This window comes from Lissotriton vulgaris, unplaced genomic scaffold (assembly GCF_964263255.1).
Source record: "Lissotriton vulgaris unplaced genomic scaffold, aLisVul1.2 SCAFFOLD_821, whole genome shotgun sequence".
NCBI classification, from domain to species: Eukaryota; Metazoa; Chordata; class Amphibia; order Caudata; family Salamandridae; genus Lissotriton; species Lissotriton vulgaris.
This window is the reverse complement of record NW_028246252.1, coordinates 608,841-897,198: the sequence shown is the minus strand read 5'-3', so window position 1 is coordinate 897,198 and position 288,358 is coordinate 608,841.

Below are 288,358 nucleotides of genomic sequence, written 5' to 3'. Positions count from 1 at the left end.
ACAAAGAATACAGTTACACCTCACCTGCAGACACCATTAAATTAAGCATTATTAGCTTGCAGCCCACAAAGGGAATGGCAGAGTGGCTATTCTGGCCCTTTCCACATTGTATATCCTTCCTGAAGAGCAGATACACCCTTTTCTCTCCTTTCTGCAAGACACAAGGATCCCAGCCTTCTCCCTTCCCTATGGAAGGGAGAAGGGTGCGTGGCGATCGGTCTCTCCGAATGCCAGGGAACCGCCCGCCATTGTAATATGGCGGGCAGTGATGCAATCATCAATGGCGGTGGAACTGTCAACAACGCGGTGATGTGGCAATCCCACCACCATTATAATCACCCCCTAAGTTTCATGTGAATGCAAATCCAACATTACCAACCCCTGGTAAGTTGCACTACCAGTGCTGAAAAAGTCCAATGGAGGTACCAATGGGCGAGGTGGACTGGCCTCAAGGGTCTTGTGACTTCAGTGACAGAGTCACTGTCACTCTAGTGTGTGCTTCTTCGTATGCCTGCCCGCAAGACTGGAGGTGAACTGCATGGATTGTGGTGGACAGGCCTTAAAGGTTAACTCACACCGTTAGGGTCCACCTGCTGGTGCTAAGACACCAGGGCTTCTAAGGTCTATTGGGCCTTCTAAAGTGTAGCATCGGAATGAGCTCTGTCAGGAGTGTGGTCTGGTGGACTGGTCATGAAGGCTGAAAATGGTGCTCCAATTCCAAATTTGGCAGCTCTGGCCAGAGTGCCACATCCTCTCCCACACTGAACACCATACTGCCCCACTGGGAGAAACTGGCACTGCCTTCAGCTAAAACCAAATTGTGCAGAGACTCAATTCAAAATATGCATTGGACAAGAGTAAAATGCTGCCTGAAAAAAAGTAACACCCTGTAAAATGCAAAGCACTGAATGCAAGGATGAGCAACGCATGTGAAATGTAAGCAGGAACAATATGGTTACCTTAACGGTTTTAAACTCATTATTCAGAAATCAGTAAGTGATTTTAGGTGAAAAGTTCAGGACATGACTACAGAACTAGGAAGGAACCCTTTTCAATGTCCATTGCTTATATCCTTACAAAATGTAAGCAGTTTGGTTTAAAAAAGACCAAATCCCTCAACACGGGAAACATCCTTTACAACGCAACTTTTACCACGCAGTGCCTTTACATCGCAACTTTTACAACGCAACCCATTACAACGCATTGCGCTGGGGGGCGCTCTAGGATAGGGAATAGATTTAATTTACTATCCAACACCTTCCCTAGTATCCACGGGGACTGGAGTTGGAATAGTAAATTAAAGTATTCACTATCCAGCACCCCTCAACACTATGCGTTGTAAAGGCATGAGTTGTAAAACTTGCGATGTAAAAGCATGCGTGGTAAAAGCATGCGTTGTAATGTCATACATCCCTCAACACAGAGCTGCGGTACACATTTTATAGGCTAAAATAATTATAACAGTTAAAATGATCATATTAAACGTTTTCCACTCCACCCCTCAAGCAGGTATTGCAGTCCCTTTATGAATGGTGCACTTCCTCACCCTGGGAAAACAATGTTGTTCAAAGAAGATAAAAAGAAAGTAGCACTTCACTGGAAAACTCTGTAAAGCAGCACTAAGGTGCATGGGTGTAAATAACAATCTGGCCTGTCTGCTGACCACTCTGTATTGCTTCATTTGGTTATTTAATTATTTTTATTTTGATACTTTTTTGTGTCCGTCCCGAGGTTGTTCTTTGGAATTGAACCCTGTCAAAAAATGAGGACATTTCCAGCCACACTGTTCTGCTCGTTTTTGGATCCATTTCACGAGGGAACAAATAAAGAAAAGTGGAGGAAAGTGAAAGTACATAACAGCTGTCTTTTGAAATCAGCACTTAAGGATAAGTGAGACAGAGACAGTAAGAGATGGAGGAATAAAGAGAGAGAGAGGGGATGAGGGCAGCTGCAAGAGGCAGAGTAGGAGAAGCGGACACTGTCCTTGCCTTCTCTGGGCATGGCGGAAAAGAGACAAGTTTTTTTTCTCTTCCCAACCCAGACTGGCCAAGCCTTACTGCAGAATAACAAAGGGCAGAGGGCGGGTGGCCTCTTTGACTGCCGGCAGGTGAGGTCACAGGTCAAGTACAGGGCTATTAGATAGCGCATTCGCGCGCTAATGCCCCTGCGAATAACAGAAGGGAGAGGGGAAATTCTTTTGTCCCCTCGCCCCCCCCCACCCTTGTCCCCCGTGTCCCCCATACAAAAATCTGGGGGGGATATATCCCCCACGTCCCCCACACTTCCTACGCCCATGGCTGCAAGGGAGAACAGCATAGCGGAGAAGGAACCGTGAATGTCTGATGAACCCGGCATGGAGCCCGTATTCTATAAAAGGCACCAAGGGTGGTGTTCAACTTGCCCCATGGTTTGTTCCTAATCACTGTTACTCATTTTTCTGGGAGGAAGAAGTAAGATACCCAATTTTCTTTTCGCTCATCAATGAGAAGCACAGTAGGAGCTGGCGGCACTGCCTACAACACAAGCCCTTCACCATTTGTTTTGTCCTTCTGAGGCACACGGCAGGAGTCAGCGGTTTTGCCTCCAATGCCCAGTATCGCGAGACTTGGTATTTCGACGTTTTGGTTTTCAGACCAATGGACCCTTCTTTTCCTGAGGATAATTCCTAACGGACCCGAGACTCTCCTTTTTGGGGTAAGAAGACCTTGTGTGTTTGTTTATGCGAAAATAGGCATCTGCAGTACTTATTGTTCTTTGTTTAGGTTCTCACTGCATCCACGCAATATCTATCTCTTTCCTTTCTGTTTTTTTCCAGGGCCTACTGAAGGTCGTCCCACAGACTTCATTTGATTCTCTTTCTATTGATCAACAACCCCTGAAGACGTCCCCTCTGGTGTCCACCCTTCACATCCCATATTTACCTCGCAAGCGAGGCACTTTCTCTCCCCCTTCCCCTGGAAATCAATCGCCCATACTGTTCTTTTCTGTGTGGAAGATTGGTTTGTAGGTGAGAGGGGAGGCTCTCTTCGTTCCTGCGGTACTTGATTTTCAGGTGAGTGGATTCTGGTAACAAAAAGCCAAGCCCACGATATATTTACCGCCCGAGCGAAGATGGATCCAGAGAGGCTTAATGAGAGTCAACTCTCCGCTGAATCCCCTTCCCTTCCCTCAGCTCAGGAACTAGCCACTGCATTAGTAACACTACAACAGGAGGTACAGACTCTACGTCAAGAAAATCTGTCCTTAAAGGCAGAATTAAATACTAGGCAAGCACATACCTCCTGGGCCCTGTTTCGGGAACTATCCCTAAAACACACCGTCCTGTGTTACAGCCAGCCACCTTCAAATATGACACGGCGGCAGCGGAACGGGGGACCTCCCCTAATAGCATCACTGTAGTTACTCCGATCCCGGTTTCTTTGGCGAATCCTGAACGCTTTAACGGAGATAGCGGTAAATATCGCAGCTTCATGAACCAGTGTTATTTACAGTTTATGTGCAGGCCTACTGCTTTTCCGGACGATACAGCCAAAGTGGCTTTTGTTATCTCCTACCTGATGGGAGTAGCTGCGAATTGGTCCATTCCCCTAGTAGCAACAGATGACCCTTTATTACATAATTTTCCCGCTTTTCAAGAACAGATGAGAAGAATTTTTGACAAACATACATTCATTCAGGCCAGTGATACGGAACTCTTAAACCTTCGACAAAGAAAAAATACTTTGCTTTCATATGTTCAATCGACTAATGGCTGAGACTCGATGGCCACATGAGAAAAGAACCTCCCTATTTTATAAGGGACTAAACGATGAGCTAAAAGACGTGTAGTCTCAAATAGTCGACCCTCCAGAAGAATGTTCTGAGTTTATAGATTTAGTGATGAAATTGGATCACAGGCTTCAAGAAAGATATGGCGAGAAGGGCCGAGGTGATGTTCCACGAGTTGTACAGTTTAAAAACCCCAAAAAAGAGGAACACAGAGCCGTTGCAGACGAGCCTATGCAAATAGGAGGAATTAGAGGTCCTCTCATGAGAGAGGAAAAAGACAAAAGACGTAGCCTCAATCTGTGTTTATATTGTAGTAAAGGAGGTCATTTTGCACGAGAATGTCCTGTGCGCCCTAAATCTGTTGGGCCCCGAAAGGTTGTGGCATTGGCATGGAACAAGCAAAACGCCTCCGTTGCCAGAGTACCCAAACATTTCACCATCAGTGTGACTTTGATATTATCTAGTAGCAATCGCATAACCCTCTTGGTCCTTTTGGACTCGGGAGCCACGGGAAACTTTTGGGATAATAAACTAGCCTCTTTTCTGGGAGTCAATTGTATACAGAAAGAAGAACCTGAAACCGTTAGAGCAGTAGATGGATGCGCCTTGTCTTCAGGACTCATCACTAGAAATACGGTGCCTTTAACATTGGTTTGCGATAATGGACATTCTGAAGAAGTTAGCTTTGACCTCATAGATACTCCAGCTTTTGGTGTGATTCTTGGGATACCCTGGTTGCAAAAACATAACCCCAAGATAGATTGGGAAAGGAGAACAGTGACATTGGATTCTAATTTTTGTATCCAGAATTGCTACCAAGAAGCAATCGATTGGGCTTCTCTGTTAGTCTGCACCTCATGTAGTGTTAATAAAGTGGATCACCTCCCCAGTTGCTATGACCAATACGCTGATGTGTTTGATGAGGTAAAAGCCACGACATTGCCAGCGAATCGTGACTTTGATTGTCGCATTGACCTACAACCAGGAGGCATATTACTGTGCAGTCGCATATATATCTTTTCCCAACCCAAGACTATTTATCTTAAAGAATATCTGGATAAGATGTTACAGTGTGGGTTTATCAGACATTCCTCTTCCCCTGTCTCTTCTCCCCTATTTTTCATAGCAAAGCGAGAAGGAGGTCTTCGCCCCTGTTTCGATTATAGGTCACTTAATAAAATCACCATAAAAAACAAATACCCTTTGCCACTCATTCCAGTATTATTGGATCAAATTAGAGACGCAACGGTATTTACAAAAATTAGACTTGAGAGGAGAGTACCACCTCATAAGTGTGCGTGCCGGGGATGAGTGGAAAACGGCTTTCCAGACCAAGTTCGGATTATATGAATAATGTGTAATGCCGTTCGGGCACTGCAATGCCCCGGTGGCGTTTCAGTTTTTTATAAATGATCAATCAATAAATCAATCAATCAAACAAATTAGTAAAGCATGCTACTCACCCGCTAGGGTCTCAAGGCGCTGGGGGGGGGGGGAGTCGCTACTGCTCGAACAGCCAGGTCTTGAGTTGTTTCCTGAAGGAGAGATGGTCCTGGGTCAGCCGTAGGTGGGTGGGGAGGGAGTTACACGTCTTGGCCGCCAGGTAGGAGAAGGATCTTCCTCCGGCGGTGGATTTGTGAATTCGTGGGACGGCGGCGAGGGCGAGGCTGGTGGATCGGAGATGGCGGGTGGGTGTGTAGAATGTGAGGCGGCTGTTGAGGTATTTCGGGCCCATGTCGTGGAGAGACTTGTGTGGGTGGGTGAGGAGTCTAAACGTGATCCTCTTGGTGACGGGGAGCCAATGCAGGTCTTTCAGATGGGCAGAGATGTGGCTGTGACGAGGGATGTCCAGGATGAGTCGTGCAGAGGCCTTCTGTATGCGCTGGAGTCTTTTCTGGAGTTTGGCTGTGGTTCCAGCGTAGAGAGTGTTCCCGTAGTCCAGTCAACTGGTGACAAGGGCCTGGGTGACCGTCTTCCTGGTTTCGGTGGGGATCCAACGGAAGATCTTTCGAAGCATCCGCAGGGTGTTGAAGCAGGATGATGAGACAGCGTTGACTTGTTTGGTCATCATGAGGGAGGAGTCCAGGATGAAGCCCAGGTTGCGTGCATGGTCCGTTGGCTTGGGTGCGGTGCCCAGGGCAGTTGGCCACCAGGAGTTGTCCCAGGCAGAGGGGAATGGTCCCAGGATGAGGACTTCCATCTTGTCTGAGTTCAGTTTTAGACGGCTGAGCTTCATCCATTCCGCGACGTCTTTCATTCCTTCCTGGAGGCTGGCTCTGGCGGTGGCGGGGTCGTTGGTGAGGGAGAGGATCAGCTGGGTGTCGTCGGCGTAGGAGATGATGTTGAGGTTGTGTTGGCATGCGATGGCTGCGAGAGGGCTCATGTAGACATTGAAGAGGGTGGGGCTGAGTGAGGATCCTTGCGGAACGCCGCAGATGACTCCGGTGACTGCGGATCGGAACAGGGGGAGGCGGACTCTCTGGGTTTTTCCGGCGAGGAACAAGATGATCTACTCCAGGGCCACTCCTTGGATTCCGGTGTTGCTGAAACGCTGTATCAGGGTGCGGTGGCATACAGTGTCGAAGGCTGCTGAGAGGTCTAGGAGGATGAGGGCAGCAGTTTCCCCGTTGTCGAGCAGGGACCTGATGTCGTCGGTAGCTGCGATGAGAGCGGTCTCGGTGCTGTGGTTTGCTCGGAAGCCGGACTGTGAGGGGTCAAGGGATCCGTTTGTCTCGAGGAAGGTGGAGAGTTGTTTGTTGAGAGTCTTCTCGATGACTTTGGCCGGAAAATGGAGGAGCAAGATGGGGCGGAAGTTCTTGAGGTCCGTGGGGTCCTCGTGGGTTTCTTCAGGAGGGCGCTTATCTCAGTATGTTTCCAACTCTCCGGGAAGGTGGCGGATGCAAAGGAGCTGTTGATGATGTTCCAGAGTTGGGGTGCGATGATGGAGTTGGCTTTGTTGAAAATGTGGTGTGGGCAGGGGTCAGTTGGGGAGCCAGAGTGGATGGTGTTCATCAGGCGGGTGGTGTCTTCAGTGCTGACAGGGGTTCAGGTGCAGAGGGTGGTGGTGAGGGGCGTAGGTTCGGTGGTTGTGTGCGTGGTCTCTGCGCTGAAGCTGTTGTGTATGTCGGTGATCTTGCGGTAGAAGAACGAGGCGAGTGAGTGGCAGAGTTCTTGCGAGGGTGTGATGTCGTTGTTGCAGGCGCTGGGGTTGGAGAGCTCTTTAACGATGCTGAAGAGTCCTTATCAGGTGCCAGGATACCCGTAGGGTGGCAGTTGCGTGGTATAAGAAATAAATACAATACAATACAATACAAGAGTTCCTTGCTGTTGTGGGTATTGTTGTCCAGGCACTCTTTGAATGTTGTCCTTTTGGTGGTGCGGATCAGCTGGTGGTGTTTGCGGGTGGCGTTCTTGAGGGCAGTCATGTTTTCTGTTGTCTGGTCGTGGCGCCAGGCTTTCTCGAGGGTGCGGCAGGTTTTCTAGGAGTTTTTGAGGTCGTTGGTGAACCACAAGGCTTTCCTGCTGCCGGGTCTGCTGGGAGGGTTCTTCAATGGTGCGAGGTCATCGGCGCAGTTGGTGAGCCACCATGTGAGGTTGCGGGCTGCTTCGCTGGGGTTTGTTGCGTTGGAGGGTGGGTTCTGGCTGAGGGCGGTGGTGAACTGGTCGGAGGAGAAGATGGGGTCAAGCGTGTTGCCCGTGTAGTGGGTGGGGGTGTTCACCAGTTGCTTGAGTCCGAGGTTGGCGTGGTTGTCTAGCAGGGCAGCGGTTTTACAGTCCTTGTTGTTCTCCAGGTGGAAGTTGAGGTCCCCTAGGAGGATGAAGTCTGAGGAGGTGAGGGCGTGCGGGCTGACGAAGTCTGCGATCGTTTTGTTGAATTGTGTGCGTGGTCCCGGGGGTCTGTAGATGAGAGTGCCTCTGAGGGCGGTCTTGGGGTCGGTGTGTATCTGGAAGTGAAGGTGCTCGGCGGCAGTGAGGGTGTTGTCGGAGTTGGTTGTGATGCGGATGGTGTTTTTGTGGACGATGGTGATGCCTCCTCCGGTTTGGTTGACGCGGTCCCTCCGGGTGATCTTGTAGCCATCCGGGATGGCTATGGCGAGATTTTTCAGGATTTTTTAGATCAATTTTTGATCATCTACATAGATGATATACTGATTTTTACCAATAATCATAAAGAACACACAGAACACGTCAAAAAAGTGTTACAAAGGCTAAGAGAACATCAACTTTATTCCAAACTGGAGAAATGCACTTTTCATGCTACTACAATGGACTTTTTGGGTTTCGTGATATCTGCCAATGGGATCAGAATGAATAATAACAAAATCGAGGCTATTCTGTCCTGGCCTATACCTACCAGTGTCAAGACATACAGTCATTGTTGGGATTCGCAAACTTCTATAGGAGGTTTATCATGCATTTTTCAGATATAGTTATACCCATAACAAGACTGGTTAAAAAGGGAGTGCCATTCGTGTGGTCTACCGAAGCCTTTGATGCGTTAAAAAAGGCATTTAGTTCTGCTCCCGTCCTTATACATCCTGACACTACTCTACCTTTTTTTGTAGAGGTGTTGTGAATGTATCTAGGACCTAATTAGATATTACCGATTTATGCCCTTGTTTTGTTATAATAAATCAAATCCCTATAAAGGCATAAGAATCAAATCCATATTAAGTCATAGCCAATAGAGTCCAAATACAGCAAGGCTACTCCCATAGACTCCTAGAAAGTACAACGCGTTCTTAAACAAACCAAGCCTCCAGCAGCCCGGGAATTTCCCCTGCTTCTGTTTTGATTTGTCCTAGAACTCCTGAGAGTCCTGAAAGAACTGCCAGTTCTTAGTGACGTCTTATGTCCAACCTTACGTCAAACTCGGCACCTTCCAGGTATAAATATACCAGCATCTGCCTTAAGCAGAGACACAGTGGTTTGGAGCAGATCGGCTATCTACTTGCCCGACGCCCAGCTGATGCGAGTGCCGAAGGAAGCCGACCCTCCCTGGTGACGCACTGAGAGAGACGCTGTCTTTTCTTCTGCCAAGAAAATCCAGCTCCAGTGTTTCCCTGACACCCTCGCGGGTTTCTGGGAGATCGAGTCCTGAGAGAGAGATACAAGACCTCCTCAGGGCCGGCCCAAGGCATGTGCAAACTGTGCACCTGCACAGGGCCGCCAAACCCCAGGGGCCGCCACGAGGATCGGATCGGAAGGATCACTGGCGGCCCCCTGGCAGGATTTGGCGGCCTCCGGGCAATGTTGTTGTTTTCACTGCTGCAGCCGCGTAGCTGGCTCATTGACAGGCATTATTTCCAGGCATGAAATAGGATTTTTTTGTTTTGCTTCAAGAGCACAAATATCGATCGTGCAAAGTGAATTCGGTCTAATTATTAATTCTCCCCTCCCCGACACCCACACTGTGATATTTAATGTGATGATTTCCTGACCAGCAACAATTAAACCACGCTTCTCTTTCTGTTGCACTTTGACTATGCTTACAAGATGATGTCTCGCCACGGAAGCCGTGCTCTTGCCCTGCGCTTTTGTTTTTGAGCAAATCGCTCTTTTTCTAATCTTGTTGTTCAATTGGGACAAGTGACGTGAACCAGGAAGAGAATCCCAGTACGCACAGGGTTGTACTCCACTCCAGTACTATAACACTGTTTCCTTCGTGATATGGAGTCAGCTGAGACCTAACTTTTGACCTCAGTCACCTCACACCCTAATCCCATATCAGGATACTGCTTTTTTTCACCGATAGGTGGTACACGAAACTACTTTAGCATCCATTTTCAGTTGCATTGTTGGCATGCATGGTAAAGATTTATCGTTCCCTACCTCTATCTTTTCAGGGTGCACATCTACGGAAACTTGATCACGCATTAGAGGTTTTATAGTGGAAACCCTTTGGGCGGAGTCTATTTTATTTTTTAATTTGGAGTTTTATGAAGACTTGCATGTCACCATCTTCACTGCAGTTGAGCGCGAGGGGTTGGATATTGAGCCTATGTGAGGAGTTGGAATCCAATCTGCAGAGGGGGTGCCCGTCCCATACGCTTCAGCTTCAGCCGCTTCCCCTGCTAATGAGTATGAGGAGGGGGGGTCCGCACCAGGCGGCACAATTTCGGGGGCGTCGCGTGGCACTGTGGCCTTTTGCGGCCTTTATTATTTATGTGGGCCTTGGGACACTGTGTATTGTCCACAAATAAATTAGAAAGGCTGTGCGTGACGGTGGCCCAGTTTGAAAGTGCGCGCAGCTGTTCTTCAAAAATTGCGGTCGCAACGTCCCGGTCCCGACTCCCGCGTTTTAAATCGCTGCCAGCATTTTAATTTGCTACTGTCCGCCCGTCCGTCCCAGCCTCCAGGCCCGTCAATCAGACTTGTAGCGCCCGAGCGCTACCAATGACGGCCCTGGGGCGACATTAAATCATGTATTATTTTTTCTGGCCCTGCCCCCGCGTCGCGATGAGTAGGACGTAGCAGTTAGCGTCAGGCGCTTCACCGCTACGTGCTCTCGCGCTCATTTTGGCCTGGGGCAGTCGGCGCTGTTCTGCTCTCTAGTCAACCACCCCTGGCTGCCTTGTATAGAGACAGACTTTGGAGTGCATCATTCACGAGTGAGGTAAGAGAGCTTTCAGTGGGTAGCATAGATACCATAGGGCTTTAAGTGGGATATAAAAAATGGGGGGGGTTCTCTCAAAGGCGGGTGGCCGATTTAATTAAGGGCGTGGTTTTAAGACACACTAAAAAGCTTGTATTTTGCTGTTCCTGTCATTGCATTCGGATATGTGATCAGCCCTGTATGTGATACATCATGCTCACTCTGTCTAGGATTTGATGAGATTTAAAAATAGTGTAGGAGAACTTGGTGTGGTTTCCCTGCCCACTCAAGGAGGCAACAATAACATGCATGGTGCCAGGCGTGTGCTCCACTGCTCTTGCCTTCTGCTTCTAGTTGGAAGGGCCTCTCAACACATAAGAAGGGAAGGGTGAGGGGGGACAGGACTAGACTCGGCTATACCATTTTAGCAAAATAATGGGGAGCGGAAACAACCTTGTAGGCACCTTATAGGAGAGGATGTGGAGAGAGGATGTGGCACAATGGCCAGAGGGAGCTGCCAACATTGGCACTGGGGAACCAGGTTCGAGTCTCAGCAGCGGCTAACATCCAGTGATTGTGGGCAAATCACTTAATCTCCCCGTGCCTACCAAAAATTGTGTTCTTGTGTAATATAACTGGTGCTCATGTAATACCTTCAGGTCTTGTTCGCGCTATATAAAACGGAAAAAAAACTCTCTGATTTTATCACAGAACACTTGACCAGTGGACGACATAACTGTTTTAAAGTTTTGTGAAACGAAGGAGCAGCACGCTTATATTTGACAACAGGCACTGACAAAACAGTTACTATAAAAAGTTGAACACCTAATTAAAAATAAAATTGGGTTAAACCACAGAGCATGCAAGCAGTTTACAAAGGGTAGCAAGCGTATGTTGCATAGGGGTGGTGACTGCTGCCCAAAATGCCACCTTTAGAAAGTCTTTGGGACATCCTTTTTTATGTTTTCATATATGCTGCCAACAGTGCTTTAAAAAGAAAAATAAGTGCAGGTACCCTATATACAACAGTACCTGTTTACTTCTGAAAAGGGTTGGTTCTTTCCCATTAAAGTGTATGAAGTGCAGGTACTCTCCCTCTCCAAATAAATAAGTGTAGGTACTCAGAACCCGACATTGCAGTCTCATTTAAAGCACTAGCCGTCAAGATGGTCCAGTAAGTTAGGCGTTTCTGTCTGCCCTCTGCAATGATAGCCAGGGCACGAGTTTTAATCCTTGAAACATCGAGTCAGCATTCCATCTTCCTAAAGTGAGTAAACTGAGCACTATTATTTATTGGCACCATTTTTGCTACTTTTGTGATAGGGATTCAGATAAATTCTGGTTTCACCAGGACAAGCAAGACACAAAGTGAAGTCACAGTTGTTACTGTTTTCTAAAAAGCATGTGTAAAGAAAAAAACATTTTCAGCATTTTTCAAATGTGCACGATTTAGGACTACATCTGAAGGAAAATCAGTCTGCTCCATATTTTATATATATTTTATAATAAAGTGTCTTTGCTCGTTCTTTTAAATGAAGAATTGCTCATGGACAATGGCTTGTCTGTTAAAATCTCAATGATCGCATGAATTGATTTATAAGCAAAAAAAGTGAGTTGATATGGTCAGCAATGGTTCCACAATCGTTTCCCTGGTACAAAGATCTCTCTGTAATGTGGACTCAGACAAACATTTTGGGGACAATTTCATATTTGAAAAGTGCCAACATTGTGCAAAATGAATTGGACACGGGTATCTGCACCTTAAGTTTATGTAACCTGCCCCAGTCACATATAGGTATTGAAATGGCATAAGCGAGGCATGAAGCAATATGTAAAATCAAGTTATTTGATTAGGGAGTATTATCACTCTTTTTGTGGTTGGGGGAGTTGTGCTGGATCCCTGGGGGGCTATTAGTGCACTGGGCGCAGCTGCCATTAAAAGTGTGTGTAAACGCTAAGCATAACATGGCGCATCTTAATTTTAAATTTAATTAAGGGCGTGGTTTTAAAACACACTAAAAAGCTGTGTTTACCATGGTGTGTCAACTGACTTGTATTTTGCTGTTTCTGTCATTGCATTCAGATATGTGATATATCATGCTCTAGGAGCACAGGGGGGCTTATTTACTAGCCCCTTGCGCGACCAGTGAGTGACTTTTAATATGGGAAAAAGTGGCGCACCGGCGGTGCAAGGGGCTTGTAAATAAAATAAGCCCCTGTGTTTTTACTGGTATCCTTGGTCCATGCGGTAAGTCGTGAGGGGGTGACACCATGAGTTACCCGCACCGGGTGACACCAACCCTAGTGACGCCACTGTGTATAGGCATAGAAATCATAACCATATTTAGACTTGGCTCCACCCCGTCCGGACCCCCTCTTCCGGGGCCCCCACCTACGCTTCCTGTACAGGGCCACCATGAGCCTAGAGCCGGCCCTGACCTCCTTCGTTCTATACCCAAGGTACGGAACTCATTAGACCCATAGAGAATTCTTGATTGAGATTCTTGGCAAAAACTATAACTCATTTACTCCTTCCGTGTACTAGGCTTAGGTTAGGTACACTGGGGTAGGCGTATCTTAGAAACACCAGTTGAGTACGTTTAGTCATTATTTTATCATTGTATGTATTTTATCCATTTTAAGTATCTTATGTCTTAGAAACCATATAAATGCTTTTACAGTATTATTTCATAACACTCCTTTTACTGTACGCACTTTACTTTATGACAAGTATTGCAATTGTGGCAATTCATTTCTCTTGCATGAGAAAGAAGACTGCTCGATAAATAACCCTTTTTATTGAAAACGCCCGTCTCTATATTTCTCTGCATTTCTGGTGAAACGAAGCATGCACGATTGACTGAGTAAAATAGCTATCTGATGTTTCCGCGACTCTAGAGATATATTCCTTATTGTAGGGGGAACAAAGTTGTCATGTGATATGGTTGTCAGAAGCTAATCCCTTCTTGTCTATTCAGGAAAGCTAAATGCCTTCTTGTTTACTCGAGAAAGTTTCTAGTGACCTCTGAGCTAGCTGGCACACACAATTAAGTCTAACATATTCAATAGAGACCAAGTCGACCTCAGTCCTACGTCTAAGCTATCGTTTATGTTATTCCAATGCGCAGAGCCTATTGGGAAAATAGGAACTACACTACATGGCGCCCAACGTTTGGTAAGGCGACAATTTAACGCTATATACTAGAGTAACTCAGTCGTGCTTTTCACACAGACCCCTTTTCCCATAAAAACTCCAATAGACTTCTGGAGTGGGTAAAAGGCTAATATCTGCCAAAACTTAGTAGGAAGAGATTCCTATGTATTAGTTTTTGGTTTAGTCAACGTTCAAGGACACAGTGTTCCGAAATATTGTGCGCCTAATCTTTGTTTCCTTGAAACTTATTCTGCAAACTTTCTGTCAGCAAAATGACAGAGAGTGCCGACGAAAGGGATAGAGTTAGACTAGCAGCTCAACTTTTGACAGAAGACACAAGTCTCCAACAAGATGAACCGGATGAAATACTCATCCCGGTAAATGTAAGGAAAACTTTAACTATAAAGCTTATAGAAAACAGAGTATCATCAAGAGGTGGTACAGTAATATTTGTTGTCGAGGCACACAAATATCAGCAGACAGAGGTATTCTATTCATGGATACATTTTCCAGCAGCAAATGCTGTAACACACAAGTTCCACTACTACAAAGTAAGGGAACCTCCAGCGGAATACACTCCTTTCGAAGAAATTGAAATTCCAATAACTTACCAAGAGCATGAGCTCTGGTTCAATGGCGCCCTAAAACATCAAAATCACATTACCAGGCTCGGTCCACTAGGTAGACCAGGAGCCACATGGCCGGTTCCAGCCAGCTATACACCACATCCTGACATTGAAGAAATGTCAGACAGAGAACTTTTAGTTCAACTAAAACAATTAATTAGAATACATAGACAATTGGTACAATATGTCATGCGGACTTTAACAGTCCAACCAGCGATAAAAATTCCACAGCACACCCCTCTCCAGGGGAACACAAATAAAATTACACCACAGAATATTCAATCAGTCATTGGTAAAATACCCGCAAAACGGGAACAAATTCCATTCTGGTTAGCTCAGACAATTACTCAGATAGAGGCAGTATTACTGATACTACCCCTCATGAAATACACAGAATTCTGGCAATCTGCCTGCCAATGGGGATTGCACCACATGTGGAGGACTGTGACACTTGGGGAACAGTCTTTGCTTCAATCTACACAAAAACACATGGTGTTCCATCTATGGCGGTTATACCAGATGTACTAAGACAGATTCAAAATGATTACGGTCCGGAGACTGCTTTAAATCTAGGTATGAATTTACTGAAAGACTTTAAGCAAGTCTCGGCTATACTACTAGTCAACATAAAAGGAGAAGCAGCATCCGTGGCAATCCGCCAAAAACTAAAAGAAACAGATATAGCAGACAAACCTTTTGAACTTGCCAGAATAATTGAAAAATCCTATGAAGAATTAGGTAGAGACAGTTTGGGTGGGAAACCACTTAAACCGCAACTAACTGAAAATCCTGAAAAGATTTCATTAAAAATATTCTTTATTCTCAAAAAAAGAACTGGGAGGGTAATAAGCAAACACATCCCAGAGAAAAACACTTTCAGACCAGAGGAAGGCCTTCCCAACAAAGAGAGAGATCTCCAGAAGGGGGGGCAAGTCTCCGCAACGGGAGCCCTCTGAAAAAAGATATAACCTTAGAAATAGGGAAAATTTGAGAAAACCTGACAGATATCAAGATATTGATACACGTCCCTCTCGATCTTTTCAGACTTCCTCACAGAAATCGGAAAGAAGAGGATGGTCATCACATAAAGAAGAGCGCGTCAAGACCAAAGAAGCTGCTCATCAAAGTAAAAATTTACAATTTCCCAAAAAGAAGGTAGCCAGTATTAAAATAAAACATGCAGAGTATCCTGAGGACACAACTCAAGAACGGAGAGTGGGCCCAAACAATGCTAGTCAGCGCAGCAGAAGTGACAATAGCTCGCAAGATCCTGATGAATCTTCTGGAGACAGTGGACACAAATTAATACATTCAAGTGGAAACTGCAGCCACCCGAATTAGCGTGCCCCATAAACTATATGAAATAACATTACGTATAGAGGGATATAAAACTAGGAAAATAAAAGGTCTCTTCTGGGAAAACCTATCTAAAGGCTATGATATCCTTCTAGCAGAAAAAGACTTGCCACCAGAGTTTGTCAGGGAGTGCCCACATGGCGAAGAAATGATTATGCCTGCCTTCTCAAATCACATTCCAATACATAAAAAATACACATATGCAAGAAAATGGGCAGTGGCCCAAGCTCCCGCATTATATAAAAATCATGTAGGATGGGCTGAGGATTCTCCTCACCATAAAATCCAGTTAAAAAATCAACCAACTGCTCAGAGGCAGTATCCTGTTAAGCAAGAAGCTAAAAAACAAGTCAGGGAGATCTTAGATCAACTTGAATATCAGGGGGTGATTGAAACATGCACCTCCCAAATGACCAATCCTTTGTTTCCTGTCTCCAAGCCAGATGATTCATATCGTCTAGTTTTGGACTACAGACACCTAAACTCTTGTTGTAAAATGTTTGCAGTGCAAAATTCACACAGTGCAGCACTAATGAATAATATCGTGCGCAAAAAATATAAAACAACATTAGATATTTCAAATGTTTTTTTCTGTCAAAACATTGCACCAGAAAGCAGGTATTTGACCGCTTTCTCTAGCATGGGGGCGCAAAAGCAATTTTGTTGTCTCCCACAAGGATTCAAGAACAGCCCAGGATTATTTTCAGCTATCACGAATTGCCCACCAGACAGTCCTATTTTTAGGATACGAATTATCAAGTGATTGCAAAAGCCTAACAGACAACTTCTTAGAAAAGTGTGCAGTACTCCTAGCTCCAAAAACGCTGAAAAACTTACGATCAATTCTAGGTTTCCTGAACTTCGGAAGAACCTACATTCTAAATTATGCAGAGAGGGTAAAACCGCTCCACGAATTAATAAAACCTGATTTTAAACCAACTAATTGGACTCAGAAACATACAGAAATTTTAAGAACATTTCAAACAGACATGTTAACTAAAACAAAACTGCAAACACGCGCAAACGAACGCAACCTTGTAATCCGAGTCATCCCAGGAAGATGCGGATTTACATACCTGACCTCTAATGAGGGAGAAACTGTACCAATAGCTTACAAATCACACTTGTACACACAAGCTGAAATGAAATTCAGTTCTACTGAGAAAATTCTAACTGCGGTAAAAACTGCTGTAGTAAGTCAGTAATTCTTTATTGTTGGTTAATTAAAACCATTGCAATGTATAATATTCCACAGTATTTAAAACAAGCTTTTAATGCTGCATAAAAGAGAAAAAAGTGTAAAATCTGTGTGACCGAGAGTCTGTCGTGAGTTTCAGTAAACTTATTCAAAACACAGATTGTCTTTAATAACAAGGTTCTAAGTCAAGATGAAGGTCGGGCCTATGACAATAGGCCACATTTTTTCACAAAGTTGTCCAAGAATTTAACTGATCAGCAAATCAGTTGTGGATCCGCTGTACATAGGATTTGGACTATCGCAGTCTGGCAGGTGCGTACTCCTTGCGCATTGAGCTTGTCCTTTAGCCAATGCCACCGACCTTGGTACATAGCTGGACGGATGCAAACTATGTGAATAATATCTTGTTTGCCTGCACCGCAAAGGTCGCATTCTGTTGTTTCTTGTGGTTTCCATTTTGGTTGGTCAAATCTTGTCAGAAGACAAACTGCTGTAGCAAAATAAAGAGCCCTCGCACAAGGTAAACGTATAATAATCGTTACACCTGTACCTGCTTTAGAAGCAGTAACAAGAGCAAGCATTCCAAATGCTAAAGCATTACATCCGAGATGGATACAATGGGTTAATTCTCTTGCTGCACCAGACGTAGGATACAAATTTGATCCCAGAAATAAAAAACTAGAACATCTAGAATACGAAAAAGAATGTCCTCTGTCGATCGAAATTCTACCTCTAGAACAGTACACCTGCGTAATATACGCAGGTAGATTTGCACAACATTATGTTGTGGATAAAAAGGTTTACAATTCAGCGTGTGCGATTGTTAAAGGTCGCTGGCACTAAGGTAAATTCAGACCAATGGTCACTAAAACTGAATCAATTGGAAACTGTACAGCTCAGCGAGCTGAACTACGAACTTTAAAGATGGTGCTTGAAAATGCAGATCGCAAATTCCCCACACTAATAGTGTGCGACTAATCTTACAATAAGTCCATGCAGACCTGGATTAAAAATGGTTACAAAGATGAAAAAGGTGGCACAATAAAATATAAAAAACTATGGGAACAAGTAGTTCTTTTACAGAAAGAACTACAAAAGACTCACGTGATACTTACTACTTACGCAGAGCCTTCAACGTGATGGCGTTCACGTTGCAGGGAATTCATTGGCTGATAAAGCCACAGCGGCAGCTGATCACTCGGCTTCCGTAGCTACAAAACAGCGTTCTAAAAAACAAATAGATGGTGAAACGCTGCTTGTAGTAAAAGCCTCAATGGAAGGCAATTATGCGGCGTTACCTCTAAACTATCAACTCGGATATACATACATAATTGATGCAAACTCCGTTGCATTTGCTCAAATCCCCTGAGTGGGGGATAGAGTAATTCCAAACATGAACACGAGAGTCTTCTCGATTCAAGAAGCACACATGGGATTGGGTCTGAGGCACCAAGAGATCCTAAAATCTCTAATAGAATTGCAATCAAGATACTGGTGGCCGGGAATGAGCGTGCAAATGTATAACTTTGCAATGGATTGTCAGGACTGCAATAGAGATCGCAGTCATGAACCGAACCAGGAGACTGACAATAGCACATTCAGTCCAGCCCAGACACCTCTGTTAGACAGCATTAGACTGTCTACACGCATGAATCCCAATGGACGTATGCGGTCCTACAACTACTAGGACAAGATTCAATTAGATATGACCCCAGCACTCGGCTGACGCAAGACCTGTTATCGAATGATCTGCGAGTCTATTATGGCATATACGCAATTGGCATGCTACATTCTGACCAGGGTCCTGCGTTTAGCTCTCGAGCTTACAAAGAGGCCATGACCAGCATGGGCATTGCATTGCGGTACTCTAATCCACTTCCAGCCTGAGGGTAGAATGGTAGTGGAGGGAAAAAACCAAGACATATAGCGATCTATAACAGCGAGGGTATTAGGTTCGGGTGATGGGTGGGTCAAACATCTAATAAGTGTCCAACATAGTTTTAACAATCTGCCAAGAAATTCTCTGGGTGGAATCACTCCGTATGAATTTTTGTTTGGTACAAGAATGATTATCGAAGACCTCGATAGTCAGACTTCAGTGGTAGAACAAAAAACTTTTGATATCAAAGATCGTTTGGCTGTTTTACAGAACTTGAATGAAACAAGAAGAAGTCTAAGTAACACAAAACTAAAGCCAACAACCACTGAAGAGAAACCACCTGTCCGAGCAAGACCTGTCTGGATTCCAAAGATTGGGGATCTGGTCAGAGGAAAAATTGCGGTGAAGAAGGAATTTGGGCCTTCTTACAAAAAAGCAGTACCTGTCTTAGCTATCAGCGGAACAAGATCAGTGGTACTACCGCCCCTTGCTGGAAAAAAGGAGAACCGAGTTGTATCAATCGACCTGGTAAAACCACAACCATGTGGCCAATAATAAGTAGTAGGCCCAGTGGACTCCCAAGAAGTAGCAGAAGACCAAACCTTGCTACAATCCAAGAGGTTCAAACTGATAGACTAATCACATTTGATAAACCTGCAGTGAATAAAAAAGGACTATGCAACAAAGCCATGGAACGTGTGCCTCTTGAAACCCAAATAGCAACAGTTCATCAAGAAACACCTGTCTACAATGATGTAGCCTCAGACTATTCTAATATGAAAAAGGAAAAAGCAACTGCAAAGATTAATAACAATCCTGATGCCATCCAAACAATTGACAGAACTGCATCTGGCTACTTTATCAATTTCGATGACTTTTCCGATGATCCAAGTGAACATGGAGACAAGCCAGCAAACAAAACTATCAAAGACAAAATTACAAAACTCTTTCATCAACTTGGAGACACATATCTGATTTCACCCTAGATTGAACTGTGGATTGTGTTAGGTGTACTTTTCCTCCTGCTCTGGCTCACCTTAGTTTTAGTCCTGGGAAGAATGATTGATGGAAAATACAGTACAATGGACACAGCAAGTCAGAACCTCAACTTGGTTCTAAAACCTCACAGATCCTCACATGTTGAAATAAGAGAACTAGCATCAGTGAACATCACAGCCATTTCTATACCTGGTGGTGTAGTATGGGACAATACAGATTGCGTAATCTATCGCCGGTTTGAGCTCTTGAAATATCCACATCAGTTCAAGATTTCTTTAAGTGACTTTGTATCACCTAGTACTTTCTCTGATGATTGGGACTTTGAAAATATTAAGAATATGATGTCAGATTTAGAAATGTCAGCAAAATTTACAGAACATGATTATTTACAGGGTTCATTGAATTATGAAGAAATGTATTGCTTCAATCATTTTGGGCATCATTATTTGCATAAATCTGCTAATCCTAGAAATGTGTTCAGTCATAATCAATGGGAACATTGTCCAACTCCGCCAAAAGGTAGTTCGAAAACATTTTATGCAAAATTCCCATACTTCTCAGGGTTTAATGTCACTGATCCAGAAACATTTTATTTTAAAATTATGAATAAGACAGGAATGAAAAACATGTTGACAAACACTAAGCTGATTTATTCTGAAAAATTTTATGAAAAAATGTCTACATTTGGTTTTGAATTTTGGAAAAGCAACATTGAGACAAAAACTATCTGGGGCTTTTACGCCCCCCACTTTCAAATGTCACCAGCAGCCCCTGATTAGCATTTAAAAAACCATTGCAATTCACTGAAAAAAACATAGGTTTCAGGACCATTATAGTTAGTTGGACATTTCACTCATACAAAAATATAGAAATGACGCTTTAGAGTTAGTTGAGCTAACTATAACTCACGCCCCTGCAATGCACTGCTGATGATGTCACATATTACATTATTTATGACATGGTCAGTGACAACACTGATGACATCACTGATGACATCTCAAATGACATCCCTGACGACATCATCTAGTGACTGTATGTTTCTGTAAAGTTTAAATAGGTTTTATATATATATTGGCCAAGTTGTATTGAAGAATGAGTGGGTGTATAAGTGTTTGGATGAAGGATTTAGTAGGTGCGTGACTGACTGTATAAGTGAGTGATTAAATGTGTCTTACTGAATGTATGGGTTCATGACTAAACTCTGTGAATGTCTGTATCAGTCTGTCTATTGCTGTGTAAGCTGCTGCATTGGTTGGTGAGAATCTACATGAGTATCTACATGGGTTATTGATTGGTTGCGTGAGCATTTGTACCGGTGCCTAAGTGTGTGTGTGGGTGTGTGGGAGGTGTGTGACTTTTTGCATAGATGTGTGAGTGCTTCATTCACTGTGTGTATAGGTTCAAGAGTGCATGTGGAAAGTGGGTGAGTGTGTGTATGTGTTAGTTGGTGAGTGAATGGATATCTCAGTGCTACATGTCCAAGTAACTACGTATGTAAAGCACAGTGCATGTGAGAGTTGGAGTATATAAATGACTATACGTGAAAGGCAGTGATTGTGAGAGTGATGGACTTAATCCCCCAACTGAAACCGCGCAACAGGGTGCGTTTTCACACTTGTCACATCAGACCACGCCCCCTCCATGCACCACTGTGCAAACGCACCCCCTGGTGCATTGTAAATTGAGGGATTAAGTCCCCTTGAGTCCTGAGGGTCCCTAGGGGCCAGCTAGCCCACCAGCTACCTCCAGAAAGCGCCACAGAGCTGTGTTGCAGAGTGGTATAAAAAGGGGGTGTGGCCTTGGGCCACCTCTCTGCAACGCAGCTTCCAGGTGCTTAGTAGAGGTACCTGATGGGCTAGTTGGCTAGTAAAACACAGTGCATGTGAGAGTTGGAGTATATAAATGACTATACATGAGAGGCAGTGATTGTGAGAGTGATGGATTTAATCCCCCAACTGAAACCGCACCACAGGGTGCATTTGCACACTTGGCACATCAGGCCACGCCTCCCTCCCTGCACCACTGTGCAAACGTGCCCCCTGGAGCATTGTAAATTGGGGGATTACATCCCCTTGAGTCCTGAGGGTCCCTGGGGCCAACTAGCCCACCAGCTACCTCCAGTAAGCTCCACAGAGCTGCATTAAAGAGAGGTATAAAAAGGGGCATGGCCACGGAACACCTCTCTTCAATGCAGCTCCCTGGCACATACTGGAAGTACCTGGTGGGCTAGTTTGCCCAAGGGACCCTCAAGATTGAAGGGGACTTAATCCCCCAATTTACAATGTGCCAGGGGGTGTGTTTGCACACTTGCTATGTCAGGCCCCGCCCCCCTCCCTGCACCACTGTGCTAAGGTGAGGCCTTGGACCACCACTCAGCAACACAGCTCCCTGGTGCTTACTGGAGGTACCTGGGGGGCTAGTTGGCCCCCAGGGACCCTCAGGTCTCATGGGGACTTAATCTCCCAATTTAACACACGCCACATGTTTGCACACTTGTCACATCAGGCAATGCCCCCTCCCTGCACCACTGTGCAAAGGTTCCCACTGAAGCATTGTAAATTGGGGGATTTAATCCCCTTGAGTCCTGAGGATCCCTGGGGACCAACAAGCCCGCCAGCTACCTACAGTAAGCGCTACAGAGCTGCATTGCAGAGAGGTGTAAAAAGGGGCATGGCCTCTGAACACCTCTCTGCAACGCAGCTCCCTGGCACACACTGGAAGTACCTGGTGAGCTAATTCATCCCCAGGGACCCCCAGGATTGATGGGGACTTAATCCCCCAATTTACAATTTGCCTGGGGATGTGTTTACACACTTGCTATGTCAGTCCCCGCCCCCTCCCTACACCACTGTGTAAATGCGCCCCCTGGCACGTTCTAAGTTGGGGGCTTAATTCCCCTTGATTCCTGATGGTCCTTTGGGGAAAGCTAGCCCACCAGGTACCTCCAGTAAGTACCACAGAGCTGCGTTGCAGAGAGGTGTAAAAAGGGGCATGGCCTCTGAACACCTGTCTGCAAAGCAGCTCCCTAGCGCATACTGGAGTTACCTTTTTTTTACTCTTATTTTTTTATTTTCCCAAAAGCTACTGAACGGATTTACACCATTTAGGAAAAAGGTCGCTTTCCGAACCAAGCTCTACCTTTCTGACAAATTTAGGGTAATTCCGTTCATCAGTTCGGGCTGCAGCTCATTGCAAAATGGAGAAAACGTGTTTTGGGACCCCCTTTTTTCTCAGCCCTCGCTTGACGAATCAACCCCAAACTTTCAGGATAGGAGCTGACCTGGACAGACTTTTTGGGGGGAGAATTTCACAAAGATTTGTCAAACAACGCCAAAGTTATTAGCAAATCCAAAAATGCTTTTCCTATGGAAACTAGGTTGTAACTATAACTACCTACTGGTGACCGCCAGTAGGTAATATTTATTACCTACTGGTGGTTGCCAGTAGGTAGTTATAGTTAGGACCTAGTTTCCATAGGAAAAGGTTTTTTTGTTTTCCCAATAATTTTGGAGCCTGTTGACGAATCTTGTTATTTTCAATAGGCAACTTTGGAAACGGCTACAGCCCGAACTGCTTAACAGAATTACACCAATTTTGGAAAAAAGGTAGCCCTTTATTCAGAAAGAGATATTTGTGTTAAATTGTGTAAATCCATTCAGCAGTTCCTGAGATATTCAAAAACTAAAAAGTTTTGATATCTGGGGGGGCCTAACCCTCCAAGCACGAGCTTGGCTCTAATTGGCTGCCAACACTTCAAACCAGGAAGTGTTGGCAGCCATCTTGTGCTCGGACCGAGAGAGAAAGAAAAGGTGAGGAAAAAGATGACAAAAACAAGAAAAGGGGGCAGGGTAAAAACACCCTGACCCATAGGGACCCCGCGGCCCAAAAAAGCATTTTATTTTTCGGGCGGGGTCGCGCCGGTGCACAAATCTGTCTGAAATTTTTCAAACAAGAAGCAAAGTTTCCCATGCTTTGTTTTCAAAGCCCCCGGGTGGGCCAAGTCCTGGGGGCATTTATTCATGTAGCAGGGCCTGCGGGGCCCCCACAGCCCCCTGGACTGCCAACCCCGGGAGCTTGAATTGAATGATGTGAGGGAGAGCACTCAGCCCTCCTGCAGCCCCAGGGACTGCCACCCCCTGTGGCTTGATTTGCATGATGTGTGGGAGGGCACTCGGCCCTCCCAGAGTCCTGGGGACCACCACCCCCGGGCTTGATTTGCATGCTGTGTCAGAGGGCACTCGCCCTCCTGAAGCCCTGGGGACCGCCACCCCAGGGGCTTGAATTGCATGATGTGCGCCCTCCCGCAGTCCCGGGGAACACCACCCTCTGAGACTTGTCTTTTAATATGTGGGGAGCCTCCAAGGCCCCCCAAGCCCCGGGGACCGCCACCCCTGGGGCTTTGCACTTATAAATTCACTATGTAGTATCTTTGCAGCACTCTAATCATCCAGTCACTAACCATGTACTTATGGAATGACCCAGGCACTAACAGACGTAGTGCTACAATCCCCTGAGGACTACCTATGCACTCCAGCAATCCCCCTGACAGTCTTTGACCCCTATAGGTTTTATAGTTGTTTGGATTAGTACATGGTAGTGGATGGGTGACTGAAGGAGTGCACGGGGAGTAACAGTGTGATTGTGGGACTGCATGGGTACTACCTTGAGAATTAAAAGAGCAAATAGGAAGAGTGCAAGCAGTTAGAGGACTGTATGGGTAGTGCATATGGGATTGTGGCAGTGATCAGTTAGTGCCTGGATCATTGCATGAGTACATAGCTACTGAAATGAAACATTGGAACACTGCAAGGAGAGTGCCTGAGTGAATTTATAAGTGCTTGGGTATCGGCAGAGTGTTTGGATTAGTACATAGTAGTGGCTGAGTGACTGTAGGATTGCATGGGGAGTGATAGGGTGATTGCTGGACTGGATTGGTACTACCAGGGGAATGGAAGGAGCGAATGAGAAGTGTGTAGGTGGTTAGAGGTTTGCATGAGTAGTACACAGGGATTGTAGCAGTGTATGTGTTAATGTCTGGATCATTGCATGACTACATGGGTAGTGACTGGATGATTAGAGTACTGCGAGGAGAGTGCATGGTGAATTTATAAGTGCTTGGTTTTGGCGCAGTGATTGAATGAGTACATACTGCTGGCTGGGTGATTGGAGGAGTGCTGGAGTGCATGGGTACTACCTTGGTAATTGGAGGAGTGAACCAGTAGTGTGTAGTTTCTTAGAGATCTGCATGGGGGGATTGTAGCAGCGCATGTGTTAGTGCCTGGGCCATTCCATCAGTACATGGGTAATGCCTGGACGATAACAGTACTGTATGGAGAGTACATGGTGAATTTACAAGTACTTGGGTTTTGGCGGACTGATTGGATAAGTGCATTGTACTGGCTGGGTGATTGGAGGAGTGCATAGGTAGTGACAGACAGATTACTGAACTGCATAGGTAGTCCTCAGGGGATTGTAGCACTACATCTGTTAGTGCCTGGTCATTGCATAAACACAAGGTTAGTGACTGGATGATTAGAGTGCTGCAAAGATACTACATAGAGAATTTATAAGTGCTTGGGTATTGGAACAGTGTTTGGATAAGCATGCATTGCTGACAGGGTGATTAGAAGAGTGCTCATGGAGTGATGGAGTGACAAGGGGAAAGCTGGAGTGCATAGGTACTGCTCTGGGGTTTATAGACACCACGCCCCTTTTTACACCTCTTTGCTACGCAACTCTGTGTTGCGTACTGGAGATAACTGGTGGGCTAGTTGGCCCCCAGGTATCCTCAGGATTCAAGGGGACATAATCCCCCAACTTAAAATACACCACAGGGAACAATTGCACACTTGTCACATCAGGCCCCACCCCCTCCCTGCACCACTGTGCAAATGCGCCTTCTCATAGCAAACAGCAGTGTCCTGGGGGTGGGCACCCTGGGAGACTGCAGGAGCCTGCCCTGGGGTATGGTGGTCCCCAGGGCCACCAAGGGCTCTAGAAGCCCCAATTGATGCGGACATTTCATACAAAGGACGTTGGCCTCCTCATACTCTATGCCCTGCAAGCTATTGTTTTATGAAACTGCTAGAGGTCCCCTGGCGACTCCTGTGACTTCAGCCTGTGGGTCTATTTTAGGAACAATCCTGATTTTCTTGGGCTCCCATAGTTGTTCCTGCCCTGCCCTGACTACCCTTGCTGTGGTGAGTCCTCTGGTCCTTGCTGGGCCAGACCGTAACCTTTCTTGACATTCTTCATGGGTTGCCGCTGCCAAGGCTTGTTGGTGCTCCCGCCGGACACCAACCCTTCAGCACTCAACATCCTTTGTGGGACAGCTCATATCCGGCTCCTGGTTGTCCTCGACATCTCCTGGTCCCTGCAGCTGTAGAGTCAAGGTCTTCTTCTTCACACCTGAAGCACCCGACATCAGTGGGCATTCACCTACCGAGCCCATGGTCACTCCTGAGTTACCCACACTCTGTCCCCTCTTCGTTCAGGTTCCTTCATCAATAATCCACTTGTGGGTTCCACCGGACAATTTACTTCTTTCCAGCAGTGGCATTTCTTTGAAGACTCACATTGAGAACAATGGCAGTTTCCGACGCCACTTCAGCCCTATATATCCGGCTTCCCTGGAAAAGATAACTCTGGTACTTCAGTATACATGGGTGGGGTGGCTCTCCAACCTTCTATGTTCCAAAGGGTTTCCTTGTAATCCACTGAGAAGGGTCCTTAAACTGTAAAATTGCAACCGCGACTCTCCATTGAATTGCAAGTAGCACGCAGCCATGTTCTCACACTGCACCCATCCTCCATGGGGTCCCTACTAACTCACCTTGGGTGGTTCCTTGGGGTACCAGTGATTCTACACACTCTAGACGCTGTCTCGACTCGAGTCGTGGTTCTTATACCACTATTTTAGTACATGGTTTGGTCTCCCCCGGGAGCCCACTGTGTATTGGTACTACATACTATTGTTTCTGTGCTACAGTATTGTGTGCTTTGTGTTTATCTGTGTGTAGCAGATACTGTGAGGCATTTAAGAAATTATAATAATAAATATATATTCTTATAACTACTGTAGGGTTCCGCTTTCATTTAACCAATACAATAAGTTTGAATTCTGGTAAAATAAGCTGCTTAACATTCCTTCAAGACTAAGCCTGAAGGCTGCTCTCCACAGCTACCACTTGCATAGCTTTCTAAGGTTATCTTTGACCTCTTAAATCACCATAAGCGTTATTTGGACTGGTTCAAGGTGCCAACTTTTATCAGTGGACATCATAAACCAGGACAACTTCTCACGATCAGCATCAAAGAGCATTACCCTGTCATTTCCGTTTTTGTTTTTCCTGATAAGTGCAATTTTATTTATTCCTCTAGTTGTGTGATTTTGGGTGTGTTTTTGGGTGTGTTTTTTTAAATATAGAAGTTTTATCGGAGGTGTTTAATTCTATTTTGAAGTTAGCATTCTAGTATTCTAGCATTCTAGTACGTAAGGAAATGCAATGAGCAGATTAATAAAAACAGGTGCATAACCATGCAGCAGACACACTGGTGACACACCAAGGGTGTATTCAAAAAAGAGATTGTGCTGTTCCTCTAGAAAGAATGCTAAAGGAGTCACTAGTGACAAGGTCCCACTATATCAAGGAAGGATATAGATGGGGATCCATATGTTGGATCTGAATGCCCTCACACACTCTTTCAGGTGTCATGCTTCATCATTTGGGCTGCTCCTTGTTGGGTCTGCAGTGCAATACCCAGGGGGCTCCCTATAACAGGGGCACTTGGTTGGAGATCTTTTATCCAACTGCTGTTTGGTGAAGTGCAGGTGTGGGGCCAGAACTGTATAGATGTGATGGAGTGAATTAAAATAGGATTGGGAGTACCTAGAAGGACTTTATTCTGGAGGTCTCCTACCCTAACTAAAAACAGTGTACAAGGCACTCGCCCGAGGATAATGGCTCATGTGGTGGTGTCCTTGTTAGAATGTGTCGGTCAACATGTTTCTCACTTTCCTGTTCAATAAACTAGCGATTCTTCAGGCCCTTGGAAAGAGTTATCTATTTCTAATGCAAGCGGCGTACAGGTTTGCTCACAAAAGTAGTGTCTATTACAAACAAGTACCTTATTATGACCTGGAACTACCTGTTGTGGGAGACAAAAAGGTGTAGAAGGTAACATACGTGATGATATCGTACATCACAGGTATAGACAGGGTCTCATCGTGACTCCAAAACTAGGCATGGGCGGAAAATCCGTTCCGCTCGCGGATTTTGCGGATTTTCGGGAAATCCGCAATCCGCGAGATTCGCGAATCTCCCGCAAAATCCGCAAATCCGCGAGCAGCGGATTTTGCTCGCACTGCTCGCACTGTTTGCGTGAGTTCGCGCCCCGCGAATAAGTGCAAAATTGCAGAAATACGATCTTAGCAAAACTGAAAGTAACTACTTACCAGGTTCAAAAGTTCAGGCTCATCATTAGTAGCCATTTCCTGTAGTGCTTCCTGAGGGGCCCCTCCAGAGTTCAGTTGCCAGTTGAAACTATTATGTGACCCTGCTCTGAACCTCAGAATAGTTACACATATGCCACAAAGGTCCTGAATTACAGCTAAGGGAGACAAGCAGGAGCCAGGCTGGAACTTAAAATCCATTAATCAGCCCCTAATTCATTATTGTCAGTTGGGGCAGGGCAGGTGTTGTAACTAATTTTGCAACAATGAAAGCACTTAGCAAGTGCAAAAGATCACTAATCAGGGCGCACTAAGGAAGCAGGTGCCAGCTAAAAAAATATTCTGTGACACATTAATCAGCCCCAAATTAATTCAGGTCACTTGAGGCAGGGAAGGTGTGCTTTGCTTTGCCGAAAATAATGTACACTGGACAACCAGAGGGTGTGGTGATGAAACAGAGGGTGGCATGGGTGGGCCAGAGGGTGGCATGAGTAGTCAGAGAGTGGCAGTGGTGACAGAGAGTGGCAGTGATGAGGAAGAGTGTCCCAAACAGGCTGGACACGTAGAAACAACAAGTTCGCGAAACTTGCGACCCGACAGGTAAGTTCGCAATTTGCGAAAGTGTACAAAACCCTCGCGAACTGGCAGAAACACGGGCGAACACAAAAAAAAAAAAATCCGCAAATTCGCGGGAATTCGCGGATTTTGCGGATTGCGAATCCGCAAATCCGCAAAATTCGCGAACGCGAGATCCGCAAAATTCGCTCATGCTTATCCAAAACTTGAAATTAAACACATTTGTGGTGGACGCAAATGCGATAGGCGAACAATAAAATAGACAATCAGTTAAAAACATAGGTGGTGAATATCCACAGTGAGCTAAGGTGACTAAATGCCCCTGTGGAGAAATACCAGTACACAAAAGAAACATTGCTGCAAAAACTAACCAATTTAGATGGTACCCAGGCTTTAACAGTGCTACGGTGGATTCATGCACAAGGCATAGCTCCTGTGTGTGAAGAAATGGGGAGGGGAAGAGAACACAGGGAAGGGTACATCATGAACATATTGTCTGTATCTGTTTTTCTAGCACCTTCTCTTGTATTCATAGTGATGCCACAGACCCAGTCTCAGTCTGTGGTTGTGAGCGTAAGTGTTTGCTCCAGTAATATTGTGTACGTGTAGATGTGACTATAGGGGTTAAAAAGGTGCATGTTTGAAGCCACTCTGCCAGGACTGGGTGATCAGATGTGGCGGGGAATGGTATCTATGTGAATTTCTGCCGCTTGAGGCAGACTGTAGGATGTTCGTGGTTAATAGCCCTAGCAGATGGTGCCAAAATGCGGATTACCGTTGCACATACGTGTACGGAAGTAATGGAGGACCCGGTTGATATTACAAAAGTCTGGGGTGGTGTCACTCCGCTCCCTACGATTTGCGGGATGAGGCAGGAAGTGGGAGAACTCTGGAGATCATACAGGTTTCTACGGTCATATGTTTATGTAGCATCCCCACTGTAAGTGAGCGCTTCTTCGTTCAGGTTGCCCGGGCAACGTGGTTGCAGCGGGGAACCTGGATACAGGTTGCCACATTGCTCATAGTATCACAGAAGGGCCTTTGGGGGCTATGGCAGGCGGTCCCTCGGTTAACGGAAGGGCTACGGGGTGCAGGACAAGTTCCCCCAATTTAGAAAAATGGCCGGATGATCCTCAGGCAGCTAACTACGGGGTAGATGCAACCCCATTGGAGTACTATAAGTAAACGTGAGGTGGGCTAACAACCAAACAAAGTAACTTCAACCCCAATGACAGACATAATTTACCACGGTCTTTTACTCACGGTTCGCACGTTGTGCATTTTCCCCTTGACCTGCCCAATCCACCGGGTCCGGGAGGTGCCTCTCCTGCCATTGACTCGTGGTTATGAGTGCGTTGTGGAGGTCATGTGACACGCACGGTGCCGCCCATAGGGTATTGCTAGATCGCTGGCGGCAGCCATTCCTAGATGGTGTATACAGAATGTATTGTAGTGGGAACAAACGGGAAGGGTGTGCCTTCCATCTCAAGTGATGATATAGACATGACAGAATATTGTCTTACTAATGTAACTAGGAGCCTCATCACCAACATGTAAATTATCCATTGGTAGCATCATAGTGTGAACCATGGTAGGCACAATTGGGCGACCATCTTAGAGTGGTGTCAGAGGTGTACCCTGATGAATGGCAAACAGTGATTGTGTGCCCGCGGGAGGCGGCCATTCCTAAGAGGTGTGTGCACTGGGGGGTTTTAAGAATGTAGCTCGCTTGTATGAGGCTGATATAAACAGAGCAGACATGTAAGTGTCATAATGCGTGTATAAAAGCTGTAAGTATATTAACAAATGTTAATGTCTTGGAGTTATCTTTTGTAGACAACGTCTATTCCATATGGTTTGCCTATATGGACTGGGCTTAAATATATCGTCTGTATGGTGCTGATCGGTATCAGGGCACCAGGAACGAAGCTTTAAGAATTATCCAGAATAATATGAGTTTATGGATGTTTGGTGGATGGTTGTTACTCACTGTGCAATGTATCTGTGTAAGCCATCATCTGTCAGACAAGTGGGTCGGGATTGTGGGGGTTGGTGTGCGATCCCCTGTGTGACTAACACAATATGGGTTGTTCATATGGCACTCCAGGGTATGTCCTCATTAAGCCCATTGCAGTGTGTAGATAGACGGTATATCCATCTCTGTTCTCTGATGAAGAGGTTCTTCTTGGATATGTTGGGAGAGGCTTCTAGAATTACCCACCTAAGAGATTCTGGTGAATGTTCTTTTTCCAGGTAGTGGGCACACATTTTGATGTTTGTTTCGTGGCAACGGAAATTGCTGTGGTGTTTGGAGACCCGTAATTTGATTGGTCGTGTGGTCATGCCTACATAGTAGAGGTTGCATGGGCAAATGAGCAAGTATATGCAATTGGCCGTGTTGCAATTTTGTTTGTGTACGCATTTCCCACATGAAGGTGTTGGTCAGTGTGATATTTTTCTGGATCGAGGTGAATGCGCATGCTGTACATGAACCACAGGGATAGTGGCCTGTGACTGCTGGTAATTGCCACAGTGTATCCTGTCTATTTTTGGCCTTGGGTTTGGGTCTAGTACTGATGAGCATGTCTTTGAGGTTTCTGGACCATTTGAAGGCAAAGCGTGGTTGGTCAAGTTGTAGGGACCCTGTGTTGAGTATGCTCCAATGTTTTTTCAATACTTTCGTGAGCTGGTTGGATGCTGGTGTGTAAGTTGTTCCACATGTCAAGGTCTCGGTATCCTGCTTATCTTTCTGCTCCAATAGGCTCTCTCTATTGTTATTGCGGGCTCTTTTTCTGGAGAGGGCAATGCTCCTCTGGGGGTAGTCCCTGTCAGTGAGGTTTTGTGCAAGGGCCGCTAACTCCGTTTTGTAATCATCCACTGAGCTACAATTTTCCTTACTCTAAGGAACTGGCCAAATGGTAGGTTTTCCTTGAGTAATTTTGGATGATGACTACTAAAGAGTAATAGGCTGTTTCGGTCTGTACTTTTTTTGTACATTGTTGTAGTCAAAGGTCCCCTTCTAGTTTTATAAGCAGAGATTATAAATCTTAGATAGGGGTTCAAATTGTTAACCCATTTGAAGAAGTTGTTGTACGTGTCTCTGTCCCCATTCCAGAAAATCAGAATATCATCAATATAGAGCTTTCATAACCGGATGTTATCTTGGTATGGATTAGATTCGTGGTAGATATGGCGTCCTTCAAAAGATGCCATATAGAGGCAGGCCACACTTGGCGAGAAGGTACTCACCATGGAAGTACTGTGGGTCTGATGGTAGAGTTTCCCTTTGAACTAAAAAAACTTCTCAGTCGGGCCTGTGTGGCGCATTCCATGATGAAGCTGGGGGGTGTTGCTGACTCCCAGGGGATAGCATTTAGATCCTCCTCAATTGCATCTAGAGTGGCCCTTTGTGGAATGTTGGTGTACAGGGCTTCCACGTCTAGTGTGATGAGGAAGTCGATCTCCTCTGGTCGTGGAAATTGGCTCAGCAAACGTAAGACATCAGTGTTGTCTTTAAGGTAAGAGGGAATACGTTTAACCAATGGTTGTAAAAAATAATCACAAAGTTGTGACAATGCTTCCAGAACAGAGTCCATACCTGACACAATAGGTCTCCCTGGCACAGGACTCACTCCCTTCTGGATCTTGGGGAGGTTGTAGAAATATGGGGTTTTTGGGTCTTCCTTAATGAGGAAGGAGGCCTCCTTCTTGCTCAGCCAACCTTTGCTTTCAGCTGAGTCCACTATGCCCGTGATAGTTCTGATAAGTCTCTCAGTGGGGTTCTTAGTGATGGGGGTATAGTATTTGCGGTCACCTAATTGCCTCAGGCACTCAGTGTCGTAGTCAGAGGTTGACATTATCACTGTGGCCCCAAGTCAAGCCCATCTGCTAACCTGCCGGGCACAAGTCAGGAAACTCAACCAGGTTCTACCTGGATTATGAACTTTTTCAGGTTAGACAGAAATGGATTCTCTTGTTTAGACATTCTGACAGCTGTAAGTATATCTCTTCTGAATTGTTGTTCTCTGAAGTATCTAATGATATTGTCTAATGATATTTTCTGTTGCTCTCCAAAGTATATTGAAGCATTACCATCAATGCCTAAAGCCTCCTACTGGTAGTCTTATTGGCCTGAATAAATGTGCATGAATAAATACCAGGTCCATAGTTAAAAATGCCATAGAAATTCATGACCTTATTTTGACACATAACATAGATCTAGTATTTGTTTCTGATACCTAGCTTCGACAGTCTTGGGGCCTGATTTTAAATCTGGTACACCTGTTAACCATAAAGTTAGTCACATGGATCGGCAAGATGGCAGAGTTCCCTTCATATATGCAACCATGGGTTTTTCATGAAGGTGTCACCCTGTAAATCAGTTATTATTTTCTTTTGCAACATTTAATTCCTCATTTTCAACTGACAAATCTTTCCCGCTTCTTATAAATGTACTGTTGTTCTCCCGTTGCACACAAAATCCTTCATTTAGTCCCAATAAACTGTCCAATTTTGATCCTGTTCCTTCATTCCCACATTACCCAACGTTATTGAACATATTGTTCTTTCTCAACTGTCTGCTTTTCTTTATGTTAACAATCTTCTTTCTCATGTTGCGTCTGCCTTTTGTCCTGCAAGATTCCTGTGCCCATTTTTCTTTAACATGCCTATCATAGGTGTCTTCTATTTTAATTCAACAAGAGCTTTCGGCAGCTTTTGACACTCCATTCCTACATAGTTTCTCTTTGTATTGCTAGCACTGAACCTTTAATTGAATTTTTTCTTATCTATCTGATCGATCTTTCTCAATTTCCTGCAAGAGTTTTGTGTTAATATTCTATCCTGTTCACTTTGGACTTCCTCTTGGGTCTCTCTTGCATCCTTTACCCTTTTGCCTCTGTGCTGTTCCCATATCTTCTATTTTCCTTTAATTCTCCTTTTGGTTTTGCATCACATTTCCATGTGGATGACTCCCAATTTTTTGTCATTTTCTCCCTGTCATACTTTAATACTGGAGCACATTTGTTGATATTTCTGCAGGGCTTGTAATTTCCATTTCTACAATATTCTTAAGACTAGACCATTTATTTCACTTTACTCTGAGATAGCTTCTCTAATCTTTAGTCCTTTGTATACTTAACTACTCTTCCTCTCTCTAGATTGGTCTACCTAAAGATTTGACTACATGACCAAGCCACTTCAAATCATAAATATATACATATATGTGTCTTTTCTCTTTCCTCTCATGTGCATAATGGTATTTGGTGGACTTTTCCACATACTGGGTATTATCAGGGCTGTTTACGATATGGACACCCCTCGCTGCAGGCGATGGTTGATGCCGGCAGGAGGGAGTGGTCAAAGTAATTAAAGAGACCCAGGGGACCTACCACATGGTAATTGACCACTAGGGCAACTCTGTGTCAGTGTCATCCTTATCCAGTGCCTACATCTCACCAGGCGGCCTTCGCCACCCGACAAATCAACACATATTTCTCCAGTTCCTTCTCAAGTGTGTTGGCATCCACCTCATTTTCAATTCATAATACATTTTCTTTACATTGTGATAAGCATTTTAGGTTGCTGTATTTCTCTGCTCTTTGGTATCTCTATACCCCTCTCCGTCACTTTGTTTGGCCTCCATATTTTTTTTATTTGTTTTATTCTTTATTGATCTTTTTCAAAAATACAATACAAACTGAAAATATATACATAAATACTGCCCCCCATCCGGCTGGTCGAGCTTGTTTACCAAAATACAAATTCATTAAAGACAATTATTTCATCATTGCCAAGCCTTATATACCACAGGCCATTATAGCGTGAGAATACAAAGAAAGAGAAAAAGTAGTAGAAGAAAAAGAAAAAAATAGAAGTCTATTCTAATAGCCAAAGGGGAAAGAGCATAGTTTTTGCCAGCGTTTTTGGTCTCGCGAAAACGTCTTCTTAAAGGATCCCAAATTTCCATCCCTTTTTTCTTTGCCCTGCGCCCCCTTCTAGAGTACACTGCAGTTTTCAGTCTATATACTGCCAAGAATCTACCTAGCCACTGTTGTCAGGTAGGAGGTACTGGGTCCAGCCAGTGGGTGGCTAGACAGAGTCTTAATACCCTCATTTCAATATTTAGGAAAGCTTGTGTCTGCCCAGACACCTCTATATTTCTAATGTCTGTCCCTCGACCACCTTTTGCTACATTCTGTTTTGCTCATTTGGTCTGTATAACCAAGAGATGCAGTACTATCACAGTGAGATAACTTGGTAAAAAACATAATCTACCAGGAATACTCAGAGATGTTTCTGGTGGTTATTTACTCCCAGAGAAAGCCTGCAGAATCACAAAGTCAGTCAGAGAGTCTTGTATAGCGCACAAATCACCGATAGGTCTCACACATGCCAACAGGCCTCATTCAGGTGGGAGATTCCCAATTATTAAAGCAAAAAATGGTTTTAGTTAGCTTTCACCCATCTGAAATTGCCCCCACATAAATACAAGTCAATGGGGAAAATACATTCTCCTTATTAATTTTCGAAAATGGTATAGATCTTTTAATAAAACCGCATAATTGTATTAACACAATACGATGAGTTCAATATATTCTGCTGTGTTTATTTTAACATGAATAATGTACGACCCGATTTCAAAATGCTTGTTGCTGTTCGCAGTCATTTAATGTTTGCGCATAGTCATTTCTTTGCCTTTCTTCACTGTGCGTGATAGGTATTTTGTACCCAATGTTTTCAACATAAAGTCATTCTCTTATGTACATCATGATGCTTTGTTTTCATGCTGCAGTGGTATAGTTCTACTTTCACAAGGTCCAACCTATTGGGGCCACAATGTGATTCTCAAGAGAACTTAATCTTGATTTGTAGAGATCAGTTGTAACTATTGCGATGTAAATGGTGCACTGGGAATGAGCACTACATTATATGAATGTGTGGGAGAGTGCTGGCAAATGTAGTTTTAAACTGCATCGTTCTTCTTTAACATGGTTAGGGGTGGATTTTCAGACATTTGCACACTCACATGAACTATATGAATCTAAGTATATTTCACCATAGAAAATGAGCCTTACCCAGAGGATGTTGAGCTCACTCTCTCCTGATCTTTAGAAGGTGAAACTGTCAGTCAGACCCTAATTTACAACTCTAGATTTATTTCGTTAGAAGTGGATTATAATGTTTATTCATTTTCTTCACTATATTCTGAGCTTCATGTCATACATTGAATTAAATGAATAATTGATTGATCTTAACAGTTGATTTTTGTCTCCTTTAAAGGGGTCCCTGTTGCTGTAGCTGACGCTCCTCTTGATGCTCATTTCTTGGTTCCTGCTGCTGACGCCCTACTCTGGTGGGACCGCTGTCCCAGGGTAGCATCTTGCCTCCAGCGCGGTTGTCCCCCTCATTTTCACCCTGTTGAGAACTCCAACATCCAGGGCGCATTGCGAGTAGCATCAGGTGTTCCTGACGAGGGGGAGGCACCGGAACATCGCCGCGCATAAAGCGCAGCCTCTACCCCCGCAGCGTGGGACGTGCTGGGCAAAGCCCGTGCCAAGGGCGGGTCCGTGGGAGACCGAAGGGGACCGGGCTGGTCCACCCCCCTGACCTTGCACACACTTTGTAAGCTCAATAGTTGTTTGTGTAACCTTTCACCTGTGTTTGTTCATTCGTTTAAAGCCAGGTGATAATGAGTAAGAACAAGTGTTAGGGGGTGGGGGGTCAGGAGTAGTGGTAACTTTGGACGCGTTTCTTACTCGGGCCGAATCTGCTCTTATGCACGAGATCCAGCTTACAGAACGCAGACTCTCGCTAGAACCCCCACGACCCCTAGCAGGAATGGCACTAACCCCCATACACGAGCACAACGTAACAGTTGATCATACTGCCCACCCAAGTCACACATCCCTGGTGCATTTGCAATCTGGGCCCTCTATATTATCTAGTTCTGACAGCATTTCATCTACACCGCCTGCTTCCCCAGTCAAGGTACTTACCAGGTGCCAAAGATCTACACAGGGCCTTGGTGGTGAACCCATACAAAAAAAGAGGAAAGCAAGTGGTCTTCCTAAGTCCAGCCATCAGGCCTCTAAAATAGTGAAACGTAAGTCAGCCTCTATAGATAGCGAGGGAGGTTTGAAGTCCACACCTATACCTATAAACCCGGGTGCTGATCACACTAACACTGTTGTCATAGAGGAACAGCCATCCCGTATTATTGAGGCTGATTTCTTAAACCGGGTTGAAGAGAATCTTTCAGCTCTGATTGATCCGCTGATGTTGAAACTGTCAGCAATGGATATGAGGTTAGCCAAAATAGAACAGCATATTTTTAAAGTCCCTTAACCTTCCTATGGGGTCCGGCAGGAAGGAATGGTTGATACTCGACAGGAGAGTAGACATAATAATAGATTACCTACCAATTTTGCATCATGCCCTCCCCCTTCTAGGGTGGTCATCTCCTCGGCCATCCCTCCGGTAAATCCCCTACAAAGTGGCACATCGGCTCACACAGCAGGGGCAATGGGTTCCCGGGTTCAACCACAAAGTACGGGTGGGGCTACGAATACCCTTATGTCGCTTTATCTCCCACCTGAAGCAACACCATACACAATAGTATTGGCTAATGTTCCAGTGCTTCCAGCTGACGCCCAGGAAGATTGGTCTTCCCTAAAGAACAAGGCATTACACTTGTTGAGTACTAGGACCGGAGTAAGGAACCATCTCTTTACAGAATTCAAGATGGTAGGAAGAATACCCTGGATCGGTAAATCCCACAAGCCTCTCAGTGGAGACTGCATGGTTTTAAGTTTCAGGTCCCCGGGTCTGGTTCAATTAATATTGGATATGGAAGAGTCTGATCACATCAGTTTGGAAGACATCAACATACTTCCACTGTTTTTTTTTTTTTTAATCAGACATGTGTTAACCACGGAAGGGGAGTACCGAGGGAACCTGCCAACAATCCACCCCTATACCTATGCCGTCCCTACTTTTAATAGGTTTGATGCCTTTTCCCCACTGGATTAGATCGATTGACTTGGATCCAACTCCTGTTCTACTAGTCCTGAAACACATGTACAAAGGGAGCCTTGTGTTGTCGATCCAGAAGAAGATATTTATAAATCAGGAGTATCTCAACTACCAAAGTCAACCGCTCAGAGGGGAGCTATTAATGTGGTTGACAATACAGTGGGAGAAGTTAGGGATAGCAGGCTCTTTCAGACCAATGTTCCTTCTTGTGATGGAGACTTGGGTCATGTTTATGCAAATAACAAACAGCCTATTACCCATAGCATAAATATAAGTTCCCTTAAATCAAATTTATTGCTAGTATCCTGGAATATCGCAGGGTTAAAGTCAAAATTTCCCTCAGTAGAATGGTCCACATTTATTGAAGACCATGATATACTGGCCTTTCAGGAAACCTGGTCGGTGGATCATGTGCATCGACAGAGCTTCCTACATTTTTCTAAATTTGCTCAGGGGGGCCAGAGGGGAAGACCCAAGGGGGGCCTCCTTATATGGGTGAGACAGTCAGATTGTTATAGGGTAGAGGAACTGTGTATCGACAGTAGGGATGTTTTGATGATCAAACTTCAGATGCTTAATGTCCCTGATCTGTTGATTATCAATGTCTATGCAAGAGGGCTGCCAGGTGGAAAAGCTTCTAGTACTGTCGCTCTCTTAGACACCTTTTGAGACCAGTATAAAGGTGGATGTAATCTAATAATTGCTGGAGATTTTAACTGTTCTTTTGAACCATTAGCTAACAATGACGTCAACCTTAGCCTAGAGGATGCTCAGTGGAATATTCCATCACTGGATCTTCCGCAAATTAAAAAATGGACCGGAGTTGTGCTGCAGCTAAAAGTGCTATGTTTGGACTGGTGGATTAGGGCTGTTAATGGGAGGTCAGTTTCTGAGAAGTAGGCGTATAGACTTTATCTTTCTCAACAAGGAAATCTGGCCCTCCCTAATAGATATGGTAGTACAGGAGCGGACAGAAAGTGATCATAATCCCCATAGTACTATCCATGCAGCTTAAGGCTTTTTCTGTCATCGATTGTTCGACACCCGAAAGCGCCTTTGTAGAAGTGCAGCTTGGCAACGATACTAGGAGAGTCAAATTGACTAAATACATTAACAAAGAGGAGCACTTGGGTGAGATGAGGAAGCTGGTGCCAACAGCAACAGCTACCCTCCTAAACTGTGCTACACAAGAGGAAGTCAATCTAATGGTCCTACAGGTCCATAATGAACTGTTTAACAAGCTTAAAGGCATTTTATTACTGACGTTAAAAACCCTCAGAAAAATTCTGGCCCCAAGGTGGCCACTTGGTATGGGAAATCCTGTAGAGAGGCTTATAGAACCCTTGCAAGGGAAATTACCTCAAAGGATATGGGAGATATCAAAAGGGCGAGGGTTGGGTACAAGACTGGGATGAGCAACACTGGGATAAGTTACTCAAGGCAAGTAAAGAGATAAGTATGGTTACCTTTTGGCATCTTGTGAAATGGGCCAGTGGCTATCCAAGCCAAGCACCAGTTAACCATGTAGCCCTGAGCAGTGGGTATCACACTTCAAGGAACAGTTCGCTTCTGCTGAAAATGATCCAGAACAGTTTAAAATACCCCCATTTAACTCCTCTCTGCACTTTACAAAGAAAGAGGTATAAATAGCACTAAACTCAGTTCCAAGAGGCAGGGCGCCCGGGTTGGACTGTATTCCAGCTGATCTGTTTCTGCATGATAAAGCGAACTGGGTAACATACATCCAGTTACTAGCGAATGCCATCGACAGTGGTGCTCCCACGCCCGAAACATGGATAGGAGCAGAAATGTAACCAATTTTTAAGAAAGGGGACCGCTCCAACCCAGGCAACTACAGACCTATAAGCGTCATTGATTGTAATCAAAAAGTCACAGCCAGGCTGGTATTGAGTCGAATCCAGGCCTGGATAGAAGAATTTGACATCTTATCTCAATTGCAGGCGGGGTTCCGCTCACATACCAGCACTATTGACCAGGTTTTTAGGTTTATTTTAATTTACTGGCGAGTGGTAATCATAGGAGGAGGTACTATTTACGTCCCTTTTGTCGACCTTAAGTCGGCTTTCGACCCACATACCAAAATGTGGAGTGCATTTGTGGAACAGGGCATGCCATTGGAATTACTGGCCATTTTAGTTACATACTCCAACTATGCACCTGTACGCTGGGGACAGCAGGGGAGTGTTACTGATAGGTTTCCTATTGCAAAGGGGGTTCGACAGGGGTGCATTTTAGCACCAACCCTCTTTTCTCTGTATATTAATAGGGTAGTGCAGTATTTTCAGAACCATCCCACTGAGGCTCCTACCCTAGCAGGGATGAAGATTCCATTGCTCATGTTTGCGGAGATACTTTGATAATTTCCAAGACGCAAAAAGGACTCCAGTCGGCTATTGTTAGATTTGAGGAGTTTTGTCGGGACCATGACCTTGTAGTTAATGTGGAGAAAGCCAAATTTATTGTTCTAAATAAACATATGGTCATAAAAGGCAGAGTAGCAATGAACAAAGTTACCTTAGAGCAGACTCATTTATTTACATACTTGGGGATTACTTTAGGTAGAACACTCAATTGGAAGCCTCATATCGATCAATTGGTCCCCAAACACGCCCAATTGTCTGGTGCCCTGTTGAAGGAACAACACAAGAAAAATGTCCAGGAAGGAAACATTCAAATATTAATTCCCTTATTCTAATGGTGTCATAAATATGAACACTTAATTGATTGTAGTCATAGGGGTTACATGCAAGACACTGTTACTGTATCAAAAATATAGATTTTAATTTTCAATATACATAATATCCAAAGTAAAAGTCTGGCAACAGAATACTACCGGTCAGTTATAATGAATACAATGGTAGAAATGAAAAAACACCTTTCGCATAAAATATGGACATTTGATTCAACCACATTTACGTGAATTAACACAGTACATTTGGTAAATTAAACTCCAATTAATTTGGTATTTATGCAAAAACGGCATAGTGCATCGACGTTTCGGTCCCCCGTGGTCTAGCCGATCCTTGGGACCATCTTCAGGACAAACGGTTGCACAGGAATATCTAATATAAACACAATTACAACAACAACATAAATCATACCCTATGATACAAAGAGAATTATGTAGTCAGCTCACACCACCAAGAAAGCAAACAAACCTTAGTCATGCCACCACATGCTACAGCCAGTGTAAGGACATCTCAGAGTAAGACTCAATAGGAATTAAAAAAAACACCAACCACCACACCACCACTATAGTGAGTGATTGAGACAAATTGAAAAAACTCCATGAATACCCAGTGGGAATATATGAATGCAAGAGTCACCAAGCAAGTGGACATTTACTTACATGTCTCAAAATTCAGACTAAGTTACAATCTATTGGAAAATGAGACGATCAAACAATGTACTAAACGTCCACCAACGACTAAGTAGACACTCGCAAATCCACCACTAATGGTTAACACTCACATCAGGACAAGCCAGACTGGTCATCTACAAAATAAAGACATAAGCCATGATTACCAACACCTACATCGAACACAATGGTCAACATAGTAAATACAACACCCATGTGTGCAAAAATTAATAATAATCACGTTTGTCATGAAAAGCCACCCTACACCCTAAAAATGTAAAATATTATATACCACCATTAGTATCAAGCGTATGAAGACGCCAAACAAAATGCATAACTAAATACATCGTAGCTCAATTTACTTCAGCGGCAAAAAAAACGGCAACGCTCAGTCTCGAAACACCCGGCCAAAAGTCCAGCTGACTACATAATTCTCTTTGTATCATAGGGTATGATTTATGTTGTTGTGGTAATTGTGTTTATATTAGATATTCCTGTGCAACCTTTTGTCCTGAAGATGGTCCCAAGGATCGGCTAGACCACGGGGGACCGAAACGTCGACGCACTACGCCGTTTTTGCATAAATACCAAATTAATTGGAGTTTAATTTACCAAATGTACTGTGTTAATTCACGTAAATGTGGTTGAATCAAATGTCCATATTTTATGCGAAAGGTGTTTTTTCATTACTACCGTTGTATTCATTATAACTGACCGGTAGTATTCTGTTGCCAGACTTTTACTTCGGGGAAAAGCTACATGTATATTGAAAATTAAAATCAATATTTTTGATACTGTAACAGTGTCTTGCATGTAACCCCTATGACTACAATCACTTAAGTGTTCATATTTATGACACCATTAGAATAAGGGAATTAATATTTGAATTCACCAAGGCCTACCTGTAATCATGCTCTTTGACCTCATCGTTTTATTTGGCTAGGCGCCTTGACACCCGCTGGGGCTAAGTTGCATATAAATCTGGCTTCATTCATTCAATGTTTCCTTCCTGGACATTTTTCTTGTGTTATTAATGATACCCAGTCCAGGGGGGATTATTGGGTGGCTCTGTTCTATTGCTGTTGAAGGACCAGCGTCTTTCCCACACCAAGCCTGTCGCAACTGTCCTAAAAATATACAACTCTAAAATCAGCGCTTTGGTTCTATATGGGGCAGAATTATGGAGATATGACAACTTAGCCCCTTTGGCTATGGCCCAAAACAAATTTCTGAGGGCCATAACTGGTCTTCCCCAATCAACACCACTATTGCCCCTTTTCTTAGATTTGGGTTGTTACTCTATTGAGGACACGGTGCGATTCAGACCAGTGAAATATTGGTGAATGCTTTGCGTTACGTCAGAATTGTCCCTGTACGCTAAGGCTCTTCTCGAAGTCAGGGAGGCAGATCGTATGTGTAAAATCCCCTGGCTGAGACAGACAAAAGACACATTGAGCGAGATGGGGTTGAGTAGACTGTGGGAAAATCCAGTTGACAATCTCTTTCCTCCAAAGAAGGAATTTAAGGCGGTGTACTGGAATATGGTCAAAATGAAGCATTTTTCCTCTTTAACAAGGCTGTCACTAACAAGGGAGTTCTTAGAGCTTAAACATGAAACAGAGTTTGAAGGCTATTGGGATCTTATCACTGTTTTTAATGATAGGAAACTCTACCATCAATTTAGAGTAGGTACACTCACAATTAATTTGTTTGTTAGTAAATGGCATGCCATGAATCATAGTAAATGCCACTTTTGTCCATCTCAGAATGAATCCCTAGTACATATTTTATTTATTTGCCCTATTTATAAAAATTCCTAGGTACAAATGGCTCAAACCAATTAGTTTGACATTGGGCATTAGTTTTGGCAACGAAGCATTTAAGATTTTAAAAACTGATACTGATGAACTCATAGTGATCGCAGTTGCCAAATTTCTAAGTTAAATGTGGGCCATAGGAGCAAAGAAGTTGAGGCTATGATAACCTGTTTTTAAGAGTACCCACCTGGTCATCTATACATATAAGCTGATATTATTGATACTGTTTTTGTGGCACAATTGTCAGACGTTTTATTAGTTTTAATTATTTATTACATATCAAGGCACTTTATCACTGTGGATCTACTTTTCATTTAGACCGTTATTTTAACGTATACATTTGTAACAACCCATGAAAACTGAATCAGATAATTATGATTTAAATGTAAATGTCTTTCATGATTTTTTATCGAAATAAAGGCAAATGAAATAGAATTGGTTTATCCCTTTAATAAACCTTCATGGGTTTCACAGTAATACTTCTAAGACTTTATTGTGAAGCTGCATGTGCTTTACATTTAATTCTGATTTGTTATTGGATTTATATGTTGACTAGATAAAGTGAAGGGAAACAAAATCCTAAATTTATTAACACTGCTCCTGGTTGACCAATAGTGTTTTAGATTAAGACCAGCAAAAGCTCTACATCAATTTTCCGATAGATGGTTTCAACTAGATCTGGATAGGTTAATTGGATTTGGATGGATCTTTATGGCTCAGCAAAATAGATCCCAAAACTAAATTGTTCCTGATTCCTTCTACACTCCCAAATTCCAATGGTTTGCATGGATTAATGGCAAAACACACAAGATGATGGACGGAATGTTGAGGGGGCGTGGCTTGGGCGCCGATGGCGATGGTCGCCTGAGAGCTCGGCTCCGGGACTGAGCCCGGAATTATCCTGTAAATCGGAGGCTACGGGGCACCCCAGACCCCGCATTCTGCTGAGCGGACCGACGGAGACCTGCCGGGGCCCCTGGCGGGGCTCGGACGAGGGTCGATCCGGAGGGAAACCGAAGTTTGCGGAGTTGCGGAGTGCGACCCAACATGGCGCCCGGACTTCTTTGTCCCCCTGGTCGGACCCACTGATTCGGAGGAGCGTCGCGAGCAGCGACTTGCGCCCGGCTTTGCCATCCCCGGCTGCTCTGTACACTAGATATCAATTTGATCGGACTTTTTACAACGAGTCTGCACTCGGCTGGGTGACTGGGCGGATGCCCACAGTACAGGGGACCCCGGGGGCGGACGCCCTATGGTCCAGGCGGTGGCCCAACTCACGACACCGCACCTAGCTACGTTTTTCTACCCAGTCCACTTCCATGGGAGGCGCGACACTTTGGCGCCACAAATCATCCGGTGGAGTTGGTGACCCTCACCCCGGGTCTTTAGCGGCTCAGCGGGCCCTCCCGACTCGGCGGCGGTTGTCTCCGCCCCCTCATCGGTGCCCTCGGACGCCGTGGCGGTGGCGTGAGCCGAAGCGGAGAAGTCTCCACAGGCCCTGGAGAAGGAGATCTCCCATACTTGATTGGAGGACCAGTAACCGGGAGGGTCGTGGTCGGCAGCTGCACCTGGAGACGCCTACTCCGGGACCTTCACGGAGTGCCCCCGGTGACATGGGGAAACCTAGAGGAGCCAAGGGGACTACCCCGACTGCCTCGGACTCGGAAGCCCAGGACAAGGAGGAACATGGGGACGCAAAGAGTTCTGGAGGCGCAACGATGCAACAACAGCTCGACCGCGTCCTGGAGGCGATAGCGACCACGAGATCGGCCCTCCAACAGGACATTGCCCAGGTGGCGACGAGCCTAGGCCTCCTCAGAGCGGACCACGGTAAACTGTCGGACCGGGTCAAGGAAGTGGAGAGCTCGGTGAAAACCTTGGAGCCGGCGCAGCGGACCTTGGCTGCAACGATGAAAGATGCCTTGTCCCGAATTGCGACCCTGGAGCAGAGGGCGGAGGATGCGGAAGGCCGCAACAGAAGGAACAACATCCGTGTAGTGGGCCTCCCGGAAAAGATCGAGGATGGCGACATGGTGACATACTTGGAGACCTGGCTCCGTGACACGGTGGCCCCGGAGGGGCTATCCTCCTTCTACACTCTGGAGCGTGCCCACAGAGTCCCGGCGCGGCCACCACAACAGGGACGCGCCCCGAGACCGGTGGTGGCGCGGTTGTTGCACTTTCGGGACAGGGACTTGATCCTTAATGCCGCCAGACATAATGGGCCATTCAAAGTGGCGAACAGTCAGGTGAACATCTTCCCGGATTACACCTACGAGACTCAGCGCAAGCGGTTCTCCTTCCTAGCGGTCAAGCGCGAGCTCAGGAGCGAGGGCATCCAGTACTCGCTCCTCTATCCTGCAAGGCTCCGCATCATTGTCGATGACAAAACTCAGTTCTTCGACACCCCGGAGGATGTCTGTGCCTGGCTTGAGCTTTACAGGACAGGGAAAGATGGCTTCGGCTCCTCGTCCCAACAGGCAGATGAGCCGGAACAGAGACGGCGTTCCAGGAGGATCAGGAATCGCCGCGGCCGCACGGGAGGGCCCTCGACTGCAGAGACGTCGTCGGAACGGAGGGGAGTGTTGGAAGTCTTGTCGGAGTTGTCTGGGGCACGGGACGACGCCATTGAGGAGGAAGACAACCCGGGTGATGAGGAGGCACCATCGGAATCGGAGGACTCAGTGACTGATAGTGCCCATACACCGGTGATCACGCCGAAATCGGTGGAGGACCTTTTGGATGGACAAGGGTAACGGGGTGTGCTGCCTTACTTTGGGTGGGGGCCCGGCAGGGGGGAGGCGGTTGCCGTCCATTGATGCTGACAATGAGAGAGGGAGGGGTGGGGGGCCCCTGTTTCTGCCCGAGGGGTTTTTGGTACTGTTTAGGGCTTGGTTCTAGTCCTGGTGGCCTGAGCGTCGAGGGCCCACTGCCTCCGCCCGGCCCGCACCTGGCCCTTAAGGCCTTCCTACAGTGGCGACCGTAGGAGTAGTAGGGGTTATTGGGTTGATGGAAAGCGAGGTTTGGATGGGATCTGGATGGTGCAGTTTGGGTCCTGTTCTGGGGTGGATGGGTGGGGGTTCGGTTTGTTTTTGGGTTGTTTGGTTTTGGTTGGGGAAAATGGCCGCCATCAGTGCTGGGATGGATGATGTCTTTTCTTTATGGGAGCCCGGACGGGGAGACTGTGCGAGAACAATATGGGACAATGGCTGATGTTGCTAACTTGAAATGTGTTACTTGGAACGTAAGGGGGCTTCATACTATGTCCAGGCGCCACAAAGTCCACGCTTATTTAGTGCGTAGGGGAGTGCAAATGGCGCTGCTGCAGGAAACTCATCTGACCAAGGCGGAAGGGGCGGCACTACAGCGTAGATGGAGGGGGCAGGTCTTTTCCACGTCGTACTCCGCGTATGCCAGGGGGGCGCTAATATGGATCAGAGCAGGGTCCCCTTCCAAGTCACGAGAGCAGCGATAGATCCAGAGGGGCGTTACGTGGCTATCTCGGGCACTCTGGGAGGGAGGGACTTGAACGTTTGCTGTGTGTACGCTCCTAATGTGGACCAGACTGCCTTCCTTTCCAGGTTATCGGGCTCGTTGGCCCACTTCTTCTCCGGGCCCCTTCTGCTTGGGGGAGACTTCAACTCCGTAGTGGACGTGGATATTGACCGCTCCCATCCACCACTTCCCGATTCTCCGGTTCGTCGCACGGCTAAGGGTCGTCAGGATTGGCAGACCCGATGGGGTTTGACGGACATCTGGAGGGCGCATCAACCCGCATCTAGGGATTATTCATACTTCTCGGGCCTGCATGAGTTGCATGTCCGACTAGATGGCTTTCTTGGGTCGCCCGAACTGGTTTCGGCAGCGGTCCGATCTGAGTACTTGTCCAGAACCATTTCGGATCATAACCCGCTCCTGCTGGACCTTCGCTGGTTCCCCTGGGCGCCGGCGGTGCCCACCTGGAAGCTGCGACCCGAGATTCTTGAGGACAGTGTCTTTAGAGCGGACCTGGGAGACAAGGTATCGGAATATTTTGCGTCCAACGGCGGCACCGCGAGTACACGAGCGTTAGAATGGGACGCTTTTAAGGTAGTGGTGAGGGGCTACTGTATTTCCAAGAAAGTGGGCATGAGGCGCGTTATTCTGGCTGACTTAGATGCAGCGGACCAGCAACTCCGCGAGCTTGAAATTCGCCGCCCTGGACACCCGGAATTGCAGGTACGAACGGCGGAGGCGAGGGAAAAGGTAGCGGCAGAGGTCTATACGGTCCGATCCATCGCGGAGGGGGACAGATCGAGCGCGCTGCTGGCATGGTTGGCCAACCCTACGCGCCAGTCCCAATTGACGACAAGTATGCGTGAGGCAAACGGCACCCAGGTACATACTCAACCGGAGATTCTTAGCTGCTTCCGGCATTATTATGAACGGTTGTACCGCAGTCGCTCCGCACGAGACCCTGCCCGGCTCGATAACTATCTACGTCCACTGGAGCTTCGCGCAGTGGAGCAAGAAGTGGCGAAGGCCCTGGGGTCCGACATTGAATTGGGGGAGATCCGCGGGGCCATTAAACGGATGGCGAGAAACAAGACCCCGGGCCTGGATGGCCTACCCGTGGAGTTTTATGCAGCTTACGCTGACCTCCTAGCCCCTCGATTGGTGGTGGTCTACAGGGAGGCGAAGAGGCTGGGGCGACTCCCGAGCTCGATGTGTGAGGCGCTGGTGGTTCCTCTCCTCAAACCGGGACGAGACTCGTCCGACCCGGGGTCTTACCGTCCCCTATCGATGCTGACAGTGGACTATAAAATTATGAGCAGCATCTTGGCCTCGAGGCTGCTGGGACACATGAGTTCCCTAGTGCATGAAGACCAAGCTGGTTTTATCCCACGGCGAAACACGACTATGAATATTCGCAGGCTGTTCCGTTTGTTGGGGGAACCATTTGTGGATGCCCCGTCCCCGGTCGTCTTGTCGGTGGACCTAGAGAAGGCTTTTGATAGCCTTGAGTGGGACTACCTCTGCACGGTGCTGCGGAGATTCGGCCTCGGGGAGGGCTTTGTCAGGTGGACCGCGGTTCTCTATGCCTCTGCATCAGCCAGGGTCCGGGCGGGTCCACTGATCTCCTCACAGTATCCGGTAGAACGAGGCACGCGGCAAGGGTGTTCACTGTCCCCACTTCTCTTTGCGCTGGCGGTGGAGCCACTCGCGCTGCACCTTCGATCGGGGGCCCACTATACGGGCTTGTGGACGCCTGCGGGCCCGCATTATGTTTCGCTGTATGCGGACGACCTGTTGCTCTTCCTAGAGGACCCGCTCGACGCTTTACGTGGAGCGGCGGTGGCGCTCACAGAGTTTGGGGAGGTTTCGGGCCTCCGAGTGAACTGGTCCAAGACCTGTCTCTTTCCGGTACGTAAAGGTGCTCCCGCCCCTACCCTGCATAGGGAGATTAGATGGGAACCCGACTGCTTTAAGTACCTTGGGGTGTTCGTCTATCACGACCAACCCGACCTCCTGGATGGGAACATTGCCTGCAGCATTCGAGCACTTCGAGGCTGCATGGACTTTTGGGCCACGCTGCCGCTTTCGGTGGCGGGACGGATCGCCCTGCTTAAAATGGTGGCGCTTCCCCGGCTATTATATTACTTTGGGACTCTACCGATCTGGGTCCCACCGGCCACGTTTCGACTGTTACGCTCTATGGTGGTCGGATTCCTCTGGGGGTCGGGCCGCCGGCGGGTAGCCCTCAAAACCCTGATGAGGCCGAAGGACGAGGGGGGGCTCGCGGTGCCGGACTTTGAAAAGTATTATCTGGCGGCGCAGCTCCAGACCTTCACCCAGGAGATCGCCAGGGAATTCCGGGGCCCGGAAGACAGGAGGGGAACGGGCATGGCCAGGCATGTTCTCTCCTTTATAGCGCTGCGACAACGTTTGGCCCTGCGGGATTTGTCGATGGAGGAGCGGACTGTCCGCCTGTGTTGGAATCGGGCTCACGCCCGAGGTCAACTGAGAACACCATATGCGCCTGAAATACCGTTGGGGATGCTGACGGCCCTCCCCCATGGAGGGGATTGGTCACGTTTGGTGGCCTGGGAGGATGTCGGCTTACAGCTGGTTGGAGATCTGTACGAGGACGGAGCGCTCTTGTCCTTCCAGGATCTAATCGACCACTTCGAGATCCCCCGCGGTGATTTTCTGCTGCACTCGGCCATTGTCCGAGCAATCCAGGCACACTGGAAGAGCGGGCAGGAGGAACCCCCCTTATCTCAGGTGTGCCAGTACGTGATGATGTCTGCGGGCACAGTGAAGGCGGTCACTTGCCTTTACGGCAGGTTGATTAACGAAGGGTTGGCTCCCCTCACCACTCTAAGAAACCGCTGGGAGGAGGACATTGGCAGGGAGATCCCGGAGACGACCTGGGCCCAGTTGGTGAGACGAGCCTGGAAGGGCACACGTAACGCCCGTTTCCAGCTGTTCCACTATTACGTTCTCCATAGAGCGTACCTGACCCCAGTGAAAATTAGACGGTATTTTGCCACGAATTCGGCGGAATGCCCTAGGTGTCCAGCTCAGGAAGCGGACCTCCTACATATGTTATGGGCCTGTCCGGGATTGTCATCTTATTGGCAGGAAGTGGAGAAGACCCTGGAGGAGGTGACGGGGAGATCCTTATCATTTGATGCGGCGGTGGGGCTCCTGCACTGGTTCCCCCATACTCCCAGGAATAAAATTTCTAGTAAATTTATCGACCTAGGGCTCCTCCTTGCTAAACGAGAGGTGACCAGTAATTGGAAGGCACGAGTTGGTCCGACTGGCAGCAGATGGCATAGTGAGCTTTTGAAGTGGGCGGCGGGGGAGAGCGCGCTGAGATATCAACTAGCTTGGAGGCAGCGTAATGAGAAGGCGCAGGAGGCCGCGTTGGAGTGGGAAATGTTGGTGCAGGCCCTCAGGGATTATTGTGCCCCCAGCGACTCTGAAGGTGAAGAAGCGACGCGCCCTGAGTCCCGTTAAACATTTGCACTGTTAGTCCTATTGCTTTCCCCGTGGGTCCCATGGCAGATCCTGTGGCGGTGGCTCCCAGGCGCTGGTGGCGGGGTTGGGTGGGGTTTCTTTTGGCTAGTAGTATTTTGAGGGTGGGGGTTTTCTTTTGGGTTTGTAGGCTTGTTTGGAAAAGCAGATGACGGACAGTGGATCATCCGGACCAGCTCAAGCATCCTACTGAGCCCCCATTGCATATCGCCGCCCGACCCCAGGGTTGTGGCCCGGATGGCTGTATACGAAACTCACGGTGGGGGGCCAGAGGGTTTTACTATGTTGATATTGCTTGTGATACAATGCTGGTCGATATTGTAACGATATACTAATTCCTGCAATAAAAATATATTTAAAAAAAAAAAAAATGATGGACGGAATGTTGCACAATGGCAAAACATTCACCCCCAGTCACAGATCTGGGTTTAATCCATCGTTATTTTGCTCACCAAGCAACCCAGTTCAGATATGGCCATATGCAAATCAGTCTTGACCCTGTGCCTCATGGGAACAGCGCAGGCGAACTGCCAAGCCATGTCTTCCCTGGACCGGAATCAAGCATCCTAGGACCGGTTTCTGTCTATCAGCCGTCTTCGGCCAGGATAGCTTGACTCCAGTGGCTAGTGAGCACGGGACCCACGTCTGGGCATACCCTTCCCACATAGGGTGAATAGCAAAACACACAAGATGATGGACGGAATGTTGCACAATGGCAAAACATTCACCCCCAGTCACAGATCTGGGTTTAATCCATCGTTTTTTTGCTCACCAAGCCACCCCAGTTCAGACATGGCCATATGCAAATCAGTCTTGACCCTGTGCCTCATGGGAACAGCCCAGACCTAACTGCCAAGCCATGTCTTCCCTGGATCAGAATCAAGCATCCTAGGACCGGTTTCTGTCTATCAGCCAGGATAGCTTGACTCCAGTGGCTAAGTTAGTTGAATTAGATAATTATGATTTAAATGTAAACGTCTTTCTCGATTTTTAATCGAAATAAAGACGAATTGAATTGAATTGGTTTATCCCTTTAATAAACCTTGATGGTTTTCACTGTAATACTTATAAGACTTTATTGTGAAGCTGCATGTGCTTTACATTTAATTCTGATTTGTTATTGGATTTATATGTTGACTAACACAAGTAATACGCTTATGAATTTAGCGCAAAAACAGGTAGAATTTTGGCTAAAAGATTAAGGCAGAAAGCAGTTTATAACAATATCGCCAAAATCACTGATTTAAATGGAGTCCTGCAAGAAACTAAGGAGGGTGTTCTTGAAGCTTTTCAAAAATGTTATCAATTTTTGTATAGTACCTCAGGGGCAGAATCATCAGTAGGTAATGAGGGAGAATACTTGCAAGACCTTGAGTCTGATGTACTGTCAGATATTCAAAAAACGATATTATCTGCTCCTTTGGTATGGGAGGAAGTCAAGACCGCTTTATTAGGTTTAGCTCAGGGAAAGGCTATGGGCCCTGATAATATCCCATTTGAATTTTATCGAACTTTCAGGAATATATTGAAAAATGAATTATTAGAAGTTTGTCAACAAGCTTTTCTTGGCAATGCTCCAGATTCTTGGGCAGAAGCAGCGATTGTGTTTTTTTTTTTTAAAAAGGGAAAAAAGATACTGAAATGGGCTCCTATAGACCCATTTCGTTACTTAACTCAGATAGCAAGATATACTCGAAATTAATCGCCAACAGGCTGAATGATTTCATGCCTGGCTTGGTATCAAAAAGACAACACAGGTTTATTCAACATAGAGACACTATAGATCATGTTAAAAGGATCATTTCCATGCTGGACTGGTCGCAGGGTACCAACTCTTCTGTCGGTGTGGCCCTGTAGGATGCAGAAAAAGCATTTGACAGGGTCTCGTGGAGGTTCTTGTGGTCAGTCCATGCATGGAAGGGGTTTACGGCAGAAATCATCACGGCTATACAAACACTGTACGCTCATCCATCGGCTGCTGTACGTATCTCGGGTAGGTTGTCAGGGAATATTGCGATAGCAAGGGGGACAAGACAAGGCTGCCCTTTTTCCCCCTTGTTATTTGCTCTTTATATTGAACCTTTTATAACCACCATGGAGAACAATATTGAAATAAAACCTGTAGAGATAAACAATGGGGTGTATAAAGTATTTGCGTACGCAGATGATATTGCTGTTGTCACGTCTGATGTCAGCAATGCTTTACCTAGGATTATTGAAGCAGCTGAGGTATTTGGGCGGCTTTCGGGTTATAAATTAAATGTTTCAAAGACACAACTGATTCATTCGGTGGCTGGTCGTCCAACTGATATTAATTTTGAAACAGAGGCAACCTACTTAGGTATTAAAATATCACCCAAAGTTGAGGATATTGTTTCTTTGAACTTGGATCCAATGATTGCTTCTGCTAATAAGACATTAGAAAGGATTAACAACCTACATTTATCTCTCTATGGGCATACTAATGTTTTAAAAATGCGTATTTTTCCCAAATTTTTGTATATATTCCGGACTATTCCCTCACTTATTTCATCCTCCTTTTTTTCCTGTATTGAGAGAATGTGCTCAAGGTTTTTGTGGAGCTATCATCGCTCCAGAAGAGCCCTTAAATGGTTGATGCTACCTAGAACAAGAGGAGTCTGGGGTGTTCCTAACTTCCGACTATATCATTGGAAAGCCATATTACACAACATGGGGGTTTTGCTTTTACGGGATGATTCAACAGAAGTTTTTGCTGCTCCTTCTATTTATGAGATGCTACTGGGTGTAGAGGTGAGGCAATGCCTAGTCCGTATAATTGAACCCAGTTACTATAAGAAAACAAAATTTAAAGTTGTCATGGCTGCTTTCGAAATATGGAGGAAAACCAAAAAGAAATTGTGCACATGTTCTAATCAAACTTTTTATACTCCATTCAAGCATTGTCCTCTATTGCCAGAAATATTCAGAGATCAGGTCATGGTTAGGTGGCATATTGCTGGAATTTGTAAAGTTAGAGATTTGTTTCAGGGGAAACAGCTAGTTTCTTTTGATTTTCTGCAGAAGGAGTACAAGTTAGTTCGAACCGATTTTTTTAAATATCTCCAGCTACTGCGTTTATTGGAACAGAAAATAACTCAAAACCTGATCACACTGAATAGAATAGAAATTATGGAAGCAAATAAATTAAGATATAAAATGGGGCCTATATATCAGATGTTTATTGAAAAGGCTGAGGACGATCTTGAGATCTGGGAGGTAAAATGGCAAAATAAATTGGGGATAGAGCGAATTAATCGTGAGAGAATTATTGAGTTATCCACTAATGTCTTATGTAATGGTCCATTAAAGAATCAACACTTTATGTCTATTTTTGATTTATATTATACTCCGGGAAAACTAGCTAAGTGGAATTCTCCAAGGGGGAATAAGTGTAATCGATGTGGGTTATATGCGGCGGAGGCACTTCATATGTTCTTCTTTTGCCTTAAACTCTCTAAGTTTATTAAGGAAGTCGAATATTTTCTGATATATAGTTTGGGTATCCAACAGCAATTGTCTGCGGAAGTGGTGTTGTAAGGCTTTCAAGAAAGCTGGGCCAGACCTCGGTCGGTGGCTGAAGAAGGGCTTATTTTCATTTGCATGTCTATTTTCCGTTTATGTATTACGACGCAATGGCTTGATGCTGAACCACCAATATTTATTAATTGGCAATCTAGATTACTGTCTATATATCAACTTGAGACCGCGGTGTATAAAGCAAAGGGTGTGAGAAGGAACATTTTGGGGTTGAAACTGTGGTCTCCTGTTGCTAATTGGATATGAATTTGTAATGTATTGGTATTGAAAAGATGAATGATGTTTTTTGATTGCCTATATATTTTTTCCTGTGCTTTGTATGCTTGCTGATATAAAAAATAAATATATGTTAAAAAAAAAAAAGTATTTATATGTTGACTAGATCAGGTGAAGAGCAACAAAATCCTAAAGGTATTAACACAGCTCCCGGTTGACCAATAGTGTTTTAGATTAAGACCAGCAAAAGCTCTACATCAATTTTCCGATAGATGGTTTCAACTAGATCTGGATAGGTTAATTGGATTTGGATGGATACTTATGGCTCAGCAAAATAGATCCCAAAACTAAATTGTTCCTGATTCCTTCTACACTCCCAAATTCCAATGGTTTGCATGGATTAATGGGCATGTCCTGGTGTTCCTGAAGCTTATCTGCAATTGAGGAGAAGCAAATATAGATAGAGTGATGCGCCATGGTAGATTGTACCATTAAAAGCATTTATTTCATGTTGAACATGGCATTGTTAGGTCTGTAATTTGGGTTTTGGTGTAATGCTAATTGTATGCAGGTTGCAAGCTCTTAGGTAATGCGGCTATGTGTATGCAATTACATTTTAGGTGTTCATTCATGTTTGTTGAATGTCATTATTGTCATTAATGTGTTAATTGCTACAAACAGCGAATTTGATGCATTTTGTCCTGATTTTGTTTATTGCTGCATTTATTTCTATCAATTTGCTAATTGTTAAGGTTTATGGTTTTGTTATCGGATTGCATCGAAATCCAGGATCTCGTAATTTAAAATTGTTGTTGGTACTTGTCTGCTTAAGGTGAGGTGTGTTTTTTGATGAGCCAGATTCACACCATGATAGATATTTACTTAAGGTCTAGTTCTGAATGCTTCTTAATTTAGTTTGGTGATCATTTACTCCTTGGTGCACAGGAGTAAATACACTGACCTAGAGTAGATTACTGAGGGTCAAGAACCTGCTCTCTATGTGTGTGTTATTTCTGTTAAGGACAATTTGACTTTCCCCTTTCTTAGGTACAGTAGACAACGACTATTGATTATTTAACTGTTTTAAGCTCTTTGAAGGCAGAAATTGCTTTACTGCGAGCTGCGCTGTAGCTTGTCGTTGCTTGTTGTGGGGTTTTTGGCAGAGGCGTGCTATGATTGGTTAACATTTGATCGGGATGTGCTATGATTGGTTGATTGCAATTGGTGTAGTGATTCGCGCTGTGATCGTTTAGTTGCATCATCAGGTAACAAGCTAGGACTGGCTAGTTATCATTGAGTGCTGCATTGAGATTGTTATATTGTCATACTTGATAACAAGTCGTCCAGAAGAATGAGGATCAGGACGGAAATGGTTATCTTGTTTAGTAAATCTCCTCATACTGGTTGTAAGGGAGAGAAAATACCCCCCCCCCCAAGGAATGCCTGCCCACGATATGGCTCTCAACAAGGGGTTGCACACTTGCTTATGGATTAAGGAATGGAATAAGATCACCTCTGATGACAAAAACAAGCAATTTTCACAGAATGGCACCTTTAAAGTGAGAAAGCTTGAACACTTGAGACAAGTTATGTATGAAATTAAAAGCTTTAGTTGAGATACTAGAGCAAAGAAGGTGATAGGCAAGCCCATGGGGGACTTAAGAAATTGGAAAGCTTGGACAAGGAGTTTAAGATCAGTTTCAATGAAAAGAAAATCCTGCAGACCAATTTTAGAATGGTAATGGGTGATGAAGAGATAAGGAAAATGACCACCCTGAGTTTGAGAGTATATGTGAGGGAGTTAACAAATGGTACCAAAGATTGGAGAGAGTTAAAGAAATAGAAAGTTAAGCAGGCATAGAGAGAAGAGGCTAAGGCGATAAAGAAAATGGCAATAAGTGAAGCTGAAAAGGCAACAGATGTAAGCGAGTCTGAAGCAATCTCTGATTTCCCCTTGAGAGGAGTGCATGGAGGAGTATATGTGCATATGCCTTGGAGTCAATCTGGTCTTCTTACATTTGCTTGCAAAGAAATTCCCCAAGCTCAGAAAGGAGCCAGAGAAATGATATCAAAGGTGCTTAGGGAATATTTGAATACGCTGTTTGAGGTTATTGTCCCTAAGGATTTGGGACTGGAGTGCAAAGGAGTCATGAATTGGCCTAAACAAAGGCCGACTAAAATGGCCCAAATTGGTCGATCTCCCGATGTTATGACAAAGTACAGGGAGGTGCTCAAGCACTTCAAACTGAAGGTCTTACAGAATGAGGAGAATTGGTCCAAATTTATGAGCGCAACCCAGTAGCCAAAGGAATCAGTGCCTGCTAATTTTCATAGATAAATGCAAATTTACAGACAGGACAGCTGGCTGGAAGAACCAGCCTGTAAAGGTGTTATTTATTGACTTTTGGCATTTGTGCTTCGGTTCTACTTAGAGTTTAGATCTCAGATACAGCAGAATGTCATGTCTTGGCAGATAAAGGGCCTGATTTAGATCTTGGTGGTACTCCCGTCTTCCCTCCATGGCGGCGTTTACAAGTACTCTGTTGCGCTGACCGATTCCCTCCTACCATATTTGATGTGGCAGGCTGATCCTGTGTCCAAGCTGACAGAGTGTTTTCCATCGCGTAAGCCGCTCATCACAGTTCGACGAGGCAGACTCCACTGCTGGATATCTTTAATCCATTGCAGTCAGAGTGGCGGGATTTCACTGAGCCTATTTATAATAGTCTTCCCATTACCCCAGCCATATACGGACTTCCGAAGGTTCACAAAGACCTCAGAAATCCCCCAATGAGAACAATTGTGAGCAGCATTGGTTCTCTATTAGAGCCTCTGAGAAAATTAGCTGACTGTTTTATCAAACCATTGGTACAATGGCAAAAATCATATCTTAAGGACTCAGCTCATGCAATTACACTGTTTGAGGGGAAGGACTTCAACAGGGTGACCCAATTTTAGGTCACCCTGGACATTGAAGCTCCTGTCACTAATATACCGTAGGATGACACTATTAAATCAGAGCGCTGTTAGAGAGAGTAGATCTCCATGGTGGCAGCATGGAATTTATTCTACACTGTATCACTATGGTGTTGAAAAATAATATTTTTCTGTTTGAGGAAGATCTTTTCCAGCAGGTGAAGGGGACCAGCATAGGAACCATGTGTGCTCCCAGTCTGGCCGGCCTCTATGTGATGGAATTCGAGGACAAACATATCTTCAATGAAGTGGCACCATACTTTGAGAATGTGAGTTCATGGTGCCGCTTCATTGATGATAGTATCTTCATTTGGGAAGGAAATCAGGAGGACATTGAGGTTTTTGTAGGCTGGCTCAACCTGGGTGTGAGAAGTTGGTCTGATATTGTACAGTCTTATATATTGTACAGTCTTATATAGCGCTCGACTTACCCTGGAGCATCTCGGCGCTTGCCTTGGGAACCCGTCCTGGCTTTTCCCTGTGAGATAACCCGTACTGGGCATCCCCAAGGTGAAAGCCAGGCATCCCGCCGTGGGGGGCCGTTGTGGAGATTAAGCAAGCTAATGCCCAGAGTTGCAGAGTGTGAACCCATGATTCAAGTGGGCACCGAAGCGAGAATTATCGAGTCCGTGGACATTTGGGCTCAAGAACCTGCCGCGTCCGGAATTGAACCCTGGTCCCGGGTCTGACCTCTGCTTCTGGGTCTGCCTCCTCTAACCAGTGAGCCACACTTCTCCACTATATATATAGTGTATATAGATATATGATGTCTCCAATTCTGGGGACACCTTGTATCAGTCCAAACAATCCCTTATGGTGATGGTTGTAAGTCAAACTTATAGACAAGCTATCCTAAGGGTAGCATGGACTAAGCAGCCTTAAAGGCTTAACCCAAGAGGTCGTGTTAAGCAAGCTGTTTTACCAATCACAATCCTGTAATATCAAATGAAAGGACACCACACAAGTTATATATTATAGAAATATATGTATTTATTACTAGAATAATCCTCTGTACTCTTTATGAGTGCAGAGACACAAGCGTTTAAACAAAAGCACAGTTAAACATATCAAAGTTGCACAATTATGGATGAGGCCGGGGGGCCACGCAAACCATATATTAAAAAAGTGGTGTAAGAGTTACCAATCGAACAGTGGTTAGGCCTAGGCCCTAGGGAATCGCCTGGAGCAGTCAGGACTAGCAATGCTGAAGTCGGGAAAAGCCCGCGGGATTCGGGTGCAGCGCTTAAAGCACACACATGCACCAATGCAATGTCAATGGTGCGTAAAAGTTATAAAGTTACTGCAAAAGGAGACTTCCGCTTAACCTAGAAGGATGAAGCTTTAGACACATATATTAGAGGTGTGTACCAGGCAATGTCGGGCGCAATCAGGTCGATGTCAAGTAGCTTCTCTCTGCTGCCACATAGACTCTGGGGCACCGAGGATGTCCAGGAGTGGATCACGAGCTGTCCCACAAAGGCTCTTGCTGTCGGCGGTGTCGGCTTCCAGATTGGAGCAAACAACCCTTGGCAAGCGCAACCCACGCAGGACTCGAAGATCGCTTAACACTCGGACCAGGAAGGTCAGAGCGGGTGCTCCTTTTCAGGGGAGCGAGGGCCCGTCCAGAGCAACCGGACTGGTGAGTCAAATTCAAAGGTTGGTTGGTACTGGGGCCAGAAGCCAACGGGCAAGTGACCAGACCAACGTGTTGAGTCAAAAAGTGCAGAAGGGCCCCACGCAGCACTCAGTGAGTGTAGAGGAGTGAGCTTCGGTGCAGGATTGGCTCAGGGCTGGGGCTTCTCAAACCCCAATGCACAGCTTCAAGGGTGCCTTGGGAGCTGCACGGTCAGCGCCTCGTGGTCTTTCCAAGATGGCGGGCCCCACGCTTCAGGTCACCTCCACGGGTCTCAGCTCTGCAGGGACTGTGGATCGGGCTGTTAGAAGGCAGGCCTGCTGGGTCTTGTCAAACTCTGTCGCTCGAGTTCTGGCGGGAACTGCAACAAAGCAAACGTCAAGGTGCTGGATGGTGCCTGTTTGTACAGGGTGGTCACTCCTTGACCACAAGGGAGATTCTTCAGTCTTCTACGTCGAGTAGGATGTCGAAGGGTCCCGAGTTTCATTGCATAAGTTTCAGTCAGGATAATCTGAGTGCGTTGGCACTGCTCCCATTCTTATACCAATCTAGGGGGCTGGATTACCTGCTAGGTCCCTCCTATGGTTGGAACCCAGGAAGGGGGTGGATACACCCCTTTCCCTTTGTCCAGGGTCAAGCTGGGACTGGGGCTGGTGTGCCCCAGAACCGGTTTGACCGGATTATGCAAGGGGAAGCCTTGTGCGCCCCGGGCACTGTCTGATTTCATTCAGCCCTCCCTGCCCCAATACACTATCTCCTGCCTGGGGTGGTGTAGCACCTCCCTACGACAGGAAAACCCTTTGTCCAGGCCTCCTCTGCCAAGTTTCGGTCAGCAGCAGGAGGTCAGACTTGTGTCGGTGGCAGCAGCATCCATTTTGTGATGCTGAGGTTCTGGTTAGGATTAACCGCGTTTCAGTAAAGTAACATGTCTTCTCCCTCTAGAAGGGTGGAATGCTATCCCCGTCGACAGGACTGTCGAGGGGATAGTATTCCAAATCGTATGACACCTTACACGACATGTTTTGATAAAGCCAAACCAAACTTAGCACATAACCGCGATGGATTATAATGCACTTAAGAGTATATGGTATGGCATTATCCCGGAACAGCTTAGGGAGTTGTTCCCGACAGCTGCAGACAGGCTCAGCTCATGCTCGAGCCCCATCTCACGTTAAACCAAGCACTCTGCCTCCAGAATTGATAAGGCCTGCCATAGGAGTGACTTATAGGTTTATATGTGTCCAGATATAGGTTTAGATATAGGTATACTATATCTAAACAAGAGGTGATTACACCAACTTGCCCCAGCTGAGTGATCAGCCAGTTGTGTCAATTTAAGAACCAGCCAGGGGTGGCAAAAGCTATGCTGCAGCCCCTGGTAGGCCTTTGATGCACCTATGCCCTTGGCACCTATGGTACACTGTATAGGGGCTGACAAGGTGTCCAGTACCAATTTGGTTATGTACCTATAGTACATGTCTGTGAATTTAGAGAGAGAACAGCAGGCTGTGGGTCTGATTAGCAGGCCCACAGCCACATTAAGTCGAAAACCAGTGAAGCAAAAAGCAAAAATTGGGGTGACCATAGGATAGCAGACCCTACTCTCCTACACTGGGGGATCCCAATTTGATATTCACATCAGAATTTAGCAAAGATAGGGTCAAAGTTTTGGATATTTGCATTAAAGAAAACGGAGGCTATCTGGAGGTTGAACTCTACAGCAAGCCTACAGACAAAAATACTTTATTACATTATGGGAGTTTCCACCCAAGGCCCAAAGGGATAATATTCCCTTTGGACAATTCCTGCGAATACGCAGGAATTGTTCTTCCATAAATGATTTCAACAAGCATTCAGAAATTCTAAAACAGAAACTGAAAGATCGGGGTTACCCCAGGATGTTAATTAACCAATCATACAAATCGAGCGAAATATTATGATTGCGAGTATATGCTGGACCAAAATAGGACTAGAAGTCAGGACTGGACAGATGATAATATTTGTGAGTCAGTTTAGTGAGAGCAGCAACCAGATCAAGAATATCCTTAATAGAGACTGGAAAATTCTCAACCATGGTTAAGACCTTAGATTAGAGAAGCCACTCTATGCTTATAGAAAAAACTGAAATATCAGAAACAGCGTAGTTAAAACCTACAGGGATGGCAATAAGGAGGTGCAGGGCACATTACAAGGCAAGAAGGAGATTGGCAACCACAAATGTGGCACATATTCAATCTGTGAACACTGTGTGGTAGCCAAAAGCATTATATTTAATGGGCAAGAGATCAAGTGCAACAGTCTTAACAACTGCCGCAGTAAAAATTTTGTAAATTTGCTGATTTGCCCATGCGGCCTGGGCTACGTAGGAGAGACCAGTAGAGAACCTAGATTCAGGGTACAAGAACACAAATTAGCACTGAGAACAGGAAAAGAGAATGCACCTCTAACGGAGCATTTCACAAGTCTGACCATGGTTGCAATGATCTGCGGTGGTTTATACTTGAAAAAATCTCCGGGAGCATGAGGGACGGAGATCTGAATAAAAAGAGAAAACTTAAAGAACAATGGTTTATCTGTAAACTAAATACAGTACAAAATGGTCTAAATTCTCGTGAAGACTGGATGTCAATATTTTCATAAAAATACTCTTACATACCAATCTGCAAACTGGGATATGACTTTGGTACCTTTAGGCATAGTTAGGACAAATTCCTACATATTACACTGTAAGCCACAATATATTTAGGCACCCAGAAGGCACAGATAGGATAAACCAACGGATCCTTTTCCTATTAAGAATAGTGTATGCTATTAGCATCTGCTACTCTTGAACAGTAGCCCTAATCCTCGATATGGGACTGATGGCAGTAAAGATAGAAAGGGATCGTTATGATTTTTGAATAGGGCAAACCTGCTTGTCCTTCTTATAAAGAATGATGAAAGCTATCTGTATCTGCTAACTCTTCAACAGTATTTATTCTCTGTATGGGACTGATTATAACCCAGGTGAAGATAGATCTATTGCGATTTTTCTATTTAATTGACTTTAGTCCCCGATGCCAATGCACCTCAAGCAATGAGAGGGGAGGCAAGACCCAGTCAGATGTAGAGGTGGAGGATCTGTTATTTTGACAACTGATTAAATAAAGATTTTTTTCAAGAAATGGCCGTAAAATAGAAAAAAGAACGTGAGAAGCACTGTGCGCAGGCGCCGCATATGTAAATAGATCCGAACGTCCGCCGGGGTGAGGACGCAGTCATGTTGGGTATGTGATTAAAACCCAAGAGAAAGGAAGCAGTGCTTAAATAACGGGCGAACAGCACAGCGTTGCTAGACCCGAACTAAGCACCAGGACGGACATAACGAAGCGCCACCTGTTTTTATCAGCAAAAATATGCTGATAAAGCACTCATACAGAAGTGAGGATTAACTTTGAGAAAAGAAGGTGTAGTGTAGTGCTCTAGTCGTTGCGGCATGACGCAACCACGTGAGCGTTGCGGCCATTTTAGGGATACAGCACGGAGCCAACAAGAACAGCAGAAGTGCTCCCGGCGCTCTCTCCCCGAGATAAAATAAAGTTAATCATTTACCCGCACCCATGTTTGCTGTCATCCTTTGGGGTCAGCGACCCTCCTACAATTGGCGACAAGGACAGGAATGGGCCGCGAGAGGCGCCTCAGGCCACAGTGCCCCCGGAGTCACTGCACACATCGGCCACGAGGGCCAGCAGACTGCCGGCAGGCACAGGGGGGAGAAGAGAGCGTGGCAGAGGAGCGCGACCACACTGCCATCGCAGCCCACCACAGAAGGGGGCCACCAGAGTCCAGCTAGCATAGCCCACCGGCGACAACATAGGTGGAAGAGTGCTCACGAGTATAGTGGAGACAGTGCACCCAGTCCATTGCTCGCCAGCACAAGGAGCACAGACCCCACAAGGAGGTCCTGTGCGGTGAAGAGCACTCACAGTGAGTAATCAGCCCGCTCAAGAGGATAAGGGAAGAAGGGGAGACACCCACCAGAGCAGGGAGACAGCAAGCACCACACCTGTGTAGTCCACTGACCCCACCTGAGGACCTGGCAGAACAAGCCCATCACGGTGCGGGGACGGATCTGCGCTTCCTCAGTGTCCCAAAAGCCAGAACACACAGAGAGCCCCAGGGAGTCCCGGGAGCGGGGAAGAAGTACCTGAGAGACAAGCAGGGATGTGCGCCCAAGCCTCCTCGCTCACAACACTGGTTCCCTTCCTACCCAAGCCGAGCGATCCCTCAATGAAATGGGAGGACTGGAGGGAGTACTTCATGAACTATCTGGAGGCGTTAGAGGATGAGAATGGGGAAGCATTTCCCAGCAAGAGAAGGAGGAGAATACTACTCCACAACCTAGGACCTGAAGGTATAAGAGTCTTCCAGAAACTAGTCCCTACGCCACGACAAGCAGATGACGACAATGTGTTTCAACATGCGATAGAGGACTTGAACAACCATTACAGACCGGCAGTGTGCACATCCATAGACAGGTACAACTTTCAACAAAGGAAACAAGCCATGGTGGAGTCCATAGACGAATATGTAGCTGCACTAAAGAAACTAGCCATCACTTGTAAGTTCGGCGCATTGCAGGATGAATTCATTAAAGACCAAATAGTCATGCACACCACGAATTTGGCAATCCAAGACAAGCTGTGGGTAAATGGGGAAGCATCACTGAAGGAAGTCATGGCCATGGTGAAGAAATCGGAACCATCCAAGAGGTGTGCAGAGGCAGCAAAAAGGGAGCCCACCGCTAGACCCATGGTCAACAAGATCTCAGAAGCCAACCAACCAGACAGAGGAAAGGCTGAGGCGGGAGACACAAGGGCACCGACCAAATGGACGCCTAGGTCATCTCCAATGAAGAAGTCCATGAATGACGGAAAGAACGCATGCTACAGGTGCGGCAGCCCAGCACACGCATCCCGAGACAAGCGTTGTCCAGCATCCCGCGCCAAATGCATGCACTGCAGAATCATGGGTCACTATGAGAAGGTGTGCCACCGCAAGCAGAGAAGACCTGCAGTGAAGTACATTGTGGAGGAGTCAGACGCGGAAGAGGAAGCGGATGAAGATGAAGACAATGTGTTGTGCGTTGAGGAATACATACTGGGCATTGACTGCAACCTCTCCCGGAGGGAGAAGTGTCCACTGTTAGCTTTGCATCCAGGTCACTGTCGCAGACGGAGCAGAAATACAGTGTCATAGAAAAGGAGATGTTGGCAACTGTATGGGCCATGGACAAATTTCATCAGTTCATTTGGGGAACAAGATTCAGGCTCAGGACGGACCACAAACCTCTGATTAAGGTACTCACCTCAAGTGGACACTCGAGTGCAACCCCGCGCATAGCAAAGATGATCTTGAAATTGTTGGACTACAGGTACGATGTGGAATACATCCCAGGAACAAGAAACAAAGTAGCAGACTACCTCAGCCGAGCCTCGGCCATGGAAGAAGCTACCTACTGCCCTGTGGAAGAAGGAGTCAGCGTGGCCTTCATGGAAGATCATGAAAGGGTAATAAGCTTGCAGGAGTGGAGAGAGGCATATGAGAAGGATGTGGACATCGCGAAAGTCAAGCAATTCCTACTGCAAGGATGGCCGGAAAAGTGGCACTTGAAGGTGGAACACAGAAAGTTCTTTGAAGTGAGAGATGAGCTGTCCATTGGGAATCAAGGGCTCTTCCTGCAGAGAGGAGATAAAGTGATTCCCCCCGATTCCTTGGTGCTGCACCTATTAGCACTACTGCATGAAGGGCACCTAGGTATCGTGAAAATGAAGCAGAGGGCAAAACAAACTTACTGGGGCCGGCGATGGACAACCATATAGAAAGACATATTCGAGAATGCGTGCAGTGCCAAAATGCAGACAAGTCTCAAAGCATGATGCGCCCGTCCTTGGGTAGGTTTGTCAACCCTTCTAACCCGAGGGAGGAGTTGTCGATAGACATCCTCGGTCCAGTGCTGGATGCACAAGGGGTTCCTAAGTATGTGACGGTGCTCGTAGACAGGTATTCCAAGTGGCCGGAAATCGATGTGCAGGAGGTCATAGACACGGACAGGGCACTGAAATTCCTTACTGCCACGTTCCTGAGGGAAGGGATCCCGCATTCCATCCTGAGCGACAATGGACCTCAGTTCACGTGGGAAAAATGGAATACCTATATGGAAAGGATCGGCATCAAGATCAGACACACAGCAATATATCACCCCGCCAGTAACGGATTGGCCGAAAGGTTCAATAGGGTTATTATGGGCTCCATACAATTAGCAAATGGGGCAGGACAAAACTGGGAAAAAGAATTGAAAAGCACGATATGGGCATACAGGATCACTCCAACCAGCACAGGATACAGCCCCTTCAAAATCCTAAGAGGTCGAGAACCTTTCACGAAGGACAATGTTACTTGGAAGGAACGCACCGTTAAGAGCAAATGGTCACCCGCGGTGGTGAACTACAATTTGGAAAGAGCTCAGAAAACATATACGGATCACTCCAACAAAAGGCTCAACGTGAAGGATGATGTGTTGGAGAGAGGACAGTGGGTCTGAGTCAAACTGGCCCAGTTGAAAAGGAAAGGAGACAGTAAGTTCAGTGCGCCCTTACAAGTAAAGGAGGTTTACAGCAGAGCAGCCTTACTGAGTGATGGTAAGGTTTGGCCTCAAGATCGGATGTCCAGGTACAACAAGATATTGCAGTGGACCAAAGTAGAAGGACTGACAGCAGAACTCCCCCAAGAACAACATAATGAAGATCTGCCGGAGCGCGCTGAAGGAGAGAACTCCGGAATATGTGAGAGAGAAGCAGAGTCGGAGAAGAGTGATGATCTGGGTAGCCGGAAACACCAGGGAAGCTCCAGCAAAGCACCACAAGGGGAAAGTACACCGAGTACTGAAAGAAGAGGAATGAGGTCTCCCTGTGACAGGTTGAAGAATCCTACAGTACCCCGGTGAGACGCACTCGTGCTGGCAGAATGGTGGTAAGACCAGTGAGGTAACGAGACTTTGAAATGGGTGAGCTCAATGAGTGATCGAATGATCTGTTAATTGGACTTTGAGACATTACTCCCTTAGTTCCCTTTGTACTTTTGTTGCAGTTCTTTCTGTAAAGAAAGGAGATATGTAGTGTAGCTCTCTAGTCGTTGCGGCATGACGCAACGACGTGAGCGTGGCGGCCATTTTAGGGATACAGCATGGAGCCAACGAGAACGGCAGACGTGCTCCCGGCGCTCTCTCCCCGAGATAAAATATAGTTAATCATTTACCCGCAACCATGTTTGTCGTCATCCTTTGGGGTCAGCGATCCACCTACAGAAGGGAAGGATTTTTGCTTAAATATTAGATGAGAGTCGGTAACCCTGCAGTGGCATAAACAGAGCAGGATTGGTAATAGTCATGTATTTAGAGTTATAATTGGAGTGATGCATAGAATTATTAGCCGATCTAAAGCTAAATTGCAAAATTAGACTATTGGTCAAATAATTAAACGGTATCTGGTTCCCATATTAATTTAGTTGGGAACAGAATGGAAGTCGTGTTTTCTACTAAGAGTATTGATTTTCCTCACGTTAGTTTAGTTGAGGTTGTGAAGCATAACAAAATAGGTTTTCAACAGGTGAATGGGTTTTAAATCACTGCACAATACTTTCTTTCTTAAAAAGATAATATTAATAAAATCGAACTAAGCACTAATTGAGCCTCCTACCCCCCAACCTCCCCTTTTTTTATTCAAAAGCTCTATGTTAGAAAAAAATTGAAAGCATTCCCATCGAGGAACACATTTAAAACAAGAACATATTCCTTTGACATGAGCCTGTATGAATAGAGGAAGTTGATTAACTGAACCGATGAATATTGTTTTTAACCCCTTCCATGCTCATGACTAGCTCAGCTCGTCATGCAGTACAGTGCTCCTGTGCTCATGACGAGCTCAGCTCGTCATGAACAATGGGATTTAAGGGACACCCAGCACCGAGGGAGAATTGCTATAGCATTGAAGGTGTTAATACACAGTAGGTATGAGAGAGCTAAAAAAACAGGGGGTTTTGTAAAGAAAGGAGGGAGAATTACGACTAGAACTAGAGAATAATTAGCTGTATATTCTTTAATGCAGTTTCAATCAGGGATGATGTGGCTGGTGGGATCCGGGACCGGTTCGCCGTATTGAATCAGATGCCCCATTTGTGCAAGGATTTAAAAACGAGTAATTTATCAATAACTCATGAAGGCCTTCGACTAGACAAAGGGTAGAACCATTGAGATCCCCAATATATAACCTAGATAACACATTGATTTCCCTATGTGTGTTCCCTGACAAATAACAAATCAAATGGGACTAGTGGACTAAAGTGCCCTTTGAATCACATTGCATGCATAAAAACGGGGTGGCATATTCTTCAATTCTTGATGTAAGTAAAAGAACACCATCTCAATTGTTTTCACTGGATGATAGAAGGGGGATAATATATGAGTCAACTGAAATGTAGAAATGGTTGTAGTGAACATGTGCTATCTTATGACTGAATACATTAATAGTGCAAGGGGTGGTGTGGATGGCTCTGTACTATGGTTTAGAGACACCGGGGGTTTGGGGGTTTTGATGTACTGGCATATGAATTTCCTCCCCCCCCCCCCCCCCCCCGTTTTAAACTTGCAGTTTTTTGATAATTGTTTTTATTCTAAGGATGTGTTTAGACATTCTGTTTTTAAAATATATGTGTTTATATTCATAGATTCTGAAAAGACGGGAGCACACAATACTACTGTCTTGATAAAGAAGGTGTAAAGTGAATAAACCTTCTAAACGCGTCAACGCCCTTGTTGTTGCCACAAATCCATTTTCAGGAACATTACCTTAGATGTGTACAATCCGAAAGGCGTCAGGGTATATGTGTATAAGTTCCACTTTGGATTATGGCGACTGATGACAAAAGTTATTGTCTGTTTTAAGCTCTCATGGTCTTTGCATTATTTGTATTGTGATTAACTGTTTTTAAACATTGTAAGATACTGCACTTTATTCATTGTGATTTTTGTATACAGATGTTTTTAATTGCGCAGGTTTTGAAAAGAAACAGGCGTTAATAAATTGCAATTATCATTTCATCAACTGCAAGTTTTTGTGCCAATACATTGTAACCACAAGGTTCAGGGGTGACTTGCATGACTGGGTTTTTCAATGTATGAGGTTTAGATTGTGGAGATGAGATAAGGTGCGGATTCAAAAAAATAATCCCAGAGGACGTCATTGTGAAACTCATTACTCACTTATACAGACAGTCACGCACTTACTAAATCATCCATTCAAACACCTACACCTACTCATTCTCATTCTTCAATACACCTTGGCATATATATATATGGCAGGATGGCAGGTGTTAAAACTAATCACCCTGGCGAGGATGTGGTATCCTGGGGGATTTTCGCCATATCTGGTGGGACTGCCCTATCATTCCCCCTTACTGGGAGGAGATACTGTCCCATATCAAAGATGTGTTGGGTTACCCGATTCCGGACTCAATAGGCTTCGTGCTCCTGAGTCTTCGTGACCCGCTCCTGGAGCATCAGACTAAGGCAGATAAACAAATCCTTTGGCTCTGCGTAGGTGCGGCCAAGTTGGCCTTGGCTGCGGTTTGGAAGAAGAAGGAGGCCCCTGCACTTTCCCTCTGGTATGCTAAGTTGTGGAAGCTGTTGAGTATGGAACGTATGGCTGATGTTTTCAGAGGTGACTTCAAGAACTTCACCTTCAGGTGGGGCCCGCTAGTCCGCTTCCTTTCTCGAGGCTTGCCATCGGCGGTATGTCCACCCACTTTACGTGCACTTCATTTGTTTCAGGTGTGAGAGAATGTTTGGATGTGTGCCTGCTGCTTGACTGCCACCACTGGGGGGAGGGGGGTTGGAGGGTTGCAGGAGTTTTGGGGGGGGGGGGGGTTTGGTCTGTTTGTTTCTAGGGGGGGTGGGTCTTTACGTTACACCTCGCTGCATTGTATTTCTCGTGGCCAAGATACAAGGAGGCGCAACTTGAACTGGTCGAATACGCCTCTGGCTCGGATAGCTTTTGCCCGGTGCCACTGTGGTCTGATGCCCTTCTAAGGATTTCCCGTTGGGCACAACGCTGTCGACTGGCGGACTTTGAGAATCATCCTGGCTAGGGTGGCCGCGTTGTACAATCTTCAACAATGATACTGCTTCTTGGCCATGTGGAGTGAGCTCCTGCGAGGGCTCTCATTGCATTTCTTATGTTTCTATCTTCTCTCTCTTCTTTTTTTTTTTCTCTTCCTTCTTGTATTCTCAATAAAAATTATCTTTAACAAAAAAACTAATCACCCAGCACAAAGTTAAAGGTCTTCAACTGGAGGTTGTGTTATGAATTTGTGATGAGCACTTCGTGACAGTGGCTGTTTTTTTCGGCAATTTAAGTGCGGCAGCATGCTCTTTTAATGTATTCAACATATTTTATGTTTCACAATTTTGTAACACAGGTTGAGAAATTTGGCAGCACACTTTATATGCTAGCAATGTACCAATTACGGCAGGTGTAATTCATTTTGAGCATACTTAATCACTCACCCATTTAACTTAGAATAATGGGACTCTCTGCCAACTATTTAAATGCACTGTGCAATTTAGACAACTGAATATTTTTCACCTTTAGCATTGCTGATACCCAGCTGTAGGATCCATGGATTTAGTTGTTACATAAGGCTTACATCATGGTTGCATTTTTTAGAGTATGTCTTTTAGGTTTACCTATGATGTAATTGGGAATGGCTTTATATTCTGCTTTTATAAATGGCGCCAAACAGATTGATAAAGGCTTCCAGTAAGCAGAAACACGTCTCTCTTACCTCTGGGATTGAGGGTGACCCAAGAAAATAAAATAAATGCCGAATCCTGACTACCTCGAGTCCGTGCCTTCTTCTGTGGGAGATTCTTGTGATGATTCTGTGAAGGCTGGATGGTGTGCATATATATATATATATATATATAAAACACATTTTAAACTTTACATATTTTACCAAGAGGAGAGCTGCAAGTATTTACATCTTGATGAGAGCCCACAGTCCTAGCTTTAAGTGCTTCCAAAGGTAATAGCCCCTGCACTGTGAACAGTTCTACCAGGTTATTATCATATGTAAAAAACAAGGTTGGTGGAGGGTCTATCGGGAAAATTATTCAAAGACCAAAGGACAGACAAACCCCTTATTCACAGTATAACAATACAAAAAGGACTGTCAATGGTCTGTACAACTAATGGGGGCAAAGGAAAGAAAAATGTGACAGACTCTGTGTCAACCTGTAAGGTGTGTACAACAAAAAGGAAATGAATCCCATCAGCCCACCCATATGGCAGAGCTTCAACATCTGGGATAGAACCAAAGATGGTCCGGTTAAGGAGCCACACACCTGTTGGAATTATGTGCTTCTCCAAACCCAAGGAACCACCAGTGATGGATCGTACCAAAAATCAAAACAGTTTGAGATGGTGTGGGATATTAAATTGCAGTGAGAAAAGAATCAAAAAGTCAGATGTAAAATTGGCTACCATGATTTAAGGAAAAGTTTATTAGGGAAAATCATGGTGTCAAGATTAAAATGAGTGTGAGACAGTTTGAAATAATAACTGTCTGTTAAGGATGGTATTTGGTCAACATGTTTCAGCCATTGTAGGAAAGTGTAAGCCTACCCGGCTTTCGTCAGGACCTCTTGAACACTACTGCAATAAAGCTTGACCTAAGGTTAGTGAAAAAAGACAAAATTAACACAAATTAATGATACAAAACATCCTACCGTACAATGGATTTTCCAGACGGGGATGTATGTTTCATAAAGTATTTAGGAGTCTTTCCTAAAAAGGGAGAAACACAACAACAAATAGGTAGAACACAGACACACATGTTTACTGTTTTTGCGCCACATATTTCTTTATGCCAATAGGTCATTCTCCAAAACGATAGAGATATGTTTTTTTATTTATTTTTACTCACCCAAAAATGCTTGGGAGAAAGCCTCACCTTTTCCTGGCCACTGCTCACGGTTGGAGGCCCCGCTCTAATTTGTGAAATAGAATAGTGGGTGTCTGGTTAGATCACATCCATACTAATAACTGGCACAAAGTTGAGAAGCAGCCACTTCCTTTTCTAGTATAAACAATTCCATTGGCTGATACTGCAGTTTCCACTCTGGTCCTACAGCTATGGAGCATCCTCATTGGCCCATGTAACACATATTAACTTCCTCCCTGTTCCAGCCAAGTAAAAACGATTCCATTGACTGATAATGCAGTTTTCATATCCTGTTTCAGTAAAAACGATTCCATTGGCTGATACTGCAGTTTCCAGTTTGGTCCTACAGCTATGGCGCATCCTCATTGGCCCATGTAATACTTATTAACTTCCTCCCTGTTCCAGTTAAGTAAAAATTATTCCATTGGCTGATAATGCAGTTTCCACTCTGGTCCTACAGCTATGGAGCATCCCCATTGGCCCATGTAACATATATCAACTTCCTCCCTATTCCAGTCGATACCTCCCCCTCGGCTCAGGATCAGTCCAGGGGTACCGACGGACAGGTGAGGAAGCGACGCAAGCCAAGCTCATGCAGCTCTCTAAAGCGAAGCGCTTTCCTACTTTATACTTAGGAGAGCGCTCATTTTCCAGCTTTACACAGCAAAGCGCTTTTATTCTTTGGAAAGCGTTTAGGAGAGAGCTCTGGATATCAACATACAGGCTGTTGGATTACAATTGTATAGCGGAGTTTGATGAGCTCCTTATGTATTATTGTTACTAAATGAACTAGGTTCGCTACCAGCTAGCCTTGAAGAGCTTTTTTACTGCTCTTACATTGATATACTGTTAGAATCAGAGATCTGTTACTAACTGTGTCTCACTCTCACGCCAGCCCTTGCATTTGCTGTCTGTCATGTACTCAGAAACAATGCCTAGGTTTTTGGCACTTTGTGCCAGTGAATCATTAGTATGGATGTGATCTAACCAGACACCCACTATTCTATTTCACAAATTAGAGCGGGCCTCCAACCCTGAGCAGTGGCCAGGAAGAGGTGAGGCTTTCTCCCAAGCATTTTTGGGTGAGTAAAAATAAATAAAAAAACATATCTCTATCGTTTTGGAGAATGACCTATTGGCATAAAGAAATATATGGCGCAAAAACAGTAAAAATGGGTGTCTGTGTTCTACCTATTTGTTGTTGTGTATCTCCCTTTTTAGGAAAGAATCCTAAATACTTTATGAAACAGACATCCCCCGTCTGGAAAATCCATTGTACGGTAGGATGTTTTGTATCATTAATTTGTGTTAATTTTTGCTTTTTTCACTAACCTTAGGTCAAGCTTTATTGCAGTAGTGTTCAAGAGGTCCTGACGAAAGCCGAGTAGGCTTAAACTTTCCTACAATGGCTGAAACATGTTGACCAAATACCATCCTTAACAGACAGTTATAATTTAAAACTGTCTCACACTCATTTTAATCTTGACACCATGATTTTCCCTAATAAACTTTTCCTTAAACCATGGTAGCCAATTTTACATCTCACTTTTTGATTCTTTTCTCACTGCAATTTGATATCCCACACCATCTCAAACTGTTTTGATTTTTGGTACGATCCATCACTGGTGGTTCCTTGGGTTTGGAGAAGCACACAATTCCAACAGGTGTGTGGCTCCTTAACCGGACCATCTTTGGTTCTATCCCAGATGATGAAGCTCTGCCATATGGGTGGGCTGATGGGATTCATTTCCTTTTTGTTCTACACACCTTACAGGTAGACACAGAGTCTGTCACATTTTTCTTTTCTTTGCCCCCATTAGTTGTACAGACCATTGACAGTCCTTTTTGTATTGTTAGGTTATTATCATAGCCTTCCTCAGGGGATAACTCAACCCATCCAAAAATACTCTGGGGTACCTGGGGATTCACAAACTGATAAAAATGTGAATAGTGGCTAATACCTAGAGTCTTCCTAGCTCTGTACCAAAGGCTGAGTGCAGCCTTTAAAACTTTCAGTCAAATTTTGTTAAACTTCAGAGCTCCGAACTCATAAAGGAAACTTGAGGAGGCTCTGTGATCTTTTCTTCTAAGATCTCATCCCAGGTTGAACTATCTGGAGTCCCAAAGAGCATCCTAAAGTTCTTAAACTAGAAAGCCAGGCAATAAAAACTAAATTTTTGGTAATGCTAGACCCCCTTTTTTCAACCTTCACCTCAATTTTTTCCAAGAGAGCCGGGCTCCACCAGTAGCCCAGATAAAAATTGTTTTTTCCCCCCTGTATTTTAGTGACAGACATTCTACAAAATATGAGTGGGATACAATTAAAGAGATATGTAAACTTAGGGAGTATCGACATTTTAATCATGTTTAATAGACCATAAACTGTCAGTGGCAAATTCCTCCACCTATTAAGCAGCAGATAAAGCTCCTTGGTCACCTTTCCTAGATTATGTGTCAGGACTACCTCCAATAAATGGACTATGGAGTTGTACAGGTAATTGATTTAAGCCTTAACCTCCTCATCCCAATCAGCAATGTTCCAACACATAATCTCTGTCTTGGCCGTATTCAAAGAGTATATTGATAGAGCCCCAAACTCCTCAGCTGGCTTTTCTACTCTAAGGATAGTCTGGGCAGGATCCGATTTGTAAATTTTAAGGTCATCAGCATAGAGCACTATCTTGTTTCCATAGTGCTGGGAGGAAAATGGGATTACCTGTTGATCCCTACTGAGTAACTGAGCAAATAGTTGGATATAGATGTCAAACAAAAGGAGAAAAATACAGCAACCCTGTCTTATGCCTGTACAGATCCCAAAACTACTAGTCAAAGACCCATTAAATAGGATTCAGACAGACAAGTTTCCATATTATCTCTGGAGGGAGGAGATAAAACACTGGCTGAAATTGGTAGTGCCAAGACCTCCCAGAGAAAAGCCCAGCATACTCGGTTGAAAACCTTGACAGCATCTATTGTAGCCACTACCAATGGGATAGAGCCAATTAGTTGTGAGTGAGCTCGTGGATCTGGTGTTTAGCGAGAAAACTCTTCTGATCGTGGATTATTTGAGGGGCTAGTTTGGCCAATCTACCAGACAAAATAGTAGAAAAAACCTGTTAGGCGGTGTTTAGTAAATAGATTGGTCGAAATAAACCTGCCTTTTTAGGTTCCTTAGCAGGTTTTAAGATTAATACCAACGTAGCTTCCCTCCAAGAATATGGGATCTGGGCTTCCTCCAAATAAATAGAGTTAAACATTTTCCCCCAGACAGGCGCAACCACTTCCTTCAATAGCTTATAAAGCTCTGAGGAAATGGCATCTGGGCCCACCGCCTTCTATTCTTAGCATGTTTCAGGTGCTCTCAAATTTCTGCCTCAGTGATCTGAGCCGCCTCAAGGGACTCCTTTCCCAACTCCGTGAGCCCAAGAAGGACCCTGTCCCCCAACCATTTCCGGAGCCTTTCAAAGTCTGGATAGGCCTCCTTGGTATACAGTGCTGACAATAGGAAGACCAGGTGTTCCTGATATTCTTCTGCCTTTTTGGAGATTTCCCCACAGTAATTAATCAGCTCATTGATGTGGGAAACAGCCTTTACAACGACACACTGACAACGAAGGACCTGAACCACGACTCCTTAACAATGACCTGAACCTAGCCAGCTGCAGTGGCTGGCGTACTGGCTAGCGGGACTTAACTTGCAGGAACTAGGGGTGTCGCATCGGGAATGGGACCGAGGATTTATCCACAGACTATTACTACCCAAAGCCCAGATCCCATCAACAGCACCACACCAACTACGGATAGCGCTAATATATTGGAGACACGCATTGCGATACACAAAGCGAACATCACCATATGCTCCCACCATCCCGCTGCTGGGTCTTCCTCTACAAACAGGGTGGTGACTAATCGTGCTCTGAGGGTGTGGTCCAACACAGGATTTAGTACCGCAGGGGCGTTCTTCTCGGAAGGGGCTCTAATGTCACATGAGGTCTTTGTACATGAACATGGAACCTCGGATATATTGTTCCTTCTACATGCCAGTATTTCGAGATTTATTAGAGACACATGGACCCGGGGGATACCGAACCTGCTACAAATGCACTCATCATAATGCAGTACTTAATGGGACATGGGGCACACTTGACAAAATGTTTGTCACATTGCAGCCACTTCGGGACAAATGGGCAAGAGACACGGGTCATGCTATTACGGATAAAGAATGGGACACTATAATAGGCTACCCCAAGAAGGTGTCTCGCAACCCTAAATTCAAATTCATCCAATTGATGCTACTGCACAGAGGGTATCTGACCCCACGTAGGCTAAGCATCATGTTTCCAGGTGCAGAAGATGCTTCTCCCCATTGTCATGCACCCCCCACGGTGTGTCGGATATTGACGACCGTAGTCCCAGTGCGCAACATTGACACACTGGAATACTGTATAATGGGCCTGGGACCCCGTGGGAAGAAGGGTACCCCATCTCATAGATTTGCTAACCTTGCACTACTCTTAGCAAAAAGAAACATCACAATACGGTGGAAGGCCACTTGGGATCCATCACTGCAGGAGTAGCATGCAGAAATGGTCAGGTGGGGGAAAGCAGAGGGGTCTATATTACAAAGAGAAGATTACAGGGGCTTACGTAGAACACCGATATCTATGGCTTGGAATATGATGATAAAGGAATATACCGCACTAGATATACTATTGTATTGTGAATGTATAGATGATCAGTAACTGAATCCCCCAGAAACAAGGAGTGTCCACAAAAGTCTATGTCAGCACTGGTCTCTCGTCCCGGAAGGGGTGGGAAATGAGGAGAGTGTACTACAGTGGTAACGGGCACACAGGGGAAGGATTAAACATGTGAATATGTTACTAGCCGAGTAATGGACAACGCACAGTTAAGGTAGTAGTGTTCCCATGGGGAAAAATCCGCACATTTCACTACGTAAAACAGTAATATAACAAAAAGTAGAGCGTGACAATTATGACTATACTATTTAATATATAGAACAGGTGCTGTATCAACCCCAAAACACCTACTACCTCAAGGTGTTGTAAGCAGAAATCAATGGGATTTGTTTCAGACACATTGATGTTCTGACCGCTATAAACTAGGATCGTGTGGGGATATCATTATATGACATTGGGGTGTAGTGAGTCTTTGTTAACCAGTTGGGATCTAATAGGGTTGATACTTTGGAGGGAGCCTTCTTATGAAAAGTTACCCTATACCCATAACCGGTATTCCCCAATTTTTTCTCAAAACCTTTGGTTACCTTTGGGCCGTGTTTTACCTATTTCATACTGTTATAATGATTTTTCAGCCATGAACATAGTTTTTTGTTGGTATATGCTAGTTACCAATATTTTGGGGGATGTGTCATTTCAATCTCCAGTGATATTCCCCTAAATTTCGGGATGACAATTGTTAACATTGTTTGGCTTTGAACACTGTTGATTTTAGTCCTCATTGTATTATAATTTATTATATCTATACATTCCCTAGAATTTGTTTTGGGAATACGCAGCGGTACTCGGACGAATCTGGTTCTTTATGTGCAGAAGTTTCTTGATGATCTTATCATTCTAGCTGACATTGGTACACTCATCACCAGTGCTCATGGTGGATCCTATTTTGAGTCCTTTTGTGCACCACGGGGTTTTCTCAATGATATTTTCAGACTTTGCAGCTCACCCTTTCTATCGTTTCTATTTCACTTCGTGATGGTTGGAGTTTAGATGTATATCCGAACTTCAGTTATCTCTACCTCTTGGTATTTTTGGGTCCATTGTTCACTTTTGTAACTCTATATGAGATCTATAGCTAATGTATACTTTGTGAGTTTACCCTCTAGATGTGTAAACCAATGCACATATAGGAATATATGTATTGTGATCGTGTTATCCAGTCTGTGGTTTATTCTTGTGATGAAGCGGATATTTCTATGATACCAAATACATTTGTTTCCAGGCCTATAGTCTTCTTTGAGCTACTAAAGAATTGACACCAGCAGGAATTCACAAAATGGTCGCACGCTCCATTTTGTGTGTCAGTCAGCTGCAACGTGCAAAGCAACGCAAGGCTTTCCGAGAACAAACATGCCAGCTTCCAGCTAGCTATTGCAAAACCTCACATTTCAGTAATCATGTCGACATGACCTGACCGGTCACGTCCGTGCCAAGTCCACGTATACCAGAGGCACAGATTTCACATTTAGGGAAAAGCCCAAATCTGCTCTTGTAGATAGCACGTGGGCAGCAACGCCAGGGTATAAACATATTTCGAGCCTTAAAAGGGTATCACACCACAATTGCCCTTCATTGATTGGTCCAGCAGAACATACTCTGATCTAGGTTACGTATGCTATGACGCCCATCCTGTAGGGCTTGTACCTATAAAATGTCTCTGCACTGTCATACCAATTGGGCACTAAGTAAGCTTTGCTGAGGTCTCCGTGCCGCACGTATATTTGCATTCTGATTGCATTCTGATTGGGTTCCCAATAAACCTTGCAAACTTGTGTGCTGAGAGTGAATTGTTTATTTCAGTGTTGTCATTTATCCTTTATTTTTCACAGTTGCACATTGAGCTTCAACATTTGGTGTAAGAATGCGGACCCTCAGAAGTTACTGCCTTAACCAAGTCGGAATCCCCTCAAATTTGCATCCAGCAATTGTTAACAGGGGCCGTAGAGGCAATAAAGGCAATAAATACCAAAATCAAAACAGGGGAGGTAAAACTAATAGGAAGAAGGAGGACACGAGTGGGCCCTATGCCCTGGGAACTAGGCTGGAGTCTGGGGCAGCGACGTCTGATACTGCTGAAGTGGGTCCTGAGCCGACTAAATTAACTAGTACAAACACCACTAAACCGCCTTCTAAAACTTCCTCCTACCTCTCCTCTGAGGTGAAACCCAAGCGTGCGTAAAAATCTAAGTCAGCCAAAGCAGTTCTAGATTCCAGCTCTAAGATAACGCCATCACTGCGATCCTATTTCATGGCCATTCCTCAGGTGCTAGATTTGGTACAGAGCTACCCCCCTGTAGTGTGTGCCCCTCCAGGTCTATCCACGACTATAGCTCTGTCTGATTGTTTGGTCTCTTCGGACTCTAAACTTCACACTATGGAGGAGGCTCGAAATGAAGCTCAACCTGGCTTTCGTCAGGACCTCTTGAACACTACTGCAATAAAGCTTGACCTAAGGTTAGTGAAAAAAGACAAAATTAACACAAATTAATGATACAAAACATCCTACCGTACAATGGATTTTCCAGACGGGGGATGTCTGTTTCATAAAGTATTTAGGATTCTTTCCTAAAAAGGAAGATACACAACAACAAATGGGTAGAACACAGACACACATGTTTACTGTTTTTGCGCCATATATTTCTTTATGCCAATAGGTCATTCTCCAAAACGATAGAGATATGTTTTTTTTATTTATTTTTACTCACCCAAAAATGCTTGGGAGAAAGCCTCACCTTTTCCTGGCCACTGCTCACGGTTGGAGGCCCCGCTCTAATTTGTGAAATAGAATAGTGGGTGTCTGGTTAGATCACATCCATACTAATAACTGGCACAAAGTTGAGAAGCAGCCACTTCCGTTTCTAGTATAAACAATTCCATTGGCTGATACTGCAGTTTCCACTCTGGTCCTACAGCTATGGAGCATCCTCATTGGCCCATGTAACACATATTAACTTCCTCCCTGTTCCAGCCAAGTAAAAACGATTCCATTGACTGATAATGCAGTTTTCATTTCCTGTTTCAGTAAAAACGATTCCATTGGCTGATACTGCAGTTTCCAGTTTGGTCCTACAGCTATGGAGCATCCTCATTGGCCCATGTAATACTTATTAACTTCCTCCCTGTTCCAGTTAAGTAAAAATTATTCCATTGGCTGATAATGCAGTTTCCACTCTGGTCCTAAAGCTATGGAGCATCCCCATTGGCCCAAGTAACATATATTAACTTCCTCCCTATTCCAGTCGATACCTCCCCCTCGGCTCAGAATCAGTCCAGGGGTACCGACGGACAGGTGAGGAAGCGACGCAAGCCAAGCTCATGCAGCTCTCTAAAGCGAAGCGCTTTCCTACTTTATACTTAGGAGAGCGCTCATTTTCCAGCTTTACACAGCGAAGCGTTTTAATTCTTAGGAGAGCGTTTAGGAGAGCGCTCTGGATATCAACATACAGGCTGTTGGATTACAATTATATAGCGGAGTTTGATGAGCTCCTTATGTATTAATTTTACTAAATTAACTAGGTGCGCTACCAGCTAGCCTTGAAGAGCTTTCTTACTGCTCTTACATTGATATACTCTTAGAATCAGAGATATGTTACTAACTGTGTCTCACTCTCACGCCAGCCCTTGCATTTGCTGTCTGTCATGTACTCAGAAACAATGCCTAGGTTTTTGGCACTTTGTGCCAGTGAATCATTAGTATGGATGTGATCTAACCAGACACCCACTATTCTATTTCACAAATTAGAGCGGGGCCTCCAACCCTGAGCAGTGGCCAGGAAGAGGTGAGGCTTTCTCCCAAGCATTTTTGGGTGAGTAAAAATAAATAAAAAAACATATCTCTATCGTTTTGGAGAATGACCTATTGGCATAAAGAAATATATGGCGCAAAAACTGTAAAAATGTGTGTCTGTGTTCTACCTATTTGTTGTTGTGTATCTCCCTTTTCAGGAAAGAATCCTAAATACTTTATGAAACAGACATCCCCCCTCTGGAAAATCCATTGTACGGTAGGATGTTTTGTATCAATAATTTGTGTTAATTTTGTCTTTTTTCACTAACCTTAGGTCAAGCTTTATTGCAGTAGTGTTCAAGAGGTTCTGACGAAAGCCGGGTAGGCTTAAACTTTCCTACAATGGCTGAAACATGTTGACCAAATACCATCCTTAACAGGCAGTTATTATTTCAAACTGTCTCACACTAATTTTAATCTTGACACCATGATTTTCCCTAATAAACTTTTCCTTAAATCATGGTAGCCAATTTTACATCTCACTTTTTGATTCTTTTCTCACTGCAATTTAATATCCCACACCATCTCAAACTGTTTTGATTTTTGGTACGATCCATCACTGGTGGTTCCTTGGGTCTGGAAAAGCACATAATTCCAACAGGTGTGTGGCTCCTTAACGGGACCATCTTTGGTTCTATCCCAGATGATGAAGCTCTGCCATATGGGTGGGCTAATGGGATTCATTTCCTTTTTGTTGTACACACCTTACAGGTAGACACAGAGTCTGTCACATTTTTCTTTTCTTTGCCCCCATTAGTTGTACAGACCATTGACAGTCCTTTTTGTATTGTTATACTGTGAATAAGGGGTTTGTCTGTCCTTTGGTCTTTAAATAATTTTCCCCTTAGACCCTCCACCAACCTTGTTTTTGACGTTCTAGAGCAGCCACGGCTGCGGGTCTTCTTTCTTGAATATTTATTTTGAGCAGCTCTCACTTCAGAGTTGCATTTGCTCGCCTAGGCAATTTATTCTGAGGTTGTATGATGGCGGACTTCACCGGCTTGTCATTTGACGATGAGACACTAAATTCCATTCTTTCAGAGAATCCTAGTATTCTGGATGCCCTACCGGCGGTAGGACCAAGTCAGCAGGATGATTGGGGTACTGTTCTGACTTTAAAGAAAACGTATTCACGTACATGCATCCACGGGCAGATTATGGCTGAATATCTCCATGGGAAGTGCGCTCCTACAGGACTCATAGTCACCAACACTCCCCGACTTTTTCTTACAGATAAGACGTTTTTGAAAGACTGGTCGCTCATCGCATGGCGATGTACCCGCGACTGGTTGATCTTGATTATCACCACAGCCAAAAGAGTGGCAGATGCCATCTTGATAGAAATACAAACCCTAGAGGGGAAGATCAAGACCACTTTAACCAATACTGTCTTTAAGAAAAATTCTGATGAAACTACCAAAGCGAACAAGGAGTACAAAGAGTCTATACTTTTTTCCAAAATTGAAAAATTTCGTAAAGATCTGGTTAAATTTTCGTTTGAGAAAATTTACTCATACACAAGCGACACCTACAACCCTCCAGATTACAACAAGAAGGGGAGACGGCATGGGTCTAACTATTCCACATCTTCCTCAGACCCACACTTCAGTGACTCAGACAGTAGCAGTAGCACATCAACGGGGCAGGGAAGAGGCCGTTTCAATAGGCCCAATCGTAGGGGGGCAAGACAAGGAGGTAATTTTTACCAACCCGGTCCCTGGTGGCCTCTGGCAGCTTGGGGATATCATGAGCCACAATTCCCGCAACCAATGCCCAATTTTCAGCCTCCACCACAATGGTTTAATGACCAGGCTGTTTCAGGACAGGACCGTGGATGGAGCAGAGGTAGAAGGAGAGGCCAGCCCCAGGTTCATTGGGAAGACGAACCATCTTTTCCCAACACCCGAAGCAGGAAGGGCCATCTGCAGCAACAGCAACAAGCAGGACCCAGCATAGAGGGGAGAGTCTCATAGTGAATATTAGCTCTTGTACCCTCAGTGACCTTGAGGAACACATTTTTTATAAAAAACTTGGGTTTGTACCCACCAACATAGGTGATCCCTTTTAGTCAGTGTGTGCAGGTCTCCCTAGGAAACTAATCATAAGCAAATAAATAAACACTTTATAATTGGCTAATACTGCAGTTTCCACTCTGGTCCTACAGCTATGGAGCATCCTCATTGGCCCATGTAACACATATTAACTTCCTCCCTGTTCCAGCCAAGTAAAAACGATTCCATTGGCTGATAATGCAGTTTTCATTTCCTGTTTCAGTAAAAACGATTCCATTGGCTGATACTGCAGTTTCCATTCTGGTCCTACAGCTACGGAGCATCCTCATTGGCCCATGTAATACTTATTAACTTCCTCCCTGTTCCAGTTAAGTAAAAATGATTCCATTGGCTGATAATGCAGTTTTCATTTCCTGTTTCAGTAAAAACGATTCCATTGGCTGATACTACAGTTTCCATTCTGGTCCTACAGCTATGGCGCATCCTCATTGGCCCATGTAATACTTATTAACTTCCTCCCTGTTCCAGTTAAGTAAAAATTATTCCATTGGCTGATAATGCAGTTTCCACTCTGGTCCTACAGCTATGGAGCATCCCCATTGGCCCATGTAACATATATCAACTTCCTCCCTATTCCAGTCGATACCTCCCCCTCGGCTCAGGATCAGTCCAGGGGTACCGACGGACAGGTGAGGAAGCGACACAAGCCAAGCTCATGCAGCTCTCTAAAGCGAAGCGCTTTCCTACTTTATACTTAGGAGAGCGCTCATTTTCCAGCTTTACACAGCAAAGCGTTTTTATTCTTTGGAAAGCGTTTAGGAGAGCGCTCTGGATATCAACATACAGGCTGTTGGATTACAATTGTATAGCGGAGTTTGATGAGCTCCTTATGTATTATTGTTACTAAATGAACTAGGTTCGCTACCAGCTAGCCTTGAAGAGCTTTTTTACTGCTCTTACATTGATATACTGTTAGAATCAGAGATCTGTTACTAACTGTGTCTCACTCTCACGCCAGCCCTTGCATTTGCTGTCTGTCATGTACTCAGAAACAATGCCTAGGTTTTTGGCACTTTGTGCCAGTGAATCATTAGTATGGATGTGATCTAACCAGACACCCACTATTCTATTTCACAAATTAGAGCGGGCCTCCAACCCTGAGCAGTGGCCAGGAAGAGGTGAGGCTTTCTCCCAAGCATTTTTGGGTGAGTAAAAATAAATAAAAAAACATATCTCTATCGTTTTGGAGAATGACCTATTGGCATAAAGAAATATATGGCGCAAAAACAGTAAAAATGGGTGTCTGTGTTCTACCTATTTGTTGTTGTGTATCTCCCTTTTTAGGAAAGAATCCTAAATACTTTATGAAACAGACATCCCCCGTCTGGAAAATCCATTGTACGGTAGGATGTTTTGTATCATTAATTTGTGTTAATTTTTGCTTTTTTCACTAACCTTAGGTCAAGCTTTATTGCAGTAGTGTTCAAGAGGTCCTGACGAAAGCCGAGTAGGCTTAAACTTTCCTACAATGGCTGAAACATGTTGACCAAATACCATCCTTAACAGACAGTTATAATTTAAAACTGTCTCACACTCATTTTAATCTTGACACCATGATTTTCCCTAATAAACTTTTCCTTAAACCATGGTAGCCAATTTTACATCTCACTTTTTGATTCTTTTCTCACTGCAATTTAATATCCCACACCATCTCAAACTGTTTTGATTTTTGGTACGATCCATCACTGGTGGTTCCTTGGGTTTGGAGAAGCACATAATTCCAACAGGTGTGTGGCTCCTTAACCGGACCATCTTTGGTTCTATCCCAGATGATGAAGCTCTGCCATATGGGTGGGCTGATGGGATTCATTTCCTTTTTGTTCTACACACCTTACAGGTAGACACAGAGTCTGTCACATTTTTCTTTTCTTTGCCCCCATTAGTTGTACAGACCATTGACAGTCCTTTTTGTATTGTTAGGTTATTATCATAGCCTTCCTCAGGGGATAACTCAACCCATCCAAAAATACTCTGGGGTACCTGGGGATTCACAAACTGATAAAAATGTGAATAGTGGCTAATACCTAGAGTCTTCCTAGCTCTGTACCAAAGGCTGAGTGCAGCCTTTAAAACTTTCAGTCAAACTTTGTTAAACTTCAGAGCTCCGAACTCATAAAGGAAACTTGAGGAGGCTCTGTGATCTTTTCTTCTAAGATCTCATCCCAGGTTGAACTATCTGGAGTCCCAAAGAGCATCCTAAAGTTCTTAAACTAGAAAGCCAGGCAATAAAAACTAAATTTTTGGTAATGCTAGACCCCCTTTTTTCAACCTTCACCTCAATTTTTTCCAAGAGAGCCGGGCTCCACCAGTAGCCCAGATAAAAATTGTTTTTTCCCCCCTGTATTTTAGTGACAGACATTCTACAAAATATGAGTGGGATACAATTAAAGAGATATGTAAACTTAGGGAGTATCGACATTTTAATCATGTTTAATAGACCATAAATTGTCAGTGGCAAATTCCTCCACCTATTAAGCAGCAGATAAAGCTCCTTGGTCACCTTTCCTAGATTATGTGTCAGGACTACCTCCAATAAATGGACTATGGAGTTGTACAGGTAATTGATTTAAGCCTTAACCTCCTCATCCCAATCAGCAATGTTCCAACACATAATCTCTGTCTTGGCGGTATTCACAGAGTATATTGATAGAGCCCCAAACTCCTCAGCTGGCTTTTCTACTCTAAGGATAGTCTGGGCAGGATCCGATTTGTAAATTTTAAGGTCATCAGCATAGAGCACTATCTTGTTCCCATAGTGCTGGGAGGAAAATGGGATTACCTGTTGATCCCTTCTGAGTAACTGAGCAAATAGTTGGATATAGATGTCAAACAAAAGGAGAAAAATACAGCAACCCTGTCTTATGCCTGTACAGATCCCAAAACTACTAGTCAAAGACCCATTAAATAGGATTCAGACAGACAAGTTTCCATATTATCTCTGGCGGGAGGAGATAAAACACTGGCTGAAATTGGTAGTGCCAAGACCTCCCAGAGAAAAGCCCAGCATACTCGGTTGAAAACCTTGACAGCATCTATTGTAGCCACTACCAATGAGATAGAGCCAATTAGTTGTGAGTGAGCTCGTGGATCTGGTGTTTAGGGAGAAAACTCTTCTGATCGTGGATTATTTGAGGGGCTAGTTTGGCCAATCTACCAGACAAAATAGTAGAAAAAACCTGTTAGGCGGTGTTTAGTAAATAGATTGGTCGAAATAAACCTGCCTTTTTAGGTTCCTTAGCAGGTTTTAAGATTAATACCAACGTAGCTTCCCTCCAAGAATATGGGATCTGGGCTTCCTCCAAATAAATAGAGTTAAACATTTTCCCCCAGACAGGCGCAACCACTTCCTTCAATAGCTTATAAAGCTCTGAGGAAATGGCATCTGGGCCCACCGCCTTCTATTCTTAGCATGTTTCAGGTGCTCTCAAATTTCTGCCTCAGTGATCTGAGCCGCCTCAAGGGACTCCTTTCCCAACTCCGTGAGCCCAAGAAGGACCCTGTCCCCCAACCATTTCCGGAGCCTTTCAAAGTCTGGATAGGCCTCCTTGGTATACAGTGCTGACAATAGGAAGACCAGGTGTTCCTGATATTCTTCTGCCTTTTTGGAGATTTCCCCACAGTAATTAATCAGCTCATTGATGTGGGAAACAGCCTTTACAACGACACACTGACAACGAAGGACCTGAACCACGACTCCTTAACAATGACCTGAACCTAGCCAGCTGCAGTGGCTGGCGTACTGGCTAGCGGGACTTAACTTGCAGGAACTAGGGGTGTCGCATCGGGAATGGGACCGAGGATTTATCCACAGACTATTACTACCCAAAGCCCAGATCCCATCAACAGCACCACACCAACTACGGATAGCGCTAATATATTGGAGACACGCATTGCGATACACAAAGCGAACATCACCATATGCTCCCACCATCCCGCTGCTGGGTCTTCCTCTACAAACAGGGTGGTGACTAATCGTGCTCTGAGGGTGTGGTCCAACACAGGATTTAGTACCGCAGGGGCGTTCTTCTCGGAAGGGGCTCTAATGTCACATGAGGTCTTTGTACATGAACATGGAACCTCGGATATATTGTTCCTTCTACATGCCAGTATTTCGAGATTTATTAGAGACACATGGACCCGGGGGATACCGAACCTGCTACAAATGCACTCATCATAATGCAGTACTTAATGGGACATGGGGCACACTTGACAAAATGTTTGTCACATTGCAGCCACTTCGGGACAAATGGGCAAGAGACGCGGGTCATGCTATTACGGATAAAGAATGGGACACTATAATAGGCTACCCCAAGAAGGTGTCTCGCAACCCTAAATTCAAATTCATCCAATTGATGCTACTGCACAGAGGGTATCTGACCCCACGTAGGCTAAGCATCATGTTTCCAGGTGCAGAAGATGCTTCTCCCCATTGTCATGCACCCCCCACGGTGTGTCGGATATTGACGACCGTAGTCCCAGTGCGCAACATTGACACACTGGAATACTGTATAATGGGCCTGGGACCCCGTGGGAAGAAGGGTACCCCATCTCATAGATTTGCTAACCTTGCACTACTCTTAGCAAAAAGAAACATCACAATACGGTGGAAGGCCACTTGGGATCCATCACTGCAGGAGTAGCATGCAGAAATGGTCAGGTGGGGGAAAGCAGAGGGGTCTATATTACAAAGAGAAGATTACAGGGGCTTACGTAGAACACCGATATCTATGGCTTGGAATATGATGATAAAGGAATATACCGCACTAGATATACTATTGTATTGTGAACGTATAGATGATCAGTAACTGAATCCCCCAGAAACAAGGAGTGTCCACAAAAGTCTATGTCAGCACTGGTCTCTCGTCCCGGAAGGGGTGGGAAATGAGGAGAGTGTACTACAGTGGTAACGGGCACACAGGGGAAGGATTAAACATGTGAATATGTTACTAGCCGAGTAATGGACAACGCACAGTTAAGGTAGTAGTGTTCCCATGGGGAAAAATCCGCACATTTCACTACGTAAAACAGTAATATAACAAAAAGTAGAGCGTGACAATTATGACTATACTATTTAATATATAGAACAGGTGCTGTATCAACCCCAAAACACCTACTACCTCAAGGTGTTGTAAGCAGAAATCAATGGGATTTGTTTCAGACACATTGATGTTCTGACCGCTATAAACTAGGATCGTGTGGGGATATCATTATATGACATTGGGGTGTAGTGAGTCTTTGTTAACCAGTTGGGATCTAATAGGGTTGATACTTTGGAGGGAGCCTTCTTATGAAAAGTTACCCTATACCCATAACCGGTATTCCCCAATTTTTTCTCAAAACCTTTGGTTACCTTTGGGCCGTGTTTTACCTATTTCATACTGTTATAATGATTTTTCAGCCATGAACATAGTTTTTTGTTGGTATATGCTAGTTACCAATATTTTGGGGGATGTGTCATTTCAATCTCCAGTGATATTCCCCTAAATTTCGGGATGACAATCGTTAACATTGTTTGGCTTTGAACACTGTTGATTTTAGTCCTCATTGTATTATAATTTATTATATCTATACATTCCCTAGAATTTGTTTTGGGAATACGCAGCGGTACTCGGACGAATCTGGTTCTTTATGTGCAGAAGTTTCTTGATGATCTTATCATTCTAGCTGACATTGGTACACTCATCACCAGTGCTCATGGTGGATCCTATTTTGAGTCCTTTTGTGCACCACGGGGTTTTCTCAATGATATTTTCAGACTTTGCAGCTCACCCTTTCTATCGTTTCTATTTCACTTCGTGATGGTTGGAGTTTAGATGTATATCTGAACTTCAGTTATCTCTACCTCTTGGTATTTTTGGGTCCATTGTTCACTTTTGTAACTCTATATGAGATCTATAGCTAATGTATACTTTGTGAGTTTACCCTCTAGATGTGTAAACCAATGCACATATAGGAATATATGTATTGTGATCGTGTTATCCAGTCTGTGGTTTATTCTTGTGATGAAGCGGATATTTCTATGATACCAAATACATTTGTTTCCAGGCCTATAGTCTTCTTTGAGCTACTAAAGAATTGACACCAGCAGGAATTCACAAAATGGTCGCACGCTCCATTTTGTGTGTCAGTCAGCTGCAACGTGCAAAGCAACGCAAGGCTTTCCGAGAACAAACATGCCAGCTTCCAGCTAGCTATTGCAAAACCTCACATTTCAGTAATCATGTCGACATGACCTGACCGGTCACGTCCGTGCCAAGTCCACGTATACCAGAGGCACAGATTTCACATTTAGGGAAAAGCCCAAATCTGCTCTTGTAGATAGCACGTGGGCAGCAACGCCAGGGTATAAACATATTTCGAGCCTTAAAAGGGTATCACACCACAATTGCCCTTCATTGATTGGTCCAGCAGAACATACTCTGATCTAGGTTACGTATGCTATGACGCCCATCCTGTAGGGCTTGTACCTATAAAATGTCTCTGCACTGTCATACCAATTGGGCACTAAGTAAGCTTTGCTGAGGTCTCCGTGCCGCACGTATATTTGCATTCTGATTGCATTCTGATTGGGTTCCCAATAAACCTTGCAAACTTGTGTGCTGAGAGTGAATTGTTTATTTCAGTGTTGTCATTTATCCTTTATTTTTCACAGTTGCACATTGAGCTTCAACATTTGGTGTAAGAATGCGGACCCTCAGAAGTTACTGCCTTAACCAAGTCGGAATCCCCTCAAATTTGCATCCAGCAATTGTTAACAGGGGCCGTAGAGGCAATAAAGGCAATAAATACCAAAATCAAAACAGGGGAGGTAAAACTAATAGGAAGAAGGAGGACACGAGTGGGCCCTCTGCCCTGGGAACTAGGCTGGAGTCTGGGGCAGCGACGTCTGATACTGCTGAAGTGGGTCCTGAGCCGACTAAATTAACTAGTACAAACACCACTAAATCGCCTTCTAAAACTTCCTCCTACCTCTCCTCTGAGGTGAAACCCAAGCGTGCGTAAAAATCTAAGTCAGCCAAAGCAGTTCTAGATTCCAGCTCTAAGATAACGCCATCACTGCGATCCTATTTCATGGCCATTCCTCAGGTCCTAGATTTGGTACAGAGCTACCCCCCTGTAGTGTGTGCCCCTCCAGGTCTATCCACGACTATAGCTCTGTCTGATTGTTTGGTCTCTTCGGACTCTAAACTTCACACTATGGAGGAGGCTCGAAATGAAGCTCAACCTGGCTTTCGTCAGGACCTCTTGAACACTACTGCAATAAAGCTTGACCTACGGTTAGTGATAAAAGACAAAATTAACACAAATTAATGATACAAAACATCCTACCGTACAATGGATTTTCCAGACGGGGGATGTCTGTTTCATAAAGTATTTAGGATTCTTTCCTAAAAAGGGAGATACACAACAACAAATAGGTAGAACACAGACACACATGTTTACTGTTTTTGCGCCATATATTTCTTTATGCCAATAGGTCATTCTCCAAAACGATAGAGATATGTTTTTTTATTTATTTTTACTCACCCAAAAATGCTTGGGAGAAAGCCTCACCTTTTCCTGGCCACTGCTCACGGTTGTAGGCCCCGCTCTAATTTGTGAAATAGAATAGTGGGTGTCTGGTTAGATCACATCCATACTAATAACTGGCACAAAGTTGAGAAGCAGCCACTTCCTTTTCTAGTATAAACAATTCCATTGGCTGATACTGCAGTTTCCACTCTGGTCCTACAGCTATGGAGCATCCTCATTGGCCCATGTAACACATATTAACTTCCTCCCTGTTCCAGCCAAGTAAAAACGATTCCATTGACTGATAATGCAGTTTTCATTTCCTGTTTCAGTAAAAACGATTCCATTGGCTGATACTGCAGTTTCCAGTTTGGTCCTACAGCTATGGAGCATCCTCATTGGCCCATGTAATACTTATTAACTTCCTCCCTGTTCCAGTTAAGTAAAAATTATTCCATTGGCTGATAATGCAGTTTCCACTCTGGTCCTACAGCTATGGAGCATCCCCATTGGCCCAAGTAACATATATTAACTTCCTCCCTATTCCAGTCGATACCTCCCCCTCGGCTCAGAATCAGTCCAGGGGTACCGACGGACAGGTGAGGAAGCGACGCAAGCCAAGCTCATGCAGCTCTCTAAAGCGAAGCGCTTTCCTACTTTATACTTAGGAGAGCGCTCATTTTCCAGCTTTACACAGCGAAGCGTTTTAATTCTTAGGAGAGCGTTTAGGAGAGCGCTCTGGATATCAACATACAGGCTGTTGGATTACAATTATATAGCGGAGTTTGATGAGCTCCTTATGTATTATTGTTACTAAATTAACTAGGTTCGCTACCAGCTAGCCTTGAAGAGCTTTCTTACTGCTCTTACATTGATATACTCTTAGAATCAGAGATATGTTACTAACTGTGTCTCACTCTCACGCCAGCTCTTGCATTTGCTGTCTGTCATGTACTCAGAAACAATGCCTAGGTTTTTGGCACTTTGTGCCAGTGAATCATTAGTATGGATGTGATCTAACCAGACACCCACTATTCTATTTCACAAATTAGAGCGGGGCCTCCAACCCTGAGCAGTGGCCAGGAAGAGGTGAGGCTTTCTCCCAAGCATTTTTGGGTGAGTAAAAATAAATAAAAAAACATATCTCTATCGTTTTGGAGAATGACCTATTGGCATAAAGAAATATATGGCGCAAAAACTGTAAAAATGTGTGTCTGTGTTCTACCTATTTGTTGTTGTGTATCTCCCTTTTCAGGAAAGAATCCTAAATACTTTATGAAACAGACATCCCCCCTCTGAAAAATCCATTGTACGGTAGGATGTTTTGTATCAATAATTTGTGTTAATTTTGTCTTTTTTCACTAACCTTAGGTCAAGCTTTATTGCAGTAGTGTTCAAGAGGTCCTGACGAAAGCCGGGTAGGCTTAAACTTTCCTACAATGGCTGAAACATGTTGACCAAATACCATCCTTAACAGGCAGTTATTATTTCAAACTGTCTCACACTAATTTTAATCTTGACACCATGATTTTCCCTAATAAACTTTTCCTTAAATCATGGTAGCCAATTTTACATCTCACTTTTTGATTCTTTTCTCACTGCAATTTAATATCCCACACCATCTCAAACTGTTTTGATTTTTGGTACGATCCATCACTGGTGGTTCCTTGGGTCTGGAAAAGCACATAATTCCAACAGGTGTGTGGCTCCTTAACGGGCCCATCTTTGGTTCTATCCCAGATGATGAAGCTCTGCCATATGGGTGGGCTAATGGGATTCATTTCCTTTTTGTTGTACACACCTTACAGGTAGACACAGAGTCTGTCACATTTTTCTTTTCTTTGCCCCCATTAGTTGTACAGACCATTGACAGTCCTTTTTGTATTGTTATACTGTGAATAAGGGGTTTGTCTGTCCTTTGGTCTTTAAATAATTTTCCCCTTAGACCCTCCACCAACCTTGTTTTTGACGTTCTAGAGCAGCCACGGCTGCGGGTCTTCTTTCTTGAATATATATTTTGAGCAGCTCTCACTTCAGAGTTGCATTTTCTCGCCTAGGTAATTTATTCTGAGGCTGTATGATGGCGGACTTCACCGGCTTGTCATTTGACGATGAGACACTAAATTCCATTCTTTCAGAGAATCCTAGTATTCTGGATGCCCTACCGGCGGTAGGACCAAGTCAGCAGGATGATTGGGGTACTGTTCTGACTTTAAAGAAAACGTATTCACGTACATGCATCCACGGGCAGATTATGGCTGAATACCTCGATGGGAAGTGCGCTCCTACAGGACTCATAGTCACCAACACTCCCCGACTTTTTCTTACAGATAAGACGTTTTTGAAAGACTGGTCGCTCATCGCATGGCGATGTACCCGCGACTGGTTGATCTTGATTATCACCACAGCCAAAAGAGTGGCAGATGCCATCTTGATAGAAATACAAACCCTAGAGGGGAAGATCAAGACCTCTTTAACCAATACTGTCTTTAAGAAAAATTCTGATGAAACTACCAAAGCGAACAAGGAGTACAAAGAGTCTATACTTTTTTCCAAAATTGAAAAATTTCGTAAAGATCTGGTTAAATTTTCGTTTGAGAAAATTTACCCATACACAAGCGACACCTACAACCCTCCAGATTACAACAAGAAGGGGAGACGGCATGGGTCTAACTATTCCACATCTTCCTCAGACCCACACTTCAGTGACTCAGACAGTAGCAGTAGCACATCAACGGGGCAGGGAAGAGGCCGTTTCAATAGGCCCAATCGTAGGGGGGCAAGACAAGGAGGTAATTTTTACCAACCCAGTCCCTGGTGGCCTCTGGCAGCTTGGGGATATCATGAGCCACAATTCCCGCAACCAATGCCCAATTTTCAGCCTCCACCACAATGGTTTAATGACCAGGCTGTTTCAGGACAGGACCGTGGATGGAGCAGAGGTAGAAGGAGAGGCCAGCCCCAGGTTCATTGGGAAGACGAACCATCTTTTCCCAACACCCGAAGCAGGAAGGGCCATCTGCAGCAACAGCAACAAGCAGGACCCAGCATAGAGGGGAGAGTCTCATAGTGAATATTAGCTCTTGTACCCTCAGTGACCTTGAGGAACACATTTTTAATAAAAAAACTTGGGTTTGTACCCACCAACATAGGTGATCCCTTTTAGTCAGTGTGTGCAGGTCTCCCTAGGAAACTAATCATAAGCAAATAAATAAACACTTTATAATTGGCTAATACTGCAGTTTCCACTCTGGTCCTACAGCTATGGAGCATCCTCATTGGCCCATGTAACACATATTAACTTCCTCCCTGTTCCAGCCAAGTAAAAACGATTCCATTGGCTGATAATGCAGTTTTCATTTCCTGTTTCAGTAAAAACGATTCCATTGGCTGATACTGCAGTTTCCATTCTGGTCCTACAGCTACGGAGCATCCTCATTGGCCCATGTAATACTTATTAACTTCCTCCCTGTTCCAGTTAAGTAAAAATGATTCCATTGGCTGATAATGCAGTTTTCATTTCCTGTTTCAGTAAAAACGATTCCATTGGCTGATACTACAGTTTCCATTCTGGTCCTACAGCTATGGCGCATCCTCATTGGCCCATGTAATACTTATTAACTTCCTCCCTGTTCCAGTTAAGTAAAAATTATTCCATTGGCTGATAATGCAGTTTCCACTCTGGTCCTACAGCTATGGAGCATCCCCATTGGCCCATGTAACATATATCAACTTCCTCCCTATTCCAGTCGATACCTCCCCCTCGGCTCAGGATCAGTCCAGGGGTACCGACGGACAGGTGAGGAAGCGACGCAAGCCAAGCTCATGCAGCTCTCTAAAGCGAAGCGCTTTCCTACTTTATACTTAGGAGAGCGCTCATTTTCCAGCTTTACACAGCAAAGCGTTTTTATTCTTTGGAAAGCGTTTAGGAGAGCGCTCTGGATATCAACATACAGGCTGTTGGATTACAATTGTATAGCGGAGTTTGATGAGCTCCTTATGTATTATTGTTACTAAATGAACTAGGTTCGCTACCAGCTAGCCTTGAAGAGCTTTTTTACTGCTCTTACATTGATATACTGTTAGAATCAGAGATCTGTTACTAACTGTGTCTCACTCTCACGCCAGCCCTTGCATTTGCTGTCTGTCATGTACTCAGAAACAATGCCTAGGTTTTTGGCACTTTGTGCCAGTGAATCATTAGTATGGATGTGATCTAACCAGACACCCACTATTCTATTTCACAAATTAGAGCGGGCCTCCAACCCTGAGCAGTGGCCAGGAAGAGGTGAGGCTTTCTCCCAAGCATTTTTGGGTGAGTAAAAATAAATAAAAAAACATATCTCTATCGTTTTGGAGAATGACCTATTGGCATAAAGAAATATATGGCGCAAAAACAGTAAAAATGGGTGTCTGTGTTCTACCTATTTGTTGTTGTGTATCTCCCTTTTTAGGAAAGAATCCTAAATACTTTATGAAACAGACATCCCCCGTCTGTAAAATCCATTGTACGGTAGGATGTTTTGTATCATTAATTTGTGTTAATTTTTGCTTTTTTCACTAACCTTAGGTCAAGCTTTATTGCAGTAGTGTTCAAGAGGTCCTGACGAAAGCCGAGTAGGCTTAAACTTTCCTACAATGGCTGAAACATGTTGACCAAATACCATCCTTAACAGACAGTTATAATTTAAAACTGTCTCACACTCATTTTAATCTTGACACCATGATTTTCCCTAATAAACTTTTCCTTAAACCATGGTAGCCAATTTTACATCTCACTTTTTGATTCTTTTCTCACTGCAATTTAATATCCCACACCATCTCAAACTGTTTTGATTTTTGGTACGATCCATCACTGGTGGTTCCTTGGGTTTGGAGAAGCACATAATTCCAACAGGTGTGTGGCTCCTTAACCGGACCATCTTTGGTTCTATCCCAGATGATGAAGCTCTGCCATATGGGTGGGCTGATGGGATTCATTTCCTTTTTGTTCTACACACCTTACAGGTAGACACAGAGTCTGTCACATTTTTCTTTTCTTTGCCCCCATTAGTTGTACAGACCATTGACAGTCCTTTTTGTATTGTTAGGTTATTATCATAGCCTTCCTCAGGGGATGACTCAACCCATCCAAAAATACTCTGGGGTACCTGGGGATTCACAAACTGATAAAAATGTGAATAGTGGCTAATACCTAGAGTCTTCCTAGCTCTGTACCAAAGGCTGAGTGCAGCCTTTAAAACTTTCAGTCAAACTTTGTTAAACTTCAGAGCTCCGAACTCATAAAGGAAACTTGAGGAGGCTCTGTGATCTTTTCTTCTAAGATCTCATCCCAGGTTGAACTATCTGGAGTCCCAAAGAGCATCCTAAAGTTCTTAAACTAGAAAGCCAGGCAATAAAAACTAAATTTTTGGTAATGCTAGACCCCCTTTTTTCAACCTTCACCTCAATTTTTTCCAAGAGAGCCGGGCTCCACCAGTAGCCCAGATAAAAATTGTTTTTTCCCCCCTGTATTTTAGTGACAGACATTCTACAAAATATGAGTGGGATACAATTAAAGAGATATGTAAACTTAGGGAGTATTGACATTTTAATCATGTTTAATAGGCCATAAACTGTCAGTGGCAAATTCCTCCACCTATTAAGCAGCAGATAAAGCTCCTTGGTCACCTTTCCTAGATTATGTGTCAGGACTACCTCCAATAAATGGACTATGGAGTTGTACAGGTAATTGATTTAAGCCTTAACCTCCTCATCCCAATCAGCAATGTTCCAACACATAATCTCTTTCTTGGCGGTATTCACAGAGTATATTGATAGAGCCCCAAACTCCTCAGCTGGCTTTTCTACTCTAAGGATAGTCTGGGCAGGATCCGATTTGTAAATTTTAAGGTCATCAGCATAGAGCACTATCTTGTTCCCATAGTGCTGGGAGGAAAATGGGATTACCTGTTGATCCCTTCTGAGTAACTGAGCAAATAGTTGGATATAGATGTCAAACAAAAGGAGAAAAATACAGCAACCCTGTCTTATGCCTGTACAGATGCCAAAACTACTAGTCAAAGACCCATTAAATAGGATTCAGACAGACAAGTTTCCATATTATCTCTGGCGGGAGGAGATAAAACACTGGCTGAAATTGGTAGTGCCAAGACCTCCCAGAGAAAAGCCCAGCATACTCGGTTGAAAACCTTGACAGCATCTATTGTAGCCACTACCAATGAGATAGAGCCAATTAGTTGTGAGTGAGCTCGTGGATCTGGTGTTTAGGGAGAAAACTCTTCTGATCGTGGATTATTTGAGGGGCTAGTTTGGCCAATCTACCAGACAAAATAGTAGAAAAAACCTGTTAGGCGGTGTTTAGTAAATAGATTGGTCGAAATAAACCTGCCTTTTTAGGTTCCTTAGCAGGTTTTAAGATTAATACCAACGTAGCTTCCCTCCAAGAATATGGGATCTTGGCTTCCTCCAAATAAATAGAGTTAAACATTTTCCCCCAGACAGGCGCAACCACTTCCTTCAATAGCTTATAAAGCTCTGAGGAAATGGCATCTGGGCCCACCGCCTTCTATTCTTAGCATGTTTCAGGTGCTCTCAAATTTCTGCCTCAGTGATCTGAGCCGCCTCAACGGACTCCTTTCCCAACTCCGTGAGCCCAAGAAGGACCCTGTCCCCCAACCATTTCCGGAGCCTTTCAAAGTCTGGATAGGCCTCCTTGGTATACAGTGCTGACAATAGGAAGACCAGGTGTTCCTGATATTCTTCTGCCTTTTTGGAGATTTCCCCAGAGTAATTAATCAGCTCATTGATGTGGGAAACAGCCTTTACAACGACACACTGACAACGAAGGACCTGAACCACGACTCCTTAACAATGACCTGAACCTAGCCAGCTGCAGTGGCTGGCGTACTGGCTAGCGGGACTTAACTTGCAGGAACTAGGGGTGTCGCATCGGGAATGGGACCGAGGATTTATCCACAGACTATTACTACCCAAAGCCCAGATCCCATCAACAGCACCACACCAACTACGGATAGCGCTAATATATTGGAGACACGCATTGCGATACACAAAGCGAACATCACCATATGCTCCCACCATCCCGCTGCTGGGTCTTCCTCTACAAACAGGGTGGTGACTAATCGTGCTCTGAGGGTGTGGTCCAACACAGGATTTAGTACCGCAGGGGCGTTCTTCTCGGAAGGGGCTCTAATGTCACATGAGGTCTTTGTACATGAACATGGAACCTCGGATATATTGTTCCTTCTACATGCCAGTATTTCGAGATTTATTAGAGACACATGGACCCGGGGGATACCGAACCTGCTACAAATGCACTCATCATAATGCAGTACTTAATGGGACATGGGGCACACTTGACAAAATGTTTGTCACATTGCAGCCACTTCGGGACCAATGGGCAAGAGACGCGGGTCATGCTATTACGGATAAAGAATGGGACACTATAATAGGCTACCCCAAGAAGGTGTCTCGCAACCCTAAATTCAAATTCATCCAATTGATGCTACTGCACAGAGGGTATCTGACCCCACGTAGGCTAAGCATCATGTTTCCAGGTGCAGAAGATGCTTCTCCCCATTGTCATGCACCCCCCACGGTGTGTCGGATATTGACGACCGTAGTCCCAGTGCGCAACATTGACACACTGGAATACTGTATAATGGGCCTGGGACCCCGTGGGAAGAAGGGTACCCCATCTCATAGATTTGCTAACCTTGCACTACTCTTAGCAAAAAGAAACATCACAATACGGTGGAAGGCCACTTGGGATCCATCACTGCAGGAGTAGCATGCAGAAATGGTCAGGTGGGGGAAAGCAGAGGGGTCTATATTACAAAGAGAATATTACAGGGGCTTACGTAGAACACCGATATCTATGGCTTGGAATATGATGATAAAGGAATATACCGCACTAGATATACTATTGTATTGTGAACGTATAGATGATCAGTAACTGAATCCCCCAGAAACAAGGAGTGTCCACAAAAGTCTATGTCAGCACTGGTCTCTCGTCCCGGAAGGGGTGGGAAAAGAGGAGAGTGTACTACAGTGGTAACGGGCACACAGGGGAAGGATTAAACATGTGAATATGTTACTAGCCGAGTAATGGACAACGCACAGTTAAGGTAGTAGTGTTCCCATGGGGAAAAATCCGCACATTTCACTACGTAAAACAGTAATATAACAAAAAGTAGAGCGTGACAATTATGACTATACTATTTAATATATAGAACAGGTGCTGTATCAACCCCAAAACACCTACTACCTCAAGGTGTTGTAAGCAGAAATCAATGGGATTTGTTTCAGACACATTGATGTTCTGACCGCTATAAACTAGGATCGTGTGGGGATATCATTATATGACATTGGGGTGTAGTGAGTCTTTGTTAACCAGTTGGGATCTAATAGGGTTGATACTTTGGAGGGAGCCTTCTTATGAAAAGTTACCCTATACCCATAACCGGTATTCCCCAATTTTTTCTCAAAACCTTTGGTTACCTTTGGGCCGTGTTTTACCTATTTCATACTGTTATAATGATTTTTCAGCCATGAACATAGTTTTTTGTTGGTATATGCTAGTTACCAATATTTTGGGGGATGTGTCATTTCAATCTCCAGTGATATTCCCCTAAATTTCGGGATGACAATAGTTAACATTGTTTGGCTTTGAACACTGTTGATTTTAGTCCTCATTGTATTATAATTTATTATATCTATACATTCCCTAGAATTTGTTTTGGGAATACGCAGCGGTACTCGGACGAATCTGGTTCTTTATGTGCAGAAGTTTCTTGATGATCTTATCATTCTAGCTGACATTGGTACACTCATCACCAGTGCTCATGGTGGATCCTATTTTGAGTCCTTTTGTGCACCACGGGGTTTTCTCAATGATATTTTCAGACTTTGCAGCTCACCCTTTCTATCGTTTCTATTTCACTTCGTGATGGTTGGAGTTTAGATGTATATCTGAACTTCAGTTATCTCTACCTCTTGGTATTTTTGGGTCCATTGTTCACTTTTGTAACTCTATATGAGATCTATAGCTAATGTATACTTTGTGAGTTTACCCTCTAGATGTGTAAACCAATGCACATATAGGAATATATGTATTGTGATCGTGTTATCCAGTCTGTGGTTTATTCTTGTGATGAAGCGGATATTTCTATGATACCAAATACATTTGTTTCCAGGCCTATAGTCTTCTTTGAGCTACTAAAGAATTGACACCAGCAGGAATTCACAAAATGGTCGCACGCTCCATTTTGTGTGTCAGTCAGCTGCAACGTGCAAAGCAACGCAAGGCTTTCCGAGAACAAACATGCCAGCTTCCAGCTAGCTATTGCAAAACCTCACATTTCAGTAATCATGTCGACATGACCTGACCGGTCACGTCCGTGCCAAGTTCACGTATACCAGAGGCACAGATTTCACATTTAGGGAAAAGCCCAAATCTGCTCTTGTAGATAGCACGTGGGCAGCAACGCCAGGGTATAAACATATTTCGAGCCTTAAAAGGGTATCACACCACAATTGCCCTTCATTGATTGGTCCAGCAGAACATACTCTGATCTAGGTTACGTATGCTATGACGCCCATCCTGTAGGGCTTGTACCTATAAAATGTCTCTGCACTGCCATACCAATTGGGCACTAAGTAAGCTTTGCTGAGGTCTCCGTGCCGCACATATATTTGCATTCTGATTGCATTCTGATTGGGTTCCCAATAAACCTTGCAAACTTGTGTGCTGAGAGTGAATTGTTTATTTCAGTGTTGTCATTTATCCTTTATTTTTCACAGTTGCACATTGAGCTTCAACATTTGGTGTAAGAATGCGGACCCTCAGAAGTTACTGCCTTAACCAAGTCGGAATCCCCTCAAATTTGCATCCAGCAATTGTTAACAGGGGCCGTAGAGGCAATAAAGGCAATAAATACCAAAATCAAAACAGGGGAGGTAAAACTAATAGGAAGAAGGAGGACACGAGTGGGCCCTCTGCCCTGGGAACTAGGCTGGAGTCTGGGGCAGCGACGTCTGATACTGCTGAAGTGGGTCCTGAGCCGACTAAATTAACTAGTACAAACACCACTAAACCGCCTTCTAAAACTTCCTCCTACCTCTCCTCTGAGGTGAAACCCAAGCGTGCGTAAAAATCTAAGTCAGCCAAAGCAGTTCTAGATTCCAGCTCTAAGATAACGCCATCACTGCGATCCTATTTCATGGCCATTCCTCAGGTGCTAGATTTGGTACAGAGCTACCGCCCTGTAGTGTGTGCCCCTCCAGGTCTATCCACGACTATAGCTCTGTCTGATTGTTTGGTCTCTTCGGACTCTAAACTTCACACTATGGAGGAGGCTCGAAATGAAGCTCAACCTGGGGAGGAGGGAGGTACACCCACTGGCATTACTTCGATAGAGGTTAACTCTGCTCTCTCATCCACGAAACCATCGGCAGAATTGGGCGCTGAGAATAATGTCAGTTTTAGTTGTTCTTTAGAGCTTGGTGAGGCTCCCACAATTTCTGTGGCACCAATTAGTTCTGTTAAAGCAGAAGTCTGTAGTTTTCCGGGTGAGCACACATGTCAAGAGGTCGATACAATCAATCAATCAATCAATCAATCAATTTATATTGCGCGCTACTCACCCGGAGGGTCTCAAGGCGCTGGGGGGGCGCTACTGCTCGAACAGCCAGGTCTTCGGTTGCTTCCTGAAGGAGAGGTGGTCTTGGGTGAGGCGGAGGGGGGTGGGGAGGGAGTTCCAGGTCTTGGCTGCCAGGTAGGAGAAGGATCTTCCTCCCATGGTGGTTCTTCAGATGCGTGGAACGGCGGCGAGGGCGTGGTTCGTTGATCGTAGTTGGCGAGTGGGAGTGTAGAAGGTCAGGCGGTTGTTGAGGTACCTGGGGCCCAGGTCGTGGAGGGCTTTGTGTGCGTGGGTGAGGAGGGGGAACGTGATTCTTTTGCTGACGGGGAGCCAGTACAGGTCTCTCAGGTGTCTGGAGAGGTGGCTGTGGCAGGGGATGTCCAGGATGAGTCATGCAGAGGCGTTCTGGATGCGTTGGAGTCTTTTCTGAAGTTTGGCTGTGGTTCCGGTGTAGAGGTTGTTTCCGTAGTCTAGTCGGCTGGTGACAAGAGCCTGGGTGACCGTCTTCCTGGTTTCGGTGGGGATCCATCTGAAGATCTTTCGGAGCATGCGTAGGATGTTGAAGCATGAAGACGAGACAGCGTTGACTTGTCTGGTCATTGACAGGGAAGAGTCCAGGATGAAGCCCAGGTTGCGTGCGTGGTCCGTTGGTTTGGGTGCGCTGCCTGGGGCCGGGGGCCACCAGGAGTCGTCCCAGGCAGAAGGTGTTGATCCAAGGATGAGGACTTCCGTCTTGTGTGAGTTCAGTTTCAGGCGGCTGTTCTTCATCCACTCGGCTACTTCTTTCATCCCTTCGTGTAGGTTAGTTCTGGCGGTGGCTGGGTTGTTGGTGAGGGAGAGGATGAGCTGGGTGTCGTCGGAGATGATGTTGAGGTTGTGTTGGCGTGCGATGGCTGCGAGGGGGCTCATGTACACGTTGAAGAGGGTGGGGCTGAGTGATGAGCCTTGTGGTACACCGCAGATGACTTCGGTGGCCTCAGATCTGAACGGGGGGAGGCGGACTCTCTGGGTTCTTCCGGTGAGGAACGAGATGATCCACTCCAGAGCCTTCTCTTGGATTCCGACGTTGCTGAGGTGTTGAACTAGGGTGCGGTGGCAGACAGTATTGAACGCTGCGGAGAGGTCCAGGAGGATGAGGGCCGCTGTTTCCCTGTTGTCAAGCAGGATTCGGATGTCATCAGTGGCTGCGATGAGGGCGGTCTCGGTGCTGTGGTTGGCTCAGAAGCCGGACTGTGAGTGGTTGAGGGATCCGTTCGTCTCGAGGAAGGCGGCTAGCTGTCTGTTGATTGTCTTCTCGATGACTTTGGCGGGAAACGGGAGCAACGAGATGGGGCGGTAGTTCTTGAGGTCGGTGGGGTCTGCTGATGGTTTCTTCAGGAGGGCGCTGAGTTCGGCGTGCTTCCAGCTCTCCGGGAAGGTGGCGGTGTCGAAGGAGCAGTTGGTGATGTCCCGGAGTTGGGGTGCGATAACGGAGTCGGCCTTGTTGAAGACGTGGTGAGGGCATGGGTCGGTTGGTGATCCGGAGTGGATGGTGTTCATTGTCCGAATGATGTCTTCGGTGTTGACTGGGGTCCAGTCGCGGAGGGTGGTGGTGGGGAGCATTGGTTCTGTGGTTGGGTGCGTGGTCTGTTCGCTGAAGCTGTTGTGTATGTCTGCGATCTTGTTGTGGAAGAATATGGCGAGTGAGTCACAGAGGTCTTGTGAGGGAGTGATGTCGTTGTTTCCGGCGCTGGGGTTGGAGAGCTCTTTGACGATGCTGAGGAACTCCTTGCTGTTGTGTGCGTTGTTGTCTAGTCGTTCCTTGAATGCTGTCTTCTTGGTGGTGTGGATCAGCTGGTGGTGCTTGCGGGTGGCGTGCTTGAGGGCGGTCATGTTGGCTGTGGTTGGGTTCTTTCGCCAGGCTTTCTCGAGGGTGCAGCAGTTCTTCTTGGAGTTCTTGAGGTTGTCGCTGAACCACGGGGCTTTCTTGCTTCCGGGCCTGCTGGGGTGGGTTTTCAGGGGTGCGAGGTCGTCGGCGCAGTTGGTGATCCATTGTGCGAGGTTGAGGGCTGCTTGGTTGGGGTCCGTTGATCTGGCGGGGGGGTTCTGGTTCAGTGATGCGGTGAGGTGGTCGGTGGTGATCTTGTTCCAGTTTCTGCGGGGAACCTGTTGCGGGTGGTGTTCTTTCTGAAGCTGAAGTGGACGCAGCTGTGGTCTGTCCAGTGAAGTCCGGTAGAGTGGCTGAAGGAGACGTGCTTGCTGGAAGTGAAGACTGGGTCAAGCGTGTGTCCGGCGTAGTGGGTGGGGGTGTTCACCAGTTGCTTGAGTCCGAGGTTAGCGAGGTTGTCCAGTAGGGTGGTGGTGTTGTTGTCGTTGTTGTTCTCCAGGTGGAAGTTGAGATCGCCGAGGAGGATGTAGTCAGCGGAGGGGAGGGCGTGTGGGCTGATGAAGTCTACGATGTCTTCGCTGAATTGTGTGCGGGGTCCTGGGGGTCTGTAGATGAGGGTGCCTCTGAGTGTGGTCTTGGGGTCGGTGTGTATCTGGAAGTGAAGATGTTCGGCGGCTGTGAGGGTGTCTTCGGAGTTGGACGAGATGCGGATGGTGTTTTTGTGGACGATGGTGACTCCTCCTCCAGTCTGGTTGGCGCGGTCTCGCCGGATGATCTTGTAGCCGTCTGGGATGGCGATGGCGATGTCGGGCGATGAGGAGGCGTTCATCCAGGTTTCTGTGAGGAAGGCGACGTACGGGGATATGGTGTCGAGCAGGTTCCAAAGTTCCACGGCATGTCTGTGGACAGAGCAGGTGTTGAGCAGGATGCACTTCAGGTGGTTGCTGTAGGTGCTCGGCTTGGCGGGTGCGGGTGGGTTGCGGGTCTGAATGCCGGTGAACTTGCAGGCTTGGCAGGTGAAGGGTCCGTCCTGGGGTGGCTTGATGGCATCCGGGGAGGCGTCCGGTGTTGAGTGTGCTGAGGGTGGTGGCGTCAAAAGTCCGGCGGAAGGGATGGCATCTGCGGGGGCCAGGGGGTCTGGCACAGGGCGTGGTCCAGGCGCGGACAGGCTTGCCTTTGGCGCGCCTTCGGCGCACAATCGGCGCGCCCGCTGCGCGTGAACGCTGCGCGTACACGTGGACTCCGCCATAAATGGTGTAGTGGGAGGGGCGTAGCGAGGGAGGAGCAGCTGGGAGGCGGGAGCGGGGTGGCGAGTGGGGAGGGGAGCGATGTCAGGAGAGGCTGAAGGAGCGGGGAGGGGCTGTGGGGGAGCAGCGGCAGGGAGCGGGGTGGGTCAGCGGGAGCACGAGAGGAGAGGACCGAATCCAAGCAAGGGCACAACAGTCAAGCAGGGGGCACAACAGCACGGAGATAGCAGAGTACAATCAGGGGCAGGGGCAACAGACAATGGCACAAGCACAGGGAGAGAGAATACTATCTATCACAGAATACAGGCAATACAGAATACAGTACAATATAATACAGAATACAGGCAAGCAAACAAAAGTTACTGGCAGTGGCGGCAGTGGCGGCGGCAACAGGGACTGGCACACGCAGGTGGGCCACGCGGCGGGTGGAGCGACCGGCACTGACCAGGTCAGGTCAGGTCACAGCTCCCTGCCTCGCGGGCCCCACCTAAGTACTTCAGTGAGAGGGAGGAGCAGCTGGGAGGCGGGAGCGGGGTGGCGAGTGGGGAGGGGAGCAATGTCAGGAGAGGCTGAAGGAGCGGAGGAGGGGCCGCGGGGGAGCAGCGGCAGGGAGCGGGGAGCGGGGTTGGTCAGCGGGAGCACGAGAGGAGAGGACCGAATCCAAGCAAGGGCACAACAGTCAGACAGGGGGCACAACAGCACGGAGATAGCAGAGTACAATCAGGGGCAGGGGCAACAGACAATGGCACAAGCACGGGGAGAGAGAATATTATCTATCACAGAATACAGGCAATACAGAATACAGTACAATACAATACAGAATACAGGCAAGCAAACAAAAGTTACTGGCAGTGGCGGCAGTGGCGGCAGTGGCGGCGGCGACAGGGACTGGCACACGCAGGTGAGCCACGCAGCGGGTGGAGCGACCGGCACTGACCAGGTCAGGTCAGGTCACAGCTCCCCGCCTCGCGGGCCCCACCTAAGTACTTCAGTGGGAGGGAGGAGCAGCTGGGAGGCGGGATCGGGGTGGCGAGTGGGGAGGGGAGCGATGTCAGGAGAGGCAGAAGGAGCGGGGGAGGGGCCACGGGGAGCAGCGGCAGGGAGCGGGGTGGGTCAGCGGGAGCACAAGAGGAGAGGACCGAATCCAAGCAAGGGCACAACAGTCAGAAAGGGGGCACAAGAGCACGGAGATAGCAGAGTTAGACGTTTCAGGACCTCAACATCTAGAGGGACACTTAAATGTAAACCAAAATATTCTATTGCAAGCTGCTCTCAATCCCTCTTCGATCTCTGACACCCCCTCTAGACTCCCTGCTCTTGCCGCCAGTATACCTCCAGATCTCTGACTCTCTTCACTATTACCTATGTTTTCTAATTTGTCAGCTGACATCAAACGGGGTTTTGAAGAGTCATCGAAAATCCAGAGAGAGATCAGATCATACTGCGAGTCTTTAGACAGTAAGATAGATGGTCTTTTTTCAAGAACTGGAGCATTGGAAGAAACAGTGGCTGGGATGTCTCTTGAATTGGAAAATGCTAAGGATGATATTGTTATACTAAAAAGAGAGACACTGCTCTGGCTGATAGAAGGGAGGTCCTGGAAAATAACGCGAGGCAAAGCAACATCCGCATTTTGAATGTACCCGAAGGTAGTGAAGGATCAGACATCAAGACCTACATCATTCAACTTCTAAAAAAATCTCTTTATCTAGCTCATTCCGAAGAGGAGTTGAATGTTGACATTCAGCGGATACATAGGGACCTATTCAAGCGGAATCTACAGAGGACTAAGCCCCGGAAGATACTAGTTAACTTTCATACTTTTTCACTGAAGGATCATATCCTCAACTTAGCCCTCAAACAAAAATCCCTATCAGGAGTAGACTTCACTTTCCAAATAAGATCTGACCTTTCAAGGGCTACCCTGGATAGGCAGTGGGAATTGGACAGGAGAACGGAGGCCTTCAGGAAATTAGGTGCATCAGTACAGTTGAGCTTCCATGCAGCTTTGAAGATCATGTTCAACAATAAAATGTTCAACTTTCGCTCAGTTCAAGCTGCAGACGAGCTTCTGATGATTATTGGTGCACCCAAGGGGGCCGAGGGCGGTTCAGGTTTGGGCTGAGAGAATGGGGGTATGGTCACTTTTTTCTGCTCAAAGGCAAAGAGGATAGAGTCTTTACGATCATAGCCTCTCCCCGATCTTTCCCAGCTCTCTGTTTCTTTTCTCCTTTGGTTTAAAAAATATATATATATAAATATGTATATATATATTTGCGCCGAAGGTATCCAGGACTGGGCTCCGGGCGAGAGATAGCAGAGACTGTTCTATATATATATATATATATATATATATAAACAAATTCTTCAAACAGCACACTCCTGCCAAAAATGAAGACACGGACCACGTAGGCTGCAGTAAGGGAGATTTTAATCCAAACCTCTCAGGTTACGCGTTTCGAGCAACTTGTGCTCTTGGTCACACACCGCGCACCTGGTCAGCAAACAAATTTATACACATTTTTTTACGTGATGCTCCACCTATTCAGTGAGTCACATGGTGTATAGACATAAAAAACACACTATATAGTAGTTTTGTATAAGTGCACACCGTTAAACAAATATAAAACAGTGAGAAGGGCACTGAAACAAAATAGCTGCATGAATGCAAAAACTTTGACTGTAACATCCTGTACATAAATGGTATAAAGTCATGTTCATATTGATTATGTTGGAAAGAAAGATCCAACTTAAATACGAAATAAAGTATAAACAAATAGAAAAATATAATATCTATATATACTCATTTCCTATGTACAAAAATATATACATGCACACCATCTATCTATTTACAATACTATATACATATTCACAAATCATGACTCAATAGACCTGTACCATCATATTAGGTACCTCTCCTAGTCTCACAGTTCATTTGTGTGCTATATCCTCATGACTAGGCTTAAAGAATGTACATTATAAGTGCCTCAACTCATATACCGAGACCCTGAGTGATTCCTACAAATAAGTAATAATGTGATTTAGTGAAAGCAAAGAAAATCCGTGTTGATATCAATAACTCACTTATCAACAGTATATACATAAAGTTTGTACAAGAGACATGTATTTACAGGGAACAATTACATTCAGATCAAGATCTTATAAGATAAAGAGTCTTAATATGATTTCGACTTGGTGCAACTTCAGCGCAGTTAGAATTTTCTTTACAAGAACCAGTTCTTTAAGTTCAGCAGGACCTTTAAAAGAGTAAAATTGAAACACCAGATGTGAATACTCTCTAGATCAAATAAGAGAAATATAATCAGATAACCATGCACATGATGGTAATAATATGCAGTATCACAACAAATGATGCAAATCTTCCGTTGTATTTAACCCATTAGGGTACTTGCTGTCCAGCTCCATTATATACTCAGTTTCTTTTTTCCTTAACAGTCTTTCTCTATCACCTCCTCGAGTGAGGGGTGCTACCACATCAATGACATAGTACGTTAAATTGGACAAGTCATTGTTGTGGGTGGACTTGAAGTGGCGTGCTACCGGGTAAGTATTATCATTGTTTACTATCGCACGTAAGTGCTGCAAGATCCTGACGTGCACCTGTAGTTTGGTACTGCCCACATAACGAAGGCCACAGGTGCACGTCAGGACATATATCGCATACTCACTGTGACAGTTGTAATATCCCCGGATGTTTTTTCTGATGGAACTAAACGGTGTATGATAATGAGAGGTGTTAACACCGAATTTGCACGCCCTGCAAGAGGAACATTTAAAGAAACCTTTCTGTTTGAGCCAGGCACTGCCACTGCCCAGCTCAGGGCTACTTCTAACTAGACAGTTGTGCATACTGGGGGCCCTTTTATAGGTTATGGTAGGGGCACTGGGAAGTATGTCACTCAAGAAACTATCCGTCTTGAGGATAGACCAGTGCTTCCTAACAATAGACCTGATTTGTCTCTCCTGTTTGCTGTAGGTCAGAATCAGGCGAGGGGCAGTGTTGTCAGATTCTGGCTCAGATGTATCGGATCTCAGTAGAGCTTCCCTAGGTTTATCTCGGCTACGTCTAAGGGCACTGTTTAAAGTATTGTCCATGTAGCCTCTCGCTCTGAGTCTGCTGATGGTATTTTGGGCCTCTTGCTCAAATATCTCGGGAGTGCTGCTGATCCTTTTAACACGCAGCAACTCACCGTATGGAATGTTCGCAATATCATGCTGAGGGTGTTTACTACTGGCGTGGAGTATACTGTTACCCGCCGTAGGTTTACGGTATAATGATGTAATAACAGTATTATTGTCAATGGTTACATGGACGTCTAAAAAGTCTGCCTGCACTTTGCTAATGTTGGCCGTGAAGAAAAGATTTTCATTATTCGTATTAAGTGCATCAACAAAGGAACGAGCACTTTCCTCATCCCCCTCCCATATGCAGAACACGTCATCAATAAACCGTTTCCAGTATTGAACATGTTGAAATCCAGGTGTGTTGATGAGACCGCGCTCCTCCCACCAGCCTACGTGTAAACACGCATAACTGGGGGAGAAGCACGATCCCATCGCCACACCCCGGACTTGTCTCCATATATTTTTAGCAAACATGAAGTAGTTATTATGAAGGCACCAATGCACTAATTCACATAACATTTTGTTGTGCGCATAGTATTCACAGGATCGTAGACCAAGATAGTGTTTGATAGCATCCAAACCCTTAGAGTGATCTATTGAAGTGTACAATGACTCGATGTCTAGGGTTAATACACACCAACTTTCTTGCCACTGAATGGAGTTCAATTTGTTTAAAAAGTCCCCTGTATCTTTAAGATAACTAGGTAAGTCTTTCACAATGTCCTGCAGAAAATAATCAATATATCGAGAAATGTTTTCTCCAACACTATTGATAGCCGCTATAATGGGTCGGCCAGGTGTAGGAATTTTCTGTTTGTGTATTTTAGGAATCAAATACAAAATAGGTATCACTGGATGTTCAATATGCAGATAGTCAAATTCAGTTTGTGAGATCGAATTGTTTCTTTTAAACGAGATAAGCATTTTTTTCAATTCATCTTTAGCTCTCCTGTATGCCATCCCATTCGATCTTTCATAACACCTGGGGTCATTTAATTGTCTCATGGCTTCAGCCGTGTATTCATCCTTCTTCCACAAGACAATGTTCCCACCTTTGTCAGATTTATTTATTACCACTTCCTGATTTTGACTCAGTTTTTTCATTAGTATATTGTATTGATTGACCCTGGCATTGTCTTTATATGTTTGTGCCTGCACAATACGGTTTAACTTTTTAAGATCTTCCGTAACACATTCGTGGTATATGTCTACCGCATCTTTTGGCATAACAGGCATAAACGTGCTTACCGGTTTAAAAGGACTTTCTCCGGCTCCTTTTTGGCATATATCCACATTCAACAGTTCTCTCTGAGTGTTCGGAACGACTCCATCGCTTGATGTTGAATCAACAGCCTCCCCCAGATCACATAGGGTAAGTAGCAGCCTGGCATCACATGCTGCTGGGGCTGTAACGCCGGTCGCGGTCTTTGTATTCCGTTTGGCATTACTTTCCTTTTGTTTGGATAAAGTCTTCGAAGAAAAAAACTTTGTAAGTTTTAATTTGCGAATAAATTTGAAAACATCCGCTCTGGTGCTGGTATAATTAAATGAACTTTCAGGACAAAAATTTAGTCCTAAAGCTAGTAATTGTTCCTCTGCTGTGGTTAAAGTTATATCGGAAAGATTAGTAATGGTGCAATCCTTCATTGTTTCTTTTTGTTGAACCATTGCTTCTTCTTTTTTTGCTGTTGCGGCTGCTGTTGCTTTTCTTTTTTTGCGTCTTGAGTGACGTCTTGCATTGCGCCTTTTGCGTTTTGATTCTTTTTCAGTCTGGGACGCAGTGTTTGCAGCCGGTCCTCCACTAAAAAATCAATCTCTTCACCGAGATCTAGAATTCTTCCTGCTTGACCGTCTACATTGCTGATTTCCGAGAGGGATGTACTGGATGTGCTGGCCAGCGAAATTGTTTCATTATCAGAGTTTTCATTCAACTCCTCCTGCTGATTAATTCTAACCATGCCGCCACCTCCACTCACTGCTTGTTTGGTTAGTTTAACTTGCTTGGCTCTGTCATATTTGCGGGCGAATGTGTAAATCTGCCCGGTTTCATAATCCTTTAAATCCCTCGCGAACTTGTGCACTTTTCTAATTTTGATACGTTCTTCATGTTTGTGCAATCTCTCGCTAATCTCCTTGCGAGTAGTTGTTATCAGCAGTTTGGTTTCAGGATCGATAATGGCATCCAGCTGCTCATTCAAGCCCTTGATATCCTCCAACAGCTTTTCACGATCTATAACCGCATATTTTATGAGGACTTTTACTAGGTTCATTGATGCGTCCAGGTTTAACTCTCCCCATTCCTTTAACATCGCCGGATTGGGGTCTTCAAAGCTGGGTGCCAACATGATCCGCAGACCACGCGGAACCCGACCTGCTTCAACATATTTGGAGAGCGACTTGTGCTCCCACCATTTGGTAATTTCTGACTTGGTCTTCTTTTCAAGAACTTTCAATAATTGTTTAGCGTCCTGTTGTGCTCCACTCGATTGAATGCTTGCCGCGTTGGTGGTTGCTGCGCTTTTCCGTATGTTACTGAAAAGCGTCTCCGCAGCGTCCTCCCTTTCTCTCTCCAAACTTGCTGACATGGTGCTGTTTCGAGAGGGTTTATATTTTTTGATGTAGCGCCGATGGCAAACGCCGCTGCCGGTCTCCTTACTGCATGCCTGGCTCTCGTCACCTGAGAATCCCGGAATAACAACCCCGCTGCGGTTGGACGCCACTCACTTTCAGCTCGCCTACCAGACCAGCTGTTAGTGCGTCTTCGTCCGCCGCCTCCAGAGGCTACTGCTTCGGCTCAGGGGGTCAGGCAAATTTTCCTCCACGGAAACGAAAAATGCATTCAGCTGTTGAAAGCCAGACCTCTTGCTGACGAGCGGGTACCGTGAACGAGGACAGCTGCTCCCCGTGTAACGTACAAACAAATTCTACAAACAGCACACTCCTGCCAAAAATGAAGACACGGACCACGTAGGCTGCAGTAAGGGAGATTTTAATCCAAACCTCTCAGGTTACGCGTTTCGAGCAACTTGTGCTCTTGGTCACACACCGCGCACCTGGTCAGCAAACAAATTTATACACATTTTTTTACGTGATGCTCCACCTATTCAGTGAGTCACATGGTGTATAGACATAAAAAACACACTATATAGTAGTTTTGTATAAGTGCACACCGTTAAACAAATATAAAACAGAGATATATATATAACCTCAAAAAATTCTCGTAACAATAAGTGCATACAACAAAATAGAAAAAAATATATATATATATCATTTAAAATATAAAAATCTTAAGTAGAGCTAAAACATAACACTAAAATTAATAAGGTGTGAAAATTACAACCTACCCATCTCGCACCTTGAGGGATTTGACCTGATTTCGTGTGGAGCTACAACAGATTAAACTACATTGGTAGCATTATCTAGTCCTGAACAACATAAGTAAAACGCTTCGTGGGGGCTTACAATGGGTCAGGGGTCCAAAAACCGGACGTGTTCCGGTTAGACATACAAGGGTTCCTCAAGGGTGGGGGGGTGGGGTTCACTTGGGTGAGGGGTATGGTAAAAAAGCATAAAATGTTCCTCATTTCCGAATTGGTTGTTGATAATTTTATTTTTATCTCTAAAAAATGGACAGATTTCGTATTTCAGACAAAGATTAAGGGTTGTATGCGCGCAATGTCTAGCCTAACTAGCTATACCAGCCATGAGTACTATTAGGATTCTCTCCTGGAATATTAATGGCCTGCGCACCAAACCTAGATCAAATAGGATCCTACAATACCTACATGATTTTGATGCGCAGGTCATTATACTTCAGGAGACACATTTGGTCGAGGCTGAGTTACTTAATCTGGTAAATAAAAACAGATGGATAGATCTGTCTGTCTCTACCTCCCAAACAGCCACTACTAGAGAGGTCACCATTCTCTTTAAAAAAAACTATCACCACTAGACTCTTGGAGCAGAAAGTAGACCCCGCAGGCAGGTGGGCTATCGCTACCGTGGTTATAGGTGGTTCGCGCTTTAAGATAGCTGGATATTATGGGCCTAGACGAGACGACCCCTCTGCCTTGGAATCACTATTCTCTGAACTTTTGCACTTCCCAGAACCTGTCATAATAGCAGGAGGTTTTAATATCGTTCTTGACCCTTGTTAGACAAGACCCCGTCTAGTCGACAACACATTTTGTCTAAATCCAGAGCTTTTTTACTTAAAGCTATGTGTCAGTATGGAATTATAGACATTTGGAGAGTAAAGTCGTAGCAGAAATCCGGTTTTCCTTTCCGAAATTTCAAATACCACCATCGCTCCAGGATTTACTTTTTTTAGTAAGTAGAGCTTTGCTTAATTCAGTAAAAAATGTTACTTACCTACCATCCCACCTGTCGGACCACTCCGCAGTCTTTTTAGATCTTGAAGGCTTGATTCAATCCCCGATCAGGTCATGGTCTATCGATAGGTCCCTTCTTACATCTTCAGATGATCTGGAGTATATTAGAGCAGAAGCACAATCATTTTTCCGAGTCAATATCGGTTCTGCGAGCTCTAGCTCTCTATGGGATGCTTTTAAGTGTTCCTTGCGAGGGGTTATCAAGAATAAAACTACTTTCCGCAGGAGGCAGTACACCCAAGAAGTTGCATCTATAGAGGCTAACCTGTCACTAGTCCAAACTGAACTAGAGGCCTGCAGCAATGCTCCTAATGCCATTACACTGGCCAAACAGGAGAAGCTGCTGGAACTCAAAGGTCAACTGGCTTCAGTACTTAATCAGCGCATCCTCCAAAAGTGGGAAGTTAGTAAACTCGCCCATTTTGAATTTGGAGAAGGGGCGGGTAAACTTCTAGCTTGGAAGTCTAGAACCGATCAGACACGTAATAATATAGAGTCTATAACAACTAGTGTCGGTTCCGTATCTTCGGATCTAGAAATAAGATCAGCCTTTAAAGATTTTTTTCAGACCATCTACCAGGAGGACAACAACATCTCCCTCGAAAATATAAAGGAGTGACTGAATTGCATTTCATTACCATCGCTTTCCCCAGAACAAAGTGCTTTTTTAGACCAGGCTGTTACGGAAGAAGAGGTGGTGACTACTATACAAAACAGCAAAGGGGGTAAGGCGGCAGGGCCTGGTGGCTTGCCCGCCGAGATATACAAGCACCTTGCGGGCGATATAGCTCCTTTCCTTGCTGTATTATTTAATCAAGTTCTGCAGGAGGGAGTCTTACCACCCATTTCTTGGAATAACGCATCCATCACACTTATCCTGAAACCAGGCAAGGTCTCTACTGACTGCGGTTCATACCGCCCCATTTCAATACTTAACGCTGATTATAAGATCTTCGCGTCCCTCTTAGCCAAGAGGCTGGGTCAGGTCGCTCCCTCAGTCCTACAGTCCAACTAAAAGGGCTTTGTTAGGGGTCGCCAGCTCTTCGAGCTGACGTACGACCTGATAGAAGCAATTGATATGGCAACTAGTTCCTCAATGCCTCTGGCAATTCTCATGCTGGATGCCACTAAGGCCTTCGACAGGGTCAACTGGTTGTACCTGTCGGGGGCCTTGGAAAAATTCGGCGTGGGTCGGGCTTTCCGCAGAGCGGTGGAACTCCTATATCACAATCCATCTGCTTTGGTCTTGGTCAATGGTGGTTTGTCAGATCCATTCACTATTACAAGGGGCACACGGCAGGGTTGCCCTCTATCCCCCCTGCTTTTCGATCTCTATATTGAGCCGTTTGCTCAAAAAATTCGGGAGGACAATAACATCATGCCTTTTAAATATAGAGATTGGGAATCAAAGGTGTCCCTGTATGCAGACGACATTATGATCATGACGTCAGATATCAATACCGCATTTCCAGCAGCCATAAATCTAGCATTGGAATTCGGTAAAATCTCAGGGTACGAGGTTAATGCCTCCAAAACCGATATTATGGCATGGAATAGTGAAGCAACAGGGCTTTCTGAGCAACTAAGCAGCGACATGAGATATCTAGGCTTAAGAATAGTTAATGATATCAACCTGATTGCTTCTACTAACTTTGCTTTAGTTGCTAAAGAGTGTAGGAAGTTAATGGGGTCTTGGGGACATCTCCCACTGACAGTTCTGGGTCGTGCAAACTTACTGAAAATGTCCATTTTACCTAAGTTGACTTTTATTTTTAACACTATACCACTATATTTTTATACATCACTAATAGCGAAGATGCAGAGTGACATCTCTTCATTTATCTGGAAGAACAAAAGTGTAAGAATAGCCTGGAAGAAATTAAGGCGTCGTAGGGAGAAAGGTGTTTTGGCCGGTCCTGACCTTCAGATATACGCGTGGGCTTTTCAGATGATGCACGCTCGAATGTTGCTAAAAACCCCACCGGACCAAGGCATAGGGATGATGTTTACAGCATTACTACAGTGTGAAGGACTCGGGCAGTCGGGTTTTCTTTTTAAGTTTGGAGGCCACAAATTTTTCAAGAAGGTCAAACTGAAGGTGTTGCAGGGCCTAGCAAGAACTTGGTTCAATCTTATAGTTGCTACTAAACTAGGATACCATTTGAATAGATCTCCTATATGGGATCTCTCTGCTCCCCCTGGTTGGGTAAATGATGTCCTGGTATTTCCACTAATAGATGCCGGAATTTCAACATGGGGTGACGTGTTCGTGGAAGGGGCCATGCTTTCCTGGGAACATCTAGCGAGCAAGGTGGGCCCCAACTTCACTAGATTGAAGTATTTGCAAATTTCAAGCTGGCCACAAGCGCAGTCAGCTAGAGCTCCCCGTCAATTCAACATACCCCTAGGAGGAGGCAGCCAATTGGAATCCTCTTTGCTTGATAAAACGCCAGCACCCAAGGAGGTTTCCCTTTGGTACAACCTAATTTTGGAAGAGATCGATGGGGAATTCCATCTTCCAGACCAACTATGGGGCTCCTTGTTACCTTCTCTGAATTTGAATGAATTATGATTAATCTCCTGTAATGTCCTCTGGGACATAGTCAAACCAGCCTGGCTCCGCAGGAACCACCTTTTTACTCTTCACAGGGCCTACTACTCCCCCCAGAGACTGTCTAAATTCTCAACAGGGGAACCAGTAGCTTGTGCCCGGTGTGGTCTAGTGGCGGCCAAGAACGCACACAGGTTTTAAGACTGTCCACGCTTGACATCTAATTGGGATTCAATTGGCAACAAACTAACATCTTCAATAGGTTCCACAGTGGTTATAGATCTCCGGCTAGTCATTTTTGGTGTAGTAGATCAGAAGCGAAGTTCTGCTATTAACTTTTTGTTCTACTCTATCCTGGTGACCCGTAGAGAAATCTGCAAGCGGTGGAAAGTGGTCTCTCCTCCGTCATTACATGACTGGTGTTCCTCTATGTTACAAATATCAAAAATGGATATCGCCAGGGCTGGGAAACCAGATAAAAGAGTTTTTTGGCAGCTACTCGATTGGTCCCATTAGTTTGTGCTGGGGTTTTTTTTTTCCCCCAGGTCCGATGATTACGAAGCCATGATACACTCTACCTGCTAAAACATCTTCGCCCCTTCTCTCGGCGAATTGGTGATACAAGTAATGGTGGTAACTGGCTAATGGTAAATATCTGTCTTACAAGTAACAAGGTGTAAGGATTGGCTGGGAGAACGACATAGCTGTAGGGTTTCGGCAGATCTGTACATCGTTTATACCCCTACCAGTCTTTGACTGAGACAGCATGTCAACTCCCCTATTTGCCATTCTTCCCTGTCCAGAGGTTTGGCAGACTACAACCATGGTGGAGATGAGGACAAAAAAAAAATGCGGACCCATTACAACTGACTGGCTCCATTGACGGAACGGACACTGGTGATCTGACCCTTTGGCACCTTTCTGAGGGCGGGGATTTGAGGTGATAACGTTCCGTTTGTTTATCTCTCCCCGAGCTCTCTGGTTGCTGAAGTGGTCGGACCCGGTGGATGGTCTGTGTGTTGCCTCTCTGTTGTCTTTAGAGTGGTCCTGCTCTTTTCACTCTCAGCACGCTTGTGTTGTTTCTGCCTCTTTTGACTCTTCTTGTTCTTGGTTCTCTATGTCTGGACCAGTGTGCTTGTGTCCTGGGGATATTTACACTGCCTGTCCAGACTCCATGTCTTTCGTGATCCCTTTTCTGATTGCTTTCTTCATTCTACTGTTATTGACTCTGATGATTTATTTTTGTTTCTGCCATCACGCTGTCCAGGAGGTAACTCCTGTCTAGCCCTCTCTCTCTCGCTCTCTGCGCTATTGATCTCTCTTCGTTTCCGTGCCACGGGCGGGTGTTCGCCTCTGTCATTGCTACCTGAAGTCTGCTGTCTTTTCTCACGTACATTTTTTTGTCCTATAGGGTCTGGCCTTGGTCTCCTGCTTTCCCTGGCTGGTGATGGCAAGTTTCTGCAGGATTCCTGGCCGGCAGTAATTCTTTGGTGATTTCGGTATCGGAAGGCCCTTGGCCTGCCATTGAAGGCGAAGTTCTGCACCCCTCCCCCGCGGCAGAGAGTCACTGGCTGCTGGGACTGCGGGATACCCTCGTCAGACCATTCCCATTGGTTGCAGCGGACGTCGGTATGCTCTAACAGACTGGACGGAGCCCGGTGAGTACACTTGGGAGGATTTTCATCCTCTGGCATTGGGTTGTAGCAGTTGGCCCCTCGTTGTTGAGCTGTGGCAGTTTTTGCTCCCCTGTGGGTGGTAGCGGTTAGCACGCCGTTTTAGGACGTGGGAGTTTTGCTCCCCAGATTGGCACCTAGTGTGTGTGCCTGTTAGGTATTGCGATACGGGTGGCCGGATTAGCCGCCAGGTTTGTTTGTCTACTGTGTATTTGTCGATTTATACTTTTGTTTGTTCTCATGAGCTCTTATCTGGGTCCAGCACTATCGCCCACCCGCCGCTGGCCTAATATTTGGGCATTTATGAGGAACAACCCTGGCGCTCCTGGCTATTTGGCTGATGCCCGTCGCCCTGCTTGGGTTCCGCCTCCACCCTCCCCCTGGAGACGTCCATCTAGGCGCCAGAGTGGTTCTAGGTTTGTGCCCATGCTCTCCACACCACTGGATTCAAGCAAGCCGGGCTGAAGACGGCTGGAATGCAAGAAACCAGTCCTCGGAAGCTTGTTTCCGGTCCAGGAAAGGCATGGCTTGGCAGTTCGGGCTGGACTGTTCCCATGAGGCAGAGGGTCAGACTGATTTGCATATGGCCATGTCTGAACTGGGGTGGTGTGGAGTGCAAAAAAACGATAGATGTAGGCCCAGATCTCTGTACTGGGGTGAATGTATGACATTGTTCTGCATTCTGTCCCTCAACTGTGGTTTTTGCATTTGTCACCCGAGTAGGATGGGTATACTCAGACGTGATTCCCATGCTCTCCACACCACTGGATTCAAGCAAGCCGGGCTGAAGACAGCTGGAATGCCAGAAAACGGTCCTCGGAAGCTTGTTTCCGGTCCAGGGAAGGCATGGCTTGGCAGTTCGGGCTGGACTGTTCCCATGAGGCACAGGGTCAGACTGATTTGCATATGGCCATGTCTGAACTGGGGTGGTGTGGAGTGCAAAAAAACGATGGATTTAGGCCCAGATCTCTGTACTGGGGTGAATGTATGACATTGTTCTGCATTCTGTCAATCAACTGTGTTTTTTTCATTCGACACCCGAGTGGGATGGGTATGCTCAAACGTGAGTCCCATGCTCTCCACACCACTGGATTCAAGCAAACCGGGCTGAAGACGGCTGGAACGCCAGAAACCGGTCCTCTGAAGCTCGTTTCCGGTCCAGGGAAGGCATGGCTTGGCAGTTCGGGCTGGACTGTTCCCATGAGGCACAGGGTCAGACTGATTTGCATATGGCCATGTCTTAACTGGGGTGGTGTGGAGTGCAAAAAAACGATGGATTTAGGCCCAGGTCTCTGTACTGGGGTGAATGTATGACATTGTTCTGCATTCTGTCCATCAACTGTGGGTTTTGCATTTGTCACCCCGAGTGGGATGGGTATGCTCAGACGTGAGTCCCATGCTCTCCACACCACTGGATTCAAGCAAGCCGGGCTGAACGCGGCTGGAATGCCAGAAAGCGGTCCTCAGAAGCTTGTTTCCGGTCCAGAGAAGGCATGGCTTGGCAGTTTGGGCTGGACTGTTCCAATGAGGCACAGGGTCAGACTGATTTGCATATGGCCATGTCTCAACTGGGGTGGTGTGGAGTGCAAAAAAACGATGGATTTAGACCCAGAGCTCTGTACTGAGGTGAATGTATGACATTGTTCTGCATTCTATCCATCAACTGTGGTTTTTGCATTTGTCACCCCGAGTGGGATGGGTATGCTCAGACGTGAGTCCAATGCTCTCCACACCACTGGATTCAAGCAAGCCGGGCTGAAGACGGCTGGAATGCCAGAAACCGGTCCTCGGAAGCTTGTTTCTGGTCCAGGAACGGCATGGCTTGGCAGTTCGGGCTGGACTGTTCCAATGAGGCACAGGGTCAGACTGATTTGCATATGGCCATGTCTGAACTGGGGTGGTGTGGAATGTAAAAAAACTATGGATTTAGGCCCAGATCTCTATACTGGCGTGAATGTATGACATTGTTCTGCATTCTGTCCATCAACTGTGGTTTTTGCATTTGTCACCCCGAGTGGGATGGGTATGCTCAGACGTGAGTCCCATGCTCTGCACACCACTGGATTCAAGCAAGCCGGGCTGAAGACGGCTGGAATGCCAGAAACCGATCCTCGGAAGCTTGTTTCCAGTCCAGGGAAGGCATAGCTTGGCAGTTCGGGCTGGACTGTTCCCATGAGGCACAGGGTCAGACTGATTTGCACATGGCCATGTCTAAACTGGGGTGGTGTGGAGTGCAAAAAAACGATGGATTTAGGCCCAGATCTCTGTACTGGGGTGAATGTATGACATTGTTCTGCATTCTGTCCATCAACTGTGGTTTTTGCATTTGTCACCCTGAGTGGGATGGGTATGCTCAGACGTGAGTCCCATGCTCTCCACACCACTGGATTCAAGCAAGCCGGGATGAAGACAGCTGGAATGCCAGAAACCGGTCCTCGGAAGCGGTTTCCGGTCCAAGAAAGGCATGGCTTGGCAGTTTGGGCTGGACTGTTCCCATGAGGCACAGGGTCAGACTGATTTGCATATGGCCATGTCTGAACTGGGGTGGTGTGGAGTGCAAAAAAACGATGGATTTAGGCCCAGATCTCTGTACTGGGGTGAATGTATGACATTGTTCTGCATTCTGTCCATCAACTGTGGTTTTTGCATTTGTCACCCCAAGTGGGATGGGTATGCTCAGACGTGAGTCCCATGCTCTCCACACCACTGGATTCAAGCAAGCTGGGCTGAAGACGGCTGGAATGCCAGAAACCGGTCCTCGGTAGCTTGTTTCCGGTCCAGGGAAGGCATAGCTTGGCAGTTCGGGCTGGACTGTTCCCATGAGGCACAGGGTCAGACTGATTTGCATATGGCCATGTCTGAACTGGGGTGGTGTGGAGTGCAAAAAAACGATGGATTTAGGCCCAGATGTCTGTACTGGGGTGAATGTTTGATGCGGAGGGTGAGGAGGAGCCTAGCACTTCCGGGCTCAGGGCTGACAGGTCAGCGCTCTAGTTGCGCTGTTGGTGTTTACTACATAAAGGCTAGTGAAACGCGGTCGCGCTGTGGAGAAAAGTCTTGCCGGTGGCAGAGGCGGGCTCTATCTGCTTAGCGCTGTGTTCTATTCTATTACACTGCATGCGCTGTTGGTATAGCGTGTTGTTTTAACTCTTAGCGATTGAAGGCTAATTTTAAACTTTTGTGTAATAATTCCTGTAAACTTCTGTAACTGCACCTCACCTCTAGGCTGATTTCAAAGCTTGGGTGACCACGCATTCCGCCCACTCCTGCCCCGGTCCACCGCGTCCATTCCTGGGCGTTTGATGCGGAGGGTGAGTAGGAGCCTAGCACTTCCGGGCTCAGGGCTGACAGGTCAGCGCTCTAGTTGCCCCTACCCTCTCTATAAATGTGTTTAGGCCAGCGACCGCGCAGCGGACGCATGCAGCGGGCGCGCCGGAAGCGCGCCGAAGTCGAGCCAAAGTCAAGCCCGTCTGCGCCCGTCCGCGGCAGGACGGGGCACGGGGCCACAAACTCTGGTCGGCCAAAGTCCCATGATTTACGGTATGGTAAACAGGAACTGTTGGATCTCTGTCCTACTATTACCCTTCCATGTAAACACACTATGGAGGCGTTATCGCTGCACAGCTGTTCAATATGTCCCTTTACTCTTGAAAACACCCCTACTACATCATGCACGAAAGGGCAGTTAAAGGCGGCACTGATAAACTGCAGATCTCTCAGTAAACATAGCACTCAAATTTATCACCTACTTGAGGATGAGGCTTTAAACATCTTGTTTTTTACCGAGACCTGGTTAGGAGAACATTCAGACCCTGATATAATAGAGGCCATGCCACCTGGCTATTCCTTCTCCAGACTGGACAGGAAGGACGGTAGAGGTGGTGGGATTGCTATCGCAACCAAAGCGCCGTTGGAATGTTCCTTCTCTCCTCTGACGATAGATCACAGTGAAGCCGGCTCTTTCACCATCTTAATAGGGCCGCAACACTCCCTCTCGGGTATCCTTGTATTCGACCCCCAGGTAGGCTATTTGACTTCACGGCTAGCCTAGTGGAGGCTACAGCTCATCTAGCCTTAAGAAAAACCAGACTATTAGTGCTTGGAGACATGAATGTCCATTTTGATGATCCCCTTGACAAAGATACCTCGGACATTAGATCTGAACTACATTCCCTACAGTTAGAGCTTAAGAATCAGGACCCCTCACACCAACTAGGACACTTGTTGGACCCTATATTTGGGAACTGGACCAGAGTGCTATCTCTTCCTCCACTACCGGTACCCTGGTCTGATCACTTTTTAATTCCGCTGCAAATACAGGTATCTGAGACCGAGTTTAAAAAAGATAGTGAACACCGCTACCGATGTCGGAAATGGAAAAACTTTTCCCTTGACACCTTTATTACGACACTTGAAAATGCAGGACCTCCAGGAGGGTCAGATTGTGAAACTGCTTATAATCAATTACAGAATTGTATTATAACTGCCCTAGACAGCACTGCCCCCATCCGAACTCTAGTAAACACCAAGAGAGCGAGGAAATCCACCCCGTGGTTTACCCATGAACTCCAAACAGCTAAATCTGCATGCAAAAAACTTGAACGGGAATGGGGAACCAACTTTTGCCCGAAAACTAAAACTCTATATTAAAAAGCGCAAAAGGACTATAATAAAAAGATTCGAATCACCAAAGCATCACACTATAAAAATCGCATTGTGGAAGCAGAAAACTCCTCGAAAGAGCTTTTTAAGATCTTCAAAGAAATCTCAGTAGTAACCACTGATAATACATCCCATAGTGATTCAGTGGATACTTGTAACAAAATTGCCAAATACTTTGCTGGTAAGATTACTGACATTTATGCCAATTTCTCGGGTAATCTGACATCTGGTCATGGCTTTGTTGAGAGTGAAGATGCCGCTCTCACAGAATCATGCCTATGTTATTTTGCTGTCCCTCCTCCTGAAATACTCACGAAAATCTGCAAAAGCATTAAATCAGGTTCCCCCCGGGATCCTGCTCCTCCCAAGGTATTAGGTGCAAGTCTAACAGTACTGGAGCCTTATTTTAGACATGTGCTCCAAGTTTCATTTGCCTCAGCCTGTCTTCCTGAAGAATGGAAGAAAGCTATTGTACTCCCTATAAAAAAAAAACAATGTTAGCCAGGACACCCTGGAAAACCTGCGACCCATTTCTTTGCTACCATACCTAGCTAAAGTGGCCGAAAAAATAGCCAATAATCAACTCATGGTCCATCTTGAATCTCACAATGCTCTACACAGCTCGCAATCTGGTTTTAGGTCGGGCTACTCTACCGAGACAGCTCTCCTGAGAGCGACCGAAACTCTACGGGCAGGAGCAGATGAGGGTCATACCATGGCACTTATTATGCTGGACCTCAGTGCCGCGTTTGACACTGTAGCACATTCCATCCTGCTACAGTGTCTAAACAAAGCCGGGGTCACCAAGGCGGCACTGGGTTGGCTGAAAGCCTTTCTCATCGACCGCTGCTTTCAGGTTCAGAGAGGCACTCACCTCTCAGACAGCATAGCCTTAGAACAGGGGGTGCCTCAGGGCCCTGCCCTGAGTCCCACCCTGTTCAACCTCTATATGGCTCCGCTGGCAGAGGTGGTTCAATCGTACGGCGTAGAGCTAGTCTCCTACGCCGACGATACCCAACTGCTGATCTCCTTGTCCCAAGCTCCCACCACAGCTGCTGACAACTTTAAAACCTGTATGAAGGATCTTGCAGGTTGGATGACCCAACACTGCCTCAAACCTAACGGCTCTAAAACTGAGGTTTTAGTAATAGGAGGTAAGGACACTAGTTGGACTAAAGATTGGTGGCCATCCTGTCTTGGGCGCCTACCCACTCCTTGTAGGGAAGCGAAGAACCTGGGTATTTGGGTGGATCCCAAACTCTCTTTCGACAGCCACGTACATAAATTTGTGGGGAAATGTTTTGGGGTTATGAAAACCCTCAACCGCACTCTGGACCTCCTTCCTCTAGAGGCCAGAAGTACCATGACTCAAGCCCTGGTAACATCACGAATGGACTAAGGCAATGTGCTTCTTCTAGGAACCACCGAAAAGAACATCAGGAGACTGCAGGTGCTCCAAAATTCGGCAGCGCGTCTAGTTCTTAGACTACCTAGAAGAGCTGCCTCTAAACCTACCCTAGCCACCCTCCACTGGTTGCCTATAAGAAAGAGAATTCTATTCAAAGCGCTCCTCATGTGCTATAGGATCATCTCGCACAAAGCACCGTCCTACCTCACAGATCTAGCCGTCCCCTACAAGCCTAATAGAACCCTTAGATCCAGGGGAACAGGCCTTCTCAAAATCCCCCGAACAAATAAAGCCAGAATGGGGGGTCGCTCCTTTCGTGTGCTGGCAGCCAACAAATGGAACTCTCTTCCCACCAATATTAGGCTAGCGGACAATGAATCCAAATTCAGAAAACTTTTGAAGACCTACCTATTCTCCCTTTAGCTCCTCCTCTTTTTTTCCACCTGTACTCTGACCCTTCTCCACAGCGCGGGGACACGCCGGGAGGCGTCACCAGGCGCTTTATAAACCCCTTTATTATTATTATTATTAATGTATGACATTGTTCTGCATTCTGTCCATCAACTGTGGTTTTTGCATTTGTCACCCCGAGTGGGATGGGTATGCTCAGACGTGAGTCCCATGCTCTCCACACCACTGGATTCAAGCAAGCCGGGCTGAAGACGGCTGGAATGCCAGAAACTGGTCCTCAGAAGCTTGTTTCCGGTCCAGGGAAGGCATGGCTTGGCAGTTCGGGCTGGACTGTTCCCATGAGGCACAGGGTCAGACTGATTTGCATATGGCCATGTCTGAACTGGGGTGGTGTGGAGTGCAAGAAAACGATGGATTTAGGCCCAGATCTCTGTACTGGGGTGAATGTATGACATTGTTCTGCATTCTGTCCATCAACTGTGGCTTTTTGCATTAGGGATTCTACTCGGCACGAAGAGGGGGGTGTGACGCTTGGTACACCAGTGTTTCTTTTCTCAATCATTATAGGTTTCATTGCATTCTTTTATTGTGTCCTTGTGATGTGCTTGGCTTATTTAGTGGCCAAACATTGCTAGGCATATGGAGTGTTTTCGCTTGGTGCTAGGCTCTAGGTTTCCTTTGCCAGCTTATTCATTTAATCTGGGTATTAGAACATTACTTGGCGGAGATCTGATAAAAGACCTTCCCCTTTCACACCTATTTACCAACGTTGCCAAATAAATACTCCTATCCATAATATTCCCTGGCCTCGGACAGGGACTGGCTGGAAAGACCGATTAATGTGCACCTCTCTAAATTTCCAAAACTTAAAAGAATTTCTGTTATTCCCCTCACTCCTTTGGGGTTAAGTACAGCAGACCCACACACATTCTCTGCACAGAGGGATTTTTCTACAGCGCTGCCGCGTAGGATCCCCAGAATTTGTCCTAGATGTTTTATGTGATTATCTGAACTTCACGAAGCAATTTACCACTCTTGCTCTACTATTTGGGGGTTGGGACCCTGTGGCACAACCACAGACAGGGTCTCTTTTCTATCTTACTTATTTTCACAGGCCATCAAGGCTCAACAGAACAACTGGGATCTGGCTTCTTTCTTCCTTGTGAAACAGCTTTGGTGAATTGGCACTACATGACCTGTTGGGGTGATTGATGTATGGCTTTCTTGTTGCCCTCTAGCAAATACTGTGTGGCTGAAATATATATGAAGTATTTCTGTCAACCTATTGTATCACATGTTACTGTGTTGAAGTCCACCCTGCAACCTATCTGTCTGGTATACTTGAACAGTTATTTGTAAGGCGTTTAGGATTAGCTGCTACACACAACTCAACCATGGGAAGCAGCAATAGTAAAAAGAATTTAGATACGGCTCAGCCAGCCCCACCCAAGAACTCACCTGCATATATAGCGGGTATAAAAATAGGCTTAAGCTCAATTATGTACACACACAAGTGGCACGATCTCACATCTAAAAACCCGGATCTACAGTTCCCATGTAATGGCACATATGACATGGCAAAACTATCATATTTGCGCCAGATGTTGAATTTAAAGGGAAAGAAGGTTAGAAGTCTGGAATGGGAGGCTTACTATAGTTGGGACTGTGTGTTAAGTGAGATGCGTTCAACCAGCGCAGTCAAATCAAAGGTCCACATTGAACTTATGGAAATTAAAAAGAAAGTATTACAGGCAAAACTGGAGGGCAGATGGAGAAAACATCATCTAGACGTAGTAGGCGCATTCCCATGCGTTCAAGTTAAAGAAGAAAAGAAGGTAGAAGGTGGGGCAGGGGTGGAGGACCAACTCCTAGAAGATATTCTCTTGGGATGCCAGGGTGGTGATTCACCGCTGCATGCATCTGAGCCAGAACACACTGAGCTAACTCCCGGGGAACGAGAGGCAGCCATAACCTTTGTATGCAGAGCATTGAAAGATAAGGTTGCAAGACCGTAATTGGACGCTGTCCAAGACCTGGGTACTCTGAAACTAATGAGAGAGACAGCGGTCCAAGCCACTTCAGACTAAAACGATAAGAAACGTAGCATTCTCAAAGAATGTGTTAAGAAACAGGTTAAAATACCTAAATTGATAGACAGACCGTGGCAGCAATTATTTGAGGATCACTCACAGGATGATTCATTTAGACAGTCACAATGGCATTCGCTAATATGGGATGCATTTACGTACGTCCACCACACAGAACACAACATTTCGATCTTAGAGCAATGTTTGGCAGAAACAGAGTCGACTCCAGAGGGCAAAAGACGAGGCAGATTGGGGGGAATGGTGGGAGGAGCTTCTGCGTCCAGTCCAAACTCACCAAAATTGATGCTAAAGAGTGATTCTTTAAATTGTCAAGCACTACTACAGCGGCTCGTAGAGGGCTCACTAACAATGGACTCCTTTATACAATCACAGAGTAGGAGGTACTTAGAGAAAACACTGTCCCTAGCACGAGCAGAGTTAATGAACAAAGGACCCCAGGCCCATTTGGCATATGCTAAACAAGCCGACACCCAGACATCAACAGGTAGTCGTGCCCAACTACCAGCACAATATGATTGGGAAGTAGGGAAGTTTGGATTCACAGACTCAGATTTAATAACATGGGAGGAGTCTAAGTTGCAGGATACGCTTAGCTATGCTATAGACAAATTACAACAATGGAAGCAGCTAATACACACATGTGCAGTAATTGACGTAGCCCACTCTCTTGCCCACTCCATCACCACAGCCAACACAACAGACTCCGCCACCACAACAGAAGTCCCATCTCTTATCATGCCCCTACCGGAGATACCGCCACCACCTGGCAGTGCACCAAATGATTTAGCATATGTTTATGTCCCATGGTCCAGGCAGAACATTAATTGTTTTTCTAGAGACTTCTCCATACTAAGAGACGAACCACGAAAATGGTATGAAGAGCTTAATAGAATGGCAGCGTTAGGAGGGTTACTATGGAGAGACCTTGACACGTTGTTCAATATCATTATCCCAAAAGACCTTTGGGAAGATTGTAAAGGGAAGGTAGGCTGGCCAGATGTGGAGCCAAAGAGGGGCAAGGGAGGGATTCCAGGTCCAGAAGTAGATGAGTTATACAAGAAGGTGGTATAACACTTAAAGGAGAAGGTACCTAAAGATAGGGTTGATTGGAGCAAAATTACGAGTACTAAACAGGAGAAGGATGAAAGTGTGAACATATACTTTGACCGCCTCCTGCAAGTATATAGGCAGAACAGTGGATTGAAAAACCCCATGGGGGATTCAATGCCCGCCCTGGTAACTACATTTGTACAAGGTCTCACACCACCTATCAGAACACACTTGCAAACTTCTTGTTATGTTAATGTTATGTTAAAGGGGTACTTTTATAGCGCACGGCTACTCCGAAGAGTGTCCCGGCACTGAAAGAACCTCACGAACCCAGGGTAGAAGGTGAAACCGGAGGGAGAGCATAGCTCAGAGTGGAATGAGTTATTGCGTGAAAAGCAGGGTCTTCAGATCCTTCCTGAATGCCAGCAGATAGGAGTTGGATCTGAGTGACAGAGGAAGGGCATTCCATAGCCGGGGGGCCAGATGTTTAAAAGAGCGCCCCCCCACTGCGTGCGCGTCGGATCACAGGGGTGACCGCTCTGGCCTGGGTGAAAGAACGCAGGGATCTAGAAGGAAAATAGAAGCTGATCCGTTTCCGAAGATAATAGGCACCAGTGCCATGAAGGGCTTTAAAGGCAATGGTCAGGGCCTTGAAAGTAATTCGCTTCTTAATGGGCAACCAGTGAAGGGTTCTAAGAAGTTCACTGGCCCTGGCTCTCCTAGTGAGGCCAAAAATGGCCCGGGCCGCAGAGTTCTGTACAACCTCGAGACGCGCAAGGAGGAAGTCCGGAAGACCTAGGTACAGTACGTTGGAATTGTCCAGGCGAGAGCCTATCAAGGCCTGTACCGTAATCTTTCTATGCTCTAAGGATAAGAGCAGCAGGAACTTCCTCAACATCTTCAGGATAGCGAAACATCTACCGGTCAGACCAGACACCTGTGCCCTGAAAGAGAGGCTGTTGTCAATCTGGATACCCAGATTTTTAGCAGTCCCTGAATCGCTGGCAGGAGGGAACATGGCCGTGGCTTTCATCTGGGGTCCGCGGGGCAGCCGAAGTAAAGCACTTCAGACTTGTCGGAGTTGCACTTGAGGCTGCTGCGACTGAATCAATCAAACACAGCCCCAAGGCAACCCCGGATAGAGGCCCCATCAAAATCACGACCCCTGTCGCAGGTGAACAGGAGTTGTGTGTCGTCCGCATACGACACGATCTGGGCCCCGAAATCTTCCGCCAGTGCCGCCAGAGGGTCATATAGATGTTATAGAGTGAAGGATTTAAAAATTGAGCCCTGCGGAACTCCGACCTCCAAAGGTGGCATAGCAGCAGAAAAAGGGGGGGCCCAGACCATTTGCTGGCGATTCGAGAGGAACGACCTAAACCATCGAAACACCGTCCCCCTCAGACCAACCTCCCAGAGTCTAGAAAGGAGGCGGTCATGGGGGACGGTGTCGAAAGCCGCGGAGAGGTCAAGCATCACCAACATGGCTTTGCCTCCACTGTCGGGGGTTTCTCTAATGGCCTCGGTGACCTCGAGCAAAGCTGTTTCAGTGCTCAGGTTGGAGCGGAAACCGGACTGCGATTTATGAAGTATGCCATTTGTCTCGAGAAAGTGGGACAGGGTGGTATGAACATGTTTCTCGACCACTTTCACAAGTGCTGGCAAAAGGGAAATTGGTCTGTAATTGGCATGGGATTCAGGGTTCAGGTTGGTTTTCTTGAGCAATCGCAGAATGAGTGCCTGTTTCCAAGGCTGAGGTACCTCACCCGTACTGAGAGAGAGATTAAGTATCGGGTTGATAAGATGGTTCAGAGTAGGGGCCATTTGCGCGAGGAATTTAGCAGGACACGGGTCTAGCGGGAGCCAGATTTCCGTTTGGAGAGGAGATCTAAGGAGGCCTGTCAGGTCAAGGAAGGAAAGTTCCAAAGGGCCGGGCCCACAGAAGTCGGGCACGGATAAGGGGACCGCGAATTAGGAATGGTTGACGTGTTGGTAGTCCCGAAGGAGGCCTGGATAGTCCGAATTTTGCTGGCAAAAAAGTCAGCAAGTTCGGCGATCCAGGACTCCGACTGCGTGGATCTAGGGATTCACCACGGAGGGGAAATAAAGTCCTTGACTATCCTGAAAATTTATTTACAGGAGCTGGAAGCATCATCAATCCTACTAGCCAAATAGGACTTTTTACCAGCTATGATATCTTGATGATAGAGCTAGCAGCAGAGTACAAAGTTCCCCAGAGAAAGTGTGAATGCGTGGAGAGAGGGGTTGCTATTGTCAGTACCGTGACGGGAAGGGTTCCCTAGTCGGAACTTAGAGAGCCTCATACACCCAGAGTATTAGGTGTGAAACACACCCTGACTGGAGGGTATCCAGTGTCATCATCGACTCACTGCCCCTCGACAGACCAGCACTGCAATGTCTGACGGAGTACCCACAGGCACTCTTTTGGCGGGGTTCTTTTGTTCCTTGCCGATGGTGGGTGTGAGTGAGGATGAAGAAAAGTGTAGTCAGTGCAAACGTGAGTGAAGGTTAAAAAGGGTAAAACAGTCCACACTGACTTTTATTAACGTGGCTGGTTCCCTGGTTAAAAGGGGTGAGAGGGGAGCTAGAGACCGTATAGGTGTACAGAACACTAACTCAACCCCCTGGTGTGGTCAACATGTTTCTCGCCATCCGGCGATTCGTCAGGACCTCAGTAAAGTACTACACAAAAACACATATAAACTAGATGCTCATTCACTATGAAGAAGGCAAATACAACCTCTCTGGGTCGGAGGAAAAGAGGGCCACGGGGTCCTGCTCTATTTAGGCGACCTAGAGGTAGGGAAAAAGGTTAACAAAGAAAGAACAGGTCAAGTCAAATATAACATAAGTGACTTTATGCTCAGAAGGTATAACGTGGCTCATTAGGTCATCGTGCTCTTTTTGATGCACTTCAAGGAGGGCCTCCCTATGGTTGTTAAGGGCTCTCTTACTAGAGTCATGTATCAATTTGGTGGGGTACCCTCTATCATGTAGTTTGTGTTGTAAGGTTTTTGCTTCTTGCCTGTAGTCATCCCTCGATGAGCAATTTCTACGGACCCTCAAGAATTGGCCAAAGGGAAGATTTTCGCGCAGTGCTCTGGGATGATGACTGTTGAACAAAAGGAGGCTGTTTCTGTCCGTCTCCTTACGGAACAGAGTGGTGCTCAGACCGGCTGGTCCCAGCTGTATCGTGAGGTCAAGGAAGGGCAGGGCTGTCTCTGACATGGTACCTGTAAATTTCAAATAGGGATTCTGTTGGTTGATCCAGGTACAGACCTGGTGGCAGCTCTCTCGGTCACCCCTCCATAGTATCAGAATGTCGTCGATATAACGACGCCATAGTGTTAGATGTTGCCTGAAGGGGTTAGAGTCGGGATAGATAATCTGGTTCTCAAAGGCCGCCATGTAAATACAGGCAATACTAGGAGCAAAAGTCGAACCCATTGAGGTACCCCTGATTTGATGGTACATCTGTGACCCATATTGGAAGAAGTTTTCCGTCAAGGCAATACTTGCGCAGGCCATGATGAATGATATTGGGGTAGGCGAGGACCATTCCTGCTGCATAAGAGCAGATTCTACGGCTTCTAGTGTGGCTGCTTGGGGAATGTTAGTGTATAAGGCTTCCACATCAAGCATTAGTAATAGGTCCACCTCTTCTCTGCCTTCGATCGACTCTATGAGGCGCAGAACATCTCTTGTGTCTTGTAGGAAGGAGGGTAATTCCTTTACAATAGGTTGAAGGAATACGTCACAGAACTTTGACAATGGCTCCAGTAATGAGCCAATGCCCGAGACGATCGGTCTCCCTGGCACTGGGCTGGTCCCTTTATGAATTTTGGGCAGCGTGTAGAAATAGGGGACCACTGGGTCCGTTGTCAGAAGGAACTCTGCCTCATGTTTCGAGATCCAGCCGTTAGCCTCGCCTTCAATGATAAGACTAGAGATGTCTGTGATTAGTCTATTGGTTGGATCTGCTGGAAGGGGTCTATGGTGGGATCGTGTTAGCTAGTTGGCGCTTACACTCTGTGTCATAATCGACGGCGTCTTGTATGACAGTTGCTCCCCCTTTATCAGCTTGTTTAATGACGATTGAAGTGTCATTACCCAGGGATAAGATTGCTTGTCTTTCGGCTCTGCTCAGGTTGTTGTAACTACTGGAATTTGGTTTAGTCTCCAAGGACTTTAGTACAGCCTTCTCAAATGTCAGCACCTCTGGGGGGACCATCCCATCTGTTGGGGTAAAAGTTGAGGGATTGCGTAGCCCTGTATCAGTCTTATCAGTGGATGGCTGATCCTGGAAGTAAGCCCTAAGACGTACTTTGCGAAAGAGTTGTTTAATCTCGCACATTTCTGTGAAGCTGTCCGGGGTGGGGGTAGGGACAAACCCTAAACCCTTTTCAAGAGTAGCCATTTCAATGGGAGTGAGTGCTCTTTTGGAGAGGTTGACTATTAGGCTCTTCTCCCCCTCGCTGCACTCCTGGTTTCCATCGGGGCGGATGTCGATGGCTGGTCTTGCCACTGTACCCCTCTTGTGCCGCTCCGCTTGCGCCCTTTTCCTCTGCCCCAACCTCTGTCGTGAAAAGGGTTCTGGGGGTAGAATTGTGGGGGTCCCTGCGGGTAGAAGGGATATTGCCAAGGGGGCAGCATTTGTGGGGGTCCATGGAACATGGGTCCTTGATGGAAGCCCCGGTTCCAATTTGAATGACGTTGGTAACGGTTGTTGTTAGGGGTATTGCCAGCACTGGAGTCACTACCTGAGGACCCCCTGCGACTGTCAGTGCCCGAGTTCTCATCAGAGGAGTACCCGGTTTTCTTATTAGTGTATCCTTCCCTGAGGTAAGGATAGACTTTCTCCTTGTCAAACCTTGCTACGTCTTTTTCAAGTTTAGACAGTTTCTGTTTGAGGAGAAATTCCTGATTATCGGCAATCTCCTGATTAATTTCTGCGAGTTTAGCTGAGAAGGCCGTTTTTGAGTTTTTATTGACAGCTGCCTTCATTGTTGTTTCTATAGCTGTGATCTTATCCAGCAGAGCATCTGCCAGTCTTTTTGCTGTTTTGACAATCAAGAAAAGAAGATCTTTTGTGCACTTCCAGGAAACCTGGCACCAGTCCCCTTTGAACTGGTTGTCCTCAAGAAAAATCCTGGGGAAGAGGTTGACTATGAGTCCCTGGGGGGCGATGTTAACTCTCAGGTACTCGGTCATCATTAGTCCATGTATGGTAATTCTCAACCACTCATTTTTCAGGGTGGTGAGCGTTGTCCAGTCGTCATTAGTAGAGCCAGTGGCGGCTGCTTCTGATGTTCCTAGGAGTGAGGGTGTAGATCTCAAGGCTTCGGCTATAGCTTCCTCATCGAAACTAATACCCGGGACGTCCTCCATGGTGGGACAGTCAACCAGGGGATAGAGTCGGTGGGAGTAGTGGGTAGGGTAGGGGGAATAAGGTGTACACTCGAATGCAAGCCAGTAATTCGAGGTACCCGGTGGGCCTCACAGCAATCTGCAGCTGGAGGTAGCCCAAGTGGTTCCGTGGGACTAGCCCACGCTAAGATTTTAACAATGAGGGGAACAGAGGAGGACGATATTTAATGGGGTCCAATGTACATGTCCTAAAATAGAGCTAGCAGCAGAGTACAAAGTTCCCCAGAGAAAGTGTGAATGCGTGGAGAGAGGGGTTGGTATTGTCAGTACCGTGACTGGAAGGGTTCCCTAGTCGGAACTTAGAGAGCCTCATACACCCAGAGTATTAGGTGTGAAACACACCCTGACTGGAGGGTATCCAGTGTCATCATCGACTCACTGCCCCTCGACAGACTGGTGCTGCAATGTCTGACGGAGAACTCACAGGCACTCTTTTGGCGGGGTTCTTTTGTTCCTTGCCGATGGTGGGTGTGAGTGAGGATGAAGAAAAGTGTAGTCAGTGCAAACGTGAGTGAAGGTTAAAAAGGGTAAAACAGTCCACACTGACTTTTATTAACGTGGCTGGTTCCCTGGTTAAAAGGGGTGAGAGGGGAGCTAGAGACCGTATAGGTGTACAGAACAGTAACTCAACCCCCTGGTGTGGTCAACATGTTTCTGGCCATCCGGCGATTCGTCAGGACCTCAGTAAAGTACTACACAAAAACACATATAAACTAGATGCTCATTCACTATGAAGAAGGCAAGTACAACCTCTCTGGGTTTGAGGAAAAGAGGGCCACGGGGTCCTGCTCTATTTAGGCGACCTAGAGGTAGGGAAAAAGGTTAACAAAGAAAGAACAGGTCAAGTCAAATATAACATAAGTGACTTTATGCTCAGAAGGTATAACGTGACTTTGGTGACAAATATCCACATTATGAGGGGTGAGGGGGGGTTTTATGTGTGAAGGGAAAGCAATTGTACCGGTTATTGGTTGCAAAGTCCCTTCTAAATCTGACACAGGTAAAGTTTCACATTGGAGAGTGTCCATCGTGCGTTTAAAACAAAACTGAGGTGTGAAGCCAAAACTTTCAAGACAACACCCAATCATAGGAAAAAGCAAGCATGCTCTTACCCTAAAGGAATAGATTAGGGCCTCGCAGCGTACTCCCGTGAGGCCAGCGCTTTTAGGTTAGATGAACCTGTGGGGTATGCAAGGGAGATAAGGGTTGGCAAGTGGTCCAACAGTGTAAAGTGGGGGAAATCAGCAAGTAAGACACTGGAGGCTAGTAGGAAGAATGACCTCCATGGTGACACCCCTAGATAGCTGTGAGTATACTAGCCAGAATGAATCTCACAATAAATTAAATAGGAGAGACTTGGAGGAAGGGTCCCCACTCTATCAAACATAGGGTTATCATGGGTGTAGTACTTATTTCACACCGCATACTCCAGTCTTCAACACAAGGTTGAAACCGGCACTATGGAGATGGGGTACTATGTGTTGAAACCAGCATGCCAAATCAACATGTAGGTGAAGGGAGTCAGACCACCCATGTGTGGTGTTCACATGTTACTCGTGCCGAGATTCAGCCTTCGACTGGTAGAGTGTACCCGGACACATGGGGGAGGGGGGGAGAGAGAGGAGGAACCAACAAGGGGAGGAGGCGGAGATAACCCAAGGTGCTGCCCTTTACTCCGTTCGATTAATAGCCAAGCTGCGTGGGAGCAGGAAGCGGTAATGGCAGGGTTGGGCATGGTGTGGACTTAAGTTAGTACCCACTGACTAGCGTGACAAAGGGAACGGGTGGTAAGCCTCAGGAGACTCGCAGCGGGTCCGATCAGAGCGATGGGAGCATTGCCGGGTGCTATCACTCGAGCTGGGCTACCGGCCACAACAAGAGCCTCAGGGGTTACAATAGGAGCTTACCTTAAGTGAAGCGCTGGATCGGCGGGACACCTACCCCTCACCTCAGACTATCATCAAAAAATATCTTGATGATAGTCTCTAATCATGGCCCTATAGGTTTCCTTCGAACTGGCATCATAGTGCTTACGCCATTCCCTTTCCGTTTTTTTACATTGCCGTCGCTTGTCGGCAAGTGCCAGCGAAAACCAAGGGGCGGATGTTTTCACAGATAGTGTCCTAGGGAGCAGGGGAGGGGCTAGGCCGGCAAGCCGTTGAGTCAGCTATCCCTGCAGGAGCTCAAGGTCCGTTTCCAGAGTACCGGTCAGCAGGCATGGGTAGGTGTCTAAAGCCTGCAACAGCATAGTCGAGGAGACCCTATGGAAAGCTTTGGAAGGATGCGCTTCACGCCACTGTCCATTACAGACGCTCTTCACTTTAAGAGGGATCTCAAAGTCCGCTAAAAAGTGGTCAGACCACAAAACGGGAGCAAGAGAGGCCAGGACCACAGGGACGGTGGAAAAAATTTGGTCCAATGTATGACCTTTACAGTGTGTATGGGACCGAAGATGCGGAATAAGCCCCAGGGATGAAGTAATGTCATTGAGCTTTATGCTGTCAGGGTCATCCACACTGTCCATGTGAATATTAAAATCACCTAAGAGCAGACAGTGATTAGATCTGAGGCATAGCGTGGAAATGGCCAAGTGGAGTTCTTCAAAAAAGGTGCCCATTGGGCCCGGAGGCCTATAGACTATAAGCCCTATATATGTTTGCTGGGGTGAAAAGGAGAGGGAGAAGGCAAGAACTTCACACCCAGTAATATTGTCCAAGGAAAGAATAGAGCATGTAATACGCCTGTCGACAACCAGGGCGACACCGCCTCCCTTGGCGCTGGCTCTGTCCTTTCTGAAGATAACGTGGCTTGGGGGGATGGCAGTGGCGATATCAGGTCCTGCACCCTCACCAAGCCAGGTCTCTGTCAAGAACAGACAGTCCGCTTTAGAGTCCATCAAAAGATTATAAAAATCTAGTGCGTGCTTTCCCAAAGACCTGGTGTTGAGCAGTAAAGACCTACTGCTATTAGGAGGAGGACTGAGGGAAGAGACGAGTCCCTGGCTAGGTAGCCAGCCACAGGCCGAACACCTGTTATTAGTTCGGGGAGGTTTGGGGAAAACGCTAATACAGGTGTTATTAGACTGCTTAAGGGAGAGCAGCTCATCCCGTGTGTATTTTAACATCCTAACCTAACGAGCCCAGCCACGCCTGCGCCCGACCGCCTCCCGGGCGCTGACGGGCGCAGACGGGCTTTCCTTTGGCGCTCCTTAGGCGACTCCGCTGCGCGCGACTCCGCTGAGCGCGTCCGCTGCGCGGAGGGGAGTGCACCTAGTTTTAAGGCGTCGCTGGCCGTCCGGCGAGAGTCAGCACCACTAGACTGCTGCCCGCGAGCCTGCCTACCCCCAAAATGGCCACCAAAGAAATGCGCGCCTGCAGGTCCCTGAGTATCCCCCAGCACCTCGATGTACCGGCTTGAAGGGAAGGGACACTGCGGGCAGAGCAGCGCAGCACAAACAAGGATGAAAGAGAGGTAGGAGATATATAAAGTGCTGAGAGGCCTAAGGTCACCCGGCTTTCCGCCTCAGGTGCCTGAGAGGAGAAAAAAGTGCAAAGTGCAAATAGCAGCAGCGGAACAGAAAGCTCGTAATCAGCTTTTAAAATACATGCAGTATATCAGATACCAACAGGTTAAAATAACGGGTTTAAAATGAATGTTTAAAATCGCTTGTAGTCAGCGCAATAGTTATCACTCGCCCACACCCGGCTTCCGCCTCAGGTAAATGAGAAAGTGAGGATCTAACCTGGGCTGTCGCTTTGCACAGTTTTAAGGCGTCGCTGGCCGTCCGGCGAGAGTCAGCACCACTAGACTGCCGCCCGCGAGCCTGCCTACCCCCAAGATGGCCGCCAAGGAAATGTGTGCCTGCAGGTCCCCGAGCATCCCCCAGCACCTCGATGTACCGGCTGGAAGGGAAGGGACACTGCGGGCAGAGCAGCGCAGCACAAACAAGGATGAAAGAGAGGTAGGAGATATATAAAGTGCTGAGAGGCCTAAGGTCACCCGGCTTTCCGCCTCAGGTGCCTGAGAGGAGAAAAAAGTGCAAAGTGCAAATAGCAGCAGCCGAACAGAAAGCTCGTAATCAGCTTTTAAAATATGTGCAGTATATCAGATACCAACAGGTTAAAATAACAAGTTTAAAATGAATGTTTAAAATCGCTTGTAGTCAGCGCAATAGTTATCACTCGCCCACACCCGGCTTCCGCCTCAGGTAAATAAGAAAGTGAGGATCTAACTTGGGCTGTCCCTTTGCACAGTTTTAAGGCAACGCTGGCCGTCCGGCGAGAGTCAGCACCACGAGACTGCCGCCCGTGAGCCTGCCTACCCCCAAAATGTCCGCCAAAGAAATGCGCGCCTGCAGGTCCCCGAGTATCCCCCAGCACCTCGATGTACCGGCTGGAAGGGAAGGGGCACTGCGGGCAGAGCAGCGCAGCACAAACAAGGATGAAAGAGAGGTAGGAGATATATAAAGTGCTGAGAGGCATAAGGTCACCCGGCTTTCCGCCTCAGGTGCCTGAGAGGAGAAAAAAGTGCAAAGTTCAAATAGCAGCAGCGGAACAGAAAGCTCGTAATCAGCTTTTAAAATACATGCAGTATATCAGATACCAACAGGTTAAAATAACGAGTTTAAAATGAATGTTTAAAATCGTTGTAGTCAGCGCAATAGTTATCACTCACCCACACCCGGCTTCCGCCTCAGGTAAATGAGAAAGTGAAGATCTGCTGGCAGCAGGAACCTATAGAGAAAGTGCTGTCAGCTGCCAAATACTGCTCAGATTTCCAGTCTATTGCACAGGCGATGGAGACAGAAAAATTCAAGAAAGAAAAAGTGAGGCTATTGGTGGCACAAGAATGGTTTTGCAGCAATAGTAGGGGAAGGGAAAGGAGCAGAGGAGGGGCACGAAGCGCAGGAAAACAATAGACCGGTAGGACACCTTCCTTACCCCGCAGATCAGCCTCCCTGCCACCACAAGGAACAGCATGCTTCTATTGTAAGGACCCCAACCATTGGAAAGCAGATTGCCCAATATTAAAGAAAAGAAATGAGGACAGCAGGTACAAACAGAACAGCCGGCAAGAGGGCAGACACCAGCACACCAACTACACTCAGCACACAGGGTACTGAGACAATCCGCAACAGGAAAATGAGTCCCAGCAGCAATTGACAGGGGGGGAGGGGTGGACACCAGTAACCAATGACTGGCCTCTACCACCGGCCCCAACATCATTCTAGGGATGCCTGAAAGTGGGAAACTGCGTGATAGCACCCGCAATAGCAGTAGATCAATCGGGACCCTATGTAGAGGGAGAAATATTAGGTAGCATTGTTCCATTTCTAATTGACACAGGGGCTCAAAGATCAATGCTGAAGGCACTAACAACGCCCGAGGCTCCACTTTCTAGGACTACGATAACCGCAGTAGGCATGACTGGCCAACCTATTACAGAATACCTTACTGAGCCACTACAGTTTGTAGTAGGCACAATAACAGTGCACCACCAGTGTATTCTTAGCCGATTTTGCCCCGTGAATTTGCTGGGGAGAGATTTGTTATGCAAATTGCAATGCATCATACACTGCTCACCAACAGGGGTCTTTCTAGAGATCAAGGCAAATGGCCTAATAGTACAAGCCTTCATGACATGCACAGACCCCACAATACCACCCGAACTACGCCATTGTGTGCCGCCTGAAGTCTGGGCAACAAGTGCCAATGACGTAGGGGGGGTATTGAACTACCCACCGGTACAGATAAAACTAAAGCCAGGGGCAATTCTCCCAAGAGTGCCACAATACAAAATCTCCAAAGAGGGGAAAGAAGGCATCGCACCAGTCATACAGGACCTCCTGAAGCAAGGAATTTTAAGAGAAATTCAATACAGTCAATGTAACACACCGATACTCCCTTGTAAAGAAGGCCACCAAGGGCCCGAATGGGGCCCCTGTCTATAGATTCACACAAGACCTGAGAGAATTGAACAAAAAAGTACTGCCCTCTTTCCCAGTGGTCCCAAACCCAGCAACAATATTATCTAACAGTGACAGCCACCACCTTCACAGTGATGGATCTTAGCTCCGCCTTCTTTACCATCCCCTTGCACCCGGACAGCCACCATTTTTTCTCCTTTAGCTTTAGACAGAAGAGATTTTGTTGGACAAGGCTCATGCAGGGCTATACAGAGTCACCTTCCATCTTCACACTTGCCTTAAAAACAGATTTAGACTCCCTGGTACTAAAGGAGGGATCCACGCTTATCCAGTATATTAACGATTTACTATTGGCCTCACCTTCGAGGGAAGCTTGCGTAAAGGACACCATCGCTGTCCTGTGCCACTTAGCACTAAAGGGATACAAAGTCTCCCAAAGAAGTTACAGTTTTGCCTCACCTCTGTGAAGTACCTAGGCCATGAGTTAACAGAAGGAACAAGAAAACTGCTGCCAGACAGAATTTCGACAATCACCCATTTTCCCAGACCCCGCACTCAGAAGGAGGTTAGGGCATTCTTAGGGGTTGCAGGGTACTGTCGTCACTGGATACCGAATTTCTCTCTCACATACCTGACACTGTACCCTGGTCACAAGAATGTGAGACAGCCTTCAATGAGCTGAAAAGAGGATTGAGGGAAGCGCCAGCACTAGGTATACCAGACTATAGCAAAGATTTTCACATGTTTTACCACGAGAAGGGAGGGTGCTCAATGGGGATCTTGGATCAGAAACATGGAGCCTTCTACCACCCAGTGACCTATTACTCTGCAACGCTAGACCCAGTGGCCTCAGGGCTCCCACCGTGTCTGAAAGCAGTGGCAGCTGGAGCACTTGCCGTGGAACAGTCAGACAACTTAGTGTTAGGACACTCACTAGTCCTACATGTTCCACATGCAGTGGACACACTTCTCACATCCACTAAGACACAGCACCTCACCAATGCACGCCTCACCAGGTATGAGTTGGTACTCTTGACACCACACATTATCATCAAGAGATGTACCACTCTGAACCCTGCATGCTTGCTACCAACTGAACATGAGCTGGAGGATTTTGATTCAGATGATTCCTTTCATGATTGTGCCTTGGCCATAGATAGGCATACTAAGATACGCCCAGACTTTAAAGATACACCACTCCCAGATACTCAAGGAGATTTATTTGTAGATGGGTCATGCCTAAGGGATGACACAGGAGTATTACAAGCATCTTATGCGGTGGGCACAGCTACAAGATTATTGGAAGGGGGAAGGCTGACAGCAGCAAAGAGTGCACAGGCAGCCGAACTCGTGGCACTTACGAGGGCATGTGCGTGGGCTGAAGGGAAGAAAGTGAATATATACACGGACAGCCAGTATGCCTTTGGGGTGGTCCATGACTTTGGCCAGTTATGGGCAATGAGGGGGTTCCTTACATAAGCAGGCCAGAAGATACAGCATGCACAATTGATTTGTGACCTTCTCCAAGCTCTGCTAAAACCTTTCAAAGTGGCTATCATAAAATGTGCTGCCCACACCTCATCAAAAGACCCCATTTCCAGAGGCAATGCTTTCATTGACCAAGAAGCGAAGAGAATAGCACTTACAGGCTGCCAGCGAACAATGGTACAATTAGTAGGCAGCAGAACAGAAACCAGAGAGGATAGTGGTTCATTACATTTTGACCCAATACATATTCAGATGAGTGCGGCCAACCAGGAAAAGGAAGACTGGGCGCAACAGGGTTGCACACAAACAAAGGAGGGGCTATGGGTAGGGCCTAATTTCAGGATATGCTTGCCTTCCACCGTGCTCCCTTCAATGAGCAGACTGTTCCATGGGCCCTCACATGTGGGACGTGATGGTATGATCAGATTGTTTTCCAGTGTTGGTATAACTCAGAATTTCGCCAGACAGCAGAAAGGCTTTGCAAGCAATGTTCTCTCTGTGCCCAATACAACACCGGAAAAGGTACACCAACTGCGCCTGGCCACTTCCCACCTCCTCACGGGCCATTTGAAAGCCTTCAGCTTGATTTTATAGACATGCCCCCCACTCAGACATACCGTTATGTTTTGGTCATTGTCTGTATGTTTAGCAAATGGTCCGAGGCCTACCCCACCAAACATTGTGATGCACAGAGCATGGCCAAGTGCCTACTGAAGGAACTACTGCCAAGGTTTGGGGTACCCTCCCTCCTTGCATCCGACAATGGGCCTGCATTTATTTCCAATGTCATAAAGGGACTATGTAAGGGGATTGCAATAACACAGAAATTGCATTGTGCTTATCATCCACCAGCAGCAGGCGCTGTTGAGAGGAAAAATGGGGTGTTGAAAAACAAGATAGCTAAAATTTGTGCTTCAACAGACCTCTCCTGGGTAGATGCGCTGCCCTTAGCATTACTAGCAATGAGATGTACACCAGACAGAGTAAGCTGAGCCCACACAACATTGTTTTTGGCAGACCCATGCACATTCCAGGACACATGTCTACAGCTCCACTGTCAGTAACTGACGACCTATTATTGTGTTACTGTAAGAAATTAACGGTCATTTTACGTTACCTCCATTGTCAGGTGCTGAAGTCCCTTCCAGAGGCCGCAACTCCACCAGCCCACGATCTACTACCAGGGGATTGGATTTGGGTGAAGGCCCACACACGGAGGAATTGCTTGCAGCCCAGATAGAGGGGGCCTATGCAGGTCATTCTCACAACGGCTACAGAAGTGAAATGTGATGGTCTAACTTCGATGATTCACGCGGCACACACGAAAAAATCGACCCCCGAGGTCGAAGGACGGATCCCACCAACGCTGATACCAACAGCAGGGCCTCGCCGAGAATATAACCTTCGCTCCAACAAACAGAAAGCTGAAGACATCGATTAATTATTAATGGACTGCTGCCTAAATGCAAGGGCTCAGAACTGATAGACTTCGATCTGTGTCAAAACAAGCCTGCGGACAACGGTCGAGGATACAATTAACCATTTTGTGCCCAGGGAGAGACATAAGTGCAACATTAACATTACTTATACCAAGGCCACTATTGTTCAGTGAGCTAATAAGATTATTTTTAATGAGATTGCCTTTCCCACGGGCCCAGAGCAAGTCCCTGAGCAAGAATTAACAGATCTAAGTTTTGACATTCTCAATGGTGCCATTTTTGCGATAGAAAGTACTGGTTCTAGCATTATTCAAAACCTTGAACATTCTCCATTGTGCCGTTTTTGCAACATAGGCCACTGGTCCTAGACTTATTCGAGACATTAAATAGAGAGAAAAACAGTGGTTCAATACTTGCCTCTAAGGGTCAGTTTGCACAGCGCCAAGAGGAAGAAGAATAAAATTAAGGCCTATTCACAAGCCCGAGTGGACCAAGAATAAACTTAGGGTCTATTCACAAGAAGATTGCATAGCATAGGGAAGGGTCAGGTTTGTTCAGAGTCATGCAGTCCACTGAAAGACACATATGTAACTGGAAAGCACTGGTCCTTGCAATATTGTTACCAGCACCAGCAATACTAGTAACAACGATGATAATAGTATATTCTGCAGAACTTGAAATACTGCATCTTAATGGAAGATTGGGGGATGGGAGTGATGGAGCTGAGCCAACAAAATCCCCAAAAGACTATAAACAGAATATGACTATGAATATTACTGAAATTGGGGTGGATGTGAATAAAGGGGACCAAGGAAGGTTGTGGGATACATACGAAGGAAACCAATATATAGAAATGCTGAAACTATATGTGACAATTTTGAATATATCAGACTGCTATGTTTGCACACACCTGCCCACAGATGCCACACATAGTTTGAAGTACAATGTGCTGCCGGTATCCAAATATGTAGGCTGGAATGACATAGGTGCAAGGCAGACCGGCAGCATGAAAGTGCCAAGGTTCAGAGTAGGGGAAGTTTCAGCCCCTTCCTGTATCTTCAGGGATGAAAAGATAACACAAAAAAGAATACCGGTTTTGCCAAAAGGAGCTGCCAGAACATACAGTTTTTCAGAACAGCTGTCCAGAGACAACTGGAAAGAATGCATTTCATTTGGAGGCACCTTCGAAGAAGTTGCTCAAGGAGAGCAGGGTTTGTTTGACTGTGAAGACAGGATAAACAGGATAAAAGGCATACTACCAACCAAAACAGTTCCCCAGATATACATGGGGACCAGTAGCTGTAACCACACCACCAGACTAACTTGAGTTAGGAGTCGTGACGAGCCGTCACCAGGTCTGGTAGGTTACAAGGGCCTTTTCTTTGTCTGTGGTCCATGGGCATACTTCTACCTGCCCCCAGGATGGTATGGAAGTTGCTACCTAGCATCCATAATCCCATAGATGACCCACTTCACAAAATTAGTGCCAGCAGAAAAGTAAGAGTTGACAATAGTTAGGGCCAAGAGAACACCCGAATGGCTAGATAACATATTAACAGATTTTGGGGCAATGATCCCAGTAGTAGGCAATGTCTATTCCTCAGCAAGGATACATCAGTTATCCAGGATGATTGAGGATTTAGCGGACTCTACCACTGATACCTTAGGAAATATAACAGAAGAACTCACCTCCATGAGAGCGGTTGTGGTCCAAAACAGGATTGCTCTCGATATCAATCTGGCCAAACCAGGTGGAGTCTGTTCCATCCTTCATCAAGTATCTTCCCTGGCCCAGGACCAGTGTTGTGTATTCATACCGGATAACAGTGGGAATATAAATAAGGCAATAAGAAAGATCAAAGATATTAGAGATGAGGCCCACGGTATACACACAGGAGGCCTATGGGAAGACATGATGAACGGTTCACAGACTGGGGTTCTTGGATACTAAAGGCAATTATAATAGTGGTAGCAGCCTTTTTTGACACTATGCCTCCTGATCAAAATATGCCCAGCTTGTTGTACAGTAATTTCCAGCTCCTGTGCCCGCTGCCTATCCAGGAATTGTGACTCACCACACCACACCCATAAGGATGAGGATGAGGGACAAGAGATGATAAGGATAGATGGTTTCTGATTAACATATGATTTAGTATCAGATTTGGGGATGATGAAGCGGATATTTCTATGATACCAAATATATTTGTTTCCAGACCTATAGTCTTCTTTGAGCTACTAAAGAATTGACACCAGCAGGAATTCACAAAATGGTTGCACGCTCCATTTTGTGTGTCAGTCAGCTGCAACGTGCAAAGCAACGCAAGGCTTTCCGAGAACAAACACGCCAGCTTCCAGCTAGCTATTGCAAAACCTCACATTGCAGTAATCATGTCCATGCGAAGTCCACGTATACCAGAGGCACAGATTTCACCTTTAGGGGATAGCCCAAATCTGTTCTTCTAGATAGCATGTGGGCAGCAATACCAGGGTATAGACATATTTCGAGCCTTAAAAGGGTATCACACCACAATTGCCCTTCATTGATTGGTCCAGCAGGACATAGTCTGATTTAGGTTACGTATGCTATGATGCCCATCCTGTAGGGCTTGTACCTATAAAATGTCTCTGCACTGTCATATCAATTGGGCACTCAGTAAGCTTTGCTGAGGTCTCCGTGCCGCACATATATTTGCATTCTGATTGCATTCTGATTGGGTTCCCAATAAACCTTGCAAACTTGTGTGCTGAGAGCGAATTGTTTATTTCAGTGTTGTCATTAATCCTTTATTTTTCACAGTTACACAGTGAGCTTCAACACTTGTATCTCAATATGTATGTATAGCTGTTGTTTTATACGTGTCTTCAAACATGACAATTTTTATATACATGTCAGTGAATTGTATGATATATATATATGTTGTTTTTATGTCAATGATTGTATCCTGTATGTTATATTTATTATAATAGTATTGTTTGATATTCCAGCCTTGAGAAAAACTTAGAGAAAGACGGAACACGTGTTGGCAAACCGTGTGCTGGGAGCTTTTATACATTTTCCATATGCAAATAAAGGATTGATGATACAACAAGAAGATTGACCTGTCTGGATCTTCATTCTTTGAATTGATATTTATGACTTGTCTTTATTGTCTAATAGAGGATATACTGGTCCCTGACGAAGCGATAAATAAAGCTAAGACTGAATAGGAATTTAACTGTGTGCTTTGAAAAGCCCTAATCTTGTGTATGTAGCCAGGTAATGGGTTGAGCTGCACGGGGTGAGATGGGTAGGGAGTTTGTAATTGTAGGATAGTTGTGAAACATAAAAATATGACTGCAATTCTGTATGACATATGATGACTGTGCTAAGCACAGAGTCAATTATGAGATAAAGACGCACGTTGTTCCGAAACCATGCTACTAAGTTACTTGTATCTAAACAACGACGTTATGTTACTTATGACCTGCATAAGAATCCATAAGATCGCTGTAGCGACCTGCAGTGTAATTAATGCAAACTCAAGTGTCATGAAATGTACATATAGACTGTCGGTATGCAGCCTTGCATTATATGTATATCTGTTGCGCAAAATCAATAAAAATATGTTATAAAAAGAAAAAACAACGACCTGAACCTGAATCACGAGTCTTTTAACCAATAATGCATTTACAACTACCTCTGGCCAGTAGATGGCAATCTTGGATTGTGTATGACCCTTGTATTACTATTGATAAAGTGGTTGATGGCCTTATTTGATATGGTCTTGTAGAGAGGATATTTTTGTTTTTTAACAAAACACGGTTAGGAAAATTGTTTGAATTTCATTGTAAATGCATTAAGGGTAAAGGCATACTAGCAGTAAAAAAATGAAAAACTTTAAAAAGTAAGTATTAAAGGTAACTATTACGTGTAATATGTATATATAATTTTAGGGCTTTGGGTGGGTATGGGTTTTTGGGTGGCAAAGGTAATTTTATGGTTTAGGGTGGGTATGGGTTTTGGGTGGCAAGGGTATTTTTCGGGTTTAGGGTTTGGTTTGGTTGTTGGGTGGCAAGGGTAATTTTAGGATTTGGGGTGGATATGGGTTTTTGGATGACAAATGTACTTTTTATGTTTTTGGTAGGCATGGATTTTTGGATGGCAAGGGTATTTTTAGAGTTAAGGGTGGGTATGGGTTTTTGGGTGGCAAGGGTAACATTTTAGGGTTTAGGGTAAGTATAGGTTTTTGGGTAGAAAGGGATCTTTTAGGGTTTATGGTGGGTGTGGGTTTTTGGGTCGCAAGGATAATTTTATGGTTAAGGGTGGGTATGAGTTTTTGGGTGGCAAGGGTATTTTTAGGGTGGGTGTGGGATTTTGGGTGGAAAGGATAATTTTAGAGTTAAGGGTGGGTATGGGTTTTTGGGTGGCAAGGGTAACATTTGAGGGTTTAGGGTAAGTATAGGCTTTTGGGTGGAAAGGGATCTTTTAGGGTTTAGGGTGGGTGTGGGTTTTTGGGTGACAAGGGTAATTTTATGGTTAAGGGTGGGTATGGGTTTTTGGGTGGCAAGGGTATTTTTAGGGTGGGTGTGGGATTTTGGGTGGAAAGGGTAATTTTAGGGTTGGGGGTTGGTATGGGCTTTTGGGATTGCATGGGTATTTTTAGGGTATAGGGTGGGTGGAAGTTTTTGGGTGGCATGGGTATTTTTAGGGTTTTGGGTCTGTACGGGCTTTTGGCTGGCAAGGGTAATTTTAGGGTGGCTATGGGTTTTTGGGTGGCAAGTGTATTTTTAGGGTTAAAGGTGGTTATAGGTTTTTCGGTAGCAAGGGTAAATTTATGGTGGGTGTGAGTTTTTGGGATGCAAGGGTAATTTTAGGGTTTAGGGTTGTGAAGGGTTTTTGGTATTGCAAGGGTATTTCCAGGGTTTAGGGTGGGTGTGTGTTGTTGGGTTGAAAGGTAATTCATAGGGTTTAGGGTGGGTATAGGTTTTTGGGTGGAAAGGGAATTTTTAAGGTTTGAGGTGGGTGTAGGTTTTTTGAGTGGAAAGGGATTTTATAACATTAATAGTGAGTATAGGGGTGTGTGTGTGTGTGTATATATATATAGGTTTCACACGTTATAGTTACCTTGACATTTCACTCATATAAAACCATTGAAATTCCCCCGTTATAGTTAGTTCAGCTAACTATAACTCGCGCGCCCCCAATGCACTGCTGATGACGTCACATATTACATCACTCATGACATGGTCAGTGACATCACTCATGACATCACTGATGACATCTCAAATGACACCACTAATGAAATCACTGATGACATCATCCAGTGAATGTGTGTCTGAAAAATAAATATTTTTTATATATGTATATCTAAAGGTCGACAGTAGAATAAATGGGTAAATAAGTGTCGAAATGTATGTGTTTTTTATAAAAATGATTGCATAAGTGACTTATTAAGTGTATCTTAGTGAATACATGTAATATCCAGTAATGTTTAAATATGTACATATCTGTATCAGTATCTCACTTTGTGTATAAGTGGCTGCATGGGTTGGTGACTAGCTACATGAGTGTTGATATGTGTTATAAGTTGATTTTTAGAGGATCAGTATTAGTGTCTGTATGGTTTGGTGGGGGGTATTACTTACAGCATAGTTGCATGAATGGGTGACTCACGGTTTGTGTTTTGAAGACAGCATGTGTGCAGGACTCTATGGGTAGATGAGTGTGTGTATGGGTGTGTTAGTGAGTGAATGACTGTCTCAATAGTATCTTTATGAGTAACTACATATGTTTTAAACTAATATATGTGACTATTGATGTATATAAGTGAGTATATGTGAGAGCAAGTGATTGAAAGAGTTCCAGAATAAATATGTGTTTCTATAAGTGATTGTTTAAGAAAGTATGTGTACGATTCTGTAGAAGTAAGTGTAGTGGTGGGTGTATAGCTGTATATGCAAGTAAATTGATGTTTATTTGCATGTGTGAGTATGTGTGTGAGTAACTCTATAGATGAGTGTCGGTGTGTAATAAAATGTATAGGTGTATGAGTACATATGATGGGTATGTATGAGTACATACCCATACATACATACATACATACATACATACATGCATACATACATACATACATACATGGGTACATGTATGAGTACATGTATGAGTGCCTATATAAAACTGTTTGTGAATGAGTGGATGTGTATGTAGATTTTGGAATTACTGAATAGGTTGTTCTAACTGGTATTGGTATCTCCATTTTTTTGAAAATTTCAGTTTCTATTTTTGAATGTGTGTATCAAGGGTTATATTACGCTGAGAGGAGGTCTGCCACTCTTTCACAGGGATGATGTAATCAGTGATGTCATTTGAGATGTCATCAGTGATGTCATGAGTGATGTCACTGACCATGTCATGTGTGATGTAATATGTGACGTCATCAGCAGTGCATTGCGAGCGTGCGAGTTATAGTTAGCTGAACTAACTATAACGGGGGACTTTCAATGGTTTTGTATGAGTGAAATGTCCAGCTAACTATAACATGTGTGAAACCTATGGTTTTTTAGTGAATTTCTAAGGTTTTTTAAATGCTAATTCCTAACTATAATGTGGCTGAAACCTATCTTTTTTTCAGTGAATTTCAAAGGTTTTGTAAATGATAATTTTTTAATGTATTAATTGTTTTATTTTTTTATACTGATTTACTGCATTATTTTAAATTATTCATTTTTAGATATTTTGTTTTTTAAATTAAATTACATATTTTCTATATAATTTGAAATCTATATATTTTTTTAAATGTTGACATTGTAATATATATTTTTTTATTCAATATTTTTTTTAATTAATATAAATTTTATATATCAGGCAAATTGAAGTTACTGTAGGTATGGTTAGAATTACTTTTCAGGATCAGTAGTGCGCTCAAAGATGGAGCACTGACGTTTCTTGTGATAACAGGTGAGTACATCGGAATTCATAGTTCGGCAGAATTTACAGGAATATTTTGCTCAATAGTGAAGGAAGGGGGCGGGGCCTCAGGTAACATGTGTGCAAACACGCCCTGTGGCGCGTTTTAGATTGGGGAATTAATTCCTTTTCAATCCTTAGGTCCCCTGTGAGCCAACTAGCCCACCAGGTACTTCCAGTATGCGCAAAGCAGCTGTGTTGCATAGAGGTGTTCAAAGGGCACGCCCCCTTTTTACAACACTCTGCAACACAGCTCCTTCGTGCTTACTGGAGATACCTGTTGGACTAGTTGCCCCCTAGGGGACATCTCGATTGAACAGGAATTAATTCCCCAACTTAAAACGCGCCACAGGGCATGTTTGCACTCACATCACCTCAAGCCCCACCCCCTACCTTCACCACTGTGCAAACGCGCCCTGTAGAGTGTTCTAAGTTGAGGGATTAAGTCCCCTTCCATACTGGGGGTCCCTGGGGGCCAACTAGCCCACCAGGAATCTCCAGTATGCGCCAGGGGGCTGCATTGCAGAGAGGTGTAATGAGGCCAGGCCCCTTTTTACACCTCTCTGCAACGCAGCCCCCTGGCGCGTTTCCAGAGGGGGAACTAATTACCCTTGCATACTTGGGGTCCCTGGTGGCCAACTAGCCCACCAGGAACCTCCAGTATGCGCCAGGAGGCTGTATTGCAGAGAGGTGTAATGAGGCCACGCCCCTTTTTACACCTCTCTGCAATGCAGCCCCCTGGCACTTTTTCAGAGGGGGAACTAATTCCCCTTGCATACTGGGGGTCCCTGGGGACCAACTAACCCACCAGGCACCTCCAGCATGCGCCAGGGGGCTGCGTTGCAGAGAGGTGTAAAAAGGGGCATGGCTTCATTACACCTCTCTGAAAGAGAGAGCAGGTTTCCTGCTCTCTCTTTCAAAAATCAAAGCAGTTTGCTATGGTAGGGCGGGAGCCCCGAGGCTCCCGCCCTACCATATCAAACAGCAGTGTCCCGGGGTAGGCACCCCGGTACACTGCAGGAGCCGGCCCTGGGGGGTGTTGTCCCCAGGGCCATCACACGCTCCAGGAGGGCCCCCCTCCCACCTGTTTAAAGCCCAGAGGGGTGTTGGTCCCCGGGGCTGGGGGGTCCGTCACGGACCCCCCTATTTTACATATTAGGGCCCCAGGGAGGTGGCGGTCCTCGGGCTGTGGGGGGCCCATGTGCCCCCCGCTATTATAATTACTTTGCCCCGGGGCTGGCAGTCCCCAGGATAGTGTGGGGGGATTGGGGCCCCCCTACACATCTTTCTCACTATGCCCCCCAGGATTTGGTCCCCCGGGGGCAATTTGAAAAAAAGCAGACCGTTTTTTTCACGGGGTACGCATATGTACGCGTACCTACACGTACCCCGCGATTTAAAAAATTAATATTAAAATTTGGCCTTGGGGGTCCTTGTGAGACCCCCTGAGCAGGCCTAGGGGGTCAGGGTGTTTCTACCCTGTCCCCTTTTTGCGTTCTACATGTTTGTTTATCTGCTTTCTTGTGCCTCGGTCTACCGAGCACAAGATGGCTGCCAACACTTCCTGGTTTGGAGTGTTGACAACCAATGAGCATGCAGCTCGTACTCGTAAAGGTACGCGTATGAACGCGTACGTTAGCGTGCCCCACAATTTTTATTTTTTCATTTTTTGGGCTTTGGGGTCCTTGTGAGACCCCCTGAGCAGGCCTAGGGGGTCAGGGGGTTTCTACCCTGCCCCTTTTTTGCGTTCTACACATTTGTTTTTCTGCTTTCTTGTGCCTCGGTCTACCGAGGCACAAGATGGCTGCCAACACTTCCTGGTTTGGAGTGTTGACAGACAGTTGACAGCCAATGAGCATGCAGCTCATGCTCGGGAAGGTAAGCGTACGGTACGCGTACGGTACAACTTCAGATATATATCTATAATTTTCTCAGGAACTACTGAACGGATTTACATCATTTAACAAAAGGGTGATCTGCGAACCGAACTCTACCTCTCTGCCAAATTTGGTGTCATTCTGTTCAGCCATTCGGGCTGTAGCCCTGGCTAAAGGTCCTATGGAAAATTGCATTGGGAAAACAAGTTTTGGGACCCCTTTTTTTTCCCAGCCCCCGCTTCACAAATCACCTTCAAACTTTCAGGGAAGGAGCGGAGCGGAGCAGGCCATTTTCTTGGTGAAATTCGCAAAGATTCATCAACCGGCATCAAAATTATTCCAAATAGAATGATGTGGATTTCCTATGGAAACTAGGTCCTAACTATAACTACCTACTGGCAACCGCCAGTAGGATATATATATATATATATTACTGCTCCCAGGTTCTTTCCACGTTCAATTCTCGAACAAGAAACAGCACTCAAGGGGGGTTTATGGTACCAACAAATCTTTATTGGGAACCCAAGCACAGACAAGACGCGTTTCGGCGCTTAGCCTTCGTCAATTGTCGAAGGCTAAGCGCCGAAAGGGGTCTTGTCTGTGCTTGGGTTGCCAATAAAGAGTTGTTGGTACCATAACCCCACCCTTGAGTGCTGTTTCTTGTTCGAGAATTGAACGTGGAAAGAACCTGGGAGAAGTAATTTCGTTGGCGGGTGCACCCCCGCCTAGAGAGCACCCGCTTGTGTGTGCAGCAGAATGGTGGACCTTGGAGCGAGATTGATATATATATATATATATATATATATATATATATTCACTGACAAAAACCATGTCATTTGAGATGTCATCAGTGATGTCTTTTGAGATGTCATCAGTGATGTCATCAGTGATGTCATCAGTGATGTCATCAGTGATGTCATTTGAGATGTCATCAGTGATGTCATCTGTGATGTCACTGACCATGTCATGAATGATGTAATATGTGACATCAGCAGTGGATTGCGGGTGCGCGATATATAGTTATTGCAACTAACTATATATTCGAATTTCTATGGTTTTGTGCGAGTAAATTAAGGTTTTGTAAATGCTAATTCCTAACAATATATGGTCTATAACCTATGGTTTTTTCAGTGAATTTCAATGGTTTTTTAATAGCAAATATCAAAAGCTGTAAAATGTCAAGTACGTGGTAGGTAAAAACATTTTCGTATTTATGCACGCTGATGTGCTTTGAACGCTGCCCCCCCCCCCTCCTCTTTTCTTTTAGGAGTATTCTCTCTTTGCAGATAGTGAAGGGTAGATAACATAAGCCTTTGCCCCCATTGTAACCCGTCGTGCCTGCTTCCCTCTACATTTGATTGATTGTTATCCAAGCATTTACTGTTTTAGAATTGGGTGCTCTCATGCTGACGCCAGCTTCAATCTGAAACATCCAGAAACACTGTAGACTACCAATTCGATAAGAATCTGATATTCATGCCTATCAGCGACTAAGACAGCAGGCCGAGCCTCTTTTGCTCAATGGCTCCCTCATGGGACGAAGAAACGCCCTTTTTCTCGAAAAAGGAATATTTTACTTGCAGGACAGTTGTAAATTTCCCAGAAAAATACATTAGCCTGGAACATTGTAAGTGATAAACTGTAAATGCATCTGGGTCCTTTGCTTTACAAGTCAGAGTGAGAAAAAAAAGGTGGGGCTTTCATCATTTGGGAAAAAAAAATGTTCGAAAGCAATGAAAAGCGTTATTTTTAGGTCATATAACCAAGCCTTTCATCATTAGAATAACAAAAGTAAAATGAACCAATGAAAAGTTTTATTAACAAGTCACATGACCTGTTATGCTTACGTTACGCGCTGCGCGCCGCGCGCCGCGCTCTGGATCGTTTCCGGGAAGCTGCGCCTTGCGCACCGGAGCACTTCCGGGTGCGCTAACGCGGCGCGTCATATGATGCATTTCGCGACAACGTAGGTCCAGAATATAGTCAAAATGTCTCCACCAACCAGCGGTCGGAATACAACCCCTTTCAGCAGTCCAAAAAGTTCTGTAAAATGACAAGAGAAGGGACAGGCAACAAGAACCATCACTCAAAAAAGGGGAGGGCAAGTTCTTCCCTACCGGGTCACGTTGGGGCTCCACCGGAACTCATCGAATTGATAGTCTACAGAGTTTCTGGATGTTTCAGACTAAAGCTGGCGTCAGCATGAGAGCACCACCATCTCGTAGCTCCGTCGTGGCCATTCCGCAAGCAATCATGGCAGCCGCTCCCCACCGGAAGCCTGCGGGAGTCGGGGGCCCCCAAGACTTTTGTAGAATCTTCAAGGATGAGAGGACGCTTTCGAGAATGGAGCCCAAGCCCTAGCAGACAAGCGTCCGAGTTCCAAGGTGTTCCAGGGCCATTTTAGTGGACCAGGCCCAAATCGGAAGAGCCGGCCGCCATTTTAAGAGTCCTGTGGCAGCCGCCAATCGCTGCACCGCAAGAGTGGGCGCAACTCAACTACATGGTGAGCGAGACGCTGTAGCCGCAAGAGCGGGCGGTAAACAGCTGAATGGCGGAAGAGGCACAGTGTAGCAAAAGCGGGCGGAATGGCAACTGAAACGGTTAAGGGGCGCCCCACTACAGCAGACGAGCCTCCACCTGGGGAGGCCCATTCTCGCCGCCTCCCCCCCCCCGGGGCGCCCCACGCCGTTTTTCGGAGCAGCATTGTAGGATACCAAAACCAGTGCGGCACCCAGGGGTGCATACGGTGCATACGGTGCATAAGTATCTCGTGAAATCAAGGTTGGGCAACCAGTACACAACAAGGAGTTACGAGTCCCATTTATACCGGCACCATTTGGGGCGCGGCCGGGCAGGTCCAGGATATAGTCAAACATAACAAATGAGGCTGACGTCTCTGAAGCAGTTGACGCACAGCAGGACATAGCAAATAAACATGAAGTCTCTGAAGCTGTTAACTCACTGCAGGACAAAACAAGTGAACCTGAAACCTCTGGAATAATTGTCGCTCAGAAGAACAACACACAAAACTCTGTAGTGTCTGAGGAAAGTAAAACAGAAGGGCACTGTAGTTTCAGACACACTTAACACTAATGACTTAACAAAGATATCGTCTGTCTATGAAGCAGCTGTCATGTTCACAGAATTGACAAAGAAGTGTGCAGACACCAATGCTATTAAGAAACACAAGGAAATCCCTAACGCATCAGCATTCTCGGAAGAGGTTGACACAGATGACATCTTAAGGAACAAAGAAAGACAAATTAAGAATGAGGAAGTTGTCACTTTAGTTTTTTCATCAGCTAGCGACAGCAACAAACACATTGTAATGGAGATTAGAGAGGCTACGGATGGGTGAATAAATTATCAAAAGAAATGGCGACTCCCCCCTTTAGCAGATTAGCTAAATCTTTGCGTAATTTGGGCATAAAAGTTATATTATTGGAAGTAGATGGTTATAGTTCTGGTTAATTTCCATTCAGAGTGTCCTACACAGCACCACTCTAGGTAAACACTACTTTACCCAAGACTTTTATTTTGTTATGGCAAGGGAACGAAATAGAGAATAAACTATAGTTGGTCACCATGGGGTTTAAAGAAGGGATAGTTCTTCACCTGGGTGCCGTCAAGAACTCAGCACGTTGTGCTGCCTTGGAACTATTCGCACAACAGACCGCTACTGACCATTGTTGCTTCTGTTTTAATAAAAAAAATTTAAGGTGTTTACTGTTTTTGTTGCGATGTATATATTTATAAGTTAATAAAGTGCTATAATCCTACTACTTTGTTGGAGTGCTATATATTTTTAATGTGACACATAATTGTGAAGACTTTGATGTACATAATAGCATCCCTGGAATCTTCCGCTTCAGGCTCGGTCCCACACACCCTTACAGTGAGAATCCCCTCCCCAATCACAATACAGGATCGTTATCAGATAGTAGGAATGTGTCTGGTGTGACGGATCTCATAGGGTGGGGGCCTTGATCTACTGTAACTCCTTTGAAGAGGGGTGATTCTTTACAGTTGGGGCTATAAACTACATCCGCAGGGCTAGGTGATAGCCTGGGACTGGCCTGGACAATCGGACACAGAGGAAGAGGAGTGTCAGAGGGTGCGGTAGTGAATAGGGTGAAAGGGTGGTGTCGGGCGGGCACAGGGTGTGATTCTCAGGGAAGAGCAGCGCAGATGGGGGGAGGTTTATGGCCCATGCATAAGACAGAGAGCGGGGGTGACCAGTGCGTGGGGGAGATGCTTGCGAAGGTGGGGAGCCATGCTGAGGATCGGCGGCGTGCAGAGAGTAGGTCTGGTCAAGGCATCTAAAATGGCTGCCGTGCACGACAAAAGTGTGGCATTGGAAAAAAAGCAAGATGGCGCAGACAATCTTTATCAATACGAATTAATTTATAACAATTATTTTTAACAATATATTTACTCGCAGTGTCAAAATGGCGGTCAACACTTCCTGATTTCCTTCGAATCGAACGTTAACAGACGTCACGATCGGCGTCGTGCAGAGAGTGGGTCTGGTCAAGGCATCTAAAATGGCTGCCGTGCACGACAAAAGTGTGGCATTGGAAGAAAAGCAAGATGGCGCAAACAATGTTTATCAATACGGATTAATTTATAACAATTATTTTTAACAATATATTTACTCGCAGTGTCAAAATGGCGGTCAACACTTCCTGATTTCCTTCGAATCGAACGTTAACAGACGTCACGCAGCAAAAAAAAAAAAAAACGCTCACGCGCAGCCGCTGGAAGACAAGTATCAACATATATGAGCATCCTCAGCCACCCTCAGAAAACATAGGGGGTCAGGATACGTCTCCCGTACCCCCTTATACCCATTTCTCACATTGTTTTTCCTCCATCTTGTAATTTATTTAAAACGAAACACAAAATGGCGAATTCCCGTTTCGCGTCCCGATTCGCTACCCAGTTCTCGAACCAGAAAGCGCTTCTTCCGCAAAGAATCAAAATTATTTTATTTGCCCCATGGGACCCTTTAATAACCCCAACATCATTCCTAGGGGGTCATGAAGGGTCTACCATACCCCCTTTCATTAAATTTGCCCTTCGTTTTTCTCCTCTTCTTGTCTCTCGATCCTACCGAGAGACAAGATGGCGGCCACACCGGACTGTTTAGAATGTTGACAGACACCAGAGAGCCAATCAGCTTCGCTTCGCAAAGCACCGTTACGCGAAAAGTACGCGAACTGGAGCGCTATCCGGGACGCTGTCAGATATATCTGTTTTTTTAAACGTTAATTTCTCAAAATCCACTGGAGCACATATATTGAGACCCAGCAAAGGCACATCGGGCTAACATTCCCTACAATTTTGCCAAGTTTCGTGTAAATTCATTCAGCCGTTCGAGCTAAAAGTGAGGCCAAACGCCCTATGGAAAAATGAATGGGAAAAACGCTTTTTGGGACCCCCCTTTTTTCTCGGCCCCCCCTTGACGAAACCCCCCCAAATTTTTAGGGGCTGATTGGAAACCAAATGTGCCATTTTCCTGAAAATTTCAGCCGATTCCGTCATCAAACGCCAAAGTTATTAGACATAGAATTTTCAAAAGTTCCATAGAGAAAAAATCCTAACTATATATACCTACTGGCGACCGCCAGTAGGTAATATATATATATATATATTACCTACTGGCGACCGCCAGTAGGTAATATATATATATATATATATATATATATATATTCACTGAAAAAACCATAGGTTTAACACTCGTTATAGTTAGGAATTAGCATTTAAAAAACCTATGAAATTCACGGAAAAAAACATAGGTTTCACACCAGTTATAGTTAGCTGAACATTTTACTCATACAAAACCATTGAAACTCCCACATTATAGTTAGTTCGACTCACTATAACTCGCTATCCACTGCTGATGATGTCACATATTACATCATTCATGACATGGTCAGTGACATCACTGATGACATCACTGATAACATCTCAAATGACATCACTGATGACACAAGGCCACTATTGCTCAGTGAGCTAATAAGATTAATTTTTAATGAGATTGCCTTTCCCATGGGCCCAGAGCAAGTCCCTGAGCAAGAATTAACAGATCTACATTTTGACATTCTCAATGGTGCCATTTTTGCGATAGAAAGTACTGGTTCTAGCATTATTCAAAACCTTGAACATTCTCCATCGTGCCGTTTTTGCAACAGAGGTCACTGGTCCTAGACTTATTCGAGACATTAAATAAAAGAGAAAAACAGTGGTTAAATACTTGGCTCTAAGGGTCAGTTAGGACAGCGCCAAGAGGAAGAAGAATAAAATTAGGGCCTATTCACAAGCCCGAGTGGACCAAGAATAAATTTAGGGTCTATTCACAAGAAGATTGCATAGCATAGGGAAGGGTCAGGTTTGTTCAGAGTCATGCAGTCCACTGAAAGACACACATGTAACTGGAAAGCAGTGGTCCTTGCAATATTGTTACCGGTACCAGCAATACTAGTAACAACGATGTTAATAGTATATTCTGCAGAACTTGAAATACCGAATCTTAATGAAAGATTGGGGGATGGGAGTGATGGAGCTGAGCCAACAAAATCCCCAAAAGACTATGAACAGAATATGACTATGAATATTACTGAAATGGGGGTGGATGTGAATAAAGGGGACCAAGGAAGGTTGTGGGATACATATGAAGGAAACCAATATATAGAAATGCTAAAACTATATGTGACAATTTTGAATATATCAGACTGCTATGTTTGCACACACCTGCCCACAGATGCCACACATAGTTTGAAGTACAATGTGCTGCCGGTATCCAAATATGTAGGCTGTGTTCTGATGCGTGACATGTTACTAAGTAAACACAGCATGTCTGTGTCGGTATCAACAGGTGTGACTTCATCTGAAAAACTGGCTGCTGATTCAAGCGGTGGCAGAGGCTATAGCTATAGCAGGAAGCCAACAGCCCCTCCTCTCAGACCCCAAAAAGTTCCTTGCATGAATACACAGCCAACTAAGGGAGACCTAGAGATGTTAAAAGGATTTGACAGGGCTTCTAGGAATGAGGATTGGAGAGGCTGAGCAGGCTGGGATGACATAGGTGCAAGGCAGACCGGCAGCATAAAAGTGCCAAGGTTCAGAGTAGGGGAAGTTTCAGCCCCTTCCTGCATCTTCAGGAATGAGAAGATAACACAAAAAAGAATACCGGTTTTGCCAAAAGGAGCTGCCAGAACATGCAGTTTTTCAGAACTGCTGTCCAGAGACAACTGGAAAGAATGCATTTCATTTGGAGGCACCTTCGAAGAAGTTGCTCAAGGAGAGCAGGATTTGTTTGACTGTGAAGACAGGATAAAAGGCATACTACCCACCAAGACAGTTCCCCAGATATACATGGGGACCAGTAGCTGTAACCACACCACCAGACTAACTCGAGTTAGGAGTCGTGACGATCCGTCACCATGTCTGGTAGGTTACAAGGGCCTTTTCTTTGTCTGTGGTCTATGGCCATACTTCTACCTGCCCCCAGGATGGTATGGAAGTTGCTACCTAGCATCCATCATCCCACAGATGACCCACTTCACAAAATTAGTGCAAGCAGAAAGGAAAGAGTTGACACTAGTTAGGGCCAAGAGAACACCCGAATGGGTAGATAACATATTAACAGATTGGGGGGAATGATCCCAGTAGTAGGCAATGTCTATTCCTCAGCAAGGATACATCAGTTATCCAGGATGATTGAGGATTTAGCAGACTCTACCACTGATACCTTAGGAAATATAACAGTAGAAATCACCTCCATGAGAGTGGTTGTGGTCCAAAACAGGATTGCTCTCGATAACATTCTGGCCAAAGCAGATGCAGTCTGTTCCAGCTCCTGTGCCCGCTGCCTATCCAGGTATTGTGACTCACCACACCACACCCATAGGGATGAGGTTGATTTACAAGAGATGATGAGGATAGATGGTTTTTGATTAACATATGATTTAGTATCAGATTTGGGGATGATGAAGCGGATATTTCTATGATACCAAATACATTTGTTTCCAGGCCTATAGTCTTCTTTGAGCTACTAAAGAATTGACACCAGCATGTATTCACAAAATGGTTGCACGCTCCATTTTGTGTGTCAGTCAGCTGCAACGTGCAAAGCAACGCAAGGCGTTCCGAGAACAAACACGCCAGCTTCCAGCTAGCTATTGCAAAACCTCACATTGCAGTAATCATGTCGACATGACCTGGCCGGTCACGTCCGTGCCAAGTCCACGTGTAACAGAGACTCAGATTTCACCTTTAGGGGAAAGCCCAAATCTGCTCTTGTAGATAGCATGTGGGCAGCAACGCCAGGGTATACACATATTTCGAGCCTTAAAAGGGTATCACACCACAATTGCCCTTCATTGATTGGTCCAGCAGGACATAGTCTGATCTAGGTTACGTATGCTATGATGCCCATCCTGTAGGGCTTGTACCTATAAAATGTCTCTGCACTGTCATACCAATTGGGCACTCAGTAAGCTTTGCTGAGGTCTCCGTGCACACATATATTTGCATTCTGATTGCATTCTGATTGGGTTCACAATAAACCTTGCAAACTTGTGTGCTGAGAGCGAATTGTTTATTTCAGTGTTGTCATTTATCCTTTATTTTTCAGTTACACAGTGAGCTTCAACACTTGTATCTCAATATGTATGTATAGCTGTTGTTTTATACATGTCTTCAAACATGACAATTTTTATATACATGTCAGTGAATTGTATGATATATATATGTTGTTTTTATGTCAATGTTTGTATCCTGTATGTTATATTTAGTATAATAGTATTGTTTGATATTCCAGCCTTGAGAAAGTCTTAGAGAAAGACAAAACACGTGTTGGCAAACCGTGTGCTGGGAGCTTTTATACATTTTCCATATGCAAATAAAGGATTGATGATACAACAAGAAGATTGACCTGCCTGGATCTTCATTCTGTGAATTGATATTTATGACTTGTCTTTATTGTCTAATAGAGGATATACTAAATAAAGCTAAGACTGAATAGGAATTTAACTGTGTGCTTTGAAAAGCCCTAATCTTGTGTATGTAGCCGGGTAATGGGTTGAGCTGCACGGGGTGGGATGGGTAGGGAGTTTATAATTTTAGGATAGTTGTGAAGCATAAAGATATGACTGCAATTCTGTATGACATATGATGACTGTGCTAAGCACAGACTCAATTGTGAGATAAAGACGCACGTTGTTCCGAAACCATGCTACTAAGTTACTTGTATCTAAACAACGACGTTATGTTACTTATGACCTGCATAGGAATCCATAAGATCGCTGTAGCGACATGCTGTAATTAATGCAAACTCAAAAGTCATGAAATGTACATATAGACTGTTGGTTTGCAGCCTTGCATTATATGTATATCTGTTGCGCAAAATCAATAAAAATATGTTATAAAAAGAAAAAACAACGACCTGATTCTGAATCACGAGTCTTTTAACCAATAATGCATTTACAACTACCTCTTGCCAGTAGATGGCACTCTTGGATTGTATAAGACACATGTATTACTATTGATAAAGTGGTTGATGTCCTTATTTGATATGGTCTTGTAGAGAGGATATTTTTGTTTTTTAACAAAATACGGTTAGGAAAATTGTTTGAATTTTATTGTAAATGCATTAAGGGTAAAGGCATACTAGCAGTAAAAAAATAAATACTTTAAAAAGTAAGTATTAAAGGTAACTATTACGTGTAATATGTATATATAATTTTAGGGCTTTGGGTGGGTATGGGTTTTTGGGTGGCAAGGGTATTTTTTGGGTTTAGGGTTTGGTGTGGTTGTTGGGTGGCAAGGGTAATTTTAGGATTTGGGGTGGGTATGGGTTTTTGGATGACAAATGTACTTTTTATGTTTTTGGTAGCCATGGGTTTTTGGATGGCAAGGGTATTTTTAGGTTTTACGGTGGGTATGATTTTTGGGTGGCAAGGTAATTTAGGGTATAGGGTAAGTTTGGGTTTTTGGGTGGAAAGGAATTTTTCTGGGTTTAGAGCGGGTGTGGGTTTTTGGGTGGCAAGTGTATTTTTAGAGTTAAGGGTGGGTATGGCTTTTTGGTTGGCAAGGGTAAAATTTTAGGGTTTAGGGTAAGTATAGGTTTTTGGGTGGAAAGGTATCTTTTAGGGTTTAGGGTGGGTGTGGGTTTTTGGGTGGCAAGGGTAATTTTAGGGTTAAGGGTGGGTATGGGTTTTTGGGTGGCAAGGGTATTTGTAGGGTGCATGTGAGATTTTGGGTGGAAAGGGTAATTTTAGGGTTTGGGGGTTGATATGGGTTTTTGGGATTGCATGGGTATTTTTAGGGTATAGAGTGGGTGAAAGTTTTTGGGTGGCATGAGTATTTTTAGGGTTTTGGGTGGGTACGGGCTTTTGGCTGGCAAGGGTAATTTTAGGGTGGCTATGGGTTTTTGGGTGGCAAGTGTATTTTTAGGGTTAAGGGTGGTTATAGGTTTTTGGGTAGCAAGGGTAATTTTAAGGTTAAGGGTGGGTATGGGTTTTTGGGTGGCAAGGGTATTTTTAGGGTGCATGTGAGATTTTGGGTGGAAAGGGTAATTTTAGGGTTTGGGGGTTGATATGGGTTTTTGGGATTGCATGGGTATTTTTAGGGTATAGAGTGGGTGAAAGTTTTTGGGTGGCATGAGTATTTTTAGGGTTTTGGGTGGGTACGGGCTTTTGGCTGGCAAGGGTAATTTTAGGGTGGCTATGGGTTTTTGGGTGGCAAGTGTATTTTTAGGGTTAAGGGTGGTTATAGGTTTTTGGGTAGCAAGGGTAATTTTAAGGTTAAGGGTGGGTATGGGTTTTTGGGTGGCAAGGGTATTTTTAGGGTGCATGTGAGATTTTGGGTGGAAAGGGTAATTTTAGGGTTTGGGGGTTGATATGGGTTTTTGGGATTGCATGGGTATGTTTAGGGTATAGGGTGGGAGAAAGTTTTTGGGTGGCATGAGTATTTTTAGGGTTTTGGGTGGGTACGGGCTTTTGGCTGGCAAGGGTAATTTTAGGGTGGCTATGGGTTTTTGGGTGGCAAGTGTATTTTTAGGGTTAAGGGTGGTTATAGGTTTTTGGGTAGCAAGGGTAAATTTATGGTGGGTGTGAGTTTTTGGGATGCAAGGGTAATTTTAGGGTTTAGGGTTGTGAAGGGTTTTTGGGATTGCAAGGGTATTTCTAGGGTTTAGGGTGGGTGTGTGTTGTTGGGTGGAAAGAAAATTCATAGGGTTTAGGGTGGGTATAGGTTTTTGGGTGGAAAGGGAATTTTTAAGGTTTGAGGTGGGTGTAGGTTTTTGGAGTGGAAAGGGATTTTATAACATTAATAGTGAGTATAGGGGTGTGTGTGTGTGTATATATATATATTCACTAAAAAACCATAGGTTTCACACATGTTATAGTTAGCTGGACATTTCACTCATACAAAACCGTTGAAATTCCCCTGTTATAATTAGTTCAGCTAACTATAACTCGCGTGCCCCCAATGCACTGCTGATGACGTCAAATATTACATCACTCATGACATGGTCAGTGACATCACTCATTTCATCACTGATGACATCTCAAATGACACCACTAATGAAATCACTGATGACATCATCCAGTGAATGTGTGTCTGAAAAATAAATATTTTTTATATATGTATATCTAAAGGTCGACGATAGAATAAATGGGTAAATAAGTGTCGAAATTGATGTTTTTTTTATAAAAATGATTGCATAAGTGACTTATTAAATGTATCTTAGTGAATACATGTAATAGCCAGTAATGTTTAAATATGTAAATATCTGTATCAGTGTCTCACTTTGTGTATAAGTGGATGCATGGGTTGGTGACTAGCTACATGAGTGTTGATATGGGTTATAAGTTGATTTTTAGAGTATAGTATGAGTGTCTGTATGGTTTGGTGGGGGGTATTACTTACCGCATAGATGCATGAATGGGTGACTCACTGTTTGTGTTTTGAAGACAGCATGTGTGCAGGACTGTATGGGTGGATGAGTGTGTGTACGGGTGTGTTAGTGAGTGAATGACTGTCTCAATAGTATCTTTATGAGTAACTACATATGTTTTAAACTAATATATGTGAGTATTGATGTATATAAGTGAGTATATGTGAGAGCAAGAGATTGTAAGAGTTCCTGTATAAATATGTGTTTCTATAAGTGATTGTTTAAGAGAGTAAGTATGTGTACGATTCTGTAGAAGTAAGTGTAGTGGTGGGTGTATAGTTGTATATGCAAGTAAATGGATGTTTATTTGCATGTCTTAGTATGTGTGTGAGTAACTCAATAGATGAGTGTCGGTGTGTAATAAAATGTATAGGTGTAGGAGTACATATGATGGGTGAGTACATGTATGAGTGCCTATATAAAACTGTTGGTGAATGAGTGAATGTGTATGTAGATTTTGGAATTACTGAATAGGTTGTTCTAACTGGTATTGGTATCTCCATTTTTTGGAAAATTTCATTTTCTATTTTTGAATGTGTGTATCAAGGATAATATTACGCTGAGAGGAGGTCTGTCACTCTTTCACAAGGATGATGTAATCAGTGATGTCATTTGAGATGTCATCAGTGATGTCACTGACCATGTCATGAGTGATGTAATATGTGACGTCAGCAGCAGTGCATTGCGAGCGTGAGCGTTATAGTTAGCTGAACTAACTATAACAGGGTAATTTCAATGGTTTTGTATGAGTGAAATGTCCAGCTAACTATAACATGTGTGAAACCTATGGTTTTTTAATGAATTTATAAGGTTTTTTAAATGCTAATTGCTAACTATAACGTGTGTGAAACCTATGGTTTTTTTAGTGAATTTCTAAGGTTTTTTAAATGCTAATTCCTAACTATAATGTGGCTGAAACCTATGTTTTTTTTAGTGAATTTCAAAGGTTTTGTAAATGATAATTTTTTAATGTATTAATTGTTATATTTTTTATACTGATTTACTACATTATTTTAAATTATGTATTTTTAGATATTTTATTTTTAAATTACATTACATATTTTTTATATAATTTGAGATATATATATATTTTTTTAAATATTGACATTGTAATATATATTTTTGTATTTAATATTTTTTTCAAATTTATATGTATTTTATATATAAGGCTTCACTCAATAGTGAAGGAAGGAGGCGGGGCCTGAGGTAACATGTGTGCAAACACGCCCTGTGGCGCGTTTTAGATTGGGGAATTAATTCCTTTTCATTCCAGAGGTCCCCTGTGAGCCAACTAGCCCACCAGGTACCTCCAGTATGCCCAAAGCAGCTGTGTTGCAGAGAGGTGTTCAAAGGGCACGCCCCCTTTTTACAACACTCTGCAACACAGCTCCGTGGCGCTTACTGGAGAAACCTGTTGGACTAGTTGCCCCCTAGGGGACTTCTGGATTGAACAGGAATTAATTCCCCAACTTAAAACACGCCACAGGGCATGTTTGCACTCACATCACGTCAAGCCCCACCCCCTACCTTCACTACTGTGCAAACGCGCCCTGTAGCGTGTTCTAAGTTGGGGGATTAAGTCCCCTTGAATACCGGGGTCCCTGGGGGCCAACTAGCCCACCAGGAACCTCCAGTATGTGCCAGGAGGCTGCGTTGCAGAAAGGTGTAATGAGGCCACGCCCCTTTTTACACCTCTCTGCAACGCAGCCCCCTGGCACATTTGCAGAGGGGGAACTAATTCCCCTCGTATACTGGGGGTCCCTGGGGGCCAACTAGCCCACCAGGAACCTCCAATATGCACCAGGGGGCTGCCATGCAGAGAGGTGTAATGAGGCCAGGACCCTTTTTACACCTCTCTGCAACGCAACCCCCTGGCACATTTCCAGAGGGGGAACTAAATCCCCTTGCATACTGGGGGTCCCTGGGGGCCAACTAGCCCACCAGGAAACTCCAATATGCGCCAGGGGGCTGTGTTGCAGAGAGGTGTAATGAGGCCACGGCCCTTTTTACACCTCTCTGCAATGCAGCCCCCTGGCACTTTTTCAGAGGGGGAACTAATTCCCCTTCCATACTGGGGGTCCCTGGGGGCCAACTAACCCACCAGGAGCCTCCAGTATGCGCCAGGGGGCTGCGTTGCAGAGAGGTGTAAAAAGGGGCATGGCTTCATTACACCTCTCTGAAAGAGAGAGCAGGTTTCCTGCTCTCTCTTTCAAAAATCAAAGCAGTTTGCTATGGTAGGGCGGGAGCCGCGAGGCTCCTGCCCTACCATAGCAAACAGCAGAGTCCTGAGGTAGGCACCCCGGGACACTGCAGGAGCCGGCCCTGGGGGTTGGCGTCCCCAGGGCCATCACACGCTCCAGGAGGGCCCCCCTCCCACCTGTTAAAAGCCCGGAGGGGTGGTGGTCCCCGGGACTGGGGGGTCCGTCACGGACCCCCCCTATTTTACATATTAGAGCCCCGGGGAGGTGGTGGTCCTCAGGGCTGCAGAGGGGCCCGTGTGCCCCCCGCTATTATAATTACTTTGCCCCAGGGGGATTGGGGCCCCCCACACTTCTTTTTCACTATGCCCCCAGGATTTGGTCCCCCCGGGGGCGAATTTGAAAAAAAGCAGACCGGGTTTTTTTCACCGGGTACGCATACGTACGCGTACCTACGCGTACCCCGCTATTTAAAAAATAATAATAATAAAATTTGGCCTTGGTGGTCCTTGTGAGACCCCCTGAGCAGGCCTAGGGGGTCAGGGTGTTTCTACCCTGTCCCCTTTTTGAGTTCTACATGTTTGTTTTTCTGCTTTCTTGTGCCTCGGTCTACCGAGCACAAGATGGCTGCCAACACTTCCTGGTTTGGAGTGTTGACAACCAATGAGCATGCAGATCGTACTCGTAAAGGTACGAGTACATACACAACAGCTTCAGCCCACAAACAACGCTCCCAACGACCGCACCAACGCCCCCCACCACCACCCTCAGCGCCTGGACCCAGATCAACACAGAAGACACCATCCGCACGATGAACTCTATCCACTCCGGATCCCCGACCGACCTGTGCCCCCACCACGTCTTCAACAAGGCCGACGCTGTCATCGCACCCCACCTGCGGGACATCATCAACTCCTCCTTCGACACCGCCACCTTCCCTGAGAGCTGGAAGCACGCCGAACTCAGCGCTCTACTAAAGAAACCAACAGCGGACCCCACCGAACTCAAGAATTACCGCCCCATCTCGCTCCTCCCGTTCCCAGCCAAAGTCATCGAGAAGACCGTCAACAAGCAGCTGGCGCCTTCCTCGAGACGAATGGATCCCTCGACCCCTCACAGTCTGGCTTCCGAGCCAACCACAGCACCGAGACCGCCCTCATCGCTGCCACCGATGACATCCGAGCCCTGCTGGACAACGGTGAAACAGCGGCCCTCATCCTCCTAGACCTCTCCGCGGCGTTCGACACTGTCTGCCACCGCACCCTAGTGCAGCGCCTCAGCAACACCGGAATCCAGGAGAAGGCACTGGAGTGGATCATCTCCTTCCTCGCTGGAAGGACACAGAGAGTCCGCCTACCACCGTTCAGATCTGCAGCCACGGAAGTCATCTGCGGCGTTCCTCAGGGCTCCTCGCTCAGCCCCACCCTCTTCAACGTCTACATGAGCCCCCTTGCGGCCATTGCACGCCAACACAACCTCAACATCATCTCCTACGCCGACGACACCCAGCTGATCCTCTCCCTGACCAACGACCCCGCCGCCGCCAGAACCAACCTCCACGAAGGAATGAAAGACGTAGCCGAGTGGATGACGACCAGCCGCCTGAAACTGAACTCAGACAAGACGGAAGTCCTCATCCTGGGCTCCTCGCCCTCCGCCTGGGACGACTCCTGGTGGCCACCCGCCCTGGGCACCGCACCCAAACCGACAGACCACCCACGCAACTTGGGCTTCACCCTGGACTCCTCCCTCTCCATGACCAGACAAGTCAACGCCGTCTCTGCGTCCTGTTTTAACATCCTGCGCATGCTACGGAAGATCTTCCGGTGGATCCCCACCGAGACCAGGAAGACGATCACCCAGGCCCTCGTCACCAGCCGACTGGACTACGGCAACGCCCTCTACGCCGGAACCACCGCCAAGCTCCAGAAGAGACTCCAGCGGATCCAGAACGCCTCAGCCAGACTCATCCTCGACATCCCCCGGAGCAGCCACATCTCCGGACATCTGAGAGACCTGCACTGGCTCCCCGTCAACAAGAGAATCACCTTCCGTCTCCTCACCCACGCACACAAAGCCCTACACGACCAAGGCCCGAGCTACCTCGACAACCACCTCAACTTCTACGCTCCCAAACGCCACCTCCGATCGACCGACCACGCCCTCGCCGCCGTCCCCCGCATCCGAAGAGAGACAACAGGAGGAAGGTCCTTCTCCTACCTGGCCGCCAAGACCTGGAACACCCTCCCTCCCGACCTTCGCCTGACCCAAGACCACCTCTCCTTCAGGAAGAAACTCAAGACCTGGCTGTTCGAGCAGTAGCAGCCCCCCCCCACCCCCCCAAGCGCCTTGAGACCCTCCGGGTAAGTAGTGCGCTCTATAAATGCCTTGATTGATTGATTATGTACGCGTACCTTAGCGTACCCCACAATTTGTATTTTTATTTTTTCATTTTTTGGGCCTTGGGGTCCTTGTGAGACCCCCTGAGCAGGCCTAGGGGGTCAGGGTGTTTCTACCCTGCCCCTTTTTTGCGTTCTACACATTTTTTTTTCTGCTTTCTTGTGCCTCGGTCTACCGAGGCACAAGATGGCTGCCAACACTTCCTGGTTTGGAGTGTTGACAGACAGTTCACAGCCAATGAGCATGCAGCTCGTGCTCAGGAAGGTACGCGTATGGTACGCGTATGGTACAACTTCAGATATATATCTATAATTTTCTCAGGAACTACTGAACGGATTTACACCATTTAACAAAAAGGGTGATCTGCGAACCGAACTCTACCTCTCTGCCAAATTTGGTGTAATTCCGTTCAGCCATTCGGGCTGTAGCCCTGGCTAAAGGTCCTATGGAAAATTGCATTGGGAAAACACATTTTCGGAACCCCTTTTTTCTCAGCCCCCGCTTCACGAATCACCTCCAAACTTTCAGGGAAGGAGCAGAGCGGAGCAGGCCATTTTCTTGGAGAAATTCGCAAAGATTCATCAACCAGCGTCAAAGTTATTCCAAATAGAATGTTGGGGATTTGCTATGGAAACTAGGTCCTAACTATAACTACCTACCGGCAATCGGCAGTAGGATATATATATATATATATATTACCTACTGGCGGTCGCCAGTAGGTATATATAGTTAGGATTTTTTCTCTATGGGATTTTTGAAAATTCTATATCTAATAACTTTGGCGTTTGTGGACGGAATTGGCTGAAATTTTCAGGAAAATTGCACATGTTGTTTCTGAGCAGCCCCTGAAAATTTGGGGGGGTTTCGTCAAGGGGGGGCCGAGAACAAAGGGGTGTCCCAAAACGCGTTTTTAACATTGAGTTTTCCATAGGGCGGTTGGCCTCACTTTTAGCTCGAACGGCTGAATGGATTTGCACGAAACTTGGCAAAATTGTAGGGACTGTTAGCCCGATGTGCCTTTGCTAGGTCTCAATATATGTGCTCAGGGGGATTTTGAGAAATTAACGTTTTAAAAAACAGATATATCTGTGACAGCGCTCCGGGTAGCGCTCCGGTTCGCGTACTTGACGCGTAACGGAACTTCGCGAAGCGAAGCTGATTGGCTCTCCGGTGTCTGTCAACATTCTAAACAGTCCAGAATGGCCGCCATCTTGTCTCTCGGTAGGATCGAGAGACAAGAGGAGGAGAAAAACGAAGGGGGAATTTAATGAAACGGGGCAAGGTAGACCCCTCTTGACCCCCTAGGAATGATGTTGGGGTTATTAAAGGGTCCCGTGGGGCAAATAAAAAAAAATTGATTTTTCGCGGTAGAAGCGCTTTCCGGTACGTGAACCGGGTCGCAAACCTGTAGCGTAACGGGAATTCGCCATTTTGTGTTTCGTTTTAATTAAATCACAAGATGGAGGGAAAACAATGTGGGAAATGGGTATAAGGGGGCACGGGAGACGTATCCTGACCCCCTATGTTTTCTGAGGGTGGCTGAGGATGCTCATATATGTTGATACATGTCTTCCAGCGGCTGCGCGTGAGCGGAATTTTTTTTGCTGCGTGACGTCTGTTAACGTTCGATTCGAAGGAAATCAGGAAGTGTTGACCGCCATTTTGTCACTGCAAGTAAATATATTGTTCATTTCAAAGCGTTGGAACATGGAAAAGGGAGAAGGTAGAGATTGTCTTGCTGCGTAGTTTTTCTCAGGGTGTGCAGTAAGGCCCCGGTTGTGCTTATACTCACGGTGGGGTCTTTGAACACTTTAGAAAATGATGATCCAAGCTGAGGCAAAGGAGGGTGTCAGTCGGGGGGGAGCTATGGTGCAGTTTTCACTTTCATGTCTCAGTGTTAAAATCTGGTTTGTGATGTCAACATAATCGGCGCCACCTTGTCCCCACTCAGGCACGTACGCTCTAGCAAGCAGCAGCCATTTTGAAAGCGCTATGGCCCCTCTGCCCCTCGCCGGTCCCCAGCGCGTCTCCCTGGCGCTACGAACACCCCCCCTCTCTGACCTCCCCCGTTCCTGTGGAAAATTAATCCGTATTGATAAACATTGTCTGCGCCATCTTGCCTTTTTTCCAATGCCACATTTTTGTCGTGCACGGCAGCCATTTTAGATGCCTTGACCAGACCCACTCTCTGCACGCCGCCGATCCTCAGCACGGCTCCCTACCCTCGCAAGCATCTCCCCCACGCACTGGTCACCCCCGCTCTCTCTCTCATGCATGGGCCATAAACCTCCCCCCATCTGCGCTGCTCTTCCCTGAGAATCACACCCCGTGCCCGCCCGACACCTCCCTTTCACCCTATTCACTACCGCACCCTCTGACACTCCTCTTCCTCTGTGTCCGATTGTCCAGGCCGGTCCCAGGCTATCACCTAGCCCTGCGGAAGTAGTTTATGGCCCCAACTGTAAAGAATCACACCTCTTCAAAGGAGTTACAGTAGATCAAGGCCCCCGCCCCATGAGATCCGTCACACCACACGCGCTCCTACTATCTGATAACGATCCTGTATTGTGATTGGGGAGGGGATTCTCACTGTAAGGGTGTGTGGGACCGAGCCTGAAGCGGAAGATTCCAGGGATGCCTTTCTGTACATCAAAGTCTTCACAAGAATGTGTCACATTACAAATATATAGCACTCCAACAAAGTAGTAGGATTATAACACTTTAATAACTTATAAATATATACAACGCTCCAACAAAGTAAACACGTTAAAAAAAAACATTTTAAACAACTATTTACATGGCAGCCTGCTGCAACATCCATCTGAAAGCATTCACCGTCCGCTTGACACTGTCCTTGCTCCTCCCTCCCCGGAGTTGCTTTGGCCTGTCTTTTAGTCGGCTTTGGGTTATAAAAAGCCTACAAAATCCGTCGGCCTGTGAGGCGGCGTCAGTAGCGGTCCGTTGTGCGAATAGGCCGAAGGAAGCACAACGCGCCGAGATCCGGACGGCACCGAGGTGGTGTCCAGCAAGTTGCCGCACTGGTCTGGCCATCCTCCAATGCTGCGCCAAAAAACGGCGTGGGGCGCCCCAGGGGGGAGGCGGCGCGAACGGGCCTACCCAGGTGGAGGCTCCTCAGCTGCAGTGGGGCGCCCCTTGGCGTTTCAGTCGCCATCCAGTTGAGTTGCGCCCGCTCTTGCGACACAGTGCCTCACCCGCCATCCAGCTGAGTTGCGCCCGCTCTTGCGGCTACAGCGTCTCGCCCACCATCCAGTTGAATTGCGCCCACTCTTGCGGTGCAGCGATAGGCGGCTGCAACAGGACTCTCAAAATGGCGGCCGGCTCTTCGGATTTGGGCCTGGTCCACTAAAATGGCCCTGGGACACCTTGGAACTCGGACGTTTGCCTGCTAGGGCATGGGCCCCATTCCCGAAAGCGTCCACTCAACATTGAAGATTCTACAAAAGTCACCGGGGCCCCCGACTCCCGCAGGCTTCCGTGGGGAGCGGCTGCCATGATTGCTTGCGGAATGGCCACGACGGAGCCACGAGATGGTGGTGCTCTCATGCTGACGCCAGCTTCAGTCTGAAACATCCAGAAACACTGTAGACTACCAATTCGATCAGTTACGGTGGAGCCCGAACGTGACCCGGTAGGGAAGAACTTGCCCTCCCCTCTTTTGACTGATGGTTCTTGTTGCCTGTCCCTTCTGTTGTCATTTAACGGAACCTTTTTTGACTGTCGAAAGGGGTTCTGGTCCGACCGCTGGTTGGTGGAGACATTTTGACTATATCCTGGACCTGCCCGGCCTCGCCCAAAATGGCGCCGGTATAAATGGGACTCGCAACTCCTTGTTGTGTACTGGTTGCCCAGCCTTGATATCACGAGATACGTACGCAGTTTTGAAGCACATGGCCGGCGGGGACGAGTACTGATTGAACATTTGGACATCCCTATTGATATTAAGTTCTGATGTGTTATTGATTACTGTACTATTGAAAGTTCGAATTAACGTCACCCATGGTACTTGCCCACAAATGTATATCTAGATAATTTTATTGTAACTGGCCCTGTCGTACTTTAATTATAAAATTTACGTCCACCGATTCCGCAACTGTTAGACACCTTAGTTCTTCCAACCTAATGGCCCGCCCGTTACGTTCTTCTACAGTGTAAATGTCCCCTCATCATATACGATTCCAGTTTGCTCCGTGGCCGGCCCACGTGGTTATAGGCCCGTATTTGTATACTGACATTTTCACAATAAAGGTTTTTAAAACAAAATATGGTAGTAGTACCTAGATTGGTAAAGTTTTGAATAATAGCCACTGTTTTCGAATCAGTAAAAGGCAAGTGATATAAAGCAGCCCGATTACATGACGGTTAAAAGGTATAATACGCAGGAATGCTGTAAAGATAAATGGTCAAGGGCTGTTGTGTTTTCCACTCCTGCAACATAAAGTGATCGATAAGAATCCGATATTCAGGCCTATCAGCGACTAAGACAGCAGGCCGAGCCTCTTTTGCTCAACGGCTCCCTCATGGGACGAAGAAACGCCCTTTTTCTCGAAATAGGAATATTTTACTTGCAGCACAGTTGTAAATTTCCCGGGAAAATACATTAGCCTGAAACATTGTTAGTGATAAACTGTAAATGTATATGAGTCCTTTGCTTTACAAGTCAGAGTGAGAAAAAAAAAGGTGGGGCTTTCATCATTTGGGAAAAAAAAATGTTCTAAACCAATGAAAAGTGTTATTTTTAGCTCATATGACCAGCCTTCCATCATTAGGAAGCCAAAAGTAAAATGAACCAATGAAAAGTTTTATAAACAAGTCGCATGACCTGTTATGCGGCTTTGGGCTATAAAAAACCTACAAAATCCGTTGGCCTGTGAGGCGGCGTCAGTAGTGGACCGATGTGCGAATAGGCCGAAGGCAGCACAACGCGCCGAGATCCGGATGGCACCGAGGTGGTGTCCAGCAAGTTGCCGCACTGGTGTGGCCATCCTACAATGCTGCGCCGAAAGACGGCGTGGGGCGCCCCGGGGGGGGGAGGCGGCGCGAACGGGCCTCTCCCGCCTCCCCAGGTGGAGGCTCCTCAGCTGCAGTGGGGCGCCCCTTGGCGTTTCACTCGCTATCTAGCTGAGTTGCGCCCGCTCTTGTGGCACAGTGCTTCACCCGCCATCCAGCTGAGTTTCGCCCGCTCTTGCGGCACAGTGCCTCACCCGCCATCCAGCTGAGTTCCGCCCGCTCTTGCGGCACAGTGCCTCACCCGCCATCCAGCTGAGTTCCGCCCGCTCTTGCGGCACAGTGCCTCACCCACCATCCAGCTGAATTGCGCCCGCTCTTGCGGCACAGTGCCTCACCCGCCATCCAGCTGAATTGCGCCCGCTCTTGCGGCACAGTGCTTCACCCTCCATCCAGCTGAGTTGCGCCCGCTCTTGCGGCACAGCGTCTCGCCCTCCATCCAGCTGAATTGCGCCCACTCTTGCGGTGCAGCGATAGGCGGCTGCAACAGGACTCTCAAAATGGCGGCCGGCTCTTTGGATTTGGGCCTGGTACACTAAAATGGCCCTGGGACACCTTGGAACTCGGACGCTTGCCTGCTAGGGCATGGGCCCCATTCCCGAAAGCGTCCCCTCAGCCGTAAGGATTCTACAAAAGTCACCGGGGCCCCCGACTCCCGCAGGCTTCCGTTGGGGAGTGGCTGCCATGATTGCTTGCGGAATGGCCACGACAGAGCCACAAGATGGTGGTGTTGTCATGCTGACGCCAGCTTCAGTCTGAAACATCCAGAAACACTGTAGACTACCAATTCAATCAGTTCCGATGGAGCCCCAACGTGACCCGGTAGGGAAGAACTTGCCCTCCCCTCTTTTGACTGATGGTTCTTGTTGCCTATCTCTTCTGTTGTCATTTAACGGAACCTTTTTTGACTGCTGAAAGGTGTTCTGGTCCGACCGCTGGTTGGTGGAGACATTTTGACTATATCCTGGACCTGCCCGGCCTCGTCCAAAATGGCGCCAGTATAAATGGGACTCGTAACTCCTTGTTGTGTACTGGTTGCCCAGCCTTGATATCACGAGATACGTATGCAGTTTTGAAGCACATGGCGGGCGGGAACGAGTACTGATTGAACATTTGGACATCCCTATTGATATTAAGTTCTGATGTGTTATTGATTACTGTACTATTGAAAGTTCGAATTAATGTCACCCATGGTACTTGCCCGCAAATGTATATCTAGATAATTTTATTGTAACTGGCCCTGTCGTACTTTAATTATAAAATGTACGTCCATCGATTCCGCAACTGTTAGACACCTTAGTTCTTGCAACCTAATGGCCCGCCCGTTACGTTCTTCTACAGTGTAAATGTCCCCTCATCATATACGATTACAGTTTGCTCCGTGGCCGGCCCACGTGGTTATAGGCCCGTATTTGTATACTGACATTTTCACAATAAAGGTTTTTAAAACAAAACATGGTAGTAGTACCTAGATTGGTAAAGTTTTTAATAATAGCCACTATTTTCGAATCAGTAAAAGGCAAGTGAAATAAAGCAGCCCGATTACATGACGGTTAAAAGGTATAATACGCAGGTAAGCAGTAAAGATAAATAGTCAAGGGCTGTTGTGTTTTCCACTCCTGCAACATAAAGTGATCGATAAGAATCCAATATTCAGGCCTATCAGCGACTAAGACAGCAGGCCGAGCCTCTTTTTCTCAACGGCTCCCTCATGGGACGAAGAAACGCCCTTTTTCTCGAAATAGGAATATTTTACTTGCAGGACAGTTGTAAATTTCCCGGGAAAATACATTAGCCTGGAACATTGTTAGTGATAAACTGTAAATGCATCTGGGTCCTTTGCTTTACAAGTCAGAGTGAGAAAAAAAAAGGTGGGGCTTTCATCATTTGGGGAAAAAAAAATGTTCTAAACCAATGAAAAGTGTTATTTTTAGGTCATATGACCAAGCCTTCCATCATTAGGAAACCAAAAGTAAAATGAACCAATGAAAAGTTTTATTAACAAGTCACATGACCTGTTATGCTTACGTTACGCGCTCCGCGCCGCGCCCCGGATCGCTTCCCGGAAGCTGCGCTTCGTGCCTCGCGCACCGGAGCACTTCCGGGTGCGCTAACGCGACGCGTCATATGACGCATTACGCGACAATGCAGGCCCAGAATATAGTCAAAATGTCTCCACCAACCAGCGGTCGGAACAGAACCCCTTTCAGCAGTCCAAAAAGTTCTGTTAAATGACAACAGAAGGGACAGGCAACAAGAACCATCAGTCAAAGAGGGGAGGGCTAGTTCTTCTCTACCGGGTCACGTTGGGGCTCCACCGGAACTGATCGAATTGGTAGTTTACAGTGTTTCTGGATGTTTCAGACTGAAGCTGGCGTCAGCATGAGAACACCACCATCTTGTGGCTCCGTCGTGGCCATTCCGCGAGCAATCATGGCAGTCGCTCCCCACCGGAAGTCTGCGGGAGTCGGGGGCCCCGGTGATTCTTGTAGAATCTTCAAGGCTGAGGGGACCCTTTTGGGAATGGGGCCCATGCCCTAGCAGTCAAGCGTCCGAGTTCCAGGGTTGCCCAGAGCCATCCTTGCAGGCCAGGCCCAAGTCTGTGGAGCCGACCGCCATTTTGTGAGCTCCGTGGCAGCCGCCTGTCGCTGTACCGCAAGATTGGGTGCAATTCCGTTGGATGGCGGGTGAGACGCTGTGATAGCAAGAGCAGGCGCAATTCAGCTGGCCGAGCGAGGCACTGTGCCGCAAGAGCGGGCGCAAGTCAGCTGGCCGAGTGAAGCGCTGGGGTGTAGCTGAGAAACTTCCACCTGGGGAGGTGGGGGAGGCTCGTTCGCGCCGCCTCTCCCTTCTAGTGCACCCCACGCCGTCTCCTGGCGCAGGTATATGTGATGGTCGGACTAGGGCACCGCAGGACGTGTCTTCAGGTCAAACGGATTGTGGGACAAGGTCCAGAATGGAAGAGTCACCAAAAGGCAAAAAGTTCCGCCTGACCCCGGGAGCCGGCCGCCTATGTCGGGGGCGATCTCAGGCCACACCAGGGCAACAAGACTTGGGGAGGGGGCAGGAGCCATGCGTCCCCTCCGAGTCCGCACCACCACACCGCCCCTCGGGGGCCTCCGTCAAGCGGTTCAGGGAGGCACCGCATCACATTGCTTTCCAATGCAGTCAGGTCATCAAACAGCCCCCACTTACTTTGAGAATAGTGAAGCTGCAGCAGGTGCAAATGAGCTTCAGAAAGTGTTACAAGCGCTGCTCGGAACCCTCAACTATGGCACCCAACATCCAGGACTTATGCCATTTGTGCAAGGCAGTGACATCGAAGCATCTCAGGGACCAAGCAACATACCATATCCAGAGTCCTTCCTACAGCCTCTGCCTTCCTTCTTACCTAGTTAGGGTTCTTTCAGTCCCACTCCAGGCTTTTAGTCTGTGGATGGAAAACCATGAACCTACACTCACCTATGAAAATCTTACTATTGATGCTTGACTGAGGCCAAGGAGATCAGAGTGCATGTCTGTGTAAGGTCATGAACCTCTGGGGAGATGATGTTACGTTTAAACGTAGCCCCAGAGTGCTTAGTTCGCTTCTGTTCTCTGTCACTGTTGTTGATTTTGAGCCCCAAATACAAAGACTTGTTGTTGCTTGTGAATCCCCAAGTGTATATTTGCCCATACTGATCCATCTCGTAGGCCACAGAGTAGTCGGGGAGAAATCCCGGGAATGGCGGCATGCATTTGGATCGATGTTGCAGCAGGCTGCCATGTAAATAGTTATTTAATAAAACGTTTTACCCTGTTACTTTGCTGGTGTGTTGTATATATTTATAATATTTGCATAGGGTTTGTCGTTATTTTGGGCAGGGTGGGCGGCGGAGCCGAGCTGTCTTGCAGCCATCATGGTGTCGAGCTCAGTTCCTCTCACTAGTTTCGTATTTCTCATGAGGGGTTGTTCCTAATGTGTCTATTTTAGCGAGGTCAAAAAGAGATCCCATTAGTGGCCTACTGATTTTGCTTGATTCCTTTTGTTTTTTTAACGATTTTTCACTATCTGCAAAGACTAAACAGAGTATTGCGACTCTGTGCTTGTTTGTAAATAGAGAATGAACTAAAGAGAACCAATTCTAAAACAGTAAATGCTTGGATAACAATCAATCAAATGGAGAGGGAAGCAGGCACGACGCATTACAACGGGGGCAAAGGCCTGCGTTCCCTACCCTTCACTATCTGCAAAGAGAGAATACTCCTAAAAGAAAAGAGGGGGGGGAGGGGCAGCGTTCAAAGCACATCAGCGTGCATAAACACGAAAATGTTTTTACCTACCACGTACTTGACATTTTAAAGCTTTTGATATTTGCTATTAAAAAACCATTGAAATTCACTGAAAAAAACATAGGTTATAGACCATATATAGTTAGGAATTAGCATTTACAAAACCTTGAAAATTCACTGAAAAAACCATGGGTTATAGACCATATATAGTTAGGAATTAGCATTTACAAAACCTTATTTTACTCACACAAAACCATTGAAATTTCATATATAGTTAGTTGCACTAACTATATATCGCGCACCCGCAATCCACTGCTGATGATGTCACATATTACATCATTCATGACATGGTCAGTGACATCACTGATGACATCACTGATGACATCTCAAATGACATCACTGATGACATCACTGATGACATCACAAATGACATCACTGATGACATCTCATTTGATATCAATGGTCACATCACTGATGATATCATGCATGTGACAATACAATGCATCTCCTCACACTTTAATATGACCTCTGTTACATCCAGTGTAAAATACAGAATATAATTTTTTAAACCATTGACACACCAATACTAGTTACCACATACGCACTCACTGATTCCTATGTCTACACACACATTCACTCATTCACCCATACAATCATTCATACATACAATCACTCATCTTTACAACACCATCATATGCACTCATACAACTATACAGACACTCACACTCTGCCACTCATCCATGGAGTTACTCACACACCTAGTCAGTCCTGTAAAGAATCAATCACACTTCCATTTTCTAATCAATACAGTTAAACATAGAGTACCTTACATTTTCAAACATATACTAACACATACTTATTCTCTTATACAATCATTGATACAAGAACACATTGATCTGCACAGAGTCACACATCTCCCAGCCAGCCACACACACACTCAGTCTCCCATACAAATACTTGGACAATCAATCAATAACCCATATAGTTACTCATATAGCTACTGATCAACACATGCAGCAGTTTACAGAACAACAGACATAATGATGCACAAATTAAGACAGTTTAGTCACTAACCCATGCACTCAGTGAGACACATTTAATCACTCACTCACTCATACAGTCAGTCATGCACCTACTAAATCCTTCATCCAGACACTTATACATCCACTCATTCTTCAATATGTAAAACATATTTAAACTTTACAGAAACAGACAGTCACTGGATGATGTCATCAGTGATGTCATCAGTGATGTCATTTGAGATGTCATCAGTGATGTCATCAGTGATGTCACTGACCATGTCATGAATGATGTAATATGTGACATCATCAGCAGTGGATTGCGGGTGCGCGATATATAGTTAGTGCAACTAACTATATATGAAATTTCAATGGTTTTGTGTGAGTAAAATAAGGTTTTGTAAATGCTAATTCCTAACTACATATGGTCTATAACCCATGGTTTTTTCAGTGAATTTTCAAGGTTTTGTAAATGCTAATTCCTAACTATATATGGTCTATAACCTATGGTTTTTTCAGTGAATATATATATATATATATTCAATGAAAAAACCATAGGTTATACTCCATATATAGTTAGGAATTAGCATTTACAAAACCTTATTTTACTCGCATAAAACCATTGAAATTCCATATATAGTTAGATGCGCTAACTATATATCGCGCACCCGCAATCCACTGCTGATGATGTCACATATTACATCATTCATGACATGGTCAGTGACATCACTGATGACATCACTGATGACATCTCAAATGACATCTCAAATGACATCACTGATGACATCTCAAATGACATCACTGATGACATCTCAAATGACATCACTGATGACATCACTGATGACAACATCCAGTGACTGTATGTTTCTGTAAAGTTAAAATATGTCTTACATATTGAAGAATGAGTGGATGTATAAGTGTCTGGATGAAGGATTTTGTAGGTGCATGACTGACTGTATGAGTGAGTGATTAAATGTGTCTCACTGAGTGCATGGGTTAGTGACTAAACTGTCTTAATTTGCGCATCATTATGTCTGTTGTTCTGTAAACTGTTGCATGTGTTGATAAGTAGCTATATGAGTAACTATATGGGTTATTGATTGGTTGCCCAAGTATTTGTATGGGAGACTGAGTGTGTGTGTGGGTGGCTGGGAGGTGTATGACTCTGTGCATAGATGTGTGAGCAGTTGATTCACTAGATGTATGGTTTCAAAAGTGCATGTGGAAACAGCTGTATGGGCGGTTGACTGTGTGCATGAGTGTATTGGTGAGTGAATGGATATCTCAGTGCTACATGTCAAAGTAAGTACATATGTAAAACACAGTACATGTGAGAGTTGACATATATAAATAACTGTGCATAAGAGCCAGTGAATGTGTGAGTGGCTGTATGGATCATTGTGAACTTGTATCAGGGATTGTATAAGAGAGTAAATATGTGTTAGTATATGTTTGAATAAGTAAAGTTTGTATAACTGTATAGTTGAGGAAATGGAGGTGTGATTGATTCTTTGCATAACTGACTAGGTGTGTGAGTAACTCCATGGATGAGTGACAGTCTGTGAGTGTCTGTTTACACTGATTGTATCTAAGGTTATATTAGAGTCTGAAGAGGTTCATCGTATTATCACATGAATGATATCATCAGTGATGTCATCAGTCATGTCAAATGAGATGTCATCAGTGATGTCATCAGTGATGTCATTTGAGATGTCATCAGTGATGTCATTTGAGATGTCATTTGAGATGTCATCAGTGATGTCATCAGTGATGTCACTGACCATGTCATGAATGATGTAATGTGTGACATCATCAGCAGTGGATTGCGGGTGCGCGATATATAGTTAGCGCATCTAACTATATATGGAATTTCAATGGTTTTATGCGAGTAAAATAAGGTTTTGTAAATGCTAATTCCTAACTATATATGGAGTATAACCTATGGTTTTTTCATTGAATTTCAATGGTTTTTTGAAAGCTAATATTTCTATCTCTAAAATGTATTTTTCTTTAAATCATAAAATATATTGTACATTTTTTTTATACAATTTTTTTTAAAAAAAAATTGTTCCGCTCCTAGTCCGCGAACTAGTCAGCTTCCCGTTAGCTGAATTCAAAGCCGCGACTTGGTGCGCGAGCCGGTAATCGCTCCTTAAGCGTGACTGTTACGTTATCATGACGTTTTGCGTTGTCGCGTAATACGTTATCCGACGCGCCAAGTTAGCGGACTCGAAAGCGGATTGGATAGCGGCGCAAAGCGCGAAACGTAAAGACAGCAGGTCATGTGACTCGATAATAACACTTTTCATTAGTTCATTTCACTTTTGGTTTCCTAATGATGTAATACTAGGTCATGTGATCTAAAATTAACACTTTTCATTGGTTTAGAACTTTGGCTTTTCCCAAATGATGAAAACCCCTCCTTCTTTCCTCACTCTGACTTTCATCTTGATGAGAGAAAGACCTTTGTACAATCCAGGGAAATGGCTTCTGTTGTAGCTTCTGGTAGTGTTCCCCCACCACCACCTCCACCTCCTCATGGAAAGAAAGGACCACCAACTCAACCAATCTTTCAAGAAGAGGAAGAGCGGGAAGAGGAGGAAGAGTCTGAATATTTGCCTGAGGAGCCCAGGAGATACAACAGGAAGGAAAATTTCATTTGGCAATTTTTCAAATTTCCACCAGGGCAAAAGAAAGTGAACGCCAGGTATGTCTTTTGCCGAATCTGTGACGAACGTCTTTCTAGAGGCACGGATAAAAAATATAGTTATGGGAATTTCACTATGCACAGACACATGAGCAGGTGGCACCCAAATAACTACAGTGCAGCTCAGCTTCGAGACGAACAACAGAATTCACCAGCAATAGCCAGAAGATCGGTTGTGCCAGAAATAACGGGACCTGAAGCAAGGGAGCTGATCCCAAATATTCAAATGGACATGGGGGAAGTCAAACAAGTTTGTATGAGGTGCAATCAAACATTATGCTACCGCGAAAGTAGTATAACTCTTATCATTAGAGCCATCAAAAATCATGTATGTCCAAAACGCCCCCAAAAATAAATTCTTCTTTTTTTTGTTGCTCCTGTTGAGCCCTCTTCGATGAATCATTTTTGTTTCCCCCCCTCCCCCCAAAAAATAAAAAAAAATACAAAATGTTCAGAAAAAAACAAAAAAATATAAAAAATGTTCAGAAAACTAATAAAAAAATGTAAAACAACAAAAACAAAAAAAAAGTTCTTTTCAGAACTACCTCCCCATTATTAAAAAAAATTGGTAGAATTCTTTGAACTCTGCCAAGCTCTATTTCTATTAGTTCGCTCCCAGTTCGCTATCCGGTACGCGAACTTTGAGCGCACCAAAAAAATTTTTTTTAAAAAAAGGAACAGTAAGTATAAGGAAAGAAAACAGACAGCTATGTTACTATAAAGATAGCTATAGGGAGTAAAGAAAAGATACTGTGACCCGCAATTCACTTCTGATCATGTCATATATTACACTATTTTTCACATAGTCAGTGACATCATCAGCAGTGGATTGCGAGTAACAGTTTTTTTGTTTACGTCCTATAGCTGTCTTTTTTGTAACATAACTGTCTGTTTCCTATCCTTAAACTTACTGTTCGTTTTTTTAACGAGATAACAGATATGCCCAATTATTACATCATTCATAACATAGTCAGTGACATCATCAGCAGTGGAATGCAGGTTAAAAAAGTAGAAAACATTTACCCTATAATTCTTGTTAATTTTTAACGAAAATTTTTCATACATTCAATCTGTAAAAGAGAGAACAAACATTTCCAAAAATATTAAAACATGTATTTAAAAATTAGAAAAAAGAAGGGAAAAGGTTCAAGAAGAAACACTTTTTAAACAACTTTGACACTTATATAAACCTCTACTTCTCTACGACCCCTACACAATCCTAAATATATTTATTTTCAACAAACTGTATCTTCATGCTGATGAAATGAGGCCTATTTTGAAATATGATGCTTCTTTTGCATTGCTTATGTCTCACAATAGTGATGCCATAACAGCGCAAAAGAGATGTGAAACCATCATAAAATTGTGTCTAACATTTAAAATGATTATTTTAGGATGCAAATAAGATGTGTGCTTTCAAGAGCTTTCTTTGAGGTGAGGCCTCTTTTCTTTTTTAAAAAAAAAACAGTACCCAGAAGTACAGCACTATAAGCATTAAAATTGACACTTACAGAAGACTCAGCTTACCCATATGTACCTCACATTTCTAAATGTATATCATAAGTACAAAAACGATAACATTAATTATACATGTTAAATGGTTTATTTTTTCTGTTCTCAGAATGTATCAAATTTCACTTAAATCAGTGACTTGAAGGTATTCATCATATAACAGCGGGGAAAAAAAAACACAATCAAAATGACTGTGTTTAAAAAACCCATACAACCTAAGAAATCTGATTTCAAAACTCCTTAAAATTGACTTACTTTCAATGACGTCGAATGATCTCCTATAAACAGCATCCACTCTGTTGTGCTATAAATATTTTCAGCCCGCTACTTTCTGAAAGAAAACCTCCATCGATACGTAAAATATGTTACATAGAAAAAAAACTTCTCTCATTCTATCACATGTTTCCACTAGGCCAAATCATGTTGCCGCGATTCGCAAGTCTTATATTTCTTCCAATCAAATCCCGACATTTTCTATTTACGCAACTTTCAAAAATAAAATATTTGAGATTATTTTCACAATCCTGGACTACTAATATCTTACTCTTCTTTGTCACTCATGTTCTCCTTTTCCTATGACACTGATACTGCTTACTATGAAGCAGACCTACTTGCATCAGGTTTATATAGTTGGATTTTTAATCTAGACAGCATTGCAGACTTACATTCCCTCTACTTAAAATTTTGGTTTTAAAAACACCAGGTAAGAATTTTTAAGGTCAAACGGCAATTTTTTTTTGAAAGTTACAACGGAATCATTACAGAATGACCAGCCGTTTCCAGACTTTAAGTAAGCTGTATAATGTCCTGATGTTGTTGATGGACCTTCATGATAGATAATTGCTACTGTTACAAAAGTCCTCCCTGATATTGACAGCTGAGAAGCCACAAAATTTTTTATTAAAGTTGACAATTTTGATCCATCAGGCCTACATCGTTGGATCATTAAAATGACATACTGGCTATATCTACGTATAAATAATGTTGACATCATATCACATTTACATTGGCTACACTCCATGTTGTGATCCGCTGCATTTACTAGCTTATTAAAGGAGACTGATTTACTGTCTGGCAAAGTTAAATATATAAATCTTTCTGAGTCTACACTAGTAGTACTTGATACCATACAGTTCTCGCAGTCATGCTGCCATTGATAAGAAAGCCCAAACAGGTGATCTACATCTACACCCTCATCTTGCAATACATCAAGCATATACATTAAAAACTCCTGACAATCTTGCTGATTATTTTCAGAGAAGTCTGTTTGACCTGAACATTCATCTAACAGATAACGAACTTCAGACACACTTTCTACTTTTGTTCGATCAGTGCTACATTTCTCTAACACAGAATTCAACAAGCAGCATAAACTTTGCTCCGAATTGAACACAATCTGTTCTTTTAAACTCTCTAGTGAAAAGAGAACATTAACCACTACATTTGCATAGCAGTTGACACCAGAACTGTTTTCAGATTGAAAACCGACAACATCTTCAACAGAATCCACTTTCTTTCTGCTAACAACTTTCGGTTCATTGACTTTTAGTCTTTTTGCAACAACCTCCCTACTATTACTGATATTTCTACGTTTCTGGCCTACCACACGTTTCTCAAACAAAGGATATTGAGGCAAATGTGGCGCATACTCTCTTCTTAACCTATTGTATTCCTTAACACAATCTAGATCCGCACAAATGTTTGTGACATCACAGTCAATCAAGTACAATCCCGATAAAGTTCTAACTCGTGACAATGCCACATATGCCATACCCTCCTTGAACACAGAACTGCCAATATTCACCAATGCACAGTCTACACTTAAACCTTGCGATTTATGGATTGTCACCGCATATGCCAAGCAAACAGGAAACTGTTTACGGCGAACATATAAGTCTTTAACAAGCAAAAACCTAGCAGAACAACGACCAATTTGCTGTACTTCCTCAATGCCATCAAATTTAATTCTTAAAAATTCGATTCCATCTCTATTTTTGTATTTCTCCAAATCAACAACATTACCCATTGATCCATTTACTAGACCTCTTTCTACATGTAAATTCCTTCTCAAAATGATTCGGCAATTTAAACACACATTCAAAGTCTTTTCAAAACCCGCTGTTTTAGATATAGTCTTCTCTAATGAATCCAATTTTGATTTCAAATTGTCTGACAAAATAATTGTTGATCCCATGTGCTCTAATTTGTCGATAGCTTCAAGTTTCACAATCTCTTGCTCTTCTAAATTCAACATTTTATTGTTGAAGATGGCACATTCTGCAAGAGTTGGCATGAGACATATCCCGGACTTCTTCTCAGTAATTTTCTGAAAAATATTCTCAGGCTCAATCTCTTGTTTGGGATATAAATTTGACAGTAATCGTGCATTTAAAGCTTCTCTCCCATGCTCGGTCACTTTTCCAATTCTAATATCTTGTAGAATATTCTTGTAATCTTCATCCTTTGCCTGACGCATATTTTCATGCAGTTCTGCATAATTGAAGTTTAACCATATATTGACGTTGCCAATGCTCCCTAGGCACTTCCTGGTATCTTCATGTGTGAGTATTTTGAACACAGGTTGACCTTTTACTGGTGTCAGCTGCAGAAGATCTCCGAAAACAATGATGTGTTTGCCACCAAATAACACATCATATTCAGTTTTAAGTACTTCTTGCATTCTCAAATGCACAAAGGCAAGCATGACATTGGAAACCATGCTTACTTCGTCAATGATAAGTAGTTTCATTTTCCTCAAGACTCTTGAAACTTCACAGCAAGCATCCCCAGATAACTTGTTGTATTGTAATTTGTTGTCATGCTCCACCGGCAGCATCAGTAGACTATGCAAAGTAATACCTTTAATGTTATGTGCTGCCAGTCCAGTAGGAGCGGTGACAACACAAGACAGCGATGACTTAGTCCTTTCCTGCAAATAACAAGAAATTGCTTTAATGAGGAAACTCTTTCCAGTTCCCGCTTCTCCACTCACGTACAGTCGGACAGGCTTCAATGACGTACATGAGCACTCTTTCTTCTCATGACTTAATCCATGATCAATTTGCTTGGTAACTTCATCATATATTTTCCTCTGCTCAACGTTGAGTTGTTTTTCCAAGTCTTCTAAGTTAACTGAATCCTCCTGAGCATGTGCCATGGCTCTTTCCACTTCATTCATAGCAGTGGCAGCTTCATTTTCGATAATAGGTCCTCCAAGTGGATCTTGACTCAATGAAACAGAACTCTGACTGTCCTGAGAACTGTCTCTGGCAATCTCGGCTGCAACCGTTGCTTCCTGCTCAATTTCCAAAGTTAGCATTTCTTGATATTTAGGAAAAGCAGGACATTCTATGGACTCCTTGGCTGCATTAAAAGAGTCTTCGTAACAGAGGAAATCTCCAAGCAGTTCCTCTTCTGCACGCCAAGGCTTGAAAAGTTGCAAAAGTGCTAAATAGAAAAACTCCTTTCTTTCTGGAGATTCACCACTCAATTTTCGATGGTTTACTAATTGGCATTTTCTTTGCTTGACCAGGCATCCCTCACTTCCAATTACAGCATACACTCCTTTCTCAATATCTTCTTTGATGTTCCTCTTGAATATATAATTTTGGAGAACCTCATATAGACAAACATTCTCAAGGTGACTGCTTCGATTTGGATAATATGTATCCAACATGTTGGTCTTCAAAATGTCGGTACTGTTTGGCTCCTTTTCCGCCAAATACTCAATTTCCCGGACAGGTTTTAGAACTCGATTTCGCGTTGCAGCAAGACCAAGACTCGCCCAAACGATACTCCTAGATTTGGCATAGAGACTTGCTGAAGACAATCGATCTGAACATTCGTAAGCTCCGATTTCTCGATGCGACAACATCTTCAGACTGAAACTATACAACTTCTTGCTGAGGCTCTTTTCATGGGATATGTCCTCCCACATATCCTTCAGTTCTGTCTTTTCTTTTTTGTTGATGTAAGATGTCACATACCGAGCCACAGCCATGCAGTTGTCACCCACAAACTGTATATCCATGTTAGCATTCCACATGGACAAAATCACTGGGTTGTAGTCATTGATGTACTTGGACTCTTCGTTCCTTTTCAAATTGTATGTATTTTTGGGTGATTTCCTCGTCACATTATGTCGTAGTGAAGACATCAAACTGTTCACTTTTCCTTTAGAAATCACCGGCCGTGGAAAGTTGAAACGACATTTGGTGTAGAACTTGTCCTTGTTTCTGAATTTACGACGACAGTACTTTCCACAACGATGGCTTTGGAAACGTAGAACTTGTTCTCTTAGGCTTTTCTTCTCCGTTGCATTTGGAACAGCACACGTAGAATACTGTTCTATGAAATTCATCACTAAGTCATCGGGATCTGTTCCAAATTTAGGAGCATCCTTGATCCACAACAACATATGTATATGAGGAGCACCTCTTGCTTGGTACTCCTTTCTCCAAAAGAAATCCAACACCTCTCCAAGAGGTGGATTCTTCTTATTTGTGATGAAAGACATCATAGCTTCAAATTTATGATTGAAGTACCTGCATACATTCACAGGATCCAAAGAACACAGTTCTCCAGGTGTCTTGAATTCAATGTTTTCAATATTTCCATTTGCTTCTCGTAGAAATTCAAGTAAGTCTTCCCAGCCATACTCGGCACAGCTCAGAGTGAGGAACCATGTCGGAGTTCCTAAGTTCCTCAGCATACATTTTAAATCACCATGACGACGATACCAATACTCATTAGTACCACGCTGACACGCCATGAGATTAATTAAGTGAGAATCCAAAATACTATCTTGGACATTAACTTTATGCATAAAGTCTCTTGCCGAGATATTTCGCATCTGTATACCACTTTTCAAGATGTGGTTCACTGCATATGACAGTCCAGACAGATCGCTTTCAAACAGGAGATGAAACAAATAGGGAATGCATTGACGAAACCTAGGATCTTCTCCATACAATCGTAAAGTCCGGTATTCAGACGCAGGAATTTGATGAGATCGCTCATCATATCTTCCTCCTCGACCTGTGGGAAATAGCTGTGGGAAACACCGAGCTTCCAAACTTTCCTCCCAAACACTAATGGGACTCCCTTTGGCTTGTTTCATTTGAAACAACTCAATAGCATTCCCCATGACTTCCTTGGAATGTAATGGATGAACACTATAATGTTCATATATTTCTTCACTTTTAGAGGCCTCTACTTTCTCAATTTGCCCAGCACACAAATCGCTATCCTCTTCATCACTTACTTCCTCTTCTGCAACATACACATTCTTATAATACTTATTATTTTTCTTCAAATACACTGTTGCCTTTTTGACTTTCCTAACATCCACTAAATCTTGCCATATTTTCTTATTCTTTGTCGGAACTCCATTAACCAAGATAACCCTAGGTTCCTCTTCCACTTCTTCTACTCCAATTGTGTTAATGTTTTTATTCAAATCTAAAGGCAAATAAACAACTCTTCCCTTTAATCCTCTCTGTAAATCTGCTGGAGGCAACTTCCCTGTCTTTGGTTCCATTCTTACAATAGCCTGAAAGGGATGAATACTTTGAATCAAAATAGATTCATAAGTATTTAAATCCTTCAATTCAGAAGGAATCTCAACCAATTCAAGATTATTATGAACTGCCCTAGCAGGCATCTGGTTTTGGTTTAATTTATTACAACAATAAGTACACACACGTTGATCCGATCCCAAATCAAAATAATTTTCGACCATCAAATATGTGTCAAAATCCTTCCATTCACTATTATTTTCCCTTTCACTTTTTGCATATAAATCCACTACCTTAGTCTGATTCTTATAATAAGTACGTCGACAACAAACACAAGTGAAATTAGGCCTCTCACTTGATTTCATCTGAAACGTGGCAATTTCCTTCTGAAAATTATCTGTACTGTAAACCTGTACATTATCTTCCACATTACTCTCTACTTCAGGGTCAATTTGAACATTCTCATCTTTACTACTAAAGTAACAAAACTCAATTTCTTCACAAATATTCTTCACATCTATTTCAGAACCATGCAAAAGAGCAGCACATAATTGTTTAAGCATAATTGCTGGACTCTTTGCATAATACAACATTCTCACTAATTTTCTCACTTTATTATGATGCACTGCTAGCATCCTGAAATGATGAAAAACACTCTGGCATACTCTCCTGGAAAGACAAGCCAGTGAATGACCACGCAAACCTGTTATTTGTCTCACTCTGCAAGGATCTAAATCTTGCAACAACTTCATTTTCTGCTTCAAACTTTTCTTATTAAATGTCCGTATAAAATCACAAAGCAAATTGATGGAAACCTGTCACACACTGCAAATAGAACTACACTTCCAAATGTACACAGGAGCCTTAGGACGTCTTCCTAAAACCTCATCACTTAGCGCCTCTTCTGTCTCTGTTGTCACAAGTTTTTCTTTTTCAACTGGACAACCATCCTTCACTTCATAAGCTTGACCACTGGTGTCAACTGCAAACATCAAATCATTATCCTGAAAATAACTCTCCTCATTAAAAAATGCCTCAGAACTTGAACTATGCATCCATTCTCCGGAAAAAACTTCACAAAAGTTGCTACGATTTACTACTCTCTTCCATCTACTGTTTGTTTTAAAATCAGAAATTACCTTGCTTAGTTTCCTAATTCTATTGATTACCAAAATAAACAACTTTCGCTTAATTTCAAAAGCATGATCAATAATTTTCTCGACATTTTTCTTCTTCTTATAAAATGCCGCTTTCTGTTTGCATTTCTTAATATTTCTTAATAAATTAACTATTATCCGATTACGGAACATTCGTTGTCGAATGTCCCTAAACTGTTCTTTCCTTCTACTATCATGCACAGAGTTATCTCTTCCTCTACCAGTAACATTTTTCATGGGTCTTTTCTTTCCATTTAAATTACTCTTCTTTTTCTGAACTGAAACATTTGGGCGAGAAATACTTTTTTTACTACAAATATTTTTTAAGAAAGACTTGGTGCTCTTACCCGGAGCTTTCTTGGTGTTTTGATAAGTATTTAGGGAAGAGGACTGCTGCAATAAAACATCACCGTGCTGTCTTTGACGTTTTCGAGCCTTTATAATTCTATTTTTGGTAGGCATTTTCCAAACTATGAAAGAATCTGCAGTTGAATCTGTTGAAAAATATAATAAAAAATGTTAATAACCACTATTACCAAACAGTAAATGAATAACAGTCATCAAAAACTTAATGCCCTTCTTATTATTTAACATAGCAAATCAAGGCATATGACTGAGTATGATGTTATTTTTCTTTTTTAAATGGAAAGCGTTCTTCATGGTGCAAGTTTCTTGTAAATACGCTCCCACCTGCGAAAAGGAACTTAGCAATGCAAAGCTGCTTGGGTCCCCAGTGTCTGTCAACATTCTAAACAGTCCGGAGCGGCCGCCATCTTATCTCTCGGTAGGATCGAGAGAGAAGAAAAGGTGAAAAACGAAGGGGAAATTTAATAAAATGGGGTAAAGTATACCCCAGTTGACCCCCTAGGAATGTTGTTGGAATTTTTTAAAGGGTCCCCTGAGGAAAATAAAGAAATATATATTTTTCACGATAGAACCGCTTCCCAAACACCGAACTGGTCCGCAAACTGCACGAGAATACGCCATTTTGTGCGTCGTTTTAATTAAATTACTAGGAATAAGGAGGTGCGGGAGACGTATCCTATTTCCTTATATTTTCTGAGAGTGGCTGAGGAGTCTCATATATGTTGATACATGTGTTCCAGCGGCTGTGCGTGAGCTTTTTTTAAATTCTTGCTGCGTGACGTCTGTTAACGTTCGATTCGAAGGAAATCAGGAACTGTTGACCACCAATTTCTCAGTACGATAAAATCTTTTGAGATATATTATCAAGCCTGTGCGCTAAAATTATCGCCGATAAAGCGGCGACAATGGGCTTGATAATATACTCTGTGAAATTCCAATCGAAGCCCATTTTAGATGTCTTCACATCTAGCATGTACTTCGATTGGAAATCCATAGAGCATATTATCAAGCCCATTATCGCCGCTTTATCGGTCGTTTTCGGCTGATAAAGCGGCGATAATTGAAGCGCACAGGCTTGATAAAATACCACATTGTTATAAATGAATCCTTATTGAGACACAATGTCTGCGCCAATTTGCCTTTTTTACAATGCCACAATTTTGTCGTGCACGGCAGCCATTTTACATGCCAGGCTGGTCTCAGCCTATCACCTAGCCCTGCGAATGTAGGGAAATATTATCAAACCTGTACACTAAAATCTATTTCTATATCACTACAGACAAAGCCACAATTTAAAAACACAGCTTTCTTCATCATTTTCTCCTTAGCGATAAAAAGCGGTAGCAATGCATGAATATCACGCTGAAAAGTCAGCGATATTCATGCATTATCCTGCAAATGCTCTTAGCCATGTTATCCACCTCCTATTGGATAACATGGCTAAGAACTGCTCGCAAATGCGAAAAAAAACGGTCGCAATGCATGAATATCACGCTGAAAAGTCAGCGATATTCATGCATTATCCTGCAAATGCTCTTAGCCATGTTATCCACCACCCATTGAATAACATGACTAAATACTGCTCAGAGCCCCATGAGGAACGCTTTCCATTTAAAAGAGAAAACATATCATCATAGAAAAGAATCGTTTTTAAACATAGCATATAAATCAATTGTATACCTGCATTCAAGAGGAAATGACTGAAAATGTCCTTGAGACACACGAAAGCGTTTTCTGGAATACCCTAGCACCATTTTTCCGACATTATTGACATGGCTATGTAACTCCCATAATCAAAATCTAAATTTGCCAAGCGCAGGTGAGAACGTATTTACAAGACACTTGCCCCATGAGGAATGCTTTCCATTTAAAAATGAAAAAATAACATCAAAGGCACTCAAATGCCTTATAAATATGACCCAAAACAACCTATGAAACTCTAACAGTACATATCCAAAATTTAATTGTTTTCAAAATGGTTTTTAAAAACAACATATCTGTTTCAGCTTACATAAAAGACCATGGAATGCGCTTCATATACAACAATACCTTGAGTTACTACATGCCGGAATCCTACACCGAATATGCAAATACAATTTCTCAAAGAAACAAAATCTATTTCTATATCACTATAGACAAAGCCACAGTTTTAAAAACACAGCTTTCTTCATCATTTTCTCCTTAAATCATTCTATTCTATATCTAAAATAAATAAATCTTTTCTCACCTTAGCAAATACTTTTTGAGTTTTGAAAACAGTCTCAGAAATACACCAAATTGTCTTCAGCAGAAGAAAAAGGATGCACTCCAGAGGCTGCAGCTATTGAAAGCACAGAAATACAGATATTCATTTCACATATCTCTCATATTAGCCAATCATAACTCTTCCCTCACTTTTTTCAAATCAAAACCCTTCCCCCCCTCTGCCCTCTCTGCCTTTTTTTTGCTTAGCAACGACCTCCTGAAAGACCTCTCATGTTTGCAAGTTCACACAACAATGTTTCAATTGAACTCTGAACTCTCAGTGCACCTGCGTATCCAGTGCAATCTTTCATTAAAAGTTTCTTCCTTGACCATTGAAATTACATGTTTCAAGAACACATCCATGCACCCTAACTTTCTGTTTTCAGAAATGGAAATGCGCCAATCACTGCTAATGAATAATTAGCATTGGAAATCCACAGTTTTTTTTCTTTACAAACTCCTACTGTTTCAACTGCCCTTTCATTACCACACTTCATCTGACTGCAGCACAACCTTCTCCCACCATGTTTAACGTCTGGATTGTTGGACATAGTTACATCCACTGGGCTCAAAGGTATGCTGACAACAGAAATTTACACAACCTCAATTTACAGGATGTGGAAATTAAATGGTTGGGCCAAAGAGGATTAAAATGTCACCAATTGATACCATTGGTGAAAACCTTTATGCATTTGCCAAAACCTGAACTCTTAATAGTGCACTGTGGAGGAAATGATTTAGGCACTATGACTGGGGTTGGTCTGGAAATGCTTTTAAAGGACACCTTTGAGCAATTAATGGCACTTTTTCCTCAAACTGCCTTGGTATATTCCAATATATGCCAAAGACAGAAATGGAGGTGGTCCAACCAATTTGGTCCACAAATTGAGAAAGCTAGGAAGCATGTAAACAAATCTGTTTCAGCTTTCATGAGAGACCATGGAATGGGCTCCCTGTACAATAATAACTTGCGTTACTACATGCAAGATATCTACAGAGGAGATGGAGTTCACTTCTCAGATGAGGGCAACAGAATTTTCATTCTGAATTTAAGACTGTGCATTGGTACCTACTTATAAGTACCTAAATGGAACATAAACCCAAAAGCTCTTCTCAGAGCTACCCTTCATCTGATCACTCACAATTAATACTTTTCTCTAACTTATTTCTGTAATTTTCAACAAACTACGCTCAAAGAGCGCTACCCGGTACGCGAACTGGAAGCTAACCACCCAAAATTATTTTAAAAATGTTTTTTCTCCGCACATATGGTCCTCCTCAGCCACCCTCAGAAAACCTGGGGGGTCAAAATACTTGTACCGTGTCCCCTTCTACCCTTTCTGAACATTATTTAACCTCCATTTTATATGTTAATTCGACCGAAACACAAAATGGTGGACTCCCGTTACGCTTCTAGTTCGCGGACTAAACTGCTTCCCGGGAAGCGGCCCAAAGAAAAGGTGGGAAAGTAATTCAAAGAAAAAGGACTGGAGACACTCTCACCAAATATGGATTAACTCATACTACATAACAATCCCTTTCATTTTCACAAATTTGATTGAAATTCCATTTAGCCATTAAGCCTGTAGACCTCTCTAAATACCTTGAGGTAAATTACTTCACAAAACACATCTGAAGTGTTGGAATTGACAACCAATAAAAATCTTACTTTCATTTTCTACTTTTATTACCTGATATTTGATTGGTTATATACCTGAATATATATAAAGGAAGAGAAGAAAACACAGCCATTTTGACTGCTACTTCTTGTTGTACATCACATTTCAATACTTACCTAAGACTTCAACTTGTTTCTGAAGGTAAGTTGTATATTGAACACTATAACTTGATATGGTAGACTTTTTCTGATACATATACACTATCCCTCTGTAGTAGTTATGGATTTAGATAGACTTCTCTGTTATAGTTAGGAATGGAGTTAGGCTTCTCTTCGTTAAATTACATACACTTTTTTTATAGTCCTATTTCCACTCTGATACTATACACTGCCAAAAGAAAAATTCACTGATAAAAACTACCTATCTAAAATTAATCCCAACAGTGCCCAATCTCTACTAATATATATTTTCTTATTCAAAATTTCAGGCAAAATGGAAGGCGAACAACAAGTTTCATTTTCGATTGAACTGAAGGAGAGCAGCCAAGACAAACTTGATGACTTTATGGATGACAGTAGAGACCACGAACTTCTACAATGTGTTGAAGCAGTAGACAACTTGCTTCAAAATAAAAAACAATTACACCCTATAATAAATTATGACATTTCTGACAATGAAATGTTAGAAAATTTAATAAAGTATGAAACACAATCATAATTAAAAAAAAAAAAAAATAAAGAAAACAAAAAAAAACTAACAAAAACAACAAATATTTAACATACAGTATTAAAAAAATCTATCATTCTTTTATCCTTATAGTACGCTGCCCAGAGCGCTACCCGGTTCGCGTACTAGGAGCTCACCACGCATCAATAATTTTTTTTTTTTTTTTTTTTCCCCCTGCAGAAACCTTTTACAACCTCCACATAAAACCTAGGGGGTCAGGGAGGATCTACTAGGCCCCCTTATCGAAATTTCCCCCTTTGTTTTGGCCTCCTCTTATCTCTCGATCCTACCGAGAGACAAGATGGCGGCCGCACCGGACTGTTTAGAATGTTGACAGACACCGGAGAGCCAATCAGCTTCGCATCGCAAAGTTCCGATAAGCGAAAAGTACGCGAACCGGATCGCTGCCCGGAGCGCTGTTACAGATATATATCTTGATTTAAACGTTAATTTCTCAAAATCCACTGAAGCACATATATTGAGACCTAGCAAAGGCACATCGGGCTAACAGTCCCTACAATTTTGCCAAGTTTCGTGCAAATCCATTCAGCCGTTCGAGCTAAAAGTGAGGCCAACCGCCCTATGGAAATTAACATGGGAAAAACGCGTTTTGGGACCCCCCTTTTTTCTCAGCCCCCCCTTGACGAAACCCCCCCAAATTTTCAGGGGCTGCTCAGAAACAAAATGAGCCATTTTCCTGAAAATTTCAGCCGATTCCGTCCACAAACGCCAAAGTTATTAGACATAGAATTTTCAGAAATCCCATAGGGAAAAAATCCTAACTATATATACCTACTGGCGACCGCCAGTAGGTAATATATATATATATATATATATATATATATATATATATATATATATATATATATATATATATATATATATATATATATATATATATATATATATATTCACTGAAAAAACCATGGGTTATAGGCCATATATAGTTAGGAATTCGCATTTACAAAACCTTATTTTACTCACACAAAACCATTGAAATTCCATATATAGTTAGTTGCACTAACTATATATCGCGCACCCGCAATCCACTGCTGATGATGTCACATATTACATCATTCATGACAAGGTCAGTGACATCACTGATGACATCACTGATGACATCTCAAATGACATCACTGATGACATCACAAATGACATCACTGATGACATCACTGATGACATCTCATTTGACATTACTGATCACATCACTGATGATATCATTCATGTGATAATACGATGAACCTCTTCAGACTCTAATATAACCTTAGATACAATCAGTGTAAACAGACACTCACAGACTGTCACTCATCCATGGAGTTACTCACACACCTAGTCAGTCATGCAAAGAATCAATCACACCTCCATTTCCTCAACTATACAGTTATACAAACTTTACTTATTCAAACATATACTAACACATATTTACTCTCTTATACATTTCCTGATACAAGTTCACAATGATCCATACAGCCACTCACACATTCACTGGCTCTTATGCACAGTTATTTATATATGTCAACTCTCACATGTACTGTGTTTTACATATGTACTTACTTTGACATGTAGCACTGAGATATCCATTCACTCACCAATACACTCATGCACACAGTCAACCGCCCATACAGCTGTTTCCACATGCACTTTTGAAACCATACATCTAGTGAATCAACTGCTCACACATCTATGCACAGAGTCATACACCTCCCAGCCACCCACATACACACTCAGTCTCCCATACAAATACTTGGGCAACCAATCAATAACCCATATAGTTACTCATATAGCTACTTATCAACACATGCAACAGTTTACAGAACAACAGACATAATGATGCACAAATTAAGACAGTTTAGTCACTAACCCATGCACTCAGTGAGACACATTTAATCACTCACTCATACAGTCAGTCATGCACCTACTAAATCCTTCATCCAGACACTTATACATCCACTCATTCTTCAATATGTAAGACATATTTTAACTTTACAGAAACATACAGTCACTGGATGTTGTCATCAGTGATGTCATCAGTGATGTCATTTGAGATGTCATCAGTGATGTCATCAGTGATGTCACTGACCATGTCATGAATGATGTAATATGTGACATCATCAGCAGTGGATTGCGGGTGCGCGATATATAGTTAGTGCAACTAACTATATATGGAATTTCAATGGTTTTGTGTGAGTAAAATAAGGTTTTGTAAATGCGAATTCCTAACTATATATGGCCTATAACCCATGGTTTTTTCAGTGAATTTTCAAGGTTTTGTAAATGCTAATTCCTAACTATATATGGTCTATAACCTATGGTTTTTTCATTGAATTTTCAAGGTTTTGTAAATGCTAATTCCTAACTATATATGGTCTATAGCCTATGGTTTTTTCAGTGAATATATATATATACATACATATATAAACATATATCATCGGTATATCTATATAAATACAAACATAAATGCATGCATACATATACTTATATGCATTTTAGGGTTGTTAGGGCGTTTTCGTGTGTATTATGTTGCTTTTTTAGGGCTTTTGGGTCAATTAAGTAGGGTTCCCGGAGCCTAGGGCTGAGGGGCCGGTTCAGTTTCGTGCGTATTGGTGTTGGCAAGGTTTTGAGGGATTTTGGCGGTTTTTGGTCGAGATTTGGCCGTTTTATGGCTTTTTTTTGTGTTTGCGGGGGGCGCGTATTCGGGTTGAAATTCGTCCCCGTTCCAGTGGATGGATTGGGCTGATTTTTTGGGAGATGTTAGGGAATCGCTAGAACTAGTGTACAGCCAAGTTTGAAGCGGATCGGAGCAGTGGAAGTGCTTTAAAGAGCAATTTGTGTGCGGAGTAGCGAATTGCCATGTTATTCAATGGGAGTTTTTGGTGCGCATGGAGAAGGTGAATTTGGGGTGTTCCAGTTGCGCTAGAGGGACGGGGCTTGGGTGAGCTGTAGGGAGAGTGGATCGGCAGGTGTGCCGAATTTTTGGGATTTGTTGGCTAAAGGGAAGGGTGTGCTTGGGCAAAGTCGATTTGGTGAAAACGGTGCGTTATTTACATGAAAGTTGAAAAAACACTAATAAAAGCAAAGCTAAAAAGCCACCTCATTACAAACAGAATGGCTTTAACTTAAACGAGGGTGAGATCTATTGCATTTTCAATGCTTGTTTACTTTGGTTCCATCAAGAAGGCATTCAGATGTGTCACACATTTGCCATAAATTCTGAATGTTAGCACTCTAGTTGCACATTAGATCACTGTAGTAATGCTACTGCTCACCAGGGACGTCTGCTGCTGCTATTCAAAGTGCAGGTTTCAGTCTGCATGTCAGAATTTTTTTAATGAAATAGAAGAGGATTTGAGAAGTCACTTAAAATGATCCCTAATTTTTCTTTCTGAAGCACTAATCATACTTTCTATGGCAAAATTAACCCCCTCATGTTGTTCCTTTTTAAATTGAGTGTTTTCAGACTTATCACTTCATTCCAATCAAGATGGCTTCTGGTGTGCCATACTTTTGTCATAAGTAAGACTGTTAGCGCTCTAGTTGTTCTTTAGAACACTCTGGGACATTCTGTCATTGGGCTATACTTGGGGTACATCTGGGTGATATTTGGGCTACATTTAGGCTCTTTTGTCTCTGGTGGCCATCTTGGGAGACTATGTCAGAATTTTTTAATGAAATTGAAGAGGGTTTGAGAAGTCACTCAAAATGTGCCCTAATTTTTCTTTCTGCAGCACTAATCATAATTCATATAGCAAAATATACCCCCTCATTTTGTTTCTTTTTAAATTAAATGTTTTAAGAGTTACCACTTTATTCCAATCAAGATGGCTTTAGGTGTGCCATACCTTTGTAATAAGTAGGACTGTTAGCGCTCTAGTTGTTCTTTAGAACACTCTGGGACATTCTGTCATTGGGCTATACTTGGGCTACATCTAGGTGATATTTGGGCTACATTTGGGCTCTTTTGTCTCTGGTGGCCATTTTGGGAGACTGCATGTCAGAATTTTTTATTGAAATAGAAGAGGATTTGAAAAGTCACTCAAAATGTGCCCTAATTTTTCTTTCTGCAGCACTAATAATACCTTCTATTGCATAATATACCCCCTCATTTTGTTCCTTTTTAAATTAAATGTCTTAAGAGTTACCACTTTATTCCCATCACGATGGCTCCAGGTGTGCTATACCTTTGTAATAAGTAGGACTGTTAGCGCTCTAGTTGTTCTTTAGAACACTCTGGGACATTCTGTCATTGGGCTATACTTGGGCTACATCTGGGTGATATTTGGGCTACATTTGGGCTCTTTTGTCTCTGGTGGCCATTTTGGGAGACTGCATGTCAGAATGTTTTAATGAAATAGAAAAGGATTTGAGAAGTCACTCAAAATGTGCCCTAATTTTTCATTCTGCAGCACTAATCATACTTTCTATGGTAAAATATACCCCCTCATGTTGTTTCTTTTTAAATTAAATGTTTTAAGAGTTACCACTTTATTCCAATCAAGATGGCTTCAGGTATAGGCTGAGCAAATGCAAATTAGGTGTGAGCTCCGTGAATTACTTGGGGCATACCATCTCCGAAGAGGGAATTAAACCTAAATGTGATTTGGTCAATGCGGTCAGAGATGCACAAACGCCCTCCAACAAGGAGGAATTGTCGTCATTCCTTGGTCTGGCAGAATACATGGCTAAGTTCATCAAAGACTTTGCAATCAGAACACATGCCATGAGAGAATTGGTGAAGAAAGACAGCAAGTTTGAGTGGGGTGAAAAGCAGGGAGAGGCCTTTAGAGACATAAAGTATGCCATAATTCAGGCCCCTTTCATTGGCAAATTTGATCAAGAAAAAGAAATAGTAATAACCACAGATGCAAGCAACAAGGGAATAGGAGCAACATTATCACAGAAGATGGAAAAACAACTCAAGGTGATAGCTTTTGCATCTAGGACACTTACTTCCCCAGAAGCGAATTATTCTACAGTGGAGAAGGAGGCTCTGGCAGTGTACTGGGCCATCAAACACTTCAAGTTCTACGTGTGGGGGGTACCATTTGAGGTACACACGGACCACAAGCCATTGATCCCACTATTCAGCAAGAAGAATATGGAGGATATGACCCCACGCATAGCCAAGTGGGTCTTGGGCTTACAGGGGTATAATTTTCGAGCAGTTTACATTCCTGGACAACTTAACAGAGTGGCGGATTTCCTCTCAAGGGCTCCGGTCTCCGAGGAAGCAGCTGAAGAGTGTGTGCAAGATGAAATCTTGGAGATAGGTGTAACGGCTGTGATGAAGGAAGAGTGGGAAGAGAACTTAAGAAAAGATGAGACTCTGAAGAAAGTCAAGGAATACATTGTCAAGGGATGGCCGAAGAAGTGTAAGGAGCTGGAAAGAGAAATCCAACCATTTTGGAATGTAAGAGAGGATCTCTCTATTGATGCTAACAATGTCATGAAGTCAGGGAAACTAGTGCCTCCTGAGGGAGTGAGGCAGCAAATCATCAACTTAGCTCATGAAGGCCATCTGGGCAGAAGTTTGTGCAAGAATAGATTAAGAGCAGACTATTGGTTCCCAGAGATGGACCGTGAAATGGAAGAGAAAGTTCGTGACTGTTATGCTTGCAGCATCAGCGACAAGTCAAAAATCACCAAGCATGTTCCATTAATACCAGTTAAGGTTCCAGAAGCGCCATGGAGTAAGCTTGGATTTGATATCACAGGACCGATTCATGGAAGAGGATCACAGGAGATGTATCTATTGGTGCTGATAGACTATTTTACCAACTGGATCTCTCATAAATTCGTGGCTAACATCAACACCAAAGCTTTGATAAGTTTCTTGAAAGAAGTGTTCACGAGAGAGGGGTTTCCCGCTACAATAATAACAGACAACGGGGTCCAGCTGGTTTCGGAAGAAATGACTGAATTCTTGAAAGACTGTTCCATTTCCCACGTCCGCACACCGTTGTACTGCCCAAAGGCCAATGGCAAAGTGGAAAGGGCGAATCGGCTACTAAAAGAAAGCATCAGGTTGGCAGGAAGATCAGGGAAAAATATTGAAGACGCGGTTGTGGAAACTTTGTGGGCTTACCATACCACCCCTAATTCTACAACAGGGCATTCACCTTTCGAACTAATGAGAGGGAGGAAAGCAGGATCTAAGCTGTCCCCACAGTGGATGGAGAGAGGAAGTCGTCTAGAAATAGACTCTGGAGAAGTGAAGAAGAGAATTGAAGACAAGCAAGACAAATATAAAGAGTGGTATGACAAGAAATGGGGAGCGAGAGAAAAGAAACTAAGTAGTGGACAAATGGTGTACATCAGGAAGCCTGACAGAATGGGGAAAAGTGAAGACAGGTTTTACCCTCCAGGGAGGATAAGAGAAGTCAAGAGCAATGTGGTAGTTATGCAGGATGGGAGGGTGTGGAGTCAGGATAGAGTGGTTCCTACTACAACAGAAGGAAACTGGTTAAGGGAAGACAGGGCAGGATTAAGCGACAGAGCAAGGGAGATGGGGCACCGCAGGGAGAGCCAAAGAAAAAAATACGTTCCTGCATGGCACCGTCAGTATAGCATGCGGTGATCCTGTCCATCCTGCAAAAGCTTTTCCTGTTCTTTTCCTTAGATACTGTAATTGTTGCATTTACTGTTTTCTGGGACACATGTTATCCACTCAAGCCTTACCCCCTTTGTTTTTCCTCTTTCCCTTATTTTGTCCCTTTAGGGGAAAAGATGTGTTGTAACTTAGCTTGACCCTTTTCCCTGGTTACCTATTTCCCCCCTCCCGTTCCCTGCTCTTTGGTTTCACCCCCTGCTGTCAGCTTGGAGGCAGCATTGGAACGTTGTTGATCTGAATGCGACCCAGCGGGGTACACCGGATAATTTATGACTAATAAATACTCTTATCTTCTTCATTGTGTAGTGTCAAGTTACTACACCATACCTTTGTAATAAGTAGGACTGTTAGCGCTCTAGTTGTTCTTTAGAACACTCTAGGAGGCTGCAGTAGAACACAAAGGAATCAACTGACAGTCTCTGTCCTTGTTGGATGTACATGTTTTACTGAGAATGTCAGACTTCATTTTCACATGACTGAGAAAGATAATGTGAATTTACAGAAAATATGCTTTCAGTTTAGCTTATAGATCCCCTTCCAAACCACTGTGGGAAAATCATGAGATATTAGTTTTCTTTCAAACCATATTCATGATATCACAGCAGAAGGTTTTTTCACATGGTAAAATCACCTTAGAACCCACCACAATTCCTAAAACGAGTATGGTACCATCAACAAATGATTTATAATGTAACTAAAGTCCTAAAACCCTCTATAAACTACAATGCTTTTTAATGAGGTGCTATCATGTATATTGGTCCCAAGATGGCTGCCAACACTTCTTGGATGAAGTGCTGACAGCCAATCAGATCAGATGTGTGGTTAGGCTCCGCCCAGATATATATCTTTTTTTGAACCTAAATTACTCAAAATCCACTGGAGCACATATATTGAGACCTAGCAAAGGCACATCAGGCTAACAGTCCCTACAATTTTGCCAAGTTTCGTGCAAATCCATTCAGCCGTTCGAGCTAAAAGTGAGGCACGTTGTCCCAGGAATACGGCAATCCTCCCCAAGTACACCAGGATCCGTATCAATACCATCTTCCTGGTTGAATTCCCCACTTTAGACAACTAAATTAAGCACTATTGTTGTCTGCGCCAGGACTAGAGAAATGGACAAATGAGAGTTGAGTGCTTCCCCTGTAGTTAGAAAAATCACGGTGTGAATGAGTGTGGTAGTTTGTGTGAAGTGTGGGCAGATTTTAATCATGAAAGGAAATTTTGTCTTTGAGCTTTGTTAAATATCAGTGAATATATAAATTTATACATGTATGCTATTTGAATATATTTAAGAAGAGAAAAATAATAAAAAAAATATATTTTTTCACAACATGTTGTTGAATCTGTGTGGAATGACTTAGCTTTTGTCCTGTGCAGCCTCAGCCCTTGAGTTAACCACCCCCTTTCTTTATCAGAGTAGGATCCTCTAGCTGGGACCTTCGTAAATAATTGGCAGGGTACCTTCTATTTTTCTTTATACAGGGCTTGGTATTGTGTTACATGGTAATTTTTCCATGAAACGTCAGAGGGTCGATGCAGGGGTTCTAGAAGAGGTGATAAACCATTTAAGCCTCATGAACAAGCGCATGGTCTTTTAAAGATTTGTGAAGTACTCGGGGCGGCGGTGTGTGTGTGCCCTCTTTCAGGAGCGGGCGGGGGGGCACTGCCAGCAACTTGCCAGGTCAGGTAGTGTTCAACACGTGCATCACCCTTTCTCTGCCTGCTATTGCGCTCCATGCTTCGGAAAGGTAAGAAAAAGAACGTGCATTTGAGTTTGAAATGTCCGATCCTGCAGCAGCACACTTCCAAAGCCCACACATGACAATAACCCGATTCAAGGCCCCATTCACCCGTTTAAAAAAAAATAGATAACACTCCAACAAAGTAAGGTTATAAAACTTTATTAACTATTAACTTTAACGAACGGAACAAAAACTAAAAACATTTAAACATTTCTCAACACAAAAAGCAACAATGGTTAGAAGCTGTCTTTTGTGCGAATAGTCCCAAGGCAGCACAACGTGCAGAGTTCTGGACGGCACCCAGGTGATGTCGCCTGGGTGCCGCACTGGTTTAGGGATCCTACAATGCAGCACAGAAAAACAGCGTGGGGCGTCCCGGGTGGGGCGGGGGGAGGCCTCGTCAGTAGCGGTCTGTTGTGCGAATAGTCCCAAGGCAGCACAACGTGCAGAGTTCTGGACGGCACCCAGGTGATGTCGCCTGGGTGCCGCACTGGTTTAGGGATCCTACAATGCAGCACAGAAAAACAGCGTGGGGCGTCCCGGGTGGTGCGGGGGGAGGCCTCGTCAGTAGCGGTCTGTGTCCAGTGTCACATGGCTGACACAACATGTACGACAGGCACCCAGGTGATGTCCAGTAAACTGCCGCACTGGTTTTGGTATCCTACAATGCTGCTCCGAAAATTGGCGTGCGGCGGCCCGGGGGGGGGCGTGGGGGAGCCGGCGTGAACGGGCCTCCCCAGGTGGCGGCCATCTAGCTGAGTTGCGCTCGCTCTTGCGGCCACAGCGTCTCGCTCACCATGTTGTTGAGTTGCTCCCACTCTTGCAGTGCAGCGATAGGCGGCTGCCACATGGCTCTTAAAATGGCGGACAGCTCCTCGGTTTTAGGCCTGGTCCACTGAAATGGTCCTGGGACACTTTGGAACTCGGACGCTTGCCTGCTAGGGCTTGGGTTCCATTCTCGAAAAGCGTCCCCTCAGCCGTGAAGATTGTATAAAAGTCTTGGGGGCCCCCGACTCCCGCAGGCTTCCGGTGGGGAGCGGCTGCCATGATTGCTCGCGGAATGACCACGACGGAGCCACAAGATGGTGGTGCTTTCATGCTGACGCCAGCTTCAGTCTGAATGATCCAGAAACAAGGTGGGGCTTTCATCGTTTGGGAAAAAAAAATGTTCTAAACCAATGAAAAGTGTTATTTTTAGGTCATATGACCAAGCCTTCCATCTTTAGGAAACCAAAAGTAAAATGAACCAATGAAAAGTTTTATAAACAAGTCACATGACCTGTTATGCGGCATAGGGCTACAAAAAGCGTAGAAAATCCGTTGGCACGTGAGGCGGCGTCAGTAGCGGACCGATGTGCGAATAGGCCGAAGGCAGCACAACGGGCCGAGATCCGGATGGTACCGAGGTGGTGTCCAGCAAATTGCCGCACTGGTGTGGCCATCCTACAATGCTGCGCCGAAAGACGGCGTGTCCAGCTGAGTTGCGGTCACTGTTGCGGTACCGTGACTCGAACGCGGCGAGATCCGGATGGCACCGAGGTGGTGTCCAGCAAATTGCCGCACTGGTGTGGCCATCCTACAATGCTGCGCCGAAAGACGGCGTGTCCAGCTGAATTGCGGTCACTGTTGCGGTACAGTGACTCGAACGCGCCGAGATCCGGATGGCACCGAGGTGGTGTGCAGCAAATTGCCGCACTGGTGTGGCCATCCTACAATGCTGCGCCGAAAGACGGCGTGTCCAGCTGAATTGCGGTCACTGTTGCGGTACAGTGACTCGAACGCGCCGAGATCCGGATGGCACCGAGGTGGTGTCCAGCAAATTGCCGCACTGGTGTGGCCATCCTACAATGCTGCGCCGAAAGACGGCGTGTCCAGCTGAGTTGCGGTCACTGTTGCGGTACAGTGAGTCGAATGCGCCGAGATCTGGATGGCCCCGATGTTGTGTCCAGCAAGTTGCCGCACTGGTGTGGCCATCCTACAATGCTGCGCCGAAAGTCGGGGTGGGGTGCCCCGTTGGCTTATGAGGTGATGTCAGTAGTGGACCGATGTGTGAATAGGTCGGAACCAGCACAAGGCACCAAGATCCGAATGGCAAGTCCTGGATGTTGAGTGCCTCAGTTGAGAGTTCTGAGCAGTGCTTGTAAGACTGTCTGAAGCTTATTTGCACCTGCTGCAGCTTCACTAGGTCCGGCGGAACTTTTTTCCTTTTCCTTTCTGCTTCTTTTCCTACAATGCGTTTCATCTGAAGACACGACCAGGTCCCTGAATGTGTGCAGGGGGACGCTATTGATTGAATGAAAATGGCGGCTTGACACAAAGCTGACTCAAGCGTTACTGTTGGTGCTATACAGACAAAAATTGGTTTTCAGTTTGTACATTCTTCAGGTTTTTTTTTTCCATCCAAGTCTGATTGAGAGTTTGTAGAAAAATGGCTTCAGATTTTCCACATACTACTCTTCAACATTCTTCCTAAATGTAACAATGTGAAACTCACTAGGAGAACGGCTGTTTCTGTTTCCTTTCAAAATGCTGCCACCAATATTTTCTGAATGGAAGACACCATCTTGTAGCATAAAGGGCCGAAAGGGGTTCTGGTCTGGCCGATGGTTGGTGGAGACATTTTGACTATATCTTGGACCTGCCCGGCCTCGCCCAAAATGGCGCCGGTATAAATGGGACTCGTAACTCCTTGCCCGCAAATGTATATCTAGAAAATGTTATTGTAAGTGGCCCTGTCGTATTTTAATTACAAAATGTACGTCCACCGATTCCGCAACTGTTAGACACCTTTGTTCTTGTCACCTAATGGCCCGCTCGTTACGTTCTTCTACAGTGTAAATGTCTCCTCATCATATACGATTTCAGTTTGCTCCGTGGCCGGCCCACGTGGTTATAGGCCCGTATTTGTATACTGACATTTTCACAATAAAGGTTTTTAAAACAAAACACGGTAGTAGTATTTACATTTGTAAAGTTTTTACTTTTAGTGACTGTTTTCGAATCAGTAAAAGGCAAGTGAAATAAAGCAGTCCAATTACATGACGGATAAAAGGTATAATATGTAGGAACGCAGTAAAGATAAATGGTCAAGGGCAGTTGTGTTTTTCATGTCTGCAACATAAAGTGATCGATAAGAATCTGATAATCAGGCGTATCGGCGACTAAGACAGCAGGCCGAATCTCTTTTACTCAACGGCTCCGTCATGGAAGGAAGAAACGCCCTTTTTCTCGAAAAAGGAATATATTTTACTTGCAAGACAGTTGTAAATTTTCCGGGAAAGTACATTAGCCTGGAATATTATAACATATGTTTGAAAAAAAAATATTGTTCGAAAATAATAAAAAGCGTAATTTTTAGGTCATATGACCAAGCTTTTCATCATTAAATTAACAAAAGTAAAATGAACCAATGAAAAGTTTTATTAACAAGTCACATGACCTGTTATGCTTACGTTACGCGCTGCGCGCCGCGCCTCGGATCACTTCCGGGTGCGCTAACGCGGCGTGTCATAAAACGCATTACGCGACAACGTAGGTCAAGAATATAGTCTAAATGTCTCCACCAACCAGCGTTCAGAACACAACCCCTTTCAGCAGTCCAAAAAGTTCTGTTAAATGACAACAGAGGGGACAGGCAACAAGAACCATCAGTCAAAGAGGGGAGGGCAAGTTCTTCTCTTCCGGGTCATGTTGGGGCGCTACCGGAACTGATCGAATTGGTAGTCTATAGTGTTTCTGGATGTTTCAGACTAAAGCTGGCGTCAGCATGAGACCACTACCATCTCGTAGCTCCGTCGTGGCCATTCCACGAGCAATCATGGCAGCCGCTCCCCACCAGAAGCCTGCGGGAGTCGGAGGCCCCCAAGACTTTTGTAGAATCTTCACGGCTGAGGGGACGCTTTTCGAGAATGGGACCCAAGCCCTAGCAGACAAGCGTCCGAGTTCCAAGGTGTCCCAGGGCCATTTTAGTGGACCAGGCCCAAAACCGAAGAGCCGGCCGCCATTTTGAGAGTCCTGTGGCAGCCGCCTATCGCTGCACCGCAAGAGCGGGCGCATCTCAACTACATGGTGAGCGAGACGCTGTAGTCGCAAGAGCGGGCGGTAAACAGCTGAATGGCGGAAGAGGCACAGTGTAGCAAAAGCGGGCGGAATGGCAACTAAAACGATAAAGGGGCGCCCCACTACAGCTTGTCTTCAGGTCAAACGGATTGTGGGACAAGGTCCAGAATTGAAGAGTCATCAAAAGGCAAAAAGTTCCGCCGGACCCCGGGAGCCGGCCGCCTATGTCGGGGGCGATCTCAGGCTACACCAGTGCTATAAGACTTGGGGAGGGTGTCGGAGCCGAGCGTCTTCTCCGAGTCCATGGCCATCACACCGCCCCTCAGGGGCCTCCGTCAAGCTGTTTAGGAAGGTAACATATCACATTGTTTTCTAATGCAGTCAGGTCCACAAACGACACTCACTTACTTTGAGAATAGTGAAGCTGCAGTAGGTGGAAATAAGCTTCAGACAGTGTTACAAGCACTGCTCAGAACTCTTAACTATGGCACCCAACATCCAGAACTTATGCTATTTGAGAATGGTAGTGACATCGAAGCATCTCAGGGACCAAAACCATTAACGTACTTTCACGTATGAAAATCTTACTTGGGGAGGGGGCAGGAGCGAAGCGCCCCCTCCCAGTCAGCGCCACCACACCGTATGTTGAAAATCTGAAGCCATCGTTCTACAAAGTCAACCAAACTTGGATTGAAAAATCTAGAAAAATGTACAAACTGAAAACCAGTTTTGGTCTGCATAGCATCAGTAGCAACGCTTGAGTCAGCTTTGTGTCAAGCCGCCATTTTGATTCAACAAAGCACAGGCATTGAAAAAGGCTGAAATTCAGAACTCTAAACTATGGCACCCAACATCCAGGAGCTTGTCATCCGGATCTTGGAGCCTTGTGCTGTTTTCGATCTATTCACACATCGGTCCACTACTGACATCATCTTATAAACCAACGTTATGTAAATAGTTTTTTAATAAAATGTTTTACCCTGTTTCTTTGCTGGTGTGTTGTCTATATTTTTAATATTTGCATAGGGTTTGTCGTTATTTTGTGCGGGATGGGTGATGGAGCCGAGCTGTCTTGCAGCCCTCATGGTGTGGAGCTCAGTTCATCTCACTATTTTCGTATTTCTCATGAAGGGTTGTTCCTAATATTTCTATTTTAGTGAGGTCAAAAAGAGATCCAATTAGTGGCCTACTGATTTTGCTCGATTACTTTTATTTTTTTACACGATTTTTCACTATCTGCAAAGACTAAACAGAGTATTGCGACTTTGTGCTTGTTTGTAAATAGAGAATGATCCAAAGAGAACCAATTCTAAAACAGTAAATGCTTGGACAACAATCAATCAAATGGAGAGACAAGGAGGCACGACGGATTACAACGGGGGTAAAGGCCTGCGTTAACTACCCTTCAGTATCTGCAAAGAGAGAGTACTACTAAGACAAAAGAGGGGAGGGGGGGGGTGCAGCGTTCAAAGCACATCAGCGTGCATAAATACGAAAATGTTTTTATCTATCACGTACTTGACATTTTAAAGCTTTTCATATTTGCTATTAAAAAACCAATGAAATTCACAGAAAAAACCATAGGTTATAGTGGATATATAGTTAGGAATTTGCATTTACAAAACCTTGAAAATTCAATGAAAAAACCATTGGTTTTAGGCCATATATAGTTAGGAATTAGCATTTACAAAACCTTATTTTACTCGCATAAAACCATTGAAATTCCATATATAGTTAGAAGCGCTAACTATATATCGCGCACCCGCAATCCACTGCTGATGATGTCACATATTACATCATTCATGACATGGTCAGTGACATCACTGATGACATCACTGATGACATCTCAAATGACATCACTGATGACAACTCAAATGACATCACTGATGACATCTCAAATGACATCACTGATGACATAACTGATGACAACTCAAATGACATCACTGATGACATCTCATTTGTCATCACTGATCACATCACTCATGTGATAATACAATGAACCTCTTCAGACTCTAATATAACCTTACATACACTCAGTATAAACAGACACTCACAGACTGTCACTCATCCATGGAGTTACTCACACACCTAGTCAGTCATGCAAAGAATCAATCACACCTCCATTTCCTCAACTATAAAGTTATACACATCTTACTTATTCAAACATATAATAACACATATTTATTCTCTTATATAATCCCTGATACAAGCTCACAGTGATCGATACAGCCACTCACACATTCACTGGCTCTTATGTTCAGTTATTTATATATCTCAACTCTCACATGTATTGTGTTTTACATACGTACTTACTTGCACATGTAGCAATGAGAAATCCATTCACTCACCAACACACCCATGCATAGTCAACCGCCCATATAGCTGTTTCCACATGCACTCTTGAACTCATACTCCTAGTGAATCAACTGCTTACACATCTATGCACAGAGTCACGCACCTCCCAGCCACCCACACACACACTCAGCCTCCCATTCAAATACTTGGGCAACCAATCAATAACCCATATGGCCACTCTTATAGCTACTGATCAACACATGCAGCAGCTTACACAACAACAAACATACTGATGCACAAATTAAGACAGTTTAGTCACTAACCCATGCACTCAGTGAGACACATTTAATCACTCACTCATACAGTCAGTCATGCACCTACTAAATTCTTCATCCAGACACTTATACATCCACTCATTCTTCAATATGTGAAACATATTTAAACTTTACAGACACATACAATCACTGGATGTTGTGATCAGTGATGTCATCAGTGATGTCATTTGAGATGTCATCAGTGATGTCATCAGTGATGTCACTGACCATGTCATGAATGATGTAATATGTGACATCATCAGCAGTGGATTGCGGGTGCGCGATATATAGTTAGCGCTTCTAACTATATATGGAATTTCAATGGTTTTATGCGAGTAAAATAAGGTTTTGTAAATGCTAATTCCTAACTATATATGGCCTAAAACCAATGGTTTTTTCATTGAATATATATATATATATATTCACTGAAAAAACCATAGGTTATAGACCATATATAGTTAGGAATTCGCATTTACAAAACCTTATTTTACTCACACAAAACCATTGAAATTCCATATATAGTTAGTTGCACTAACTATATATCGCGCACCCGCAATCCACTGCTGATGATGTCACATATTACATCATTCATGACATGGTCAGTGACATCACTGATGACATCACTGATGACATCTCAAATGACATCACTGATGACATCTCAAATGACATCACTGATGACATCACTGATGACATCTCATTTGACATTACTGATCACATCACTGATGATATCATTCATGTGATAATACGATGAACCTCTTCAGACTCTAATATAACCTTAGATACAATCAGTGTAAACAGACACTCACAAACTGTCACTCATCCATGGAGTTACTTACACACCTAGTCAGTCATGCAAAGAATCAATCACACCTCCATTTCCTCAACTATACAGTTATACAAACTTTACTTATTCAAACATATACTAACACATATTTACTCTCTTATACAATCCCTGATACAAGTTCACAATGATCCATACAGCCACTCACACATTCAATGGCTCTTATGCACAGTTATTTATATATGTCAACTCTCACATGTACTGTGTTTTACATATGTACTTACTTTGACATGTAGCACTGAGATATCCATTCACTCACCAATACACTCATGCACACAGTCAACCGCCCATACAGCTGTTTCCACATGCACTTTTGAAACCATACATCTAGTGAATCAACTGCTCACACATCTATGCACAGTCATACACCTCCCAGCCACCCACACACACACTCAGTCTCCCATACAAATACTTGGGCAACCAATCAATAACCCATATAGTTACTCATATAGCTACTTATCAACACATGCAACAGTTTACAGAACAACAGACATAATGATGCACAAATTAAGACAGTTTAGTCACTAACCCATGCACTCAGTGAGACACATTTAATCACTCACTCATACAGTCAGTCATGCACCTACTAAATCCTTCATCCAGACACTTATACATCCACTCATTCTTCAATATGTAAGACATATTTTAACTTTACAGAAACATACAGTCACTGGATGTTGTCATCAGTGATGTCATCAGTGATGTCATTTGAGATGTCATCAGTGATGTCATCAGTGATGTCACTGACCATGTCATGAATGATGTAATATGTGACATCATCAGCAGTGGATTGCGGGTGCGCGATATATAGTTAGTGCAACTAACTATATATGGAATTTCAATGGTTTTGTGTGAGTAAAATAAGGTTTTGTAAATGCGAATTCCTAACTATATATGGTCTATAACCTATGGTTTTTTCAGTGAATTTTCAAGGTTTTGTAAATGCTAATTCCTAACTATATATGGTCTATAACCTATGGTTTTTTCAGTGAATTTTCAAGGTTTTGTAAATGCTAATTCCTAACTATTTATGGTCTATAACCTATGGTTTTTTCAGTGAATATATATATATATACATACATATATAAACATATATCATCTGTATATCTATATAAATACAAACATAAATGCATGCATACATATACTTATATGCATACAGATGCATGTTATTTACATGAAAGTTGAAAAAACACTAATAAAAGCAAAGCTAAAAAGCCACCTCATTACAAACAGAATGGCTTTAACTTAAACGAGGGCGCGATCTATTGCATTTTCAATGCTTGTTTACTTTGGTTCCATCAAGAAGGCATTCAGATGTGTCACACATTTGCCATAAATTCTGAATGTTAGCACTCTAGTTGCACATTAGATCACTGTAGTAAAGCTACTGCTCACCAGGGACGTCTGCTGCTGGTATTCAAAGTGCATGTTTCAGTCTGCATGTCAGAATTATTTTAATGAAATAGAAGAGGATTTGAGAAGTCACTCAAAATGATCCCTAATTTTTCTTTCTGAAGCACTAATCATACTTTCTATGGCAAAATTAACCCCCTCATGTTGTTCCTTTTTAAATTGAGTGTTTTCAGACTTACCACTTCATTCCAATCAAGATGGCTTCTGGTGTGCCATACTTTTGTCATAAGTAAGACTGTTAGCGCTCTAGTTGTTCTTTAGAACACTCTGGGACATTCTGTCATTGGGCTATACTTGGGGTACATCTGGGTGATATTTGGGCTACATTTAGGCTCTTTTGTCTCTGGTGGCCATCTTGGGAGACTGTATGTCAGAATGTTTTAATAAAATTGAAGAGGGTTTGAGAAGTCACTCAAAATGTGCCCTAATTTTTCTTTCTGCAGCACTAATCATAATTCATATGGCAAAATATACCCCCTCATTTTGTTCCTTTTTAAATTAAATGTTTTAAGAGTTACCACTTTATTCCAATCAAGATGGCTTCAGGTGTGCCATACCTTTGTAATAAGTAGGACTGTTAGCGCTCTAGTTGTTCTTTAGAACACTCTGGGACATTCTTTCATTGGGCTATACTTGGGCTACATCTGGGTGATATTTGGGCTACATTTGGGCTCTTTTGTCTCTGGTGGCCATTTTGGGAGACTGCATGTCAGAATTTTTTAATGAAATAGAAGAGGATTTGAAAAGTCACTCAAAATGTGCCCTAATTTTTCTTTCTGCAGCACTAATAATACCTTCTATTGCATAATATACCCCCTCATTTTGTTCCTTTTTAAATTAAATGTTTTAAGAGTTACCACTTTATTCCCATCACGATGGCTCCAGGTGTGCTATACCTTTGTAATAAGTAGGACTGTTAGCGCTCTAGTTGTTCTTTAGAACACTCTGGGACATTCTGTCATTGGGCTATACTTGGGCTACATCTGGGTGATATTTGGGCTACATTTGGGCTCTTTTGTCTCTGGTGGCCATTTTGGGAGACTGCATGTCAGAATGTTTTAATGAAATAGAAAAGGATTTGAGAAGTCACTCAAAATGTGCCCTAATTTTTCATTCTGCAGCACTAATCATACTTTCTATGGCAAAATATACCCCCTCATGTTGTTTCTTTTTAAATTAAATGTTTTAAGAGTTACCACTTTATTCCAATCAAGATGGCTTCAGGTGTGCCATACCTTTGTAATAAGTAGGACTGTTAGCGCTCTAGTTGTTCTTTAGAACACTCTGGGACATTCTGTCATTGGGCTCTACTTGGGCTACATCTGGGTGATATTTGGGCTACATTTGGGCTCTTTTGTCTCTGGTGGCCATTCTGGGAGACTGCATGTCAGAATGTTTTAATGAAATAGAAAAGGATTTGAGAAGTCACTCAAAATGTGCCCTAATTTTTCATTCTGCAGCACTAATCATACTTTCTATGGCAAAATATACCCCCTCATGTTGTTTCTTTTTAAATTAAATGTTTTAAGAGTTACCACTTTATTTCAATCAAGATGGCTTCAGGTGTGCCATACCTTTGTAATAAGTAGGACTGTTAGCGCTCTAGTTGTTCTTTAGAACACTCTGGGACATTCTGTCATTGGGCTATACTTGGGCTACATCTGGGTGATATTTGGGATACATTTGGGCTCTTTTGTCTCTGGTGGCCATTTTGGGAGACTGCATGTCAGAATTTTTTAATGAAATAGAAGAGGATTTGAAAAGTCACTCAAAATGTGCCCTAATTTTTCTTTCTGCAGCACTAATAATACCTTCTATTGCATAATATACCCCCTCATTTTGTTCCTTTTTAAAATAAATGTTTTAAGAGTTACCACTTTATTCCCATCACGATGGCTCCAGGTGTGCTATACCTTTGTAATAAGTAGGACTGTTAGCGCTCTAGTTGTTCTTTAGAACACTCTGGGACATTCTGTCATTGGGCTATACTTGGGCTACATCTGGGTGATATTTGGGCTACATTTGGGCTCTTTTGTCTCTGGTGGCCATTTTGGGAGACTGCATGTCAGAATGTTTTAATGAAATAGAAAAGGATTTGAGAAGTCACTCAAAATGTGCCCTAATTTTTCATTCTGCAGCACTAATCATACTTTCTATGGCAAAATATACCCCCTCATGTTGTTTCTTTTTAAATTAAATGTTTTAAGAGTTACCACTTTATTCCAATCAAGATGGCTTCAGGTGTGCCATACCTTTGTAATAAGTAGGACTGTTAGCGCTCTAGTTGTTCTTTAGAACACTCTGGGACATTCTGTCATTGGGCTATACTTGGGCTACATCTGGGTGATATTTGGGCTACATTTGGGCTCTTTTGTCTCTGGTGGCCATTTTGGGAGACTGCATGTCAGAATGTTTTAATGAAATAGAAAAGGATTTGAGAAGTCACTCAAAATGTGCCCTAATTTTTCATTCTGCAGCACTAATCATACTTTCTATGGCAAAATATACCCCCTCATGTTGTTTCTTTTTAAATTAAATGTTTTAAGAGTTACCACTTTATTCCAATCAAGATGGCTTCAGGTGTGCCATACCTTTGTAATAAGTAGGACTGTTAGCGCTCTAGTTGTTCTTTAGAACACTCTGGGACATTCTGTCATTGGGCTATACTTGGGCTACATCTGGGTGATATTTGGGCTACATTTGGGCTCTTTTGTCTCTGGTGGCCATTTTGGGAGACTGCATGTCAGAATTTTTTAATGAAATAGAAGAGGATTTGAAAAGTCACTCAAAATGTGCCCTAATTTTTCTTTCTGCAGCACTAATAATACCTTCTATTGCATAATATACCCCCTCATTTTGTTCCTTTTTAAATTAAATGTTTTAAGAGTTACCACTTTATTCCCATCACGATGGCTCCAGGTGTGCTATACCTTTGTAATAAGTAGGACTGTTAGCGCTCTAGTTGTTCTTTAGAACACTCTGGGACATTCTGTCATTGGGCTATACTTGGGCTACATCTGGGTGATATTTGGGCTACATTTGGGCTCTTTTGTCTCTGGTGGCCATTTTGGGAGACTGCATGTCAGAATGTTTTAATGAAATAGAAAAGGATTTGAGAAGTCACTCAAAATGTGCCCTAATTTTTCATTCTGCAGCACTAATCATACTTTCTATGGCAAAATATACCCCCTCATGTTGTTTCTTTTTAAATTAAATGTTTTAAGAGTTACCACTTTATTCCAATCAAGATGGCTTCAGGTGTGCCATACCTTTGTAATAAGTAGGACTGTTAGCGCTCTAGTTGTTCTTTAGAACACTCTGGGACATTCTGTCATTGGGCTATACTTGGGCTACATCTGGGTGATATTTGGGCTACATTTGGGCTCTTTTGTCTCTGGTGGCCATTTTGGGAGACTGCATGTCAGAATGTTTTAATGAAATAGAAAAGGATTTGAGAAGTCACTCAAAATGTGCCCTAATTTTTCATTCTGCAGCACTAATCATACTTTCTATGGCAAAATATACCCCCTCATGTTGTTTCTTTTTAAATTAAATGTTTTAAGAGTTACCACTTTATTCCAATCAAGATGGCTTCAGGTGTGCCATACCTTTGTAATAAGTAGGACTGTTAGCGCTCTAGTTGTTCTTTAGAACACTCTAGGAGGCTGCAGTAGAACACAAAGGAATCAACTGACAGTCTCTGTCCTTGTTGGATGTACATGTTTTACTGAGAATGTCAGACTTCATTTTCACATGACTGTGAAAGATAATGTGAATTTACAGAAAATATGCTTTCAGTTTAGCTTATAGATCCCCTTCCAAACCACTGTGGGAAAATCATGAGATATTAGTTTTCTTTCAAACAATATTCATGATATCACAGCAGAAGGTTTTTTCACATGGTAAAATCACCTTAGAACCCACCACAATTCCTAAAACGAGTATGGTACCATCAACAAATGATTTATAATGTAACTAAAGTCCTAAAACCCTCTATTAACTACAATGCTTTTTAATGAGGTGCTATCATGTATATTGGTCCCAAGATGGCTGCCAACACTTCTTGGATGAAGTGCTGACAGCCAATCAGATCAGATGTGTGGTTAGGCTCCGCCCAGATATATATCTTTTTTTGAACCTAAATTACTCAAAATCCACTGGAGCACATATATTGAGACCTAGCAAAGGCACATCGGGCTAACAGTCCCTACAATTTTGCCAAGTTTCGTGCAAATCCATTCAGCCGTTCGAGCTAAAAGTGAGGCCAACCGCCCTATGGAAATTAACATGGGAAAAACGCGTTTTGGGACCCCCCTTTTTTCTCGGCCCCACCTTGATGAAACCCCCCCAAATTGTCAGGGGCTGCTCAGAAACAAAATGTTCCATTTTCCTGAAAATTTCAGCCAATTCCGTCCACAAACGCAAAAAAATCGAGAGATGTCATCAGTGATGTCATCAGTGATGTCACTGACCATGTCATGAATGATGTAATATGTGACATCATTAGCAGTGGATTGCGGGTCCGCGATATATAGTTAGTGCAACTAACTATATATGGAATTTCAATGGTTTTGTGCAAATAAAATAAGGTTTTTTAAATGCTAATCCCTAACTATATATGGTCTATAACCTATGGTTTTTTCAGTGAATTTTCAAGGTTTTGTAAATGCAAATTCCTAACTATATATGGTCTATAACCTATGGTTTTTTCTGTGAATATATATATATATATATATATATATATATATATATATATATATATATATATATATATATATATATATATACATATATATATTACCTACTGGCGATAGCCAGTAGGTATATATAGTTAGGATTATTTCTCTATGGAACTTTTGAAAATTCTATGTCTAATAACTTTGGCGTTTGTGGACGGAATCGGCTGAAATTTTCAGGAAAATGGCACATTTTGTTTCTGAGCAGCCCCTGAAAATTTGGGGGGGGGTCATCAAGGGGGGGCCGAGAAAAAAGGGGGGTCCCAAAACGCGTTTTTCCAATGTTAATTTCCATAGGGCGTTTGGCCTCACTTTTAGCTCGAACGGCTGAATGGATTTGCACGAAACTTGGCAAAATTGTAGGGACTGTTTGCCCGATGTGATTTTGCTGGGTCTCAATATATGTGCTCCAGTGGATTTTGAGAAATTAACGTTTTAAAAAAATTATATATCTGTGACAGCGTCCCAGATAGCGCTCCAGATCGCGTACTTTTCGCGTCACGGAGCTTTGCGAAGCGATGCTGATTGGCTCTCCGGTGTCTGTCAACATTCTAAACAGTCCGGAGCGGCCGCCATCTTGTCTCTCGGTAGGACCGAGAGACAAGAAGAGGTGAAAAACGAAGGGGGAATTTAATGAAAGGGGGCAAGGTAGACCCCTCTTGACCCCCTAGGAATGATGTTGGGGTTATTAAAGGGTCCCGTGGGGAAAATAAAAAAAATTTGATTTTTCACGGTAGAAGCGCTTCTCGGTTCGCGAACCGGGTCGCAAATTAATGGCTGAATGGATTTGCACGAAACTTGGCAAAATTATAGGGACTGTTAGCCCGATGTGCCTTTGCTGGGTCTCAATATATGTGCTCCAGTGGATTTTGAGAAATTAACGTTTAAAAAACAGGTATATCTGTGACAGCGTCCCAGATAGCGCTCCAGATCGCGTACTTTTCGAGTAACGGAGCTTTGCGTAGCGAAGCTGATTGGCTCTCCGGTGTCTGTCAACATTCTAAACAGTCCAGTGTGGCCGCCATCTTGTCTGTCGGTAGGATCGAGAGACAAGAGGAGGAGAAAAACGAAGGGGGAATTTAATGAAAGGGGGCTAGGTAGACCCCTCTTGACCCCCTAGGAATGATGTTGGGGTTATTAAAGGGTCCCGTGGGGCAAATAATAAAAATTAGATTTTTCGCGGTAGAAGCGCTTCTCGGTTCGCGAACCGGGTCGCAAACTGGTAGCGAAACGTGAATTCGCCATTTTGTGTTTCGATTTCATTAAATTACTAGGTATAAGGGGGTACGGGAGACGTATCCTGACCCCTTTTGTTTTCTGAGGGTGGCTGAGGAGGCTCATATATGTTGATACATGTCTTCCAGCGGCTGTGCGCGAGCGTTTTTTTTTTTGTTGCGTGACGTCTGTTAACGTTCGATTCGATGGAAATCAGGAACTGTTGACCGCCATTTTGTCACTGCGAGTAAATATTTTGTTAAAAATAATTGTTATAAATTAATCCGTATTGATAAACATTGTCTGCGCCATCTTGCCTTTTTTCCAATGCCACAATTTTGTCGTGCACAGCAGCCATTTTAGATGCCTTGACCAGACCCACTCTCTGCACGCCGCCGATCCTCAGCATGGCTCCCAACCCTCGCAAGCATCTCCCCCACGCACTGGTCACCCCCGCTCTCTCTCTCATGCATGGGCCAGAAACCTCCTCCCATGTGCGCTGCTCTTCCCTGAGAATCACACCCTGTGCCCGCCCGACACCACCCTTTCACCCTATTCACTACCGCACCCTCTGACACTCCTCTTCCTCTGTGTCCGATTGTTCAGGCCGGTCCCAGGCTATCACCTAGCCCTGCAGATGTAGTTTATGGCCCCAGCTGTAGAGAATCACCCCTCTTCAAAGGAGTTACAGTAGATCAAGGCCCCCACCCGATGAGATCCGTCACACCACACGCGTTCCTACTATCTGATAACCATCCTGTATTGTGCTTGGGGAGGGGATTCTCACTGTGAGGGTGTGTGGGACGGAGTCTGAAGCGAAAGATTCCAGGGATGCCTCTTTGTACATCAAAGTTTTTACAATTATGTGTCACATTATAAATATATAGCACTCCAACAAAGTAGGATTATAACACTTTAATAACTTTTAAATATATAGAACGCAACAAAAACAGTAAATACATTTAAACATTTTTTTGAAAAAAGAAGCAACAATGGTCAGCAGCTGTGTTTTGTGCGAATAGTCCCAAGGCAGCACAACGTGCTGAGTTCTGGACGGCACCCAGGTGATGTTACCTGGGTGCCGCACTGGTTTTTGGTATCCTACAATGCAGCTCCGAAAAACGGTGTGGGGCGTCCCGAGGGGTGCGCGGGGTGGCCTCGTCAGTAGCGGTCTGTTGTGCGAATAGTCCCAAGGCAGCAGAACGCGCTGAGATGTGGATGGCACCCAGGTGATGTCCAGTAAGTTGTCGCACTGGTTTTGGCATCCTACAATGCTGCTCCGAAAAACGGCGTGGGGCGCCCCGGGGGGGGGGGGGGGGCGCGTGAACGGGTCTCCCCAGGTGGAGGCTCGTCGGCTGTACTGGGGCGCCCCTTTACCGTTTCAGTTGCCATTCCGCCCGCTTTTGCTACACTGTGCCTCTTCCGCCATTCAGCTGTTTATCGCCCGCTGTTGTGGCTACAGCGTCTCGCTCACCATGTAGTTGAGTTGCGCCCACTCTTGCGGTGCAGCGATAGGCGGCTGCCCCAGGACTCTTAAAATGGCGGACGGCTCTTCGGATTTGGGCCTGGTCCACTAAAATGGCCCTGGGACACCTTGGAACTCGGACGTCCCCTGAGCCTTGAAGATTTTACAAAAGTCTTGGGGGCTCCCGACTCCTGCAGGCTTCCGGTGGGGAGCGGCTGCCATGATTGCTTGCGGAATGACCACGACGGAGCCACGAGATGGTGGTGCTCTCAGGCTGACGCCAGCTTCAGTCTGAAACATCTAGAAACAAGGTGGGGCTTTCATCGTTTGGGAAAAAAAAATGTTTTAATTCAATGAAAAGTGTTATTTTTAGGTCATATGATCAAGCCTTCCATCATTAGGAAACCAAAAGTAAAATGAACCAATGAAAAGTTTTATAAAGAAGTCACATGACTTGTTATGCTTACGTTACGCGCCGCTATAAAAAGCGTAGAAAATCCGTTGGCACGTGAGGCGGCGTCAGTAGCGGACCGATGTGCGAATAGGCCGAAGGCAGCACAACGCGCCGAGATCCGGATGGCACCGAGGTGGTGTCCGGCAAGTTGCACTGGTGTGGCCAACCTGCAATGCTGTGCCGAAAGTCGGCATGGGGTGCCTGGGGGGGGGGGGGAGGTGGCGCAAACTGGCCTCTCTCGCCTCCCCAGGTGGAGGCACCTGATGTGCAGTGCGGCGCCCCTTATCTTTTCACTCACCGTCCAGCAGAGTTGCGCCCGCACTTGCTGCTACAGTAGGCCGAAGGCAGCACAACGCGCCAAGATCCGGATGGCACCGAGGTGGTGTCCAGCAAGTTGCCGCACTGGTGTGGCCATCCTACAATGCTGCGCCGAAAGTCGGCGTGGGGCACCCCGTTGGCCTGTGAGGTCGCGTCAGTCAGTGGGGGCTGTTTGAGGAAGCAATGTGATGCTGTGCGTCGCCCCCAAGATGGAGGCTCCTCGGCTGCAGTGGGGCGCCCCTTGGTGTTTCACTCGCTATCCAGCTGAGTTGCATCCGCACTTGCGGCTACAGTAGGCCGAAGGAAGCACAACGCGCCGAGATCTGGATGGCACCGAGGTGGTGTCTAGCAAGTTGCCGCACTGGTGTGGCCATCCTACAATGCTGCGCCGAAAGTCCCATGGTCCGGCGGAACTTTTTTCCTTTTCTTTTCTGCAGCATCTTGTCCCACAATTCGTTTGACCTTTAGACACGACCAGGTCCCTGAATGTGTGCAGGGGGACGCTATTGATTGAATCAAAATGGCGGCTTCACACAAAGCTGACTCAAGCGTTGCTGGTGATGCTATACAGACAAAAAATGGTTTTCAGTTTGTACATTCTTCAGGATTTTTCCATCCAAGTCTGCTTGAGAGTTTGTAGAACAATGGCTTTAGATCTTGCCCTCCCCTCTTTTGACTGTTGGTCTTGTTGCCTATCTCTTCTGTTGTCATTTAACTGAACCTTTTTTGACTGCCGAAAGGGGTTCTGGTCCGACCGCTGGTTGGTGGAGAAATTTTGACTATATCCTGGACCTGCCCGGCCTCGCCCAAAATGGCGCCGGTATAAATGGGACTCGTAACTTCTTGTTGTGTACTGGTTGCACAACCTTGATATCACGAGATACGTATGCAGTTTTGAAGCACATGGCGGGCGGGAATGAGAATTGATTGAATATTTCGACATCCCTATTGAAATTAAGTTCTGATGTGTTATTGATTACTGTACTATTGAAAGTTCGAATTAACGTCACCCATGGTACTTGCCCGCAAATGTATATCTAGATAATTTTATTGTAAGTGGCCCTGTCGTATTTTAATTACAAAATGTACGTCCACCGATTCCGCAACTGTTAGACACCTTAGTTCTTGCAACCTAATGGCCCGCTCGTTGCGTTCCTCTACAGTGTAAATGTCTCCTCATCATATACGATTCCAGTTTGCTCCGTGGCCGGCCCACGTGGTTATAGGCCCGTATTTGTATACTGACATTTTCACAATAAAGGTTTTTAAAACAAAACATGGTAGTAGTATTTACATTGGTCAAGTTTTTAATTTTAGTCACTGTTTTCGAATCAGTAAAAGGCAAGTGAAATAAAGCAGTCCAATTACATGACGGATAAAAGGTATAATACGCAGGAACGCAGTAAAGATAAATGGTCAAGGGCTGTTGTGTTTTTTACTCCTGCAACATAAAGTGATCGATAAGAATCTGATATTCAGGCGTATCGGCGACTAAGACAGCAGGCCGAGCATCTTTTGCTCAACGGCTCCGTCATGGGACGAAGAAATGCCCTTTTTCTAGAAAAAGGAATATATTTTTCTTGCAGGACAGTTGTAAATTTTCCGGGAAAATACATTAGCCTGGAACATTATAATATATATGTTTAAGAAAAAATAATGTTCGAAAGCAATAAAAAGCGTAATTTTTAGGTCATATGACCAAGCCTTTCATCATTAGAATAACAAAAGTAAAATGAACCAATGAAAAGTTTTATTAACAAGTCACATGACCTGTTATGCTTACGTTACGCGCTGCACGCCGCGCCCCGGATCCCTTCCGGGAAGCTGCGCTTCGCGCACTGGAGTACTTCCGGGTGCGCTAACGCGGCATGTCATATAACACATTACGCGACAACGTAGGTCCAGAATATAGTCAAAATGTCTCCACCAACCAGCGGTCGGAACACAACCCCTTTCAGCAGTCTAAAAAGTTCTGTTAAATGACAACAGAAGGGACAGGCAACAAGAACCATCAGTCAAAGAGGGGAGGGCAAGTTCTTCCCTACCGGGTCACGTTGGGGCGCTACCGGAACTGATCGAATTGGTAGTCTACAGTGTTTCTGGATGTTTCAGACTGAAGCTGGCGTTAGCATGAGAGCACCACCATCTCGTATCTCAGTCGTGGCCATTCCACGAGCAATCATGGCAGCCGCTCTCCACAAGAAGCCTGCGGGAGTCGGGGGCCCCCAAGACTTTTGTAGAATCTTCAAGGCTCAGTGGATGCTTTCGAGAATGGGGCCCAAGCCCTAGCAGACAAGCGTCCGAGTTCCAAGGTGTCCCATGGCCCTTTTAGTGGACCACGCCCAAATCTGAAGAGGCGGCCGCCATTTTGAGAGTCCTGTGGCAGCCGCCTATAGTTGCATCGCAAGAGCGGGAGCAACTCAACTACATGGTGAGCGAGACGCTGTAGTCGCAAGAGCGGGCGGTAAACAGCTGAATGGCGGAAGAGGCACAGTGTAGCAAAAGCGGGCGGAATGGCAACTGAAACGGTAAAGGGGCGCCCCACTACAGCGTGTCTTCAGGTCAAACGGATTGTGGGATAAGGTCCAGAATGGAAGAGTCATCAAAAGGCAAAAAGTTCCGCCGGACCCCGGGAGCCGGCCGCCTATGTCGGGGGCGATCTTAGGCCACGCCAGGGCAACACAACTTGGGGAGGGGGCAGAAGTCAAGCGCACCCTCCCAGTCCGCGCCACCACACCGTATGTTGAAAATCTGAAGCCATCGTTCTACAAACTCTCAACCAGCCTTGGATGAAAAATCTTGAAGAATGTACAAACTGAAAACCAGTTTTTGTTTGCATAGCATCAGCAGCAACGCTTGCTATCAGAGTGCATGAGTTTCATGCTCGATCGATTGAGCTAGCCGGATCAGGCTACAAAAAGTATAAAATAGTTATGTAAATAGTTATTTAATAAAATGTTTTACCCTGTTACTTTGCTGGTGTGTTGTATATATTCATAATATTTGCATAGAGTTTATCGTTATTTTGGGCGGGGTGGGTGGCGGAGCCGAGCTGTCTTGCAGCCATCATGGTGTGGAGCTCAGTTCATCTCACTAGTTTCGTATTTCTCATGAAGGGTTGTTCCTAATGTTTCTATTTTAGCGAGGTCAAAAAGAGATCCCATTAGTGGCCTACTGATTTTGCTCGATTATTATTTTTTTTTTACATGATTTTTCACTATCTGCAAAGACTAAACAGAGTATTGCGGCTTTGTGCTTGTTAGTAAATAGAGAATGAACCAAAGAGAATAAATTCTAAAATAGTAAATGCTTGGATAACAATCAATCAAATGGAGAGACAAGCAGGCGCGACGGATTACAACGGGGGCAAAGGCCTGCGTTAACTACCCTTCACTATCTGCAAAGAGAGAGTACTTCTAAGAGAAAAGAGGGAGGGGGGCAGCGTTTAAAGCACATCAGCGTGCATAAACACGAAAATGTTTTTACCTATCACGTGCTTGACATTTGACAGCTTTTGATATTTGTTATTAAAAAAACCATTGAAATTCAATGAAAAAACCATAGGTTTTAGCCCATATATAGTTAGGGATTAGCATTTACAAAACCTTATTTTACTCGCATAAAACCATTGAAATTCGCATATATAGTTAGTTGCGCTAACTATATATCGCGCACCCGCAATCCACTGCTGATGATGTCACATATTACTTCATTCATGACTTGGTCAGTGACATCACTGATGACATCACTGATGACATCTCAAATGACATCACTGATGACATCACTGATGACATCTTAAATGACATCACTGATGACATCAATAATGACATCTTAAATGACATCACTGATGACATCACTGATGACATCTCATTTGACATTACTGATCACATCACTGATTACATCATTCATGTCATTATACGATGAACCTCTTCAGACTCTGATATAACCTTAGATACAATCAGTGTAAACAGACACTCACAGACTGTCACTCATCGATGGAGTTACTCACACACCTAGTCAGTCATGCAAAGAATCAATCACACCTCCATTTCCTCAACTATACAGTTATACACATCTTACTTATTCAAACATATACTAACACATATTTACTCCCTTATACAATCCCTGATACAAGTTCACAATGATCCATACAGCCACTCACACATTCACTGGCTCTTATGCACAGTTATTTATATATGTCAACTCTCACATGTACTGTGTTTTACATATGTACTTACTTTGACATGTAGCACTGAGATATCCATTCACTCACCAATACACTCATGCACACAGTCAACCGCCCATACAGCTGTTTCCACATGCACTTTTGAACCCATACATCTAGTGAATCAACTGCTCACACATCTATGCACAGAGTCATACACCTCCCAGCCACCCCCACACACACTCAGTCTCCCATACAAATACTTTGGCAACCAATCAATAACCCATACAGTTACTCATATAGCTACTGATCAACACATGCAGCAGTTTACAGAACAACAGACATAATGATGCACAAATTAAGACAGTTTAGTCACTAACCCATGCACTCAGTGCGACACATTTAATCACTCACTTATACAGTCAGTCATGCACCTACTAAATCCTTCATCCAGACACTTATACATCCAATCATTCTTCAATATGTAATACATATTTTAACTTTACAGAAACATACAGTCACTGGATAATGTCATCAGTGATGTCATCAGTGATGTCACTGACCATGTCATGAATGATGTAATATGTGACATCATCAGCAGTGGATTGCGGGTGCGCGATATATAGTTAGCGCAACTAACTATATATGCAAATTTCAATGGTTTTATGCGAGTAAAATAAGGTTTTGTAAATGCTAATCCCTAACTGTATATGGGCTAAAACCTATGGTTTTTTCATTGAATATATATATATATATATATATATATATATATTACCTACTGGCGATAGCCAGTAGGTATATATAGTTAGGATTGGCTACCATCGGAAATTCCGAACATTCTATTGGGAATAACTTTGGCGCCGATTGAGGGATCTGCCTGTAATTTTCCTTAAAATGGTCTCGCTGCGCTCTGCTCCTTCCCTGAAAGTTTGCGTACCCTTACGTGCGCGAGCGCGATCCTGATTGGCTGGCAGTCAACTGTCAGCATTCGAAACTGTCCAACCCAGGAAGAGTTGGCCACCATCTTGTTTCTCAGGAGAACTGAGGCACAAGAGAGCCCAAAACAAGAGTGGAAAACACGAAAAGGGCGCAGGGTAGAGACCCCCCAATCCCCTAGCCCTTCTCAGGGGGTCCCGTCCCTGAAACTCGCACCAGCTGTGCAAAGTGTGCCCTCGGCAACAGGATTACTTTGGTGATTAAAATATATATATATATACAACAAGATAGAGACATCACTTTTCCGCAAAAGTACAGCGGGGTACTCAGTATTGTATGCCACAAGCAATCATCCAACTGCATTAATACAGAGCATTCCTTATGGAGAGCTACTCAGACTCAAACGCAATAGCTCCAGGGATTCAGATTTTAAAATTGCAGCATCACAATGCATTAGTAGATTTCAGAAGAGAGGTTATGCGATGGCCACCCTGCAAAGTGCATTACATAAAGTCAATGCATTACAGAGACAAAATCTAGTAATAGATAAGAAGCGAACCTCCATTGATGAAAATACCGAAATGGGTAAATTCCGGCTGGTAACTCCATATTCGGCGGAAGCGAACTTCTTGAAACGTATGCTCAGAAAGAATTGGCATATATTAAAAACTGACAGTTGTATCAAAGATGATATTCCCGATTATCCTTTGGTAACCTTTAAGAAATCCAGATCTCTAAAAGATATGTTGGTTAAAAGTCACTTGAAGAAAATAGAAAGGAAATCTAATACGCTTGCTGATTTGAAGGGTTTCCATCCATGTCATCATTGCAAAGCCTGTGCACACAGTAAAAGAGTGAAAAACTATGAGATACGAAACACGGGGATAGTAAGAACGATTAATAAATACCTCACCTGCAATACTTCTTATGCAGTATACTGTCTCAAATGTCCGTGCGGACTGCTGTATATCGGGAGCACGATTAAACCTTTAAAACTCAGGATTTTAGAACATTTAAGGGCAATCGTATCCTGTCGCCCAACATTTCCAGGAAAAACATTCTAGTAGTAGACATCAACTACAATACTTTGGCCTGGATTATATACCGGAGAACCCCAGAGGGGGAGACAGACTACACAGGCTAAGAAGACTCGAGTCTCGATATATTATAGACTTAATGACCAAGTATCCTAATGGTTTGAATGCGGGAGAAGAACTGGCATCTCATATTGGATTCTGAATGAAAAACATCCAAATTATTAAAAACTGAGGGATAATGGACTAAAGAAAACCTGTATTACTGTGTGACACCAACAGGAAAACAATGAAAATAACCAACATATGAATTTCTGGAGTGTATAATTAATGAATTTCATGCAAAGTGATTTATAGAGACATTGAAAAGAATTACTGATAGGGAAACAATTTGTGTAGTTTTTCAAATATCCTCAAATATTTTGAAATTTATGATCAATTGTAGTACGACATAAGGGTGATCCTTCCACAGTGCAAGTTTTTTGAACTAATGTAATGTGTATAGGAATAATAATAAGAAAGATTGTGGTAAAACAATTATAAGTCAAGGGAGATTTGCCGATCCACGGCCTAATTAATTGAACTCGTCACTCGTTTTGTTAAAGTACAATGTTCACGCCAGTATATGGCTAAATGGCGTATTTTAGACTGGGTTTGAAACTCCAAGATGGCTCAGTGATTAACAGACACTGTCATTAGAGTAGATGTTGGCAGTTCAAGTCTAAATTTAATTAATGTTAAATACTGAGATGCAATCAGTCGCTCAAGTATATGCGAATTTTAGTAAACCCAAGCTATGCCAAATAACTTAGCCGATACACGGCATGACAATGTGATTGCAGAAATGTGCGCGCAATTTAAAATTTACATTCCGCGCGTAATAAGCTTTGATTTTTGTGCTTATGATATAATTTAAGCATAAATTGTAGCGGAATCGAGTAGATAAGCTACTGTGGTATTATTAGTGTACTGGAACAAAATGTGATGTATAATGCTAACAACATCCAATATGGTGCATGATTTTAGTCCCTTGTTTGTTTTTGCCACCAAATCGCGCGAGAATGCTGTTAAAACATGGCGCCTACCATCAATGTTTGTAACATTGAGGAAGGCGGAGCGCCGAAACGCGTCTGTTGCGAACTTTAAAATAAACATCTGAGAACTACCCCCGGAGTGCGTGGTTTCTTTGGCGAACCTGGTGGAAACCTTGAGCGGTATATATATATGTATATATATATATATATATATATATATATATATATATATATATATATATATATTACCTACTGGCAGTCGCCAGTAGGTAGTTATAGTTAGGATCTACTTTCCATAGAAAATCCGCAACATTCTATTGAGAATAACTTTGGCGCCGGTGGACGAATCTTCGCGAATTTCTCAAAGTTCGTGGCCCGCTCCTTCCCTGTAAATGTGGGGGGGATTCGTCAAGCGGGGGCCGAGATAAAAGGGGGGTCCCAAAACGTGTTTTCTCCATGTTAATTTCCATAGGGCGGTCAAACTCACTTTTAGCCCGAATGGCTGAATGGATTTCCACCAAACTTGGCAGAATTGTAGGGACTGGTACCCCGATGTGCCTTTGCAATGTCTCAAGATATATGCTCCAGTGGTTTTTACGAAAATTAACTTTGAAAAAATATATATTGGGCTACATTGGGCTATATATATGTTAGAGCCCAAATGTAGCCCAATGTAGCCCAATGTAGCCCAAAGATGGCCACCAGAGACAAAAAAAACAAATGTAGCCCAAATATCAGCAAGATGTAGCCCAACTATAGCCCAATGGCAGAATGTCCCAGAGTGTTCTAAAGAACAACTAGAGCGCTAACAGTCTTACTTATGACAAAAGTATGGCACACCTGAAGTCATCTTGATTGGAATAAAGTGTTAACACTTAAAACATTTAATCTGCAAAGGAACAAAATGAGGGGGTTCATTTTGCCATAGAAATTATGATTAGTGCTGAAGAAAGAAAAATCAGGGCACATTTTGAGTGACTTCTCAAATCCTCTTATATTTCATTAAAAAAATTCTGATATGCAGTCTCCCAAGATGGCCACCAGAGACAAAAGAGCCCAAATGTAGCCCAAATATCAGCCAGATGTAGCCCAACTATAGCCCAATGACAAATGTCCCAGAGTGTTATAAAGAACAACTAGAACGCTAACAGTCTTACTTATGACAAAAGTATGGCACACCTGAAGTCATCTTGATTGGAACAAAGTGGTAACACTTAATACATTTAATTTGAAAAGGAACAAAATGAGGGGTTTCATTTTGCCATAGAAATTTTATATATATATATAAATATATATATATATATATATTTTTTTTTTTTTCACACGAAAGAATTATTCCAGCACTCCGTTAGTTAGTAGTTTTAGATTTATTCAGTGCACAAGTACAAGCCTACGCGTTTCGAACCATCTGGTCCAGATGGTTCAAAACGCGAAGGCTTGTACTTGTGCACTGAATAAATCTAAAACTACTAACTAATGGAGTGCTGGAATAATTCTTTCGTGTGAAAATACAAACAAACGGAGCCCTGTCCTGGCTTCGACTCCAGCACCAACCAGCCAAGCGCTCCCTCTGCGACAGGACAGTTCGTGTTGAATATATATATATATATATATATATATATATATATATATATATATATATATATATATATTACCTACTGGCTGTCGCCAGTAGGTATATATAGTTAGGATTATTTGTCTATGGAACTTTTGAAAATTCTATGTCTAATAACTTTGGCGTTTGTGGACGGAATCGGCTGAAATTTTCAGGAAAATGGCACATTTTGTTTCTGAGCAGCCCCCGAAAATTTGGGGGGGTTTCGTCAAGGGGGGGCCGAGAAAAAAGGGGGGTCCCAAAACGCGTTTTTCCCATGTTAATTTCCATAGGGCCTTTGACCTCACTTTTAGCTCGAACGGCTGAATGGATTTGCACGAAACTTGGCAAAATTGTAGGGACTGTTAGCCCGATGTGCCTTTGCTAGGTCTCAATATATGTGCTCCAGTGGATTTTGAGAAATTAACGTTCAAAACAAGATATATATCTGTAACAGCGCTCCGGGCTGCGCTCCGGTCCGCTTACTTTTCCCGAAACGGAACTTTGCGCGCAGAAAGCTGATTGGCTCTCCGGTGTCTGTCAACATTCTAAACAGTCCGGAGCGGCCGCCATCTTATCTCTCGGTAGGATCGAGAGAGAAGAAGAGGTGAAAAACGAAGGGGGAATTTAATGAAAGGGGGCAAGGTATACCTCTCTTGACCCCCTAGGAATGATGTTGGGGTTATTAAAGGGTCCCGTGGGGAAAATAAAAAATAAAATATTTTTCACGGTAGAAGCGCTTCCCGGGCCCCGAACTGGGCCGCAAACTGGTAGCGAAACGGGAATTCGCCATTTTGTGTTTCGTTTTAATTAAATTACTAGGTATAAGGGGGTGCGGGAGACGTATCCTGACCCCTTATGTTTTCTGAGGGTGGCTGAGGAGGCTCATATATGTTGATACATGTCTTCCAGCGGCTGTGCGTGAGCTTTTTTTTTTTTTTTGCTGCGTGACGTCTGTTAACGTTTGATTCGATGGAAATCAGGAAGTGTTGACCACCATTTTGTCACTGCGAGTAAATATTTTGTTATAAATGAATCCTTATTGATAAACATTGTCTGCGCCATCTTGCCTTTTTGTCCAATGCCACAATTTTGTCGTGCACGGCAGCCATTTTAGATGCCTTGACCAGATCCACTCTCTGCACGCCGTCGATTCTCAGCACGGCTCCCCACCCTCGCAAGCATCTCCCCCACGTACTGGTCACCCCCGCTCTATCTCTCATGCATGGGCCATATACTTCCCCCCATCTGCGCTGCTCTTCCCTGAGAATCACACCCTGTGCCCGCCCGACACCTCCCTTTCACCCTATTCACTACCGCACCCTCTGACACTCCTCTTCCTCTGTGTCCGATTGTCCAGGCCGGACCCAGGCTATCACCTAGCCCTGCGGATGTAGTTTATGGCCCCAGCTGTAGAGAATCCAGACATACCAATCCTCCCGATTCAGGCGTGAGACTACTGATTTCAGTGCTAGTCTTCCGCCCCCCGATTCCTGCAAGGAAAAACCCGGGGGCATATTACCAACAACTAGCGATAATTTTTGTCTCTAACTTGTTTAGAGACAAAAATTATCGCCGCACATCGGCGAATTTTATCGCAGATAAACCTTGCTATTAGCAAGGTTTATCGCAAATGCGATAAAAAACGGCCGCAATGCATGAATATCGCTGAAAAGTCAGCGAAATTCATGCATTATCCAGCAAATGCTCTTAGCCATGTTATCCACCTTCCATTGGATAACATGGCTAAAAACTGCTCAGGGCAGGTGTTAGCTTTTGGAGATATTCGCGCTTAGCGCGAATATCTCCAAAAGTTGGTAATAGGAGATAGCGATGGTTAGGGACTGTTTCCAGTCGCTAACATCTTGGCACGCCCACTTTGCATGTCATTAGTGATAAATATCACTGACATGCAAAGCGGGGCCCAATGAATCCTTATTGATAAACATTGTCTGCGCCATCTTGCCTTTTTGTCCAATGCCACAATTTTGTCGTGCACGGCAGCCATTTTAGATGCCTTGACCAGACCCTCTCTCTGCACGCCGTCGATTCTCAGCACGGTTCCCCACCCTCGCAAGCATCTCCCCCACGCACTGGTCACCCCCGCTCTCTCTCTCATGCATGGGCCATATACTTCCCCCCATCTGCGCTGCTCTTCCCTGAGAATCACACCCTGTGCCCGTCCGACACCTCCCTTTCACCCTATTCACTACCGCACCCTCTGACACTCCTCTTCCTCTGTGTCCGATTGTCCAGGCCGGACCCAGGCTATCACCTAGCCCTGCGGATGTAGTTTATGGCCCCAGCTGTAGAGAATCCAGACATACCAATCCTCCCGATTCAGGCGTGAGACTACTTATTTCAGTGCTAGTCTTCCGCCTCCCGATTCCTGCAAGGAAAAACCCGGGGGCATATTACCAACAACTAGCGATAATTTTTGTCTCTAACTTGTTTAGAGACAAAAATTATCGCCGCACATCGGCGAATTTTATCGCAGATAAACCTTGGTATTTGCAAGGTTTATCGCAAATGCGATAAAAAACGGCCGCAATGCATGAATATCGCTGAAAAGTCAGCGATATTCATGCATTATCCAGCAAATGCTCTTAGCCATGTTATCCACCTTCCATTGGATAACATGGCTAAAAACTGCTCAGGGCAGGTGTTAGCTTTTGGAGATATTCGCGCTTAGCGCGAATATCTCCAAAAGTTGGTAATAGGAGATAGCGATGGTTAGGGACTGTTTCCAGTCGCTAACATCTTGGCACGCCCACTTTGCATGTCATTAGTGAAAAATATCACTGACATGCAAAGCGGGGCCCAAGATGGTCGCTATCTCCTTTTAGCTGTCACTAACTGGTGTTAGCGACAGCTTGGTAATAGGGAGATAATTTTATCTCCTTTTTTTTGGCTTTTAAAGCCAAAAAAGCGGAAATAAACCCCCTTGATAATATGCCCCACGATTCCTCGGGGGTTTCAGCTGACAGGGCTTGGTATTGTGTTACGTGCTAATTCTTCCAGGAAACGTCAGAGGGTCGATGTAGGGGTTCTAGAAGGGGTGATAAACCATTTAAGCCTCATGAACAAGCGCATGGTCTTTTAAAGATTTGTGAAGTACTCGGGCGGCGGTGTGTGTGTGCCCTCTTTCAGGAGCGGGCGGGGGGGCACTGCCAGCAACTTGCCAGGCCAGGCAGTGTTCAACACGTGCATCACCCTTTCTCTGCCTGCTATTGCGCTCCATGCTTCGGAAAGGTAAGAAAAAGAACGTGCATTTGAGTTTGAAATGTCCGATCCTGTAGCAGTACACTTGTAAAGCCCACACATGACAATAACCCGATTCAAGGCCCCATTCACCCGATTTTTAAAAAAAATATAGTACTCCAAGAAAGTTGGATTATAAAACTTTATTAACTTTTAAATATAACGAACGCAACAAAAACTGTAAATATATTTAAAAAATTTTTGATTAAAAAAAACAACAATGGTCAGAAGCTGTCTTTTGTGCGAATAGTCCCAAGGCAGCACAACGTGCTGAGTTGTGGAAGGCACCCAGGTGAAGAACCATCCCTTCTTTAAACCCCATGGTGACCAACTATAGTTTCAATGAGTGCTATGTCCCAGGTTTTACATAAAGTAGTGTTTACCTAGAGTGGTGCTGTGTAGGACACTCTGAATGGAAATTAACCAGAACTATAACGATAACAACAACAACAACAATAATATAACTTTTATGCCCAAATTACGCAAACATTTAGCTAATCTGCTAAAGGGGGGAGTCGCCATTTCTTTACAATAATCAATAATGAAAAATCAACATCAATAGGGTTGTCCGTATTCCCGATGCAGCACTATAGTGCAATATACACAGCACCTAGGGTGTCAAGAGTGAACAGGTCCTAGCTGCTTAACCAATGACTGACAAATGCTATATTAAACACTTACTATGTATAATACTTGCGTTCACAATAGTTTTACTTTACAAAACAGAACAAAAGATGTCCCCTGTAAGTAAACCCATATTAGCTGTTTCAGTTATTGAACATCCTAAGGTTTTATGACATGGGGAACAGTGGTGATATCCTGGGCCACCCATCCGTAGCCTCTCTAATCTCCATTACAATGTGTTTTTTGCTAAAATTAGCCAGAACTATAACCATAACAACAACAACAATAATATAACTTTAACGTCCAAATTACGCAAAGATTTAGCTAATCTGGTAAAGGGGGGGAGTCGCCATTTCTTTGGATAATTTATTCATCCATCCGTAACCTCTCTAATCTCGATTACAATATGTGTCTTGCTGTCGCTAGCTGATGAAAAAACTAAAGTGATAACTTCCTCATCCTTATTTTGTCTTTCTTTGTTCCTTAAGATGTTATCTGTGTCAACCTCTTCCGAGAATGCTGATGCGTTAGGGATTTCCTTGTGTTTCTTAATAGCATTGGTGTCTGCACACTTCTTTGTCAATTCTGTGAACATGATAACTGCTTCATAAACAGACGATATCCTTGTTAAGTCATTAGTGTTAAGTGTGTCTGAAACTACAGTGCCCTTCTGTTTTTCTTTCTTCAGGCTCTACAGAGTTTTGTGTGTTGTTCTTTTGAGCGACAATTATTCCAGAGGTTTCAGGTTCACTTGTTTTGTCCTGCAGTGAGTTAACAGCTTTAGAGACTTCATGTTTATTTGCTATGTCCTGCTGTGCGTCAACTGCTTCAGAGACGTCAGCCTCATTTGTTATGTTTGACTAGATCCTGGACCTGCCCGGCCGCGCCCAAAATGGCGCCGGTGTAAATGGGACTCGTAACTGCTTGTTGTGTACTGGTTGCCCAACCTTGATATCACGAGATACATATGCAGTTTTGAAGCACATGGCGGAGGCTCGTCTGCTGTAGTGGGGCGCCCCTTTATCGTTTCAGTCGCCATTCCGCCCGCTTTTGCTACACTGTGCCTTTTCCGCCATTCAGCTGTTTACCGCCCGCTCTTACGGCTACAGCGTCTCGCTCACCATGTAGTTGAGTTGCTCCCACTCTTGCGGTGCAGCGATAGGCGGCTGCCACAGGACTCTTAAAATGGCGGCCGGCTCTTCGGATTTGGGCCTGGTCCAGTAAAATGGCCCTGGGACACCTTGGAACTCGGACTCTTGTCTGCCAGGGCTTGGGTCCCATTCTCGAAAGCGTCCCCTCAGCCTTGAAGATTGTACAAAAGTCTTGGGGGCCCTCTACTCCCGCAGGCTTCCGGTGGGGAGCGGCTGCCATGATTGCTTGCGGAATGGCCACGACGGAGCTACGAGATGGTGGTGCTCTCATGGTGACGCCAGCCTCAGTCTGAAATATCCAGAAACAAGGTGGGGCTTTCATCGTTTGGGAAAAAAAATGTTTTAATCCAATGAGAAGTGTTATTTTTAGGTCACATGACCTAGTCTTACATCATTAGGAAAACAACAGTAAAATGAACCAATGAAAAGTTTTATTAACAAGTCACATGACCTGTTATGCTTACGTTACGCGCTGCGCGGCGTGCTCTGGATCGTTTCCGGGAAGCTGCGCCTTGCGCACCGGAGCACTTCCGGGTGCGCTAACGCGGCGCGTCATATGACGCATTACGCGACAACGCAGGTCCAGAATATAGTCAAAATGTCTTCACCAACCAGCGGTCGGAATACAACCGCTTTCAGCAGTCCAAAAAGTTCTGTTAAATCTTAAGAGCGGGAGCAACTCAACTACATGGTGAGCGAGACGCTGTAGTCGCAAGAGCGGGCGGTAAACAGCTGAATGGCGGAAGAGGCACAGAGTACCAAAAGCGGGCGGAATGGCAACTAAAACGGTAAAGGGGCGCCCCACTACAGCGTGTCTTCAGGTCAAACGGATTGTGGGACAAGGTCCAGAATGGAAGAGTCATCAAAAGGCAAAAAATTCCGCCGGACCCCGGGAGCCGGCCGCCTATGTTGGGGGCGATCTCAGGCCACACCAGGGCAACACGACTTGGGGAGGGGGCAGGAGCCAAGCGCCCCATCCCAGTCCGCGCCATCTCACCGCCCCTCGGGGGCCTCCGTCAAGCGGTTTAGGGAGGCACCGTATCACATTGTTTTCCAATGCAGTCAGGTCCACAAACGGACCCCACTTACTTTGAATAGTGAAGCTGCAGCAGGTGCAAATAAGGTTTAGACAGTGTTACAAGCGCTGCTTAGAACTCTGAAGTATGGCACTCAACATCCAGAACTTATGCCATTTGTGTAAGGCAGTGACATCGAAGCAACTCAGGGACCAAAAGCATGAACGAACACTCACGTATGAAAATCTTATTTGGGGAAGGGGCAGGATCCAAACGCCCCCTCCCAGTTCGCGCCACTACACCGTATGTAGAAAATCTGAAGCCATCGTTCTACAAACTCTCAACGCTTGCTATCAGTGCATGAGTTTCATGCTCGATCGATTGAGCTAGCCGGATCGGGCAACAAAAAGTATAAAATAGTTATGTAAAAAGTTATTTAATAAAATGTTTTACCCTGTTTCTTTGCTGGTGTGTTGTCTATATTTATAATATTTGCATAGGGTTTGTCGTTATTTTGGGCGGGTTGGGTGACGGAGCCGAGCTGTCTTGCAGCCCTCATGGTGTGGAGCTCAGTTCATTTCACTATTTTCGTATTTCTCATGAAGGGTTGTTCCTAATGTTTGTATTTTAGCGAGGTCAAAAAGAGATCCAATTAGTGGTCTACTGATTTTGCACGATTACTTTTATTTTTTTACACGATTTTTCACTATCTGCAAAGACTAAACAGAGTATTGCGACTTTGTGCTTGTTTGTAAATAGAATAGACCAAAAGATATGCCAGAACTGATATATGAATTCAACATTAAATTTTGCTCATAAGTTAGAAAAACTCATTCCAACCTACGATCTTGCTAATAAATAGCGATTTATTCAGTCAATTTAAGAGAAATTATTTCAAACAAATTATTACATTTTATACAATACTACACCATTATTTCATACAACACTCATTCAACTAGTCATCCATATCACACACATACAAAATCAGACATCCATATGTACACAGAATTAAGGAGTTATCACAAGGAAAAAGAACGAAATTAAGGAAGAAAGAGACAAAGGCTGCTCAAACAATACACATCTGTACTATACCATCTATCTATACATATATATACAACAGGAAAATAATCATGAACAACTTAAATGATGTCACACACTGTATATACACAGATTAGAGCATTCAAGTTAGCACTTGTTTGAATTTTTCACTTTAGAGAGAGCAGCACTTTGCGGGGGGGCCTACGCGTTTCGAGTCCTATACAATGAGGGGATTCTCATCAGGGCCAAAGGAAATATCCTACTGGTCTGCAAGGCCACTTGACAGGTGTAGAATGCAGGGATGCGGCTGGTAGCGCTCACTATAGAAAATAGCGTTGTCACACTCGCTCAATCAAGGCGGACCGGGGACGGAGTAGTTCTCCACTGTCTTGATCAATAAGTGGATACGGACGAGGTCTGGGGGGCCTGTACAAAGTCGGCCTTTGGACTCAAAGGGCAGACGTCCCACACGAATTTTGACGAATGCTGAATAGTAATCCTTAGGCTCCTAATGGAAGGAGTCTCCTCGTCTCGTTCGGCGTCTCCTGAGCGCTGATCTGCAAAGACTAAACAGAGTGAAAAATCGTGTAAAAAAATAAAAGTAATCGAGCAAAATCAGTAGGCCACTAATTGGATCTCTTTTTGACCTCGCTAAAATAGAAATATTAGGAACAACCCTTCATGAGAAATACGAAAATAGTGAGATGAACTGAGCTCCACACCATGAGGGCTGCAAGACAGCTCGGCTCCATCACCCATCCCGCACAAAATAACGACAAACCCTATGCAAATATTAAAAATATAGACAACACACCAGCAAAGAAACAGGGTAAAACATTTTATTAAAAAACTATTTACATAACGTTGGTTTATAAGATGATGTCAGTAGTGGACCGATGTGTGAATAGATCGAAAGCAGCACAAGGCTCCAAGATCCGGATGGCAAGCTCCTGGATGTTGGGTGCCATAGTTTAGAGTTCTGAATTTCAGCCTTTTTCAATGCCTGTGCTTTGTTGAATCAAAATGGCGGCTTGACACAAAGCTGACTCAAGCGTTGCTACTGATGCTATGCAGACCAAAACTGGTTTTCAGTTTGTACATTTTTCTAGATTTTTCAATCCAAGTTTGGTCGACTTTGTAGAACGATGGCTTCAGATTTTCAACATACGGTGTGGTGGCGCTGACTGGGAGGGGGCGCTTCGCTCCTGCCCCCTCCCCAAGTAAGATTTTCATACGTGAAAGTACGTTAATGGTTTTGGTCCCTGAGATGCTTCGATGTCACTGCCATTCTCAAATAGCATAAGTTCTGGATGTTGGGTGCCATAGTTAAGAGTTCTGAGCAGTGCTTGTAACACTGTCTGAAGCTTATTTCCACCTACTGCAGCTTCACTATTCTCAAAGTAAGTGAGTGTCATTTGTGGACCTGACTGCATTAGAAAACAATGTGATGTGTTACCTTCCAAAACAGCTTGACGGAGGCCCCTGAGGGGCGGTGTGATGGCCATGGACTCGGAGAAGACGCTTGGCTCCGACACCCTCCCCAAGTCTTATAGCACTGGTGTAGCCTGAGATCGCCCCCGACATAGGCGGCCGGCTCCCGGGGTCCGGCGGAACTTTTTGCCTTTTGATGACTCTTCAATTCTGGACCTTGTCCCACAATCCGTTTGACCTGAAGACAAGCTGTAGTGGGGCGCCCCTTTATCGTTTTAGTTGCCATTCCGCCCGCTTTTGCTACACTGTGCCTCTTCCGCCATTCAGCTGTTTACCGCCCGCTCTTGCGACTACAGCGTCTCGCTCACCATGTAGTTGAGTTGCGCCCGCTCTTGCGGTGCAGCGATAGGCGGCTGCCACAGGACTCTCAAAATGGCGGCCGGCTCTTCGGTTTTGGGCCTGGTCCACTAAAATGGCCCTGGGACACCTTGGAACTCGGACGCTTCCCTGATAGGGCTTGGGTCCCATTCTCGAAAAGCGTCCCCTCAGCCGTGAAGATTCTACAAAAGTCTTGGGGGCCTCCGACTCCCGCAGGCTTCTGGTGGGGAGCGGCTGCCATGATTGCTCGTGGAATGGCCACGACGGAGCTACGAGATGGTAGTGGTCTCATGCTGACGCCAGCTTTAGTCTGAAACATCCAGAAACACTATAGACTACCAATTCGATCAGTTCCGGTAGCGCCCCAACATGACCCGGAAGAGAAGAACTTGCCCTCCCCTCTTTGACTGATGGTTCTTGTTGCCTGTCCCCTCTGTTGTCATTTAACAGAACTTTTTGGACTGCTGAAAGGGGTTGTGTTCTGAACGCTGGTTGGTGGAGACATTTAGACTATATTCTTGACCTACGTTGTTGCGTAATGCGTTTTATGACACGCCGCGTTAGCGCACCCGGAAGTGATCCGAGGCGCGGCGCGCAGCGCGTAACGTAAGCATAACAGGTCATGTGACTTGTTAATAAAACTTTTCATTGGTTCATTTTACTTTTGTTAATTTAATGATGAAAAGCTTGGTCATATGACCTAAAAATTACGCTTTTTATTATTTTCGAACAATATTTTTTTTTCAAACATATGTTATAATATTCCAGGCTAATGTACTTTCCCGGAAAATTTACAACTGTCTTGCAAGTAAAATATATTCCTTTTTCGAGAAAAAGGGCGTTTCTTCCTTCCATGACGGAGCCGTTGAGTAAAAGAGATTCGGCCTGATGTCTTAGTCGCCGATACGCCTGATTATCAGATTCTTATCGATCACTTTATGTTGCAGAAATGAAAAACACAACTGCCCTTGACCATTTATCTTTACTGCGTTCCTACATATTATACCTTTTATCCGTCATGTAATTGGACTGCTTTATTTCACTTGCCTTTTACTGATTCGAAAACAGTGACTAAAAGTAAAAACTTTACCAATGTAAATACTACTACCGTGTTTTGTTTTAAAAACCTTTATTGTGAAAATGTCAGTATACAAATACGGGCCTATAACCATGTGGGCCGGCCACGGAGCAAATTGAAATCGTATATGATGAGGAGACATTTACACTGTAGAGGAACGTAACGAGCGGGCCATTAGGTTGCAAGAACTAAGGTGTCTAACAGTTGCGGAATCGGTGGACATACATTTTGTAATTAAAATAGAACAGGGCCACTTACAATAACATTTTCTAGATATACATTTGCGGGCAAGGAGTTACGAGTCCCATTTATACCGGCGCCATTTTGGGCGAGGCCGGGCAGGTCCAAGATATAGTCAAAATGTCTCCACCAACCATCGGCCAGACCAGAACCCCTTTCGGCCCTTTATGCTACAAGATGGTGTCTTCCATTCAGAAAATATTGTTGGCAGCATTTTGAAAGGAAACAGAAACAGCCGTTCTCCTAGTGAGTTTCACATTGTTACATTTAGGAAGAATGTTGAAGAGTAGTATGTGGAAAATCTGAAGCCATTTTTCTACAAACTCTCAATCAGACTTGGATGGAAAAAAAAAACCTGAAGAATGTACAAACTGAAAACCAATTTTTGTCTGTATAGCACCAACAGTAACGCTTGAGTCAGCTTTGTGTCAAGCCGCCATTTTCATTCAATCAATAGCGTCCCCCTGCACACATTCAGGGACCTGATCGTGTCTTCAGATGAAACGGATTGTAGGAAAAGAAGCAGAAAGGAAAAGGAAAAAAGTTCCGCCGGACCTAGTGAAGCTGCAGCAGGTGCAAATAAGCTTCAGACAGTCTTACAAGCACTGCTCAGAACTCTCAACTGAGGCACTCAACATCCAGGACTTGCCATTCGGATCTTGGCGCCTTGTGCTGGTTCCGACCTATTCACACATCGGTCCACTACTGACATCACCTCATAAGCCAACGGGGCACCCCACGCCGACTTTCGGCGCAGCATTGTAGGATGGCCACACCAGTGCGGCAACTTGCTGGACACAACATCGGGGCCATCCAGATCTTGGCGCGTTCAACTCACTGTACCGCAACAGTGACCGCAACTCAGCTGGACACGCCGTCTTTCGGCGCAGCATTGTAGGATGGCCACACCAGTGCGGCAATTTGCTGGACACCACCTCGGTGCCATCCGGATCTCGGCGCGTTCGAGTCACTGTACCGCAACAGTGACCGCAATTCAGCTGGACACGCCGTCTTTCGGCGCAGCATTGTAGGATGGCCACACCAGTGCGGCAATTTGCTGGACACCACCTCGGTGCCATCCGGATCTCGGCGCGTTCGAGTCACTGTACCGCAACAGTGACCGCAACTCAGCTGGACACGCCGTCTTTCGGCGCAGCATTGTAGGATGGCCACACCAGTGCGGCAATTTGCTGGACACCACCTCGGTGCCATCCGGATCTCGGCGCGTTCGAGTCACTGTACCGCAACAGTGACCGCAACTCAGCTGGACACGCCGTCTTTCGGCGCAGCATTGTAGGATGGCCACACCAGTGCGGCAATTTGCTGGACACCACCTCGGTGCCATCCGGATCTCGGCGCGTTGTGCTGCCTTCGGCCTATTCGCACATCGGTCCGCTACTGACGCCGCCTCACGTGCCAACGGATTTTCTACGCTTTTTGTAGCCCTATGCCGCATAACAGGTCATGTGACTTGTTTATAAAACTTTTCCTTGGTTCATTTTACTTTTGGTTTCCTAAAGATGGAAGGCTTGGTCATATGACCTAAAAATAACACTTTTCATTGGTTTAGAACATTTTTTTTTCCCAAACGATGAAAGCCCCACCTTGTTTCTGGATCATTCAGACTGAAGCTGGCGTCAGCATGAGAGCACCACCATCTCGTGGCTCCGTCGTGGTCATTCCGCGAGCAATCATGGCAGCCGCTCCCCACCGGAAGCCTGCGGGAGTCGGGGGCCCCCAAGACTTTTGTACAATCTTCACGGCTGAGGGGATGCTTTTCGAGAATGGAGCCCAAGCCCTAGCAGGCAAGCGTCCGAGTTCCAAAGTGTCCCAGGGCCATTTCAGTGGACCAGGCCCAAAACCGAGGAGCCGTCCGCCATTTTAAGAGCCATGTGGCAGCCGCCTATCGCTGCACTGCAAGAGTGGGAGCAACTCAACAACATGGTGAGCGAGACGCTGTAACCGCAAGAGCGGGCGCAGCTCAGCTAGATGGCCGCCACCTGGGGAGGCCCGTTCACGCCGCCTCCCCCACGCCCCCCCCCCCCGGGCCGCCGCACGCCAATTTTCGGAGCAGCATTGTAGGATACCAAAACCAGTGCGGCAGTTTACTGGACATCACCTGGGTGCCTGTCGTACATGTTGTGTCAGCCATGTGACACTGGACACAGACCGCTACTGACGAGGCCTCCCCCCGCACCACCCGGGACGCCCCACGCTGTTTTTCTGTGCTGCATTGTAGGATCCCTAAACCAGTGCGGCACCCAGGCGACATCACCTGGGTGCCGTCCAGAACTCTGCACGTTGTGCTGCCTTGGGACTATTCGCACAACAGACCGCTACTGACGAGGCCTCCCCCCGCCCCACCCGGGACGCCCCACGCCAATTTTCGGAGCAGCATTGTAGGATCCCTAAACCAGTGCGGCACCCAGGCGACATCACCTGGGTGCCGTCCAGAACTCTGCACGTTGTGCTGCCTTGGGACTATTCGCACAAAAGACAGCTTCTAACCATTGTTGCTTTTTGTGTTGAGAAATGTTTAAATGTTTTTAGTTTTTGTTCCGTTCGTTAAAGTTAATAGTTAATAAAGTTTTATAACCTTACTTTGTTGGAGTGTTATCTATTTTTTTAAAAACGGGTGAATGGAGCCTTGAATCGGGTTATTGTCATGTGTGGGCTTTGGAAGTGTGCTGCTGCAGGATCGGACATTTCAAACTCAAATGCACGTTCTTTTTCTTACCTTTCCGAAGCATGGAGCGCAATAGCAAGCAGAGAAAGGGTGATGCACGTGTTGAACACTACCTGACCTGGCAAGTTGCTGGCAGTGCCCCCCCGCCCGCTCCTGAAAGAGGAAACACACACACCGCCGCTCCGAGTACTTCACAAATCTTTAAAAGACCATGCGCTTGTTCATGAGGCTTAAATGGTTTATCACCTCTTCTAGAACCCCTGCATCGACCCTCTGACGTTTCCTGGAAAAATTACCATGTAACACAATACCAAGCCCTGTCAGCTGAAACCCCCAAGGAATCGTGGGGCATATTATCAAGGGAGTTTATCTCCGCTTTTTTGGCTTTAAAAGCCTTGAAAGCGGAGATAAAATTATCTCCCTATTACCAAGCTGTCGCTAACACCAGTTAGTGACAGCTAAAAGGAGATAGCGACCATCTTGGGCCCCGCTTTGCATGTCAGTGATACTTATCACTAATGACATGCAAAGTGGCGTGCCAAGATGTTAGCGACTGGAAACAGTCCCTAACATCGCTACCTTCTATTACCAACTTTTGGAGATATTCGCGCTAAGCGCGAATATCTCCAAAATCTAACACCTGCCCTGAGCAGTTCTTAGCCATGTTATCCAATGGGAGGTGGATAACATGGCTAAGAGCATTTGCTCGATAATACATGAATATCGCTGACTTTTCTGCGATAATAGCAAGGTTTATCTGCGATAAAAATCGCCGATGTACGGCGATAATTTTTGTCTCTAAACAAGTTAGAGACAAAAATTATCGCTAGTTGTTCGTAATATGCCCCCGGGTTTTTGCTTGCAGAAATCGGGAGGCGGGAGACTAGCACTGAAATCAGTAGTCACACGCCTGAATCGGGAGGATTGGCATGTCTGAATTCTCTACAGCTGGGGCCATAAACTACATCCGCAGGGTTAGGTGATAGCCTGGGACCAGCCTGGCATCTAAAATGGCTGCCGTGCACGACAAAATTGTGGCATTGGAAAAAAGGCAAGATGGCGCAGCCGCTGGAAGAGATGTATCAACATATATCAGCCTCCTCAGCCACCCTCAGGAAACATAGGGGATTAGGATACGTCTCCCGCACCCCCTTATACCTAGTACTTTAATTAACGAAGCACAAAATGGCGAATTCCCGTTTCGCTACCAGTTTGCGGCCCAGTTCGCGGCCCGTGAAGCGCTTCTACCGTGAAAAATCATTTTTTTTATTTTCCCCACGGGACCCTTTAATAACCCCAACAACATTCCTAGGGGGTCAAGAGGGGGATACCTTGCCCCCTTTCATTAAATTCCCCCTTAGTTTTTCACCTTTTCTTCTCTCTCGATCCTACCGAGAGACAAGATGGCGGCCGCTCCGGACTGTCACGCAGCAAAAAAAAAAAAACGCTCACGCACAGCCGCTGGAAGAGATGTATCAAGATATATCAGCCTCCTCAGCCACCCTCAGGAAACATAGGGGATTAGGATACGTCTCCCGCACCCACTTATACCTAGTAATTTAATTAACGAAGCACAAAATGGCGAATTCCCGTTTCGCTACCAGTTTGCGGCCCAGTTCGCGGCCCGTGAAGCGCTTCTAACGTGAAAAATCATTTTTTTTTTTTTCCCCACGGGACCCTTTAATAACCCCAACAACATTCCTAGGGGGTCAAGAGGGGGATACCTTGCCCCCTTTCATTAAATTCCCCTTTCGTTTTTCACCTCTTCTTCTCTCTCGATCCTACCGAGAGACAAGATGGCGGCCGCTCCGGACTGTTTAGAATGTTGACAGACACCGGAGAGCCAATCAGCTTTCTGCGCGCAAAGTTCCGATAAGCGAAAAGTAAGCGGACCGGATCGCTGCCCGGAGCGCTGTTACAGATATATATCTTGATTTAAACGTTAATTTCTCAAAATCCACTGAAGCACATATATTGAGACCTAGCAAAGGCACATCGGGCTAACAGTCCCTACAATTTTGCCAAGTTTCGTGCAAATCCATTCAGCCGTTCGAGCTAAAAGTGAGTCCAACCGCCCTATGGAAAAATGAATGGGAAAAACGCGTTTTGGGACCCCCCTTTTTTCTCAGGCCCCCCTTGACGAAACCCCCCCAAATTAGGGGCTGCTCAGAAACAAAATGTGCCATTTTCCTGAAAATTTCAGCCGATTCCGTCCACAAACGCCAAAGTTATTAGGCATAGAATTTTTAGAAATCCCATAGGGAAAAAATCCTAACTATATATACCTACTGGCGAGACGCCAGTAGGTAATATATATATATATATTCACTGAAAAAACCATAGGTTATAGACCATATATAGTTAGGGATTAGCATTTAAAAAACCTTATTTTATTTGCACAAAACCATTGAAATTCCATATATAGTTAGTTGCACAAACTATATATCGCGGACCCGCAATCCACTGCTAATGATGTCACATATTACATCATTCATGACATGGTCAGTGACATCACTGATGACATCACTGATGACATCTCAAATGACATCACTGATGACATCACTGATGACAACACCCAGTGACTGTATGTTTCTGTAAAGTTAAAATATGTCTTACATATTGAAGAATGAGTGGATGTATAAGTGTTTGGATGAAGGATTTAGTAGGTGCATGACTGACTGTATGAGAGAATGATTAAATATGTCTCACTGAGTGCATGGGTTAGTGACTAAACTGTCTTAATTTGTGCATCATTATATATGTTGTTCCGTAAACTGCTGCATGTTTAAATCAGTAGCTATATGAGTAACTATATGGGTTATTGAATGGTTGCCCAAATGTTTGTATGGGAGACTGAGTATGTGTGTGGGTGGCTGGGAGGTGTATGACTCTGTGCATAGATGTGTGAGCAGTTGATTCACTAGATGTATGGGTTCAAAAGTGCATGTGGAAACAGCTGTATGGACAGTTGACTGTGTGCATGAGTGTATTGGTGAGTGAATGGATATCTCAGTGCTACATGTCAAAGTAAGTACATAAGTAAAACACAGTCCATGTGAGAGTTGACATATATAAATAACTGTGCATAAGAGCCAGTGAATGTGTGAGTGGCTGTATGGATCAGTGTGAACTTGTATCAGGGATTGTATAAGAGAGTAAATATGTGTTAGTAAGGTGTGTATAACTGTATAGTTGAGGAAATGGAGGTGTGATTGATTTTTTGCATGACTGACTAGGTGTGTGAGTAACTCCATGGATAAGTGACAGTCTGTGAGTGTCTGTTTATACTGATTGTATCTAACGTTATATTAGAGTCTGAAGATGTATTATCACATAAATGATATCATCAGTGATGTAATCAGTAATGTCAAATGAGATGTCAGTGATGTCATCAGTGATGTCATTTGAGATGTCATCAGTGATGTCATCAGTGATGTCATTTGAGATGTCATCAGTGATGTCATCAGTGATGTCACTGACCATGTCATGAATGATGTAATATGTGACATCATTAGCAGTGGATTGCGGGTCCGCGATATATAGTTAGTGCAACTAACTATATATGGAATTTCAATGGTTTTGTGCAAATAAAATAAGGTTTTTTAAATGCTAATCCCTAACTATATATGGTCTATAACCTATGGTTTTTTCAGTGAATTTTCAAGGTTTTGTAAATGCAAATTCCTAACTATATATGGTCTATAACCTATGGTTTTTTCTGTGAATTTCATTGGTTTTTTAAAAGCTAATATCTATAGCTGTAAAATATATTCTTTATTAAGTGACGTATCACGTAGCCCGTGAGACGCCTCATGATGCATCGCATAACCGTGACGTATCGTCTCTGCAGCGCAAACCAAACCCAAAACGTAAGCGCGCCAAAACACGCTTAAAGATATATATATATTTTTTTAACCTTAATTAGACAAAATCCACACGTGCACATATCACAAACGTTCAAAAAACACAATATGTCGGACTCCCGTTACGCTGCCGGTTAGCTGCCCGGTTAACGTACCAGGAAGCACCTTTACCGCGAAAAATCACATTTTTTTTTTCACCCCCCAGGGAACTTTAATAGCCCCCTCATCAATCCTAGGGGTTCAGGAGGGGTCTGCCTTACCCCTTTCATTCATTTACACCTTTTTTTTTCTCCACCTCTTGTCTCTCGATCTCACAGAGAGACAAGATGGCGGCCGCTCCAGACTGTTTACAATGATAACAGCCAATCAGCTTCTCCTCAGACTCCCGTTACACTGCCGGTTAGCTGCCCGGTTCGCGTACCAAGACGCGTCTCTACGGCGAAAAAATCGGAATTTTTTTTTTTGGGCCCAGCGTGGCTCTATAATATCCCCTCATCAATCCTAGGGGGTCAGAAGGGGTCTACCTTGCCCCTTTCCTTCATTTCCCCCTTTGTTTTGGCCTCCTCTTGTCTCTCGATCCTACCGAGAGACAAGATGGCGGCCGCTCCGAACTGTTTACAATGTTGACAGCCAATCAGCTACTCGTCAGACTCCCGTTACACTGCCGGTTAGCTTCCCGGTTAGCTGCCCGGTTCGCGTACCAAGACGCGTCTCTACGGCGAAAAAAACGGAATTTTTTTTTTTTTTTTTTGGGCCCAGCGTGGCTCTATAATATCCCCTCATCAATCCTAGGGGGTCAGAAGGGGTCTACCTTGCCCCCTTTCCTTCATTTCCTCCTTTGTTTTGGCCTCCTCTGGTCTCTCGATCCTACCGAGAGACAAGATGGCGGCCGCACCGGACTGTTTAGAATGTTGACTGACACCGGAGAGCCAATCAGCTTCGCTTCGCAAAGTTCCGATAAGCGAAAAGTACGTGAACCGGATCGCTGCCCGGAGCGCTGTTACAGATATATATCTTGATTTAAACGTTAATTTCTCAAAATCCACTGAAGCACATATATTGAGACCTAGCAAAGGCACATCGGGCTAACAGTCCCTACAATTTTGCCAAGTTTCGTGCAAATCCATTCAGCCGTTCGAGCTAAAAGTGAGTCCAACCGCCCTATGGAAAACTCAATGTTAAAAACGCGTTTTGGGACCCCCCTTTTTTCTCAGCCCCCCCTTGACGAAACCCCCCCAAATTTCCAGGAGCTGCTCAGAAACAAAATGTGTCATTTTCCTGAAAATTTCAGCCGATTCCGTCCACAAACGCCAAAGTTATTAGACCTAGAATTTTCAGAAATCCCATAGGGAAAAAATCCTAACTATATATACCTACTGGCGACCGCCAGTAGGTAATATATATATATATATATATATATATATATATATATATATATATATATATATATATATTACCTACTGGCGTTCGCCAGTAGGTATATATAGTTAGGATAAATTCCCTATGGGACTTTTGAAAATTCTATGTCTAATAACTTTGGCGTTTGTGGATGGAATCGGCTGAAATTTTCAGGAAAATGGCACATTTTGTTTCTGAGCAGCTCCTGAAAATTTGGTGGGGTTTCGTCAAGGGGGGGCTGAGAAAAAAGGGGGGTCCCAAAACGCGTTTTTTGCATTGAGTTTTCCATAGGGCGGTTGGACTCACTTTTAGCTCGAACGGCTGAATGGATTTGCACGAAACTTGGCAAAATTGTAGGGACTGTTAGCCCGATGTGCCTTTGCTAGGTCTCAATATATGTGCTCCAGTAGTTTTTGAGAAATTAACGTTCAAACCAAGATATATATCTGTAACAGCGCTCTGGGCAGCGATCCGGTCCGCTTACTTTTCGCTTATCGGAACTTTGCGCGCAGAAAGCTGATTGGCTCTCCGGTGTCTGTCAGCATTCTAAACAGTCCGGAGCGGACGCCATCTTGTCTCTCGGTAGGATCGAGAGAGAAGAAGAGGTGGAAAACGAAGGGGGAATTTAATGAAAGGGGGCAAGGTATCCCCCTCTTGACCCCCTAGGAATGTTGTTGGGGTTATTAAAGGGTCCCGTGGGGAAAATAAAAAAAAAATGATTTTTCACGGTAGAAGCGCGGCCGCGAACTGGTAGCGAAACGGGAATTCGCCATTTTGTGCTTCGTAAATTAAATTACTAGTTATAAGTGGGTGCGGGAGACGTATCCTAATCCCCTATGTTTCCTGAGGGTGGGTGAGGAGGCTGATATATGTTGATACATCTCTTCCAGCGGCTGTGCGTGAGCTTTTTTTTTTTTTTTGCTGCGTGACAGTCCGGAGCGGCCGCCATCTTGTCTCTCGGTAGGATCGAGAGAGAAGAAAAGGTGAAAAACTAAGGGGGAATTTAATGAAAGGGGGCAAGGTATCCCCCTCTTGACCCCCTAGGAATGTTGTTGGGGTTATTAAAGGGTCCCGTGGGGAAAATAAAAAAAAAATGATTTTTCACGGTAGAAGCGCTTCACGGGCCGCGAACTGGGCCGCAAACTGGTAGCGAAACGGGAATTCGCCATTTTGTGCTTCGTAAATTAAATTACTAGTTATAAGTGGGTACGGGAGACGTATCCTAATCCCCTATGTTTCCTGAGGGTGGGTGAGGAGGCTGATATATGTTGATACATCTCTTCCAGCGGCTGTGCGTGAGCTTTTTTTTTTTTTTTGCTGCGTGACAGTCCGGAGCGGCCGCCATCTTGTCTCTCGGAAGGATCGAGAGAGAAGAAGAGGTGAAAAACGAAGGGTGAATTTAATGAAAGGGGGCAAGGTATCCCCCTCTTGACCCCCTAGGAATGTTGTTGGGGTTATTAAAGGGACCCGTGGGGAAAAGAAAAAAAAAATGATTTTTCACGGTAGAAGCGCTTCACGGGCCGCGAACTGGGCCGCAAACTGGTAGCGAAACGGGAATTCGCCATTTTGTGCTTCGTAAATTAAATTACTAGTTATAAGTGGGTACGGGAGACGTATCCTAATCCCCTATGTTTCCTGAGGGTGGCTGAGGAGGCTGATATATGTTGATACATCTCTTCCAGCGGCTGCGCCATCTTGCCTTTTTTCGAATGCCACAATTTTGTCGTGCACGGCAGCCATTTTAGATGCCAGGCTGGTCCCAGGCTATCACCTACCCCTGCGGATGTAGTTTATGGCCCCAGCTGTAGAGAATTCAGACATGCCAATCCTCCTGATTCAGGCGTGTGAGTACTGATTTCAGTGCTAGTCTCCCGCCTCCCGATTTCTGCAAGCAAAAACCCGGGGGCATATTACTAACAACTAGCGATAATTTTTGTCTATAACTTGTTTAGAGACAAAAATTATCGCCGCACATCGGCGATTTTTATCGCAGATAAACCTTGCTATTATCGCAGAAAAGTCAGCGATATTCATGTATTATCGACCTAATGCTCTTAGCCATGTTATCCACCTCCCATTGGATAACATGGCTAAAACCTGCTCAGGGCAGGTGTTAGCTTTTGGAGATATTCGCGCTTAGTGCGAATATCTCCAAAAGTTGGTAATAGAAGGTAGCGATGTTAGGGACTGTTTCCAGTCGCTAACATCTTGGCACGCCACTTTGCATGTCATTAGTGATAAGTATCACTGACATGCAAAGCCGGGCCCAAGATGGTCGCTATCTCCTTTTAGGTGTCACTAACTGGTGTTAGCGACAGCTTGATAATAGGGAAATAATTTTATCTCCGCTTTCATGGTTTTTAAAGCCAAAAAAGGGGAGATAAACCCCCTTGCTAATATGCCCCACGATTCCTTGGGGGTTTCAGCTGATAGGGCTTGGTATTGTGTTACATGGTAATTTTTCCATGAAACGTCAGAGGGTCGATGTAGGGGTTCTAGAAGAGGTGATAAACCATTTAAGCCTCATGAACAAGCGCATGGTCTTTTAAAGATTTGTGAAGTACTCGGGGCGGCGGTGTGTGTGTGCCCTCTTTCAGGAGCGGGCGGGGGGGCACTGCCAGCAACTTGCCAGGTCAGGTAGTGTTCAACACGTGCATCACCCTTTCTCTGCTTGCTATTGCGCTCCATGCTTCGGAAAGGTAAGAAAAAGAACGTGCATTTGAGTTTGAAATGTCCGATCCTGCAGCAGCACACTTCCAAAGCCCACACATGACAATAACCCGATTCAAGGCCCCATTCACCCGTTTTTCAAAAAATAGATAACACTCCAACAAATTAAGGTTATAAAACTTTATTAACTTTTAACGATAATGAACAGAACAAAAACTAAAAACATTTAAACATTTATTAACACAAAAAGCAACAATGGTTAGAAGCTGTCTTTTGTGCGAATAGTCCCAAGGCAGCACAACGTGCAGAGTTCTGGACGGCACCCAGGTGATGTCGCCTGGGTGCCGCACTGGTTTAGGGATCCTACAATGCTGCTCCGAAAATTGGCGTGGGGCGTCCCGGGTGGGGCGGGGGGAGGCCTCGTCAGTAGCGGTCTGCTGTGCGAATAGTCCCAAGGCAGCACAACGTGCAGAGTTCTGGACGGCACCCAGGTGATGTCGCCTGGGTGCCGCACTGGTTTAGGGATCCTACAATGCAGCACAGAAAAACAGCGTGGGGCGTCCCGGGTGGTGCGGGGGGAGGCCTCGTCAGTAGCGGTCTGTGTCCAGTGTCACATGGCTGACACAACATGTACGACAGGCACCCAGGTGATGTCCAGTAAACTGCCGCACTGGTTTTGGTATCCTACAATGCTGCTCCGAAAATTGGCGTGCGGCGGCCCGGGGGGGGGGGGGGGGGGGAGGCGGCGTGAACGGGCCTCCCCAGGTGGCGGCCATCCAGCTGAGTTGCGCCCGCTCTTGCGGCTACAGCGTCTCGCTCACCATGTTGTTGAGTTGCTCCCACTCTTGCAGTGCAGCGATAGGCGGCTGCCACATGGCTGTCAAAATGGCGGACGGCTCTTCGGTTTTGGGCCTGGTCCACTGAAATGGCCCTGGGACACCTTGGAAGTCGGACGCTTGCCTGCTAGGGCTTGGGCTCCATTCTCGAAAAGCGTCCCCTCAGCCGTGAAGATTGTATAAAAGTCTTGGGGGCCCCCGACTCCCGCAGGCTTCCGGTGGGGAGCGGCTGCCATGATTGCTCGCGGAATGACCACGACGGAGCCACGAGATGGTGGTGCTCTCATGCTGACGCCAGCTTCAGTCTGAATGATCCAGAAACAAGGTGGGGCTTTCATCGTTTGGGAAAAAAAAATGTTCTAAACCAATGAAAAGTGTTATTTTTAGGTCATATGACCAAGCCTTCCATCTTTAGGAAACCAAAAGTAAAATGAACCAATGAAAAGTTTTATAAACAAGTCACATGACCTGTTATGCGACATAGGGCTACAAAAAGCGTAGAAAATCCGTTGGCACGTGAGGCGGCGTCAGTAGCGGACCGATGTGCGAATAGGCCGAAGGCAGCACAACGCGCCGAGATCCGGATGGCACCGAGGTGGTGTCCAGCAAATTGCCGCACTGGTGTGGCCATCCTACAATGCTGCGCCGAAAGACGGCGTGTCCAGCAGAATTGCGGTCACTGTTGCGGTACAGTGACTCGAACGCGCCGAGATCCGGATGGCGCCGAGGTGGTGTCCAGCAAATTGCCGTACTGGTGTGGCCATCCTACAATGCTGCGCCGAAAGACGGCGTGTTCAGCTGAGTTCCGGTTACTCTTCCGGCACAGTGACTCGAACGCGCTGAGATCCGGATGGCACCGAGGTGGTGTCCAGCAAGTGGCTGCACTGGTGTGGCCATCCTACAATGCTGCGCCGGAAGTCGGCGTGGGGTGCCCCGTTGGCTTATGAGGTGATGTCAGTAGCGGACCGATGTGTGAATAGGTCGGAACCAGCACAAGGCGCCAAGATCCGAATGGCAAGTCCTGGATGTTGAGTGCCTCAGTTGAGATTTCTGAGAAGTGCTTGTAGAACTGTCTGAAGCTTATTTGCACCTGCTGCAGCTTCACTAGGTCCGGCGGAACTTGTTGCCTTTTCCTTTGTGCTTCTTTTCCTACAATGCGTTTCTTCTGAAGACACGACCAGGTCCCTGAATGTGTGCAGGGGGACGCTATTGAATGAATGAACGCGCCGAGATCTGGATGGCACCGAGGTGGTGTCCAGCAAATTGCCGCACTGGTGTGGCCATCCTACAATGCTGCGCCGAAAGACGGCGTGTCCAGCTGAGTTGCGGTCACTGTCAGTAGCGGACCGATGTGCGAATAGGCCGAAGGCAGCACAACGCGTCGAGATGCGGATGGCACCGATGTGGTGTCCAGCAAATTGCCGCACTGGTGTGGCCATCCTACAATGCTGCGCCGAAAGACGGCGTGTCCAGCTGAGTTGCGGTCACTGTCAGTAGCGGACCGATGTGTCGAGATCTGGATGGCCAAGTTTCAAGTTTCATCTGGCAGTTTTTCTCCATCCCTCCTGGATCAAAGAAGGTGAATGCTAAATATGCCACCTGCCTCATCTGAACATATGAAGTTAACTTGTATACACTGTGGTGCTATGCTGTCCTATGGCAACATGAGCATCAACCTGATGAATACGGCATTCGAAAATCATACATGCCCTAATGCACCCAAGAAGTAATTTTTTTTTGCTCCAGTTGAGCCGTTTTCAATGCCTGTTTTTTGTTGTTTCCCCTCCATCAAGAACAAAACAAAAATACAAGGCGCTAAGATCCGAATGGCAAGTCCTGGATGTTGAGTGCCTCAGTTGAGAGTTCTGAGCAGTGCTTGTAAGACTGTCTGAAGCTTATTTGCACCTGCTGCAGCTTCACTAGGTCCGGCGGAAATTTTTTCCTTTTCCTTTCTGCTTCTTTTCCTACAATGCGTTTCATCTAAAGACACGACCAGGTCCCTGAATGTGTGCAGGGGGACGCTATTGATTGAATGAAAATGGCGGCTTGACACAAAGCTGACTCAAGCGTTACTGTTGGTGCTATACAGACAAAAATTGGTTTTCAGTTTGTACATTCTTCAGGTTTTTTTTCCATCTAAGTCTGATTGAGAGTTTGTAGAAAAATGGCTTCAGATTTTCCACATACTACTCTTCAACATTCTTCCTAAATGTAACAATGTGAAACTCACTAGGAGAACGGCTGTTTCTGTTTCCTTTCAAAATGCTGCCACCAATATTTTCTGAATAGAAGACACCATCTTGTAACATAAAGGGCCGAAAGGGGTTCTGGTCTGGCCGATGGTTGGTGGAGACATTTTGACTATATCTTGGACCTGCCCGGCCTCGCCCAAAATGGCGCCGGTATAAATGGGACTCGTAACTCTTTGCCCGCAAATGTATATCTAGAAAATGTTATTGTAAGTGGCCCTGTCGTATTTTAATTACAAAATGTACGTCCACCGATTCCGCAACTGTTAGACACCTTTGTTCTTGTCACCTAATGGCCCGCTCGTTACGTTCTTCTACAGTGTAAATGTCTCCTCATCATATACGATTTGAGTTTGCTCCGTGGCCGGCCCACGTGGTTATAGGCCCGTATTTGTATACTGACATTTTCACAATAAAGGTTTTTAAAACAAAACACGGTAGTAGTATTTTCATTTGTAAAGTTTTTACTTTTAGTGACTGTTTTGGAATCAGTAAAAGGCAAGTGAAATAAAGCAGTCCAATTACATGACGGATAAAAGGTATAATATGTAGGAACGCAGTAAAGATAAATGGTCAAGGGCAGTTGTGTTTTTCATGTCTGCAACATAAAGTGATCGATAAGAATCTGATAATCAGGCGTATCGGCGACTAAGACAGCAGGCCGAATCTCTTTTACTCAACGGCTCCGTCATGGAAGGAAGAAACGCCCTTTTTCTCAAAAAAGGAATATATTTTACTTGCAAGACAGTTGTAAATTTTCCGGGAAAGTACATTAGCCTGGAATATTATAACATATGTTTGAAAAAAAAATATTGTTCGAAAATAATAAAAAGCGTAATTTTTAGGTCATAAGACCAAGCTTTTCATCATTAAATTAACAAAAGTAAAATGAACCAATGAAAAGTTTTATTAACAAGTCACATGACCTGTTATGCTTACGTTACGCGCTGCGCGCCGCGCCTCGGATCACTTCCGGGTGCGCTAACGCGGCGTGTCATAAAACGCATTACGCGACAACGTAGGTCAAGAATATAGTCTAAATGTCTCCACCAACCAGCGTTCAGAACACAACCCCTTTCAGCAGTCCAAAAAGTTCTGTTAAATGACAACAGAGGGGACAGGCAACAAGAACCATCAGTCAAAGAGGGGAGGGCAAGTTCTTCTCTTCCGGGTCATGTTGGGGCGCTACCGGAACTGATCGAATTGGTAGTCTACAGTGTTTCTGGATGTTTCACACTAAAGCTGGCGTCAGCATGAGACCACTACCATCTCGTAGCTCCGTCGTGGCCATTCCACGAGCAATCATGGCAGCCGCTCCCCACCAGAAGCCTGCGGGAGTCGGAGGCCCCCCAGACTTTTGTAGAATCTTCACGGCTGAGGGGACGCTTTTCGAGAATGGGACCCAAGCCCTAGCAGACAAGCGTCCGAGTTCCAAGGTGTCCCAGGGCCATTTTAGTGGACCAGGCCCAAAACCGAAGAGCCGGCCGCCATTTTGAGAGTCCTGTGGCAGCCGCCTATCGCTGCACCGCAAGAGCGGGCGCATCTCAACTACATGGTGAGCGAGACGCTGTAGTCGCAAGAGCGGGCGGAAAACAGCTGAATGGCGGAAGAGGCACAGTGTAGCAAAAGCGGGCGGAATGGCAACTAAAACGATAAAGGGGCGCCCCACTACAGCTTGTCTTCAGGTCAAACGGATTGTGGGACAAGGTCCAGAATTGAAGAGTCATCAAAAGGCAAAAAGTACCGCCGGGAGCCGGCCGCCTATGTCGGGGGCGATCTCAGGCTACACCAGTGCTATAAGACTTGGGGAGGGTGTCGGAGCCAAGCGTCTTCTCCGAGTCCATGGCCATCACAGCGCCCCTCAGGGGCCTCCGTCAAGCTGTTTAGGAAGGTAACATATCACATTGTTTTCTAATGCAGTCAGGTCCACAAACGACACTCACTTACTTTGAGAATAGTGAAGCTGCAGTAGGTGGAAATAAGCTTCAGACAGTGTTACAAGCGCTGCTCAGAACTCTTAACTATGGCACCCAATATCTAGAACTTATGCTATTTGAGAATGGTAGTGACATCGAAGCATCTCAGGGACCAAAACCATTAACGTACTTTCACGTATGAAAATCTTACTTGGGGAGGGGGCAGGAGCGAAGCGCCCCCTCCCAGTCAGCGCCACCACACCGTATGTTGAAAATCTGAAGCCATCGTTCTACAAAGTCAACCAAACTTGGATTGAAAAATCTAGAAAAATGTACAAACTGAAAACCAGTTTTGGTCTGCATAGCATCAGTAGCAACGCTTGAGTCAGCTTTGTGTCAAGCCGCCATTTTGATTCAACAAAGCACAGGCATTGATAAAGGCTGAAATTCAGAACTCTAAACTATGGCACCCAACATCCAGGAGCTTGCTATCTGGATCTTGGAGCCTTGTGCTGTTTTCGATCTATTCACACATCGGTCCACTACTGATATCATCTTATAAACCAACGTTATGTAAATAGTTTTTTAATAAAATGTTTTACCCTGTTTCTTTGCTGGTGTGTTGTTTATATTTTTAATATTTGCATAGGGTTTGTCATTATTTTGTGCGGGATGGGTGATGGAGCCGAGCTGTCTTGCAGCCCTCATGGTGTGGAGCTCAGTTCATCTCACTATTTTCGTATTTCTCAAGAAGGGTTGTTCCTAATATTTCTATTTTAGCGAGGTCAAAAAGAGATCCAATTAGTGGCCTACTGATTTTGCTCGATTACTTTTATTTTTTTACACGATTTTTCACTATCTGCAAAGACTAAACAGAGTATTGCGACTTTGTGCTTGTTTGTAAATAGAGAATGATCCAAAGAGAACCAATTCTAAAACAGTAAATGCTTGGACAACAATCAATCAAATGGAGAGACAAGGAGGTACGACGGATTACAACGGGGGTAAAGGCCTGCGTTAACTACCCTTCTGTATCTGCAAAGAGAGAGTACTACTAAGGCAAAAGAGGGGAGGGGGGGGGCAGCGTTCAAAGCACATCAGCGTGCATAAATACGAAAATGTTTTTATCTATCACGTACTTGACATTTTAAAGCTTTTCATATTTGCTATTAAAAAACCAATGAAATTCACAGAAAAAACCATAGGTTATAGTGGATATATAGTTAGGAATTTGCATTTACAAAACCTTGAAAATTCAATGAAAAAACCATAGGTTATAGGCCATATATAGTTAGGAATTAGCATTTACAAAACCTTATTTTACTCGCATAAAACCATTGAAATTCCATATATAGTTAGCTAACTATAAGCGCTAACTATATATCGCGCACCCGCAATCCACTGCTGATGATGTCACATATTACATCATTCATGACATGGTCAGTGACATCACTGATCAAAACAACCAGTGATTGTATGTGTCTGTAAAGTTTAAATATGTTTCACATATTGAAGAATGAGTGGATGTATAAGTGTCTGGATGAAGAATTTAGTAGGTGCATGACTGACTGTATGAGTGAGTGATTAAATGTGTCTCACTGAGTACATGGGTTAGTGACTAAACTGTCTTAATTCGTGCATCAGTATGTTTGAGTGTGCTTCACGATTGTATACAAAAGTCTCATTTCTATCTCTATGACCAGCGTAGTTAAAACGCCATTGGAAACGTGCTCTTGGCGTCCAGGAGGCAGAGCCAGCACAAGACGCGGAACACATTTCCGCTGCGGGTAAGTCGTCCCCCCACCGCCCTCGCTCATCTACTCCTTACAGTATCAGAATGACTAATATCTTGTTTCTCTGATACTGTTATAGCCTGGGACCTCCTGAGGGAACCTTTTTTAAACATTAATAAGGTAAGACCTCACCTGGGGTTTGACAGACTTCCTCACCATCACGAAAATGTGCTGTACACTCACTCCCGCTTTTCTATCACGTTTTTTCTATCAGGTTCACAAACCCGAGTACACCTGATTAGAGGTATGTCACACCCCTTGTAATTTTATATGTCGCAACTAGTCGCCACTATTAACTCGCCAACATGTCCTTTTTGTTCTTAAAATACCCTAATAGAGTATGCCTTTAATGAACTCACATGAAAAATGGTACAATGTTTTTCCATTTTAACGAGCACTTTGGTAAATACCACTAGTGACCCCAACTTTTTCTTCAAATTTACAGGTGACTTCATAGAACCTCACAAGGGTAAGACTGTAAATTACACCTTTACCCCTCTACATCACAAATAGTGATAGGTAGATCTCTGTTTATTGTTGTCTTTGTCCTGACGAATGCTCTCAGACCCACGGGCCAACAGAGCAGAAACATGTCGACGTTTTTGTCAATATTAGTTACATATGCTATGGATTCCTAATTTTCCTGCGAGCATACCGAATTCTTTTAAATTAGTTGTCCACCGATACTAATAAAATAAGAGTATCTCACTCGGCTGGAAACTATTTTAACCTTTTTTTGTGCCTTTTTTCTGTTGGGGTTATTCGAATTTTTATCTCTGGAGACTGCCACGAAAAAACCAGAGAAAGCCTCGGGCGAGGCTAGGCAATTCACACTTTGTCTAACCCGATGATTGCTGCCAAAACGTTTGTGTGGGGCGGAGAACAAGATATACCGCTTCTCGTTATACACAACGTTTATGAGGGTTTCACAATATTTCTCTTGGTATAAGTGGTAACAAGTGTCCTATCCAATTTTGATTTTCTCTACTGAGTTTCGGGGAACAGATAGGACAACCTTTCCTCGTCCCTCTATTTGATTCATTCATATTAAAGCAGCGCACAGCTGCGGGAAATCTGCTTTTGCAATTCTTGTTTATGAATAACAAGAACTCATTTGAAAATTGAGAATGGAGGACATGAATGGTTTGAGTTTTTCGGGGAGCGACATAAGCGAGATCTTAGCGGCTCACACGCTAATTCAGAATCCAGACTTTGTACAAGTTTTAGCACAGACTGATGATTGGGATAATCTCACAGCGAAAAAACAGGAACAAATAAGAGTTGCTATCCATGGAATAATAATGACTGAATATTTGCGCTCTAAAATAGCACCACGAGGATTGTGGATCACGAATGCTCCAAGAATCTTCTTACACGACCTGACATTCAGACGTGATTGGTCGGCAATTTCGTGGAAGTGCACTCTTGACTATCTAGTGTTAATAGTCAAAACGGCCAAAAGACTCTCAGATGAACTTCTAATCCAAATAGAAGCCTGTGAAGTTGAACTAAAGAAAGGCATACAACCAGCAGTGTACAAAAAAAGACTTGAAGAGCTAAACAAGGAGATATCAGAAAGTGAGGATTTCTTGATGCAAAGTAAGTTACAAAAATTAAGTAAAGACATTAAAAAATTCAGTCATGAGAAAATGCATCCCTATACCAACAAAGATTACAAATCATCAGTTCCAAGATCAGACAACGACTCAGATGGCTGGGATTCCTCAGGAGGATCCGACACAGGGTCCGATGACTCTTACAATCGACGAGGCAGAGGGCAATACCGGTCCCGACCACAAAGAAGAGGCAATAGATGGCCTAAACAACAATTTATGGGTCCCCCAATGCCATTCTTTCAGCCATATATGCAACCATATGCGGGTTGGATGAATCCTTATAACCAAGGTCCACAACAAATGCAAAACTTCATGGGGATACCCCAACAAGGATCAAATAACCAGAACCAGGATCCTTTTTTATTGAGGGGCCAAAACCAAAGAGGAAGGAGAAGAGGCATAACATGGCAAGACCAACAGCCAAATGTCCAAACAAGGAGCATGACCTCGACAAAGCCGGGGACCAGCAAAACGAGTCACTAATAGTGAACCTAAGCACAGTGACCCTTTCAGTAGACCAAGAAAATGTCCTGAACAAAGGACTCGGATATGTCCCTACCCCCAACCTCGATTTGTTCCGACTTAAGTGTGAACTATCAGAGTTTTTTCGTACTCTTAAGTTAAAAGCGCACTTTGGGGAGTCGCCAGTAACCTCTGATCTAGGAGACACAAACCTCCGTAAAAAATCAAACTACAGCCCACCGACCAACATGGTACCAGTAGAGATACTAGCCTTCGAACAAGCGGTCCTAACTGGAATTGATAACTTGGCAACCAACGTGCGAAGACCCTTCCAGAACTTAACGAGATCAGAAAGAATCGCTTTGGAAGAACTACAGACAAACGAGAACATTGTCATTAAACCCGCGGATAAGGGTGGAGGTATAGTTATCCTCGGAAAAGAAGGCTATATGAATCAGTGTCTTGATCTATTAGCGGATGAGAAATTCTATACCAAAATCTCAACTGATCCAACCCCAAGATTGCAGACAATCATTGCCATCATGGTTCACGAAGCCGAAACAAATGGCTGGATAAGTAAAAAAGAGGCTGATTTCCTAGTTACTGAGAACCCCAAGATCCCCTATTTCTACTCCCTCCCCAAGACACATAAAAACAGGATACCTCCTCCAGGCCGTCCAATTGTGTCGGGGATAGGGTCAGCACTGGAACCCCTATCCAAATTTGCGGACCAATTCCTCCAACCACTTGTCAAAAAAACACCAGCTTACTTACAAGACACACGAGATCTGTTGAATCAGCTGAAAGATCTAACCTTCGACCCCACCAAGATGCTCCTAGTGGGATTGGATGTTGAATCCCTATATACGAGTCTGCCCCAAAAAGAGACTCTGGAAATGTTGGAAGACGTACTTTTTATGGAGAACTGGGATTTTAGAACACCCAGACACTTTGTTCTGGAATGTTGCCGGATGGCACTCACGGAGAACTATTTCGAATTCGAAAACCAATTGTTCCTACAGAGCCATGGGACCTCCATGGGCAGTGCCTTTGCGCCATCGGTGGCCGGACTCTACGTCAGTAACTTTGAAACTCACCATGTACTCACAACAGCCAACCCTTACGTTTCCAGTATCATTTACTGGAAACGTTATATAGATGACGTCTTCTTGATTTGGCTCAATAACCAAGACCTAAAGACTTTTGTTGACTGGCTTAACACACGTGACCCCTGGTTGAGATTCACATACACATCCGACAAGGAAAGTATTGACTTCCTAGATCTAACGATCTTTTCTGAGAACAACAAAATCGAGACAAAAACTTTCAGAAAACCGACTGCCAAAAATAGCTTGTTGTCCTACAAAAGTTACCATCCTCAACCGCTCAGAGACAACCTCCCTTACAGCCAATTTTTGCGCTTAAAAAGGAACTGCAGTCGGAAAAAGGATTATCAAGCACAATCACGAGCTCTGAGCATCAGATTACAACAAAGATACTACAAAAACAGCACAATATCAAAATGCCAAAAAAGAGCGCAGAACCAGCCGAGGGAAAACCTTTTAACCTCCTTTGAAAAAACTGAAAATAAGGACCTCGTAACCTGTGTTACCACATTTGGCCCTGCAACATACCAGGTCAACAAACTGATCAGCAAGAATTGGCATATTGTAAATACTGGCAAATTCGACTGGCCAAAGCCCCGATTTGCTAATAGACGTACGAAAAATCTACGTGATATGTTGGTTCATACTCGCCCAAAACAGAGAAATCCAACGAATCAGATCAGAAACATAAATATGGCTCCAGTGTCAGGCCACTACCCATGCGGCTCTTGCACAGCTTGTACATCCACATCCATTTCCAAAACATTGCAACTGTCACCATCATTTACATGGACCCAGCGACAACACAGCAACTGCAACACTTCCCATGTGATCTATATGGTCACATGTCCATGTGACAAAAAATACATTGGAATGACCTGCAGAAAGGTAAAACTGCGCATAGGTGAGCACAAAAGTAACATACGCTTAAAAAAGAACACCACCAAACTATGTGCACACTTTATCGAACAAAACCATTGTATTGAAGACCTGAAGTCGACAGTTATAGAAAAAGTACAAGAGAACACACCCAACGTTGAAAAGGTGTTGTATGAAAAAGAACAACGCTGGGTGGACCGTCTCAAGACGAATAAAAATGGTCTAAATGATGATATTTGCTGGCACCACTTCGCACGCTGATACTAGCTGTTTGTTAATCTGAATATTTAGAGTACATTTGGCGCTCATAAACCTTTGAGAATCGAAATTTAATCATGTGCCCCAACAATTACGAGACCATGATGTAGATAACCTATAATTACTTAGCAAGCACACCAACATTTTCAATAACCAGTTTTTGAGTGTGCTTCACGATTGTATACAAAAGTCTCATTTCTATCTCTATGACCAGCGTAGTTAAAACGCCATTGGAAACGTGCTCTTGGCGTCCAGGAGGCAGAGCCAGCACAAGACGCGGAACACATTTCCGCTGCGGGTAAGTCGTCCCCCCACCGCCCTCGCTCATCTACTCCTTACAGTATCAGAATGACTAATATCTTGTTTCTCTGATACTGTTATAGCCTGGGACCTCCTGAGGGAACCTTTTTTAAACATTAATAAGGTAAGACCTCACCTGGGGTTTGACAGACTTCCTCACCATCACGAAAATGTGCTGTACACTCACTCCCGCTTTTCTATCACGTTTTTTCTATCAGGTTCACAAACCCGAGTACACCTGATTAGAGGTATGTCACACCCCTTGTAATTTTATATGTCGCAACTAGTCGCCACCATTAACTCGCCAACATGTCCTTTTTGTTCTTAAAATACCCTAATAGAGTATGCCTTTAATGAACTCACATGAAAAATGGTACAATGTTTTTCCATTTTAACGAGCACTTTGGTAAATACCACTAGTGACCCCAACTTTTTCTTCAAATTTACAGGTGACTTCATAGAACCTCACAAGGGTAAGACTGTAAATTACACCTTTACCCCTCTACATCACAAATAGTGATAGGTAGATCTCTGTTTATTGTTGTCTTTGTCCTGACGAATGCTCTCAGACCCACGGGCCAACATAGCAGAAACATGTCGACGTTTTTGTCAATATTAGTTACATATGCTATGGATTCCTAATTTTCCTGCGAGCATACCGAATTCTTTTAAATTAGTTGTCCACCGATACTAATAAAATAAGAGTATCTCACTCGGCTGGAAACTATTTTAACCTTTTTTTGTGCCTTTTTTCTGTTGGGGTTATTCGAATTTTTATCTCTGGAGACTGCCACGAAAAAACCAGAGAAAGCCTCGGGCGAGGCTAGGCAATTCACACTTTGTCTAACCCGATGATTGCTGCCAAAACGTTTGTGTGGGGCGGAGAACAAGATATACCACTTCTCGTTATACACAACGTTTATGAGGGTTTCACAATATTTCTCTTGGTATAAGTGGTAACAAGTGTCCTATCCAATTTTGATTTTCTCTACTGAGTTTCGGGGAACAGATAGGACAACCTTTCCTCGTCCCTCTATTTGATTCATTCATGAAAATATTATCCACTGGAGTCGTTTCATTGACGATTTATTTTTGGTCTGGAAAGGATCTGAATCAGAAGCTAAAAACTTTATATCCAAGCTTCAGAAAAATGAGCTTAATCTATCCTTCACAAGCACCATTAGTAAAGATAGTGTCAACTTCCTAGACCTAACAGTGTATGTCGAACAAGGCAGAATCCACACTAAACTTTACAGAAAACCTACCAGTGGCAACACCTTGTTGCACGCAAAAAGCTTCCACCCTTTGGCCCTCAAGAGTAGCATACCGTATGGGGAGAGCCTCAGAGTCATGCGCAATTGTAGTACTCCTGTGGAAACAGAGAAAGAACTTGAAACCTTAAGTACTAGATTTAAAGAACGGGGCTATCCCAATACTTGGATAGCGGAAGGAATACAGAAAGCCTCAAAACTGAAGAGGGAACAGATCCTCTTTGACAATAAGAAAGAGTGCAAGAATGATAACCAATGCAGGTTTATAACAGGATTTTGTAAACAGCATGTTGAGGTGAGAAGAATACTCAACAAGCATTGGCATATCATTAAAAACGATCCTGTGCTTGGGAAAGAAGTCCCTAAGAGACCACAAATAACATTCAAAAAAGCTAAATCCTTCAAAGACTGTTTGGTTAGCAATATGCTCAAAAAACCGCAACCGAAAAAAACCTGGCTTGACCAAAATGGCTTCGTGAAATGCAAAAAATGCAAAGCATGTAATCACGGCGTGAACTGTAGCAAATACAGATTAGGCCTTTCCAATAGAATTGAAAAGATTAACAATAAATGTACATGCAAAACGGATTATGCGATCTACATTCTCGAGTGCCCTTGCGGGCTCCGATATGTGGGCAGCACAATCAACGAGGCCTACAAAAGGATCTTACAGCACCTACGTGCAATTAAAAATGCCGACAGGGCTTATCCCGTAGCCAGACATTTCGAATTGATGCACAATAAGGATGTCAAAGGACTGACATACTGTGTAATTGACTCCATTCCAGCTAGCCAAAGAGGGGGCAATAGACTGAGTAAGTTAAGAAAACTAGAGTCAAAGTATATAATCAAATTGAACACTAAGCAGCCCAACGGTCTTAACATTGAAGAAGATTTACATAGACATCTTTAATATTAAGGGTAGTAAACAAAAAATTGTGCAGAGTTCCCAGAGGGGGCCAAAGAAGTGGCTCAAAAAGACATTTCTCTCACTAGTTAAGAACGGGCAAGTGCATGGTGTGAACCCTTGTCGGAAAATTTAGGATACCTCACACAAGTAACCGGTTGGACGACAACTGTCATCCCATCCGGTGACCGTCCAGCGTCATCATTGGCATCCTGCTCCTACGGCAGGCTGGCGGTGCAATGCCCGTCGGGCAGCCCAGGGGGGCTACACTTTAATGGAGATCTTTTTTTCCTGCCAACGGGTGTGTGAATGTAAGGGGCCTAAATAAAGTGCAATTGTGAGCGTGAGTGTGATTTCTAAAAAAAGTCAGTAGAGTCCATTTTGCAATTTTAATAGTGTGGCTCACTGATTTGTTAAAAGGGAATAAGGGGTATTAAGGAGTGATGGGTTATCTGATCAATCCTTGTTCAACCCTTAGTGTGAAGTTGGTCAACATGTTTCTTGCCTTGAAGGCAATTCATCAGGACCTATAAAGCTCATAAAATTGCTAACGGTCCCTCTGGATTCAGAGGAATCAGAAATACGACCTGAACGGTGTCGCAGAATTAATGTATTCCTTGGGGACCTATCAGGAACCGCTGATCCCGTGTTATAGATCCCCTCGGCTGACCTGGTGGGGCCAGCAACCAGCGAGGAGAGCCTCGATAGTTGCTAGAAGAGAGCCTCTAGACACCTACCCCTCCCACGTCTCTGCCGAACTCATGGTGTTAAACAAGTGGTGTCTGTAAACTAACACATTTGAAAATTAATTTTGATCATGATTATTACTTTGTGGACAGTACTTTTTCAAAATGTATTTTCAGTTGGCGGTCAACATGTACTATAATGATTGGACATATGATTCGTCCTTTCTCATATATGGTATATCCGGTATGATTGCTCACTGGAGCTTTATTTTGTGGAATAGTTAAGATGAGTGTGAGAGAGCAACTCAATATATACTTTGTAGCCGTGAGCAAAATTTGTAATGAACAATGCAATTCAATAGATGCTCAGGCTAAGCCCACATGGGCGTTATTTTTAAACTTGTGAATGACATTGACAAAGGGTACATAATATGTAGATACAAAGCGCAATTATACCAACGCGCGTCATTGTCAATAAAGTTTTCACAAGGGAGTTGAAAAGTACAAACGCTCGCACCCAGCACTTTACTAAAAACATAAGGTTATCCATGAATTAAGGTAATCGGCAATGATTATGCGCTTTAATGAAATGTATAATTATGTTGAAGCTAACTTGTACAAAACAGTGAAAACGTAACATTTAGTGAAGTTAAAGTCTGTCTTTCCTGTCGTTTGACAGGTGATGCTAATGACGTAGTATGAACTGTTATTTTCTTTAAAAATGGCCGTGCGCTTTCTTAACCGCAACCAGTGATCAAGACTACTGTGTAGTCGAAACGCGTTTGGCAGCGGCAGAAATAAAGAAAACTTGAATCTCACACGGCGTGGTCGTTTGTATTTTGAAGTGAAAGAGACTCGATCCAAGGAGTCTTACTGTGACGACGCAGCTCTCGATCAGGCGGAGGCGGTTAATGCTTGGATATTTGCAGCATATATATATATATATATATATATATGTATATATATATATATATATATATATATATTCACTGAAAAAACCATAGGTTTCACACCAGTTATAGTTAGGAATTAGCATTTAAAAAACCTATTAAATTCACTGAAAAAACCATAGGTTTCACACCAGTTCTAGTTAGGTGGAAATTTTACTCGCATAAAACCATTGAAATTCCCACGTTATAGTTAGTTGGACTCACTATAACTTGCGCGTGCAATGCACTGCTGATGACGTCACATATTACATCACTCATGACATGGTCAGTGACATCACTCATGACATCACTGATGACATCTCAAATGACATCACTGATGACATCATCCAGTGAATGTGTATCTTTCTGAAAAATAAATATTTTTTATATATGTATATCTAAAGGTTGATGGAAGAATAAATGGGTAAATAAATGTCTAAATTGATGTTTTTTGTGTAAAATTGATTGGTTAACTGACTTATTAAATGTATCTTAGTGAATACATATATTAGCGAGTAATGTTTAAATATTTAAATATCTGTATCTGTGTCTCACTTTGTGTATAAGTGGCTGCATGGGTTGGTGAGTAGCTACATGAGTGTGTATATGGGAAATGAGTTGTGTTTTTGAGTATCAGAATCAGTGTCTGTATGGTTCGGTGGGGGATATTACTTAGAGCACAGATGCATGAATGAGTGACTCACTATTTGTATGTATTTTGAAGACAGCATGTGTGCAAGACTGTATGGGTGGATGATTGTGTGTATGGGTGGGTTAGTGAGTATGTGTTTTTATGATTGATTGCTTAAGAGAGTAAATATGTTTCCGTTTCTGTAGAAGTATGTGTAGTGGTGTGCATATAGCAGTATAATCAAGTAAATGGTTTTTTGATAGTTTATTTGCATGTGTGAATTTGTGTGTGAGTAACTATATGGATGAGTATTAGTGTGTAACAGGATGTATAGGTGTATGAGTACATATGATGAGTAAGTACATGCATGAGTGACTATATAGAACTGTTGGTGAATGAGTGGATGTGTATGTAGATGTTGGAATTACCTAATAAGTTGTTGTAATTGGTAATTGGTTTGTCCTTTTTTAAGAAAATGTTAGTTTCTATTTTTGAATGTGTGTGTCAAAGGTTATTTTATGCTGATAGGAGGTCTGCCACTTTGTCACAAGGATGTTGTCATCAGTGATGTCATTTGAGATGTCATCAGTGATGTCATGAGTGATGTCACTGACCATGTCATGAGTGATGTAATATGTGACGTCATCAGCAGAGCATTGCACGCGCAAGTTATAGTGAGTCCAACTAACTATAACGTGGGAATTTCAATGGTTTTATGCGAGTAAAATTTCCACCTAACTATAACTGGTGTGAAACCTATGGTTTTTTCAGTGAATATATATATATATATATATATATATATTCACTGAAAAAACCATAGGTTTAACACTCGTTATAGTTAGGAATTAGCATTTAAAAAACCTATGAAATTCACTGAAAAAACCATAGGTTTCACACCAGTTATAGTTAGCTGAACATTTTACTCATACAAAACCATTGAAATCCCCACGTTATAGTTAGTTGGACTCACTATAAATTGCGCGCCCGCAATCCACTGCTGATGGTGTCACATATTACATCATTCATGACATGGTCAGTGACATCACTGATGACATCACTGATAAAATCTCAAATAACATCACTGATGACATCACTGATGACATCTCAAATGACATCACTGATGACATCATTCATGTGATAATACGATGCACCACCTCCTTTCTTTTTGCTGCAAGTCAGGAGAAGTCGATTTGCATACGTTGCTCTGCCCGTGAGCAAACGAAGGACCCTCTCGAAATAAGTGGACACGGACATAAGGGCTAAAAACTAAATGTATCCAAGGAATTGGACTGAAGCCGTGACCCGCCTTAAAATCTTACCTGGTGCCAGAAAGCTGCTGATGTACGGCGGACCTAGAGATCTAGATGAGACGCTGTGGACGCTTGGGTGTCTCCATATGGTGCGCGAGGCAGGTTTGAGGCAAGAGAGAATGGGAGTAGAGGCAGAGAAAGCAATATCAACAAAGCGGCTTCCCCCAATACCGGACTGCCAACATGCAGCATTGTGGGACTGGTAGTCCCCGTTATCGGCGCAAGTGGGTGGAAACGGAAGCAGGTGGGGTCTCTGAAAGTCATCTTAAGCGGAGCCCATTGAAGTTCTGAGAAGCACGCAATTCTGGGAGCATCTGATGAACGCTTACGCCGAAACGGGTAGTGCTGTACCCTGAATAAAGCAAGCCTCTACCAAAACCCGAAGTGTCCTTTGTTTTCTTTTTGCTGCAAGTAAGGAGAAGTCGATTCGCATATGTTGCTCTGCCCGTGAGAAAACAAAGGACCATCTCGAAATAAGTGGACACGGACATATGGGCAAAAAACTGAATGTATCCAAGGCATTGGACTGAAGCCGTGACCCGCCTTAAAATCTTACCTGGTGCCAGAAAGCTGCTGAAGTACGGCGGACCTAGAGATCTAGGTAAGATGCTGAGGACGCTTTGGTGTCTCCATCTGGTGCGCGAGGCAGGTTTGAGGCAAGAGAGAATGGGAGTAGAGGCAGAGAAAGCAATATCAACACAGCGGCATCCCCCAATACCGGACTGCCAACTTGCAGCATTGTGGGACTGGTAGTCCCCGTTATCGGCGCAAGTGGGCAGAAACGGAAGCAGGTGGGGTCTCTGAAAGTCATCTTAAGCGGAGCCCATTGAAGACCTGAGAAGCACGTAATTCTGGGAGCATCTGATGAAGGCTTACGCCGAAACCGATAGTGCTGTAACCTGAATAAAGCAAGCCTCCACCAAAACCTGAAGTGTCCTTTGCTTTCTTTTTTCTGCAAGTAAGGAGAAGTCGATTTGCATATGTTGCTCTGCCCGTGAGCAAACGAAGGACCCTCTCGAAATAAGTGGACACGGACATATAGGCAAAAAACTGAATGTATCCAAGGCATTGGACTGAAGCCGTGACCCGCCTTAAAATCTTACCTGGTGCCAGAAAGCTGCTGAAGTACAGCGGACCTAGAGATCTAGGTGAGACGCTGAGGACGCTTTGGTGTCTCCATCTGGTGCGCGAAGCAGGTTTGAGGCAAGAGAGAATGGGAGTAGAGGCAGAGAAAGCAATATCAACACAGCGGCTTCCCCCAATACCGGACTGCCAACATGCAGCATTGTGAGACTGGTAGTCCCCGTTATCGGCGCAAGTGGGCGGAAACGGAAGCAGGTGGGGTCTCTGAAAGTCATCTTAAGCGGAGCCCATTGAAGACCTGAGAAGCACACAAATCTGGGAGCATCTGATGAAGGCTTACGCCGAAACCGGTAGTGCTGTACCCTGAATAAAGCAAGCCTCTACCAAATCCCGAAGTGTCCTTTGTTTTCTTTTTGCTGCAAGTAAGGAGAAGTCGATTTGCATATGTTGCTCTGCCCATGAGCAAACAAAGGACCCTCTCGAAATAAGTGGGCACGGACATATGGGCGAAAAACTGAATGTATCCAAGGCATTGGACTGAAGCCGTGACCCGCCTTAAAATCTTACCTGGTGCAAGAAAGCTGCTGAAGTACGGCGGACCTAGAGATCTAGGTGAGATGCTGAGGACGCTTTGGTGTCTCCATCTGGTGCGCGAGGCAGGTTTGAGGCAAGAGAGAATGGGAGTAGAGGCAGAGAAAGCAATATCAACACAGCGGCTTCCCCCAATACCGGACTGCCAACATGCAGCATTGTGAGACTGGTAGTCCCCGTTATCGGCGCAAGTGGGTGGAAACGGAAGCAGGTGGGGTCTCTGAAAGTCATCTTAAGCGGAGCCCATTGAAGACCTGAGAAGCACACAAATCTGGGAGCATCTGATGAAGGCTTACGCCGAAACCGGTAGTGCTGTACCCTGAATAAAGCAAGCCTCTACCAAATCCCGAAGTGTCCTTTGTTTTCTTTTTGCTGAAAGTAAGGAGAAGTCGATTTGCATATGTTGCTCTGCCCATGAGCAAACAAAGGAGCCTCTCGAAATAAGTGGACACGGACATATGGGCGAAAAATTGAATGTATCCAAGGCATTGGACTGAAGCCGTGACCTGCCTTAAAATCTTACCAGGTGCCAGAAAGCTGCTGAAGTACGGCTGACCTAGAGATCTAGGTGAGACGCTGAGGACGCTTTGGTGTCTCCATTTGGTGCACGAGGCAGGTTTGAGGCAAGAGAGAATGGGAGTAGAGGCAGAGAAAGCAATATCAGCACAGCGGCATCCCCCAATACCGGACTGCCAACTTGCAGCATTGTGGGACTGGTAGTCCCCGTTATCGGCGCAAGTGGGTGGAAACGGAAGCAGGTGGGGTCTCTGAAAGTCATCTTAAGCGGAGCCCATTGAAGACCTGAGAAGCACGCAATTCTGGGAGCATCTGATGAAGGCTTACGCCGAAACCGGTAGTGCTGTACCCTGAATAAAGCAAGCCTCTACCAAAACCTGAAGAGTCCTTTGCTTTCTTTTTGCTGCAAGTAAGGAGAAGTCGATTTGCATATGTTGCTCTGCCCGTGAGCAAACGAAGGACCCTCTCGAAATAAGTGGACACGGACATAAAGGCGAAAAACTGAATGTATCCAAGGTTTTGGACTGAAGCCGTGACCCGCCTTAAAATCTTACCTGGTGCCAGAAAGCTGCTGAAGTACGGCGGACCTAGAGATCTAGGTGAGACGCTGAGGACGCTTTGGTGTCTCCATCTGGTGCGCGAGGCAGGTTTGAGGCAAGAGAGAATGGGAGTAGAGGCAGAGAAAGCAATATCATCACAGCGGCTTCCCCCAATACCGGACTGCCAACATGCAGCATTGTGGGACTGGTAGTCCCCGTTATCGGCGCAAGTGGGCGGAAATGGAAGCAGGTGGGGTCTCTGAAAGTCATCTTAAGCGGAGCCCATTGAAGACCTGAGAAGCACACAATTCTGGGAGCATCTGATGAAGGCTTACGCCGAAACCGGTAGTGCTGTACCCTGAATAAAGCAAGCCTCTACCAAATCCCGAAGTGTCCTTTGCTTTCTTTTTGCTGCAAGTAAGGAGAAGTCGATTTGCATATGTTGCTCCTCCCGTGAGCAAATGAAAGACCCTCTCAAAATAAGTGGACACGGACATATGGGCGAAAAACTGAATGTATCCAAGGCATTGGACTGAAGCCGTGACCCGCCTTAAAATCTTACCTGGTGCAAGAAAGCTGCTGAAGTACGGCGGACCTAGAGATCTAGGTGAGACGCTGAGGACGCTTTGGTGTCTCCATCTGGTGCGCGAAGCAGGTTTGAGGCAAGAGAGAATGGGAGTAGAGGCAGAGAAAGCAATATCAACACAGCGGCTTCCCCCAATACCGGACTGCCAACATGCAGCATTGTGAGACTGGTAGTCCCCGTTATCGGCGCAAGTGGGCGGAAACGGAAGCAGGTGGGGTCTCTGAAAGTCATCTTAAACGGATCCCATTGAAGACCTGAGGAGCACGCAATTCTGGGAGCATCTGATGAAGGCTTACGCCGAAACCGGTAGTGCTGTACCCTGAATAAAGCAAGCCTCTACCAAAACCTGAAGTGTCCTTTGCTTTCTTTTTGCTGCAAGTAAGGAGAAGTTGATTTGCATATGTTGCTCTGCCCGTGAGCAAATGAAGGACCCTCTCGAAATAAGTGGACACGGACATATGGGCGAAGAACTGAATGTATCCAAGGTATTGGACTGAAGCCATGACCCGCCTTAAAATCTTACCTGGTGCCAGAAAGCTGCTGAAGTACGGCGGACCTAGAGATCTAGGTGAGACGCTGAGGACGCTTTGGTGTCTCTATCTGGTGCGCGAGGCAGGTTTGAGGCAAGAGAGAATGGGAGTAGAGGCAGAGAAAGCAATATCAACACAGCGGCTTCCCCCAATACCGGACTGCCAATATGCAGCATTGTGGGACTGGTAGTCCCCGTTATCGGCGCAAGTGGGCGGAAAGGGAAGCAGGTGGGGTCTCTGAAAGTCATCTTAAGCGGAGCCCATTGAAGACCTGAGAAGCACGCAATTCTGGGAGCATCTGATGAAGGCTTACGCCGAAACCGGTAGTGCTGTACCCTGAATAAAGCAAGCCTCTACCAAATCCCGAAGTGTCCTTTGCTTTCTTTTTGCTGCAAGTAAGGAAAAGTCAATTTGCATATGTTGCTCTGCCCGTGAGCAAACAAAGGACCCTCTTGAAATAAGTGGACACGGACATATGGGCGAAAAACTGAATGTATCCAAGGCATTGGACTGAAGCCGTGACCCGCCTTAAAATTTTACCTGGTGCCAGAAAGCTGCTGAAGTACGGCGGACCTAGAGATCTAGGTGAGACGCTGAGGACGCTTTTGTGTCTCCATCTGGTGCGCGAGGCAGGTTTGAGGCAAGAGAGAATGGGAGTAGAGGCAGAGAAAGCAATATCAACACAGCGGCTTCCCCCAATACCGGACTGCAAACATGCTGCATTGTAGGACTGGTAGTCCCCATTATCGGCGCAAGTGGGCGGAAACGGAAGCAGGTGGGGTCTCTGAAAGTCATCTTAAGCGGAGCCCATTGAAGACCCGAGAAGCAAGCAATTCTGGGAGCATCTGATGAAGGCTTACGCCGAAACCGGTAGTGCTGTACCCTGAATAAAGCAAGCCTCTACCAAATCCCGAAGTGTCCTTTGCTTTCTTTTTGCTGCAAGTAAGGAAAAGTCGATTTGCATATGTTGCTCTGCCCATGAGCAAACAAAGGAGCCTCTCGAAATAAGTGGACACGGACATATGGGCGAAAAATTGAATGTATCCAAGGCATTGGACTGAAGCCGTGACCCGCCTTAAAATCTTACCTGGTGCCAGAAAGCTGCTGAAGTACGGCGGACCTAGAGATCTAGGTGAGACACTGAGGACGCTTTGGTGTCTCCATCTGGTGCGCGAGGCAGGTTTGAGGAAAGAGAGAATGGGAGTAGAGGCAGAGAAAGCAATATCAGCACAGCGGCATCCCCCAATACCGGACTGCCAACTTGCAGCATTGTGGGACTGGTAGTCCCCGTTATCGGCGCAAGTGGGTGGAAACGGAAGCAGGTGGGGTCTCTGAAAGTCATCTTAAGCGGAGCCCATTGAAGACCTGAGAAGCACGCAATTCTGGGAGCATCTGATGAAGGCTTACGCCGAAACCGGTAGTGCTGTACCCTGAATAAAGCAAGCCTCTACCAAAACCTTAAGTGTCCTTTGCTTTCTTTTTGCTGCAAGTAAGGAGAAGTCGATTTGCATATGTTGCTCTGCCCGTGAGCAAACGAAGGACCCTCTCGAAATAAGTGGACACGGACATATAGGCGAAAAACTTAATGTATCCAAGGCATTGGACTGAAGCCGTGACCCGCCTTAAAATCTTACCTGGTGCCAGAAAGCTGCTGAAGTACAGCGGACCTAGAGATCTAGGTGAGACACTGAGGACGCTTTGGTGTCTCCATCTGGTGCGCGAGGCAGGTTTGAGGAAAGAGAGAATGGGAGTAGAGGCAGAGAAAGCAATATCAACACAGCGGCTTCCCCCAATACCGGACTGCCAACATGCAGCATTGTGGGACTGGTAGTCCCCGTTATCGGCGCAAGTGGGCGGAAATGGAAGCAGGTGGGGTCTCTGAAAGTCATCTTAAGCGGAGCCCATTGAAGACCTGAGAAGCACACAATTCTGGGATCATCTGATGAAGGCTTACGCCGAAACCGGTAGTGCTGTACCCTGAATAAAGCAAGCCTCTACCAAATCCCGAAGTGTCCTTTGCTTTCTTTTTGCTGCAAGTAAGGAGAAGTCGATTTGCATATGTTGCTCCTCCCGTGAGCAAATGAAAGACCCTCTCAAAATAAGTGGACACGGACATATGGGCGAAAAACTGAATGTATCCAAGGCATTGGACTGAAGCCGTGACCCGCCTTAAAATCTTACCTGGTGCAAGAAAGCTGCTGAAGTACGGCGGACCTAGAGATCTAGGTGAGACGCTGAGGACGCTTTGGTGTCTCCATCTGGTGCGCGAAGCAGGTTTGAGGCAAGAGAGAATGGGAGTAGAGGCAGAGAAAGCAATATCAACACAGCGGCTTCCCCCAATACCGGACTGCCAACATGCAGCATTGTGAGACTGGTAGTCCCCGTTAACGGCGCAAGTGGGCGGAAACGGAAGCAGGTGGGGTCTCTGAAAGTCATCTTAAGCGGAGCCCATTGAAGACCTGAGAAGCACACAAATCTGGGAGCATCTGATGAAGGCTTTCGCCGAAACCGGTAGTGCTGTACCCTGAATAAAGCAAGCCTCTACCAAATCCCGAAGTGTCCTTTGTTTTCTTTTTGCTGCAAGTAAGGAGAAGTCGATTTGCATTTGTTGCTCTGCCCATGAGCAAACAAAGGACCCTTTTGAAATAAGTGGAAACGGACATATGGGCGAAAAACTGAATGTATCCAAGGCATTGGACTGAAGCCGTGACCCGCCTTAAAATCTTACCTGGTGCAAGAAAGCTGCTGAAGTACGGCGGACCTAGAGATCTAGGTGAGACGCTGAGGACGCTTTGGTGTCTCCATCTGGTGCGCGAAGCAGGTTTGAGGCAAGAGAGAATGGGAGTAGAGGCAGAGAAAGCAATATCAACACAGCGGCTTCCCCCAATACCGGACTGCCAACATGCAGCATTGTGAGACTGGTAGTCCCCGTTATCGGCGCAAGTGGGCGGAAACGGAAGCAGGTGGGGTCTCTGAAAGTCATCTTAAGCGGATCCCATTGAAGACCTGAGGAGCACGCAATTCTGGGAGCATCTGATGAAGGCTTACGCCGAAACCGGTAGTGCTGTACCCTGAATAAAGCAAGCCTCTACCAAAACGTGAAGTGTCCTTTGCTTTCTTTTTGCTGCAAGTAAGGAGAAGTTGATTTGCATATGTTGCTCTCCCCGTGAGCAAATGAAAGACCCTCTCAAAATAAGTGGACACGGACATATGGGCGAAAAACTGAATGTATCCAAGGCATTGGACTGAAGCCGTGACCCGCCTTAAAATCTTACCTGGTGCAAGAAAGCTGCTGAAGTACGGCGGACCTAGAGATCTAGGTGAGATGCTGAGGACGCTTTTGTGTCTACATCTGGTGCGCGAGGCAGGTTTGAGGCAAGAGAGAACGGGAGTAGATGCAGAGAAAGCAATATCAACACAGCGGCTTCCCCCAATACCGGACTGCAAACATGCTGCATTGTAGGACTGGTAGTCCCCGTTATCGGCGCAAGTGGGCGGAAACGGAAGCAGGTGGGGTCTCTGAAAGTCATCTTAAGCGGAGCCCATTGAAGACCCGAGAAGCAAGCAATTCTGGGAGCATCTGATGAAGGCTTACGCCGAAACCGGTAGTGCTGTACCCTGAATAAAGCAAGCCTCTACCAAATCCCGAAGTGTCCTTTGCTTTCTTTTTGCTGCAAGTAAGGAAAAGTCAATTTGCATATGTTGCTCTGCCCGTGAGCAAACAAAGGACCCTCTTGAAATAAGTGGACACGGACATATGGGCGAAAAACTGAATGTATCCAAGGCATTGGACTGAAGCCGTGACCCGCCTTAAAATCTTACCTGGTGCAAGAAAGCTGCTGAAGTACGGCGGACCTAGAGATCTAGGTGAGATGCTGAGGACGCTTTGGTGTCTCCATCTGGTGCGCGAGGCAGGTTTGAGGCAAGAGAGAATGGGAGTAGAGGCAGAGAAAGCAATATCAACACAGCGGCTTCCCCCAATACCGGACTGCCAACATGCAGCATTGTGAGACTGGTAGTCCCCGTTATCGGCGCAAGTGGGCGGAAACGGAAGCAGGTGGGGTCTCTGAAAGTCATCTTAAGCGGAGCCCATTGAAGACCTGAGAAGCAGACAAATCTGGGAGCATCTGATGAAGGCTTACGCCGAAACCGGTAGTGCTGTACCCTGAATAAAGCAAGCCTCTACCAAATCCCGAAGTGTCCTTTGTTTTCTTTTTGCTGCAAGTAAGGAGAAGTCGATTTGCATATGTTGCTCTGCCCATGAGCAAACAAAGGAGCCTCTCGAAATAAGTGGACACGGACATATGGGCGAAAAATTGAATGTATCCAAGGCATTGGACTGAAGCCGTGACCCGCCTTAAAATCTTACCTTGTGCCAGAAAGCTGCTGAAGTACGGCGGACCTAGAGATCTAGGTGAGACGCTGAGGACGCTTTGGTGTCTCCATTTGGTGCACGAGGCAGGTTTGAGGCAAGAGAGAATGGGAGTAGAGGCAGAGAAAGCAATATCATCACAGCGGCTTCCCCCAATACCGGACTGCCAACATGCAGCATTGTGGGACTGGTAGTCCCCGTTATCGGCGCAAGTGGGCGGAAATGGAAGCAGGTGGGGTCTCTGAAAGTCATCTTAAGCGGAGCCCATTGAAGACCTGAGAAGCACACAATTCTGGGAGCATCTGATGAAGGCTTACGCCGAAACCGGTAGTGCTGTACCCTGAATAAAGCAAGCCTCTACCAAATCCCGAAGTGTCCTTTGCTTTCTTTTTGCTGCAAGTAAGGAGAAGTCGATTTGCATATGTTGCTCCTCCCGTGAGCAAATGAAAGACCCTCTCAAAATAAGTGGACACGGACATATGGGCGAAAAACTGAATGTATCCAAGGCATTGGACTGAAGCCGTGACCCGCCTTAAAATCTTACCTGGTGCAAGAAAGCTGCTGAAGTACGGCGGACCTAGAGATCTAGGTGAGACGCTGAGGACGCTTTGGTGTCTCCATCTGGTGCGCGAAGCAGGTTTGAGGCAAGAGAGAATGGGAGTAGAGGCAGAGAAAGCAATATCAACACAGCGGCTTCCCCCAATACCGGACTGCCAACATGCAGCATTGTGAGACTGGTAGTCCCCGTTATCGGCGCAAGTGGGCGGAAACGGAAGCAGGTGGGGTCTCTGAAAGTCATCTTAAACGGATCCCATTGAAGACCTGAGGAGCACGCAATTCTGGGAGCATCTGATGAAGGCTTTCGCCGAAACCGGTAGTGCTGTACCCTGAATAAAGCAAGCCTCTACCAAAACCTGAAGTGTCCTTTGCTTTCTTTTTGCTGCAAGTAAGGAGAAGTTGATTTGCATATGTTGCTCTGCCCGTGAGCAAATGAAGGACCCTCTCGAAATAAGTGGACACGGACATATGGGCGAAGAACTGAATGTATCCAAGGTATTGGACTGAAGCCATGACCCGCCTTAAAATCTTACCTGGTGCCAGAAAGCTGCTGAAGTACGGCGGACCTAGAGATCTAGGTGAGACGCTGAGGACGCTTTGGTGTCTCTATCTGGTGCGCGAGGCAGGTTTGAGGCAAGAGAGAATGGGAGTAGAGGCAGAGAAAGCAATATCAACACAGCGGCTTCCCCCAATACCGGACTGCCAATATGCAGCATTGTGGGACTGGTAGTCCCCGTTATCGGCGCAAGTGGGCGGAATGGGAAGCAGGTGGGGTCTCTGAAAGTCATCTTAAGCGGAGCCCATTGAAGACCTGAGAAGCACGCAATTCTGGGAGCATCTGATGAAGGCTTACGCCGAAACCGGTAGTGCTGTACCCTGAATAAAGCAAGCCTCTACCAAATCCCGAAGTGTCCTTTGCTTTCTTTTTGCTGCAAGTAAGGAAAAGTCAATTTGCATATGTTGCTCTGCCCGTGAGCAAACAAAGGACCCTCTTGAAATAAGTGGACACGGACATATGGGCGAAAAACTGAATGTATCCAAGGCATTGGACTGAAGCCGTGACCCGCCTTAAAATTTTACCTGGTGCCAGAAAGCTGCTGAAGTACGGCGGACCTAGAGATCTAGGTGAGACGCTGAGGACGCTTTTGTGTCTCCATCTGGTGCGCGAGGCAGGTTTGAGGCAAGAGAGAATGGGAGTAGAGGCAGAGAAAGCAATATCAACACAGCGGCTTCCCCCAATACCGGACTGCAAACATGCTGCATTGTAGGACTGGTAGTCCCCATTATCGGCGCAAGTGGGCGGAAACGGAAGCAGGTGGGGTCTCTGAAAGTCATCTTAAGCGGAGCCCATTGAAGACCCGAGAAGCAAGCAATTCTGGGAGCATCTGATGAAGGCTTACGCCGAAACCGGTAGTGCTGTACCCTGAATAAAGCAAGCCTCTACCAAATCCCGAAGTGTCCTTTGCTTTCTTTTTGCTGCAAGTAAGGAAAAGTCGATTTGCATATGTTGCTCTGCCCATGAGCAAACAAAGGAGCCTCTCGAAATAAGTGGACACGGACATATGGGCGAAAAATTGAATGTATCCAAGGCATTGGACTGAAGCCGTGACCCGCCTTAAAATCTTACCTGGTGCCAGAAAGCTGCTGAAGTACGGCGGACCTAGAGATCTAGGTGAGACACTGAGGACGCTTTGGTGTCTCCATCTGGTGCGCGAGGCAGGTTTGAGGAAAGAGAGAATGGGAGTAGAGGCAGAGAAAGCAATATCAGCACAGCGGCATCCCCCAATACCGGACTGCCAACTTGCAGCATTGTGGGACTGGTAGTCCCCGTTATCGGCGCAAGTGGGTGGAAACGGAAGCAGGTGGGGTCTCTGAAAGTCATCTTAAGCGGAGCCCATTGAAGACCTGAGAAGCACGCAATTCTGGGAGCATCTGATGAAGGCTTACGCCGAAACCGGTAGTGCTGTACCCTGAATAAAGCAAGCCTCTACCAAAACCTTAAGTGTCCTTTGCTTTCTTTTTGCTGCAAGTAAGGAGAAGTCGATTTGCATATGTTGCTCTGCCCGTGAGCAAACGAAGGACCCTCTCGAAATAAGTGGACACGGACATATAGGCGAAAAACTTAATGTATCCAAGGCATTGGACTGAAGCCGTGACCCGCCTTAAAATCTTACCTGGTGCCAGAAAGCTGCTGAAGTACGGCGGACCTAGAGATCTAGGTGAGACACTGAGGACGCTTTGGTGTCTCCATCTGGTGCGCGAGGCAGGTTTGAGGAAAGAGAGAATGGGAGTAGAGGCAGAGAAAGCAATATCAACACAGCGGCTTCCCCCAATACCGGACTGCCAACATGCAGCATTGTGGGACTGGTAGTCCCCGTTATCGGCGCAAGTGGGCGGAAATGGAAGCAGGTGGGGTCTCTGAAAGTCATCTTAAGCGGAGCCCATTGAAGACCTGAGAAGCACGCAATTCTGGGAGCATCTGATGAAGGCTTACGCCGAAACCGGTAGTGCTGTACCCTGAATAAAGCAAGCCTCTACCAAATCCCGAAGTGTCCTTTGCTTTCTTTTTGCTGCAAGTAAGGAAAAGTCAATTTGCATATGTTGCTCTGCCCGTGAGCAAACGAAGGACCCTCTCGAAATAAGTGGACACGGACATATGGGCGAAAAACTGAATGTATCCAAGGCATTGGACTGAAGATGTGACCCGCCTTAAAATTTTACCTGTTGCCAGAAAGCTGCTGAAGTACGGCGGACCTAGAGATCTAGGTGAGACGCTGAGGACGCTTTTGTGTCTCCATCTGGTGCGCGCGGCAGGTTTGAGGCAAGAGAGAATGGGAGTAGAGGCAGAGAAAGCAATATCAACACAGCGGCTTCCCCCAATACCGGACTGCAAACATGCTGCATTGTGGGACTGGTTGTCCCCGTTATCGGTGCAAGTGGGCAGAAACGGAAGCAGGTGGGGTCTCTGAAAGTCATCTTAAGCGGAGCCCATTGAAGACCTGAGAAGCACACAATTCTGGGATCATCTGATGAAGGCTTACGCCGAAACCGGTAGTGCTGTACCCTGAATAAAGCAAGCCTCTACCAAATCCCGAAGTGTCCTTTGCTTTCTTTTTGCTGCAAGTAAGGAGAAGTCGATTTGCATATGTTGCTCCTCCCGTGAGCAAATGAAAGACCCTCTCAAAATAAGTGGACACGGACATATGGGCGAAAAACTGAATGTATCCAAGGCATTGGACTGAAGCCGTGACCCGCCTTAAAATCTTACCTGGTGCAAGAAAGCTGCTGAAGTACGGCGGACCTAGAGATCTAGGTGAGACGCTGAGGACGCTTTGGTGTCTCCATCTGGTGCGCGAAGCAGGTTTGAGGCAAGAGAGAATGGGAGTAGAGGCAGAGAAAGCAATATCAACACAGCGGCTTCCCCCAATACCGGACTGCCAACATGCAGCATTGTGAGACTGGTAGTCCCCGTTAACGGCGCAAGTGGGCGGAAACGGAAGCAGGTGGGGTCTCTGAAAGTCATCTTAAGCGGAGCCCATTGAAGACCTGAGAAGCACACAAATCTGGGAGCATCTGATGAAGGCTTTCGCCGAAACCGGTAGTGCTGTACCCTGAATAAAGCAAGCCTCTACCAAATCCCGAAGTGTCCTTTGTTTTCTTTTTGCTGCAAGTAAGGAGAAGTCGATTTGCATTTGTTGCTCTGCCCATGAGCAAACAAAGGACCCTTTTGAAATAAGTGGAAACGGACATATGGGCGAAAAACTGAATGTATCCAAGGCATTGGACTGAAGCCGTGACCCGCCTTAAAATCTTACCTGGTGCAAGAAAGCTGCTGAAGTACGGCGGACCTAGAGATCTAGGTGAGACGCTGAGGACGCTTTGGTGTCTCCATCTGGTGCGCGAAGCAGGTTTGAGGCAAGAGAGAATGGGAGTAGAGGCAGAGAAAGCAATATCAACACAGCGGCTTCCCCCAATACCGGACTGCCAACATGCAGCATTGTGAGACTGGTAGTCCCCGTTATCGGCGCAAGTGGGCGGAAACGGAAGCAGGTGGGGTCTCTGAAAGTCATCTTAAGCGGATCCCATTGAAGACCTGAGGAGCACGCAATTCTGGGAGCATCTGATGAAGGCTTACGCCGAAACCGGTAGTGCTGTACCCTGAATAAAGCAAGCCTCTACCAAAACGTGAAGTGTCCTTTGCTTTCTTTTTGCTGCAAGTAAGGAGAAGTTGATTTGCATATGTTGCTCTCCCCGTGAGCAAATGAAAGACCCTCTCAAAATAAGTGGACACGGACATATGGGCGAAAAACTGAATGTATCCAAGGCATTGGACTGAAGCCGTGACCCGCCTTAAAATCTTACCTGGTGCAAGAAAGCTGCTGAAGTACGGCGGACCTAGAGATCTAGGTGAGATGCTGAGGACGCTTTTGTGTCTACATCTGGTGCGCGAGGCAGGTTTGAGGCAAGAGAGAACGGGAGTAGATGCAGAGAAAGCAATATCAACACAGCGGCTTCCCCCAATACCGGACTGCAAACATGCTGCATTGTAGGACTGGTAGTCCCCGTTATCGGCGCAAGTGGGCGGAAACGGAAGCAGGTGGGGTCTCTGAAAGTCATCTTAAGCGAAGCCCATTGAAGACCCGAGAAGCAAGCAATTCTGGGAGCATCTGATGAAGGCTTACGCCGAAACCGGTAGTGCTGTACCCTGAATAAAGCAAGCCTCTACCAAATCCCGAAGTGTCCTTTGCTTTCTTTTTGCTGCAAGTAAGGAAAAGTCAATTTGCATATGTTGCTCTGCCCGTGAGCAAACAAAGGACCCTCTTGAAATAAGTGGACACGGACATATGGGCGAAAAACTGAATGTATCCAAGGCATTGGACTGAAGCCGTGACCCGCCTTAAAATCTTACCTGGTGCAAGAAAGCTGCTGAAGTACGGCGGACCTAGAGATCTAGGTGAGATGCTGAGGACGCTTTGGTGTCTCCATCTGGTGCGCGAGGCAGGTTTGAGGCAAGAGAGAATGGGAGTAGAGGCAGAGAAAGCAATATCAACACAGCGGCTTCCCCCAATACCGGACTGCCAACATGCAGCATTGTGAGACTGGTAGTCCCCGTTATCGGCGCAAGTGGGCGGAAACGGAAGCAGGTGGGGTCTCTGAAAGTCATCTTAAGCGGAGCCCATTGAAGACCTGAGAAGCAGACAAATCTGGGAGCATCTGATGAAGGCTTACGCCGAAACCGGTAGTGCTGTACCCTGAATAAAGCAAGCCTCTACCAAATCCCGAAGTGTCCTTTGTTTTCTTTTTGCTGCAAGTAAGGAGAAGTCGATTTGCATATGTTGCTCTGCCCATGAGCAAACAAAGGAGCCTCTCGAAATAAGTGGACACGGACATATGGGCGAAAAATTGAATGTATCCAAGGCATTGGACTGAAGCCGTGACCCGCCTTAAAATCTTACCTTGTGCCAGAAAGCTGCTGAAGTACGGCGGACCTAGAGATCTAGGTGAGACGCTGAGGACGCTTTGGTGTCTCCATTTGGTGCACGAGGCAGGTTTGAGGCAAGAGAGAATGAGAGTAGAGGCAGAGAAAGCAATATCAGCACAGCGGCATCCCCCAATACCGGACTGCCAACTTGCAGCATTGTGGGACTGGTAGTCCCCGTTATCGGCGCAAGTGGGTGGAAACGGAAGCAGGTGGGGTCTCTGAAAGTCATCTTAAGCGGAGCCCATTGAAGACCTGAGAAGCACGCAATTCTGGGAGCATCTGATGAAGGCTTACGCCGAAACCGGTAGTGCTGTACCCTGAATAAAGCAAGCCTCTACCAAAACCTGAAGTGTCCTTTGCTTTCTTTTTGCTGCAAGTAAGGAGAAGTCGATTTGCATATGTTGCTCTGCCCGTGAGCAAACGAAGGACCCTCTCGAAATAAGTGGACACGGACATATAGACGAAAAACTGAATGTATCCAAGGCATTGGACTGAAGCCGTGACCCGCCTTAAAATCTTACCTGGTGCCAGAAAGCTGCTGAAGTACGGCGGACCTAGAGATCTAGGTGAGACGCTGAGGACGCTTTGGTGTCTCCATCTGGTGCGCGAGGCAGGTTTGAGGCAAGAGAGAATGGGAGTAGAGGCAGAGAAAGCAATATCAACACAGCGGCTTCCCCCAATACCGGACTGCCAACATGCAGCATTGTGGGACTGGTAGTCCCCGTTATCGGCGCAAGTGGGCGGAAATGGAAGCAGGTGGGGTCTCTGAAAGTCATCTTAAGCGGAGCCCATTGAAGACCTGAGAAGCACGCAATTCTGGGAGTATCTGATGAAGGCTTACGCCGAAACCGGTAGTGCTGTACCCTGAATAAAGCAAGCCTCTACCAAATCCCGAAGTGTCCTTTGCTTTCTTTTTGCTGCAGGTAAGGAAAAGTCAATTTGCATATGTTGCTCTGCCCGTGAGCAAACGAAGGACCCTCTCGAAATAAGTGGACACGGACATATGGGCGAAAAACTGAATGTATCCAAGGCATTGGACTGAAGATGTGACCCGCCTTAAAATTTTACCTGGTGCCAGAAAGCTGCTGAAGTACGGCGGACCTAGAGATCTAGGTGAGACGCTGAGGACGCTTTTGTGTCTCCATCTGGTGCGCGAGGCAGGTTTGAGGCAAGAGAGAATGGGAGTAGAGGCAGAGAAAGCAATATCAACACAGCGGCTTCCCCCAATACCGGACTGCAAACATGCTGCATTGTGGGACTGGTAGTCCCCGTTATCGGTGCAAGTGGGCAGAAACGGAAGCAGGTGGGGTCTCTGAAAGTCATCTTAAGCGGAGCCCATTGAAGACCTGAGAAGCACACAATTCTGGGAGCATCTGATGAAGGCTTACGCCGAAACCGATAGTGCTGTACCCTGAATAAAGCAAGCCTCTACCAAATCCCGAAGTGTCCTTTGCTTTCTTTTTGCTGCAAGTAAGGAGAAGTCGATTTGCATATGTTGCTCCTCCCGTGAGCAAATGAAAGACCCTCTCAAAATAAGTGGACACGGACATATGGGCGAAAAACTGAATGTATCCAAGGCATTGGACTGAAGCCGTGACCCGCCTTAAAATCTTACCTGGTGCAAGAAAGCTGCTGAAGTACGGCGGACCTAGAGATCTAGGTGAGACGCTGAGGACGCTTTGGTGTCTCCATCTGGTGCGCGAAGCAGGTTTGAGGCAAGAGAGAATGGGAGTAGAGGCAGAGAAAGCAATATCAACACAGCGGCTTCCCCCAATACCGGACTGCCAACATGCAGCATTGTGAGACTGGTAGTCCCCGTTATCGGCGCAAGTGGGCGGAAACGGAAGCAGGTGGGGTCTCTGAAAGTCATCTTAAGCGGAGCCCATTGAAGACCTGAGAAGCACACAAATCTGGGAGCATCTGATGAAGGCTTTCGCCAAAACCGGTAGTGCTGTACCCTGAATAAAGCAAGCCTCTACCAAATCCCGAAGTGTCCTTTGTTTTCTTTTTGCTGCAAGTAAGGAGAAGTCGATTTGCATATGTTGCTCTGCCCATGAGCAAACAAAGGACCCTTTTGAAATAAGTGGACACGGACATATGGGCGAAAAACTGAATGTATCCAAGGCATTGGACTGAAGCCGTGACCCGCCTTAAAATCTTACCTGGTGCCAGAAAGCTGCTGAAGTACGGCGGACCTAGAGATCTAGGTGAGACGCTGAGGACGCTTTGGTGTCTCCATTTGGTGCACGAGGCAGGTTTGAGGCAAGAGAGAATGGGAGTAGAGGCAGAGAAAGCAATATCAACACAGCGGCTTCCCCCAATACCGGACTGCCAACATGCAGAATTGTGGGACTGGTAGTCCCCGTTATCGGCGCAAGTGGGCGGAAATGGAAGCAGGTGGGGTCTCTGAAAGTCATCTTAAGCAGAGCCCATTGAAGACCTGAGAAGCACGCAATTCTGGGAGCATCTGATGAAGGCTTACGCCGAAACCGGTAGTGCTGTACCCCGAATAAAGCAAGCCTCTACCAAATCCCGAAGTGTCCTTTGCTTTCTTTTTGCTGCAAGTAAGGAAAAGTCAATTTGCATATGTTGCTCTGCCCGTGAGCAAACGAAGGACCCTCTCGAAATAAGTGGACACGGACATATGGGCGAAAAACTGAATGTATCCAAGGCATTGGACTGAAGTCGTGACCCGCCTTAAAATTTTACCTGGTGCCAGAAAGCTGCTGAAGTACGTCGGACCTAGAGATCTAGGTGAGACGCTGAGGACGCTTTGGTGTCTCCATCTGGTGCGCGAGGCAGGTTTGAGGCAAGAGAGAATGGGAGTAGAGGCAGAGAAAGCAATATCAACACAGCGGCTTCCCCCAATACCGGACTGCAAACATGCTGCATTGTGGGACTGGTAGTCCCCGTTATCGGTGCAAGTGGGCAGAAACGGAAGCAGGTGGGATCTCTGAAAGTCATCTTAAGCGGAGCCCATTGAAGACCTGAGAAGCACGCAATTCTGGGAGCATCTGATGAAGGCTTACGCCGAAACCGGTAGTGCTGTACCCTGAATAAAGCAAGCCTCTACCAAATCCCGAAGTGTCCTTTGCTTTCTTTTTGCTGCAAGTAAGGAGAAGTCGATTTGCATATGTTGCTCCTCCCGTGAGCAAACGAAAGACCCTCTCGAAATAAGTGGACACGGACATATGGGCGAAAAACTGAATGTATCCAAGGCATTGGACTGAAGCCGTGACCCGCCTTAAAATCTTACCTGGTTCAAGAAAGCTGCTGAAGTACGGCGGACCTAGAGATATAGGTGAGATGCTGAGGACGCTTTGGTGTCTCCATCTGGTGCGCGAGGCAGGTTTCAGGCAAGAGAGAATGGGAGTAGAGGCAGAGAAAGCAATATCAACACAGCGGCTTCCCCCAATACCGGACTGCCAACATGCAGCATTGTGAGACTGGTAGTCCCCGTTATCGGCGCAAGTGGGCGGAAACGGAAGCAGTTGGGGTCTCTGAAAGTCATCTTAAGCGGAGCCCATTGAAGACCTGAGAAGCACACAATTCTGGGAGCATCTGATGAAGGCTTGCGCCGATACCGGTAGTGCTGTACCCTGAATAAAGCAAGCCTCTACCAAATCCAGAAGTGTCCTTTGTTTTCTTTTTGCTGCAAGTAAGGAGAAGTCGATTTGCATATGTTGCTCTGCCCATGAGCAAACAAAGGACCCTCTCGAAATAAGTGGACACGGACATATGGGCGAAAAACTGAATGTATTCAAGGCATTGGACTGAAACTGTGACCCGCCTTAGAATCATACCTGGTGCAAGAAAGCTGCTGAAGTACGGCGGAACTAGAGATCTCGGTGAGACGCTGAGGACGCTTTGGTGTCTCCATCTGGTGCGCGAGGCCGGTTTGAGGCAAGAGAGAATGGGAGTAGAGGCAGAGAAAGCAATATCAACACAGCAGCTTCCCCCAATACCGGACTGCCAACATGCAGCATTTTGGGACTGGTAGTCCCCGTTATCGGGGCAAGTGAGCGGAAACGGAAGCAGGTTGGGTCTCTGAAAGTCATCTTAAGCGGAGCCCATTTAAGACCTGAGAAGCACACAATTTCTGGAGCATCTGATGAAGGCTTACGCCGAAAACCGGTAGTGCTGTACCCTGAATAAAGCAAGCCTCTACCAAATCCCGAAGTGTCCTTTGCTTTCTTTTTGCTGCAAGTAAGGAGAAGTCGATTTGCATATGTTGCTCTGCCCGTGAGCTAACGAAGGACCCTCTCGAAATAAGTGGACACGGACATATGGGCGAAAAACTGAATGTATCCAAGGCATTGGACTAAAGCCGTGACCCGCCTTAAAATCTTACCTGGTGCCAGAAAGCTGCTGAAGTACGGCGGACCTAGAGATCTAGGTGAGGCGCGGAGGACGCTTTGGTGTCTCCATCTGGTGCGCGAGTCAGGTTTGAGGCAAGAGAGAATGGGAGTAGAGGCAGAGAAAGCAATATCAACACAGCGGTTTCCCCCAATACCGGACTGCCAACATGCAGCATTGTGGGACCGGTAGTCCCCGTTATCGGTGCAAGTGGTCGGAAACGGTAGCAAGTGGGGTCTCTGAAAGTCATCTTAATCGGAGCCCATTGAAGACCTGAGAAGCACGCAATTCTGGGAGCATCTGATGAAGGCTTACGCCGAAACCGGTAGTGCTGTACCCTGAATAAAGCAAGCCTCTACAAAATCCGAAAGTGCCCTTTGCTTTCTTTTTGCTGAAAGTAAGGAGAAGTCTATTTGCATATGTTGCTCTGCCCCTGAGCAAACGAAAGACCCTCTCGAAATAAGTGGACACGGACATATGGGCGAAAAACTGAATGTATCCAAGGCATTGGACTTTAGCCGTGACCCGCCTTAAAATTTTACCTGGTACCACAAAGCTGCTGAGGTACGGCGGACCTAGAGATCTAGGTGAGACGCTGAGGACGCTTTGGTGTCTCCATCTGGTGCGCGAGGCAGGTTTGAGGCAAGACAGAATGGGAGTAGAGGCAGAGAAAGCAATATCAACACAGCGGCTTCCCCCAATACCGGACTACCAACATGCAGCATTGTGGGACTGGTAGTCCCCGTTATCGGCGCAAGTGGGCGGAAACCGAAGCAGGTGGGGTCTCTGAAAGTCATCTTAAGCGGATCCCATTGAAGACCTGAGGAGCACGCAATTCTGGGAGCATCTGATGAAGGCTTACGCCGAAACCGGTAGTGCTGTACCTTGACTAAAGCAAGCCTCTACAAAATCCCGAAGTGTCCTTTGCTTTCTTTTTGCTGCAAGTAAGGAAAAGTCAATTTGCATATGTTGCTCTGCCCATGAGCAAACGAAGGACCCTCTCGAAATAAGTGGACACGGACATATGGGCGAAAAACTGAATGTATCCAAGGCATTGGACTGAAGCCGTGACCGGCCTTAAAATTTTACCTGGTGCCAGAAAGCTGCTGAAGTACGGCGGACCTAGAGATCTAGGTGAGACGCTGAGGACGCTTTGGTGTCTCCATCTGGGGCGCAAGGCAGGTTTGAGGCAAGAGAGAATGGGAGTAGAGGCAGAGAAAGCAATATCAACACAGCGGCTTCCCCCAATACCGGACTGCAAACATGCTGCATTGTGGGACTGGTAGTCCCCGTTATCGGTGCAAGTGGGCAGAAACGGAAGCAGGTGGGATCTCTGAAAGTCATCTTAAGCGGAGCCCATTGAAGACCTGAGAAGCACGCAATTCTGGGAGCATCTGATGAAGGCTTACGCCGAAACCGGTAGTACTGTACCCTGAATAAAGCAAGCCTCTACCAAATCCCGAAGTGTCCTTTGCTTTCTTTTTGCTGCAAGTAAGGAGAAGTCGATTTGCATATGTTGCTCCTCCCGTGAGCAAATGAAAGACCCTCTCAAAATAAGTGGACACGGACATATGGGCGAAAAACTGAATGTATCCAAGGCATTGGACTGAAGCCGTGACCCGCCTTAAAATCTTACCTGGTGCAAGAAAGCTGCTGAAGTACGGCGGACCTAGAGATCTAGGTGAGACGCTGAGGACGCTTTGGTGTCTCCATCTGGTGCGCGAAGCAGGTTTGAGGCAAGAGAGAATGGGAGTAGAGGCAGAGAAAGCAATATCAACACAGCGGCTTCCCCCAATACCGGACTGCCAACATGCAGCATTGTGAGACTGGTAGTCCCCGTTATCGGCGCAAGTGGGCGGAAACGGAAGCAGGTGGGGTCTCTGAAAGTCATCTTAAGCGGAGCCCATTGAAGACCTGAGAAGCACACAAATCTGGGAGCATCTGATGAAGGCTTTCGCCGAAACCGGTAGTGCTGTACCCTGAATAAAGCAAGCCTCTACCAAATCCCGAAGTGTCCTTTGTTTTCTTTTTGCTGCAAGTAAGGAGAAGTCGATTTGCATTTGTTGCTCTGCCCATGAGCAAACAAAGGACCCTTTTGAAATAAGTGGACACGGACATATGGGCGAAAAACTGAATGTATCCAAGGCATTGGACTGAAGCCGTGACCCGCCTTAAAATCTTACCTGGTGCAAGAAAGCTGCTGAAGTACGGCGGACCTAGAGATCTAGGTGAGACGCTGAGGACGCTTTGGTGTCTCCATCTGGTGCGCGAAGCAGGTTTGAGGCAAGAGAGAATGGGAGTAGAGGCAGAGAAAGCAATATCAACACAGCGGCTTCCCCCAATACCGGACTGCCAACATGCAGCATTGTGAGACTGGTAGTCCCCGTTATCGGCGCAAGTGGGCGGAAACGGAAGCAGGTGGGGTCTCTGAAAGTCATCTTAAGCGGAGCCCATTGAAGACCTGAGGAGCACGCAATTCTGGGAGCATCTGATGAAGGCTTACGCCGAAACCGGTAGTGCTGTACCCTGAATAAAGCAAGCCTCTACCAAAACCTGAAGTGTCCTTTGCTTTCTTTTTGCTGCAAGTAAGGAGAAGTTGATTTGCACATGTTGCTCTGCCCGTGAGCAAATGAAGGACCCTCTCGAAATAAGTGGACACGGACATATGGGCGAAGAACTGAATGTATCCAAGGTATTGGACTGAAGCCATGACCCGCCTTAAAATCTTACCTGGTGCCAGAAAGCTGCTGAAGTACGGCGGACCTAGAGATCTAGGTGAGACGCTGAGGACGCTTTGGTGTCTCTATCTGGTGCGCGAGGCAGGTTTGAGGCAAGAGAGAATGGGAGTAGAGGCAGAGAAAGCAATATCAACACAGCGGCTTCCCCCGATACCGGACTGACAATATGCAGCATTGTGGGACTGGTAGTCCCCGTTATCGGCGCAAGTGGGCGGAAATGGAAGCAGGTGGGGTCTCTGAAAGTCATCTTAAGCGGAGCCCATTGAAGACCTGAGAAGCATGCAATTCTGGGAGCATCTGATGAAGGCTTACGCCGAAACCGGTAGTGCTGTACCCTGAATAAAGCAAGCCTCTACCAAATCCCGAAGTGTCCTTTGCTTTCTTTTTGCTGCAAGTAAGGAAAAGTCAATTTGCATATGTTGCTCTGCCCGTGAGCAAACAAAGGACCCTCTTGAAATAAGTGGACACGGACATATGGGCGAAAAACTGAATGTATCCAAGGCATTGGACTGAAGCTGTGACCCGCCTTAAAATCTTACCTGGTGCAAGAAAGCTGCTGAAGTACGGCGGACCTAGAGATCTAGGTGAGATGCTGAGGACGCTTTGGTGTCTCCATCTGGTGCGCGAGGCAGGTTTGAGGCAAGAGAGAATGGGAGTAGAGGCAGAGAAAGCAATATCAACACAGCGGCTTCCCCCAATACCGGACTGCCAACATGCAGCATTGTGAGACTGGTAGTCCCCGTTATCGGCGCAAGTGGGCGGAAACGGAAGCAGGTGGGGTCCCTGAAAGTCATCTTAAGCGGAGCCCATTGAAGACCTGAGAAGCACACAAATCTGGGAGCATCTGATGAAGGCTTACGCCGAAACCGGTAGTGCTGTACCCTGAATAAAGCAAGCCTCTACCAAAACCTGAAGTGTCCTTTGCTTTCTTTTTGCTGCAAGTAAGGAGAAGTCGATTTGCATATGTTGCTCTGCCCGTGAGCAAACGAAGGACCCTCTCGAAATAAGTGGACACGGACATATAGACGAAAAACTGAATGTATCCAAGGCATTGGACTGAAGCCGTGACCCGCCTTAAAATCTTACCTGGTGCCAGAAAGCTGCTGAAGTACGGCGGACCTAGAGATCTAGGTGAGATGCTGAGGACGCTTTGGTGTCTCCATCTGGTGCGCGAGGCAGGTTTGAGGCAAGAGAGAATGGGAGTAGAGGCAGAGAAAGCAATATCAACACAGCGGCTTCCCCCAATACCGGACTGCCAACATGCAGCATTGTGGGACTGGTAGTCCCCGTTATCGGCGCAAGTGGGCGGAAATGGAAGCAGGTGGGGTCTCTGAAAGTCATCTTAAGCGGAGCCCATTGAAGACCTGAGAAGCACGCAATTCTGGGAGCATCTGATGAAGGCTTACGCCGAAACCGGTAGTGCTGTACCCTGAATAAAGCAAGCCTCTACCAAATCCCGAAGTGTCCTTTGCTTTCTTTTTGCTGCAAGTAAGGAAAAGTCAATTTGCATATGTTGCTCTGCCCGTGAGCAAACGAAGGACCCTCTCGAAATAAGTGGACACGGACATATGGGCGAAAAACTGAATGTATCCAAGGCATTGGACTGAAGATGTGACCCGCCTTAAAATTTTACCTGGTGCCAGAAAGCTGCTGAAGTACGGCGGACCTAGAGATCTAGGTGAGACGCTGAGGACGCTTTTGTGTCTCCATCTGGTGCTAGGCATGAGCGAATTTTGCGGATCTCGCGTTCGCGAATTTTGCGGATTTGCGGATTCGCAATCCGCAAAATCCGCGAATTCCCGCGAATTTGCGGATTTTTTTTTTTTTTGTGTTCGCCCGTGTTTCTGCCAGTTCGCGAGGGTTTTGTACACTTTCGCAAATTGCGAACTTACCTGTCGGGTCGCAAGTTTCGCGAACTTGTTGTTTCTACGTGTCCAGCCTGTTTGGGACACTCTTCTTCATCACTGCCACTCTCTGTCACCACTGCCACTCTCTGACTACTCATGCCACCCTCTGGCCCACCCATGCCACCCTCTGTTTCATCACCACACCCCCTGGTTGTCCAGTGTACATTATTTTCGGCAAAGCAAAGCACACCTTCCCTGCCTCAAGTGACCTGAATTAATTTGGGGCTGATTCATGTGTCACAGAATATTTTTTTAGCTGGCACCTGCTTCCTTAGTGCGCCCTGATTAGTGATCTTTTGCACTTGCTAAGTGCTTTCATTGTTGCAAAATTAGTTACAACACCTGCCCTGCCCCAACTGACAATAATGAATTAGGGGCTGATTAATGGATTTTAACTTCCAGCCTGGCTCCTGCTTGTCTCCCTTAGCTGTAATTCAGGACCTTTGTGGCATATGTGTAACTATTCTGAGGTTCAGAGCAGGGTCACATAATAGTTTCAACTGGCAACTGAACTCTGGAGGGGCCCCTCAGGAAGCACTCCAGGAAATGGCTACTAATGATGAGCCTGAACTTTTGAACCTGGTAAGTAGTTACTTTCAGTTTTGCTAAGATCGGATTTCTGCAATTTGGCACTTATTAGCGGGGCGCGAACTCACGCGAACAGTGCGAGCAGTGCGAGCAAAATCCGCTGCTCGCGGATTTGCGGATTTTGCGGGAAATTCGCAAATCTCGCGGATTGCGGATTTCCCGAAAATCCGCAAAATCCGCGAGCGGAACGGATTTTCCGCCCACGCCTATCTGGTGTGCGAGGCAGGTTTGAGGCAAGAGAGAATGGGAGTAGAGGCAGAGAAAGCAATATCAACACAGCGGCTTCCCCCAATACCGGACTGCAAACATGCTGCATTGTGGGACTGGTAGTCCCCGTTATCGGTGCAAGTGGGCAGAAATGGAAGCAGGTGGGGTCTCTGAAAGTCATCTTAAGCGGAGCCCATTGAAGACCTGAGAAGCACACAATTCTGGGAGCATCTGATGAAGGCTTACGCCGAAACCGGTAGTGCTGTACCCTGAATAAAGCAAGCCTCTACCAAATCCCGAAGTGTCCTTTGCTTTCTTTTTGCTGCAAGTAAGGAGAAGTCGATTTGCATATGTTGCTCCTCCCATGAGCAAATGAAAGACCCTCTCAAAATAAGTGGACACGGACATATGGGCGAAAAACTGAATGTATCCAAGGCATTGGACTGAAGCCGTGACCCGCCTTAAAATCTTACCTGGTGCAAGAAAGCTGCTGAAGTACGGCGGACCTAGAGATCTAGGTGAGACGCTGAGGACGCTTTGGTGTCTCCATCTGGTGCGCGAAGCAGGTTTGAGGCAAGAGAGAATGGGAGTAGAGGCAGAGAAAGCAATATCAACACAGCGGCTTCCCCCAATACCGGACTGCCAACATGCAGCATTGTGAGACTGGTAGTCCCCGTTATCAGCGCAAGTGGGCGGAAACGGAAGCAGGTGGGGTCTCTGAAAGTCATCTTAAGCGGAGCCCATTGAAGACCTGAAAAGCACACAAATCTGGGAGCATCTGATGAAGGCTTTCGCCGAAACCGGTAGTGCTGTACCCTGAATAAAGCAAGCCTCTACCAAATCCCGAAGTGTCCTTTGTTTTATTTTTGCTGCAAGTAAGGAGAAGTCGATTTGCATATGTTGCTCTGCCCATGAGCAAACAAAGGACCCTTTTGAAATAAGTGGACACGGACATATGGGCGAAAAACTGAATGTATCCAAGGCATTGGACTGAAGCCGTGACCCGCCTTAAAATCTTACCTGGTGCCAGAAAGCTGCTGAAGTACGGCGGACCTAGAGATCTAGGTGAGACGCTGAGGACGCTTTGGTGTCTCCATTTGGTGCACGAGGCAGGTTTGAGGCCAGAGAGAATGGGAGTAGAGGCAGAGAAAGCAATATCAACACAGCGGCTTCCCCCAATACCGGACTGCCAACATGCAGAATTGTGGGACTGGTAGTCCCCGTTATCGGCGCAAGTGGGCGGAAATGGAAGCAGGTGGGGTCTCTGAAAGTCATCTTAAGCAGAGCCCATTGAAGACCTGAGAAGCACGCAATTCTGGGAGCATCTGATGAAGGCTTACGCCGAAACCGGTAGTGCTGTACCCTGAATAAAGCAAGCCTCTACCAAATCCCGAAGTGTCCTTTGCTTTCTTTTTGCTGCAAGTAAGGAAAAGTCAATTTGCATATGTTGCTCTGCCCGTGAGCAAACGAAGGACCCTCTCGAAATAAGTGGACACGGACATATGGGCGAAAAACTGAATGTATCCAAGGCATTGGACTGAAGCCGTGACCCGCCTTAAAATTTTACCTGGTGCCAGAAAGCTGCTGAAGTACAGCGGACCTAGAGATCTAGGTGAGACGCTGAGGATGCTTTGGTGTCTCCATCTGGTGCGCGAGGCAGGTTTGAGGCA